This window comes from Hippocampus guttulatus, chromosome 22 (assembly GCF_054856545.1).
Source record: "Hippocampus guttulatus isolate MCC_2025c chromosome 22, RoL_Hgut_1.0, whole genome shotgun sequence".
NCBI classification, from domain to species: domain Eukaryota; kingdom Metazoa; phylum Chordata; class Actinopteri; order Syngnathiformes; family Syngnathidae; genus Hippocampus; species Hippocampus guttulatus.
In genome coordinates, this window is record NC_141282.1 from 2,460,767 (window position 1) to 2,721,040 (window position 260,274).

At 45.5% G+C, this 260,274-nt stretch overlaps 9 protein-coding genes and 1 long non-coding RNA gene across 30 annotated transcripts; 3 read left to right on the forward strand and 7 right to left on the reverse strand.

Annotated features, from left to right (window-relative positions):
• The first annotated feature begins 4,914 nt into the window (after window positions 1-4,914).
• Window positions 4,915-13,860, forward strand: LOC147186006 (uncharacterized). Of its 2 annotated transcripts, XM_086103679.1 has the most exons (13): window positions 4,916-5,283; window positions 5,515-5,572; window positions 6,354-6,516; window positions 6,751-6,897; window positions 7,110-8,148; window positions 8,531-8,733; window positions 8,809-8,907; window positions 8,993-9,082; window positions 9,153-9,263; window positions 9,739-9,856; window positions 9,940-10,801; window positions 11,666-11,718; window positions 11,799-13,860. In XM_086103679.1, the coding sequence occupies exons 5-13, from the start codon at window positions 8,115-8,117 to the stop codon at window positions 13,019-13,021; spliced, it is 2,793 nt and encodes a 930-aa protein (XP_085959805.1). In that variant the 5' UTR covers window positions 4,916-5,283; window positions 5,515-5,572; window positions 6,354-6,516; window positions 6,751-6,897; window positions 7,110-8,114; the 3' UTR covers window positions 13,022-13,860. The 2 variants fall into 2 exon arrangements, with proteins under 2 accessions (XP_085959806.1, XP_085959805.1); XM_086103680.1 differs by lacking the exon at window positions 5,515-5,572 and having other exon boundaries at window positions 4,915-5,283.
• apex1 (APEX nuclease (multifunctional DNA repair enzyme) 1) lies at window positions 13,788-16,382 on the reverse strand. Of its 4 annotated transcripts, none has more exons than XM_086103688.1 (5): window positions 16,275-16,382; window positions 15,222-15,344; window positions 14,980-15,146; window positions 14,707-14,899; window positions 13,788-14,630 (listed from the first exon to the last, which is right to left on the reverse strand). In XM_086103688.1, exons 2-5 carry the CDS (start codon window positions 15,280-15,282, stop codon window positions 14,116-14,118), a joined length of 936 nt encoding a protein of 311 aa, XP_085959814.1. In that variant the 5' UTR covers window positions 15,283-15,344; window positions 16,275-16,382; the 3' UTR covers window positions 13,788-14,115. The 4 variants fall into 4 exon arrangements, with proteins under 4 accessions (XP_085959814.1, XP_085959812.1, XP_085959813.1 ...); XM_086103686.1 differs by lacking the exon at window positions 16,275-16,382 and adding an exon at window positions 16,127-16,252; XM_086103687.1 differs by lacking the exon at window positions 16,275-16,382 and adding an exon at window positions 16,121-16,231.
• A 205-nt stretch (window positions 16,383-16,587) lies between these two features.
• Window positions 16,588-19,615, forward strand: osgep (O-sialoglycoprotein endopeptidase). Its single transcript, XM_086103685.1, has 11 exons — window positions 16,588-17,063; window positions 17,161-17,280; window positions 17,355-17,530; window positions 17,625-17,720; window positions 17,788-17,837; window positions 18,390-18,468; window positions 18,542-18,607; window positions 18,690-18,780; window positions 18,938-19,013; window positions 19,217-19,315; window positions 19,396-19,615. Exons 1-11 carry the CDS (start codon window positions 16,949-16,951, stop codon window positions 19,433-19,435), a joined length of 1,008 nt encoding a protein of 335 aa, XP_085959811.1. The 5' UTR covers window positions 16,588-16,948; the 3' UTR covers window positions 19,436-19,615.
• A 203-nt stretch (window positions 19,616-19,818) lies between these two features.
• Window positions 19,819-23,578, reverse strand: LOC147186009 (uncharacterized). 2 transcript variants are annotated; one of them, XM_086103690.1, is made up of 4 exons: window positions 23,440-23,578; window positions 21,116-21,880; window positions 20,995-21,027; window positions 19,819-20,632 (listed from the first exon to the last, which is right to left on the reverse strand). In XM_086103690.1, the coding sequence occupies exons 1-4, from the start codon at window positions 23,456-23,458 to the stop codon at window positions 20,583-20,585; spliced, it is 867 nt and encodes a 288-aa protein (XP_085959816.1). In that variant the 5' UTR covers window positions 23,459-23,578; the 3' UTR covers window positions 19,819-20,582. The 2 variants fall into 2 exon arrangements, with proteins under 2 accessions (XP_085959816.1, XP_085959817.1); XM_086103691.1 differs by lacking the exon at window positions 23,440-23,578 and adding an exon at window positions 22,603-22,744.
• On the forward strand, window positions 22,690-44,403 carry LOC147186010 (uncharacterized). Of its 4 annotated transcripts, XR_015099367.1 has the most exons (25): window positions 22,690-22,837; window positions 23,769-23,908; window positions 24,506-24,670; window positions 24,800-24,891; window positions 25,049-25,115; window positions 26,702-26,834; window positions 27,742-27,965; window positions 29,678-29,758; window positions 29,843-29,906; window positions 31,968-32,252; window positions 32,489-32,604; window positions 33,373-33,467; window positions 34,876-35,279; window positions 35,411-35,546; window positions 35,738-35,873; window positions 36,879-37,068; window positions 37,151-37,572; window positions 37,717-37,832; window positions 37,908-38,464; window positions 40,777-40,863; window positions 41,149-41,225; window positions 41,409-41,541; window positions 43,495-43,582; window positions 43,651-43,723; window positions 43,822-44,403. It is a non-coding gene; the product is annotated as an uncharacterized LOC147186010 (long non-coding RNA). The 4 variants fall into 4 exon arrangements; XR_015099366.1 differs by lacking the exons at window positions 22,690-22,837; window positions 23,769-23,908; window positions 24,506-24,670; ... (14 more) ...; window positions 37,717-37,832; window positions 37,908-38,464 and adding an exon at window positions 39,874-39,936; XR_015099368.1 differs by lacking the exons at window positions 22,690-22,837; window positions 23,769-23,908; window positions 24,506-24,670; ... (14 more) ...; window positions 37,717-37,832; window positions 37,908-38,464 and adding an exon at window positions 39,948-40,201.
• On the reverse strand, window positions 24,302-27,912 carry cep83 (centrosomal protein 83). Its single transcript, XM_086103683.1, has 15 exons — window positions 27,722-27,912; window positions 27,501-27,639; window positions 27,278-27,370; window positions 27,014-27,145; window positions 26,696-26,947; window positions 26,482-26,613; window positions 26,247-26,361; window positions 25,971-26,115; window positions 25,746-25,895; window positions 25,593-25,668; window positions 25,306-25,463; window positions 24,965-25,094; window positions 24,729-24,832; window positions 24,504-24,657; window positions 24,302-24,443 (listed from the first exon to the last, which is right to left on the reverse strand). Exons 1-15 carry the CDS (start codon window positions 27,910-27,912, stop codon window positions 24,348-24,350), a joined length of 2,067 nt encoding a protein of 688 aa, XP_085959809.1. The 3' UTR covers window positions 24,302-24,347.
• Window positions 27,779-33,572, reverse strand: LOC147186012 (centrosomal protein of 83 kDa-like). The gene is made up of 16 exons (XM_086103682.1): window positions 33,331-33,572; window positions 33,078-33,216; window positions 32,784-32,876; window positions 32,456-32,587; window positions 32,114-32,365; window positions 31,926-32,057; window positions 31,069-31,183; window positions 30,787-30,931; window positions 30,567-30,716; window positions 30,408-30,483; window positions 29,967-30,097; window positions 29,780-29,876; window positions 29,583-29,686; window positions 29,336-29,519; window positions 29,058-29,234; window positions 27,779-27,919 (listed from the first exon to the last, which is right to left on the reverse strand). Exons 1-15 carry the CDS (start codon window positions 33,480-33,482, stop codon window positions 29,085-29,087), a joined length of 2,052 nt encoding a protein of 683 aa, XP_085959808.1. The 5' UTR covers window positions 33,483-33,572; the 3' UTR covers window positions 27,779-27,919; window positions 29,058-29,084.
• On the reverse strand, window positions 34,336-39,276 carry hcfc2 (host cell factor C2). The gene is made up of 16 exons (XM_086103681.1): window positions 39,066-39,276; window positions 38,509-38,657; window positions 38,276-38,436; window positions 37,855-38,057; window positions 37,695-37,779; window positions 37,455-37,558; window positions 37,141-37,365; window positions 36,873-37,052; window positions 36,289-36,353; window positions 36,116-36,209; window positions 35,947-35,966; window positions 35,730-35,861; window positions 35,430-35,615; window positions 35,005-35,302; window positions 34,866-34,935; window positions 34,336-34,793 (listed from the first exon to the last, which is right to left on the reverse strand). Exons 1-16 carry the CDS (start codon window positions 39,223-39,225, stop codon window positions 34,784-34,786), a joined length of 2,142 nt encoding a protein of 713 aa, XP_085959807.1. The 5' UTR covers window positions 39,226-39,276; the 3' UTR covers window positions 34,336-34,783.
• On the reverse strand, window positions 43,780-50,698 carry LOC147186014 (dnaJ homolog subfamily C member 2-like). 2 transcript variants are annotated; one of them, XR_015099365.1, is made up of 5 exons: window positions 50,448-50,698; window positions 44,953-45,052; window positions 44,751-44,878; window positions 44,214-44,469; window positions 43,780-43,870 (listed from the first exon to the last, which is right to left on the reverse strand). XR_015099365.1 is itself a non-coding variant. In XM_086103692.1 (5 exons), exons 1-5 carry the CDS (start codon window positions 50,535-50,537, stop codon window positions 43,796-43,798), a joined length of 465 nt encoding a protein of 154 aa, XP_085959818.1. In that variant the 5' UTR covers window positions 50,538-50,698; the 3' UTR covers window positions 43,780-43,795. The 2 variants fall into 2 exon arrangements, 1 of the variants encoding a protein (XP_085959818.1); XM_086103692.1 differs by having other exon boundaries at window positions 44,398-44,469.
• Window positions 50,699-51,065: 367 nt separating this feature from the next.
• Window positions 51,066-168,607, reverse strand: nav3 (neuron navigator 3). Of its 12 annotated transcripts, none has more exons than XM_086103724.1 (41): window positions 154,315-154,814; window positions 120,583-120,700; window positions 118,861-118,913; window positions 109,940-110,012; window positions 106,461-106,641; window positions 101,796-101,864; window positions 100,117-100,259; window positions 95,775-96,861; window positions 92,414-92,529; window positions 86,901-87,009; window positions 82,552-82,968; window positions 81,788-81,907; window positions 70,926-71,049; window positions 70,024-70,330; window positions 68,925-69,651; window positions 67,775-68,203; window positions 67,038-67,079; window positions 66,098-66,255; window positions 65,445-65,639; window positions 65,299-65,351; window positions 64,926-64,949; window positions 63,929-63,952; window positions 63,688-63,765; window positions 61,558-61,641; window positions 61,329-61,440; window positions 60,408-60,535; window positions 59,171-59,194; window positions 58,588-58,754; window positions 58,072-58,158; window positions 57,485-57,638; window positions 56,739-56,925; window positions 56,043-56,140; window positions 55,862-55,957; window positions 55,565-55,733; window positions 55,254-55,489; window positions 54,914-55,068; window positions 54,528-54,599; window positions 54,178-54,374; window positions 53,965-54,083; window positions 53,375-53,611; window positions 51,066-53,292 (listed from the first exon to the last, which is right to left on the reverse strand). In XM_086103724.1, the coding sequence occupies exons 1-41, from the start codon at window positions 154,570-154,572 to the stop codon at window positions 53,173-53,175; spliced, it is 7,347 nt and encodes a 2,448-aa protein (XP_085959850.1). In that variant the 5' UTR covers window positions 154,573-154,814; the 3' UTR covers window positions 51,066-53,172. The 12 variants fall into 12 exon arrangements, with proteins under 12 accessions (XP_085959850.1, XP_085959849.1, XP_085959845.1 ...); XM_086103723.1 differs by having other exon boundaries at window positions 70,024-70,348; XM_086103719.1 differs by lacking the exons at window positions 58,072-58,158; window positions 154,315-154,814 and adding an exon at window positions 168,263-168,607 and having other exon boundaries at window positions 70,024-70,348.
• Between the last annotated feature and the right edge of the window lie 91,667 nt (window positions 168,608-260,274).

Below are 260,274 nucleotides of genomic sequence, written 5' to 3' on the forward strand. Positions count from 1 at the left end.
AAACAAATGAGCACATTCTGCCTCTTCCACGACAGCGAAGTGAAGTTAGTTTCCGTGCAGATGAGTTGGACACCTGCCGTCTATCACCCGCATAAACCTCATCTAACAACTCTGCGCGCAGCTTCCTTTCCTTCTCAGTCGCTCCCTTGGAAACGCCGAGGCACACCGCGCCGCAGTTCCTGTCGTCTCGTAATTGGAAGGCTTTGGCTAGAGCCCTGGCACGCCGTATAACCCGATATGACAATGCCGTGTCACACATTTGGGAATGCTTTCAATCTCGTTACCGACTTGAAAATGGCACAAAAGGGGAACATTGCCGCTGAGACTGCACTTCATTAGAATGTGGGAAAAGCAACCCGAGAATCGGCGGCGGTTTATTTGCGGGCAGCACACAGAGGGGGATAAACACAAGCGCATCGTCTGTGAAATTGCCAGCGCAATCTGATTCGGTGAATCCATAAGGATCCCTCGCTACCCCCCATCCATCTTATATGAAATAAACATGTTCCTTGGTCCTTTTGGTTTCAGCTGCGACTTGAGCGCTCGTCGGGAATTTTCAGGCTGATCGCTATCGGTAATGAAAGCAGATGAAGGACAAGAAGTCATGTCTTTTCATGTTCCCGGACTGGATTGAGACCAAACAAGTCCATGCTGTGTTGGATGTAATCAGGGCGCCTCAGTGGGGAAACAAACTCACTTATACTGACTTTAAGAGTGTGTTTGTGTGCGTGTGTGCGCGCGTGTATGTGTGTGTGTGCAGTAAGTAGGTTGCTTAAAGGCAGGGGGCTGAGTGTCAAAACTGAAAAAATGGACAACCTTATGTCGCTGGCTCTTGAACCGTGTAACACTTTAACATGGAAAAAAAAGAAAATAAAAATTATATATATATATAAACATATAATTCCACTGCATTTTTGTGGGTTTTTTTCCAACGAAGCAAGTACCAAAAAAATAAAAAATAAAATACAAACACCATGACCAACGCCACACTTTTCATGAGTGTACTTAGGACCAAGTGTTCATCAAAAGACAGTTTTCATTCCTAAGGTGTGCACTCCCAGTCATAAATTTGGAGACACTTATCCCTTGAATAGCATGAAAAAGTGTTTCAAAACTTTTTTTTTTTAAACTATTGAGTTTTAATTTCATATTATTGGTAGCCGCTGTCACATTATCGACTGGTCTGCCATTCAATGGCATCATGACAAATCAACATTCAAACTCTTCTTCTATTCTTATTCTCTCATTCTGAACGATGGACACTTTCGAGTCTTTGATTCATCGAAGAAGCAAGCAATAGAAACGGAGCCCGATTCTCTCTGTCAAAGCCGACTATTCTGTGCAAATGAGAGTCCCTCATTAAGAGCGTGCGGGCGTCGCCAACGTGGAGCGCAAGTCAGTGCGCTTGTGCTGTTCTCGGCAAAACATAAGCAGCGCTTTGTGCTTTGAATCAGCTTTGCATTTCCATCGCACAGCACAAAGTCTCTGCCTCTTGCATGCTAATCAGTTGTGTGGTTTTTTTGTTTTTATGTTGTTTTTTTTTTTTTGCCTTGATTCATTAACTTCTTCAAAAGGCGCAATTTATTGTGCCACGGGTGCCGTTTACAGCAACGGCTCAGCCTTGGAGAATAGAGGCGGGCTGCTTTCTTTCTTTCTGTGCTCTCTCTCTCTCTCTCTCTCTCTCTCACACACAATTTTTTTCACCCTTTCAGGGACAGCGGCCACTACAATGGACAGGGGGGTTTTTTTCTGTTGGTTTTTTTTCCCTTTCAAGCAGAAGCCTAAAAGTTTGAGGTCCAATTGTTCAAGGTCACAAGGTGGTCAAAAGTCTTGAAATGAGTTATCGTGGTCTCAATTTTTGGCCTCGTAATTGTTTTTTTTTCCAGAGCCATCCATACAAAATATAACACTGTACTGTTTAATCGGAATAGCCATTTCAAAACAGTCCAACCCAGTCATTTCGCTAGAGCTGCCCGGGTCACAGTCAGGGTACACTTGGGTAGCGAGCTGCATCCTCAGGAAATGTGATTTCCATATTCCCTGGCACTCCGATGCACCTCGATGTGTGCGTGTGTGTGCATAAGAATTGAAACGAATTGAACCTGACAAAATGATCGTCGATGCCCAGCCGTTGCACATGGATAACAATGTTTTACTCCGGTTGTGCCACTTTCCTATCGTTTGGACTAAGATGCAATTATTTTTTTGTCCTTTATACTGAATAACCTTTCATCTTGGGTTAATCGCCCATGTGCCAATTCACCCTGAATGCATTGTGAAAGTAGTAGTCAGAAAGTAATTTATTCTCGGTGAAAAAAAAAAAATCCCCACTGACAAATCTTGGAATGCATAAACAGGCGATTCGAGATTTAAAAAAAAAAAAAAATGCAATTTATCGTTTGTGGCATTTGAAGACCCGATCCAGGATGTAACACCTCGCTGTCTAATAACGTATAAGGCCGCTTACAAGCGCTTGTTATCTACCGCGTTGACATTTAAGAAGCTTTTCCGATGCGCGCAGATTCGAGGAGTAAGAAACCCCGTCCCCTCGTATGCGTGTTTCGTATGAGAATGGGGGTCTGCGGTGGTGGCGGAAACTGACCGCAAAAATGCCCGGGGTAATGAGATGAACCCTTTCATGCAGCCTGTAACCCGATAACACGATAAACTGTCCCACTGTAGTAACCGACGTCCCTGAAAAGGTTAACTGTGCGTGTTAGGTGCACAGGTCGGCTTTGCGCCCTGTCGACTGGCTCGAACCAAAGCTTGTGTGTTTGATTTGATGAATTACACAACTCGGAGGTGATTGTGTGCGCATCCATTCCAAAATATGTTTTTTTTTTAGGTGGCGCTCGGTGTAAAAAAAAAAAAAAAAAATGCTGTTGAGCATAAACAGCGGAATGTTGTCTGTTGTCCAATCGCGCATCAATTATCGCGGTTGCCCTTGAGATATTAAATTGAGGGATGCTAATTATGTGTTCATGGAATGGACTGCCATGACTGCTAATTTAACGCCGCATAATTATACGCCGGGCTCTAAAATCGATGGCGGCGGGATTTGGAGTTCTACGGGTCACATTGTTCACACAGCAGGAGAAAAGTGAAGGATATTCTCCGTCTCCGACCGCCCTCGGTGGCAACTTTGCTCCGCCACACCTCACATCCAATTTGATTCCTCAATCTGCCAAAATGTAGGATATTGCAGAAATGTCAGATATTATCCCCCCCCCCCCCCCCTCCCCTGACAGCCTTATGTAAGTCCCGAGCGTGTGTCAGGCATAATCCTCTTAGTGGGAGAAGGGGTCGCCTTAATGGGAAACAAAACAGTTTGCCTCCTCTGTCCTCTGCCTTTTAATAATCAAAATGGAATTTGCATGAAGGCCGGCGCACCATGTGTAAGAGTAATCCTCGCTGGAGGACACGTCTGTGCTCACGATATTTACACACATGACTTTAGTCTGGGTGAAAAGATTTTGGATTAACGTGTGGCCAGCGTTAGCGATGTCGAACACAAGCACCGTGATGGTCAGGGTGACACTTTGAGCACACGGAAGATCAAACTTGTGTTGATGTGCTTCATTTTCATAGCATATTTTATGTATAGTATGTCTTTATTGTGACGCAACAGCTTCTAAAAACCCTTATGTGTCAAGCGTGATGAAAAGTTGGCAATAACTAAATACAGTATAGTGCAGGAGTGTCAAACTCATTCATGGCCCTGACCACATTTTAGTTACCGTTTCACTTGGAGGGCCGTTATGACTGAAACCATATAAAAGGTCACGCATAACTTTTGATTCAACTATTGTTTAAGTTATTATCATGAGGGCTTTGGTAAATGCTTCGAATACCGTATTAGCCCGAATATAAGACTGTGTTTTTTGCATGGAAATAAGACTGAAAAAGTGAGGGTCGTCTTATATTTGGGGTCCAGACATTATACCCATGCATGCCGCTAGATGGCGCCAGATATCATTGAAGCGAATGCTGAACTTGACTCCGCAGGCCAAAGTGAACCCCTGCCACGAAGAATATAAATAAAAATAGCGGTAGCACGAAGAGGAAAATAAAGAATAGCGGTAAGAAGCAAATAATAGAAGAGATAACAGAAAATGGAGAAACGTAGTGACAATCTGGAGAAAAGTGGGTCGAAGATCGGCCAGGTTAACCGGCAGCTGAGGAGAAGTTATGATGTCATTTACGTTTCAAAAACCAGAAGCCATTCATTTACGAATGTGATTGCACTTTAGATTTGAATGAGGCAAAATAACATGCTTTTTCTCTCAAAGATATTGTCATAATCATTTGTTTCAGATGTACCGTAATTATTTTCTGTATAAAAATGAATTTGGTGTTTATAAAGTGTTTTTTCAAACTTGAGTCTTGAAAAAGAGGGGGTCGTCTTATAATCAGTACCGTATTTATGACATATGAGAATTTAAAATGTTGCTCGACATTTTAGAAAGGATCATGGAAGTTGACATGTTTGAGCTGCTTTCGCGGGCCACATAAAATGATGTGGCGGGCCAGATCTGGCCCCCGGCCCTTGAGTTTGACACCTGTGGTATTGTGTATTCATTTAAAAAAAAAACAAGACATTGTACTTATTGAAGAAAAAAAATGAATGTGTGCTTCTTGATTGGACTTTGGGAGCGAAGCGCTCTATCGCTCTCTGCTGGTCATCACAGCATATTACAGGATTGGTGACTTGGGGTACTTTCCCCAACCTGGGGTCCGCGTACATTTTGAGCACAGGTGTCAAACTCCCCACTAGAATTTTTAAAAAATATACCCCACTAAAATGTCGTGCTTTTGACAACAGCCGATTCGAAAGCCAAAATAATTCACCAATGCGTTAAAAGTGTCAATAGGGGCAGAGTGACAAGCGTGGTTTACGCTCCTGTGTTTGCAAAGCGTAATGACGCTCGCTTGTTGCTCACCGTATACGCCCAATCCCGAGGTAAACTGCACAAGGTCCTCTGGATAGTTTACTCATTGTCACGAAGTGTACCTTCCTCTCGGATGACCTATTTTTTTGTTTTTGTTTCTAATTTGTTTCAAGTCAGTGTGACCTGAGTTCGCGACTGAATGCGTGCAACGAATGTGAGGGCGCAGCTGTCCCCCTCCCGAAAAGAAGAAAAGAAGGGGACCTCATGAGGAGTGAGCAGGAAAACAAACTTCCCGGGAGCTTTTAATGAGCGGGGGATTTGAGTGGCTTCTCTGCCGGGGGTTAAACTCCAAACTACGCACGCTTGGACTGCAACTTCTTCCATCTTTTGCAAGGTTAGTAAAATTGGGGAATTTTTTTTGGCCATTGGTAACGCATGTGAAGAAAGTAGACCATAAGCGTGTGTGTGTGTGTGTGTGTATACAGGTGTTAAAATAATTCTCTTCGTTGTCTCGTCAGAACAGCACCGATTTAACTTCATGTGCTTTAAGGCAATCGTGTACTTGTCACTTCGTATCTGTGATTTCATGCGAACCTTGCCCGTGTCCTGTTTTATCTCATAAAAGGTGCCAAAGGGCGTTGGAGTTTGACCAGCTCACTTTAAAAGTCTGCGTTCAAATAGCCGTAAGTCACTGTCATCATATATTTTCATAATTAATCCCCTTATTGAAGGTTTGTGAGGTTTCTGTCTCGTTCAATTGTGAATCATTAAGAAATTAGGTTAAAATTAATCCGAAATTCTTGACTGTCATACAATGATTTTTCTTTTTTATGATTACCGTATTTTTTTTTCATACTTGGCCGGGGGTGTGATTTATACTCTGGAGTGATTTATGTGTGAAATTAGTACTGTATATCATTTCACATGTTATTTTCACATTTAGCCACAAGAGGGCGCCCCAGGCCTGTGTTGATAAATCAACGTTACGTCACTTTGGCACGTTGTACACTTATTCAGCCTTTTGTTCTCGATTTTATTTTTATTTTAAACTGCCTCTCAAGTTGACATGTCTGTTCTTGGTATTGGATTTTTTCAAATAAATTGCCCCCCAAAAAATTATATACGTTTTATTTTCTTATTTATTATGCATTTTTTCTGGTGCAATTTATACTCTGGAAAATATGGTGCTTAGATGAGCAAATAAAACTTTAAAAAAAAAAAGTTCAACAAAAGAATTCCCTCACAATAAATCCCCTCTCGAGCCTTTTCGTTCGGGCTTCTTTATTTGATTGGATGAACAAAGGTTGATTGCCTTGGTTTGATCTCATCACATCCTCACTGAATTATCCTGTTAAAAAGTCTAAATGCGATTCTTGGGATGTTATAAGAACACCAATCATTCATCATCAATCATGTCATCTTTTAAACTGTCCCTGTGTCATTTATATGCCCTTCATTGGACAGCAACGGCGACTTCTAAAGGTCTTCAGCGTTCCGTCTGCCACTCTCGCTGGTGCTCCGTGACAAGCCTGACAAATGGAGCTCATCCAGAACCAGAACTCCACTCGGGGCTTCTCGAGCCTCCTCGTCTCCCGCTGGGAGTCGCCGCCGCAAATGTCATCATATGGTTAGTCTTCATTATATCTTCATTATGCGCACAGCGCATTCATGGATTTGATTAAGCTGTTTGTTTTGATCATGCACTTAAAATTGGGAAAACGTATTATGATCCAATGAAATCAAGAGATCAAATATTACAAAAGCCTTGGCATTTGAACAAAAATACTTCCACACATAGAACACAGAAAAACAGTATACATAACAATTTTTTCTTTCTGTCCCCCCCCCCCCCCCCGGACAGAAAATAGCGTCATCATCATGCTGGGCGTGTTGACGTTTGCCCTACAGCTGTGTTTGGCTCTCCTTGTCATGTGGCGATGTCTGATGTTCGACAACAAAGTCAGAAAGGCTGTGGAGCGCTCGCAGACTTTGCAGAAACTCCAGATTGGTGGGTGTTGAGCGCTCCATTTGAGTTTTTTGGAGGTTCTACTGATTTCACGTTCTCACGTTGAATGATTTAAGCCGCTAAAAAGAAATTTGTATAGTATAATTGCTTCATCAACCAGGCCTGCTGCACTATATGTGTATGTTTTGATCAGGCACTCATGAAGTTTTATGTTTAATGTAATATCTTTTTTTTTTTTTTTTTTTTACCTCAAGATCCCTCATCCTGCCAGCGAGATGTTTCCAAACAGACTTCTTATCAGCCTTATAATGATAGCTGTTTATCATCCGCAGCTATAGACGGATGCTATACGACTGCAACAGACCAAAACTGTCTCTTGGGACCATCAATACCTTGGGATCTAGTTCAGTCCTGAAAATGAAAATTGCAACGAATCGAACCAGAAAAACCCAGTTTGTCTTGGGCTGTTATTGAAATTGTTGTACCAAGTACTTTACAAATAGCAAAGTGCAATGAGCTGCTCATGAGCAAAATCACAGTGACCTGTTGTACGGGCGACATGATCAAGAATCTGTTTCGTGTCAGATAGGTGCAGTCAATGGTCACACAATAAGTTCAATGAGTGAAATCAAACATGTTTTGTTGCATCATAAAATAAGTAACTTGTTCACAATTACTACTATTTTTTATGTATTTAATTTTTAATTGAACGGTATTTGACTGTTGCCTGTTGCTTTGTGTAATTTGCTTCGCACCAACCACAAAAAGTACTGAATTGTTATTCACGCACTGCCCACTAGCGCAACATCTCTTCAATCATACCAGTATGTGAAAACACGTTATTTACAACATCATGATCGATTTCACTGTTTAAGTTTATTTTTTTGTTGAAATATTTTGAATTATGTTTTGTGTATTTGTGCATTGGTATTATTCGGAGTTCGCATGTAGTTCCAGGAATCGCCCGCGGGTGGCGGTAGTGCGAGAAACATCATCGAGTGTGAACAGTCTTTCTTTCGAGTAAAGAAGAGCGATAGCGCCGACCATACCAAACAAACGAGTCATTCAATGCTTTTCACTGTCTAAAACTAGGTTTTAAGTGGAGTTATTCTCATTTTGTGTTCTTTGCTTTAATAGTTGAGCGTGGATTAATGAATAGTCACACCAGGTTTGAGGTCAACGGAAACATTTGTCATTGCAGTGTTCGAGTGGCTAGCTAACTGGCTAATGGTGGCTATCAGCAACTTTTCGACAAGAAGATGGAGTCTGGTCTTTTTTCAACGATTTCCCAAGGTTTGTTTGCCAGTCGTGAATGAACAAATACAAACTGGGGGTTGGGGGCCTGGGTTGTCATCTTGCACCTGCAAAAAATGCGTGCACAGACTTTAAATAATTGTATAAAATAATCGCCAACGTTTTAAAACCTAATTGTAACGTGACACCTCTATAAAACTTTCGACAAACGTTTCTACCTAAATATTAAGGAACTGTTCAATAGACAGGTTAAATTCAAAATGTGTCCATCCTTCCAATCATTATACATCAAGACAAGAATAAAAAAAATGCCCAATGTTAGGTAATCACTGAATCAATCATTTTTGTAATCAAATGACGTAGCCCAGTTTGAGAACCACTGTGTGACGTATTGTAACTTATATGTAATATATTTTCCCAGGTAGCCCATTACCTCTGGCGTCACTCCGCCTCTTGGTGCCACCTCTGCATCTCCTGTCAGCCTCCATGTGGCAAACCCTGGAGAAACAACAAGTCATGAGCTACTGGGAAATGGCTGACTTTGTCTCTTTGGCTCTGGAGATGGTCCCGGAGCTGCTCGTATGCAAGCACTGGATTCAACTCAACCTGGGTTTAAGAGCCAGGGTGAATACAACCAAGAAGGGAGAGTAAGAAGTAATGCAACAACATAAGCGTCAACATGCCCATCTCTATTTTCAGTATATTCTGGAATTATGCCGAAGTGAACCACCGCTGGAATGTGGCATCATCTTGTCTCTCCTGGCTAAGATTAAACAACAAAACATCTTTACAGTCGACGTGAGTGCCCTTTTAATTCCAGTTTCTCCCTCCATCTTTTAATTTCGCTGACAGTTGAAATATGCCGTGCGTCCTTACTTTGCAGGTAAATGAAGAAGAGGAAGCCGCAATTTGCCTTCGGGAGTTAATTCGGGCTCTGCTCAAGGATCCCGAAGAGAGACGGCACTTCTTTGTGGTAAGACATCATTTTAATCAATAGTGTGTGGTCAAAGGATTTAATTTGTGACTCTTTTATCATCGCAAAGGAGGTCTTCCCTTTGCAGTACGGACCAGAGTATGACCGGGATTTAAAGGCCCTGTTTTGGGAGTTCCTGTGTCGACTAGTTCAGTTGTTACCTGTTCCTGATCTCAAAGAGGTGAGGAACAACTTTATGAGGTTGTCAATTGTGACAGAAAAAAAATTATATTGAATTGCCACTGCTGCTCTTTCAAAACTTGTACAAAGAACTGCTGCACTTCAGGAAAAAATCTCTGATACCGAGGCACAGAGAAAAGCAAAACAATGCGCTTTTAACATATTAAAACAATGTTATCCTGCGTTTTTTTTAAAAATTCAGCAACATGCTTTTTAATGCAGTTGTCTTTGTTGTTAGCTTCCCTTAGACACGCAAAATATTAGAAACGCCTCTGTGGCAATGAAAATGCATTTCCCGGCGCCCACGTTCGAGAAATGTACTGTTGGGGTTGTAAAAGGGGTAATAAATGTCACTAAAATATTCGCGACACATCTCAGTTGCAGAGTGTTGTTGCCATTCTTTGTAATATCGTGTTTGTATCATCTGGTTTTTTTTTGTGTTTTTTTTTTTTTTTTTTAAATCTTATCAATTGCAGACTGTATGCTGGCTCGGAGCGTCAATATCAACTGAACATGTGCATTCGCTCACTGAAGCGAATGACCTCAAGGTTTTGCTCCAGCACCACAAAGACCTTAAACGTTTAAAGCAACATGGTACTGTATATTTTCGAAGCAATTTATCTGATTATTCTGCGACTGTGAACTAACTTATGTTTTTTTTTTTAAATTAAATGTAGTTCCTGCCACAAGCATGGGGGGCAATATCCTTGCCTCGCTCTCTGCCTTTCATGCTTGCAGAATGGCAAAAGCTGAAGAGCGGCCTCACGAATCAGGCCCGGATGGTGACTGTCCCATACATGTGCCCACAATGGACGAGGTGACAGTTAAGATCATTGCAGAAATTGAAGACAACGGCGGAGTCGAGCAAGCAGAAGGGACGACAGCAGACGTGGATGATGGGAAAAAAGAGAAAGAAATGAATGAAAAGCCACAAAGTGACCTCACGCCGACGCACCAGGCGGTCGTTCACGAGGACGCCTCTGCTTCCGTTCGGCCTCCGATCTCTTCGGGCCCTCACGACTGTCCGGACTGCAACATGAAATTCAAGTTTGCCTCGTCGCTCACAGCCCACCGGGTCATCCACACAGGGGAGCGCCCCCACCGCTGCTCCGAGTGCGGCGTCTGCTTCTCTTACCGGCAGGCCTTGAGGTGGCACAGAAACCTGCACAAAACCGCATGCGAGTACGAATGCGACATCTGTGGGGAGACTTTTCCGTCCGTGTCGACGCGCTCCGGCCACAAGCAACAAGCGCACGCGGCGGGTGGCGCGTTTGCGTGCCCGCAGTGCGAGAGGAAATTCACCTGTGAGACGGCGCTCTCGAAGCACTTGGAAACTCACGTCGGGTCGGCGGAGGACGCCGCGCCCGATCCGGGGGAGCTACCGGAAAACGCGGCTGTCGTTTCTCTCGTCAACGTCCGCACAAGCCGGCGCAAACGCAAACCCACCATGAAGGTCCAAGTCATCAACTCGCAGAAACGCATGAGCAGCAGGACGAAGCAGGAAGTCACCGGGGAGAGACCACCGACCTCCTTGAGTTGGTCAGTTTCTTTCTGTCTTTCTCTTATAATCATGATGGGGGGGGGGGGGGGGCTCATTTTTAAAATGTTGGATGAATATGTAAAAAAATTAAGTACCGTATTGGCCCGAATATGAGACGGCCCTGATTATAAGAGGACCCCCTCTTTTTCAAGACTCAACTTTGAAAAAAGACTTTTTGAACACCAAATTAATTTTTATACAGAAAATAATTACAGTACATCTGAAACAAATGATTCCAACAATATATTTGAGAGAAGAAGCATTATTTTGCCTCATTCAAATCTTAATATCTGAACATTTAAATATGTCAACTAAAGTGCAATCACATTCGTAAATGAATGGCTTCTGGTTTTTGAAATGTAAATGACATCATAACTTCTCCTCAGCTGCCGGTTAACCTGGCCGATCTTCGACCCACTTTTCTCCAGATTGTAACTACGTTTCTCCATTTTCTGTTATCTCTTCTATTATTTTCTTCTCTTTTCTTTCTTACCGCTATTTTTTTTTCTTCTTTGCGCTACCGCTATTTTTATTTTTATTCTGCGTGGCAGGGGTTCACTTTGGCCTGGGGAGTCAAGTTCAGCATTCACATCAATAATATCTGGCGCCATCTAGCGTCTTGAATGGGTTTAATGTCTAGACCCCAAATATAAGATAAGATAAGATAAGAAAACCTTTATTAGTCTCGCAATGGAGAAATTCCCGATTCACAGCAGCAAAGTTATGAAAGGAAGAAGTAGAACAACAAAAAAAGATGACCCCCACTTTTTCAGTCTTATTTCAATGCAAAAAAACACCGTCTTATATTCGGGCCAATATGGTACATCGATTTATGGAGACTGATGGACTGATGTCTTAAACAGTTCCGAGCATTCGTACTGGGCGCCCTCCGTCTCGACAAAGGACGCCGATGCAAGTGAGTGTTTGTTTTGTCGGCTCGCATTTGACACGCGACACTTTTTTCACACGTCTATAATACACGTGTGTTACTGTCAGCTCGCCCGGCAGATGGCACGTCGACGGCTTTCCATCATTCAGAGGAACATCGGTCGGGGCAGCACACGGAGCGCGGTCGCTCCGATGATGCCAAAATGGCCGCCGCCGTCCCAGAGGGTCGTTTCAACTGCCAAGACTGCGGCAAAAGCTTCAAGTTCCTCTCCCTGCTGAAATCGCACCGGCGCATCCACACGGGTGAGCAGCCGTTCCTCTGCTCTCAGTGCGGACGACGTTTCTCCTTCAAGCAATCTCTGGAGAGACACAAGCAGACCCACAAGTCCGGATGCGGGCTCGAGTGCGTCATCTGCGGGGAGGTTTCAAAGTCCTTTGCGGATCAGAAGGCGCACATGGACGCCCACACGGAAAACGACCGCTTCGTGTGCTACGAGTGCGGCCGCACGTTCGCGTGGAAGTCCGCGCTGGTGAGGCACCTCAAGACGCACGGCGAGGACGCCGACAAGGCGGAGAGTTCGCTCCGGTGTCCCCAGTGCGAGCTGAGCTTCCGTCACGCCGGCTCCCTCGCCAGACACCTGCGCACGCACCGGGAGGAGCGAGCGTACGTCTGCAGCTGCGGCAAGAGCTTCGCCTACCAGACGGCGCTCACCACCCACCGGCGGATCCATCAGAAAGAGCGGCCGCACGTTTGCGCGCAGTGCGGCAAGGGCTTCCTCTACAAGGGCGGCCTGGTCAACCACATGAAGATCCACTCGGCGGAGATGCCCTTCATGTGCTCCTTCTGCGGCAAGCGCTTCAAGCGGGAGCGCAACATGAAGAAGCACGAGCGCTGCCACACGAGAGAGAACGTCTACGGCTGCTCGCGGTGCGACAAGAGTTTCGTGTACAAGGCCACGCTGATCCGCCACGAGCTGACGCACTCGGGCGAGAGGCCGTACCTGTGCTCGGACTGCGGCAAGGGTTTCTTCTCCCACGGCGAGCTGCTCAAGCACGAGCGCTTCCACACGGGCCACAAACCCTTCCGCTGCCCGCACTGCGGGAAGACGTTCACCCAGTCGTGCTACCTGACCATTCACCTGCGCTACCACACGGGCGTGCGGCCGTACGCCTGCGCCGAGTGCGACAAGAGTTTCTTCAGCGCCACCCGCCTCAAGAGACACACGCAGACGCACACGGGGGAGAAGCCCTTCCGCTGCGGCGAGTGCGGCAAGGCGTTCAAGCAGTCGTATAACCTCAAAATGCATCACCGGACACATAAGATCACATAGCGAGGAACTTTTTATTCAGAGTGCCCGCCGGAGTACGAAGTCGGGGATCTGCGTGAAATTTCAGGGTGAACCGAAAATCCGCTTGAACATTTGCAGGTGAGCATAATTAACTCATTCACTCCCAAAGACGTTTTTAAACGTCTTTTAAGACTTGGTCTAGAATTGGCTGGTACTGAATGAGTTAATAAATAATACAAATAAAGTAAAATATAAAAATAAAATAAAAAATATTAAAAAAAAACATTACATGCATGGAGAAAGTATTCACGGCGCTTCCCTTTATCCAAAATTATATTTTTTAACAATCTTGAATTTCTTTGGAGATTTCTGCAATTTTTTTACGAGGACAAAAGTCACACCAAAAAAAATAAAAAATCATGACGGGGTGTGTAGATTTCAATTATTCACTGCTTTCCATATTTTACTGCCTTACTGTACGGTTTTAAATTTACACACCTTTCCATATTTTGTTAGAACCTTCATTTAAAAAAAAAAAAAGAAATGCAAGAACTTTCCTGTACTTTTTTTCTTTTTGCCATTTTCAGGCGTTGCGTACAGAATTCAATGCATTTTGGACTACGGCTGTAAAATTCCAAAATGCGGCGAAAGCGAAGCGCTGTGACTACTTTGGTGTACTCAATTTGTGGAGTTGGCCACGTCCTGTTAAGTTCAGCACGTAAGTTTGTGTTCTAGGTTCATCCTGAAATGTCACCCCAAAGCCCAACAGGCCTCTATCCAGGTTTTACAGCGTAAAAACGACCACAAGTTTGCTCTAGAAATCAGACTTTTATTTGTGCGATTCAAGGTTAAAGGACAAAATACAAAACATTTTCACTCAAGGCGTTGCACATTTTGTGAAGGACAACTTTCGACCGGTTTTGTGGCATTGCAGCTTTTTTTTTGAGTCGATAGTAGAACAGAAAGTGGCCACACTTGGTCTTTACCTTAAAATCTTCAGAGCATTTAGTGTCGCATTTGTTTAGCGTAACTAAGTTTTTATAGTTTGGGTTTGCTTAAGAAAAAAAAAAAAAGGGCCAACGGGGCATTTCTAAACTTCGCACCTAAGCTACTGATGAATATGCACCGAAAGGAGGCTACACAGCGAGGTGCAGCGTAATAGGGCAGTGGTCGCTCCCCATAGCCTTGTTGCGGATCTTGCTGTCGCAAAGAGCGGGCACCAGGGAGGACGACAGCACAAAGTAATCGAGCCGCCAGCCCACGTTCTTCGACCTGGAATTCATCATGTAGGTCCAGAAGGTGTACGCGTTGGCCTGCTCGGGGTAGAGCTCGCGGAAGCTATCGACGAAACCGGCTTCCAGCAGCTGGCCGAAGCCCTCGCGTTCCTCCGGGGTGAAGCCGGCGCTTTTCTTGTTCCCCTTGGGATTCTTCAAGTCGATCTCCCGGTGGGCCACGTTGAGGTCGCCGCACAGCACGAGGGGCTTCTGCATGTCCAGCTCGGTCAAGTAGGCGCGGAAATCCACGTCCCAGGTCTTGCGGTAATCTAAGCGCACCAGGCCTCGCCCGGCGTTCGGCACGTAGGCCGTCACCAGGTAGAAAGTGGGGAACTCGGCGGTGATCACGCGGCCTTCCTTGTCGTGCTCCTCTTTACCTTTACGATTGGGGGGGGGGAAGGGCCACATTTTCTGACTGTCCCTGATTGACGTCGTTCTTCAAATCTTACTCACCGATGCCATACGTCACTTTGGTGGGCTCCGTTTTGCACAGCATGGCCACGCCGCTGTAGCCCTCCTTGTCGTCCGACACGCACCAGTACTTGTGAGGATACTCGGGCATGGACGTGATGTCAGCGGGCAGGTCTTTCTCCGCGCACTTGGTCTCCTGCAGGCACAGGACGTCCGGATTCTCCTCCCGCACCCACTGGACGACCAACACCGGCATCAAGGGGTGGCGGAATTCGAAACAAAATGTGTGTGTGTGTGGGGAGGGTTGCAACTCACATCCAGACCATTCTTCTTCACCCAAGCCCTCAGCCCGTCCACGTTCCAGGAAGTGATCTTCATATTAGCGTCCAGTCCATCTTTGCTGGTCGTTTTGTCGGGGGGGTCTTCGTACAAGATGGGGGCTTCTGGTTCTTTCGTTTTCTTCGCTTTCTTGTTCGTGCTTTCTGTAAATTGACGGCGGCAAGTACGTTTTGATAACGGATTTCGGAAAGGGGCGTTTTGTGTGATCCCGTACTCACCCGAGTTGGCTTCACCGTCCCCTTCTGCTGTCGCCTCCTCTGCCTTCTTTCCGCGCTTCATGCTTGAGCTTGTTCGAACGGCGGAAAACACACTTGGGAGCCGGGCAACACACACGCGCCAAACTTGAAGTGCCGGTGGGAAAGGGTGGAGAGACAAAGTCGCGTTAACAACAAAAACGTTACATTTTCATTCACGCAAGTCTCCACAGTAGTTACCAAAACTGGAATGTGCTCATGATTTTTTTCTGTTTATTCTTTCCACAGCCACAAGATTATATTATACCGATTGCGATATTGTTCATTTTTTCCCTGTTAACAAAGATTGCAAAACACGAGGTTTGGAATTGTGACAGGATATCATTTCGATATCACACATGCTATTGCCAATCCGCTGAAAAAAATGTACATGATGTTTCAAACGACACCTCAGTCTAGTGCAAAATGCAACAATAATTTATAATGGAAGTCCAAAACTGAATTTTAAATTTTTTTGCACCAATCGTAGATGAAAGCTTAGTTGCAGGTGTACCTAATAGTTTGGTGGGGGGGGGGGGGTGACGATAGATGCATGACTACTGTCTCGACTCAAGGATTAATGAAGTAAAATACTCCAGGAAAGCACGTGGCTAAATCCAACCATTTAAACAAACTTAACCGCAACTGATCAACAATTCATTAGCATGTTAGCAAGCCCAACACAATGCGTGATGCTAACGTTAGCATTTCATTGAAACAAAGGCAAGCGACGGGAAGGCCTCCTCCAGAGAATCCATCGAGAGTCTTTGCCTGCAAATTTAGCTTCCATTGGTTAAACACCGAGATCAAATGCTGCAAGTTTAAATATTCTCCCGGGAGACCGCAAACAAATACTGATTTTCACAGCATGCAAATAATCTCACTCGCACTTTCAGCAAGATGCCAAGTCTCGGACACGCTGCTCGCTCACAGACCAGCAGTCACTTCCCTAACATTCATGCGAGACGAGAGGAACTATTGATGCGGCTAATGCGATTGTGATATGATTATTATGACGTTACGAAAAACCCAAACTACCTTTCAAAATATCCAAGGTGTGAATGTTTTATACCGCAGTATGTGAACAAGAAATAGTATTTACAGTTATTATCGTTTTCATAGAATTTAATGGCAATAAACCGGCGCATGCGCACAAGTACAAGCACCTAAAGCGTATTTATTTTCCCACGTGCTCCTCAATGCCTGTTATAAATTTCAGAAACTATTCCACTTTACATTTTTAAAACACAAATGTAAGTCCTGCAACATGTTTCAATTCGCCGTAAAATGTTATTTTGGCGAGGGGGAATATTTAAGACATATAAACGCGGTTGTTGAAACTTAACAGTCAGGCGAATCGAACACTCACTGGGTCCTCTGGACTGAACATGGACTTGTCGGTGAAGTGAAATATACATTTTTTTAAATAAAAGCACGGAAATTGGACTCATGCGAATTTAAAGTAGGGCTTAATGTAAGCACGTTGGTGGTTGGGTATTCATACTCAGTTCCCTGGTTGACAAAACAAGCTCTTTGGCGTTATTATCTACATGGTTAGCTGAAAAGATGCTAATGTTTTGACTCAATCAGGTGTGTGAATCAAAATAGACTGTTGTATATCTAAGTGCAAAGCTACAGTTGTGCCACTCGTTACTTTATATTCTCAATCTAGACCATTCATTTAGTTTCCTTTAAATGTGTGTGAAGCTGCAATGACTGTAGTAATTGGATTTGAGGGCAGTGCCAATAAGATTGGCATTGGGATCATCAGGGATGGAGAAGTACTTTCCAACCCTAGACGGACCTACATTACACCTCCTGGAGAAGGTAAGAAATGTGTTTTTTTTTTCCCTGAAGATGACACCGTAAGACCACCGCTGCACTTGTGAATTGTATTCGCATTTGTATGTTTTCCCCTAAACAGGATTCCAGCCCAGCGACACAGCCAGGCATCATCGCTCTGTTATACTGACTGTCTTAAAGGAGGCTTTGGAGCAAGCGGGGTTGAAACCTTCTGACATAGACTGTGTAGCATATACTAAAGGTTTGTTCAGCATGTTGACATTGTGAATGTTACAAGATAGGTTTCTATTCATATTGGTTTCCTCATCTCACCAGGTCCTGGCATGGGTGCCCCCTTGGTCACAGTGGCTCTGGTGGCTCGCACAGTGGCCCAATTGTGGGGGAAGCCCCTTGTCGGTGTCAACCACTGCATTGGCCACATCGAGATGGGCCGACTCATCACCAAAGCCAACAATCCCACTGTACTTTATGTCAGCGGGGGCAACACGCAGGTTTCTGGCATGATTTCATTTTAGAGCAGAGCAAGGTGTTTTCAACAAATCTGTTGAATAATTGATGAACACTTGTGCGTTCACTCCATTTCAGGTCATTGCGTACTCTGAGCGGCGGTACAGAATATTTGGAGAGACCATCGACATTGCAGTTGGGAACTGTTTGGACAGATTTGCCAGAGTTATCAAGGTGTGTGTCGTGTTAATTTCATGTTGAGTGTGCTGTATTTACACATGCGGTATTTCTTTTTCGACAGATTTCAAACGACCCGAGCCCTGGCTACAACATTGAACAGATGGCCAAGAAGTAAGTGATAGCATACGGCGAAGGCCAGTATAATTAACTAAAACTAGTATGAATGAAATAAAATAACATAAAAAATGCTTTTTAAAAAAAATCACAACTGAAACTACATCTTCTGTTTATAAAGTAACGATAATTATTGCAAAAACGTCCTTTGTCAATTAATACCATAGATGGCGTTTTTTTGGGGGTTCATTTTAAATTAGGGGAGGCCAACTAGTCGATCGTGATCGACTAGTAGCCTGCTGACTGGTCCCAAGTTGATCGCGAGGGGTCTTGAGGGAACTGGACCAAAAAAAAAGTGTCTGTCTACGTCTTATTAATATTATAAAAATCCTCTCACTTTCACAAAAAAAAAAAAAAGTATTGAAAAAATAAAATTTGAAAAGCCTGTCACATTTAACCTCTGGTGGCACGTAACCTGGACGTTGTTAGCAGTCTGCAATTGCAGTTTATGATCAGATAGGAGCCATTATGAAAAATCCAAAACCTCAATCCAGTCCACTATTTTTTTAAGCTTCTTAACTCTGCTTCCTTTTTTATTTTATTCTTCAGAGGCTCTCAGTATGTGGAGCTGCCATATACTGTCAAAGGAATGGACGTGTCCTTTTCTGGGATACTGTCCTACATTGAGGTGAGCGTTTGCAGCTACTCATTTTTAAAAGATCACAGAGTAAAATTATTGACTTCTGCTGTTCTAATAATAGGAAGCTGCAAATAAAATGCTTGGATCCCGTCAGTGTACAGCCGAGGACCTGTGCTTCTCCCTGCAGGTTAAAATTAACTCATAACCAACGTCATCAAATATATTGGGCATGAATTGACGTCGGGGCATGTTTGTGTTTGGTTCTTCAGGAGACGGTGTTCGCAATGCTGGTGGAAATCACAGAGCGGGCCATGGCTCACTGCGGCTCCCAAGAGGTTCTCATTGTCGGCGGCGTTGGCTGTAAGTACGTCAGGAACTGAGTTTAACTCCTTCACTCCCAAAGACGTTTTTAAACGTCTTTTCAGACTTGGTCCCGAATTGGCTGGTACTGAATGAGTTAACCTGTAGTTGAGCCCAAAAAAGATCTTGTAACATTAAACTAACATTGAATTTGCAGGTAACCTGCGTCTACAGGAGATGATGGGGGTCATGTGCAAGGAAAGAGGAGCCAAACTTTTTGCCACAGATGAAAGGTACAAACACAACTGTAGGGGGCGCCCCGAGGCTCAAAATATACTGTACAGTACTCACTCCTCCTTTCAAGACACATTGACTTCATTTAACAGGCATGTACTACTCAGCCTTGAAAGGATTTTTTTTTTTTTTTTTTTTTGCTGTATCATGTTTGATAATGACTTCCTGTCACATACATAAATGAAATCGTACCACGCTATAGATTCTGTATCGACAACGGCGCCATGATCGCTCAAGCCGGCTGGGAAATGTTTCGATCCGGCCAAGTCACCGAGTTGGAGGACTCATGGATCACGCAGAGGTAGCGCATGTTTTATATCTGTAAAATTTTCAAGCCTACTGGTTGATTTTCTCCATTTGTGAACATTGCTTGCGTCGCAGGTACAGAACAGATGAAGTGGAGGTCACGTGGAGAGACTGATGGGCGGAGAATGTCGCGGCTGGCCCGCCGAGGGAAAATTTGACTCGGTTCCATGAGACTTAAGTCCAAAATGGACTCCTTCCCGCAGACACGGTCCATCTTGTTTTCTCAGGTAGTTTTTGATATATCGTGCATGTGACAAATTAAAGTGAGGCGCAGACGGTCCTCGAGTGTTTGGGAGGAAGTGCTCGGCTTTTCTTGAACGCTCAACACTTTACCTTCTGCACACTTGAGGCCCCCCCCCGTCAAGAAAATGTGTCGCAACAGCCAATGGAACACGATTCTACTTCATTTAATGTTTCTTTTTTCACAATAATGGCTAAAATCTAAAAATACATTGAAGACGATCGCAAATCACTTATTTCCAATAAACAGCTGCTAGGCAAGTTTATTCACTTTTATTAAGCAATACTGTTCACGTACATTCCTCCTCCAGTGTAATTTCTTTTCCAAATTCTTTTTCCAAAAAAAATAATAAAATCAACGTATTGAACACTTAACTCCCTTATGAATTCATGAACATTCACCTCATTAGAAAGCGAACAACAGAACAAATGGAAAGAAAAAAAAACGGGGACAGCATTAAGATCCGACAGGGCTAAAGGGGGAATTCTACTGTGCCTTTGAAGAGACCCCTCTGTAAACCGAAAAATACAATAACAGTAAAATTCGAGCAGGTATAAGACGCCACACCTCACACGGAAATGGGGAGTGGGTGGGAAGAAAAAAAAAAATAAATCGCCGCGAGTTTCTCGCACGGCCATCGCTAATAACAAATTCATCTTTAACAAAGTGCTTGATTGACCACACGCTTTACACGGGACACCGTTTATTAAAACTGCAACTTTCAAAAAAAAAAGGGGGGGGGGAACGGTCTGATTACTTAAGGCAGACTTTTTTTAATAAGGCGATTAAAAAAAAAAAATCATTGCTGTAAGATCTCAAAAAGGAGTTAGTCCAAAGTGTCTCAGTGTGGCTTTGCATGAAGACATCATCCTGAGTGCAGCGTGTGAGAGGGGACTCCGAGAATCGTCCGTCGTTAGGTGTCTTAATGTGCATGAAGGCGCATGTTGATTTGATGTGTGTGTGTGTGTGTGTGTGTGTATTTATGTGTCGATCTGAATACGCTTTGGGCTTCTCTGCGCTCCTAGGCCGGGTGCTCCCGGAAGTCCTTGTACCACACAACTCTTTTTGGATCTGAAAAGAAACGGGGGGTGGAGAGAGAGATGCTTTTAATATCCAGCTGATGAGACAATCTAATACATTTTCTAGTTTTAACCGTCCGACATGTGTTTATGTCACCCAGTAGAAGTATTTGAATGCAAAAGTTAAAAAAAGTAAGCATTCAATTGCATAGAAACTACTGCACATATTATAGCGTCTGTTCAAAGCATGTGCTATACATCAGCGGGGCTCCGTTTATTTAATGAAATCTATGCTGGCATTGCAGTAAACATACTGAAATAATTCCGCAGCCATTTTTATAGTTGTGCATTTTGGATTGTTAATGGAATTGCGTATAGTGTAATGTGAACAACTTCATCTTCAGGTCAACGTACCTTTTTTCTGTTGGTTACAGATTGCATTCCATTCTGCAGAGAGAGACCCCAAAAAAAAGTTACAAAACTAAATTCGAGCATTATTTGCTTTACGAAAGGTCAGAAACAGTGGCTGCAATACCTCTATTGTGGAAGTTCAGAGCCTCCATAAGGTGGCGACAACTGAGCAGAAGCTCCCCGTTGTGCTCGTCCAGCTCAGAGTGTGTAGCAGTGGAGGTAGTGAAGGGTCTGGTGGTTTCTTGAGGAGGCTGGATGGCGAGTGGTGGTTCTACTGGCGCTTGCGTGTCTGTGACTTGAGGTGCAGGGGAGTCTGGGGCTGCGGGATGAGGGTTGGGGCTCTCTGGGGCGGCGGGCCTGGTCTCGCTGATGAAACTGAGCCCCCATTGGTTCTGGAGCAGAACGCCGATGGCGGGGCGGTCGTCCTCCAGAATGCCACTCGCCGTTTTTGCCTTCACCTTGGAGGCGTAGCTGACGGCCGGCTGCAGCTTGGCGGGGCTGTCCTGCACCGGGAAGGCAGGCGGGGGCTTGAGCAGCGACAGACTGTCCTCCACCCACCTCTCCTTCTGGTTCGCCTTTTGTGAGCGGTTGAGCCCCTTCTGGCTGACCTCTCGGCGAAGGCTGCGGCCTTTGTGCTGCGGGCCTTTGCGCTCCTTTTCCCTGCGGAAGCTGAATGCGTGCACGTGGCTCGTGGCCCCGTTCAGGTCCGCGCCGGGGGAGAGATGCCGGGACTCCCCTCCGGAGATGCAGCCGCCTCCTCCTCCGCCGCCGGAACCGGGTGACAGGCGGCGGTTTCGGATGTGTGGTTCTGGGTTGGTGGTTGCAACGAGGACTGCTGGGTCGCACAAGGTATCGGACTCGCACACAGTGTTACTGGCTTCCCATGTACCTGGAAGAACACGCCCAAGTTTTATGTTTACCTCTTGTTGCCAAAACGAAACTTATCTTAAAAGTACTGAGGTGACGACTCCGCAAAAATTGATAGAATCGAGTTGTGAAAAAGGATAAAGTGTTCAGATGCTTAAGACAGCAGATTTGCGATTGTAGTTATTTAGGCCACCATTTTACGAAAATAAACGCCACATCCATAGAAACCTCCCGTTGAGGTAAAACGGGTGATGTCACCTCTGGAGCCGAGTGAGGTCATAAGAGATTTAACGGTAAAACACTGGCCCGGTTACAACCAAAGCACCACTTACAAAACCAAAAAAAAAACAGTTTACGAAATGGATTAGCGTATATCCTTACCGAACATTCTATAACTCCACGTGAAAAAAAGTAGCAGGGCTAGACTACGCCGATCGTGCTAATCCCCAAGACGGACCCTATTAGCGAATCTTTATTAGCAGCGTCACGATACCAAGAAAGGCGACGTTCGAAACCCCAAGTAGCGTCCGAGCTTGACTTTCGATCGACCAAGATTTGTCCTCCAAAGAAGTAGAAGCGTGCGCTAAGCTAGCCGCGCTCGTCAAAGTTTCGTAAGCCATTCAATGCAAAGGGGAGTAGCCAGTCGGGCTCCTTGAGTTAGCGAGGCTAGCAATGTCGGCGAGTGCAAAAGAATTCGTCGAATGAGGCCAGCCCTTGAAATAGATCGGAGTCAAACGGACAAACCTGTCTTGATATGCATGTCTTTTCGCCGAAAGTGTCGTTGAGCTTGGACCGTTGGGTTAACTTTTGTTTATAGCGTAGGTATAACGTCGGCTCGCTTGGATGAGACTCGTTGCTGACTGCCACCACCAGGAAACGACGCCACAATGTGGGTGGGACGGGAAGTGAGCCCCTGAATAAACGCTCCGACGGGGAAACTCGCGGTGGACACCGTTCCGAGAACACACGTGACAAGCACGTGAGTAACGACAATGCCGTCAAATTCCTGACATTACGCCATCTTAAAAAAATAGAAGCTTGAAATACTTTCAGCGCGCTCATGTCACAATTACTGAGGGGGAAATTGAAGCTTTTGTGAAGCACTGAGCCGCTTTGAACACTCGTTTCGAAAAAAAGGGATAATTTCAGGAAGCTTCACGTAGTGACCTCTTCTGGCGAAAAGCAAGACTGCAGTAGATTTAAAACATGCCCATGCACTAGCGATAACCAGATAATACATCCATAAATGGGACGAGTGTATTCATTTAATATGCATAATTAATGAAAATAAACTATGCATTGGCAATATTGTTTCAGATCAACGCATATCTTTGATCGTGACAGTAATATAATAACCACGTCAATGAATGGCACAAACACCCATACAGGAATCGATTGGAACTGAATGGCGACTTGATAGTTTATTTGGGTGGGGGTCTATATTTAAAAATTAAAACGCGTGAGGGACTACACCGATTCTGATGGGGCTCCAGCACACCGAGCTCGCGAGTGCTGAGCGATATGAAATAGAAACAGCACGAGTCCGGAACAAAAAAATGGCACGTATTTGTTTTGGATTACCGGTAGTTGTCTCCGACATCTCTCATCCTGGCAAGTAGATGGCAAACGCGTGGTGCGTGAAGACTCAATTTATGTTCCCTCTCCATCCTCAGTTCAACTGCTATGCATTAATTTCTGAAAATCCCTCATATCAAGATATGACATAAACGCATCAGTGAACTAGTGGTAATTTAATCAATGTAATAAAACTCTGATTTTATAAAAATATAAAACTAAAATAGAAGACACCACACGGCACAAATGGAAACATGGCTCGTATCCAGTACCGGTACTGTATTTTGTGTTGGTTCCCGGAAGCTATCAATGACAGCCTTTCTCATTCCAACCAGGAGAGGGCGACATCGTGCCCCGCCGAATACAATCTACGAAACGTCCCAGGATTCTGAGCAGGACACGCCTCGCTGCAACATGATTGGCTGTTGTATGAGGAAGTAACTGGAAGAGTTGGGAGACATAACCTGTTGAAGTGGTCAGTCGAACAGTCTATCTGGACTTTGTGACAACACTCGTGATACTTTGCTTTGTCGACAGATTGAACATGTGACAAGTTTGTTTGGTGACTGAGTGCAGACCATAGTGACCATGAGGTTTACATAATACTTTGAACATCTGAGACCTGAGGACTGAAGTTTTCCTGGCAGAACATACAAACAAGTGCTGTAAAAAAATAGGCCACTTTTTCTGTCCTGTCCATGATTATTACAGCATATTTCCTAGCCAATGACTCGCATGCATTGTCAAACGCGGGCTAAAATGATCAAACGATGACAGACGTACACTTCATAGGACAGCGATTATAAAATTGAAGTACAGTACATCGAGTCGAGTGTAAACGTAAAAAAAAAAGACCTGAGTGACTTGAATTCAAAGGCTAAAATGAAAACAGTACAGAATTCTTGTGGCGCTGTTCACCCATCCAGTTCTTCAAGTTGCTGCTGCTGCGCTCTTTCCAGCTCATCCAACCTCTCACGCAGCAGGACCATCTCCCTGCGCTCCTCCTCTTCCTTAACACACACGCAATAAGAGCGTCCCATTATGCAAAACATGTCAACGCGCCTACTTACAGGTACGTTCGTGGCCGCATCCGTGATGACGGCTGGGCCGAGACTGAAGGCGCCCTGGTCTCCCAGCAGGAGGCGCCGGAATTCGTTGTGTCGCCGCTGGAGCTCTCGCATCCTTCTGCGGAGCTGAGCGTGCTCCTCGGAGTGAAGCGGGCGTCTGCAAATGGAAGGTTCTTGTGTTAGCGCCAATTTTTTTTGAAGACATTTTTTGTCAATTGTGAGGCTGACTTGTTGGCTGCTGCGGCTTCCAGTTTCAGTTCCTCCATTTGAGCCTTCAACAGTTGGATCTTATTCTGCAGGCTCTTCTCTTTGGTCTCCGTCTGGGTTCTTCGCTACACAACAACACACAAAGAGACCGTACTAGATCGTGTGGATGAAGACGGCGGACATAGTAAGTCTACACACCACTTTGCTCAAATGTCCTTTTTTTTGTTGTTGTTTGTAAAAATGAAAAAGAAAAAAACCTTCTTTTGTGCAACTGCTGCTCTCTTCATTTTCTCCTTGAGCTGGGAGTATTTCTCATCCAGCTTGGCTTCTCTCTCTTGCAGCTTGTGTTTCTCCTCCAGCCACTCGATTTGACTCTCCTCCACCCGCCTGCCAGAAGAACAACACATGGTAGGAAGACACACAATCTTTTATCACGATAGTGGTAACTTGACCTACAAGTGCCCTTAGTTACAAATTTTTTTCTTGGTCAAGTGTGTTTCGTTTTTAAGAGGAGGCCAAGAACGCATTTGGTGCCATTTCAATTGATTTCAATGAGGGGGGGGGGGGGGGGGGGGAAGTCAAGGGTCGTTTTATGTACCGCTCTGCCTCATGTTGGCTCCTCTCAGCTTGGGCTCGGACCCCTCTCAGCTCCTCCCTCACTCCGTCCACTTTGGCTTTCAGATGCAAATTTGCATCCATCAGCTCAGCTTCTGACCGCGACAACGTGCCCAGCTCTGCGGACATCTCCTCGTTTTTCTATGGGAAAAAAAAAAGAGGGAAAAAAATCTGCAGTGTTTTTTTTCCCAACAAAAATTGGATCGCGATGTCGATTTGAATTGCACAAATTGTTTTGCAGCAGTGAGGTGCCAAAGAGCTTGCCCTTACCTGCTTCAAGTTTGAAACCGCTTCTGTTAGCCTTTCCAGCTCCTCAAGCTGTGCGCTCTGCTGCTTTAATCGAGTTCTGAAACACCCCCCAAAAAATAGATTGAATGATCATTTTAGGCTTCTTTATCACGCCAGGATCGGAGCAAAACTGACCTCAGGCTCTGCAGTTCTTTGCGCGCAGACTCTTCTCCTCTTTGGGCCATGTGGAGTTGCCCTTCCCACTCTTCGTTCCGGGCTTGCTCTTTGGTGTCCTGCAGCGCCATCTGCTGTTCCAACTCAGCCAGGCGGTGCTCCAGCTCCATCCTAAGCGGCACAAAGATCCCAAGGCCGCGTTGAATTCCGGGGCTCTTTTCTTGCTTCGCTATGATCTCGTCTTACTTTTCCTGGTGTAAGACAGCCGATTTGTAGATTTCCTCATCGCGGGCTGATTGCACCTTCCTGGCCACCTCCCTTTCTTTTTCGACAACAGCTTCCTTGTGTCTCTCCGCGGCGTGCTTGAGCACCTCCATGTCCATCTGTAGGCCTGAAAAACACAACAGCAACAACACGAGGACATTTGTAAGACCTTTCAATAGCAGACATTACCTTTTTTTTTTTAGCTTTATGAATAAAAAGTCAATGGATCAGGGAGAAGGAAAAAAAAAGAAATGTTACCCTCCAGTTGCCCTTTCAGGCTGTCTCTCTCCCTCTCCAGCTCGCCTTTGGAGCGGGTAGACTCCAGTTTGACGCTGGCCACCTCCATCTTGTGGGAATGCGTCAGGCTTTCAATCTGTCAACGGCGGGACTTTTAGTACATTCGCGTACAATATCAAACTGTTGTCAATCGAGTGAGGGCGAGGGGGGGGGGGGGCAATTTGCAGTTATCAGGTGGTAATTGAGGCCAGTCTACCTGTCCGCTGAGGGAGTCGACTCGCTTCTCGGTTTTATGCAGTTTTCCAGTGAGCTGACTGTTCTGCTCGTGGCTCAGCCGGAGTTCGCTCTCCATCCGCTCCAGCCGCGAGCGCAAGGACTGACGCTCCGCCTGGAAACAAAAGAGTGGACAACAACTGTCAAGTGACGTACAAAAGTACAAATACACCGAAATTTGACTTGGGATGTGTGACCTCCAGGGCCTTCAGAGCGGCCTGGGATTCCGCCAGCTGTCGGTTCTGAACCCGCTGGACGTTCTCCGCCCGCTGCTCCGAGTGGTCCTTCTGGGCCTGCAATTCCGCCACCTCCGCCTGGAGACCCTTCAAGCGCAAGGTAAGCTGGGTTTTCTCCCTCAGCAGAACCTCGACTTGTTTCCTGTCGTGCTGGGAGTCGGCGTTCTGGTACAGGGCCATCAGGTTCTCCTTATCTTTGTCCAGATGAGCGATCTGGCCGGGGGGGGGGGGTTGATTTGAGCACTAGTCTGAAGCCCCGATCTGAACGCAGTCACTCACTTCGGCCTCATAGCGTAGCCTCTGCTCCTCCACGACGCGTGCGTGTTCCTCTTTTTGGTGTTCGAACTGGGCATTGAGCACGGTGTGAGCGTAGCGCAGCTCGTTGAACTCGGACCTGTACTTCTCGGCCTCCTACACACAAACCTTTTATTAGGGAACTTCAAATGTGACACTCACGCCACGCTGTCGGGCGATAAAACCTATCATTTCTTCCATCGCATGATCAAAGAAAAAGTTCAGGTTTATTATTGATATTGAGCAGACCTCTTCTAGTCTGGCAAAGCGCTCTCGAACCGGACCCTCCATCTCCTGTTGCACCTGAGCCCTGAGCAACTCCAGACGCTGAGGAGTCATCACCTGGTATTGAACAATTCCAAAAAACGCTGAGCCCATTCCAGGGAACAAACATTTCAGTTTATTTTAGTGTGAAATGCTTAGGAGAAAAAACCCCCCAAAAAACAAGCAAAGCGTTATTTTTTTAGTTTACCTGAAGTCTGAGCTCGTCCAGCTCCCCGTTTTTTTCCAGAATTTCTCTAGTCCGCTCAGCGAACTGCAGCTGGAGCCTGTCGAGTTGGGCCTGCAGATGTCTTACTTCCTCTTGCACCTGGATGAACTCATCCTGCAAGCTGAGAAAACAAAAAGTCATTTATTAATTTTAAACTGGTGGATACTGATTGAATATATGCATTCTTAAGATTAATGTAGTACCTGGTGTGTTCGTCCTTAAGAGTCTCATAGTTCCCTCGATGACGTTCACTCTTGGTCCTCTCGTCGACGAGCATCTTCTGAAGCTCCATCTCGGCCCCGGCGGACAAACCGGGCATGGATGAAGACGCCCCCGCGACGGGCCCCAAGCTAGCCCCAAGCGGAAAAGACTGCCGGAGGGCCGAGGAGGTCATGTCACCTCTGGAATGGAAGTCAAGAGAGGACAAAGGAGTCTTAAGGCAAAGCGGTACGTGAATCCACAAGCTGCCTGGTCAGTGACAATACGGCTCTTGCGAAATGAGATCCCTGAGTCAAGTTGGTGTGGCGTTTGAAGAGTGTCGGTCTTTGTTGTCAGTCTCCATGGCAGCTATGCCAAGAGTCAGGCTATTTTTTGATACAATCACAGCCTCTTAGCTGTCAGGCCGAGGCTGTTAATCAACCTCAAGTGATTCGTTAGCTCCCCTGCTTGGCTGCAGCATCTGTTGTCAAGACCAGGCGGGTCTGGGGCTACTGATTACAGCGACAAAAATCATTCAACTGCAAATATCCAGATACCCATGAAAACTATTGTTACTCGATGTAAATTGTTCTGTAATGTGATGCCTCTTAACGCAGGCTACAGAAGCGCCCTTGCGATCGGTTCCAGCTTTCTGTTATGCAAACATAGACAAACAAAATAAAATAATAAGTGGATAGTCACAGGAATAATAGGCTGTGCAAATATTGTTGTTGCAGTGACACTTCGTTGTTGTTGATGTTACACTAGGAAGTAGAAAAAAAACCACTTTCCGCTTAGTATTCAAAAATCGCGCGTTGTCTGCCGTCACTCAAAAAACGATGTCCGAGCAGATTGATGACATTTTATCTGCACTTTATCCGAAACAGCCCTTTCAACGATTTAAAGACGACAATGCAGAACAAACGAGTTGGGTTACTCGCACCAAAGCTACACCCGAGCTTAGGCGATATAAATAAAGTTAAGAAATCGATAACTTGCACATATCGATAAGGGCGATCGTTTAAGCGTCCAAGCAAAACCAAACTATTACTTACAGTTATTATTCTGTGTTGAAAGGGCCACATGAACGCTTATAATTCGTTTTTTTTCCTTTTCAGATGTCTGAGTCGGCTCGCTAGCCTTTTTAGCGAAGTAACTAGCACATTTGAAAACTACAAACTAGAGGCTCACGGGAAATGTAGTCAATGTGACAGTTGTGGTCGGCGTCGAAACAAAGTACAATTGCGCCCTCTTGTGGATTTGGGAAATATTTTTTCCTCAAATGTTTTTACATTTTTGTCCGATTCACAAACATCTCCTTGCCAAGGATGATTTACTAACTTGGATGGATGGAAACGTTGACAATCCTCATAGCGGGCCGTTGTCCTGCTCCTTTTGCTCGACACATCCCTTTTGCTCGCTACATCCCAGTTCTTCCATTTGCCGCTGCTGGACTTTTTCCAGGTCATCTACCCTCTGACGCAGTTGGGCTATTTCTCTCTGCTCCTGCTCTTCTTCCTTAACACACAGGACATAAGTCATAATAACCTGGAAGTTGATATGTGGGGGTAAAAAAAAAAACTGCACGGATATTGTTGATCGTGGCGCGTGAGGCATACTTGCACATTGGAAAGCATCATTTCAGAGCCGAGGCAATGGGCGGGGCAGCACGCGGAGGTGATTTGGGCGGTGCTGAAGCGGAAAGTCCCGTTGCGGCACATTAGGAGGCGTCGGAATTCGTTGTGCCGCTGCTGGTAGTCCATCAACCTTCTGGGGTTGGCGCGATCACAATTGTGTTGAAATCTGATTACCGTGCGGAATGATAAAAATGTCTTTTTCTGAAAAATAAAAACCTCACAGACTCACTTGTTGGCTGTGGCGCCATCCTGTTTGAGCTCATCTATTTGTTCCCTCATCAGCTGGATGGTACTCTGCAAACTCTGCTCTTTTTTCTCCTCCAGGTTTCTCCGCTACGCAACGCGACACAACAAAACGGATCCATTTGGGTCGACGCCGGGAGCTAAACATTCGTTTCTACGCGGGTAACGACAGAAAAGGAGCACCTTCTTCTCCGCCAACGCTGTCCTGTGCAATTTGTTTTTGAGCTGCGAGTATTTATCTTCCAGCTTGGCCTCTCGCTCCTTACTGTCCTCGACTTGCCTGAAGGCGGCACAAGAGGAGCAAACGGGGGTAAGAGTGATTTTTAATTTTTTTTTTTTAAACTTGAATGAAATGGCGTGCGCGTCGCACCTCTCTGCCCCGCGACGGACGTTCTCCTCCCTCAAGATGTCCAGTTGTTCCCTCAGACGATCGTTTGCCTCCATCAGCTCGGCTTCGGACCGCGACAGCGTCCCCAGGTGGACGCAGAGTTCCTGATTTTTCTTTTCAAAGGGAAATCAACGAAATGTTTTTATTACCAACCGAGGGCTCCCTTTGTTAACGTCACATGACCAAACCCAAGGGGGGGAAAAAAGTGAGCTTTGACTGTTGTTACCAGTCATGTTATTTTCAGTCACCGCCATTTTTGTGCAATGCAAAATGGCCGCCAATACCGCGTTGAGACTAATGGAGGTGCATAGAACACATTGCCATAAAGACTTTTTTTTTTTTTTTTGGACTTCCCCTTTTGACAGACAAAAAACCCCCCCAAATGTATTTTCCCCGACAACTATTGAAGGTCTGCCTACCCACCTCCTTGATGTCAATCATCTCCGCTTTCTGTCTCTCCAGCTCCTCCAGCTGAGCACTTTGCTGCTTTAATTTGCTTCTGACAGATAAAATTGTTTGTTGACACTCAAGTCAAGTTCAGCTTTGAAAAACGAGATGAGGAAGGAAGAGTTAAGAACCCACTTCAGGCCTTGAAGCTCTTTTCGGACGGATTCTTCTCTCGTCTGCGCAATCCGAAGTTGGTCCTGCCATTCGTCTTTCTGGGCTTGCAGGTTCATCTCCTGCAATGCCTTCTGTTGTTCAAACTCCATCAGACGTTGCTCCAATTCCAGCCTCGTACAAAAAAAAAAAAAGGATGAATTTTCGAAATGTAATACGCAAAACGTCTGGCGCGCTTTCTCACTTCTCCTCGAGCAACGCCGTTGTCTTGTACATTTCTTCGTCGCAGACAGATTTGACCTTCCTGACCATCTCCATCTCTTTCTCCACCAGGACCTTGTTGTGCCTCTCCAGCATCTCCTTCAGTCCCGTCACCTCCGATTGCAGACCTGAATGAGACACAATTAAATCGTGCGCCCCCCGTAACCTGATAACACGATGTTGTAACCGCCGTCCCTCAAAGGGTTAAAACAACTTCCTGTGTGTCGGTTCCAGGACTAAGAAAAATGAAGACAGCAAAACCTACTTTCCTTCTGCCCCTTCAGTGACTCGCAGTCCCTCTCCACCTCGCCTTTGGCGCGGGTGAATTCCAGTTTGACATTGTCCACCTCGGTCTTGTGCGACAGTTTCAGGCTTTCGATCTGACAAGTGATCATAAAGAAAAAAACAGAAACGTTGACAAAACGCTTGCGGCGCGTCGTTCCGTTTTTGCGTCGCTGACGGGATGCCGCTTCGTTTTACCGTATTGGCCCGAATATAAGACGGTGTTTTTTGCATTGAAATAAGACTGAAAAAGTGGGGGTCGTCTTATATTCGGGGTCTAGACATTATCCCCATTCACGACGCTAGATGGCGCCAGATATCATTGAAGCGAATGCTGAACTTGACTCCCCAGGCCAAAGTGAACCCCTGCCACGAAGAATCAAAATAAAAATAGCGGTAGCACGAAGAAGAAAAATAAAAAATAGCGGCAAGAAAGAAAAGACAAGAAAATAATAGAAGAGATAACAGAAAATGGAGAAACGTAGTGACTAGCTGGAGAAAAGTGGGTCGAAGATCGGCCAGGTTAACCGGCAGCTGAGGAGAAGTTATGATGTCATTTACATTTGAAAAACCAGAAGCCATTCATTTACGAATGTGATTGCACTTTAGTTGACATATTTAAATGTTCAGATATTAAGATTTGAATGAGGCAAAATAACATGCTTTTTCTCTCAAATATATTGTTAAAATCATTTGTTTCAGATGTACTGTAATTATTTTCTGTATAAAAATCAATTTGGTGCTCAAAAAGTCTTTTTTCAAACTTGAGTCTTATAATCAGGGCCGTCTTATATTCGGGCCAATACGGTGTAGTTGCTGTTTTGAGGGACTCGATCTTACCTGGCAGGTGAGGGAGTTCATTTCTCTTTTCGTTTTGTGCAGCTGCCCGGTGAGCTGGTTATTCTGCTCCTGGCTGAGATGAAGCTCGCTCTCCATGCGCTCCAGTCGTAGCGACATGCACTGGCGCTCCGACTGCAAGCACATTCCATTAACGCCGCCCGTGATCTCCGTCCAACCTCCCTCCTCACCTCGAGCGACTTGACCACAGCCTGGGATTCCGTCAGATGTCTGTTCTGCGAGAGCTGAATGTTCTCCACCTGCTGGTCCGAGTCATCCTTCTTTGCCTGCAGCTCGTCCACCTCCGCCTGCAGACCCTTCAGCCACATGGTGAGCTGCGTTTTCTCCTTGAGCAGAACCTCCACTTGCTTCCTTTCGAATCGCGGATCCACGTTCTTGTACTGGGCCACCAGATTTTCCTTCTCTTTCTTCAGATGAGCAATCTAACAAACCGGGTATAATCCTTTTTTTTTTTTTTTTTAACATAATTTACAAAATGAAATGATCCAATCGGTCACACGAAGCAACCTCACCTCCATCTCATAGCGCATCTTCTGCCCTTCCAGTACGCCGACATGTTCCTCCTTCTGGTGTTCAAATTGGGAATTGAGCACAGTGAAGGCGTAGCGCAGCTTGTTGAACTCGGACCGGTACTTCTCTGCCTCCTACACGCCGCACGCAGGTCAGTGAGAAGACGAGGCTCATAGGTTTCAGTGATAAGCTCTCCCTGAAACTACTATGTGGTTAAGTACATGTTCAGTTTAGGATGGTATTGCCAAATTCTAACTGATCTACAGTGCAAAGATCCTAAAATCAATATCATTTGATTTATACAGCCGTGTAGAGAGTGCGAGCAGTGACCTCTTCTAGTTTGTTGAAACGCTCTCTGACGGGAGCCTCCAATTCCTGCTGCACTTGAGCCCTGAGCAACTCCAGACGCTTTGGAGTCATCACCTGCAATTTGGGACATGTTTGATGCCTTCCAGAAATTTTATTGAACACACAATCATACATTTTTTTTCTCTCACCCAATCAGTAATAGATCAACAAACGAAATCCAGTTTGAGACATTTTAATTGCTAATCCTCTGTTAGGTACCGTTGAGGAAGTTCAAGCACTTGAGCGGAAAATCTCTATGTGAATTATTTTATTGACCTGCAGTCGAAGCTCCTCCGTCTCCTTTTTTTTGTCCAGCAGTTCTCTTGACCGCTCAGCCAACTGTAACTGAAGTTTATCCTGCTGGCTACGGAGACGCTTTGATTCCCCCTGAATATGCGATAGCTCATCCTGCAAACTAAAAAAACAAAACAACAACAACAAAATTCAAGTCATAGTAGTGTAGTAGTGTAAACCAGTAGTTCTGAAACTTGAGCCTGCTTTAAACATTCATATCAGATAGAAGGAGTACCTGGAATGTTCGATCTTGAGTACATTGTAATTTGATTTATAGGTTTCACACTTTCTTTGAAGATCAGTCAGCATGTGCTGAAACTCCATCCTCGCACCATCCAGCCCGGGTATCCCTGTCCCTGGTACCGTTGGAAGGTTAGTAGGGTCCATCTTGTCCCACCTGAAAGAAAGACGAATAAAGGTTCATCTGATTCTTATTAACATGTGAGGCAAGCTCATGGAATATCTTGTGTTCAAAAATCAAAGCCCAATTTATTAACGTGACAAAGGCTCAAAGTCTGACGTCATAAACAGTGTGGCATTTTGTGCCTCCTGCCAAATGGGAATTCTCAGAATTGTTCTAAAATATGTAGCAAGTCGCCAGTGCTAGACGTTAAAACGTAACTAATTCGAATAATAGTCACAAAATCGTGCTTGACTGGTCGCATGAGGTCTGACATTCCACAATTCTGTTTTAAGTTATGCTTCTTTCGGTTGGAGTCGGAAGATTTCACAGCTTTTGAGGAACGCTCTTGAATGCAACACTCACTTGCCGGCGCTAAGCTAGCGTTTAATTTTCGTCCAGTTACCGTGAAAGTGATGATTTCTGTTAAAACACTCACTGGCAAGTCTCAAATTGATTAAAAAAAAATAAAAATAAAGCAGTTCAAGCAAACGGTTCCGATAAATTCAGTCACAAGCCGTAGTGTAATTTCGTATCTACTCGCTAATTCTACGAAATACGGATATGGATATGAGTGAAACCTTATTCTACATATTAAATTTGATCAATCTTATCATACTCATAATTTTTCCATTAAACTACAAATACCTGACCATCTTGGTGAACACCTATTCACTAAGTAATCTCAATGAATACCCCAAAAAGAAAATAAAATTACTCACCCAACACACACACACATTTATTCTACAGTTGTGATTCACTTCTATTTCTGACCAATCAGTATTCGTATCTTTGTTCTCTCATAAAAAAAAAAATTGTGCAATGATTATAAATGAAACATAAAACACCAAAATAGATTTAATGAAAAGAGACAATGAGTGCTGAAACATAACGCGCACAACAGCAACTTCCGCTTCTGAACATCACAGGGAATCATAGTACACGTAAACATAATTCACATTATGTGAATTGTAAAACATATAAATTGATCTATACATACAAAAAAAAAATCTGCAGTCCGTTAAAAACAACTCTCGGTACACAAAAAAATAAAAGTAGCATACAAATAATGCACATGATTAATAATAATTTTTAAAAAGTTTATTAGTCTATTTTACAAAACAATGTTGAAGTGAAGCGATGAATCACAGTGGTTACTTTTTTAAAAATATATCAACAGGATATTTAAATACATAAATTATCAAAATAGAATCTTAAATATCATCCACAAAATGCACTGGTGTGTATCGCTTGCTTGCCAGAGTGCCGTCTTGTAAGTCGTTTGTTTTCAGCTGGAGCTGTAAAAGAGAGAATGTTTCAAAACCCAAAAATGGAACATCAGAAAGTGTGTGCGTGCTTTGTTTGTTCACCTGTCGGCAGCGTCAAAGTCACCTACAGCGCCGCCGTCTGGCTTGGATCCGGCTCGCATTCTAAAAGCATCTAAAAAGAAGACAAATCAAAGTTGGGACTCAAATCGAGACGCTCGATGGCCGTTTTCATTCCCCCGACCTTGAATCCAGCGGATCTGCGTCGCCGGGCCGTAGCCCTGCTCGTTCTTGGCTGCGATGCGGAAGACCAGCGCCGGCCGGTTGGAGACTGAGCAGTCGAGGTGCGCGTTGACCAGCTGGCTGGAGCTGACCGTGCAGAACGTCTTGACGCCGCGGTAGATTCGGATGAACGCCAGTTGCCCCGGACCCTCCGAACTGGACGAGCGGCTTTTCTTCACCGCCATGTACATGGAATATTCTAGAATCCGGCCTGATGGAGACGGAGGAGCTTCCCATGTAATGTGGACTAATTCATTGGCCTGTGTTCAAAGATTACGCAAGAGAAAAAGATTTGGATGAAGGCACGGAAATAATTCCTCACCTCATGTCATTTCCTTTTATTTGTCACTTTTGCTGCTGTTGTTTAGTGTCGCCAACACACGCTACCTTGGTGATCTTGACCGCGGACGGCGCTCCGGGGAAGCCCGGTTGGCACGTCTTGAACTCGCTGACCGGGCTAAAGTCTCCTTCGCCGAAGCAGTTGACGCCCGCCACTCTGAAACGGTAACTCCGACCGGGATCCAGCTCCTTCTTCTCTCTATCCTCGTAGTCGTGAGGCATCGGCAGCTTCCTCTGACAGAGAAAATGGATAATCATGAAGCCTGTTTTTTTTTTTTGTTTTTTTGGGTGAGTTGATCCCACCCAAAAGAAAAAAAAAAAAAAGCAGATCACTGATCTTATATTGACCTCTTTAGTCATGGACGGCCGGCTGCCGACGGTTGACGTCGCCTGGTTGTTGTCGGCTGGCAGATAGTAGTGCTGGACTTCAGAAAAAAGGGTTCTGAACACACCAACGTCAAACCACGCTCCCTCTGCATTCTGCAAGAGATGGTGAGTTATAGTTTCGACTCTTGCACACACACACACACACACACACAAAATGAAAGTCAGGAATATAGCTTACCTGATCTCTTGTCTTCTCAGCTATATTTGAGGGCAAAGAGAAAAGCTTTTGAGTTATTCCGCTTACTTCATTCACTCCCAAAGACGTTTTTAAACGTCTTTTCAGACTTGGTCCAGAGTTGGCTGGTACTGAATGAGTTAAGAAGCCCGAACATCCAATTTTTATTTACCCTGCTGATGGTGAGCAGATCCTGAAGAATCCCGTCCCCCTTCTTGGGAGCCGCTGGACGACTTTGTCGGATTGTCGTGCTGCTTTGAGCCGTCCTGCGACCACGATACGTAACGTGCGCGGAAATAGAAAGTTACAGCTGAAGTCGTTTTTTTTTTTTTTTTTTTTGCATACCTGGGCTGATGTGATCACTTGTTCTTCAGCGTTGCGTTCACTTGCGCCGTGCGAGGACTGGGAATCTGGGGTACATTCCACACGGGAAAAATATTTAGCGCTACTCACGAAAAGTTCAGCAAACGGGACTTTGGGGTAAGATTTCAGCATGAACCCGAAATACAGTCGAACTTTTACAGGTTAACTCATTCACTCCCAAAGACGTTTTTAAACGTATTTTCAGACTTGGTCCAGAATTGGCTGGTACTGAATGAGTTAACTTCAAAGCGGAATAACTCGAAAAAATTTTAATGAGTGGCAGAATAATACTCGCATAAATACACGAAAGAAAAATATTTAGCGCTACTCACGAAAAGTTCAGCAAACGGGACTTTGGGGTAAGATTTCAGCATGAACCCGAAATACAGTTGAACTTTTACAGGTTAACTCATTCACTCCCAAAGACGTTTTTAAACGTCTTTTCAGACTTGGTCCAGAATTGGCTGGTACTGAATGAGTTAACTTCAAAGTGGAATAACTGAAATTTTTTAATGAGTGGCGTATTTATAGAAGGAAAGTCAACTTTTTTTTTTTTTTTCGTGGACCTTTAGGTTTGGCGTCCGCTTCCGTTGAAGTCGAATCGACCTGTTTGGTTTGAGGATGGCTCCCCGCAGGCTGAATCTGAAGGATGTAGCAGTCCGCTCCCGACAGGGGGCGCCACGCCACGTGAAGCATGCTGACGGTGGATTTGATGAGCATCACCGCATCGGCTGGAGCCGGACGATCTAAAATCAGAACGAGGTGGGGAGAAAAAAAAAAAATCACAAATTCCATCTCATCGAACGTTCTGACTCGATATGACGCGCTTCTCACCTGTCTCCAGGTACCAAAGGTCCTTGCAGCACACTTGATAGAAATTCTTCTGGTAACCATCTCGGCCGCTCCAAATGTAGAGCCTGGAACCGACGGCGGCGGCACAGTGGCCAGCCCTGGCTTTGGGCCCGCCGGTGTTGTGATCGTCGCTCTGTGTCATGTGACTCTGCAGCTGGGAGTTGATGTCGTCGTACTCCGGACTCAGGTTCTGCCAGCTCATCGTGTCTGGGAGAGACGCTTTCATGTCATGATCTGCACCGGGGGAACTTTTAAAAAAAATTTTTTTGGGGCTAAACGCACACAGAAGTACTGACCAAAGTTAAGCACGCTTAAGGAGTTGGTGCAAATCCATTTCATCCCCGCGGCATTGCGCTTCTCCGACTCGGGAACAGGAATCCAGCCGCCAAAAACGAACATCCTGCGACGGTTTGGGTAAGCGACGCATCAATCATGCCTTTCAATTAAAAATGCCGAACAAAGTGCTCGGTCGGCTGCGGCGGACCGAAAGGAGAATCGGAGAATAAACAAAAGCGTTCTCGTGATCAAGCTCTTACTTGTTTCCAATCACATTGGCAGAGTGAAGACTCCTGGGCAGTGGCACCGAGCCCCTCGTTTCAAGCATTGACCACGCCATCGTGTCTGAGGAAGAGAAGACGCGTCGCGCTTTGGGTCACGCGTGACACCTGCGTACAGTAAGTCGTATATTTGTCCTACTGAGGTCAAGCTGCCAGAGATCATCTAATCTGCGGCCTTGCATCCCCCCGAAGATGAAGAGCTTTGGAGAGCCGAGACCGGTGTAAGCGACGGACGTGTGCGACTCCCGCGCTGAAGGACCACCGCCTTTGGTCTCCGGGATGCTCCAGCCTCTTGCCCCCGATACAGACTGCAGCTCCAACTCGTAGAGGTCGTCCAAGTACCTGTCATCGCAAAGAACGGATCACCGTGGATGTCTTTATCAAAGCACAAGGGTTGATTTTTTTTTTTTCAAGTTGAATTTATTTTTCATTTCTCTTCAATGCTGCTGCTGTTGTTTTTTCAGAACGCGTTTTGGATGACGCCTCTTTCTTTCTCGATAAGTGAAGATAGGGTAAAACAAACCAAAAAACCCCATCCTTGCATCTGTCCTTCAACATACCGTGGGATGTTGCCGTTGGGGTCCTCGCTGACATTGGCCAGCCCCCCAAACACATAACACCTGCTACCCACAAGGGTAAAACTGTGCCCGATACGAGGGCACGGAGGCAGGCCATTCCTGGGCGCTCTGGGCTTCAGCTTCTTCCAAAGCCAGCGACTAGCCTGGAACATCAAATATACATTGGCAAAGGTATTACTAAATGCTACTGCTTCTACTCGAGAGGAAAGCTTTACCTGAAGTTCATAGAGATTATTGGAGTATTTGCCATACTCCACCATGCCGCCAAAGACGAGTACGCGGGTGTCCTCACAGACCAAGCCGTGAGCAGCACAGCCAGGGGGGATGTCTCCTCGCACTGCAGGCAGAAACCACTGCTTGGAGACTAAAAAGAAATTACAGTCTTGAATTACACCGGTTGTAACATTTAAATAGCATTTATGCACTCATGAATAATCTTAGATTTGCCAAATTTCGCATGCCATATGTTAACTGGGTAAAAAGCAATCAGAAAAAATCGATTACACTTAAAAATACAGCTACAGGAATAAGCATTTCTACTTCGTTACTGCCCATCATCATCCGGATCTGAACGTAATACTGCAGCTAACTTACCAGTTCCGTTTAAAGATTTAAGAAAATAAATTAAGATTCCTGGATTCAGTTTTAAATGAACAAAGCTGGCGAGCGGGCCATAAACTAGTGAATCGAAAGACAACAGTTTGGCGTTTGAGACATTATTTCGCAAAGGCTAAAGCTAAAAACATTGGCCGCTACGCTAATTTTAGCATACCAGTGTTGTAAACATGGAGGTCCTCTGCGATCCCTTCGTTTCCACCTCCAAACACCACGATCAGCTCCCGGATTGCTACCGCCCGGTGTCCGTGCCTGGAGCGAGGAATTACACCTGTGAACGAATGGACTTTTCGCCATTGTGGTTCTTCGCTTGTCATTTTCCTCTTTGGAGAGGCTGAACTTTGGCGCTGTTGATGTTTCAAAGCAAAGGAGAAAACCGGAAGTGTGTCCGAGGAGCTTCAAATTAAACCAACAACGGACTACCAACATCAAAACTGCATTTTAATATTAATAATAATTATTATTATTATCATGTTTTCTTGGGCATGTTACAGCATTAACACATTGGACTTTTGGATTTGATTAACATTCTTTGTTGAGGAGTGATTTTCACGTTTCAGCGGGTTGGATAATGTATGTTTGGATTATACCAAATGGAGAGATAGTCATCCCTCCTCGGGATTATTACTGTTTTTCAAATTCTTTTAAGTAAAATAAAAAAAACCGACACAACATCAAAAAAATCCAACAACAACAAAAAAAGTTTGGTAAATATTTTGACCTCGACAATCAAGCAGGCTATTTCGCTTTCGCACGTTCGCCACCTTTATTTTCGTAACAAAATTAATAACAACAAACACATTTATCAAGAATAAGCACGTAACGTTGAGGTGGGAGTGCCTATAAATTCCACGGTTCAAAAAATGCGAAGTAAATAAATATGAGCCTTAAAATATGCTGTTTTTGTTTTTCGTAGTCATGCTACCTAATCAAAGACGCACTTTCGTGTGTAATTGAATTGAACGTTCTCGCTTTCCATACGCATCCGGTTTACCAAACATTTCCGGCGTCTTTCTGCTGTGTCTTGAGTGAGTAATTTAAACAGGAGATGCTAAATGTATGTACATACTACACAATCTAGAAGTATCGTTATGACACATAGGTGCTCTAGTTTGTTTTTGGTTACTCCTTACGTCCCTTGAATCAGGCTAGGTTTGTTAAAATGTCAACAAACAGCGTGTCAGCTGGCACGTCCACAAACTGGTGTCAGTCAAGAATCAATCAAGGAACGCGGTTGACTTGAATGTTGTTTGGTGCGTTCTCCACACGGAAGCTGATGTCCGCAATGAAAGAGTAATTCCTTCACATGCTGCTTTCGTGAATCGTACAGTTTTGAGATTTTTTTGTTGTTGTTAAAGTTGGGTACCTCCATGCCACATCTGACGAGTTGAAAATGTAAATGAAAGTTAGTACACTTGTTGATAGCGATGGCACAACACTAGATCACAAATTTGAGCTCAATTGGTGCTTCTCTCTCAGGGATTACTTACTGGGTCAACCTTCACAAAACAACTATTCCAAATCTGCAATCGTTTTGAAAATCGGTGCCTATTTTTAGCAACTTGACCGTCTGACCTATAATTTGACCTTGTCGATGACATGACCGTGACAAAATATTTCATGAAACGTAATCTCGCGCATGTTCCATAGTATCCATACAATCGAATATTCATTGAATATTAATTCAAAATCTGACTGGATGGATACTTATTGCTGCTAAACAAAAAAAAAAATTCAAAATTACCTCTCTGATAATGTTTGAGAAAACATAAGAGGTTACATTTCCAATATACTCAACTTCTTTACGTGCAGAAGAATGTTACTCATGGCTTATTTTTCAAATTTCTTTTTTCCCTTCTGCCTGGTAGGATCGGGGAGGCTTAAAGCCCAAAGTTGCTGACAACCTTGTGGGACATGCAGAAGGAATGGCAGCCTGCATTTGGACACACGTGTGGGTATGAAGTGTTTTGCTCTTGAGCAGCTGATGTGTGATGTCACATTTTGCCACAAGGTGGACGTGAGTGCGCCCACTTCTTTCTCACTGAACCGAAAGCTCGACTTCATGTACTGCTTGACATTGAACCACACACACTTTCGGAAAAGAGATCCATGTGGGCCAAGTTAGTAAGAAAATGTTTAGATACTAACTCAGTTCACATCGGTGTCCTTTAAAAACATGTCTAGAAGGGTGATGTTGATGTCGTGCAGTACATGTAACTTTGTTTTTGTCCCAATGATAGGTGTTTGGATGTGCTCACGTCCTCCATATCACAAATTCGAAGTGTGTCTGAGTGTCGTTCGAGGAGCATTATTCCAGGTTGGCCACACACCCTTTCCTCAAAATTTCCCACCCAAACATTTTTAGGAAAAAAAAAAACCTAAAATATTTTTCAAAAAAAAAAAGTAAATGAATTTGAATATTTAGTTTTATTTTTTTTTTTACATCATATTGATGATGTTTGAGGATGTAAAAGTGTTCTTCGTAATCAAACTCTATTAGTTTTGCAGAGTAAACAATCAGCGCAAACAACATTGTGACAAGGTGGATGAGAGGCGGCTTGTTGCCAGGAGGTCAAGTGGTTGGCTTGCGAGGACAACATGGACAAGTGTGTGGACCGAACGTTAGTCAACAGGTAAGTCAAGTTAAGGTGCATGTATTATTTTTTTTTGTGACCATCTACATAGAAGGCGTTTTTAGCCCCAAAAAACGATCATGTATCGTAAGGCGTTTTTGGCCGGAAAAAAAAGACCATGTATAGTAAGGCGTTCTTAGCCCCAAAAAAACGACCATGTATAGTAAGGCGTTTTTAGCCGAAAAAAACCTACCATGTATTGTAAGACGTTTTTAGCCCCAAAAACGATCATGTATAGTAAGGCGTTTTTAGCCCAAAAAAATAACCATGTATAGTAAGGCGTTTTTGGCCGAAAAAAACGACCATGTATAGTAAGGCGTTTTTAGCCCAAAAAAACGACCATGTATAGTAAGGCGTTTTTAGCCCCAAAAAATAACCATGTATGGTAAGGCGTTTTTAGCCCAAAAAAATAACCATGTATAGTAAGGCGTTCTTAGCCCCAAAAAAACGACCATGTATAGTAAGGCGTTTTTAGCCGAAAAAAACCTACCATGTATTGTAAGACGTTTTTAGCCCCAAAAACGATCATGTATAGTAAGGCGTTTTTGGCCGAAAAAAACGACCATGTATAGTAAGGCGTTTTTAGCCCAAAAAAACGACCATGTATAGTAAGGCGTTTTTAGCCCCAAAAAATAACCATGTATGGTAAGGCGTTTTTAGCCCAAAAAAATAACCATGTATAGTAAGGCGTTCTTAGCCCCAAAAAAACGACCATGTATAGTAAGGCGTTTTTAGCCGAAAAAAACCTACCATGTATTGTAAGACGTTTTTAGCCCCAAAAACGATCATGTATAGTAAGGCGTTTTTAGCCCAAAAAAATAACCATGTATAGTAAGGCGTTTTTGGCCGAAAAAAACGACCATGTATAGTAAGGCGTTTTTAGCCCAAAAAAACGACCATGTATAGTAAGGCGTTTTTAGCCCCAAAAAATAACCATGTATGGTAAGGCGTTTTTAGCCCAAAAAAATAACCATGTATAGTAAGGCGTTCTTAGCCCCAAAAAAACGACCATGTATAGTAAGGCGTTTTTAGCCGAAAAAAACCTACCATGTATTGTAAGACGTTTTTAGCCCCAAAAACGATCATGTATAGTAAGGCGTTTTTAGCCCAAAAAAATAACCATGTATAGTAAGGCGTTTTTGGCCGAAAAAAACGACCATGTATAGTAAGGCGTTTTTAGCCCCAAAAAATAACCATGTATGGTAAGGCGTTTTTAGCCCAAAAAAATAACCATGTATAGTAAGGCGTTTTTAGCCCCAAAAAACGACCATGTATAGTAAGCATTTTTGGCCGAAAAAAACGACTATGTATAGTAAGGCGTTTTTAGCTGAAACAAACGACCATGTATATATAGTAAGGCGTTTTCAGCCCCCAAAAAACGACCATGTATAGTAAGGTGTTTTTAGCCGAAAAAAACCAACCGTGTATTGTAAGGCATTTTTAGCCCCAAAAAACGACCATGTATAGGAAGGCTTTTTTGGCCGAAAAAAACGACCATGTATAGTAAGGCGTTTTTCACGGCTAAATAATGACCATGTATAGTAAGGGTTTTTTAGCCGAAAAAACCCAACCGTGTATAGTAAGGCATTTTTAGCCCCAAAAAACGACCATGTATAGGAAGGCTTTTTTGGCCGAAAAAAACGACCATGTATAGTAAGGCGTTTTTCACGGCTAAATAACGACCATGTATAGTAAGGGGTTTTTAGCCCCCAAAAAACGACCATGTATATAGTAAGGCGTTTTTCGCGGCTAAATAACCATGTATAGTAAGGGGTTTTTGGCCGAAAAAAACCAATCATGTATTGTAAGGCATTTTTAGCCCCCAAAAAACGACCATGTGGATATAGTAAGGCTTTTTTGTAAAAAAAAAAAAAAAAAAAACGACCATGTAAAGTAAGGCTTTTTTTGGTCGAAAAAAATTAACATTTAAATTTTTCTCCCTCCTCGTTGCAGGCTCCACCCCAATTTGTGAGGCCATGGGCAAACAGATGTTGTGCTGCAGTCGCAGGCCCCTTTGCACGAGCTTGAGACCCGAATCGATGTGAGTGGATGGCGTCGGATGACCTTAATGTGCAGTTCATTTTATTTATTTTTAATCTCTCTTAACAGGTCATCGATGCAGCCACCATCAAGGCGTGCACCAAACATATCTTCGACAAAGCTCCTGCCATTGCAGACATTGGTACGTTTGTTTCTGTTCAGGAAGAATGTGACTGTGAGATTAGGAATCACCCCAAGTGAAAATTGTATTTATTTATTTTTGTTGTTGTTGCTTGACAGGTCCAATCGAGCAGCTTCCAGACGACACCCAGATCTGCAGCGGAATGTTCTGGATGAGGAGATAAGTAAAGTCACGCTCTGTTTTCAAATCCCCTTGTCCTCGCAAGGATCGCAGGGTGTGCTGGAGCCTCCCCCGGCAGGGGGGTCGAAAGGGGGCACCCTCAACCGACTGACAGCCAATCAAGAAACAACCATTTGCACCGTGGGGCAATTAACCTCCGGTGCGAATGGTTGTTTCTTGATTGGCTGTCAGTCGGTTGAGGGTGCCCCCTCTCCTTTGCCGATGGCCCGAAGACAGCTGGGGGAGGCTCCAGCACCCCCCCCCCCCCCCGACCCTTGTGAGGACAAGGGGATGAAAAAAACGGATGGGAGGGTTGACGGACAGCACCCACGCCGGCAAGAAGAGAACACGCAAGCGCGACAGGCCGGAGCTGGATTTGAACCCTGGACCTCTGCGTTCGCACTCCAACGCACGAACCAGTGGGCCACGGAGCCAGCCCAGCGTCACACTCAAATGTATAAATGACACAATAAAACACTTTAAAAAAAAAAAATCAACATTAAAAGTCATGATACTCTTAATTCTCTCAGTGTTGTCATTTTTTGATCTTGTGCAGCTTTCTTGGCTTCGATCTTCTCCACCACTTCCTGTTGGAGAAAGGGGACATGTCATCTTGCCATCTCAATCACAACAGGACATTTGTACCAATTCAAATGGAAGGGTTGTCATTGGGTGCCATTTTGGCACTGACAATGACAACAACCCTTCCACTTAAATTGGTACAAATGTCCTGTTGTGACTGAGACAGCTAACATCTCAGTCACAACATGACTTTTGTACCAATTCAAGTGGAAGGGTTGTTGTCATTGGGTGCCAACGTTTGGCACCCAATGACAACCCTGCCACTTGAATAACTTTTTCCACTCACCTCGTAGCGCCACATGCAGTCATTCTTGTCCCAGCGTTCTGGTGTGCTGACCGGATACGTCATGAGGGCCTCCTCCAGAAGCTGTTCCTCCAGGGGCCAGTGGGCTGCGGTTCCATCACCACCTGGGGCTGAATCAAACAAGGACGGCAAGCTTTTACAAAAAGAATCTTGTGAAGCGCAGGCGGTCCCGCTTGACACTCGCCTTCAAAGCACTCCGATGGCACCATGTTGGGAACGGTGGTTGAGTTCCTTCTTACATTTCGCCAAGTCTTTTCTGGTGATCTCATCTTGCTGGAATGGATCTGAAAAGACAACAGCAACTCAAAGAATTAGTGGGATAAAAACAACAAAGAAAACGACCATGCATAGTAAGGCCTTTTTGGCCCGAAAAAAAACAACATAGTATAGTAAGGCGCTTTTGAGCCGAACATAACGACATAGTATAGTAAGGCGTTTTTGAGCCGAAAAAAACGACAGTATAGTAAGGTGTTTTTGAGCCGAACAAAACGACATAGTATAGTAAGGTGTTTTTGGCCCGGAAAAAAACGACATAGTATAGTGAGGCGTTTTTGAGCCGAAAAAAACGACATAGTATAGTAAGGCGTTTTTGGCCCGAAAAAAACGACATAGTATAGTCAGGCGTTTTTGGCCCGAAAAAAAACGACATAGTATAGTAAGGCGTTTTTGGCCCGAACAAAACGACATAGTATAGTAAGGTGTTTTTGGCCCGAAAAAAACGACATAGTATAGTAAGGCGCTTTTGAGCCGAACAAAACGACATAGTATAGTAAGGCGTTTTTGAGCCGAAAAAAACGACAGTATAGTAAGGCGTTTTTGAGCCGAACAAAACGACATAGTATAGTAAGGTGTTTTTGGCCCGAAAAAAACGACATAGTATAGTAAGGCGCTTTTGAGCCGAACAAAACGACATAGTATAGTAAGGCGTTTTTGGCTCGAAAAAAACGACAGTATAGTAAGGCGTTTTTGAGCCGAAAAAAACGACAGTATATATAGTAAGGCGTTTTTGGCCTGAAAAAAAACGACATAGTATAGTAAGGCGTTTTTGGCCCGAAAAAAAACGACATAGTATAGTAAGGCGCTTTTGAGCCGAAAAAAACGACATAGTATAGTAAGGCGTTTTTGAGCCGAAAAAAACGACATAGTATAGTAAGGCGTTTTTGGCCTGAAAAAAACGACAGTATAGTAAGGCGTTTTTGAGCCGAACAAAACGACATAGTATAGTAAGGTGTTTTTGGCCCGAAAAAAACGACATAGTATAGTAAGGCGCTTTTGAGCCGAACAAAACGACATAGTATAGTAAGGCGTTTTTGGCTCGAAAAAAACGACAGTATAGTAAGGCGTTTTTGAGCCGAAAAAAACGACAGTATATATAGTAAGGCGTTTTTGGCCTGAAAAAAAACGACATAGTATAGTAAGGCGTTTTTGGCCCGAAAAAAAAAAACGACATAGTATAGTAAGGCGTTTTTGGCTCGAAAAAAACGACATAGTATAGTGAGGCGTTTTTGAGCCGAAAAAAACGACATAGTATAGTAAGGCGTTTTTGGCCCGAAAAAAACGACATAGTATAGTCAGGCGTTTTTGGCCCGAAAAAAAACGACATAGTATAGTAAGGCGTTTTTGGCCCGAAAAAAAACGACATAGTATAGTAAGGCGTTTTTGGCCCGAACAAAACGACATAGTATAGTAAGGTGTTTTTGGCCCGAAAAAAACGACATAGTATAGTAAGGCGCTTTTGAGCCGAACAAAACGACATAGTATAGTAAGGCGTTTTTGAGCCGAAAAAAACGACAGTATAGTAAGGCGTTTTTGAGCCGAACAAAACGACATAGTATAGTAAGGTGTTTTTGGCCCGAAAAAAACGACATAGTATAGTAAGGCGTTTTTGGCTCGAAAAAAACGACAGTATAGTAAGGCGTTTTTGAGCCGAAAAAAACGACAGTATATATAGTAAGGCGTTTTTGGCCTGAAAAAAAAACGACATAGTATAGTAAGGCGTTTTTGGCCCGAAAAAAAACGACATAGTATAGTAAGGCGCTTTTGAGCCGAAAAAAACGACATAGTATAGTAAGGCGTTTTTGAGCCGAAAAAAACGACATAGTATAGTAAGGCGTTTTTGGCCTGAAAAAAACGACAGTATAGTAAGGCGTTTTTGAGCCGAACAAAACGACATAGTATAGTAAGGTGTTTTTGGCCCGAAAAAAACGACATAGTATAGTAAGGCGCTTTTGAGCCGAACAAAACGACATAGTATAGTAAGGCGTTTTTGGCTCGAAAAAAACGACAGTATAGTAAGGCGTTTTTGAGCCGAAAAAAACGACAGTATATATAGTAAGGCGTTTTTGGCCTGAAAAAAAACGACATAGTATAGTAAGGCGTTTTTGGCCCGAAAAAAAAAAACGACATAGTATAGTAAGGCGTTTTTGGCTCGAAAAAAACGACATAGTATAGTGAGGCGTTTTTGAGCCGAAAAAAACGACATAGTATAGTAAGGCGTTTTTGGCCCGAAAAAAACGACATAGTATAGTCAGGCGTTTTTGGCCCGAAAAAAAACGACATAGTATAGTAAGGCGTTTTTGGCCCGAAAAAAAACGACATAGTATAGTAAGGCGTTTTTGGCCCGAACAAAACGACATAGTATAGTAAGGTGTTTTTGGCCCGAAAAAAACGACATAGTATAGTAAGGCGCTTTTGAGCCGAACAAAACGACATAGTATAGTAAGGCGTTTTTGAGCCGAAAAAAACGACATAGTATAGTAAGGTGTTTTTGGCCCGAAAAAAACGACATAGTATAGTAAGGCGCTTTTGAGCCGAACAAAACGACATAGTATAGTAAGGCGTTTTTGGCTCGAAAAAAACGACAGTATAGTAAGGCGTTTTTGAGCCGAAAAAAACGACAGTATATATAGTAAGGCGTTTTTGGCCTGAAAAAAAAACGACATAGTATAGTAAGGCGTTTTTGGCCCGAAAAAAAACGACATAGTATAGTAAGGCGCTTTTGAGCCGAAAAAAACGACATAGTATAGTAAGGCGTTTTTGAGCCGAAAAAAACGACATAGTATAGTAAGGCGTTTTTGGCCTGAAAAAAACGACAGTATAGTAAGGCGTTTTTGAGCCGAACAAAACGACATAGTATAGTAAGGTGTTTTTGGCCCGAAAAAAACGACATAGTATAGTAAGGCGCTTTTGAGCCGAACAAAACGACATAGTATAGTAAGGCGTTTTTGGCTCGAAAAAAACGACAGTATAGTAAGGCGTTTTTGAGCCGAAAAAAACGACAGTATATATAGTAAGGCGTTTTTGGCCTGAAAAAAAACGACATAGTATAGTAAGGCGTTTTTGGCCCGAAAAAAAAAAACGACATAGTATAGTAAGGCGTTTTTGGCTCGAAAAAAACGACATAGTATAGTGAGGCGTTTTTGAGCCGAAAAAAACGACATAGTATAGTAAGGCGTTTTTGGCCCGAAAAAAACGACATAGTATAGTCAGGCGTTTTTGGCCCGAAAAAAAACGACATAGTATAGTAAGGCGTTTTTGGCCCGAAAAAAAACGACATAGTATAGTAAGGCGTTTTTGGCCCGAACAAAACGACATAGTATAGTAAGGTGTTTTTGGCCCGAAAAAAACGACATAGTATAGTAAGGCGCTTTTGAGCCGAACAAAACGACATAGTATAGTAAGGCGTTTTTGAGCCGAAAAAAACGACAGTATAGTAAGGCGTTTTTGAGCCGAACAAAACGACATAGTATAGTAAGGTGTTTTTGGCCCGAAAAAAACGACATAGTATAGTAAGGCGCTTTTGAGCCGAACAAAACGACATAGTATAGTAAGGCGTTTTTGGCTCGAAAAAAACGACAGTATAGTAAGGCGTTTTTGAGCCGAAAAAAACGACAGTATATATAGTAAGGCGTTTTTGGCCTGAAAAAAAAACGACATAGTATAGTAAGGCGTTTTTGGCCCGAAAAAAAACGACATAGTATAGTAAGGCGCTTTTGAGCCGAAAAAAACGACATAGTATAGTAAGGCGTTTTTGAGCCGAAAAAAACGACATAGTATAGTAAGGCGTTTTTGGCCTGAAAAAAACGACAGTATAGTAAGGCGTTTTTGAGCCGAACAAAACGACATAGTATAGTAAGGTGTTTTTGGCCCGAAAAAAACGACATAGTATAGTAAGGCGCTTTTGAGCCGAACAAAACGACATAGTATAGTAAGGCGTTTTTGGCTCGAAAAAAACGACAGTATAGTAAGGCGTTTTTGAGCCGAAAAAAACGACAGTATATATAGTAAGGCGTTTTTGGCCTGAAAAAAAACGACATAGTATAGTAAGGCGTTTTTGGCCCGAAAAAAAACGACATAGTATAGTAAGGCGTTTTTGAGCCGAAAAAAACGACATAGTATAGTAAGGCGTTTTTGAGCCGAATAAAACGACATAGTATAGTAAGGCGTTTTTGGCCCCAAAAAAAACGACATAGTATAGTAAGGCGTTTTTGGCTCGAAAAAAACGACATAGTATAGTAAGGCGTTTTTGAGCCGAAAAAAAACGACATAGTATATATAGTAAGGCGTTTTTGGCCCGAAACCCCCCCGACATAGTACAGTAGGACGTTTTTGGCCTGAAAAAAACGACATAGTATAGTAAGGCGTTTTTGAGCCGAACAAAACGACATAGTATAGTAAGGCGTTTTTGGCCCGAAAAAAATGACATAGTATATATAGTAAGGCGTTTTTGAGCCGAAAAAAACGACATAGTATAGTAAGGCGTTTTTGGCCCGAAAAAAACGACATAGTATAGTAAGGCGTTTTTGAGCCGAAAAAAACGACAGTATATATAGTAAGGCGTTTATGGCCCGAAAAAAACGACATAGTATAGTAAGGCGTTTTTGAGCCAAAAAAACCCCGACATAGTATATATAGTAAGGCGTTTTTGGCTCGAAAAAAATGACATAGTATATATAGTAAGGCGTTTTTGGCCCGAAAAAAACGACATAGTATAGTAAGGCGTTTTTGGCCCGAAAAAAATGACATAGTATAATAAGGCGTTTTTGAGCCGAAAAAAACGACATAGTATAGTAAGGCGTTTTTGGCCCGAAAAAAACGACATAGTATAGTAAGGTATTTTTGGCCTGAAAAAAACGACATAGTATAGTAAGGCGTTTTTGGCCTGAAAAAAACGACATAGTATAGTAAGGCGTTTTTGGCCCGAAAAAAAAACGACATCGGGCCAAGGCGTTTTTGGCCCGAAAAAAATGACATAGTATAGTCAGGCGTTTTTGGCCCGAAAAAAACAACATAGTATCGTAAGGCGTTTTTGGCCCGAAAAAAACAACATAGTATAGTAAGGCGTTTTTGGCCCGAAAAAAACGACATAGTATAGTAAGGCGTTTTTGGCTCGAAAAAAACGACATAGTATAGTAAGGCGTTTTTGGCCTGAAAAAAACGAAATAGTATAGTAAGGCGTTTTTGGCCCGAAAAAAACAACATAGTATATTTATTGTCCATAAAGGGCAAAAAAATCTCAAAGAACTAATAAAAACTATATATGTATGGATAGCACAGATGCCTCTGAACATTTTGAGTGTTTGAAAAAAAAATGTTGTATAACACTACATACATCATTTAAAACAATTGTAAAACGCGTAACTTCATGACACAAGGGGTAAACAAGTGTTGCGTACGTACCCGGACAGTCGGAGGATCAACGAAGTTCTGAGAGTCTCTCTTGCAAAGTTGCAGGAGGGCGGCGGCGAATCTCGGAAAGTGGGCCTTCATCGCTGGGGGGTTTTAAGGAGGATTTTAGCGGTGCTGCGTCTGACCAAACATTCAAATCGTTCTCACGGCCACACGAGTTCAAGGGTGGATATATGCCCCACCGCGGCATCCTGAAGTGCAAGTCTTACATCCGGGCATTTGCATCCAGGAACTTCCTTGAACGTTGGTGCCGCAGTTTCAAAACTCCGGAGGGAAACTCTTGCTTGTCGATAGGAATAACGACTCACTTGTTTGTCTAAATGCACAAGTCGATTGGCGTATTTCGTTACGCGTTTATTGAACGTAATTTTAATTTTGAAAGTGCGATGTATTTATTAAGATGTTTAGGCCATTAAAGATTCATGTCCTCCTGTGTGTTTGTGTGTGTGTTTTGGAAACAGTAATCAGTGACCCGGATGTTTAATTTTCATAACAAGAATATCAATACATCTTAAGTATTTGAAGTTTTTAATTACTCCTAAAACACAAGCGACTATCATTTTCCAAAGGTCACCCAGCAGAATGGCATTAAAAAAATGACAACCATAATTTGCTTGTGACACCAAATACCATTTATTATTATTATTATTTTTAGAGCTTTTACAAAGACTACAAAATCCTCCAGATGAGTTAAATCACTGTCTCTGTCTATTTACATGATATGTTACATACAAATGTACAAAATATAAAACATTCAAAGACAAATGTTTCACCCGAAAAGAAGAAAAGAATGTTTGCATCTCAAAACGAGAGTAAATGCTATGGGCTTGGATTGACACATCTCCGAATTGGATGGCGTACGCTGGGGTCAGCGAGTTTGGAAACGGGAAGGCCGGGCTGCGGAGGCGCAAAAAGCTGACAACAGGTAGGATTGTAGACAAGACGGTGGCATTGTCCTGAGGTTGTGTTAATTTCGGGTGGGCATTGGCTGACCGGTAGCACCTGCGGTGTTTTCTGTACAGTACGGTGTGGAGTGAGCTGCGGCGCCTCGGCAGCCTGGCTAAATTCGAATGACACAACTCAAAAGATTTCACGGCAACAATGGGAGCCGCCGACTGGGAAAGTGCAGCTTTTGTGATTTGTAGTGAGAACACTTTTCTATCTACACGTGTGCCTCCTGCACTGACACACATCACAAGACGCACACTTTTTTTATTTTTTTTTTACACAATAATTTACTTTTTTTTCTTCTTTCTGCAGGTTCGTGTAACATCAACCGGGCGAATGCATCTTTGATTTCCTGTGCAAGGTGACTGAAGTATTTACAACCCGCCCGAGTGTGCAAAAACCAACCCACGCATTTAAAAGGACAATCAAAAATGGCTTCCGTCCAATACTTGTGTGTACATAAAGGTAAATATCTCTTTCTCAATGACCCCCCCTGTTAAAAAGCATGCTTAAAAAAAGAAGGGGGACAAACAAACAAACATTTGGTTGTGCTCCTGTCAGTTCAAGTGAGCCCAGCTCAACTGGGTGCAGAAGAAAAAAAAACAAAAAACAACAACTTTAAATCTTATATACTTATATATAGATAATGGTCAGTTTAGAATTCACATACAACATGAACTCTTTGATTTTGCACTTTAAACCTGTTCGAAAGGAAAACAGGAAGCATCCATAGTTAAGCATCCATATGAATCTCTTGTCATTATAAAGTCATTGGAAGCAGGAGGAGACCCCCCCCCGCCGCCCCTCCAAAAAAAAATCTGTTTGCACACTTAAGGCAACGGGAAAGCACCAATATCATTGTTCCCTAGTGAAGGTGTTTTATCTGACTGCATCGTATTTCGTCGACTGATCAGCACCGGTCACAAAGTGAGGAAATCGAGCCGCGCGGGTCACTTGGCACGTATTTTCGTCACAGTAGCATCATGTGGCGGATCGGTCGTTGACATGCGAGGGCAGCGAGGTGACGGGCCGATAAACACTCACGTTAAGAGCCCCGCCTGCCACAGAAGCGCATCGGAAACATCTTAACTCATTCAGTACCAGCCAATTCTGGACCAAGTCTTAAAAGACGTTTAAAAACGTCTTTGGGAGTGAATGAGTTAAAAAGCGGGAGAATTTGGTCGAAATTGACTTCAGGAGCCACCGAGGTGGAAGAGTGAGCGACCTTTTGGAAGGTTATTTGGACCAATGCCTGTGAGAAAAGCACCTTTGTAAACAAAGAAATACATCGACAAGAGTACCTGGCCACCTCCTTACTCGGGTTGTAAACACAGAGAAAAATCTTCCAGTTCCAAAGATGAAGTACAAGACTGACGCTGAGCCGAGGATTTGAATTCCGACAAAACACTTTGTGCAATCAGACGAGAAGTCGCATCCTAAAAATGGAGGAAAGTAACATAAGATGACTTCAATTGGGCTCGCCATTGAAATAAAGGCCCTAGGATGCCACAAGATGGCGCCAAAAGTCCCATAAATAGGAAGTTGTTTCAAGGGGAAAAAAAAATGTTGGTCATGACGGTGGTTACTTGCAGAGCCGAGTAGTTTCTGAGGTGGTACTTGATGTCAAAACGTTTGCGAGCCGCTGGTTTAAATTACGACTCGACGGGGCTAAAAACCGTGAACGCAATTTCATTTGATATCACAGATGATGTTGATCCAAACCACAAAACCTGTCATGTATTTGCGCCGTAGGCGTGCCGAGTGAGCTTCAGAGCGCCGACTCCAGCGAGGAGTCCAGGTGGTCGTCATGGTGACTGGCGCTGTCACTGTCGCAGCTCTGCGCACTGGAGTAGTTGGCCGCCTCCTGCAGCCTCAGCAGCATGTTCATCTTCGGGAAGGCGCACAGAAAAAAATGGGAGTTGATTATTGAGTCGGGAGAACATGGCCAAAAGCGCCCAAGGGTCTCCTACCAGGGGGTCTCCCTCGGTGTCGCTCTGGGACACCTGCTTGGACGAGGCCCCCTCCTTGGACGAGCTGTAGCCGTCGTAGCCCACGTCCTCGGGCCTGAGCTGCAGCAACGACTGGCCGTCCTGCTGCTGGTGCTGCTGTTGCTGTTGCTGCGGCTGCACGGGGGCAGCGGCTTGCCACGGGTACGTGTCGCTCACCCACTTGGACGGGTCTTCCCACGCCGCCCTCTTGCCGTACAGCTGCGAGGCAATCGATTCATCAGTCAATCGACAAAAATCATCCATCCATCCTAAAGCACCCCCGGGCTCTTTGGCCCCTCCCACATGCGATGACCCCAACAGGAGGAGGGAGTCACGTTGCTTCTTCGGGCTGAGTCTAGCTGGGACGGGGGGTCCCGGTGATCCACATCCCCCAATTTTGGTGATCATCATAAAGGGTCTGTGAGTCATACTTTGTGTGGTCCCTCACCCAGGACCTGTTTGCCATGGGTGACCCCGCCTGGGACATAAATCCCCAGACACTCGAGTCCCGAGAATCAATGGGACACGCAAACTTCTCGAGCGAGGAAGGGGTCGACAAAATAATTGCTCACCTGGAGTCCTTCTCGGACAGCTTCCAGCAGGTAGGGCACCAGGGAGTAGTTCCAAAGGTCGGTGAACCACACGCGCGACCCCTCCTTATCCATGGGACAGGACAGGAAGAGACGGGGGCCTATGGGGGGACCAAATCGAGCGAATTTGATTTGAAATCGTTTTGAAACCCATCTGTTGTGCGCTAAATGCGCTTATGTGTGTGTGCGGCTGACCTATCGTGACATCGGAGGAGCTGTGGGCCTCCAGGAAGCCATTGAGGTGCTGCCACGTCTTGGGAATCCAGTCGATGATCTTAATGAGGTCGTTGCTGCGCACGTTTTTATGGATCTCCGTTTCAATCAGCTTCCGTCTCAGGAAGCGGCCCAGGAAGCCCTTGACGGGCTCCGTGTGGTTGGTGCACAACACCCACCTGTGAGCGGAGGACGCGGGGAGAGAAGATCCGCTCATTAAAAAGGCGCTCTAATGACGCAGATAAACTCTCGTCAAGCTTTTGACACAGTACGGTCAAATATGGGAGATGTCAGACACAGAGAGGTGTGAGAGTTCAACGGTGGCGACAAACCTGAAGTTGTGATGCAGCTCGAGGTTGGGGGAGGAGGACACTCCCTGGTTCATGGTCCCGATGACGTAAGGGCTAAAGCAGACAACAAGGTCATGAGGCATCGTTCTCAAATCCAAGTCTATTTTACATTCGAAACATTTTCACGGCACATCACGAACCAAAACTCTCATGAAATTAAATTGTCTGACCAATCAATTTGTCACGTACATTCAGGTTTTTATGCAATTTAGGGCTTGTCCTGAAGTCTCACCTGAAAGCCAAATACAGTATCCCAAATTTTTTTGTGAGTAGTGCAATGTTGTTTGCATAGATGAACAAAACTTTATGGGCCACGACACAGAAAAAAAACCCCTCACATCCCCTTAATAAGTATCCGACAAACTTACCATTTGTGGTACTTGCAGTTGAGGAAGCCGTTGAAGATGTCGCTGAGGGAACTAATATGGTGGAGGTTGTCCAGAATGACCACAGTGGGGAGCTTGGTGTCTGTGGCCTCGGAATTACAGCGCTCCGCGAGGTTGGACAGATACTGACGCAGGTCCTAGAAGAGGAAAAGCGGAAGAATGTAGAACTATGTTTGTAGAACTATCCCAAACAAACTTTCCCCATTGGAATGAATGGAAATGCCTTTAATCCGTTCCAGTCTCCTTTTTTCATCTGTCCTTTAATTTTCTTCAATCAGAAAAATGTGCTTGCATGCTTGTTGTCTTCTACCGGCACGCGTACCTTGCTGGAATTCTGGTCCACGTTAAAGCTGGCCACGTTGTGCTCGGTCACCTCCTGGCCCATCTGGGAAATGATGAACTCGGCCAGCTTGGCGGCCAGGAAGGATTTTCCGGTGCCGCTGGGGCCCGAGAGGATGATGCGACGGTGCTCCATCAGCAGGTTGAGGTACCGCTGGATGATGGGCTTAGGGATGAGGGTGTCGAACACCAGGCTGTCGATGCTGCTGTCCTTGACGCCTGCCGGGGTCGGGGGGGGGGGGGGGGGGGGGCGTCAATGCCGCACCGCAAGCGTTTAGCTTGGGCCGTTCATACCTTTGAGGTTGACCTTGATGACGTTGCTTTCGCCCACCAGGTAGCCGCAGGGCAGCAGCTCAGGCACTTCGGAGGAGTGGGCGCGGACCACCTCGCCCATCCTGTAGCAGACGATGCTGTCCGAGCTAAGGCCCAGACTGGTCACCGGGTCCACCCGAAATACGTACTCCTGCAGCGTGCCAGGGAGCAATGGGAGTCACAAAGCAACCCGTTTCAAGGTTTTAACATCATTCACGACACACAAACGTAACCAAATACTGGCCCCAAGGACTATTGTATCATCCGCTTCCAGTTTACCTTGAAGAGGCGTCTGATCACCCCATCCAGGACGTCCCACTTGGTTTTCCCACTCACGCCGATGGAGCCAATCAGGTACTCCTGCATTTGCGTTCCCTGTTGATGACATCGACGCAGGGCGCTAAAAGCATCTGGAACGTAAAGCGCGCTAACGGGGAGATTGTGGCGGTCAACCGCTAACCTTGGTCGTGCTCGGCCCGCTGCTGATGCTGACCACGATCCGCACGCTGCGGCCTTCTTTGCGCAGGTTACCCTCGTAGCTGTCGTCGAGCAGAATATCTGAAGGCCAATGACGACATGAGTTAGCGTGCTGTTAGAGTCTCCGTGTGGTTCCGAAATTGTTTTCAAGTTACAAATGCAGCACACTGAATGTGACTTATTTTCTTTGTGATGTACGAAAAGTTCTCTTGTATGTTTTGTGTTCTTACAACCTCAGAAACTACTCGGCTCTGCAAGTAACCACCGTCAGTGTTACTTAGTATTTCTTTGGCATCCCGACACCACAGGGCTCCGTACCGAGGCCACTTTTACTCAAACGCCTCACTGCTCTCGCTCATCCCGCCATCAAATAACGAGGCTGCTCCTCGGAGGAGAGCTTTGCTTATTTTAATTACGGGCTGCTCGCAAGAGGAAGCAACTCGGCGACTTCTCATAAGGGAATTAAAGCGCGTGGTAAATGTCAAGAAAAATAGCGTTTAATCCACAAAATCTGTTCCAATTGGCATTTGATGACTGCCAGGCAAACGTGTTCTGTTTCTTTGGACAAAAAGGTCAACAAAAAGTGAGTTTTTTGTGTGTTCTCACACCTCGGAACAAATGTCAGGGTGTCAAAGTTGATCGGGCCTGACGCTTCCGCGCCGGCTGAGGCTCAACTGACCTGACATGATGGTGTCGGTGATGTTGAGGTTGTTGAGAGAGAGGCCCAGGGACTGGCGCGAGGAGGACGAGGACGTGCTGGAGGTCTCAGAGGGCGGCCGGGCCGTCTTGGCGGGAGTGGCCGTCGGCGTGGCGCTGCCGCTGGACTTGAGCCGGTCGTTTTCCGCTTTTAAAGTCTCTATCTCATTCTGCTCATTTGAGGGAGACAAGGGTGGCATGTTTTGGAAAATTCACAGTCTGGATGTGGCGGGGAGCAAATCTGACACAATCAATCATTCACAGCCACTCAGTTTTTATTCTTCAAAAGAGCAAATGAAAAGTGACTACTTTGCGGCTTGCCAGCTTGCCGGCTGTACGTGAGCCTTAAATCTCTGTCTCGGAATTACTGGCTCTAAGCGCCTTTTTGAACATCAAGGCTCCCTTTTGTGGTGACGCTTAAGTCGTCGATAAGAAGCCTGACGTGATTCCCCAGATCACAAGGGAGACAATCGGAGGCTTCTGGAGACACTTAGGCGAAGCGTACAACACAATCATCGAGCCTGTGCCTCTCATGGGACCAATTCTCAGTGTGGCGCACAGACTCCCTCTAGTGGCAGGCAAAAGAATCACTGCCGGAGTCCATCCAGTTCAGTAGCATTTAACATCTTTGAAGTTGCATTTAGTCTTGAGGAATGGTTTGTTTTTGATGAAGTAGTGAGGTGCAATTGGAGAACCACCGAGTTGGGAGTAGGTTTCACGATACCTCACCTGCATGCGATTCATGGCTTCCCTGATCTGGTCCAGGTGGTGGGCCGAACTCAGCGCCTCCAGCCGGATGTCGGTCAGCTTGAGCTCTTTCTCCCTCAGCTCGTTCTTGAGCTGCAGGATGATCTCGGCCTCGGCTTCGGTGCACTCACACAGCCTACCGGGGAGGGATGGGGGGGGGGGGGTAGGAGGAAAGAGGAGGGTGTCATTTGGGGGGTGGGGTGGTCCAGAATGAGGGCTTGAAAGGAACTAAGGGATGTGGGAGCAACAAAACTTGCAACGGCGAGTGCCTCGCGTCATCATTTGGCACTAATTGTGCGAAAACTAGGACATGCAAACTGCAGTAAGGAGCTGGTGAAATGAACAACCAAATTGATTGGCACTACATTTTGTTATTGTTCTCAAACACACCGCACGGTCGTCTCACAAGATGCAACCGAGGTGCTCCGAACACACGACATGCGTCAAACCGATCTTTGTTTGCAGTGACTGCAGCCTGGTTCTACTTTCTGAAAGACTTTCAGTGCAAAGTCACAAAAAACACACACACACACACACACACACACACACGCAACTTCCCAGCCAGTTACCGGGATCGGTGCTTGTAGACCACGTGACCGTTTAGCTTTTTCTTTGGCGCCCAAACGGAGGAGGACTCGCTATCGCATAGGCACTTGCTATGCACGGCGTTGGAAGGGAGCAGGGGTGTTAAAAAAAAAAAAACGTTCAAGAAAAGGATGTGGAAAGGTGAAGGTGGAGGAGAAATAAAAGAGGCAAAATAATAATAAGCATTTGGAGAAAAAACGAAATAAGGAGAGTGACAACTGAAGAAAAAAAATAAACAAAGCAGATATGTACAGTGTACATGCGAAAGCGCCGTAATTGCACATATCCACCACAAGATGGCAGCAAAGCATTTAGCGGCAAAACCCGACATCAAGCATGTACGCAATCACAAACCCATGTTACATAAACGCGGTCAACTTGCATTTAGCCAATCAAGCGCCACCTTGCTAGCTTCTCAAAAAAGATTCGTTTTGATGCCTGGGTCTTGTTTTGGATCTCAATGGATCGTGGAAGCACGGCAAACGGGCGAGGAAGCTCACTCTGTGGCGGAGGGCGACGAGCGCAGCGTGGCCACGCTGCCCTGTCGGTTGTCGTGCTGCAGCTTGGGGGAGGACGGCAGCGAGTCGCTCATCTCCTCCGCCTCGTCGTGGGCCGACTGCGACTTGGTCTTTTTCTTGCTGAAGGCGTGCTTGAACGAGCTGCGGAGCTGCGTGACACAAAATGAGGGAAAAACGTGTCAGTGTCACTGATGCAAACGAGCTCCTCGGTGAGAATTTCGATCGGAGATCAGGAGGATAACGCCGTGCTGTTTTTCCAAGCAATGCTCACTGCTGGTGGAGGAGGTAAGAGGAAGGCAAATGTCAAGGCTGTAAGTAGAGAATGAAATGAGGGCGACAGAGGTGACTCAGCGTTTTTTATTATTATTATTATTATTATTTTTGCTTTCTAAAAATGAACAGGCAATGACGGGGGCAGCTGTATCCATGCTGATGTTTCCAGAAAAGATAGAAGACAGGCTACTTTTAGAGGGCAAAGAAGGGAGGTGGGGGGGTGGACTGAAGAAAGGGAGATGGGGGGGGGGGGGGGGGGACCCACTGCACACGTACAAAGGACACAACTGACCTGAGCTGGGATGGAATCAGCCACCTGAAGATGCAGAACGCACACATACGCAGAGACACAGACACACACACACACATGCATACACGCCAGCTGGCGTTAGGGAAAAAACTGAACTGGAGTTGTCAACACAAGTCAGACTTGATACAACAGGCGTATATTTGTGGAGGTGCGCCCAGGGTGGGACGGTAGACCCCTTGGCAGAGGTTTGATGTCAATTGAGAAGAGGCTGTTGTTGAGACTCAGCGTACGTTGCCGACGACGAGAAAAACAACACAATATACCTCAGCAAAGGAAAATGTCACAAAAAACTAAAATATGCCGAGATACGGGAATGATCATATCATTAAATTGATTAGAGCATTTCTTTTTTCGACATGTCACCCGTACCAGCCAATTCTAGACCAAGTCTGAAAAGACGTTTAAAAACGTCTTTGGGAGTGAATGAGTTAAAGACTTTTTGGGGCGGGGGGCAGTAAATTGATAATTTTCAGTCCAATTAAATGCAACTGTATAATTTCACCTAATTACCCCTCGTGACCACGTGGTTGAGAATCAGTCTCGGTGTACTTGGAATTGGAATCGTCAACCTCTTTGTCTCTCGTGGTCAGACAAGGCCATCGGCTCCTTTTGCATTTTCCGTCTTCCACAGTGCGTCGCGGCAGTATTTGTACAAATGAATCATTCATTGCAGCTTTAATTAGGCGCTAATATGCATTTTGTACTAATGAGCCCAATTTAGCAACTGCAGAGACTGCAAAGTGGCTTTGGCTGAGTAAGAAAGAAAAAAAAAACAGCCACCACAGAGGCAACAAAAGAAGTTAAAGGTCCACATGGGAGTCGTGCTTTAAAAGAATAAGTCCGTATCGGGAGGGGGGGGGGGGGGGGGGGCTTTCAGCCTTCCTTTGGGTTCATGCATGGGATTAAGAGCCTTCAAAAAAGCACTTCCACAGTCGCCAAAGTGTTTGGCACTTCGGCTTCGACTTCTCAACTCGCCCCAGGGAGTCAATGGGCACTTATCAACACTCGATTGGGATGTTTAAAAAAAAAAATAAAAATAAAAATACGAGCATTCGTAGCCGTTTGCTGACCATTTTGCAGTCTCATCAGCATGCCCGTGTTCATATGAAATCCAGAGTGCTCCTCAAACAGTTAATTGCGGGTCAGCTGACCCCCGTTGATAATGACTGTCACCTAGCAACCGCGATATGATGAAAATGCCTGCGTTTGTTCCACCAACCCAGTTCTTCTTCTTCTTCTTGTTCTTGTCCTCGGCATCCTTGCCCATGCTGCCCATGCTGGAGTGGCTGGCCGCGCTGTTGATGCTTGACATGCTTTCGGATGAGTGCTGCCGTCTGATACGCAGGTCTGGGGAAAAAGCACAGAAATTCTGATTGGTATGGTACGCCTCCAAAGTTTGAGTTTGGGGTCCCCTTATTCTGTTAAGACTGTTATTTATAATGTCCGCCACAATCTCATCGAAGACATTTGAAAGTCGTGTGGCTTATCTTTGTGACCTTAACATTTCGACAATTGTGAACTTCCACCTCAACACATTATTTCATGTAAGACTTTTCATACAGCTTGCAGGTGCCAAAATGGTTTAAAAAAACAAACTATAAAGTAAATACCGTATTTTCTGCACTATAAGGCGCACCGAGTAGCATTCAAATTTCTCAAAAGCCGACAGTGTACCTGATAATCCGATGCGCCTTATATGTGGATCAATATTCTGATTTCTTGGACGTCGTATTTTAAATGTTGTGTCAAGCGCTTTGTTACAGCTGCAGCTTGATATAAATAAAGCTGAATTGTATTGTATTCCCTTTAGCGTAGCTCCATCTAGTGGATGCCTAATGCAACCGCAGCCACTATTGTTGCTTCTATTCTATGCGCTTTATAAGACGGTGCGCCCTATCTATGAAACCAGTTTTAAAATAGGCCATTCATTGAAGGTGCGCCTTATACTCCGAAGCACCTTATAGTGCAGAAAAATACGGTAAATAGGTCTCACATCTAAGTGAAAAAGCTTTAATAAAATAATATGTATACGTTATTGCTTTTGGGGGTGTCCTTAAAGCTCACAACCAGTTCCTGAGTTTCTTTATACCGTTAAGACCCATCCTGGTGTTTTAGCTAAAAGCAAAATAGTCATGATTACCTTTATGGAAGTGATCCGGGCCATTTAGCGCCACCTGTATGGCCGTCTGGGCGTCCGTGTTCTGGGTCTTCAGTGACTCAATTGTTTCCCTCAGCTCGACCAACTCGGTCTCCTGACAAAGGAACCATGAAGCACGATGAAAAGCACCTCGGCGGTTTTGGTTCTTCTTAATTAGAAGGGAGTAGTCGTGGACTCCCCCACTCGGTGCGGGAAGCAAACGCCCACGCACCTTCTGCTCGGCCGTCATGGTGAGACTCTGCAGGCGACACGTCATGTTACTCAGGCTCTTCTCAAATGCGGCCACCAGGTGAGACTGCAGACCCGGAAAAGACACACGAGTGAGCTTTTTGCATGAATTAAAAGATGACAAAATGAGATTCGGATGTGAAGTACGGAAGCTTTGAAGCGTGAATTGAACAGAAGGTGGCCCGTCGCCCACATTCCTGATGCTCAATGAAGCATCCCCGTTGCTCATCATTTTACTTTACAGTCATCCAAACAATGTTTAGGAGCAGGATTACGATTCCCCGAAGAAATTTCTACTTGACAGCGGAACATTCGGAAGCCGGATGTTTCAGACAGTTGAGAGACAGGCGGCGGATCAGAGAAAGGCCACGTTCACGGGGGCGACAGGGTGACGTCGGACCATCTGCCCCCTTTGACCTGCGCGTTGTCTCGCGGGTTGTTTGCGCCCCCTTTCGTAAAAGTTTCGGATATTTGGAAACAATTACCCGGCTGTGAATTTCAAGGGGTGACGCTACAGTAAAATCAATCATTTCAGCGGTTTCTTCCACCATCTGATCAACGTCGCCACAGGACCGATTATCTGATGTCTCTGACGTTACGTGGCTTTAGTGGTGTGGAAAGAGTGATACCCCCCCCCCCCCCCCCCCCACACACACACACACACACCCTTCCCGACATGCTCAGTTCCGGGACTCGATGATTGTGATTAGATAAACGACCCGGAGACGCCTGTCAGAGCCGCCGTGACTCTGCGGAACGTCAAGCAATGACAGGAAGCAGCTTGCGGCGAGGCGAAGTCCAATCAAATAATTCATCTCAATTTTGCCGGAGGTGACTGAGGAGAATGCTGATAGGCAGCAGATGCTAAATCTGTTCCCAAAATAAAATTCTTCTACTTTTTTTTTTTTTTGCGCTTCTAAAATCAAACATTCTGAAGTGTTAGCTTCCTGAAAGGGCGGAGCTAGACACGCCCGAAGAGGCGTTGCCCAATGGCCGAACCATCTGTCTTGTTTCTCGAGCCCGTCCGCCTCGGGGGCCGTCGGCTGAAGTTGATAAAAGGACCGAAGCGGCGGCGAGAATGAGGTCAAGTTATCAGCGTTAGCGCTGCCAGGACCACCACGGCAAGAGGCGCGGGTGGAGAAATATCGAGGACATCGATCAGACCGAGAAGCACTTTTCAGTGGTTTAAATAGGCTGCGTCCAACGCTACTGCAAGAAAGAAGACTGCGAAGAGCGCCTGGAAGTTAAAGACGGTCGACTTTTTAAAAGAAGTTGGGCTCCCCCTAGTGGCACGTCAAAGAATCACTGCCTACAGTGCGGTTGTGGTTTAACTTTTAATACATTTGTTTTATTTTAAAAATACTTGATATAAATATATAAATAAGAAAAATAACTCATCTTGTGGACAAAAAGTGTTTTTAAAAATACTTTTTCGGGAGGTATTTATTATGAGTGCAATTTGAAGCAGTGTAAAAATGCGTGGTGGTAATTCTTTTATTTTGGTAAAAAAAAGAATAATGATAATTGCCACATGGGCGGAACAAGAATAATGACACCCTCTCACGATGATGCACTTTTAAACGAGGCGCTTCAGTTCCACACAATTCTTGCTGGAACTCTGCGCAACTTTTAATGATCGGGAGTCACAAAAAAAAAAAAGAAGCGATGAGCGGCATTGAGTCATATTGTGGATCTCTTCGAATGTAAGCCACCGTTCTCCTTTTTCCTCCCCCCCGAGTGACACACTTCATTTGTCCTCATCGCCCACTCCTCTTGCCTGCGTGATTCTCTCCGCTCACTTGACTTTTCGGGAATCGTTGTCCCCCCCCGCCCCCCAAACAAATCCTCGGCGTACGCCGGGGAAAACATCTCATCTCCAAACACAAGAAAAAAAATAAATAAATACGCGGCAACCCAAACCAAACACGCAAATTTTTTTTTTTAATAAATAATTTTTTTTTTTTTTTTTTACAAAGACTTGATGCATTTGTGGAATTTTCAAAAGGCTTTGTCGGATGTCTCCAAAGATTTCTGTTTGCTCGCGTCGCGCAGGCAAAGCTTTGCCGCGTTATCGTGCAAATCCCGGTCGTGATTTGCAGGTCGACAAACTCACATTGGCAGCCAGTTGGGACGTCAGGGTCGCGACCTTCTCTTGGGACGCGTCCAACTCCCGACGCAGTTTCCTGATTTGCTGGTTTCAGGACAAAAAGAGGAATTATTCATCTTCAATGAAAAATATCCTGCAGCGTCCATTTTGATAGCGTTGAGGCAAAAAACGACAACATGCTGACACCGTGTGCGAAAAACAACAACAACAAAATTGAACATAAAAGTGTAGGGGGTGGGGGAATTACCGTGGAATTTTGAACTGTTTGGCCCTTGATTGAAAAGAGAAAAGTCAAAAAATTAACACTATGTCGCACGCCTCCAGAACACAGGATGAGACAGAGGTTATTACAGGTCATGGTACTTTGGTGATCACGGTTAGGAGTTAGCCAAGCAATCAACGCTCCTAAGAATGGGTCAAATAGTATTTGCAAAAATGGCTCATTTATTTCATCTTCATGACGGTCAGTGCAAATCACTGCAGGGAATTTTTCGCCACATTATTTGCATATTATCATAGCATATGCCTACATTACAGTAGAGAGTAAATTTAGTTTGACAAAAGGCTTAGCTGTATTTGCCATTACTGTTTGATCCAGTGTTAATGACAGCAAAAAAGTATATATATTTTTTAAATACATCAGAGATCAGACAACAGACAAGAAATGTGGAAAATAACAGAAAGCTCATGACAGCAACAGAGCGCAAATAGGATGCGTGCGATTTTGAGATCGAGAGGAAGAGCAGCGCAAAAACGGCGACCTGCGGAGAACGAAACTGGAAAAGCGATGCAACATCAAGTTCAACTATCGCGGGTGGTCCATCGTCTGCAATGACATCACTGCATGGTCGGGAAGGGAAGGGCTCGCCGACAACAGTCCCGACTTCTTCAAATTCAGGTTGTGGGTTACGTGCGTAGAATTTTGTTTTGGAAAATTTTAGCATGAGTAGATTTCTTGTTGATGTGTAAACCTATTATCTATTGTTTTGCTTTGACGGACAAATACACAAACACATACACACATTAAAATAAGACAAAGAGAAAATAGAACGCAGATTGAAAAAAAAATAGGTTAGCTACCAAAGAGACATTTAAACATGCATTTTACTGAAAGATTATGAGACAGACTGCAAACAGCAATGCAAAAATAGAGAAAATAAAACCATTTGCTCAACATGAGTGCATCTTCAGAGTTGCGCAAGTGAATGTGAAGCGGCGCGTGCATGCCGTCGAAACTCTCTTACCTCCGAATGTGCCTTCTCCTCCGTCTGTTCATAAAAAGGAGCACAAACAATCAACATTTTATGCGTGAAATAAGCTCACATTTAAATTTACGGGGACTTTCAAAGGATGGAAATCGGGCCTACACATTTAACTCATTCACTCCCAAAGACGTTTTTAAACGTCTTTTCAGACTTGGTCCAGAATTGGGTGGTGCTGAATGAGTTAATTGGGTGGGGGGAAAAAAACAAAAACACACCAAAGAACTTCCACCTAAGAAGAACACTTTTTGCGTGAGCGTGATCAATACATTCCTATCAAACTAATTGGCACAAGCATTTCAAAAGAATCTTGTTTCCATAGCGATGGTAGACTTTAGGAACTCGGGTTACTTACTGCGGAGTATAGCGAAGACGTGCTGGACACCAGTGACAAAGAAGAGCCGTGGACTGCAAGGACAGAAAAAAAAATGGGCCTTTGCTGAACCGTTCCCATTCATTCTAATGGGCGGGGTCAACGGGAGGAGTGCGCCGAGGACCCACCTTCATCTGTGCTGTCCCTGAAGGACCCCGAGCGGCTGATGGCGCGAGGCCGGTCCTCCAGGGAGGTGGCGCTGCCGCCCAGTGGGTGCCCCTCGCCGTACAGGTCGAAGGAGTCCTGGGCGGGGATGCTGTTGGAGCGGCTCATGCTGCTGCTGCCTGGTGGCAGGTTGCACTGGCTGATGTGAGTCGGGCTCACTGGGAGAGAGGAAGGGGGGTGGGGGGGGGGGGGAATTATGTCATTCTCATATCACCCTGAATCTGCTGTTTCAATGCATCATGGGAAATACCATAGACAGGCTGGCGAACGGCACCTATATGGTGGTGGTGTAACGCTTCAAAAAAACGAAACAAACAACAAAAAACGGTGCAGCAACACATGTAGGCATACATTGTTTACCCTGGGCAAAATTTTTTTTAAATATGACCAATCGTCTTGCACTCAGAGTCACTTACAGTCGTGAAACGATTTTTGTTTTTCAGTGGAAAATAATTTAAGACCAATATATGATATGTTTTTATCTATGATTCCACACATTGGTCGAAATAAATTATTGAAGTTGGTCAGAACAATACTAATGCAGTGTGTTTAAATACTACATGGTGTGTTTAAGGCTATCCCTGTAAGACCTCAAACACAATCAGCACCGACTCACAAAGGTTGGAGAAATGGTATTTTCCAGTAGTGAGACAGGATGCTCCAGGTGGAGACATCGGGGACTGGCTACCCGAGTCCTGAAGCCCCCCCGTTGAGTGCGACCGGAGCCACTCCATGCCCTCTTCGTGAGACGTCTGCCTGGACGACGGCGGGTACCTGGAATCCACGACAGGACTCGTTTAAGCAACTGTCGAGTTTTGAAGAGATGGTTGAGTGCGGGGAAGGGTGACGTCAGTGATGGGATGAGTGCAAAATCATTCGCGGCTAAAAACAGGCAAGCATAAAGACGCATGCATCTGCATCCACTTCCAGCAACACCACTGTGCCTCTCTTCCTGGCTCCGAGTGGTCCGAGCAGCAGAGGGTCACCTCATCACGCATCGACATGATTTAATCCCCCAGGGGGATGATAATTGAGTTTTACACTTTTTCAGTGGCATTCTCCTTGCGAAAGTCCTCATTAGTGCGCGTGTCACATGCGACCTCGCTATACCGCGCACGCCGCATATGTCCCGCTCTCCAAATGGAACCTTGTGAACTGAACTATCCACAGGGTCACTCTGGTAACCTCGGCGTTTGTGTGTGCAAATGTGTGACTTTCACAATGTTGTGCTTTTTTCTAACCGTGACTATGACACCCCCCCCCCCCCCCCCCCATACCCTCAATGGGCAAATGACCAGTCGTGAAATGTAGACACAGAGACGACGTGCAGCCTGCATGTGACTGGCAACTCCCCAAACCCGCAGCATCTTGAAGTGAAACAAGTAACATGCGAATGGCAGACAAAATGGAATAAAAAGAATCACGCGTCTAGAAATGCAAGTGCGGCGCGTGCCCTTTTGCAAAAAAACAGTCACATGCGTAAACACGGCGGTATCAGTACTCCCATGCGGCTGCGTGCGGTAATCAAGACAAATCTGGCTGCAAACTTCCTCTACCTCAGTCGCTTTTTGGGAAGCGTGTTTCTGTCAAGAGGCATGCTATTCAGACAGAGAGGATGAGTATGTTAGATGGAGAATAAAAAAAACAAAACACGTTATGTACGCCACTTGGCCCACTACCCAATGAGAAAAGCATTAAAAATAATACAAAAGGCACTATAGGTGAGCATGGAGTTTGACTGTTGAGCTACAGTGTACAACAGGAGCAGTGTTTCCCAACCTTGATTGAGACAATTGCCATTAGAAGACCAAAAAGGCCCCAAAAATGGATAACAGACCATGTGGGGACCGAAGAGTGTGAAAACAGACAATGTGGGGACCGAACAGTGTGAAAACAGAACATGTGGGGATCGAAGAGTGTGAATTTGTGAAATAAATAAATAAAATCAGCAATTGACCATATTTGGACATACAAGGTGATCTTCTGTCATTGAGTGAAAAAACAAATTGTTCTCCCGGTCACTCCACATCGCCGGCAAAATAGATATTTTTTCTTGACCAATTAAATGAAGGCGGATATTTTTCTGCGGCACACTTGATGATCTCTCGCCACTGGTTGGGAATCACTGTACTAGCCTAAACGATAATGCACACACCTTAATGACGGCCATTGTTTTGATTGAAATTGTGAAAACCATGCCGAGATGTTTTGGTTTTGTCCAGAAGAATGTGCACATATCTTAGGTTTTGTTTATCGTTGTGAAAAAAATGCATATGATTCAGCCCAATCTTACCCCTCGGACAGGGTGGACTTGACACTGCCGGTTCTCGTAACCTTGGGCCCGTGGTGGCCCAGAGGCAGATCAATGGACTCGGAACTCGTGTGCAGACTGCTCATGCTTTGGCAGCTCAGCGTGTCCTTGCTGCCGGCGGACGAGCCACAGGCAGGCCACGGCCGAGCGTTGGAAGGCAACGAGAGGCCAGAGGCCGGGCTGGAGGCCGGGGAGTCGCTGCACAGGAGGTCCGGGCCTTTGCCGTACAATGGGCTGCTGCCGCCGCTCAGGCCGCCGGCGCTGCCCAGACTCCCTGTGCCGGAGGAGGGCGAGTCCAGACTGGGCTGCCTCGCCAGAGTACCGTGCGGGCTGCCCAGGATTGAGGGGCATTTGCCAGAGTCGGGCGTGCCCGGGGAGCTGGCCTTGCTGCTGGCTTTGGTGCCAAACAATCTGGAGGTGGGGTGGGGGGGCAGATAGGTGGGTGCAGTCATTTAGAAAAGCTCAAACGGTACGCGGCATGTGCCAAAGCAATTGCACCAAAGAAAGAGGCGACGCTACTTTGAGGACCATCTTATAAAATGACATGCAGATGGAAAAAGAAGCCGGCTTGACAGATCGGATGGGGCGGACATGTTTGAGCATGCATGCCGAGTACGAGAAACTCCTGTCTGATGTCTGCTCGGATCAAGGAAGCGTCACTGGATACATCTGCCTTGAATGAAAGCCCGCTCGTTCATCATCAGGATATATTTTATCGCACATGAAGACCAAGTCTATTTAATGGTCCTTGATGGCGGCGTGGCCGTAAAATCCTCCTGTGAAGTGACTCAAATATGATTTTACTCCTACTTTACCAGACAGACTCAAATGATATTAGATTGTTCGTTGTATCACTCCTCGAGGCATGCGGCAGTATTACAGACACTTTGATGTGGGGGAAATTAACAACCAATTGACTGGAAAGTGATGTTGGTCCTAAAAACGCTGCCGTGAATGGTCTGTTTCCGCCAACAATTTTCAGCGTAAACCATCAAAGCGCTTATCAGCCCGTGCCTACATGTAAGTCGACTTGAGATGTATACTGACACGTAATGACAAGTTTAGCGCGTGGTGGAAACATGGATCAAGGCAGAATGGGAATGGCGAGGATGTTTTTGCGGGGGGAGCTGACCTGCGGAAGGTTGGGGAGGCAATGTCAGGGTACTTGGAGCCCGGCTGCCTGAGGCCTGTCTGGCCCGTCGATGTGGATGTGGGGCTGGACTTGGGAGAAGTGGACAATCCCGGATCCGGCTCCGTCACCGTCACTTTGTCCTTGTCCGTCTGGATCACGTTGACGGGACTGGAACGGTCCGAGCCGATCTTCCCGGAATCCCTGCGCTTGGCTCCGGCCTGGTTCGTCGCCGCTCCGCCGGCGGACTTGCCGCTGACGTTGGAGTCGATGCTGCTGGAACTGGAACGGTGCCCGCCGCGCCCCGAAGTCACCCCGCTGGACGATTTGGCCGGTCTGGGCAGAGAGCGGTACTGGAGGGACACTTTCGAGCCGCCGCAACTGAGCAGGATGCCGTCGTCCTGAGGCTGGGAGCCATCCAGGCTGGTCTTACGCACACCACTGATGCCTGTGCCTTTACCGAGGGCGGCTGATGATTTGGGTGCTTTGCCCAGGGTGGCTGAGCCACTAGCAAGCATGGCGCCACTGGAAGTGATTAGGGTCCCACTAGGACCAGGGATCTTCTTGAATCCAAAAGAACCTGTGGTAGGTGGGCGCCCAATTCCAGACGGGGGTTTCTTGCCTTCATCTCCGCTGCTTTTACCAGCGTCAGAGGGGGAGCGTTGGATGCCAGAAGAACCCTTGGAGGGCACCTTGCCTTTCTCCGAAGCCTTGGCATCATCGGTCTTGCCTGTCGATTAGCATAAAGCGTATTTAGCACAAATCCCCAAAACACCTCAGCAGATTTTTAGCCAACAACTTTGGGACTGTCAACTTGTGGCCAGTAGCCGAGACAGAAAATCTTCAAAAAAAAACTCTCATCAGGGCAAAGATAAATACAGATATGAAAAGTCTACACACCCTACTTGAACTCAAATTCATGTCAAGAAACTTCAGTCGTTCTAGTCTGCTTCCTGACTCCCAAATTAACCCTTTCTGAAACAGCGGCCACTACAGTGGACAGCTTATCATGTTATCAGGTTACGGGGTGCACGAAAGGGTTAAACTAGACTGAAAAAAAAAATCGCATCCCGCGTTTTACTGTATGAAATGGGACATTTACCTGCTGTTTTGTGTGACCCCGATGTACTTTTCGTCCTGGGGGGCGTGATGCCAACCTGGGCCGTCATCCCCCTTCTCAGTGAGCCGGTCTGGGATATCTGTGCCAACGTCGTCACCTTCTGACCCGCGTCGTCGTACTGGCCCTGGGTTTGGGAAGACGACGAGGATGACGAGGAAGGTTTCCAGCGGGAGGAGCTGGCGCCGGGGTCCATGCTGGCGTTGAGTTCCTCGTCCACCTTCTTCAGGTCCTCAGCTCCCACCCAGCTGCTGCTCACCTCCTGATCGGCATGCTTGGACTTACTGTCTCTCTGGAACCCCAAAATGGTCTTTATATATTTATTTTTTTGGGAGTGAGTAAAAGCAACATCGTCTGAGATTAAATTATTCATCCACCACAGTGAAAACGCAAGGCGGGGCGGGTCGGCAATGCAAAGCAAACAAAGAAGGAAGCGAGGTGTGAAGTCAGAGCTATCTTTGGACTGACCGCATCTTTCTCCTTCGGGACGCTCGTGCACAAAACACACCTACACATGCAAACACACAACTGAGATCAGCGCGAGCCTTTTTCCTTGACAGATGGCCATGCCGTCTCCCTAGCAACAACGGAGTGCATTCAATGAGGGATAAGAAAGCCAAAAAAAAAAAAAAGACTGCATCTTATTTCCTCAACTGCACACTCACCTTTTATTTGCGAGTTAGTGTCAGCATTTTTTTTTTTTTTTAGTGTGGGTGGATGATTGACAAGCAGAAATTTGGATGCATAGGTCACAGATATAAATATGCAGATAACAGCATGTCATGTTGTCGCCACGGTGACATTTAGCGTCATCCGGTGGCGGTCATTATTATAAATACGATGTGCAGCCAGTGTTGCAGCACGTGGTGCAAATGTCGGCTCCTCACCTGGGCGCCCTTGCTTTTGCGCGACGAGCCGACGGCCGAGTAGGCGGGCGTGTTCAGATCGTCGGTGCTGATGTTGTCCAGGGTGTCGCTCAGGCCGCTGCTCACCGAGCTGCTGTCGTCCCAGCTGCCGCGGGAGGAGGAGGCGGAGGAACACGTTGGGTGAGATGGAGAACATTTACCGACCGTTAAATAAGATGACAACTCCCATTATGTGCCATTAATGACTTTCAGGATTCGAAAAGGACAGGAAGTAGAACCGTAGCTCATAACGACACGAAAACCAATAATTGGTGGGAAAAAAGCGTCAGTAAGATTGAAGGACGCTTCATTCCGACTCGTCCTCCTCTGGGAGGAGACTTCAATGTGTGATTGACACAAAAGGCCAAATGGACCGCCCCCGATTTTGACATCGGGAATGGTCCAAACGTGACTTGGTTTGACAAGCACGTTTTTGGCATCCTTCTATGGGGTACGAAGCACAAAAGTACCTCAAGGAAAGATAAAAGCCATTAGATTAAGTGGAACAGAGCAGCTAATTGACTGCCCCCTGAAAGCATGACAATAGTTTGACTCGCTCTCTCATACAAAGCCAAAAACATTTTTTTCCCCCCTCCCATTGGCGATGTGATTAAAAAGCACTTCATGGGTAAATGTTGCTCGATGAAGCTCAAGAGTGACGGCGAATGGCCCTCGCGATCACGAAGGCGAATTTCAAGGTTTTCGCTCCAAGTCCTCGGCAACTGAATTGTGGGAGCTCGTTTATGTTTCGCGGTTAAACTGGATTCATGCTATGAAAAAAGTTTTTTAAAAAAGTCAAAAATAAAAATAAAAATTATACATATATATACATGTATAATATGTATAATATACAGTATATATATATATATATATATATATATATATATATATATATATATATACAGTATATGTATACTTTTTATTTTTATTTATCTATATATATATACATTTTTTTGAAGGAACTAAATTGAAAAATGTTCTTGTTGAATGTATTCAATTTTTCTTGATCAATTAGTGGCGCAAAATTTAATTGTCTGGATTGAGATTTTTTTAAGTAGCTGTTTCGTCAACTTTAAAAAAAAAAAAAAAGTGATCTGGATCCCCATGATTTAATTTTATTCAAACCACTTGATGAAATTAAAGATGAAATAAAATTGAAGTTAATTGAACACACCATTTTTTTGCCCTGTTAATATAATGTTTGGATCGCCCATTTTTATATCCCGATTCAATAATTACATTTCCTTCAGACTGATTAGAAATAGAAAAATTATTTTCGGCATCGATGACTTGCATGCCAAATCAGAAATCTTTTCATGGCTGAAGAACAATTGTGATTAAAAAAAAACACACACATTCATGTATGTATTCATTTGGAAAATAATATAAACGATTGTATGAACCCTTTCAGGCACAGTGGACAGTTTATCGTGTTATCAGGTTGCAGCGTGCACGAGGGGGTTCAGAACATATCTTAGCTTGTTTGAATTCGGGTAAATTCTTTGCGACAGCTTTTAAATTCATTTCCACCCTTTTGTGACCAATTTCCAGATTGGAATGACTCGAATCAAAATAGCGAGCGAGCTACAGAGCAACTCGTTTTGTACACCGACAGACAAGCTCGACGCCGCTGAGGAAACAACATCCCCGCTCTGTGCCTGGCAAAAAACAAGTAAGACCACACGCATAAATGGCAGCCATCCTCTGGAGAGCCCACCCGGGCTGAATATTTCATAGTCCAACTCCCCGTGATCAGCTTAGATGGGTCTGACGGAATGGCGGCGCTTGGCTTTTTCGGAAGCCACGTCAGCACGGGCGAACTCGATAACCCTGCCGGCGCCGGGCGGCGGTTCTGTCGTTGCGTCTTAAATTAACTATGAGCGAGCAATATCCAGAGGAAACGCTGCAGAGGATATTCGCTTCAGGTGTGCAAAGAGAGTGTGTTAAATCCACATGAAAACTCTCCCCCCTCATGCGATGACTTTAATCCGAAGAAAAACAAGGCCCTTATGAATGCAATTTTCCCCTATTCAGTGCGCACCAGGGTGAAGTCTTTAATAAATAGGAGAATGTCAGCATAGATTCAAATAAATGAAATCTGCCCGTGTCCATTTGCCAAATCAATTTCCAAAGTCTTGATTTCCACCCCGGCGCACGTATAAGACGCTCCTGCACCCCCCCGCCCCACCACTCAGCCAGGCAAACGTTATCTCATGCAATATTCAGCTTGCTGACTTTGGTCCCTTATAATCAGGCAGCTTGCCCGGGAAGAAAAAAACAAAACAAAACGCTATTAACAGCACAAACAAAGGCCAACAGTGGTGATTACACCCGATCATGGAGATAAATTCGATTTTTTTTTTCTTGAGGAGGCGCTCGATAAATATTAGGCAAAGCAAGGTGAAAAGGAAGAGAGAACCCAATATGACTTCTTACGTCATAGTACGCATGATTTGGAACACGTACGAACCGAGGGGCAGTCGAAAATGTAATCGGCAAAATGATTTTGATTTGATTTCCTGTCTCCAAAGAAATTTTCGGCACATTTCAGAAAATCCCGCAGGAGTGCAACATTGCAGTCCATGCGCTGTAAATCAACCAAGAAGTGCGGAAACAATTGGAGATAGACTTTTTGATTAAAAGTCAATTGGAGGTCGCTTGATGGTAATAACAAATAAAGAGAAAATTTCCACTGCGCATTGCATCGTTCACAGCGGGTATTCGAATGCATTGGCGCCTGGAGATGCGAGTGACTCGATTTTGGAGATACAAGCCGTTGTTCAGATATATTTTTGCTTTGACATGCAAAAAAAAAAAAAACCCTCACTATGTGGTGGCAGTGAACTCAACTCAAAATGCCATTGATGAGATCCCAAATAGCATCTGTGTTGCAGTGTTGTAACCCTTTGGGCAATGGCTCGTTGAACACATACGGTAGCGCAAGAAATGTAGACAAAAACCCCTCAAAAGGCGTATATTATTTATCCTCAGCAAAGAACGACTTGTTATAACTGTGGTTCGGAGGAGTTTGACTGGCTCTCGGTATGGCCAGGGCATCCACACAAGGAGCAGCACAAACTCCATTGAACCTAAGCCCCCCCCGCCCCCCCCAAACAAAAATGCGGCGGCAACTATTTGATTTATAGCTTTGATCTGTAGCTCAGGGCTTGGCGTATCTTTTGAAATGAAACTTATCTTGACATATATGCGTCATATTATCCGATACCTTCACACACTATATACTTTGCATGCTATTAAACTACAGCTCATGTCGTTCTAGTTTGGATGCAATCTGCATTTTTTTTCTCTGCCGTGTACTTGTGACACGTGGTAAGAAAGTTAAATCTAGTTTCAATCCAATCTTTCTTTATTTTAAGGAAGAATACAAGCACACGCGTGGCCGTCCGTACACGCTCGCTTCAATTATTGAAATGCATCGCACGTTATTACGCGGATGATTAGGTTTTTTGGGGGGGGGGCTTGATGTGAGTGAAGTGGACAGCTGCCTGTAGGAGTAAAACTCCACCGTTGCAAACTTTTGCTTTCCCAGGTGGAATTCAATTACCTGTACAATGTGTACTACACTTAACTCATTCACTCCCAAAGACGTTTTTAAACGTCATTTCAGACTTGGTCCAGAATTGGCTGCTACTGAATGAGTTTAAAAAAAAAGAGCAAAAGGAACAAATTCGGAACAATTTGACACTTTAGGCCTTCCTATCCAACCACGAGAATACATTTCAAAGCTGTAGAGACGGCGATGGGACAGCAAGGCTCCCCAAAAGCATCCAGAAGGGTTGGCATTAACAACAGACCTGGCGGGGATCAAGTCCCTTTGAGCTGGGGTGCGATTTGGCAGGTGGAGAAAAGCAGCGAGAAGAAACAAACAAACAAAAAATGAAAGGAGAATGAATGGGAGTGAATTGGCAGAGCGGTTGAGGTAATCAGCGACAGTGGGCTGGCTCGGGATTAGCAGATCGACCACTTTTGATCAAGTTAGGCCAAAATGTGCTCAAACTGAATCTTATCGCTCCGATTTTGTTGTTGTTTTTGTTTCACGAATACATTCCCATTTTTGAGCGTGCAAACATTTTACGCGGTGATGTGTGGTTCAAATACTGAGACATGAATGACAGCCACTGCTGGCTCAAGTCTGGACAGGCACACAACATACACACGCATATACAGCGCTCTTTATTCCAAACGCAAAGCTCACATCCTCATTTACCCGCACCGTAATCCGATTTAATGCCGCAGAGCCTGTGCAATTACTTTTCGGAGAAGCCGAACACATCTTTCTCAAAAGGACGCAAAAGGACTTCGCACTTCCTTCTCCTGCCTTTTTTTTTTTTAAACAGCTGTCAAAGCAGGACAGCGCCAGACTCCGCTCGCTCCAAAAGTGATAAAAGGGCAAAACGGACATAAACACATTCAGGCGCATCAATGGGCTGTCTTGGGATTTCTTAACAAGGGGTTTGGCTTCAACCCTGTCCCGTCAACTAACTCACCTCTACCGGTGATCCCCGTCCTGGTCCCGTCACGCAACAATCACGGCAGAGAACGGCTCCAAGCTGTGGATCGACCGGGAGTCCGAGGAGGGAATGGGAACAAGAAAGGACTACTTTGCTGTTCCGCTTTCACCCACTTACAGCTCCTCCCCCCTCCTTCCTCCGCCATCCTTCTCCAACCCGGGACGGGCCCGCCAACCCCTCGGAGGCGCAACCAGACGTGCCCGTCAGTGGCACGTTGGTGAGGGTTAATTAGGGGAGGGTGACAATGCGGAATTGAGCCAAACCGAGGCGGATGACAGCGACCCCGCCGACTGCGCTTCGTCTTGCCAAACGTCTCTGACTGGAAGTGATCTGATGCATAATGAGTGAGACTCGACCGATTCATCTTGTGACAATTATTCATGAGCCTCCTCTTCCGAGCGCCGAGCGGGTTCATGGTACCAGTGCAGCAGTGAGAAAAACCTCCAGCTTCCATCTTTTCTCAACGATGATCGTTAATTACATTTAAGTGGAGAGGCAAATATCAATGATATCAACAATAAAGCCTGATTAACGTCTCCTGCGCACGACTTGGAAAAAAAAGAAAGGAGCAGGGTGACTTTGCCTCAGCGCGACTTTTTCAGGGCGGTTAAAAGCTTTCCACTGCATTGCAGACCAAGACGTCAACAAAATATCGAGCTGTCCAATGGCAAGGGAGGAGGCGGAAAAACGCTGACATCGTAACGTTGACCCAAAAATGCTTTACCCTAAACAGCTAGCTTGTTTAGCTAAATGTTTAGCCAGCTCCTGTATGCTAGCTAAACATTTTTGCATTACTTTTGAAGGTACTTCCAGATGGCAAACGTTTAGCTAGCTCCAGTACGCTAGCTAAACATTTTCGCATTACTTTTCAAGGTACTTCAAGGTGGCAAATGTTTAGCTTGCTCCAGTACGCTAGCTAAACATTTTCGCATTACTTTTCAAGGTACTTCAAGGTGGCAAATGTTTAGCTTGCTCCTGTACGCTAGCTAAACATTTTTGCATTACTTTTCAAGGTACTTCCAGGTGGCAAATGTTTGGCTAGCTCCAGTACGATGGCTAAACATTTTCACGTTACTTTTCAAGGTACTTCCAGGTGGCAAATATTTAGCTAGCTCCAGTACTTCCAGGTGGCAAATGTTTAGCTAGCTCCAGTACGCTAGCTAAATATTTTCACATTACTTTTCAAGGTACTTCCACGTGGCATATGTTTAGCTAGTTCCATTACGCTAGCTAAACATTTTCGCATTACTTTTCAAGGTACTTCCAGGTGGCAAATGTTTAGCTAGCTCCAGTACTTCCTGGTGGCAAATGTTTAACTAGCTCCAGTACGCTAGCTAAACATTTTTGCATTTCTTATCAAGGTACTTCCAGGTGGCAAATGTTTAGCTAGCTCCAGTACGCTAGCTAAAAAAATTCACGTTATTTTTCAAGGTATTTCCAGGTCGCAAATGTTTGGTTGGGCTGCAAGTCTCAATAGCTAGCTTGGTACTAGCTAACAGCGCGCTAGCCATTTCAATCTGTGCCATTTAACCGAAGCCACTCCATTCGCCAGTGACCCTAACCCATGCCACGAAGCCATGATGAAAACATCTATACCTCAACGACGCAATTTGCCAAATACACTACCGCTCACTTTGGCAAGGGTCACACAGCCTTCTGTCCACTCTTTCTGTGGCAAACCACTTGGCACACTGCTTCCCCCCCACCAAAAATCTTTTATCTTTCTGGGATTAGGGCTCTCCGACTTGATGAAAAGCAGCACCGCCGCACTGGTGGCCAGGTTTACCTCCGACCACCAGGGGGGGAGAGGGGAGGGGGATCTTGGCGTGCGCCCGGAATCACCAATGAGCAGCCGGCTACAGCAGACCGTCTCGGCAGGCAATTTACTTCAGGAAAGTGGACGCATGAAAGTGGGATTAAAATAAATTGTTGTGACCCTTTCAAGAGGAGTCCACGCACAGTTGGAGATAATGTACCTGGCATGTAGCGGACCTGAACGGCAATGCGTCACAAACCTCATCAACAAGATTAGCTTTTCATACTCGGCTGCAGTCAAGTGAATTTGTGGGCATTGGATTCTCACGTTCTGAGAGTCTTTCGGGTTCTTGTGGTGATGAATGGACTCAAATCTCCAATCAATTGCTGCGGCAAGGTGCGGCTTTTTTTTAATCCGTTTATCCTACAAGCTGTCTTCAAAGTCAAAGGTCTGCAGTACATCTTCGCCACGGCAACCGAAACAGCACCTCATCGTCAAGTCTTATAGACACGATGACCCCTTGCGTTCTAAAGACACGTAAAAAATGTCTTTAGCGCATGCCTGGTTCTCTTCAGCGGGGCTAAGGATGTTTTAATACCATCTTATGTCACTTGAACTTGACTCATCGCCACATTTCCTGTAAATCACATTGAGTCAGAACTGAGGCCGCTGAATTTTTAATGCCGCGGTACGTCACGCTAGCGTGAGGTATAGGATGTCAGAAGGCAGAATTAACTTTTGGCTTAATACCAAATCGATTTCTACATTTGAGTCCACTGCCCATTCAAGCTTGCCATCTTCCCCTTTCGGAAATGATGAAAACGTTTCCTGGAGCTGATTGCCGGCAAATCATGAGTGGAGGAAATCTCGAGACTAAATAGATGGTTAATTAGCATGTGGTGATATGGGGAAAAGGTTTCGTCAGAGAGTACACGCACCTGCTGCAGTGAGGAGCCCCATTTGCATGAAGACCAAGCACAGCTGGGGACACCAACCGAGGATGCAACTTCCTCTAATTATCGTCACAATTTGCAAAATTCCGACTTTGTTTGGAAAGGTGGAAAAAAAAACAAAAAAGAACTTCAGAACTTGAGAAAAAAAGCTTCTGCGTCAGGTGCGACGTGAGAACAACTGGCTTCCATAAGTGGCGCTCAGGGTCGTACTGAACTACATGTGAACTTAAACGTCGCCCGCCGATGGTGAAAGCGGCTTGTCACCCTAAATCTCCTCGCCTGCTTACGGCTCACCTCGGCTGTCAGCGCTCCGCACGGTGACAGTCGTGATCCTTCTTAATAACACGTGCGCGCAAAATATGCTCCAATATATCTGCTGAGTACAGGGGGAGCGAGCGCCCAAAATGCTTTCGAGTGCACTCCGTGGTGTAAGATCAACATTTTTTGGACACCGTGAACAACTCCCACGTTCCTTATACGCGATGTAATTGACGTCGGATGAGACGGCTTGACTCACAATCACTGTTCAATGCAGTGCCGTATTTTCCGCACTATAAGGTGCACCTAAAAGCATTCTCAGTGCGCTTTATAATCCGATGCGCCTTATATATCAATATTCAGATTTATTGGACATATTTTAAATGTTCTGTCAAGCACTTTGTTACAGCTGCAGCGGTTGGGAAAGCTCGATTGAAATAAAGCTTTCTATTGTATTCCCTTTAGCATAGCTCCATCTAGTGGATGCATAACGCAACCGCAGCCACTATTGTCGTTTCGATTCTATGCGCCTTATAATGCGGTGAGTCCTATATATGAAAACCGTTTTAAAATTGGCTATTTGTTGGCGGTATATACCCTTACACCTTATATAAGGTACCTTATATAAGGTATAAGGGTATATACCTTACCCTATACCTTATACCCGAGGCGCCTTATAGTGCGGAAAATATGGTAGTTCACATCAAAGGTGCTTGAGAGGACTCTTTTACCCCCCACCTTAATCTTCTAAATTGGACCATTCAGTTCACGATCATCGTGTATGTAAATATGCATTCACACCACATTGGGCAAAACATCTGATCCGATTCACATGAAGGTTAAAAAAAACAAACAAGCAATGTTTTAGCCACAGATGGTCTTAGTCACCTGCTTGGCCACCAGTCGTTATTTAAAGATTAAAAAAAAAAAAAAAAAGCGTGAAGCATAATGAGCCTCATGGGAGCAAAGTTTATACACACTCTCTTGCTGCCAGGCTGTGTGCGAGTTTTTATTTGTGTGTGTGTGTGTGTGTGTGGGTATGTGCGTTTGTCTGATTCTTGATCATAATAGAGAGGAAAATAAAAGAACAGTGGGGAAGCGGCTTTGAAAACGCTTCAATGCTCGGCAATTCTTTCTCTTTTCGAGATGAAACAGGAATTACAGCATTGTGCTGGATAAACAAATATTTAGCGCTAGGCTGCGTTAAACAGCAATAGATATCACTCAGACGCAGCTTGAAAAGTAAAAGCATTGCCGTAAACGGCGCTTTCTGTCAAAATCAGAAGACTGTAAATATCTGCGCTGAGGAAAAACCAAATCTCAAGTGAATTGCAAACCGTTTGATACAAAACATGGGCAGTTGGTAAAATATTCAGAATGGCACTCAACGTGCGACTTTAACAGGGGGAAAGTTGCCTCAAAGTCACAGAGGGCGGCCTTATTTCCGCTTAAAGCCAATCAAGGACGCTGTATCCTGTCCTCGCTGTGAAACCTGGCAAATGATTGCTTGGGAAATGAATTCCCCCCGCTGAGCTTTGTCATCCGCCAGTGGGAAGTGTCAGCTCAAGCTTCTGACAATCACACGTCACCGAGACTGCTTCGAGCCGTGCGCGTGTTGAAGGAACAGTGTGCTTTTCAGTCATTTTTCACCGCTGTGTAACGGGCCATGGGGAGGAAAGAAGACGGGTGGGAGGGGGGGATGAAATTCCCATCTGGCTTTTTTTTTTTTTTTGTCATTCGCATGCGTCTGAAGGAAGAGCAAGCGTCAACATTTCTTCATCACGTTCGAGGGCCTTGTGGAAGGGGAGGTGTGGGGGGGGGGGGGGGGGTGCTATTTCCCACGTTTACGTCTCTCTCGCTCCGGAGGCAAAACTCCGGAGATAACGCACAGGCGCGGCTACAAGAGAGGAGCGGGAAGACGCTTGGCGGGGTTCATATTTATTCTGGGCCCATCTGTCTCCACGCTTGAGTGTCAAGCGTGACAGGCCCGATGAGTCTCGAACTGACGGCGGGCGGGTTCATTGGCTATTCTCAACCTGCCGCCAGGTCTCGCGTGTTTTGACGCATGGCCGCTCGCAGATATGACCCCGGCCCGACTAACTGACTGACTGACGGACGGGACCGGCTGACTGATGTGACTGGCTGTGTTGTTGTGATTGGCGGGATGGTGCGAGGGCGAGCGTGTAGCCCAGCAGCAGCAGCAGCAGTGGGCTGGGCTGAGCTGTGAAACAATTGGATTAGCGAGCAAACACGGACACATGAATCCGTGACTAAGTTGCACGCTGTATATTTCACACTGCTTCCATTTGGATTTTGTCACTGTTTACATTTGGATTTTGTCATATTTCAGCTATAGGCTCTTTAAACTCAAGGTAGCTGATACCAAACAAAAAGGGTTCTTTTTGGCATTTGCAAGTTTGCTTAGTCTTGAATTTTTTTTGCGGGGGGGGGGGCTGAATCTACTCATGATTTGCTGAAAAACTCACCTAATCGCTGTGTACTATATAGAAACATATTGCAACGGTGGCCTCTGGTGGCATCCTGACACCATGCAACTATGTTGAACTGATGGGAAGAACTGAGACCACAGTGTTGTCTCATGGAAAAAAAATGCTCCGCCACCATTTTTGTGGCATCTATAGGCAACCTTTTTGGGTGGGCGTCAACTTCTTGCACATTCCCACGATTTAATAGTAATTAACTAATTAATCAATCAAGCAATTAATTAATTAATTAATTAGTATGCTGATGCACTTTAGAAAGGAGAAAAATGACATTTCTTTTTCCCACCTAATTTGAAACTGCATACCAAAAAAATAAATAAATAAAATCAAAATAAAATATGCAGTTCTTAGCTATTCACACAGCATCACTGTCAAAAAATAAATAAATCAAAAAAACATTGACAAAAAATGGTCTAAAGTAGCCCGCTGAAAGATTCCTCACCGCACTTCTCACGCGTCATTGCATCAAGCACAATCGTGGATGGCCTTGCCCTTGACGGCGCTTTAAAGCGAACGCAAACAAGCGGAGCGGCGACGCAAAAATGCCTTTTCGGTTGCCAAACACAGAGAAAAGTGACCTTGCTGAAAGTCACATGACAAAAGGCATCCTTGTCCGTGTTCACTTCAGCTTTCGACTCTGGTTTCGCATGCCACAAAAAAATAAAAGACTCCAACGAGACGAGTGGAAATTAGCCGATTCTTTTTCATGAGGAACGCACTCTCAAGAGTCGAAGAAGCAAACGCAGTTGTCAAAAAGAAAAAAAAAATGGCCTTAATGAATCTGACGATAGGAGGTAGTTGATAGAAAACAAGCAGCCCGCTGCGATTGACAGATCCTTACCTGTCAACGTCCCCTTGGATCTCTTTGCTTCCTCTGTGCGAGATTTCTCGAGAAGAAGCCGCGTCGGCTGCTCGGCCCGCGTTGCGCGCATACAAATGCAGACCTCCGTCTGTGAGATATCTGCGGGAAGAGAAGTCAGACTTGTTTTATTTTTTTCCTTCGTTTTTTCCCCTTCCCTCAATGTAACTTCACTGATGAGAAAGAGAGAGCGAACACAGACCCTGTCTTCTTTTTTTTTTGAATGTATGTTTACAATTAGCATATGTGGGTTGGGATTTGAGCGCCGATAGCAATCAGACGCGCCTGATAGGACATGGGAATGATTAGCCGACGGGCTAATTGAGCTAATGAAATGGCAAATCACCTTTCTGTCATGACGCGCTCAAACAATTTGTCTCAAATCCCACGCGTGTATAACTCCATCAATCAAATGACAATCGATCATCCGGCAATTTAATGCCGATTCCCGCCCCTCCAAACTTTTACGAACGTACTAATAATGCATCTTAGATATCCAAGCTTGGCGTGATCGCCATAAATTGTTACTCAATTGACAAGCGTCTCAAGTGATTTTCAAAATTTTACTGGACTGACCAAAATGATCAATTTGTAAAAAAAATAAAAAAATAAATCAAACTAGTTTGGGCAAAAGCTTCTTCTGCCCAATGACGACAATATATATTTTTTATCATCATTTAATGTTCTAAAAAAATGAATAGGTGAAAGTTAGCATGTGCTAGCATGGTTAGCACGATTCAGCCTACCCGCTGGTGATCTCATCCATCCGTCCGTTCTTTCCCAGGACGTCCCCATCACTCATGTACCCCGCCACTTCCATCTGCTTCCCTCCTTCCAGCCCTCCTCCTCCTCCTCCTCCCCTCTCACCCTGCTCCGGCCCCCGCCCCCCTGCCGATCGCCTCAGGGGGGCGCTGTACACAAACCTGGAGGGGTCAGGGTGGTTGCCGTAGCGCCCGGCCGCATTGGCGGCGCCGCCGCCCGCCGCGCCGGCCCTGGGAGCGGGGTAGCCGCCGGGCATGGAGGGGGCTTCGCCCGCCTGGAGACGCGGGGTTTGCGATTGGCCGAGGCGCCAGGCCATGGGGGAGGAGCGAGTGGCGAGGGCGGGGAGACTCCGCCCGTTGACTTCTGTGGTCACGGTTGTGTCGAAGGTGGTCTCCAGTGTGCTGCAAAGACGGACGGAAACAGATTCTCACTTACAAAAAAAAATAATAATAATAATGGACAGCGCCTGAAATGGTAAACAAATCCATTTTTAAGGTCACATCAGCCAAACCTCTACCTCACACTGACCGAAATTACGCTTTCAAGACGATGAAGCCGCGTGATATCAAGCGCACTCCAGTGTGAAGGTGACAACTCCCAGGTGAAAAGATGTCCGCAAGCGTGAGCGCGCCCCTTTTTCGACAGCATGCTGTTTCGCTTTGACTGCACCTCACGTGTGTGCGCTTGCGTGACCTTTCCGAAAGCGCCGCTTCTTCCAGCGTGCTAACTCGAAAAGTGGGAGGACGAGAAAAATGCCAAATCTCCCATGAGACAAATGTCACAGTTGTGGAAATCTCGGCAAAACGCCTCACGATTAGGGAGGGATTCAATTCTTGGCCATACAAAGTGTGTTGTTAGGCAACTCTGATCCTTAAGGTCATATTTTCCTTGCCTGGCATTCGTTCTCTCCGGGTACTCTGGCTTCCTCCTACAGTCAAAATAAACTAAAATAAAATAAAATGCCAGTTCGGTTTGAATATTACGGCTCTTGTTGATATCCGTGATAGGCGCCGGCTCCCCCACGAACCCAGAAAACATAAAAGAATGACTTAATAACTGTAAAAATGAGCCTATCCTCCAGTGATAATTACACAAAAGCCGCCATCGTGATTAATCCGCTAATTGTCACAGACTCAATATCGTAATGCTCCTACGTCGTGCTCGCCGGCAGCACAGAAAAAAAAAAACGTGGTTCCAGCTTTGCGAGCAAAATGAAGTCAATGAAATTAGTTGGAGACAGTGACGGTGCGTGTTTATTGCGGCTCTGAACCCCGGGCAAGGATATTAAAGCACGCGGCGGAACCACGCTACAGCCCTCTGCTGGAAAGAAAGGGCACTGCATTTTCACTCTGATGGGGGAGCATTGCGAGAGGGTGTCAACCAATGCCAATTTCGACTATCCGAGTTGACTTCTGGGTACGTTTACAGCTCTGGACACGTATCAAGTCGACGGTCTTTTTTTACACAACTCGCTCGTGTGAATTTAGCGGTTGAGCGCCACGTTGTTCAAAGCGCCGATTAGAAAATGGATGGATAGTTGCTCTGACATATTGCACTGTTGTGTATCCTGTATGAGAATATACGGTACGTAGTCATACTATGTTTGCCTGTACTACGTTTAACAATACTGTCTGTCATGCCAATAAGAAGTTTGGTGGCAAAATATTTGGCGCACCTGACACTCTTAAGATTCAACTAAAGACGAATAATTGGCCCGTGCGTGTTTGATGAGTGACAACATGAGAAGGGCGGCGATCCCATCAAATCTCGATCAACGGCTACTGATGTCAACATACACACACGCAATGCCGTGCTACAGTGCCCCGCCCCAAAAAAATATGTGAAACTGTATCACAATGAAAATGCAATGGATAGAAGGCCTGACAAATAGACGGAGACGTTACGCGTGCGGATGCTGAGGATACGGCTGGAAAGTAGAGGACAGCTCCTGAGAACGGCTTGGAACGTCAAACCTACCGAATGCAAGCTCATTAGAACATAGAATAACAATCGAGTTGCAGACATCGATACCGGATCTTAAATAGAAATCAGCTCTCGGCACCCCTTGGTGCATTTTAATAGCTACTTAAACGACTGCTGCTTCTCAGGTGGGTCTGGTCGATGTATGCCGGATTTCAAAGTCTACACCGGGTGCTTACTGCAAATGTGAACGAATCTCTAAAAACATCCAGCCATGTTCGAAAAGGCTTGTCCTCATTAGGGGATGTCTGACAATCTATCCCAACACACTTTTTTAGCCTTGGCTGGTAACCGGTCAAACACAGGGGCAATGAAAAAATATGTCCAACCTGATCCTTGACAAATAACAACCCCCACCCCCAACCCTTGCCCTGAATATTTGGCCTTTCATATTCAGTCCTATTTGACAACTTAAAAGACGGCTTCCGACAACAGTGAATAATTTAGCTTTAGCTTTTTGTTCTTGTTATCTGTTGTGCCAAAAACACAAACAAAGCGCCCGCGGAGGGTATTGAGCGTCATCTGATCATCGCGAAATCCCCAGATGTAGAAGAGATACGAATACAAGGGAGAGCTGTGCCCTTGAAGATCGTGACATTTCTTCAAACACCGACGTTCCTTTCGCCTTACGTCAATCAATGCGAGCGCGTCTTTCTCGGGGGGGGGTTGCGAAAATTAATTGCGTGCTTGGATCAATGGCGAGTGTCTGAGGGGACAAAAAAAAAAAACACGTCTGGATGCTGTTGATGTGACTGCGGCCGGTACACAAAATCACCATTTCCGTTGAGATGTATCCGAAAACGCATTGCGAATGGAAATGAACTGTGGCAAATGCTTGCGTCGCATCATGAATGATGCATCGGGAAGGTGGCCACCTCATTATTGGCGCACAACGTAATGAACGCAGGAGCAGAAGCGCAGATTTTGTTTTATTTCAATCTGGAAAAAGCTTTGTTTGTGGTTACATTGGGATTAAAAATCCATACGAGACGACGCACCCGGCAGGTCCATCAAATGGCCTTGAGGACATTACAGGTATGGCGGGAGAGTCCCAAAATGGTGACAGAGAGCGATGAGCGGGACTGTCATGTCCGTGCAAGCGTGACATTGATTAATTACTTTGCGGTGATTACAGCCATTGCGTATCCAGGAGGGAGATTAGCTTGCTCTGGGCAGCCTTTTGTCATGGACTCAATTGGCAGGCATTGCCCGAGGCACTTATCACATTCCCACTATTAAAACATGCATTACATTTTTTTTCCCATTAAGCGGGCCTATTTCGGATCATTTTTGAGGCAGCAACAAGGCCCACGGTCAGTATATGGCGGCTCATGTAAATGTAGCTTCTGCACAGGATGTGTGATTTTTTGCCGACGAGACCACCCAAAAGCCGCATCTGCGGTGAAAACAACGTATTGATCACGGCCGGCTGGGAAGCCTTCAAGGGGGAGAAATGAGAAATCGAAAACAAACACACCGTCGCACACACACACGTTCGCAGAAAGCCCATCTGTCACGGCTTGTCGGCCTCATCTTCCTTTGGTAAGTGGGCCGAAAACAGCTAAAATAATAGACTGAGGGAGAAGTGCAGAGACGGTAGCGATCGTCGTGATGTCTGAGCTGCAGCAACAAGTCTGCCGAGACGGTCCGTCGGTGTGGGGCGCGAATGAAGGGATGTTTTGCGGGTGAAGGGTGCCACCTGATTAAACCCAGGAAATATGGACAAGGCGGACGGGGGATCGGAATAAGGGGAGCATCATTACCGTATTTTCCACACTAAAAGGCGCACTGGATTATGAGGCCAATGAATGGCCAATTTTGTAATCTTTTTTTCATACATTGGGCGCACCGCATTATAAGACGCAATCTACAATGCATCCACTAGATGGAGCTACGCTCAAGGAAACTCCAACAGAACGATCACATGTCAGTAAAACGTATTTAACTCACTCACTCCCAAAGACGTTTTTACACGTCTTTTCAGACTTGGTCCAGAATTGGCTGGGACTGAATGAGTTTAATAAAGCAGCAGATTTATTTCTGTACCGGTGCACGGGTGAGATTTGGTTGCACAGGCCAGGTAGGAGTCCGCAGGCTCGGATGCTTGCAATCTTGGCAAACGCTAATAGTTACGCAGCGTGCCAGAAAAAAAAAAGTCGAAATAGATCGACAAACAACCTCGGTAGCAGGTGGCGAAAAGAACAGAAAGGCTCCGAGTTGGGCAAACTATTTTGCAAAAACAGGTCTTCTTACATAACCTGTCGTTCGTGACGATGGCTGCTCGGTTGGTCACATGACACAGAGTGACACAAATGCAAATGGTCATTTCCATCGAGCATCTCTCTCCGCTTACCTGTGGCTGATCTGCGTGCCCCGTAGACTGGACATGGTCTCTTCCAGGTTCTGCCGCAGGTCAGCAATGTTCTTGACCGTCCTCATTCGTCTCGTCTCCGGGTCCTCTCCTGCGGACACGTTCCATTTAGTCGACACACATACTCTCTTCCGCCCCGAGAGAAAAGACATTCCGACATGCAGTTTTTCATCACTTGTCATAGTGTGTCCCATTTGGGAGAGGGCGGTGGGGGGGGGGGGGGGGGGGGTGATAAATGGTCATCGGAAGTCATAACGGCTGCAGCCTTTTTTTGGTATGAAGCCTCGACACATTATTTCAGATGACGTGCCTTCTCACCATGCTCTACCATAACCTTTTCGACTCATTGCGACGAAACAATCCTGTTTTAATGCTACCCACCGCCCCATTTCGGTCAACAGACTCAACTTGGAGCTTAAAAGCCGCAGGCTTTTACGAGCATCTTCTTGTCGGCTTCGATTAATCCTCCCTCATCAAGCGATCTGCACGCCGGCACCGCGGCGACTGTAATAATTAGCACGTGAAATACTTTGTGGGAAAATAAACGAGCTCCGGATGGGCCGGCTGATGTCAAACGGGGAAGAAGCCGTGTTGAGTCTCCGAGCCGACATCCTGACATCAAAACGAATCCGGAGAGGCAGAGCAAAGAACGAGATTTAACGTTCCGCTCGCTTTCCTCGCAGCGAGTGCCAGTAAGCAAGGGAAAACAATTGTGGTGTTTATGTGCCGCGTTGAGAAGAAACACCAGGCTCAGGATAGATTCATCCAAAAAAAAAAATGCATTCCAGAGTCGACTTAGGGCACTTGGAAAACAATCGCAAAGGCGACTTCTGTGATTGATCACATCCCGAATAGGAATCCACACGCGAATTCTTCTGGTGGTTTTTTTTCCCCCCCTCAACGTTGCAGAAACGAACGACTCCGACGCGCTAGCCGGTATGAAAGTAATCTCGCGCGCTGACAGCAATCTCCCTTATTTTTGGCGAGGGTTGCGTGGCGATCGCGCGATGTCGGAATCAGTTGACCTGAGTATGATGAACGAACGGGCGGGCCCTCGGTGGCACTGGCGCAGCACTTTTGCGGAAAGCCGAACGTTCCCGATATCGACGGGGCGCAACGGAATTCGCCGGCAAAGGAAATAAGCAAAAAAATTGAACGCAGGGGCATGATTACAAAAAGCAAACACGCCCGTGCCCAATGATGATCTATATATCTATATCTATATATATATATATATATATATATATATATATATATATATATATATGTTGACACCTGCCCTCAATTTTACTGCACCGTCCTTGTCGATGACCTCAGAGGAGCTAAGGGCTAGCCGGGGTATAATTGAGGTCATGTTTTGACCGGCCGGAGCAAACGGACGGCACGTTAAGTGAGGTCGAAGTGCTGCCACGCGCGCCCACACATCAGCCGAACCACAACCAAAAAAGGAAAAGCTCGATTGTACGGAACGCCGTAATGATTTACATCAGCCATGCTAGCCAAACGCCACTGGAAAATGTGCCTTGTATTGTTTTTTTTCGTTGTGTTAAAGACACGCATTGAGTTTACCGTGAAAGATAAAATACGATACGAGGAAATCCGTCTCTGCGGGCTCCATCCGGAATGGACACTTGCAACATTGAGACGTGCCCCTACAGCCCTCATTTGACATTCATTGCATTTATAGATTGATGTGTGTGTGTGTGTGTGTGTGTGTGTGTGTGTGTGTGTGTGTGTGTGTGTGCGTGTGTGTGTGTGTGTGTGTGTTCGCATTGTAAAATAAAGCTGAGCTCGACCCTGCAGGCAAACATTGTACACATTTATAGATCTGGACACCAAATGCTCAAAAGTGCACCTGCAGTAACACCCATGCAGAAAGAGCACAAAGTACCCGCTGAGCGACATCAAGTCCGGTGTTGCCCAACTTTTAAGGAGGACGAGCCATCACCAAACATTCATTCATCCATTTTCCGATCCGCTTATCCGAACAAGGGTCGCGGGGCGTGCTGGAGCCCAACCCAGCCGTCTTTGGGCAGTAGGCGGGGGCACCCAGAACCGGTTGAAAGCCAATCGCAGGGCATACACAGACGACCATCCGCGCTCACACTCACACCGAGGGACAATTTGGAGTGTTCAATCAGGCTGCCCTGCATGTTTTGGAATGGAAAGTGGGAGGAATCCGGAGTACCCGGAGAAAACCCACGGAGAATATGCAAACTCCACACAGGGAGGCCGGAGCTGGAATTGAACCCGGTACCTCTGCACTGCGAGGTCGGCGCGCTAATCACTGGACCACCAGACCGCCCATCACCAAACATGACCCAAAAAGTGGTCTATGTACACCCGATGAGAATCTACTCACAAATTGAGGGCGTGAAATTTGGGCCGGTTGTGTCGAACACAAAACTATCACGCGATTTGTATGAGCAGCAACAGGTGGATAATTGCACTTTCCGCCATGTAGCAGGAAGGAATCAAGCACGTATTCCGCTAACAGACCATGACGGCGTTGTCATGGTAATTGTGAGTCGCGGTTGAGGAATCCATGCGGCCGCTGTGCCAACTTACGTGGGCGTGGCTGAGTGTGCAGCACCTGCTCCAGGTCGCCCAGCATGGTGAGGATCACTTCTTTATCCAGCTGAGCCGTCCCCTCGCGAGGCCCTCCCCCCGAAACTTCCTCCTCTGCCCAATAGCCGCCCTCGTTCCCCCCGCTTCCTCGCTTCCCGCCGCCAGCGCCTCCCGCCTGGCCCTCGTCCGAACGCCCGCGGCTCCCTTCTTCGGCCGCGTCCGCCTGCCGTTCGGGCTTGTGAGAGGGCTCGGTCCGCGGGTGGCCGCCGTAGGAGGCTCGCTGCAGCCTTCCGCCCGCGGCGGTGCGCCGCCAAGGAACGGGAATGAGCGAGTGCTCCGACTGGGAGAGCATCTTGGTGAGGGAGAGAGACAGGGATCGAGCTCGGGGGCCGCAGCTTCTCGTGAGCGCCTCTTTCCTGGGGCTGCCTTGGAGGCTGCCCCCTGCCCGCTGCGATGAAGACGACGGGTACACCGACGAGCTCTGACGTTGCGGGAAGCGAGACGGAAGCTTGTCCGGCTCCGGGCCGTAAAACCGGCGCTCGCCGTCGCCCTGCAGCGTCAGGTTGGTGAGCGAGCGCTGCTTGAGCCGCAGGTTGAGGTTGTCCGGAACGGGCTGGGGAGGCCGATGAGCCGGGCTGCCTCCCTGATACACCGAGAACTCGGCCCCTCTCTTCATGTCTTCTCACAGAACCCCCCTCCCTCGATTTGCCAGCTTACCTCTTTGCTTGCTTTGACTCAACGGGTCAAAGTGAGTTCATCCCGGCTTGACTGCATAAGGGACTGAATCAAAGGACGCGGGAGGTCGAGGCATGGGTCCCACGCCTCCCAAACGGTGGTCCTGGCGCGAAAGCGAAAGCCCTCCCCTTCAGGTCGACAGGTAGAATCCCGCTCCATCGCGGTGCCAGCCCAGTCCATCCACCAATTACGATTTGAACTACTTGGTTTGCTTGCGCTCTGGTCCTCATGCTTCCCCGCCTCCGGTCCTCCACCAGGGGTGTGACTGAGCCAGTCGCGACATCTCCCTTCGCCTTTCTCGCATCCTCCTCGAGCTTGCACGCTCTTTATCCTCCTCCCTTATTCAACGACAGACTTTTTTTTTTCATTCACTCGTATCTCGCCCCCACCCCCTCCTCCTCCTCCTCCTCTAATTACCACCTCGCCGCTCTGCCTCTCCCGCCTCCCCGCTCTGACGCCGCGAGGGTCCGTCTCCCCTCGCGATGGAAAGCGAGCGGCTGGCGGAGCCACCGCCAGCAGAGGACTCGCACGGCTCTCTCTCTCTCTCTCTCTCTCACTCGCTCTCTCGGCTCACTGTTCAGCATCCTATCATCCTTCCCTCTCGCCTTCGCTCACTTTTCTCCCCGCCAGCCGCCCCGTATCTTTTCCTCACTCAAACCATCCTTCCGCCCGCGCCGTCCCCTCCATCTCGAGTTGTTTGGATAGCGCACCTGTAAGCTCAGCGCTCCCTTGCTGACTGCCAAACTTAATTAAATGCTATCTGGAGGCGCTTAGCGGCGAGCCCGGCGGCTTATCTCTGATCAACAATGAGACCGCAGAACCGACATATTACTCATCAATCAGTGCGAGCTTTATGAACCCCCCCCCCCCCACCCCCCTCTGCACATATTGAACAAGTCAAACTTGGAATAGCTGAAAGGACAGCCGGACCCATAAAATATGTGCAAGTCACGATACAGTGTCCCTCAAGGACATTTCACAGGGAGCAATTGTGTTTTTTTAATACACTATGTCCGACGGCCAACAACGCATAGGTATGCGCCTAATGTACATTTTTATTAGATTCTGTTCCTCAAGTTAAAATCTACATTTACGATCGACGGATTTTGCCAATCTGAACTATGTGCCTGCCTTGGTCCCCCCCCCCACAATCGAAGCAAATGAAATGACGCAAACAGGCGACGGGCCATGTGACAACAAACAAACAAACGCTTGTGAATGGGCTCCGATCACAAGTTACAGTCTAATTTTACCCTTGAAATGAAAAGGCTGGGAAAAACCGCAAACGCAAGCGAGAGTCTGGGAAAAACTAGTCCAGTTTAACTCGGAGCTCGTTTCACACGCAGTTCGGGTTGTTTCAGATGTCTACATTGAAACTCATTGAACTGTTCGTCGAAACTTTGAATCTGAAAACACTACAGTGTCAGATTGAAAAAAATAAAACAACAACAACTCATGGCAAGGGATTGAGTCATTTGGCCACGTTTTGATCATCTGTCATGTTTTTTTTCCAAGCGGAAAATAACACAAGGGCCACTCTTTTCATATGATGAGACCGCAAATGAAGATGTGTTTGCTCCGCATGTCTCATAGGACGACGGCTTTGTGCGACGCCCGCCTGTGGATTGTCAGAAATAACGGCAGCCGCGGGGGGGGGGGGGGGGGGGGGGGTAAACAAAGAGCCACAGATGCTCCCCGTGTCCGAATGTCAGCGTTGACCTTTTCCCTTCGCGACACAACATGCGCGCGGGAGGGAGGATGACTCCCACCCACCCGCCAAAAGAAATAAAAAGACACCTCCCAAACACATATTTGATGCAGGAGTCGCATCAGTCTCCCTCCTGCGAGTCCCCGCAAATGTGTCTTAATTTAATGCCGCGACACGGACTTAAACCCCGCCTACTCAAAAGGACAGCTAATCGATTTTGCAATCGAACAGGTTTAATCGAAGGTAAACACACCTGAACAGAAAAATATGGGCGCAACAATCGGTGGTACGGGGAAACAAATCCAATAGAACAGCATAAGGGCACTCTCGATGATTATAACAGATCATTGAAAGTGGAAACGCATGGAGGCCTATTGACCCTGCACACATGGAGATAAGACCAGCATGTGTGTGTGTGTGTGTGTGTGTGTGTGTGTGTGTGTGTGTGTGTGTGTGTGTGTGTGTGTGTGTGTGTGACCCGTACCTGATATCTCCTCCAGGCACTGTTTGGCTGTCTTGCTGTAGACCAACTCCCCCTTGGTGGGGCTGAGGCAGGGGTCGGCCGGGGCCACCATGGTGCAATCATTCTCTGAGAACGTCCTGCGGGAGCACAAAATAAATCATACCAAGCTGTGACAAAAGAAAAATAAAAACAACAAAAAAGAAAAAAGACTAGAGAGGAGAAAATCAAAGAAGTGAAGAAGTCTTTGAAATTGTTTTGTTTCGCTAGACATGATCAATGGAGCATTGGATTCGATTTTCGATGGACAGGAATTCGTTCAAAAGCATGTTTGAAGAAAAACTAAAAATTGGTCTTATAAAAAAAAAAAAAGCCTTGGGTTGACCAAAAAATGGCTTTAACTTCAGAGGGAACGCCGCCATGCTAAATTATCTGGGATGACATACTAGCTTGATTTAATCAGTGTTGTAGGCCTTACTGATGGCGGCGCGGGCACCCGCAGCGGCTCCTCTCTCTCCTGTGGTTGAGAGGAAAGTCATTTCATCTGTGCTGTATCCACATCGTAGAACGTGGCCGACACATACAGACCTTTATCTAGACCGCTGCTGATTTATTATTTTTTTTTGTTTGCCAACTTTACTACTTCTTGAAGTCAACTACAGTAGTTGCTAATCATGTGTTTTGGCATGTCGTCATCCAATCGCCTAATTTACACAAAGGCTGTCACTGGACTTTAACAGAATGTCCGGCCAACAAAGGTATAGATAAGGCGTATAAAATAAATTAATTAATTCAAAAAATTAAAATTAAAGCTGGTTGTGGTTGGGAATAGCGGTTAGCTTCATAAGCTTTAGCTATTCAGATCACTGCTAGCTCCTAAAATATTCATACAAATGGTACTTTGGTCATGGCGGCGACGGAAGTAGCTTTTTCTGGTCTGATTTGTAAAACCAGTCCGCTGCGCGAAATATCGTTAGGACCACTGTTGGACATTGATAAATCTGTTTTTGTTCAACATTTAGCGCGTCTGGATTCGCCCAAACCACATTCTTCATGTCGAACAGCAAAAGGCATTTTTTGAACTTTTAAGGTTGATGAAAACAATGAGAAGAAGGGCTCCTGCAAACTGCATCTTCGTCATGCCGTGTGTCTGTGTTGGCAAACCGATAAAAGAGCTTCTCCGGTCGCAACAGATGGCCACCTCAAAAGGTAAGAAGGGGACATCTCGGATGAAACACATGGCGCTGTATGTGTGTGTGTGTGTGTGTGCCGATGTACAATCAAGAGTTCAATGGCAGTAACAAGGATGGCGGTCCGGTGCGCTCGGTGATAACAGCCGCGCACGCAAGCGCGCACACAAACTGACTTGACAAAATGGACGCACGCGAGCACAGAGCGAGGAAAAGTAGCAACCTGCGGAGGTGCAGATAAAACCCGCCAACCCAAACCGAGCAACGTTTTTCACGTGTGAAATCAGGTTTCGCCTACCTCGGTGCATTCAGAGGTATTAGTTGTCACTGATATGCGCAACCACGATAATATATATATATTTTTTTAATCGTGAAAGGTCGATAACGTTTGACTGAATGTTCACTCATTCACTCCCAAAGACGTTTTTAAACGTCATTTCAGACTTGGTCCAGAATTGGCTGCTACTGAATGAGTTAAAAGTGATTCCGATTTGAATGACTGAATTAGTCAACGTAGAAACGATGAAATAAAAGGGCCAAAAAAAAAAAAAAAAAAGGATTTGGTCAATTTCAATGAGCCTGCAGATTATTTTATTCCGTGTGGGTGGGGAAATGAATCAAACGTACACACGGGCCGGCAACTGCGAAGGATTTCAAAAACACAGTCAAAGGGGACCAAATTGCTCAATTTGGACTGAAAATGGAGGTAAATTGCAACACGGCAGGCGGCGTGCGCATTTCATGCCGCAAGTGACCGATCTTGCGCGTGGATGATGGCTGCAAGACCGCGAAGAAAAGCGGGGCTGATACGACAACAGTATTAAGTTCACGCAAGTCAGCACAGGTGAGGATTAGTTGAAATGTGCCATCGCTTCATTTATGCACCTGAAAATGATCATCCCTGCACGTTTAACTATCAGTCAACCATTTTCCTCAGAATTGAACATTCCCAATATTTGGGTGTTTGAAAACCGCAACCTTAGGAAAAAAGAAACATGTGACACACAGCAAACATTATTTCCCTCCACGCAGTAAATTTGGACACTGTCGGTGGTCAAATGATTTTTGCTTCAAAGCCCTTGAATATATTTAATATTTTTTTTCCGCACAAAGCCCGAACAAGGCTTCAAGGTAGTCGTCCGATAATCTGCAGGAGCGATATTACGCAAGAGTAGAAGTGCATGCTGGAGCGCAAATATCGTTGCACGCAGGCGGAGAACAGGAGAGGCGAATATTTTCAAGGTAATGTTCTCAAAGCTGAATGTCACGTCACATGGATACCCAGCCACAAGTCCTTCATTGCATAATCCATTGCATAATTGGATGCCAACTCATTCCTGCTGAAGTGACCAGAGCGGCCAAAAATTGGAACAGTAATGCGACTTTAGAATCGGGCTTCAGGGTAAAAAATAAAAAAAAAGTAGTCCTCCAAAATGACGAAATAATAACTGTAGTTCAATATGGAGATATGTGAGAGTCCATTCAAAAGAACACACAGTTAGTCAGCCGCTTATCTGCTCAGGAGGAATAGCCGCAGCAAGTCGGAGCTTCCCATAAGATTGCGGTTGAAGTTGTGCTCGGCCGCCTTTTTGGCAGAGCTGACTGCGCGCGATGGAGGAGGTAGACAGACGTGGGAGAAGGGGTGAGGGATTAAGCCGTGTTTAATGGGATTGCAAATTCGCTTTCTCTCTCTCAGAACAAAAAAGGCAGCCGAGAGACTTTTGGCAGCTCCTCCGGTTTCTTCCCCCCCCCCCCCCCCCCCCCCCCCCCCCCCCCGCCCTCCGGTCGTCGCGGAGAATCGGCTCGGCTGGGGCGGATTGACACGCTTTCTTGCGTGTCTGAGGAGGTTTCGACATGCGTCAAAATACGGCGGTGGATGGAAGAGATGCGGGAAATCGATTTTATTTAACTCATTGAGTACCAGCCAATTCTGGACCAAGTCTGAAAAGACGTTTAAAAACGTCTTTGGGAGTGAAGGAGTTAAGTACAGTCAAACCTCGGTTTTCGAACGTCTCTGTTCTCGACCATATCGGTTTTCGACCAAAATTTTCGAGTGTTTTATGCCTCGGTTTTCGTGCTTTCGGTTTTCAAACAAATCGGTTTTCGAACAGCCTTCTGGAACGGATTATGGACGAAAACCAAAGTATGACGGTATCTGTCCAATTTGAGGTCTACCATACGCGAGGTGGTCTTACCTGTACATGAAGGGCGCCACGGTTGCCGTGTTGGGGTGGTTGTGCTGTTGCTGCTGCGGGAGTTGAACGACTCCATTCCCTCCAAGCGCTCCCCCGCCCCCTGCCAGGACCCCGCTGGATGCCGACAGGGCCGACGTGCTGGTGGAGGAGGTCATGCTGCTTCGTTTGCCCTCTGGACCCCCAATGGATCTCTGCGTGTAGAAACTCCCGCCTTGTCCACCTTTTACGAGCTTGGTTCTCTCCGCCTCTCCTCCGCGCAGGTTGGCACTGCTGTTTAGGCCCGTCTGGCTTTGGGACTGACCCTGGGGTTTTGTCACGCTTGTGGAGGGAGTTTTAAGTCCTGGTTTGGGGATTCCACTGGAACCCGAGGATGACCCGCCGCCGGATTGCTTTGCTTGTTTTGTTCCCTTGGGCACAAGGCTGGCGATTTTGGACGACTTCTTTGCCGAGTCGGCAAACGGGTCTCGCTCCTCTTTGGATGGGACGCAGACTTGCTTGCTCGCAGACTTGCTTTTGTCCTCCTTGTCTTTGGACGTGGACCTGCTGGCGTTTGCGGAAGCCTTGGAATAGGAGGAGGAAGACGGGGTCTTGCTTGTGGCACTCAGGGAGGACGCAGCGGTCTTGGAGGGGATCTGTTTGGCCGTAGCGCTGCTACCGCCGCTGCTGCATACCGAGCCCGTGGGGGTAAGTGCATCTTCGCCGTACTCCGACATGTCGTCCTCTTCCTGAAGAGCCATCTCAGCCATGGACGGCGACACCCGAGAAGCCGAACGAGGGTTAATCATCCGGAACTTGTCCAGCATGGACCTGTGGGGCGCACCGCCGACTTTGGCGCCGTCGGTGCCGTGCGGATGGATGCCTTCTTGGGTCTGCAGTGACGGGGTCAGGGACGCTGCGTTCGCGGAGCTGGCCAACATGGAGGAAGTGGCGCTGTGCTTGAGGTTCATGGACTTGCTCCGCCAGGACTTGCTGGCGGCGGAGGAGGGGATGGCAGAGGCCAGCTGCTGCCCACTTAGGTTGGTGGGAACAGTCCCACCTAGTCCACTTCCGTTCATGCCGCCAGCTACAGGGATGCCCCTGATTGCCTCTGGAAGTAGACAAAAAAGTACTTGTTAGGGGTTGTTCAGGAATGACATGCATACATAAAACAATCTGGATTCTATCGTCCGTCGGGGATTTAATTTGGTGGGAAAAGTCAGATTCAAGAAACACTCCAATCCACGGAGGACGAGCACAAGTTTGACTATTCAAGTTCTCTGAAAAATTTTCAGTCTTGAATTTGTCAGACGGGCACATTTTCACAAGTCAGCGTTACATGGAGCGCTTCTCCTTTGGGGTTTTCGCACAGATCCGTGCAACTTTGGAAATGCTCGTTATGGTAAAAAAAAAAAAAAAAGGTCCCTGCTAGCGGAATACTTTGTAAACTTTGGAGGGAGACTTTTCATTGCAGCGATGCCTTAAAGGATCAAGTGCTCTACCCCTTGCTCCATATCGAAGCCTGCCAAAGAATATTCGCAGGGGATAACATCGCTTGTGAGACGCAACCATGTATCCATGACAACAGCAACAACAAAATCCACCGCTGAACAAGAACTATTTTAAAACGCAGTCACACTATGACAACCATCGATAGGATCGACTGAAAAAAAATGAACTGACTTTTTGCAAGCAATTACGTGAAGCTTTGGTCTATGAAGGTGCCTCTGATCCAAAGATTGCGTTCTTGATTCTTATCTACCTTTCTGGAAGTTTTTGCACGGATAGAATTTAATTACATTTGGCAGTCATTTATAATATTGCCGTTATCGAGGACGGAAGACAATTCGCTCCATATGTAAGTAACGTAAAAGTTGCAAAGTTGACGGCGCCAAGTTGCACGCCATTTCACCGAGTGTCTTGTGTGCCTGTCAGTCAGCAGAGCGAGAAGGGTGAGGTGCGGTGCAACGAGTCCGCCTCCTCACCCTCGCATTATACGGCTCCTTCAGGCAGTTGGGGGGAAGGGGGAGGGCGCGGGGGGACGGTTCGGCTTGGCTTGGTGGGTACCGAGGCACGTTAACAGGCTTACACGTGACAAGCTACGCTAACACAGTCAAACACGCTTCCAAATCCAAAACCAACGAAGAAGAAGTAGCTCAACCAACAATGAAGAAATCCGTCCGTACCGCATACTCACGCGGAACGAGAGCCTGGCGCAATTTTGCTCAAATAAATGACCGGTCAATGGTACAGAAGTTCGCTGTCTTTGATGTGCTAGCGCCAGCGTTAGCCTCGACATGGCTCTCAAGTCAAAATCGGGAAAGTAAAATATAAATAGACGGAGGCGATATGAGCCTGCGAAAAGGAGAAAGTAGCCCTAATGTACGCGCCGCAAGAGAATAATTAGTTCACTACACTTATGTTGTATCAACACTAGCGCGTAGCTATCAACGAGCCTGCTATGGGGTAGCGTCTTCAGCTAATATAAGCATTTACAAAGCACTGCTAGAGGAGTCGCATCATTACAATGTACACAAAAACAGCGAATAGTTGTTTTTTTGTGTGCGTACGTGTGTGTGCGTGTGCGTGTGTGTGTGTGTGTGTGTGTGTGTGTTTAAACCTTTTCAGGGAAAGCGCTCACTACAGTGGACAGCATACCATGTTATCAGGTTACAGGGTGCATGAAAGGGTGAAAAAGGTAAAAGAAACTGATATGAAATATAACTATAAGATTGATTTCATACTTTATTATGAAATCGTATTATGAAATCGTTTTTCAGCCATAATGTCCAGCCTTACTAAGCACATTATGTTTCTTTCCGTCTTCTGTCACCCCGCCGGGGCCCTATCAAATCGCCGCCACTTTACACGGTCGTGCAGTGACTGTGCTGTTACCATGGCAACAGACTTTCCTCTTTTCTTTTTTTTTTTTACAGCATGGCCAAGGAATGAAATGTCACTTCATCAAGTGGAGGTTGACCCAAAGATGAAAAAGTTGTTTGGCTTTGGGAGGAATTTTTTGTTCCCATCTTCAACTCTTATTTTTATTTGGCCTCGCCCCCCACGCATACTGTGTTCACGACTTTTTACCTGACAGTGCCTTGTTCCATCAGCTTAAGAAAATACATGCAAATAGTTCGACAAAGTCAGCTTTAAGTGCATCCCCTGGATCCGAATACTCACAACGTAAAGCAGAGAAATCGCCAGCTTTAAATTAATCCGTTCATACGCTTCACAGAACCACGTGCCCTTTGATGCCTAAATTAATCAGCCATTTGCACGGCAACGCGAACGGCGCATTTCTTGTTGTGCTTCTCCAAAAGCTCAGAGCTCGACTCACAGCATGACTTTCATTTAAAGACTGGCCCCTTTTCTTGGCCGAGCAGTTGAGGCGCTACCCCGGCGTGGAACAGATGGCGTCGTGGCTTCTCATCCGCCCCTCCCTCTCCCGAAAATCCGTGCCAGCGGAGGTTGCGTGTGTCGGACAAAAATTCCCGCAACTTTATCAAAGCGACAATTTGACATTCGCGCCCGATTCGCGCTGTTGCCGGCCAGCTGTGCAGAGGTGACGACGGCGCACGCACGCGATGGTGGCTGTTTTGTGCAAGAGTGTGAAATGATTCGCATGAATGTCGGTTATCTGAATCCCAATGTCAATGTAAAGGTCACATTTATAGATAACTGTTGGTCCGGTGTTTTATGCCTTCCTTTTTGCTCTCATCTACGTCTTATTTTGCCCGATGGAACCTATAGGAAGTGCTGACATTTCCCACCGACTGATTTTTCCTTCCCTTAACTCATTCTCTCCCAAAGACGTTTTTAAACGTCTTTTCAGACTTGGTCTAGAATCGGCTGGTACTGAATGAGTTAAGGGCAAAGCAGCGTTTTATCCCCCCCTGCGACAAACATGAGCTGCCTTATCTTTTCAAAACGGCTTTTTAAGTGGTCTGAACACGGACTTCACAAATAGGTTTGAGGATTGCACCTTTTGGCGGGAGTGTTTATAATGATTCACGCAGGAGCCCGAGTCACTATTAATCTGCTTAAAGGTAAAGAAAAATGACTTTCCAGCAACCGTGGGGCTCCAACTGTGAGGGTTGTTCTTCATCGAGGCGCGTCTTCGATTTTGTCGCTGAAAGTGTGTCAACTCCGACACGTCGCGGAATTAGTTTGGTCTCACACAGAATAATAACCTTGGGATGATTCAGCAGAGAGGAGTTACAGGCGGTGGGAGGGGGTGGGGGGGGGGGGGTGACTGGGCTTCTCCATCAACTCATCTGAGTCAGTGGTGCCATCCAGTGGCTGCCCTGGGGTGGACCATTTTCATTTCGACTCGAGCGGACGGCAAACGGCATCACTTCCTCACCTCGGTCGTTGCCGCTGGCGTATTGGAGCGGTTTGCTCTTGTCGATGCTGTTGAAGCTCTGGCTGCGGCGGTTCAGATTGGATGAGCCCGGACTCCTGGAGGCCCCGCTGCCTGCAGCGGGTACTCGAGAGGGTCCCGGTAACCTGCAGCGGTGGGGTGGGAGGGGATGAGTTCAGAAGAAATAGTATCTTCTAGTGCTACATTTTTTTTTTCCAAGAACAATTTAAGATTCAATGAGGATGAATATAAATGTTCCGCTGTATTCAATTTGCATTTTTGGAAATATTCAGGTATGCTCGAGAGATCATACTGAGCTGAAGCTTTGGAGTCTTCCCTGCAGTCGCAATCCAAACAAATCAGATGCAGACGGGCAAGTCACCACCCGGGGTCGGCAAAGCCAACACTTCAATGATAATAACAGTAGCGTGGAGCTCTCAATCAACCCAAAGAAAGAAAATACAGAGAGATAATGAACGAGAGGGGGCAAAACAAAACTATGGGTAGGTAGATGGCGGAAAAACCCAGACGAGAGAAAATGGGAGCTAAAGAACGAAAGAGGGAAAACGAGCCGGAGATTGCGGCAATTTAGATGGAAATCGGAGGCAGTTCCTTTTATCATGAGATTCTTTCATCTTCAGAAAATTCATGTTGGATGAATATATCGGCGAGATGTGGCTCGGGAGAGTGAAGAAACATGCCGCAAATTCTGGACAGTGCGCTTTGTTTGAAAGGTCATCTTATGGAAGCCTGTGACATTCAAAAAGTTCTGGTCCACACTTTGGACATGAAAAAAAAGGGTTTTGTTTGGGTCGGCAATGGTCATTCCACTTTATCCGTCAGTCATTTTATGTGGTACTCACACTGATAAACGCGGCTTCACGACAACGCGGCGTGTTCGACTCCGTGCGGCAAACGCGGTGCTATCTCTGCGAGGCAGCGCGGCCGCGGCGGGTTTAGGCCACGCTGGGAGATTAGCGCCCATCAGGCTGGAGCTGATGCGGCGGCGTTATTGTTGTCATATTGGGTTCGCATGTACAACGCCGTGCAAAAGTCCGAGGCCGCCAGTGAGCCAAATGGATCGTCCACTGTTCACAAAAGGTAGTTCCTGGCAAATTGTGGATGGCTCCATTGATGCCGAAAATGGCTAAAATAAAGTTGTATGCATCCAACTTTACCCAGATACTGGATACAAGACCGATAGAACAGCTGAACTTTATTTGGGGCTGAATCAGAGGCACCTCAAGTGGCGCCGTCTCACGTTTTAAATTTCAGATGTTCAAAATTGGTATGTGTGAACCCCACCAAATTCAATAAACTACAAACCACAGGTATCAAAGTCAAGGCCCGGGGGCCAGATCTGGCCCGCCACATCATTTTATGCGGCCCGCCAAAGCAAATCACGCATGTCAACTTCCATGATGCTTGCTAAAGTGTGAATTAAAATTTAAAATTGTCATATGTAATCCACAATAACAGTCTTTATTTTTTACTTTTGATTTGAAAACTAATTATTCATCAATTTGTTGTGCGCTGTGGATGTAATATGCGGAGGGGATTCAACATTTATATGGTTTCCCAAAATTCATAACGGCCCCCCAAGTCAAACTGGAACTACAATGTGGCCCGCGACAAAAATGAGTTTGACACCCTTGCTATAAATTATCTTATGTCATATTTACCTTGTGTTTTTCTTCTGTGGCGACCCTATTCCAGTATGGCCCGGAGGACTTGCATATCGTGCTGTGAGACTGAGGAAGAAAAAAACAAAGTCGTGTTAACTGAGTTTAACTAGGAATGTGCCCGTTTTTTTTAATCCAAGTCTTAATTCAATAATGCGACACAGAGGCGGCGTTCAGGCTGAGGAAGAAAGGAAAACCGATAGCAAGGGTGGGAGGAAGAGGACGCAGATCATGTCGCATGTCAAGGCGCATGCCGTTGATCTTTAGTCATGTTGGGACCACATGCGCGTGATCAATCCAGTAACACGTTCGGGGACGTTTACAATTCATTTTGGCGGTAGCAGCTTTTGAACACAGAAAAAAAAAAAAAAAGCTCGAATCACATAAAATAAATAGGTGACGGAAATTGCCGCGGCTGCAGTGACGTCACTTTAAGACCTTGACGCTCAGGCTGAGTCACTCACATCGATGGGAACCAGCGCTGGCCGCCATTCACGCTTGATAGGAAACCGTAAAGTTAACGTTAGGGGCCACTTTATGAACAGAAAACGGCCGCTTTCATCGTCCTACGTACAATGTGACAGCCAGGTGGCGAGGCTCTCGTTGAAGTTCTGTGAGTAAATGCAAACGTGCGTAATGTCCTGTGTTGACTGGATGACTCGCAAACCATTTAAGTGCTTTTTTTTTTTTCTGCCCTTGTACACATGAAACTGTTCAGGGGACTTTTTGGGGGGGGGGGCGGCGAAAATAGAGATCTGTAAGATTTGTAAGATAGCTTTCACAAAAAAACACAAATGGGGGATCAAGCGTACTAGTTTTGCAAAGTGACAAGTTACAAAACAACGCAGACGAAAACATCACATCGCGTTTGAAACACTATCTGGCGTCCTTCTGTTCCTTTGTGCCTTCAGAAACAAACTGCGTCGTTAATTTTAAGGGATATTTTAGTGTTTATTCATAAATAAAAATCCACGCACGAAGGGGGGAAACGAATACCGACGAATGCTGAAAAAGGCAATAAAATAGGCGACAAAATTCATCAAATTAGTCTACGCGTCGCTGTTTTGATTCCTCAACTGTCGATTTCTTAAACGGTCTATACTTGTTTTACATTGACTCCACTGTCGGTACTTTTTTTTTCTGATCCTGCGTGCAAAACAAGCTTCTGTTTGGAACAATCACGTGTACTGAAATGGGGGGGGGGGGGGGCGGATCCAAGAGTGAAAATGTCCAATATCGTACAGTGTCCAGAGCCGGAGGAAAAGAGGAAGTAGCCTCAGCATCAATGCATTAAAATGTCCTCCTGCTCTGGCAACGTGGGACGACGCTTTGCCTGTTTTGTGTTTTGCGGGTTGTTGGTTTGGCACTGACGGGCTTAAGTGAATTAAAAGCACTTGGCCGCTCCAATGACAAACTGCAGTCCTCGCATTGCCCCCCCCCCCCCCCCCCCCCCCGCATCATCTAAGTTAGTGTCTTGACGTGGAAACTGGGACCGGCAACGCCGACAATAGGACACGGACAATTATCCTTTTTCGCTCTCGACCGTTGAAAATGGTCCGATTGTCCTTTTGGCGTGAGACGATGGGTCACATTCGACGTGACGAATCTTTTGGGGGCCCGCTGTGCAAAATTGCAATTCAATCCAAAACGAATGGCCCTCTTCTCATTATCGTGCACAAGTATACTCAGGGATCACTCGAGGTAGAGCAATTAACCTCCACTTTCAATGACCTTGTGATAAAGTGCGCGGCCAGTCTACGCCTTTCCCAATTGACCTTGCGGATTTTAAAGATGGGCTGTGGGGAGTGTTTTTTTATTTTTTATTTTTTTTGTTCAAATGAGCTTCCGAGCTGAGCGCGGAATATGTCGAGATGATCAGGGAGGACGCCTCATTAAATAACTACCACACTGTTGATTGGTGGAAGTGGGACCTCAACCAAGACTCACAATAAGGACCCCTTGTTGCCATCAGACTCAAAGAGCAGTCTACACGACGACCACACCCGAATAATATTTAAGAGCTTTCAAAATGATGCGACATCTGGGGACAGGAGGTCAAATGGACGATTGACTCCACATGCCGGCCACGACGAGCTAAGTTAGGAAGGGCTCTTTTTTTTTTATCTCCCGTATAAATGTTGCGATTTTCAAATCCAAGGTTCAGGAAGTGGATTGTAGAACCAGTTAAAAAAAAAAAATGCTTTCAAGGTGGAAGGAATTATGAACGCTTCCAAATTAAGTTAAAAATAATGATGTCAACTGCATAGGAGTCCAAACAACCAGGCAAGTGGCAAAATTCAATGGAAATTGCAAAGCAGACAGGCTAGATTCAAAACAAAATGACTAAGTCGCGAATGGATTAAAAAAAAAAACCGAATATGCCCCAATACTCCTAAAATAACTGGTCGCGCTACCACACAACACACAAAAGAAGCGGATCAATATCCTTTACCGGTACATGACTCCAAGAATTAAATCCTCATTTCGCCGTTGGATCAATCGAATTCCTCAAGCTACTCGGACTCAACCGACCGCACGATTCGAAGTGTACCGAGGAGAAGAGTCGCGCTTGTCCTGGCCGTTGGCTTCCCCGTAGGGCGAGCGGCTCTTCCTGTCGCGAGACACGGCGGTGGGCAGCCGAGAGGACCGCGAGACCGGGGGGTCAACTTGACCACCTGGGGACATGTTGGGTTCAAATGCTAGATTTTTTTTTTTGTTGTTTCGAACTAGAGTGTGGCTTGTGGCTCCGGACCGTCGTGCCGCGTCTGAATGGGGGAGTTCCCCGTTTGGACGTGTATGAGCCCACGCGAGCCATCCCCTTGCCCTAGAGACACTCAGCGAGAGCCAGCAGGTGCTGTCTATAGAAAGCCCAACTGCGGATGTGCGGCATACCGAACGCCTGAGAGCAAGTATGTACGGGTCGCACATAATTTGATCATTGAAAATCCTTTCACATCTCTCGTATATCTTTAGCAAGCGCTAAATGTGCACGGCCCGCTGACGCTCGCCGGGATTCATCATCGTTTTAAAGGAAATTCATTAGAGGGCTATCGAGTGATTTGCCGTAATTACATTTTGCCGTTTCGAATCGGATGGGGGGGGGGGGGGCGGGGGGGAGCCTTTGGCAATAAAACTCAAACAAAAAGATTGTTATCGCAATGTATTCATCGTTATCATGCCAGATGTACACTACATTCTATAATGTCGTGTAGATACTGTGCTTTAGTATTAGTAGTCATTATTACAAAGAAGTACTGAGCCAAGCGGAAGTCTCAAGTCACGTATTTTTAATGCATGCCGACTCAACGGGTGGCACTATAACCCCTGCTCCCTAAAATACCCAAAGTATTTGTTGCACCTACAGCGGTTGTGAAAGCGCTCTATCAATCAAGCTGTATTGTATGGTATTGTATTCACTTTAGCGTAGCTCCATCTAGTGGATACATAACGCAACCGCAGCCATAATTGTATTATATAATCTATTCTATGGGCCTCATAATTTTGTGCGTCTTATATATGAAAACCATTTTAAAATAGGCCATTCATTGAAAGTGCGCCTTGTACTCCGAAGCGCCTTACAGTGCGGAAAATACAGTACCTGTAGTTTTAAAATCAGAAATCAAGACTTTTATTGTGGATTACATGTGACAATTTGAAATTTTGGTTCAGACTTTAGCGAGCATTCATGGGCCACATAAAATGAAATGGCGGGCCAGATTTGGCCCCCAGGCCTCGACTTTGACACGGTGCTTTAGGCCTTCCTTCAATCAAAACGAAATAAAACTAAGTGCAGGCGGGGCTTTACTTCTTGCGCAAAAAGCATTCTCCACCTGTTGTCAGGGTGCGAGCGGGAGGTTGGGACAGTCAGGCAGCTGCGCCCCGACTCACGTCCGCCAAAGCACACATATCCCGACCCAAAACACGGATCCACTCCCGCCGAAAGCACTCGTGTTTCGAATGCCGCTCTCAGTCATTCATGTCAGGGCCGAGCGGAGGCGCGGCGCGGTAAACGGGATCTGATGGCATGGGAATGTAGCTCATGCGTGGCATGTCGGGCCTTTAAATGCATCTCTAAAAGCGGTCTATTGACACGCCGGGTCACAGCTCGCGTTTCTTTGGTTGCTTGACACTGCTTAGCTGCCTGACCGGGATCATTGCGAGGTGTCTGACTTTCTATTACGCCAATCCGTTTATATTGCAACGAACCCTGAGGTGGATTCTACACAAAGTCTGGGAAGCATCATGAAGAGAAAGAGCTTTCGTGTGATTTTAGGATAAACAAAAAAACAAAACAAAAAGACTGGAAACAGATGGAAGCATTATGAAATTATATCTAACGGTAACTCAATCCAGTCTCGCAATGGCTATTTTCAAGGAGGTTAAACTACAGTACTTTCCAGTTCATATTCTAGGAAATTGATTTTTTCTGTGTGAATATGATTTGGGGCATATTGCAATGTATTGATCAGATCATTCGGAGGAAGATCGAAAAATTCAGCTTTGAAAACCCCCCTTTCGGCCAGATTTGCCAAATATCCCGCAATAATCCACGTACAGTATTTCTTTCAGGTGCTCGCGACGCAGCGGGAAGCACTTAAAACGACGTCAACTGGAGCAACGGAAAGAAGTGCAACGAGTTTACAGTATTGGCTTTGCAAAGTGTACCTGGACTGCATCTCTTGCGACTTGCTGGCAGATGCGCTGCTGCTGCTGCTGCTGCTGCCGGTCTGCTGGCTGAGCTCCACCAGCGACTGGTAGTACTGCTGCTGTTGCTGCTGCTGCTGTTTGTAGCGGGAAAGGATGAAGAAGAGGCCCAGGATGCTTTTCAGGTTGCCATTTCTGATCTCTGCAGAGACGCCGCCCCCCCCAAAAAAAAAAAATTAAAAATACAAACAAACGCAGAAGCCCGACGTTGAAACACTTTGTACTGTTGAATACGATCAGATGTCTTTTCATCTGCCTCGCCAAAGCATGAATAAAAGAGCTTCTGTGAGTGTAAGCAGATCAGCAGTTGAAGGGCGGATCAAACTTTTCAATTTTGCACTGCTTACTCGATCGGCGGGAACGCAGAGAAGCTCACATGAGCCAATGTGATATATCACACTTATGTAACGCCAAAGCTCGAAATCAAAATGTTCACAGAAATACTGTAACTTTATTGACGTCCGCTAACAGGAACTGCCGTGATACCGATGAAACCAAAGCAAACTATTCCAATAGAGGACGTAAAACACGAGTCCAAAGAAGCTAAATCATAAAAATACATTTTTTTTTTAAAAACCCTTAAGATGCATAAGGAAAGGAAAAATGTCAAATATTTGCATTCAAGCGTTCAAGTCCACCCTCCGAATACAGTTCCGGAGTTGATCGCAGAGAAAAATCAAAGCCACCTTATCTCCCAAGGCGGGCTGGAATAGAATTTGGATGAGCCCCGGCAAAGGAAGACTTCATCACTGTGACTAACGCAGCCATTTGTGAAATGGAGCTCGCCTAGCAAACCTTTGGCGAGACCCAGCGCGAGCAGAGCAGAGGCTGATCCAGTTATTTTCATGATCTTAGAGCCATCTAATGTTGTTTTTTTTTGGAGGTGGTGAAGATTAATCACTGATCCTTAAAGGGGGGGGGGGGGGCTTCCAATTCCTAACACCCACGGGCGTCAATTTACTCTTGGCTTGGCGGAGACCCTCCATTACTTTTGGCAGACGAAATGACGCAGCTTTTGTTGAACTTTGGTCATAATATTGTATTGTTTTGTGTTTTTTGTTATTGTAAAGTGTCCTTTGGTGTCTTGAAAGGCGCTTATAAATAAAATGTATTAGTATTATTAATATAAAATGACCGGCTCAACTGTGTTTCTTCTTGTCATGCCACCGAGTATTGACTACATTGTGTATTCTTACAGGACTCTTACTTACAGATACAACCCCCGATATAACCCTGTCAATGTCTTATTGTGTTGTATTTCATGAATAGTGGTACCTCTACTTAAGAACATCTCTATATACGAAATGTTCAAGTTACGAAACGTCTCAACAGGAAACTATTGCCTCTTGTTACGAAGGAAATTTCAAGATACGAAAGGTAAAAATACAGTCTGGCTCGCCAGTCGCCGCTCCGAGTTTCCTGAACGCAACATACTTATAGCTGCTCTGCCATTGGCTACTACCAAGCATCATCCGGCATCCCATTGGCTAAGAGGGACTTCAACCGAATTTGTGTAGATCGATAGTTAGGTGTCGATGCAGCGTCCTCATCATTCGCCCTGGAGGTGTTCCGATGGTTTTACGTAAATGTGAATCACCTGGAAAAAGCGTTCACCAGTCGGGCTATCGCTCACTATGCCCATGTTTGCCTTGGACATTTTCAAGGACATTTTAATGCTTTAGGAAACATTTGTGTCTGAATTTTGGAGGGGGTGGGAACGAATTAGGGCATTTACATGGAAAATGCGTCTCTACTTACAAACTTTTCGAGTAAGAAATTTCTTCCAGAAGCAATTAATTTCATAAGTACCACTGTGGTGTGTTTTATCCATCCGCCAACATAATCGCATACCTGAGGCGAGACCGCTTAACTTGACTGAGCTTTTGGCGGGTTTAGGGAAAGTTTGGAGATTGGGCAGGCGAACTTTCTGTCACGAGGCAATCGACAAGAGATCGTCAGCAACACACGGTGTTTGCATTAGGCGCGAGGTGGGGGCCGTTGAGCTGTCGCGACTGGAGAAAATAAAGTGTTTCTGTTTGGCCCGCGTTCAATGAAAATGTGCCTTTGGTTGGGAGTTTTTTTTTTTTTAAGTGGTTTGATGTGCTTCCATTCAGTCGTTCGTTCTTGTGATTTGGCGAGGTTGTTCCGTGGGTTACAAAAGACGTGGAAAAGAGCGGGCGGGGGTAAGATTCAAGTACAATGTCGGAGACAAATCGTGCCTGGGCGCCATAAGTTCTACCTTTTACCTACTTCATCAACTTGACGGCTTCAATCAATGCACAATACACGCCAGGCCAAGGGTCTCCTATTTCATTTTTTGTTCTTGCTACTTTATGAGATACACAATGCTCCACATTTGTGAATCAAAATGATTTTTTGGCATAAAAGGTGTCTATTAAAACTATACGTGCCCATTTAAGAGGGTGCTTTTCAGGGTGGGCAGGTTATTTGTCTCTCAGGAAACTCTTCATACACTATGTCACATTATTTTTATTTGTATATTTTTCATGTGATACGTTACCCTGTCAGGTAAAATAATATTAGACAGCAGAAGAACTAGGAAATGACAGAAGCCATCCCTGTTAGGTAACTCGATCGCCCATTTATTAATAGACGTTGAAATTCCAGGCCCCTGCGGTGAGTCACATAGCTGTTTTTAGTACGTGACTGCTCGTGGCGGGTTGAACTGAATTTCAACGTGCCGGTCAGTGTGTCAAGCTCTCGCAAGCATTTCGGCTGCTGCCGGCGAGGTCGAGGGCGTGATCGACAACAACAGAGAGAGGTGAAAAAGGCAACACTACTCCATTGTATAAGATACAATATGGTTTAGGAAGGAGCGATAGCTCTATAGAGCATGTGTACAAACACGTAGCGGCTTTTGTGAGTTGCTAAATATAGACGGCATGTTGCCAAGGTCTCGGGCACACGGTCTCGGGTGTTTCCCGATGCGACTGAAACCGTCGTTTGAGCACTACGCAACTACCAAAACTGCTCCGCATATAATATACGGTCCTATATTGTTGATGTTGAACCGCAAAAACATGGTGCGATTGTCAAGGAAGAAACAGATTGGCCCAAAGACACAGCACAAGTCATCAAAAAGAAAAAGTAAATATAGTTAAATATTATTGTAAAAGAAATGATGTGAGTCTCGCTTACATTTAAGACAGAAAAATGTCAGACTTTTTGATTAACTCATTCACTCCCAAAGACGTTTTTAAACGTCTTTTCAGACTTGGTCCAGAATAGGCTGGCACTGAGTAAGTTAAGACACCTAGGAAGTGTCAAGAGGACTCAAAAGGCCAGCACAGTGGCGACGAATAACAAAGAAAGTTGGTAGCAGCAGCACGATTGAAAGAAACGTTCACACTGGTTAGAAATCTGAAAATACTATTTGATGAATGAGCGTGGTTAACATTTTCGGAGGTCCGGAACCTTACCTTCCGCAGAGAGCCCTTGCACATTCACTCCTCTGGCATCCAGAAAACTCAGGCAAGCGTCCACATTCTCAATCTGGGAGACAAAAACAAATAAGGGGCAAGGCAATCAGATGGAGCAACTTACAAGACTTAACATTCAATGGGACTGAAATGTCTCGTGTGGGGTGGGGGGGGGGGGGGGGTGGGGGTGATCGGCGTTATTACCCATAAAGCACATCATTGTGTGGTTACAAGGCCCATGCCCACACGAGCCACTGGCCCGACTGCGTGACATACTGACCGCAGTGTTGTCGCCACCTACTCTGCCCGCGGCGTGGCGCCGTAAAGTCATATTTCACTGACAGCCAACAACTTTGTGTGCATAAATGAGGAGGCAGCAACGCCACCCCCCCCCCCCCCCCGACCCCCGCCACTCCCGCAAATAGACAACACACAAGCAATGTGCCTTCCGTCTTTTGGCATCCAAGGCAGGGGAACTTTGCCACATTCCTTCATTAGCATGCCGGCTCAACTGCCAGCGACGCCTCCTTTATGGCGAGTTCAAAGGTCACAGTTCCAGCCTTTCAGTGATTTCGTGCAGTGATGTCACACAAGCGCAACTTTCATAATAAGATTTTTGGCATTTCAATTTTTTTTTTGTTGTTTTAATTTAAAAATGGTATTTGGGGGCAGGGGGAATCCCTGCTGTATAGTATTGCAAATATTTGGGGTTTAGGGCGATAACACGCCAAGCGCTTTGCTGATTTTGTCGCACGACCGCAAGTCACACAAAGAATTCCTCCATCTGCGCGACATAACGCAGGACTTGAAAACACCCTCACATGTGGGCTTCCCTCTTCTTTCCGCACATGTTGCACGCACACCCAAACATGTGTGCCCAGTATGCGCTCGCCGGTCATTACCCCGCCACATTCGCTCAGAAGCCGGCATTGAAAGCATGTATTTAGTGATGATTATTCTGTTAAAGGGGGGTTAATATTTCCCAAACACATGAAAGGGGTGAAACTCATAAACGCAAAGTGGCACAATGATGAAACACCCTTCCCTTGGGAAAACCAGTGACTCGCGAAAGAGAAATCCCGAGGATTTGTTTTAAAGTCACCCTGCACACTAAAACGATGGGAAAAAGAAAAAAGAAAAAAAAAGATGAATAAGGATGAAGGTGTCCATGACAGCTGGAGCAAGAATTTTTCCACAGGGATCTGGCGAAGTCTAACTGCTAGTTTGGTGGTCACGTTCGGCTTTGTGGCAAGCAACTGATAATCCTTTCGTTTCTCCAGCACACTCTGGAACCAAAACAGCCTTTATCAGCAAGTTGCAAAAAGGACATATCTGATGAGGCTCTCAAGAATAAATGCCAACAAGAAATTGCGACGAGCGCCGGACGGAGGAAGATGGCTTGCGAAGCACGGCGGAATAAAAGAGAGGGGAGATGTTAACGTTGGGCGATAATGGGTTGACACACCGCACGGGGACGAGCTGAGTGGAGGGGGGATTGGGGGGCGGGGGCTTGGTGAAAGGATAATAATAAATGAGGGGCAGCCCGGTGGACCAGTGGTTAGCGCGTTGACCTCACAATGCAGAGGTTCAATTCCAGCTGCGGCCTCCCTGTGTGGAGTTTGCATGTCCTCCCCTGGCCTGCGTGGGTTTTCTCCGGGTACTCCGGTTTCCGCCCACATTCCAAAAACATGCATGGCAGGCTGATTGAACACCCCAAATTGACCCTCGGTGTGAGTGTCAACCAGCCCCCCCCCCAAAAAAAATTATTAGACTTCAGTTTATGCTCCGGTTCTTCCGATTAACACACTCACCCGTAAATGTCACATTGGGTACGAAGTGGCTGGAAAGCGTCCCGCCTGAGATGAAATTGTCAAGTAAAATGATCCGACGCATCAATTGCCAGAAAACGAGCTCCGTTCGGAAAACCGAGCATAAGCGTTTTACAACGCGAGGGGCATCGCTTCATAAATGGCGGGTTTGATTTCAGCAAAATGTCACGCGTCGACTGGAAAAATGCTGAACGGTCTTTATTCGGCGCGTGCATGTGGACGTCTTTTGCCAGAGGAATTTGGTGTCACCCTGTGCAAATATATCAGGCGGTGATGTCATGTGACTTGTTAACAAGTGGCATTCCTGCTCGCGTTACAGAAACGCTCACGTTGCGCCAGCTTTTAAGGGACACATGATGTACGATCAATGATTTGCGCCTGGCAAATGGATGTCTTGATTATATACGTTGGCTTGTTTGCCGCTATGGTAAAACTTGGGAGGCTGCCCCGTGTGGCTTTGCAAAGCATCTGGCTAACAGGCCCGCTTTTGTGTCCGCATGTGTAAGGCAGTCAAGCCGTCGATTCATCTTTTCTTTCAATCTCGGGACTGATGTGGTCTGAAACGGTTTGACGGCGCAATGATATTGTTTGATATTGTCTGTCACACCCATAACACGCCTGCACGATGGACATCGGGAATGGCACAAGAGAAGCAATGCAGACCGTCACCCTGTCGAGATGTTCCGATCTCCAAATACCCAACGAGAGTGGCACTCGGTCGACGTGCCAAGTTGAAGATTTCTGAAAAGGATCAGGATCGAGGTGCGCCGCTTGATTCAACAAGCCTCAATTTAGACCACGGGTGTCAAAGTCAAGGCCCCGGGGGCCAGATCTGGCCCGCCACATCATTTTAGGTGGCCCGCCAACGCAAATCAATTTCCATGATGCTTGCTGGAATCTCTCCCAAAATCTAAAATTCTCATATGTAATGAATAAGAGACATATTGCAAACATTTTCTTGTAACCAAACCCCTCATTACAGGAACTTTTAAAAATTTGGTTTCAGTCATAACGGCCCTCCAAGGAAAACGGTCACCAAAATGTGGCCGACGACAAAAATGAGTTTGACATCCCTGATTTAGACGGTTCTTTTTGGCCCAGAATTAATTTTGGCAGAGGTAAGAAGAAAATATAAAAACACACACATATATCGGCTCCGCGCCGCAGCCAAATTATTCAAACGAACAAATATGAAGGGCATTTGTTAAAAAAAATATATATAAATTTAAATCGGAAAACAACCAAGACAAAAACAAAACAAATTGGCATTTTCATCGAGGGGCAGCAGATTATCGTTCAGTTTGATTAAGATCACCATTTTCTACACAATGAAAAATGCACAAAATCCTCAAGAGAGCCCATTCGTAAATCTCGCAGACCCACAGCGTTTTCAAACAAACGGACTGCGCTACCTAATTACAAATTTCACAAGACAAAAGCCAGCCACCGTTTGAGCTGCTCCCTCGTGGTAATTGAGTCCACCTCTCAAGGGTTCACTGGGAACACGTATAAGTCGCCGTTTATGTCCTGCGTTCAAGGAGAATAACACCTGTTGCTATTTTATGAGGTATATCCCCATGAATTATCTGCATCTGTTGCCACTCTGGGGTTTTCGGAGTGAGTCAAGTGTCTTTTATTGCCCCCGTGCAACAAAACAAAACTCACGGTCACGATGAGGGAATCAAGTGCAACCCGAACGGAGCCAGTGAGAGACCCGAGATATGAAAAAGAAGGTTTGAGTTTGTAATTGGAACCGGTAAAATCTCATCTTGGCTTTTGTGTCGGTGATTGGGCTTCGTCAAGGTGTGAAATAAAACTTTTGGCAGAAGATGAAGATAAAAAGACTTAAAAGACTTTTTTAAGCATTTGGCCGACGTGAAACCATTTATTTCCCAGAATGCCAGGCGGTATTGACTTGCGCATGCGGCATCCTCTTTGAAGATGACTAAGATGACGAAAAAGAGCGCCTGTGTGATCGCTGAATGACGGGCCCGACGTGCGTCAATCCACCCCCCGCCCCCGGCGGCTTCGACTGCATTTTCGGGAGGGAGTGTGAAAAGTGAACCCGGGCTACGGGTGGTGACCTTTGACCCGCAGAATACACGGCGCACGTTTGCGGACGACAAGCGTCTTTTTGTTGAAGCGGTGAGTGATGACGGCGAGAGAGACCAATGCGGATGTGGGTGGAGGGGGGGGAAGCAAACATCGGGTGACCTGGCTGTGAGCAAGACGGATGGTGGATTAAAACCGACAAAAGGACAAGAAAGGGTGACGATAAAAGCTGACAGCACATGGGAATGTTCCGCGGCTCTCCGCCTTTTGACCATTTCCAACGTGAATCATGTGTTCTCCTCTTCAAGCACGCCAAGGACCTCCTGGATTGGATCCCACGGCTTTGTTTCGGATTCAGTGTCGGGACCATTAGCGGCCAAGGGAAGTGCTGCGACTGCTATAAGATTACGCCGGAGTTGATGCTGTATGCCTGGGAGGGAGGTTGCAGCTGTTGCACTGCGCTCAAACTGTATCAAATCAAAAGGTCGGGTCAATCTTTTCACCGCGCCCATCTTAAAACAGAGCTGAACATCTGCCTGGGCTGGTCAGTTCGAATGAGTGAGTCAAAGATTAGCAATTAGCGCTACAAGTGAGCCCATAATGTCTTGTGGATTGCTAAACTGGACAATTACCGTATTTTCCGTATTATAAGTCGCACCAGCCATAAAATGCATACTAAAGAAGAAAAAAAAACATTTATAAGTCGCATTGGGGTATAAATCGCATTTTGGGGGGAAATTTAGTTGATAAAATCCAACATCAAGAACAGACATGTCACTTTTGAATGGCAATTTCAAATAAAAATAAAACAGAGAGCAACGGGCTGGATAAGCGTACGATATGCTAACGTTACATGACGAATCAAAAACAAACTGGGAATGTGCCTGGTATGTTCAAGTCACATATTAAGAGTTATTCCGATACGCTTTCTCTTCGACGTCGCTTCGGTCAAGACACGTCGACTTATCAACACAGGCCTAGCGCGCCCTCTTGTGGCTTAATGTGGAAAACAACATGTGAAATGACATCATAATATGTGAATAATTTCGCTTCAGAGTATAAATCGCACTCAATGCTTTGATGCTTTAGCTGATCCGTGAACAAAATGCCTCTGATGCAGAATGGCAACCATGAAACTAATTAAAAGAAGAATGCGTAAAATTTCCAGATTATTAGCTCTCCCGTTCGCATTTTTCCCCCCCATCTGCGAGAGCTACACGTTTATATATTCTTGCATAAAGCTGCGTGCAGAGGCGGTATGGGAGTTACTCGCTGCCGACTTCCAGGGGAGTTGCAACAACTTTAAAAACATTTTTTTCTTAAAGCCTTCAGGTGATGAGTAATACACATTACAGGATTACTGTATATGGAGTGTAAAGTTTGAACGGGTTTGAGTTATTTTGGGCCACCGAGAAGCGGTGTGAACACTCTCCCGAAATATTACAATTGAGTTGCAACTATCCAGGTCGTTTCCTTCGATGCGAAAATGCCGCTTTCGGTTTACGTCGCCTGCGGTGCGGCGCAACCGTATCGCTTTCAGGGCTTTCTTGCTGAACCAGCTCTTGCGCATGGAAAACAAACGAGATGAGCGGCGCAAGCAAAACTAACCAGCCGATCAGAAGACTTTATTTTTCCCCTCCCCTTCGATGAAAGTTTATTTGCTACCTCAACAGCTGGCAGAGATTGAACATGCGTCACGTCACCCCCCCCCCCCCACCCCCCACTTGACAAGACGCTATTGACTTATGGATTTCTGGCTACAAGATGATCGGGAGGAAAGCGAACAGCTTTAACTCCCTGAACAGCTTTCGTTTCAGCGGTGGAGAACTGGCCATCTGCCCTGTCGCGCTTTTGGGGGGTTCGCTGCCAATCACCTGGCTTTCAAAACGCCATTGGTGATGCTTCCTTAGCCCAGAGTTCCCATCATCCATTTGTTGCCATACCCCCCACCACCCCCACCCCCCATACCGGAACAAGCTCCGCTGTTGTAAAGAACCTGATGTCTCGTGCCAGTCGGTTGCTAAAACTCCAGCACTCCAGGAGTGGGCCTCAAATTAGGAACATGATCAATTGGTTGTGGAGGTTATTAATGAGCAGCGGTGGTGATGAAGCATCTGGCCGAGGAAGAGTAAAGCTTGTGCCATTTGTGTTTCATGTCGGTGGTGGAGTGCAGCGAGGCGGCACGCAGATGGCCTCCAGATGAGACCGCTTGCCGTCTCGAAGAAACACTTGACTCAATTTCGACCGCAAAGGCAGCCCCCGCAAAACTGCTGCCGGGGGGCAAATCGTTAGCCGTGGGGGGGTAGTCGCCTTCGATATGAAAATGTATGTTCTGGAACTTTTGGGTTGAGGTCTCCAAAACACATCTAATGGAAACGAGGATTTAGAAAGTATCGAGGTTCCTGTAACCGCGTTTTGGAAATGCCCTCATTCATCCGGGTCACTGCATTCTCAGGCCAGTGAATCAATTGCAACTGGACTGCTTCCCACCCGAGCGAGACTTCATCACTTTCTGTTCTCTGATGGTTTTGAGCGGAATATGATCAATGACGCAGCCTCCAAACCCCCCTCACCACCCCCCACCCCCACCCTAACAAGTCATTAAATCACGAGTGCAGAAAGGTTTCATGTGCGAAATGTTAGGATAGAGTTCCGAGCCCGTGAACCGAGTGCATGAAAGGTTTGGCCAGGACGTTTGCTTTTAATACGATTCCGCCCCACTATAAATCTGGCCGACTTGAATATTAAGTGGTGGGTTGTTGCATCTAATCTCGTCGAAAATGATCCGCGGGCTTCTGCGGGCAGATGCTGCATCGCTTCATTTGCCGAAGCGTTATTCATCATTTATGAGGTGATGTGTTTTTTTATTTATTTTACGCGCGAGACTCTTTGCTGAGGCGGCTCGAAACAAAAGGCGCACGCATAAACCCGAGAAAACGAAAGTGCACAGTCATCTGTATTTTTTTGGGGGAGGGGAGCGCACGGTTTGCTAACGATGTCTGTCGATAATGAGGAGGATTAGTGTTGCAAGACTTTTAATATGTTTCTCCCGAATGCTGAATAAGGCTCTTTTACCCTCCGCTTCTGTGAGCTGGAAAGTTCATAGAAATGACGCGATGTTTTTGTTTTTTCCTTCCTTCCGACAAAAACGAGGTGCGCGTGAGGGTGCGGTTATCGGTTTACCATCGAAACGCACATTGACGGCGCTTCGGCCCTTTTTTGAATTCATCCTCTTTATACCTAACTGGGACTCCTCAATGTGCTTCGATCAGAACTCATAAATGAATCGATCAATCAGGAATTGCATGTTCTATTTTTATTTTTATTTTTTTTGCAGAGACCTCCCACTTGGCCAAGAAGGTTCAGGATTTCGGGACTGCCGTTCCGCATCCCAAACGCGACGGAACTGGACTCATCTATTCTGAAAGCATCAGTTGCGGTCTCGGACGATGAATTCTCAAGTATCGGGACCTACCATATTATCTGTAATGTCGGTGGGCCAAATGTCTGCTTCTTTGTACTCACCGTGGAAGCAACTGTGCTTCCTGAAAGTTAAGATTTCCAAGCTGGCTGGACCCTCTGCCCCCCCCCCCCCCCCACAGCAGGTGGGGGGGATCAGTGGGCTTAGAAAGTGGCTGGAGACAAAGAGTAATGCTGCATACACATACACACGCACAAGCGCCACACAAGGACATACGATTGACACAGTCCATAACAATTTGATACCTAACCCCAACGATAAACCGCATTCTGTTTTAACGCAAGGCCGCAGTCGCTACAGCAGAGGTTTCTCAAGCTTTTGACCATCACAAAAATTTGTACCGCCCCCAAAATGTATGCTTGATATGCGTTAGACATTATTAAACCCATTCAATGTTTGCCAAATTGCCATTTTTCCGTTCTTTAGTCATCGGCCGTCGAACGTGGGTTGGTTTCGCCAAAAGCACCGGTTTCTGGGCAAAAAGCGGGGAAAACAACATTTTGTGCTATTCACAAAAGGAAAGATAACAACTAGAAGTCAAACTCATCAAACTAAAAATAAATTACCGAGAAAGGCCGACGATATTCTACAGAATATACAACTAAGAATTGCACCATGATCTTTTCCCACACTTTCAACTAAAAATATAGTTCCCCAAACAAGCAGCTTTTATAGATGAAATATTTTGAACGGAAAAGCTGAAAACGGCCAAACTCGTACAAAACCGAGAGTCACTATGGCTTATTTCGTCTCAAATTTGGTTCACCGCAGAACCTTCGGCTGTTTGGGTACGTGACTTTTTCGAAGCCCAGACGACAGTAAACAAGTCAGTATAAAACATAACATTTGCTTGGCGAGCCAGGAGCCGCTCAGCCTTGCCAGTTCGGCCCGCAATCAGTTTCGGAGTTTATCTCCAGGAAACTCGGTTTGACACTTCTAACTCTCAGGTTTCACCTTCCCTCTTCCTTCCTGGTTCTATAGTGCCATTTCCTCACTGAGATCGGGCGACTTCCACCACAGCTGGACTCGCCGCCGAGGAGTTGAGTCAAAACAGCTGAGAAATGGCACCAAAACGTGTGAAACCAATTGCAACGAGCGTAACTCACTTTTGGAGCGAATCCCAGATTTTCCGAGTCTTTAAATCAAATCCATCAATTTGTCCTGTCTGGGCGAGCGACATAATAGCATTGTGGAAATATATGAACGCATACTGGGACAATGGCTATAGCAGAGCAAAAAATAAACAAATGCCGCATTTGTCAGACCGGACCTCATGAAAAGAGCAGCGGAGTGAACTTTTTTGCACTTTAGCGGTAGGCGCGCGAACGGCCGCGGCTCGACTGATATCACGTAAACATTGAGTCGACTCCAGTTAAAGCGAGTACCATGATCTCACCGGGGGTGAAAATAAGCGGGTGCGCGAGCCTCAAGTCAAAATAAACAGCTGAGAACTTCTCCATGGTGAGTGTTTAAAAAAAAAAAATATATATATATATATATATATATATTTTTTTTTTTGAATGTGTGTGATCAATGTCAGAATTAAAGAGAAGACTCACCATTTGGGTCTGACTCCGGGGGCTGCCATTGATATCCTCCACCTTCTCATTGGCTGCAGGAGAGAGAGAGAGAGAGAGAGAGAGGACAACGAAGAGATGTTTACTATCCGTCCACGGCGTCCACTCCAGTGAGCTCAGGTGCAAGTCGGCACGGAGCCCTCCGAGGTGAGGTGAGGTGCGTGCATGCGTGTGTGTGTGTGTGTGCACCGCGCGTGGGAGGGTTCGGAGGGCGTGCGTGCGTGGCGTGTGTGCGCGCACGAGGCGTCTAGGAAGCAAAGCTGGCTAATTCTTCAGCTGCTGCCAGAGAAATTACTGACAGGCCAGAGCGTGGCCTCATTGTCTGTTTCGGGGCAAGCGGGGAGGGTAAAGTTTCAATCCGACGGAGAGGGAGAGAAAAAGAGAAGAACGTGTGTGTGTTGTGTGTGTGTGTGTGTGTGTGTGTGAGACATGGTTCAAGGACATACAAATGACAGATTTCGGAGGATGGACAGCATCAGTGAGAGGTAATGGAGAAGAAATCACCTTCCGCGAGGAGACAAAAAGGAGAGGCGGCAGTAGGGACACAAAGTTAGGAAGGTTTTTTTTTCCATTAGTACCTCAAAAAAAAAAAAAAAGAGAGAGAGAGAGAGAGAGAGTGCACTGGACCATATGTGCCTTTTTTATTTTTCCTCACTGACGAATGAGGATTTTATTCATTTTTAGATATCGGGTACTCGCGGAGGCTGCTGATGACAGCCATCGATACCAAAGGTAAATAATACCCGTCATCGAGCAAGTACGCCTTTGCAGGAGTTTGATACATCGCAGAATCATCATCCGCATCAGAAAAAAAAAAAAAAAGGTTGTGCTCACAATGCTTGGTCATTGTGTTAATGAAATGTCATACTCGAGGTGTCGGTGCTCAAAGAAGAATAGTCGTGCTAGTAATCAGTCTGAAAAAGAGTGGTCTTGAACCTCCCTAATTGGAACGATTCTAAGGACTGGTGATCATGAAAGCTGCCAGCAGATGGTCCAAAGCGCCGACGTCTCGTCCATGTCAATTTAAAGCCGATTGATCAACTTCAAAGCGTCCCAAACGGCCGGGCTTGATCTCGCAGCGCGCAACTTCACAAGCGTCACTTAGCACACAATTCGCTAGGATCAGAAGATACATACGAGATACAACATGGTCTTTTATCATTCGGTGACTCTTTAGGGCCTTTGTAAAAATGTTGCTCTTGTAAGCTAGCTGTCACTTTGCGAGCTAGCTTACAAGAGCAATGTTGTAAGCTAGCTTGCAACGTGAGAGCTAGCTTACAATGTTGCTCTTGTAAGCTAGCTCGCAAAGTGAGAGCTAGCTTACAAGAGCAACATTGTAAGCTAGCTCTCACTTTGTGAGCTAGCTTGCTACAACATCGTCTTTTATTATTCGGTGAGTCTTTAGGCCTTTGTAAAAAACAAGAGCAACATTGTAAGCTAGCCGTCACTTTGCGAGCTATCTTACAAGAGCAACATTGTTAGCTAGCTGTCACTTTGCGAGCTAGCTTAAAGGAGCAACATTGTAAAGTAGCTCTGTCTTTGCGAGTTAGCTTACAACGCGTTGCAGGTGATAGCAAGTTGACGACAAAGATCAAAAGCGCCCCTGCGCATTACGTGGCATTAAATGTCATCCGAATGGTAATCGATTCGTCAGAATAGAAGCTGACATATTGTTGGTGTGGGTGTTTGCGGAAGTGCGTCTACCTATTATTTGGATGATCTGCGCCAGCAGGACTCCGTCTGTGACGTCCTGGCTCAGGTCCTTGATGAGCCGCTGACAGCCCGACTTAGCCAGGTAGTGATTGGCCCAGTCTGTGTAAATCTGTCAACACAGAACATCGCCAGACAAATTAACAGAGATCTGCGCAACAATATTTGATCAAAACCGTGTTTTACATTTGAATAAAAAGGCCATGCCGAGTTGTCACGGCAAAGCTGTTTGTGCATCTTTTAAAAAGCCCCCAAAGTGAGTCGTTACGAGCCAACCGCAATGACTCAACTGTTGCTCTTTTCATCTCAATTACTGCCCCGATAAAGAACCGTGACCATTTAGTCATTCGCTATTAATGTTTTACGGCGTGGCACAACTTCCTACTTTCACTTTCCAGTCCAACTCGGAACGTTTCGATCTGCTTTATTTTATTTCACTGGCTGTTAAATACGACGTCCGTTCCATTTATCGACAGGAAAACAAAACACACACACACACACACAATCACTTTTATACGGGAAATCCAAACTAAGTGATGCTAAACAGGCTATGATTTCAGCTTTGATGCAAATTGCGCGTTTCTATTGACACCGCCCATGGCGCGGGTGTAGAAATCGAGGCTGCAATTGATTAAAAAAAAAATGGCAGAGGATGGCAACGCACGTCAGGGTCCATCGTAGTGGTTGATGCACAACTGTGACGTTAAGATCAGCCTGCCATGCATGTTCTTTGGAATGTGGGAGGAAACCGGAGTACCCGGAAAAAACCCACACAGGCACGGGGGAGAACATGCAAACTCCACACAGGAAGGCAGGAGCCGGATCGAACCCTGCACCTCGGCACTGTGACGTCTACGTGCTAACCACTGGACCACCGGGCCGCCAGATTAATTCATATAAGAGAAAACAACATTTGAATAGCCGTCCACTCTCGTGACCGCTGTCCCCGGAAGGGTTAAAATCGACCTTATCAACGGAGTTTTAAGGAGCATCGCATTAAGGGAGCCATTGTATCGTCAGCCGGACGGTCCCTCTTTTCACTGGAGTCCATAAAGTGACCGATAGGAGACACTTTGTCGGCCCGACGACAGACTGAAGTCAACAGCTGCTGCCGTTCCGCTGGACTTTGGCGATACGCAAGCGTGCCGCCGCCCCATCTTGAAGCGGATGCAACAAAAGGGGGCTGCAAAGCGACGATGTGACAATGGGGCATGAGTCGACGCTTGGTTACAGAAAAGGACGCTAAAAAGAACACGTCGCAAATGCCAAAATCCCATCGAGAGGCCATGTGAGAAAGAACCGTACAATGAATGCATTATAAAGTTGATCCATATCATAAGGGACACCTCCACATATCAGAGTCACTCCAAAAAGATGTACAGATTTGCAATGTCTAGTTCTTGTTGCGGCTGCAATGGCCGCTGGATCGATTTTAGAGGGGGGCGGGGGCATCTAGAGATCCAAATCAAGATAAATCTGAAGGGTTACATCCCGCGTATATCCGACCTGGAGGGGTTTGTTTTGTTTGACGCTGCTTAGTGGCTGCATTTGAGAGTGAACGGTGCAAAAGATATTGATTTTCTGTCTGAGCCGAAAAAAAAAAAAAAAAAGTTGGACTCGGACTAACAATTCAACTTTGCGAGAGGGTGTAAAGTACAAAGTAAGAGGTTTTACGACCGGCAGTGAACGTTTGTGTATTGCATTGTCACTTTTTTTTTCTTGTATTGACACAATAACATGCATGTTAAGGTTCACAGAAGACAAAAAAAAAAAAAAAAGATACATAGGGGTGAATAGTTAGTTTTCGATAAGGGGCCCTGTGATTGGCTGGCAAACAGTCCAGGTTTCCCATCATCCCTCACCCCATTTTCTGCTGGAGTGAGGGTCGGTCGGGGTTTGGGTTCAAGTTCAGCACTCTAAAAAATGGATGAGTGGCAATAAAAAGTGATCAACGCAACATCTTGATACTGCAACGCTTACAGCATTGAAGGAAATACATTTCAAGTCAACTTCTGATCTATCAATCTCTCGCCGAAAAGACCCTTTCCTCAACCCCAGCGGGATGCTCGCCAAACTATTATTTATCGTACCATTTGAAGTATCGCAGCGATGCGTTCAAGTTAAGCGGGGACCTTTGCGAGCGGTCGGCGTCGCCTCCCCGTCCCTCATCCCTCCCAGCTGTGTGACAAACATCAGACGGGAGCCCCGCCTCGCCCGCCACCGCGCTCGATTCATGACTCCTCGGTGACACTGTTGGAAGAGTTCATCCTGCTTGGCCCCCCCCCCCCCCCCCCCGGCCATGAACCCGACAACCGCCTCCTTCCAAGATGCGACATCAAATAACGCGCACGCGAGCATTAAACGCACACATTGCTGACGTCAAGTCTTCCTCCTTCTGCCTTTCGTTTACCTTCTCCGTTATTGAGTTCCCCGCCAGCGTGCCACATCCAGAGCGGTTCTTTTCCTCGGGAGGAGATAACCTGCCTCCCGGCAGTCGTAATCACAATGCGGTGACTACATCGGCGCAGGTATTATTGACAGACGCTGCAATGTCACTCTGCAACCTCTAGAGGGCATCGGAGGAGAGGACCCGCATCCCCATCACTGTTCTTGAACGCATCAATCCAGCCTCGGTGAATGAATGGGCTCTTTAATCATGGCGCTGATCCAACCCCATCGAATAAATTAGATTTAACAGCAGTCAAGGTGGGGGCGGGGGGGGGGGGGGGGTAGGAGAGATCCAGCACATATGTACAATCGCCGGGCATTTAGCGGTGTATGGCTGTCCGAAACGGGCTAAGTGTCCTCCCATGGCTGCGGCGGCGGCTTTGAAAACTTGTCACGGGTTCAGCTCTCATGTGGGTCTTCAAGGTGATTAAATGCGACATAAAGCTGCATTCACAGAATTAGTGATGAGGAGCCCATAGAGCACTGTGGATACAAATGCACGTGACAGGACGGAAACATCGCTGTAAATAGTTTATGGCAAGGAAAAACAAAAAAAAAAAGATCTTTATGAATGGGCAAAAGCTACATTACTCTGGGTTCTTCCATAAAGAAGTTTCTTCTATTAGACAAGGCTATGGTCTGAGTATAAGAAGCTCCTCCCTTCATTTAAATATAGGCCCTTAGAATTTTATTCATTCATTTTCTGATCCGCTTTATCCTTTCAAGGGTCACGGGGGCGGGGGGGGGGGGGGGGATGCTGGAGCCGATCCCAACAGTCATAGGGCAGTAGACAGGGGACACCCCCCCGGTTGCCAGCCAATCGCAAGGGCACACAGAGACGAGTGTTGTTGGAGTTTCCAGTCAACCTGACATACATGTTTTTGGAATGCGGGAGGAAACCGGAGTACCCGTAGAAAACCCACGCAGGCCTGGGAAGAACATGGAGGCCGGGGCTAGGATCGAATCCACGACCTCTGCAATGTGAGGTCGACGCGCTAACCACTGGACCACCCCTTATTATTTTTATATTAGAAATGAAGTGTGCGCTAAAAAAGTGCATCGGTGCGTCAGCCGACTTCCGAAAAGTCAATACAGCACTGCTTACAAATCGGCGTAGGCATGATGCGAGGGGGTGCACCCGAGGGTTCTGCGAGTATTTAAAACCTGAAAAGGTTGACACCGGAGAACACCAATCAGGGCAACGCGGACTTTGTTGCTGTGCCGGCTGTCAATCAGGGCAAACGGCGCCGCCGTATTCAGTCGGGGGCTGTCCAGCTGTATTTACAAAGCCGATAAGTCAGCTCTACACACGGCGATAAAACACAAATTCAACCCAACAGCGGGCAGAGTAAATATAGTTGGTCAGGCTGATGCATGAGGGAGATATTTTTTTTGTGAGCCTTTTTCAAGAGGCAGTTAACAACATTACAACATGAAATTACTGTCAAAACCATATCGTCGCTTTCAAGTTAACCCCCCCCCCACCCCCCGTCACTTTTAAAGAGTGGAGAATCGACTCAAATGACGCCGCCAAGACGTTTAGTCATCATTTCGTCATCTGCCAAGCCACTTTTGTCGCTGCAGCAGAAGTGCTGAGTCGAAAGTGACATAATTGCATGCGGCTGCGAGATGTTTTTGGACACGGAACGCTCCGTTGGATGCGCTCAGCGTCGACGTTGAGCGCTTGTAAGCGCGAAGGGCCGGAAAGAAGCGGCGAGATTGAGGATGCGGTGTCAGTGCGAAACTGGGAAAATGTCCATCCAATTTCTCTTCCAGAAGACGTTGGATTCATTTATTTATTTTTTGTCCAATCAGATTTCAGCCCCCACGTGTTGCCATGTTCATATCATCGGCAAAGGGCCTTCGGCATCGACCGTGCTAGCTCGATGTAATTCAAACGATATCGGCAACGGGGCGATCAGATTTCAAATTCCACCTCATCTGACTCGAGGGCGGACCCTCGATGACGTCAACATTTTTCTGTCCTCTGATTGGTCGGTCAGTCGCGGCCAACTTGGACTATCTTGCACACACGAATCCGTGTGAAAAGGTTTCCGAAAAATGATGGATTGCCATTGGGTGGTGTTGAAATCACGACCGTGAGCGAGAATCACTGAGGCGGGGAATCAACAGGCATTGTCCCACATATGATGTCACTCTGCTGAAAACTGAGCAGCAAAGGCGCACTTTTGAATTGTCATGGCGAGATATACATTAATGGAAAGCAGACGCAGAATTATGAGATTAGTCTTTAGGATTTTACAGGGTATCAATAAGCTTGAAGCACGCATGCTCGACCTTTATTTTGAAGGACTGTTCAGTGGGAAAACAAGTGCGAGGGAATCATTTCAAAAGTGTGTTTGAATGTGTTGAAGCAAATTATTTGAAAAATATATATATAACTGCACATCAGTGCGGAATGCATCCGCTGCGATAATTGGGGGTTCATCGCTCACCCTGAGTTTCACCGGCACAATTTACAGGAGCCGTATAATAAATATGCTCCAACGTCAGGGAGGGAGAATAGTGTGTTTTCTTGCTTTTTACCCCTCAAAATGCTCATGAGTGTAGCACAAATGTCCCGGGGCTTCGTCTATTCTCGGATGTCTTGCAACTCTTTGTAATCATTCTTTCTTCAGAAGAAGCCCCCCCCCCCGCACACACACACACTCACGAAGAAAAACACAAATAAATCAGGCAGCTACCATGTCATTAGTACCCAGCCGCGGTGACAAAACTCCAGCGAACAGATGTGAGCTCGCACTTGAATTGGGATCATCAAAAAAAAACAACAACCACAGTGACGTGCGTGTCACATTGTCGAGCTGACTCAAATTCAAATTGCGAGGGAGGGATCTGTGTGAGTCACGGCTGGATTCGTCACCCTCACTCATAGCATTGACCGGCTCGCTGGTCAGCATCTAAATGACAACTTGTTGGGTTGGGGAAGAACAGCAGGGGGGGTTGTTGTCAGGCAGATTTTTACGGAGCGCATTCAAAGCATTAAAGTCAAATCTCAGCATCGAACCAACACCTGAGTCCTTGTCTATTGGGGCCACCATCTGCTTGTTGGAATAGTAACGGTGCCATGAATGGGATCTTGATTTCCTGCCCAGGAAAAAACTAAAAAAAACAAAAACAAAAAACCCCCCCGGACAAATTAATAAATAAATATAATTTAATTTAAAAAAAAAAGGATTAATGCACTTGGCAACTGTAGCAAAAAAAAAAAAAAAAACCCGAACCAATTTATTGGCTTTAGCTTTACTTTTGATGCAAGCTCTATAATATTAAAGTAAACCAGTGTTAACTTATTCAGAGACCAGCCAATTCTGGACCAAGTCTGAAAAGACGTTTAAAAATGTCTTTGGGAGTGAATGAGTTAATTCAGAATCCTCTACTAATTGAATAAATGTCTTCATAAAACCATAGTGTGTGTGTTTGCAAATAATACACAAAACTGCACACACTACTGAATCCAATTCAGGTTCACAGACTGAAGACAGATTTTGCAGTCTTGCTGCAGCAGTTCTCTGTGTATTACGCAGAGTGACCAGCAGGGGGAGGTACCGCACCGATTCTTTTTTTCTGGAACCAGCGGCTATTCAACTGGAATCACTTGGAATATTTACAGGCCAATGGTTCATTCAATGACCACCGAAGTGCCTATTAAATCACGCACAGAATTTATTCTTCTGTCAATATAAGCCACAGGTCGTAAGTAAAATCTTTAAATTTTTACCGCATACATCACATACCACTCTTGTGGCACACTTTGGGTCCAAGAACAACTCTGTGGTGACGTGCAAGGTGGGCATTGGTTCCATCATCATCATTGGAAACTACTTTAAAGAGGCTAAAAGCGCCCCCGACGCACAGCCGCCCACTCCTGCGCAGTCTTTAATTTATTCCACGGGCGGCGTGTATGTTGCTGAGTGTGAGCAAATAAGGAGGGAAATTGGGGCCATGACCTTCGGTGGTACAAGGACTAATAGCGCCGTCGTCCAATTCGAGGACGTCAGCAAAGCCTTTGGTGATCGGTGACCTCTTCCTTTTGTTGTGCTAACGGAATTTCTGACAGATTTGGTGGTCCGCTCGCCTGACTTCCATGCACGAAGCACATGTTGAGTTCTCGCCCAGTGATGATAACATGAACTATCACAATAATATGAATAAAAATAGTCATTATATCATTAACACCAATCATGTAGTTTTAGAAATATATTTTTCAATATTGATGTATTCAGGGTTGTGTTCAGCAACAGGTGGCATTCTTTTCCGAGACATCATATTGATTCCAACTCATGGGAAAATCCTCATTGCGTAAGCTTTTGTAGGTCGAAAAAAGGGCTAGGTGATAATTCACGATAAAATGTTGCAGACAAAAAAATAAAAATAAAAATAAAAAACCTAATAACTATTCAGTCATAATGCCCATACCTGAAAAACCTAACATGCTAAAAATAAAAATTAAAAAAAAGGAAAAATATTTGTGAGATCGGCATCAAAGATATGTTATGGGGCACATAAAGCCGACCAGTAATTAAAATTTGCTATTGACCAGTGTAATCAATAACGATGCAAGAAACGGAAGTTCAAACAATAAATGCTACAATGCTAACACATCTGGGCTGTATGTACATATTTGGACTGTAAAAGTTGAGCTAATTAAGTGTGTTGTTTCTACTTAATTATTGACTAGACTCTAGTCAATTAATCATTTAATAATTTTTGTTGCGGGCCACTTTTGAGTTACGTCTTGCCTCGGAGGGCAAAATCTCAACGGCATTTATCACAGATGACAATTTGACATTTTCGGTACATTTTTTTTTTTTTTGCAAGGATCATGCATAGATGATTTTCTTTCACGATGCCACATCAAATGATGTGGCGGGCCGGATCTGGCCCCCGAGCCTTGACTTTGACACCCGTGGACCAGCGTGACCATAGATGTGCAAGCAGTAAATGTCCAAATGCTTCCACATTGTGGCTGTCTCCCCCCACTGCCCCCCTCTCTTCATTTTCCCTTTCTTCTCCTAAAAAAAGGACCTGTTACACGAGTTAACATCCAACGCCGCATTCTGACTTGATGACACACTGACTAATAAGGTGGAAAAACAATACCTGCCGTGCTTTCGAACCTCCAAAACACATGACGCCCCCAGACTTCCAGTAAGAGTCCATCTTATGCAACAATTAATGACTCCCAGCAACAGGTTAAAAAAGACTGCGGTCTTTGCGGGCTGCCCGCCACCTTCCACCGGCCTTGATATTTACTGTAAAGGGGTCCCGGGTGAACGTGCGAAGCATCTGACTCGCAACTGAGTCACGTGTGACTACTGCTGAGTCACAGAGAGTCCAGGGAATGTGGTTTTTCCTCGCAGCCTCGCTTGGATGTCTTCCCCGACTTTCGCTCGCCAGCAGACTCTGAGTCACACATATTTGCCGCGCGTGTCAATGTTGCTTTTTTTTTTTGGTGGATCTTTAGCGTCACACGTGCTACTCAAATGAATTACGATGAAGACTGTTATCGTGGACTTTTGCAACCTTGGCCGTGACATCCAGATGTCGACGGGGAAAAGTGAAAGAACGAATTCTCCGGCTGACTGTCAGGATTTTCCTATCGTCGGCTTTTCGGTAAGAAACAACGAGAGGGTCATCCTCAGTCGAGTGGCAAATGTATGCAGGTTGGAAACAGGAAGCACAAGCAACACTGTCACTTCCAGTGCACTATAGACAAGGGACACAAGGAGTCATGAAGGGGATTGGAGGGGGGGGGGGGGGGGCTCTCGCTCCACGTGAGCCCTGTCGCTTCCAGTACAAAAACAAATCCAACGGAAAAAGGAGTGTGTGCGCGTGCGTATGTGTGTGTGTGTCCAAGAGTTGAAAATGAGGCAAGAGGTAACCAGAGAGCAGCAAGCAAAGTGTATACATTGGATGGCAGTTCACTGCAAGCCCTACAACCCCCCCCCCCACCTAAAAAAAAAAAAACCTGGTGATATGATCTTGCATTTTTGTTGTGTTAGCCCTGCAATGAATATATTATATAAACTTTGATATACTGTTCGGTGGAAAAGCACTAATATGTCTCTCTGAAGTGTAGTGTGCAATCATTCAGGCTTTTTAAAACATTGGTGGGACTAAAAGAGTGTTAATGAGGGAGAACCAAAAGGAACCAGATGAAGGGAGAGGATTTTTTTTTTTTTAAATGACTGAACCTGAAGGATTTCCAGTTAGAGCAAAAGAGAAAACAAGGGCAAGTTATTTTTGACCTGCTGACAAATTGCCCAGATTTTCCAGTGCCTTGTGAATTTTTTGCTCTTTTATCTCCTTGACTTCTCTTGTTCGGCTTAAGCCGGACAGCTTCGGGACACTCGGGGAGCACCAGGCTCCCCGAAGTCCGGTTGAGCTTTAATGACTAAACAACAAGGGCAAGCAGAGAACTCAATGTCCAAGGGGGGAAGAAATTGCCTCTTCTGAGGAGAGGCTCGTCAAGCTCTTCGGGCATCGTTATTTCCCCTCTCTGTGCCTGACAGCCTTGCTTGAGTGAAGGACTTGAGACCTTGTCCTTCTTCTAAAGGTGGCATATTATGGAAAATTGACTTTTTAATTGCCTGTATACAAATGGTTGTGTCTCTGGGGGGCCCGTATAACCACTAAGTGTGGTGGAAAAAAACCCCAAATGCATCTGTGGGGCTAATCTATATGCGAACCTCCTCGCATTCATGCATGCATACACTTGCCGGTGAGATGACGGGACCAAGCCCGCCAATCGATGTGAAAGAGGAGATGGTAAAAACACTGGCTGGAATGCGCACACTCACCAGTGAGCTCCTACTCACTGTTGCGTGTGCACTTGCTGGCGAGATATAGCCTGCTCTTAATGCATACACTTGCCAGCGAGAGCCAGCCTGCTAAGAGGCGTAGAAAGCGGAGATAGTAAAAAGGCTGACTGGAACGTCCACCCTCGCTGATGATCTCCAACCTGCTGTTACACACGCAATTTTTGTCGTTATACTTAATGCATACACTTGCCAGCGAGAGCCAGCCTGCTAAGAGACGTCGAAAGCGGAGATAGTAAAAAGGCTGACTGGAACGTCCACCCTCGCTGATGATCTCCAACCTGCTGTTACACACGCAGTTTTTGTCGTTATATTTAATGCATACACTTGCCAGCGAGATGAGTACTGAAGCTCCAAATCTTTCTTTGGTGGTCATGGGAATGAAATCTGGACTAGCCAGGAGTACGTGGGCTGGGGAGAGGGCCTACTTTGTTATCAGTTGAGTATTTTTCCATGAATATGTCACAGACTTGTTATTAATTCATTCCCATGGCTTTTACATTTTTTTTAACACAAGCGAAAGAAATGGGAAACATTTCAAATTGTGAAAAATGGCTAACATGTCTCCTGTCAATGACGTTTGAACGGCATCCTTCCCTTCTGAGTCGACCCTCTTCAAAGGGCCCATTAGCCTGCTTAATTACACAAGTGTAGCTTTCTACACTTGGGAGCACAGGCTGAGCCATAAGTCATATCAGGTTACAAGAATCCGCCGCCTGACAGCATTATTAATGACCCGTTCCTAATGGATTGAGAGTGACAGCAGGTTCACAACACCGTGGGAGTCAAAGGCAGATCGAATGCGTGTGAAGGTAAGTGAAATGTTTTGGAAGGAGTGACCCCCCTCAACCCCGGCCCCCCACACGGGGCCCCCTGTGAAGAACGACGGGTCAAGGAAAGCGGCGGAAGGAAACTTTTTGTTCCCCTCTGAGGAACGAGAGTGATTGAGAGGGAAGTGTCCGGGACTGGACGGCAAGCTTCTTTTTTTTTTTTTTTTTTCCCCCGTGCTATTTGTCCTGTGTCTGCACCTGGAGTCAAACGGGACAGGCTGGACATGGACATGCGGAGACTGGCCGAGTCCAAAAATACTGATGCAAAGTCGCACTGTGGAGAAGTTAAGGATGCTAAACTCGAGCGGTAAGGGGAAAAAAAAGTATCTTCCAATGACTCCTGACTATTCTGCTAAATTAGGCTTTCAAATGGGAACGCTGGAAGTGGACTTGGAATATGTTGACCACCACCGCGTTCTGGGCCAATAATAATGCTTCCAAATCAGCAATTAGGAGCCCACAAGGGACGTCTGTATATGAGACTAACCTCAATGTAAATCCATCTGTGTCAATATGACACGCAAGTCTTTGATGCCAATGTAAAGTGGGAGCGCAGGCAAGACTGAATCATGACATTTCCACCTTTCAGCGCACATCAGCTCAAAGTTCCATTTGCAATTTGCATCGGAAATATTTCCAGCCAGACGTACTTATAGACTCGTATCTGTCAAAGCAGTGCTTTAACGTCAATATGCCGTGTGACGTGTCAATAAACAGAAGATCTCATAGGGAGAATCAAGACCTTGGACAGACAGCTTTTGAATCATCCGCGCATCCACAGAGAGTATGTTTCTGTCATGAAGCAGAAGCATGAGTGACGCCTTCTACGTGAGCAAGCGTTGCAGGTGAGTCACAGGTTTGCAAATATGGCTGTCGGATGCATATTGAGGGAAAAGTCAGGATTAAAAAAATTCATAAAACATGTCCATGTTCTATTCTTTCAATCAACGCACCAGCCCAACAAAACAGGCTATGGAGCATAAAATCTGATTCTATGTTGGCAATCAGCTTACAAAATCAAGCCATTTATGCACATTTTCTCAAGAAGATCGCTTAAAAAGTGAGCCCGGTTGGATGAAAGTGCTAAAAATGTGCACATGGGTAAAAACTATACACAAGAAGCATAAGGGCGAGAGTGGACTAGACAGGAGAGAAATGTGCCCTCTATCAACGCTAATCTTCCTGGCCCAGAAGAAGCGCAGCGATGGTGATAGCAAGATGGCGTTAAGTGCCTCGTCAAGTACAGCGGCCTGCCGCGAATACCAAACAGCCTTCCCATATGCAGCCGAGGGAGAGGGAACGTCCTCGTTCTTCGGTAATAAGCTAGCTCTTAACATTGCCAGTGGTTTACCGGGTAAGGATATTACAGTGGAGGAAAAGAAATATGATTATCCAAAGTATATGAGCCACCAAAGCAAAGCATGTGGTACCAGTTGATGCTGTGCTCTAATGATACCGACGGGGTGAGCGGCGCACGGTGCTGTCAGTTACACACTGCAGGTCAGGAGCCATTGGACATGCATGGAGAGCATGATTCGATTAGCGGCGCGCTAGAAGCACATTGCCAAGTGGCTTGTGGAAAAAAAAAAGAAAAAAGAAAAAGATGAGCCAGCCATTGGTCTTGTTTGAAACGTTCAAATTTACCGGAAAGGAATGTCCAGAAGATGTAATGGTTTAATTGGCAAAAACATTAATAAGATTAACAAATAAATAATACAAAATAGGTCCCTGAAAGACTCCTGAAATGTTTCCATCCAAAAACCTTTTGCATGGGGATGATATGGATAGCTAGCTAGATAGCCAGCTAGATAAGCAAGAGAGCTAGCTAGATCGTTAGATCCAAATTGAGAATTAGCATGGGGATGATATGGATAGCTAGCTAGACAGCAAGCTAGATAGCAAGAGAGCTAGCTAGATAGCTAGATCAAAATTGAGAATCAGCATGGGGGTGATAGGGATAGCTAGCTAGATAGTCAGCTAGATAGCAAGACACCTAGCTCGATAGTTAGATCGGAATTGAGAATTAGCATGAGGATGACAGGGATAGCTAGCTAGTTGGCTGGCTAGACAGCAAGATAGCTAACGAGATAGCTCGGTAGACAGACTGGAATTAATCATTTTGAAACAAATCAACCACATCAGTATCATCCGAAACCTGAAGCTAAAGTGGATTAGTGTGACCACATCCGTAGTTGCCTCAGTCGATCAGCCAAGCAAGAGAGCAAGATCTGATGCTAGCCCCTCAGGCTACACGCCATGCTATATTCAATCCACAGCTTATGTAAAAAGCCATAGATGAAACACACCAGAAATAAAAAAAATATATATCAATGTTTTCCCAAGATGTGTGAAAAGAAAAACAAGCAGTCCAAAATGTAACGACTACGAGGATCTCCATGGCCTGGTGTCATGCTGTGCTAAGCCAGATGATGAGCAGTGTTTTTGGTCAAATCTCTTGTAGCTTCGAAGGCAGTTGCAAAAAGCTGCAAATCCCTTCGCTTTGATTGTGTGCCAGAGCTGTCCCGTCCCTCCCTCACGACCACTTCACATCCACTGTGGGCTGATAACGCTCGACCCAGCCCACTCGTTCTTGACTCCCCTTCCTTCTCTAATCCTCCTGATATCTCCTCACCCATTTATCTTCCTCTTACGGTTATTTCTTCTTCTGTATGCTCTTCGTCCCCCTTTTCCTCCCATTGCTCATCTCTCCCCCCTCCTCCAGAAAAGAACTCTGGTGGGATACAGAAGGAAGAAAAGAAGTCCTGTCTGGCCCATGAGACGGGGCAGTTGATGAGAATTTCAGGTGCTCTGTCTCAATGACAGCCGGTTTTATTGTTGGGTTGTGGATTGAAATCATATCGTCTACCATTTGTTTCCAATCCCCTTTGCCTGACGATCCCAGAAAATAAGAACTTAACACCTGGGTAGAGGCAGGGTTGTGTTTTGGATTTACCATCCCAATATAACGCAGCCGAGCCTCTTGGAAGAGATAGCGAGTCGTATATTTCACGGATGGCGTCAGAATCCGGACCGAGCTCCGACCCACCCCGAGCTCCCCTGCGCAGCGGCGGCGGAATCAACGTCGAAATATACGGCGAAACATATGCCGCTCCTTGGAGGCAGCGGCGTGATCGTTAAGTACTTTTCAGTATGGTGGGTGGGGTTCACCGAGGTCCTCAAAACACCCTTACCTAGTAAATCAGCGGGCGGCTTGGATTTCTCCAAATGAAAGCTGTTTGCATCGCCTTCGTTTTGAGTCCTGAAATTGAATTCCATTACACGACTAGCTCAGTCGCAAAAATCCTTTAATAACTATGTGCGACAGCTAAATTCCAGTCGTAGCAGCTCTTTTCACGCGCACGTTTTTTCCTTGTACATCTGCTTCTTTCTTTGACTTTTCCATTCTATCCATCATCCGTGCGACAGCCGGACAAAAATAGTGGTGGCATCATCTGGTGGGATAAAATATGACTGCGCTTTGGGAAAATACAACTTTTTTTTTTTTGTTGTTGTTTGAGGGCAACCCCCTTAATTATTTCTAAAGCCCAGAGTTCTCCACATGGCTTTCGGATGACTTTCTCCGGGGCAAGAGAGATGAAATAACCCAAACATGGTGAGTCATTTTCACCAGTAGAAACCAGCACCATCCCATTGAGGGCCATCCGTCTCTCAACGTGATGGTTTTCGGCATGGGGGCGGGTGTTGGGGGGATCCATGAAACCTTAGAGCCCTGTGCCCTTTTGTTTCTGCGGTGTGTATTAGTAATTCCCCCCTGACAGGGATAAATCAGAGCAGAACTGCCCTCCTCGCCGCAAAACTAATTTCACTCCCCTGAAACCTGGGGATTTTCCAGGATAACAGACGGCGCGAGCGAAATTTGAATCAAATGAAGTCAAAGACCTCAACGCCAGCAGCACGAACGAAGAATGATTTGTAAGAACACACACACACACACACACACACATCGGTGTGGAGTGTTCTAATTTCACTTTTCATCTTTTTTTTTTTCAGGTGGGTCACCAACTCCATCTCAAGTGGAACTTGATCAGCGCGGCTCCAGAAGGTTACCCGTCAGAAAAGAATGTGGTTCACCTGGAGGTGCGTTCAAGTCATCACACATTACTGCAATTTTTTTTTCTTTTCGATCAAAGATAAAAGCAGAGATTTTTTTTTCTGAACTAAAGCGAAAATGATATATATATATATTTTTTTTTGCAATCCAAGCCAACTACCTGTCAAGAGGGCACACATAGACTGCGACGGCTTCCCTTTTTTTTTTTTTTTTTTTTTTTTGCAAGAATATGGCATTTCAAATGTGAACAGACAAGTATTTCTTGTCCCGAAACTTGCCTCGGTGAATCACGAACGAGATCTACTCTGTAAACAAAAACAGTGCAGCTCAAGCTCTCTCAATTGCAGGGTTTTTTTCCCCATTTTCTTTAATGTCCTTGTTGTCCTTATCAAACACTTAAGAGCAAATTAAAGTCTTCAATGCACAGCAAATGTTTTTTACATTTTTTGTGTGAGTTTCCAGTGGATCTATAAACCAAAATGCACACCCAATGGTGATATTTATTTATTTATTTATTTATTTCAACTCATTCACTCCCAAAGACGGGTTTAAACGTCTTTTCAGACTTGGTCTAGAATTGGCTGGTACTGAATGAGTTTAAGCATCCTGTTACACGCATGTATCATCTTCTACACATCGCGGCGTAGTAAACTACATCGGACAGCTTTTGAGACGCAGTGAGGAATGCGTGTCACTTCCCCATGCCGCGATGTCGAATTTGTGGCGGGACGTGGTTTCCCACGGACACAGCGACCTGAGGGCCGATCAGGTAAATACACACAGGCTGACCTTTAGTCAACACAGGCTGGGCGGTACTGCTCCTTATCTGGACAGGCCCCGGAGGTGGTCTTTTTTTTTTTTTTTTCTAGAACACACACCTTTAAATTGAACCCTGGGTTGCGCAATACTTGCTAATTCTTGCTGAGCTAACTCTCAAGCAAATGTGATTACCCAAAAGTTACATTAAACGACTCGGAAATGGAGCTGCGTCTTCTATGTGAGGTCGAGACCCTCGGCTAAAGTCACTCGCATAACTGTCTGAAGCTTCCGCCCGCCAAGGCTCGACCTTCTGCCCTCGACCATTCATTAAACAAACAAGCGGTGATGCGGAGAATGCAAACGGTGCCTCACCTTACGTTGAGCACCCCCCCAAGGCCCCGCTGCAGGAATGTGACACAATGTTGGAAAAAAAACGTGCAAGTACTTCAAAAGACGACTCGGACCATTAGGTCTGGAAAGCCCTCGGGACGAATGAGGGGGGTGGAGAGTGTGCGCCAAGACTTTTCGAGGGCAATGTGAGAGACCCTGTGAGTCAAGGCAAAACGCGATCGATAATCGGCGCGTTTTATGCAAACAAAGAAGAGAGCGTTAAATAATAAATAAATAAATGCTGCGATAACTTGATCAATATCTTACCGCCGCCAGTGTTGTCACGTGGTTCTGACACATACCTACCCGCTGATAGGTAATCAATACTCTCATGCCGATTACAGCATTAAGACGCAAAGGAGAGCGAGAATCCTCTTCAGGATAGAGGAACCTCTTCATCAACCGATTATGCAATTAATGGTTGGACCCTGTTGTTTCTAACATAATGTTTTATGATGCGCTTCCCATTTCATCTAAGTAGATTATTTGAGTCTAAATGCAAACTTCTCCATTCGTGAATCGAGTACAATTAGTTGTGTTTTTTTTTTTAAGGGTTGAGTCACGTCTTCCCTCGGAGGGCCATTAAGAAAGTGAAACCACAAAAATATTTAATCGCATTAATCGCATTTAATCGGGTAACAAAATTATTGCAAAATGTCAACGTCATTTATGGCACATGACAATTTGACATTTTGGTACTGTTTTTTGTTGCAAGGATAATGCAAGTTGACACACTTGATTTTCTTTTGGGGTGGGGGGGGGGCACATATAAAATAAAGGATATCTTATCTTATCTTATCTAAAATGATATGGCCCCGGGCCTTGAGTTTGACACCTGTGCTGTAACCTGATAACACAATAAGCTGTCCACTGTAGTAACCGTTGTCCCTGAGAGGGTTAATATAAAGTAAGCAATTAAGTGGTGTATTTGGAAAGAATGAAATAAACCAGTCCAGTGCGTGGGTTTTCTCCGGGTACTCCGGTTTCCTCCCACATTCCAAAAACATGCACGGCAGGCTGATTGATTAAATTGTCCCTAGGTGTGAGTGTGAGCGTGGTTGGTTGTTCGTCGATCGAGAGCCAGGTCACATCGTCCTACATCACGAAAATATGAATGAACAACTCAACTCTAAAAATGAACCAGGAATAACCCCGATCAGGAATAACGAACCTCGCGGTCTTGGGCTGCGACGACAGCAGCCGCAGCGGAGCTTTGACAGTGCGAAATGTGTCAGCGTGCCAATTGCGGGCGGCTCAAAAACAAGATTACGGCTGCCTGTAAACACAATCGGCGTATAAAAGATGAATGGGATGTCGGGCGTGTAATTGTCAAAGGGAATGGGGGGGGGGGGGGGGGACAAGCCGCAAGCATGTGACAGACTGGCACCCTGCTACCGCTGCTGTCAGGCAGAATGAGGTTCAACCGTATCGATTCCCATTTTCGTCTCCATTCTTTGCATATTTAACAAAGCCGTCGCGAGCGTAAGCACATTTGTTGCGCTTCATTAAGCAATGTATCATGTTACATTTCCCCCTAATGCTCTCCGACTAATCTCCTTCCCTCCAATGTGTACCGATAAGCTCGCGCGCTCTCTTATCTTGGAATCGCGACTCCTAAACAGAATCAAACAGATGCCCCCCCCCCCCCCCGCCACCCTCATTAGGACATCAGAGTCATACGAAAGGCCATTTATCTCCTCTCAACCAGACTCGGCTAATTGAATCCAGAGTCCGATAGCAATCTAGTAGCGAGTGTGTCAGTGGATTAGCATGGCCTGTCACCAAGGTAACCCTGGAGAGGAGCAGGAGGAGGAGGAGATCCGAAGTTGCTTCCGAAGGACTCTACAGAGCATCCCTCTCTCAATATCCGATGCTTCCTTCCTGAGGGCTGGGAGAATAGTCGTTTCTCTCAGTCCGAGTCGAGCAGGAAATGAAAGCAGATGTGCAACCATTGCTGGCGTCTTGATCCAACCCTCCCCCCAAAAAACAGGAAACTTTTAATTCGAGAAAAATGAAGAAAACTGCAAAGGGCGCTCTGGATCTCACATCTTTTGTCATGTGACCATGTGATGGAGAATCCGGGAAATTATAAGGTTTCAAACCACATCATGAGGAAAAATGGATCCATTTTTCTGATGTTGTTTGATATGGTCGGGCACAGGGCCAACGCGCAAAAGAACTCAGTGGATGGTTAATGATCTGATCTTTGCCCATCCTCTCCCCGACTGGCTTTTCCGTTCTCATGAACTCAACTGCTTCTTCTCCCTCGAGCGCCATCTTCCTCCTCTTCCTCCTCCCTTTTCCATTTTTTTTTTTTTTAAGGCCCACATAGGGCGAAAGAGATGAAGAAGTTCTTCACGGTGATGTGTAGTCCTATTTTGAAAGCTGACAACACAGGTGTCAAAGTGAAGGCCCGAGGGCCAGATCTGGCCCGCCACATCATTTTCTGTGGCCTGCAAATCACAGATGTCAACTTTCATGATGCTTGCTAAAATCTCCACCAAAATTTCCAATTCTCATTTGTAATGAATAACAGTGACACCGGAAGCATTTTCTTGAGACCGAACCCCTCATTCCAGTAACTTCCATAATAGGTGAATAAACCGTTACCCTTGACTTCTTCATACGGTTTCAGTCATAACGGCCCTCCAAGGGAAATTGTGACTAAAATCTGGCCTGTGACAATTTTTTTCGCGGGCCACATTGTGGTTACGGTTTCCCTTGGAAGGCCGTTATGAATTTTGGCAAACTATATCAATGTTTCATCCACATTTTACATACAGTACAATGTTGATGAATAACTAGTTTTAAAATCAAAAGTCAAGAATAAGGACAGTTATTGTGGATTACATATGACCATTTGAAATTTTGGCTCAGACTTTAGCAAGCATCATGGAACTTGACATGCTTGATTTGCTTTTGCGGACCACCTAAAATGGTGCGGTGGGCCAGATCTGGCCCCCGGGCCTTGACTTTGACACCTGTGGTTTAGTGGGTGTTTTATGTTTTTTTTTATCTTATCTCCTTTTAAACCAGTCTGGCAATCATGATTTGCTTCCTGCTTTTTTGCTCCGGGAGATGGGACAGAGCTGAGCAGAGATAAATGGCAGCTCTCAGTGAATGCGCATCTGTGTGTGCGTGAACGGAGATAAGAGTTGTATTTATGTTCGATCGCTGCGCAGGCCCGCTAATGGATTGCAGATATTTCGCTGAGACGGATCACGACCCCGAACGGGTTTCTACTACCTGTCGACGAAATGCCTCCCTCTGAGGAACATTTGGACAACAGTTGTGTATTGTTGACATTCCACATTATTTGACCTCAAATAACCCTTTCGTTTCTCGGATGGAATTCCAAATGAGCGGGGTTCATGTGCAAAACAGATTTTTCGTGAAAATCACAAGCTTTTTGTGTCATACAGCATATTATTTATCCCTTTCAGGGACGGCGGTTACTACAGTGGACAGATTATCAAGTTATCAGGTTACAGGGTGCATGAAAGGTTTGTTTGGATTTGTTTCTATGCTTGTCTGTCAAGATTTACGATTGTAAAACTGGCCCGTGGTACAAGTTGTAGACTGCTGTACTGGGCTGAGAAAAATGGTATCGATGTCCTTGATTCATTGACTTTGATTTGTTTTTTGATTATGTCATCGTAAAGAAAAAACTAAATGTTTGTCGTTCAGCCCATATGTCACACATATGGGCCTTAGATAAGTCAAATCAGAAAAGATAATAAGCCTTTTTCAAAAGCCACATCCCCACAAAGTTGGCGCATCCCATCTACTCCATAAATCCACTCAAAAAAATGAAAAAAAAAAACAAAACATCAAGAGAAACTTGTTGAGGCATCGTGTTTAGTCGATCAAATTAAACCAGAACATCAATTCATGGCAAAAGACCTCGACTTTTCTCCGATGTCATTCCAGATCATCAGAAATTCCCGAAGGTCTCAAAATGAAACCTCGACGGATTGCGGCCAACCCCCCCCCCCCCCCAAAAAAAAGCCACATCCTGCACCCGAGATGAGGAAATTGTACTTTAATCGCATTCAACCCCGACAATGGCAGCCTTCTGTTTTGTTTGTTTATTTCGGTTTGCCGTGTGGAACGTTTACGAGTGACGTCAACGTCCACGGCGATGCGGTCGACAGCGCACATATCAAAAGCAAAGAGGTGGGGGAGGGGGTGCGCGAGAGGCAGCCTGACAGCTACTGGATGCCTCCTTTGCTTTGACGGGGGCCTTTGTAACGACAGCGCAGGTGGCACGGCGAGCAACCCGAGTCGTCCACCCGAGAGAACTTCAAGGGGTGGCGGCCCGAGAGGCGGGTGTCAAAATCTTCACGTCCTCACCGACAAAGACTCCCAAGTGCCAATGACGACTTTGACGTCTACCTTGTTTGTTCCGCGCACACTCCGCGACGTGTCTAAATGACACCGCGGGAGATAGATCTCATTTCACATCTGTCATGACCGCCACTGCTTTTTGCCATCGGTGGCGTATCTCCTTTCGCGCACCTTTGATGTCCTCGAACTGCGCGCCGGTCGCATTGGAAATCCACCTCCAGACGTCTTCTCAGAAACACTTTGTGAGTGTCTTCTGAGAGTTGCGGATGGAGAATCGAAGCCCATAAACTTAAGTTGCATCCCAGCGCCCTTTTTTTTTTTTTTTTTGAAAGCAGAAGGCTCCAGCAGACACACACACACACACACACACACACACACACACACACACACACACACACACACACACACACACACACACACACACACACACACACTCCATTGACAACTACAAATCACACAGCAGCCTCTTAAATTGTTCTCTTTTCAAGCCACAGCCACATTTCTTTCCATTACGAATGCAAAAAGTAGCATTAAAATGTGACCACGGGGAAAAATTAAATAACATTAAATTCTTACTAATTTTACCTCCTCCCCTTTTTTTTTTGCAAGCGTTAGCAGTCTGTCAGCAATAAAGCAACGGCAGCTATCTCGGTGTGTTCCGAATTTGCGGAGCATGCTATCTTTTCGTCTAATCTGCCTCGTGCAAAAAAAGGAACAGACTGCTGTGAGTTGCGTGTGTCGAGATGTCCAGATGAGCCCCCCCCCCCCCCCGTGACCTCAAAAGCAGAGCCAAAGCCACTAAAAAGTGTCCCGCGAAGCTTCCAGGCGTGAGATAAAAATCAAGACGCGGCAACAAAGTCACACAACTTTGTAGATTTTTGCCAACGGAGTTTATCGTAATTGTTCTGTGGTGTCGAGGCCTTTTCCAAACGGGAGCTAAAAGTAATAATTTCATCGATATCGTTAATATGGAAAAGTAGAGTCTGCTATCGAGACGTTGCTATTTTGCTCGTTACTCGCAGTGACAATAAAAAAACTGGTCTGCAAGCCCACAGAATTGAACTGCGATGTCAATCCGTTCTGGTGGGGAGAGCCAAGTTAAACAAGTTGATTCCTCCCCGCTGGAAAGCCAACAGGCCCTTCACGGCACTTTAACTGCTGACCACTGAGACGATTATGGTCGCAGCTGAATCGAACCCGCTGCACCCACCCCAAAAAAAACACATCCCATCGATAATCGGGATGAGGGGGTGGGGGGCTGGGGGCTGCATTAACTTTCCTGATTGATGACTTGGCGGAGTTGGAAGCTGATCATCGCGTGAGAGAAAAGTACATCGAGTGCTATTATTGGCCATTTTGCGAAAATAATGTTCCCCCCGCACCCCCCCCCCTTTTTTTTTATGAACACTATAATCAAAAACATTACTATGTCCAAACCGCTAGTTACTTATTGTAGTCAGTAGCTAGTGATTGTTATGAGAGAGGCATCCGACTGTTGTGGCAAAACATTGTTTTGTCAATCAGTCAAGTCTTTCTGTCCAGGCTGGTCCTGATGCGGGGTTGCCATGGCACCGCATCTGGCTCGAAACCGCACTGCTCTTCATTATTCTACATTGAAACTGAAATCGGCATGACCTGTACCCCGCCCGGGCTCTGGGATTCGACATTTTGTACACACATGATAAACATTCTTGAAAAAAAAAAATCACCATGTAAAAAACTGTCAACCTTCGTCAATCTTCAAATTCATTTTTTTGTTCTGCACATACTGTAGATGCTTTGATTTTTTTTTTCTTTTAACTCATTCAGTACCGGTCAATTATAGACCAAGTCTGAAAAGACGTTTAAAAACGTCTTTGGGAGTGAATGAGTTAATGATACACACGGAATGTGTTTTAATAGATACAAAAGAGGATTTAGCAACATCTGCAGAACATACATTGGGAGTGTTACACTCTACAGCACAGCTATCAAAGCCGAGGCCCGGGGGCCAGATTTGGCCGGCCACATCATTTTATGGGGCCCGCGAAAGCAAATCAAGCATGTCAAGTTCCATGATGCTTGCTAAAGTCTAAACCCAAATTTCAAATAGTCATATGTCATCCACAATAACAGACATTATTCTTGACGTCTGATTTTAAAACTAGTTAACCATCCATTTGTTGTGCGCTGTGTATGTAATATGGGGAGGTGATTAATAAACATTGATATGGTTTCCCAAAATTCATAACGGCCCTCCAAGGGAACTACAATGTGGCCCGCAACAAAAATGAGTTTGACAGAGTGTGAGTGGAGCCAGATCTCCAATGTTGTATTTAGTCATGCCCTGATGCTCATTCTTTCGGTAATGTGGTACACTGCGGTCTGCCCTCGCTGTATAGATTTCATTGAACGTTCCTAATATTTCACGCCCCACCCGCCCCCTCCGCGACTTTGCTTTTTGTATGCGTCATTAAGACCACAACGTTGGACGTTGTGACCTCCCACCGAGAAACCTACGATGGAATGACCCACTAAAATTTGAGTCCATGTGGGGGAAATTAAAATTCCGGCCTCCAGTTTTACGAGGGCCCAGTTCAACACCTACGGGGGCAGATTTAGCGGAGTGTTTATATTCTAAATAATAGCTTTATTGCGCACTTGGAAGATATGTTGTTTAACTGTATATTCTCCAAATATGGCGCCGAAAAATCGTTGCGCTTCAAAGTGAATCTGTACACCAGAGACACAAAGCAGAGGCGTTCCGAGTAAACTCAGACGCAATGTCGAGCGCTGACAGACGTCGTGTGCAGTATTTGTGTGGCTGAATCGAGTTTCCAAGCAGCTGACTGATGTCAACGATAAGTAGTGAGCAAACATTTTCTGGAGAAGGACAATACAGGAATGTGCGCGGCTGTCTTTGCTTGCAAAAAAAGAGGGGCGGGGGGCAGATGGAAGCTAGATTTAATTCACCGGCGCTGACGAAAAGAGCCGTAATTCCACGTGTCAATCAACATCAATAAATATGAGCAAATATTTAAACAGATCTCTGCGTAATTACAGCTCTCCTGACCTTCGGATGGGATGCAGCCTCTGTGCCCGGTCGGGCACTTGAAAGAACCACACGTGTCACCTTCGGGCCGGCCGTCCAACTTTTACTAAGTTAGCACACCACTTGACACGGATGCCAACGCTCGCCGGACCCGTTGCCACTTCCAAGTAAAACATTGAGTGGCTTACGCTCCCGGGGCCAGAATACTGGGCCAAAGTGTCCAGTGCTGAAGACAGACCGAACGCGGTAAATGAGCCGTAACCGCTGCTTCAGCTGGGAAGAATTGAGGACGGCGATGGAAAATGGATCCGCTATTCTGTCACCTTTTATAAACGAGTGACTCAGAAAGGCTAAAATGTTCCCTTTTCCTTTTTCGCATTGATCTGTCATCCGATGCTAAACTCAAAATAATGAGGAACATGACCCATCAATGTATTGCTTTCACGTCTGTCTGTTGCTCAGGCACAGTATACAGCACGTGTCAAAGTCAAGGCCCAGGGGCCAGATCCGGCCCGCCACATGGTTTTATGCGGCCCGCGACAGAAAATCATGCGTATCCACTTACATTGTTAAAATCTGTACTGAAATGCCAAATTGTCACCTATAAGAAATGACATTGCGATTTTGCAATCATTTCAGCAATAATGGAACAGACGACAAATAGCTGTTTTTAAGGCACGTCGCAAGGAAGCTCTGACAGCTCCGATGAAGGCTGAAGTGACAGCCGAAACTGTCAGCCAGGTAAGGGTTGAAGAGAAACTTCACCTAAAAAGACCATCGTCTCGAAAAAAAACCTAAAAACTTTCAACCTAATTGAACAAATAGTTGACTTGAGTGATTTCAAAATGCGTAATCTATCAATTGGTTGTGAACATGTTATGCGAAGAGATGATTAAAATATTTTCGGTTTCACTGTCGTAGTGACCCGCCGAGGGAAAACGGGACTCCATAATAATGCAGATCGGGATGGGGATGGAAATCCAGTTCTTTTGAGTCATTCGAATCTTTGGAGTCATTGGTCAGTCCGCTTATTGATTCCTCTCGATGAGGGTTTTGATTCTAAACATTTTCAAAATGGCTACTTTCAAGGAACAATACTTTGCATTCCGGCAAGCTACTTTTTGAGAAGCGAAAAGGAAGGTGTGTGACCACCGCCAGCGTTCTCCAGATATCCGTCAATGTGCGGAGGTTTGTGAGCTGTGGGAACGGACCTTTCGACCCGTTCTTCCTCTCTCAAGAGTGTACCTGGGAAATGATTTATGGGATCGACCGGGAAACGGTCTGCGAGTCCCATGAACAGGAGTGCGAGCGGTGGCCAGGTAAAGTCCACAACATCTCGATGAAGGACAGGGCAGAGGAAGCGAGCCCGCCGGTCGGCCACAGTCGATTTCGAGTCACTTTACCTTGGATGCACTCGTACAGACAGAGGTGTGATGCGGAAATAACTGGCTGGGAATGGAACGTTTGGAAGCAGGTCTTCCTTTTGGCATCTGTTAGTATTGGAGCTGACTGGCCAAGTGAGGCATTTCATCTTTCCCACACTTCTAAGACTCGTAGTCCAAGGGTAACTCCCTCTCTTTCCTGCTCCTCCTCCTTTGCGGTCTGGCCTATTGTGTAACAGTAACGCTGCTCTTGCTGCCTGTGCCAAAAAGGATTCGTACCCCCTAGACACTGTAACTCAAAGCCTTCCCACCCAAAGACTAATGGACTCTGTCAGGCTCGCGGAAATAAGTAGCAGCCAACCTCGTTTGCCGGACGAGTGAAGGGAAGAAGAGGCAACGTTGGTTGCGTGGCTTTTCATATTTTTAGAAATCTACTCACACATCTCCGGTGATGAATAGGTGGTTGACTCAACGCGACGAGTGTTGGTCAAAAGTTTGCAATAAGCCGCGGCTAAAACACTTCAAGTGTTTTTTGCGTAGTTTGTTCATGATACAAAGCTGTGAGGAATTCCCCAATCCATCACCTGGTTGAGACTCCATCCAACTCGCAATCACGCAGGACGATCTTGGCATGGATTTTAGAACCCCACCCTCAGTTCACTTCCTTTCTTTCTGCTGGCATGCACTTCACACTTTGACGACTGGAACCTACCGAGAAATATTTCGGCACTTAATGCCACTGACACCACTATTACGATTTCCCCCACTCCAGAGAGACGCAAAACTTTTTCCTTCCGAGCACTTTTGATTTCCTTCCCCCCGGTTAACCTCCACCACCCACTCCCCCCCACTCCCCCCCCCCCCCCCCCCGAGCTTACATTGAGCATTTCCCTACCACGAGGCGAAAAGGAGGCAGCCAGATGCTGAGGGGCGATTACGGCTCAAAACCTGAATGAGGTGCCTGCATCTGCTTTCAATCTGGCGACAAGTTAACTCCAACCAATGCACGGGGACTAAATGATTAAAGAAGCAACTTTCTTGCTACTACTTTCACGAGGTTCCTGCAGGAGTGGACCAGTCTGCCGTCGACATTGAGGACAGCAGAACAAACAAATGAGGGTATGAAAAAGTCGGCCGCATCTTCCCTCAACTCTTCAACTGTGTGCATGACAACAGAAGACTAGACTAGAAGAGCCATTGGTAGTGTAGTGGGTCACATAGCATGTAATTGGCTCGTTGTAAGTCCCGGTGACCCTGAACAGGATAGATTTGTCCAATAAACGGCTTGATGGATGATCTAGAACAGGGGTGTCAAACATAAGGCCTGTGGGCAAGAACTGACCCCCAAGGAGGTTCATCTGGGCCGCAGGATAATTTAAAAGTGAGAAACATAAAAGACACAGAATTAATATTTTTAATAAGCTGCAATTGATGGATCATCCGCTAGGGAGAACACTGTTCTGATCAGAGTAGAAGACAACATTGTTTTGATCAGAGAAGAAGACAACAGCAGCAGTCTGAGTCTGCTAGCGAAATAGCATTAGCATCATAGCCGTATTTCGACACTGACTTTGTTAAACGATGCATGATGAAGGCGGCTGAACTTGTATGTCCCGAGAAGCAACACGTTTTTGCCAATATTAGCCTGACGAGGAATACTATACCAGAGAGCATTTCGGACCTATCAGCAGATTTAGACAGTCAATTGAAACAGAGAGTCCAGTCATTTTGTCAAATGTTTTGTAAAAGATATGTTCATTAAATGTCAACATTTTCCGAATGTTCTTTTGCTTTTTTCTACCAAAACAAAGGAAAGACATGATATTTTGCTTATTTTTAGCAGAGTATGGTATAATTTTAATGGTCCGGCCCACTTGACATCTACGAAGGCCGTATGTGGCCCACGATGTAAAATAAGTTTGACACCCCTGGAATAGAAGGTGTTTAGGCTCTGGATCATTGTTGAAATGTCTTGAAATCAAATTTCCAATCGAGTAGACTATTGAACAAAAACAAAAAAATAAAAACAGATGTGCGTCATATGATCGAAGCGTTTCATATTTGAGAGTACTTCTTGAAAACGTCCACGCCAAGTGATACAAAGGCCTCTTTGGTTTCATCTGTGGGCAGCTGACTTGATTTGGACAAGCTATTGGTGGGGGATGGGGGGGGGGCAGTCAGCATCTGAATCCGGGGAGATACAAGGAAACTCTTGTCGTCAAGTTCTTAGTGTCTTCACGTTAACTCTGCTCCCATTAACCTATTAGAAGGGGAAAAGTATGCTAATCTCCCCAAAGTTTCTGGACCACCGCAAACGTAAACGTTGAATCTATTACAGAGGCACTGGCCTTCCAAAAACGGAGCCAATTCATCTCTCCTTCAGCACTGATACGCCTTTAAATATGCCAGAAATATTTTACAAGACAGCGGGGAGATTTATAGCCCGAGTGGTATAAATGATTTGCAGACTTCTGCGCGGCTAGGACGTGGGTGGAAGTATGGAACGGCACAAAGCCTTCGACGACAAGGCCAACAGGTTGGAAGAGAAAAATGAAAGGGGGCTCCAGAATACCTCACAGGATGCACCGACAAAAATACACGGCTGTTAAAAGCAAACGCGTGGCCTTTATGTGGCAATAACGCAACAATATAAGCCGGCAAAGAAAGCCAAATTCCGCGTCCGTGTTAGTGCGTCACGAGACAAATCCTGTGAGAAACCGTGCCGTGGCCAAAACAGCAGAGCTTTGTTGGCCATTTGGGGAGCTCAAGGGGAGGAGGGAGGAACCGTCCAAGCTCCGGAGAGACCGTCAAGGGCTGGCAGTTCATCCGATAATGTTAACACACTTTATGGGCAAGGTTAATGCACTGGAAGAGCAGAGGAAGCAATATAGCCATATTGAATTTTTTTTCCCCCAATGGAATATGGTATTGTGGTTGGATACAAGATATGGTATGGACAAAGTTCATTCATTCATTTTCCGATCCGCTTTATCCTCACAAGGGTCGCGGGGGGTGCTGTAGCCTATCCCAGCTTTCTTCAGGCAGTAGGCGGGCGACACCCTGAACTGGTTGCCAGCCAATCGCAGGGCACACAGAGACAAGACAACCATCCGCGCTCACACTCACACCGAGGGACAATTTAGAGTGTCGTGCATGTTTTTGGAACGTGGGAGGAAACCGGAGTACCCGGAGAAAACCCACGCAGGCCCAGGGAGAACATGCAAACTCCACAAAGGGAGGCCGGTGCTATACCTCTGCACTGTGAGGTCGACGCGCTAACCACTGGACCATCGGGCCGCCATGGACAAACTTACACTCTATATTTATGCCTGGAATCTATCATGTGGTTCTCCATTCCCCCCCCCCCCCCCCCATTCAGATTCATGCTTGTCCCCCAGTTCAAGAGACTAAACTAACAAAGTTCCACTTGCAAATTTACAAACCATAACCACTCACTGGGACACGATTTCAACCACCCAAGGAGATGCCGAAGTCGAGATTGATGTGTGTTCTGATCTCAGACGGCTGTACTAACTTCAATGGAACGCCATTTTCTTTGTTGTTGTTTCATAACAGCAAGACCCCTGGATGAAGTTCCATACAAAAAAAAAGAAAAAAAGACAAGGACAGGACTGGCCTGTGGATTCGGGGTCAACATGGCCAATAAATCGGAATCTGATAATAAACAAAGGCGTGAGTACTACCACAAATATTTGTATGAATGTTTTCTAATGCTTTTGTACGGCGACTTTACCAAGGGGAATCCAACACACGTCTGTATGGATATTTCTTTTGGGTCTCAAAATGCACGACGGAGTCGAGTTTTTCACTTGCCGTTTACATGAGCCAGACAGAAGGAACATGTGCATAAAACATAATATAAAAAGATGACAACCTTGGATTGACAAAAAAAAAAAAAAAAAAAAGTCAAGTAGTAGGATAGTATTTGTTGGTTGGGAGTGATGATGTGTCCAAAAGTCACATTTGAAAAGGGGAAAAAGAAGAAAAAAATGGTTCAGTTAAGCTCAGTATAAAAGCCCCTGCCAAGGGAGGGCGCGGAAACAAACCGCCACCCGCTAAGCCACCACAGCCGGCTTTGCATCCAAACATCTGCACGTGAGAGCGGCTTTTGCGTTCCATTTCTTGGTCAGAAACTCCACGACAGTTAAAAACCTTCAAACGGAACCAGAGGACCAGCAAACGGCGACGCGCAATGAAACCGCTGCAAACACCCGGCAGCTGCAATTGTAAATGTTTGACTTCACGGACGGAGATGAATCTTTCCTGAAACTTTCAGGCGCTCGCCTTATGGACTGAAAATTGCTAAATGTTCACCGTCCGTGCAAGCGCGAGCAACTACCTGGAGGCGAAACAGTGCAAAGTGCGATTTCTGGAGCAGAGCGGCGGCGTAGACTCCACATTTAATTCATCCGGGAAGGAACTTCTTTTAAAAGAACCACTTAGTCACCTTTTGCTTTTGTTTTTCTTTCACTGCTTTGTGGCGAACGCTATTCTGCCAGTTTCCCCCCCCCCCTTCGTTTTTTATGACCAGAAGCGAATTTGGTGCTTTCATGAGAGGAACCGGTTGCCTCTAAATGTCCGAAGTGTGAAAGGAACGCAGTAATTGTGTCGATGGCGAATGACCTACCACCGCTGCGGTACGTAAAGCAGCGAGTCAATACCGCAGCCGCAGCTCTGGCCTAATTCAAAACACCAGCAGCCATTCTCCGTGCATACCTAAAAACCACACACACACATATACCCACACTGCCTTTGTAAGCATGTGTTATGGCACGCTTCGCGACTCCACACAATGCGCCGATAGATTAGAAACAGGATAAACCGGAGAGGGCCATGATGGCAAAAAGGTGACGTGCTCGTTCAACAGAAAACGGTTGACAGCTGGACTGACAGAACTGGGCCAGGTGCGCGTTTAACCCGCTTGCGGGCCACTCGCGATCGGAACCCCGGGAGGGACAAAGAGAACAGGTTTGACGGCGGAAGGGCAATCGGTTAGGAGGCGTGAGGGAATGTATGACAAACTTCAGCGTACAGGTACAGGAAAATATCAGGGAGTGGAAATGAAGTGAGGCCCCTGTTTGCAGAGGAAGAAAAGAAGAAGAAGAAAAAATGGGAAGGAATGCTGGCAATCGGAAAGACTGCGGGAGACAAGAGTGGAAAAAAAAAAGAGGTGGTGGGGTATAGTGAAAAAAAAGGAGGGGTCGAGAAAGGAATAAAGATCATGCCAATGTATGATCGATTTTGCTTCCTGTTCAATCAATATCGAGAGGTAGAAGGTGCAATTCCTTTACATCAGCGATTCCCAACCACACTTATAAGCAAGCCTGCCTTCAAACTAGTAGAAACTGTGTGTGTGTGTCCAGGGTGTTACTGTATGTCAGTTGGGGTCGGACATCCAGGAACCATCCGTCCCTTCCGCGTCCAATCGGCGCCGTTTTTTTATTTTTTTTCCAGGCCGCAAACATCAGAGCTAAACCTCACAACGGGCCAGCGGGGAGCTTCGCCTTCGCTTTAATCTCCAAGTTATTTATTGTATGATGGAGCCTCAGGCGACGGAAATGCATGACGAGGTGGTGCGAGACAGCTTAGCATGGGTGTCCTTAATGAAGAGACTTTTAACCACATCAAGCACCCCCGATAAAATCAAGTGCAAGGATTTTTGTTTTTTTCCCCTAGAAATGCTCGGCTTTGACGGCGAGCTTTATGTCTCTTTTTGTCTGACCGTATTTTCCGCACTAAAAGCCGCACCGAAAAGCCTTCCATTTTCTGAACTCATTGACTCCCAAAGACATTTTTAAACGTCTTTTCAGACTTGGTCTAGGATCGGCTAGTACTGAATGAGTCTCAATACTCACAGTCATTACGGTAATATGTCAACCCCAAAATGGCTCCTTGCTCGAGACATGCTTACAACGTAGAGTTCCAACTTAAGGCGATCGGGTTACGCGGTTGAACACGGAAATAGAGCGGCGGCAAGAGAGTTCAACGTGCAGGAGTCGATGTTAGAACTTGCTGTTGGTGAAGTGAACAAAGTCGCTGCTTTGTTAAATAAGTTTGACTGACATCTGATCGGCGCTATATAAATCAGGGTGTAGTGTTCTGTTGGCATTTCCTTGAGCGTAGCTCCATCTAGTGGATGCATTGCAGATTGTGTCTTATAATGCGGTGTGTCCAACAAAAATGACAAAATAGGCCATTCATTGAAGGTGCGCCTCATAATCCAGTGCACCTTTTAGTGTGGAAAATAAGGTAATCTGCAGGGAGGGTGTTTTTAACCGGTGTAGCTCGACTGCAAACAACCGTGTGTGTGTTCTCACTCGAGATTTAAACACCGAGGTCTCCACACACGGCAGGGAAATCCGTCCTTAAGATGGTCGTTAAAAGCATTGGAAAGGACGTTATTTTGACCAATATTTCCCCCCCCCCCTTTTTTTAAACTCGTGCGTCCTCTGTTCACACGTGCCCTCTGATTGGCCGAACACAACGCAGACGTTTTGAAGCGTGTCACTCCTTCGCTAATCTCGACGTCCGACCAGAGCGGCGCTGACTCCTCTGTGATTTGTGTTCCAGATACAGTTACCATCACAGACCACCCGTGACATATGAAGTCCCCCCCCCACCCCACCCTCTGGCTTGCCTCTGTTATTTCAGCAGTGTCAGAACCACTAAAACAGAAGGGAGGTTTAGACCGACTATGCATTGAATGTTGGCACGATGGGCTCGATAAATCTCTCACTGGTTGTTCTCTCGCAACATCAATACGCCGCCTGTCACTTCAACTACCGTTCAAAATGTCTTCACGCTAATCCATATGCATCAATTGAATACTTCCCGGATATACTCACAACGGCATATGCAGATACTTAAAGCATCCCTATGGGGCTCATAAATACACATCGGGGGCGGAAGGAATTCATTTTCGGACGTTGCCTAAACAAATTCCTGATTTGGCTGCAGGGTTTGGATTGAGAGATTTATCATCTGGGCGACATGAACATCTAATTGCCGGTCTGGTGAGAGTAAGTGTGACAAAAATCACGGCCTCGCTGCGGAATACATACAGTTCTGGGTCTGGTTTATAGTTTACCATACATTGAAGTCATATTTCATGTGTATTAAACAGTGTGCAAGAAGTTCAAGACTTTTGGAGGGTACTCAAGAAAAAGAGGTCTGGGGAGGGGGGATGTTTATATGTGACCCACTCTGTCACGTTTAACAATATTACCTGCCTTCTACCCAGAAATCCAGAGTCAGCGAGCACAATTGTCTGCTGCATCGAGAAGTGAGACAGCAGACTGTTTATCCTCGTCACCCTTGGGAGCACGAGCGATATCAACAGGAAGCTTTGAAGTGAGTGGGTGAGTGCATCTGGCACTTGCACTTCCGAACATACTTTTTGTACTCGAGGCTTACAAGAGCCGTTCCAGGATAACAGTCGATGCCAAACGGAAAACCTTTGGCTGCCGTACGCAAGGAGCTGGCATTTGCGGTGAAAGACGCGCTCACTGGGAAAAGATAGTTGAAAAGACTTTGCTTACCTCAAGAGAAAAAAAAACCTACAAATTGATTAAATGGTTGGATTACTTCTGACAGCAGAAAAACCCTTGATGCGCAAAATCAGACCCCTTATGACGGGGAGGTGTCACTGACACTCCATTAAAGCCCAGTCAACTCAGATGTGCTCTTCATTCCGGCTCGTCATCGCGCAAGCGCCAGAGGCGAGAGGCTAATTTGAGCTGTCAGAAAGGAGAATACGCCAGTAGGAGCCAACGTCGGCCCTTGTTCTCATCTTCTTCATCCTGGAGCGTCTGACAGGTAAAACTCAAACGAGGGCTTTTTATGAGGAAGCATCCAAAGAATACAGGTGATGTACAAAAAAATTTTTATCTGCTAACAGGTCTACAGAGTAATTCAGGCCCATCTGGTTGGCTGCCTAAATGGGCTGTAGAACCCATCAAAGCAGGGGAACCCCCCCCCCCAAAACAAATACATTCTTGCTCTTCGAGCGACAGCATTTAACTCATTCACTCCCAAAGACGTTTTTAAACGTCTTTTCAGACTTGGTCCAGAATTGGCTGGTCCTGAATGAGTTAATAAACACCCACCTGAAGACACTTATGGAATCAGAAGGGTAGAGCTGTCACTCAACACGCGAGGATGACATCATCCCGCTGACATGAGCTCAAGTTTGAACGGTGCCCAAAAAAAAAAGAATCTCATCTGACAGTTTAATTGCATCCCTCTTAAATGAGCTGATAGGCTCCCTTGCGCTTGGTTCCGGTGCACCTCTTCCTGAAGCCAACATTGCCGTACGACATCGCCGCAACTTTTTTTTTTTTTTTTTGAAACGGTATCTGCGAAACGCAACGAATCCAAACACAGAGGGGAGAAGAGTAAATCTTTAAAAATCACTGCCTTGAATTTGTAAAAGACAGCCTGTGACCTACCGGAGACCTCTGCAAACAAACATCAGCACACCAGCAGAAAAAATAAAGGAAAAAAATGTGAAAAATGGGGATTACAGTTTTTGAAGGACAACATAAAACACAATTAAGCACCACTTCCTTACAACCATTACTTGAACCACAATGCAACTGGGGGATGCAACAATAATATTTCCAAGCTTGACTGGACTAATTCACCAAAACCAGTTTTGCTGCAGTTCAGGCTATGGAATGGCCAAACAAATCTGTCAAAATACATTCTGTTCCTCCGAGAACAAAAACAAGAGATATCGGGAGTTATGTGAACTAGCTACAAGTGAATTTTATTCTCAGCAGTAAGTTAACTCATTCAGAACCAGCCAATTCTGGACCAAGTCTGAAAAGGCGTTTAAAAACGTCCTTGGGAGTGAATGAGTTAAATGCTAAAACGCATCTTGTCAGCCCCCCCTCCCATTTTACACTGACTCCGAAAGGCTCAGAGTCAGTCACAGCCATGCTGTGAGGATTTAGAAGCGGGCCAGGGAGCGCCGACCCAAGCTTTGATGTCTCCGGTCCGCGTTTCCTCCCGGTCACGAGGAATCTCCGCTGCTTTTGTTTGCTACCCGGATGTCTTAAAGCGTTGAAAGGAAGAGGAGGACGGACGGACGGACGGACCGGCCCACGTTTCAGTTCGTGTGCTCTGACAGCTTGTGACGAAATACTGCCGAAACTAACTTGGCGGGGATTTTTGAAAAGTGACCACGCCTCTTCTGCTGCAGCCCGACAAGGCAAAACAAGGATGTGTGCGGCATGGGAAACTCTCTGTGGGTCTATTGCACCACTTTTAGGTAACTTCAGAGTCAACTTTGGCCATGTCAGATCGTAGAAAGTATATCCAGACAAGGAAATGACAGTCTTTCTTCCCACAAAGCAGTTCAATTCCTTTGCTGTGATCCGAATGATCTTGACTAAATGTAGCACCTGATTCCTGCAAATGACCCAGATACTGACAGGGCATCAGGATGAGGTCATCCCCATCCCCACCAAAGGCAAACAGCATCACCGGGGATGACTAAATCCGCGTGCCAGAGCTACACATGCACCTGCTCGACCTAACATGAAAAACGTCTTCACCGTTCATTTGTTAGAAACGCGAAAAAGATGCTCAGTGTGAAACCAACCTTGCAGATCCTGCTCTCCTCAGTTTCCGCTTTGGACTTTCCCTCGGGTGTCCTCGCAGACTGGTATTCGGACTTGACTGACAGCTGGCAGGAGAGCGCTGGGACGCCCTCGCTAGCTTTGAGCTCCTGCTGCCGGGCCATGAAACCGCCGTGTGAGGCGGCGGCGGCCCGGATGGCGCTTGGGATGGGGAGCGCGGTGTGTACCGGCTTCAGCGCGGAGGGTTGCCTGAGCTTGGAGGCGACGCCAACTACAGGCATGGTATACTTGCCTCCGTTTCCAAAACTATAATAAAAGAGTTGGACACGCGGGTCCCGTGACAGGAAATCAAAGTAACGGATTGGATGGGGAGGGACTGACAAAAAATAATAATAATAAGGAAAAAAGAAAAAGTTTCAAAAAAAAAAAAAAAGAGGAGCAGTTGCCTCTCCGAGTGAGAGGAAAGCAACTGCGCTCGCTCTGCAGCCCCAGAGCGAGCAGGACATCCAGAAACTGAGACGACGACTCCTTCTTCCTCCAATTCACTCCCCTCCTCCTTCTCCTCCCACAAGCAACTCTCCACCCCTCGCCGCCTTCTCCCTCGCTCACGCTCTCGCTCACTCGCACTGTCGGCCAGCGCGCCGCAAACTCGGCCGGAGCGGTTCAAGGGGACACGAACTCCTCGTAGGGAGAACCGGCGCTCGGCAACACGGTGATTAAGGAGACCTCACAGAGCGCGTTAGCTCGTGTGCGTCTATTGTGCGGGTGTGTTTTCCTGAATATAACTGGGCATCGCTCTCGCTCACTCAGACTGAAAGTAGCCACGCTTTCTGCTCAGCTATATGTGGAGCAGTCCCCTCTTGTGCCTAAATTAAGGCTTGAAGGAAGAAAAACGGAGAACGCTGTCGTCTACATCCACGAGGAACATTCTTTTCTCATTTCTGCATCGGTTTTCACAATGATCAACCATTTGTCACAGGGCACAAGTGGTTGGTAGCGTCTGCCTCACAGTTCTAAGGTTCAGGGTTTGAATCTCAGCTTTGTCACCCAATGGTGACAAGCGTTACAGCAAATGGCTGGATATTCAGTAAAACTCACTCAAATAAACCACAATTTAGTGGGAGATTATTTAAAATTTAAGACTAAAAAAAATTGCTTCCAGGGTAAGCAGTTGAAAAGTGCATTTGTACTCACAGAAAAGAAATCCTACTAAATTCAAGTGAGAACAAGTTCCAAAAAGATGCTTCCCTCGAATCGACAAAACCAAAAATGTCCAAACCATATTCAAGGACGGCGACTTGCGTCGCAATGCAATCATAACTGGGAACAGGTTTGGACAAGTGGCATCCCCCTTTTTAAACTCGCAGAGGCCGAACTGCCATCACAAGCTGCCATGGTAGCCTGACAAAACAGAAGGATGCCCAAGCCAAAGCGTAAAACGTTCCTGCTGACGCAGCAAAGTCAAACCTTTCAACGCTGCACTGCAGCTAAGAGTCATAAACTGGAAGAGACGAGAAAAGGCACACACATCATTAGTTGCACGGACTCGCAAAACTCACTCTATAAGGCATACTTGTCACCTTACTTAGGAATCAGCACAGTGTCAAACAATGACTTTACACCCCGCTGCATCCTATTCACATTGCCATTGAGAAATCTTTGAAAAGTCAGTGGCCCTAACATGGACCCCGGAGTAGCACCGGCTCCAACGTGTTTCCAATCATGCTCCGGGGGCGATCGTGACAGGCCTAAAACAACAGGACAGCAGGTAAATGAGTGGCAGGCGTCCAACTTTGGCTCTCTGTGTGCCGCTGCCTGCAGTGCTGCAGGCATTGGGGGGGGTGGGGGGGGCCGACTTGGCCAGCGTCCAACTTCTCAGTCTGGAAAGCCGCCTTTGACGAGCTCCAATCTCGGCGGGTCGGTGAGACGGGTTTTTGTCAAAGATACGAGATTAAAAAAAAACAACCCGCTCACACGTTTGACGCAGGAAAATAGATGTCGGTTGCTGAGAGGCGGCCAGATACTCGCATGATCAAGAAGCCGGCTGGGTAACATAGCACTGATTGTCGTTATTTAATACCAGAGAAGAGATCCAAAGTCAACACTGGCAAAGCAGATCTCAGATTTTCTTCTATCTACGCATAATGTGAAAGGGAGAGTCAGCGCCTTGGTGCTCGGCCGCTCCGGCCGACTACATTTTCGACAAAATGCCACAGCCAACTGTGCCGTAGTTGAAATGTCAAAATGAGGAGTTGCGCATATTTCATGATCATAGTACTACATTTCAAAACTCATGAGGTGAGTTGAAGAACGGGTAGCGGTTCCCGAAACGGGATCGTCTTTTGTGTTATTTTTAGTGTTCTGCAAAAACAAAAAATCGTGTCTATTAGCAGATTTCCAGTCAGTCATATTGGAATCAACAATATCGGGTTTATTATTTGTTCCACATGCCAGGGCGCGATACCGCACCGGTTGATGTGTGTGTGCACAAGTGGGAGGGGTGTCCGAATGAAAGATACCGCCCAGGGTCACGTGACTTCAGAACTGTGACTGTGAAAACAAACACTCCAGGGTGCTGGAGATAAGAGGGGGGGGGGGGGGGGCATGGAGGGGGGGGGGGGGGTTGAACACCTTCTGCCCTCCCAGCATGCACAGGCACACACGGTGCTTAAACACATCCCCTATGGGAGAGGAGATAGATATACATCCACCTGGGCCTGTCAACACTGAATGCTATCAGCGAACCGCACGTCGGACAACATGGAAGCTAAAATAAACAGGCCACAAAACGCCCCCCCCCCCCCCCCTTCGCTTTCATCGACTCGTGCCACTTGCTGTTTCGGATTCACACGCGCACACACACACACATTCCTGTACCTCACTCAACCTTTGGCTTCGCCACAGTAAACTACCCGCGCACTAAACACACCTCAAACAAGGACAAGAGAGTTGAACAAGGACTCAAAAGCTTCTCGAAATAAACTGAAAAATGAATATCGGAAAGAATCATACATCCAGAACAGCAAACACCTGTAAATTGTCAACAAGAGCAGATCATTTGAACCTCGGCCGTGCGTCCCTGGAGTAACGACGCAGCTTAAGCCTCATTAATTTCCAACGTGTGGGCAAGGCACACATGGCTTTTAACCTCCAACTCGCGGGCTGTAAATCGGGGACGGCTTGTTTGTTTGCGCATCTGATAAACACATATTGAGATCATCTGGGGTTCCTCGGAACTCGCCCTCATTAGCGCCGAGCCTCGTTTCGAATGTCAGCTTTTTTAACGCCGCCGTCTGATTAAAGGGGACGTGCTAAGGAAAAAAAATAATAATAAAAATATAGCGCCTTCAGCCCTGGAAGCTGGCAGGGTGTCAAAAGGCCCAGATGTGAGGACGATGCCACGCCATTCGGCGGACGCATTTTTACGTACAGCTGCGTGCATCCACTGTGCAACATCTCATTATCTTTGAACGTTTGCTTGCTTGTTAAGGGTCCCTGTAAACATGAAGCCGAAACCTAAAGACTGTCCTTTACTGCAAGAGAAAACAGCTTGAGGGGATCCGTGCTATGTTTTGATTTATGCGACATTGAGGAGGAGGAGAAAGGCACGCAGAGGGAGGGGAATTGGTGGGGGTGGAGAGGGGGGGGCAGTCATCTAATTCTATATGGTGACCCACGGAGCAACTATTTGGGGGCTTTCTGAAAAGGTCCAAGGATGTGGAGTATGTGCGTGACAAGACAGTGCCGGCCGGTGGGAGTTCCTGTCCTGACACAAACTGGCGGCTGTGCATCCTGTTGACGAGCGGCACCCCGACCCGTAACACCCCCCTCACCCGCCTACAGACTGCTGCACCTGTGAACATGTAAAAGCCAAGTCGCAGCACATAAGGCAACAGCTGGAATAAAAGAAGGTGCGTCACAGATGTCAACCACCTTTTTCTTGGCGCATTCTGTTGCCCTTCAGCTTAGCACAATCTCATTTGGGGGGGGGGGGGGGTTGTTGACAGACTAACAAGAGGCTTGTCGTATTCTCGACGCAAATCAGGCGTCCACTTTAAGGCCCTCCATCGCGACAACGAGGGATCTGTAATTAGAGCAAAAGAGCGCCGTGACATTGTGCTCTCAACTTGGTGGATTCACTGGGGCACTTCAAGTGATTTACGTCCCAAACCTCACAACTCCGTGCCCCAATAGTCCGCATAAGTACAGGTATAGACAGTTTTCCTCGACACAGACCCGGCGGCCACTTGTATTTGCATGATTGTAACCGGGACCGCAATCTGATTAAAGGGTTACAATGACTTTGAAAGCCATACTCCCCCCCCCCCCCCCACCCAAATGGCAGGAGCTTTATTTCGGTCTTGTAGTGAAGGAAGTGAATCAAAATGGGGAGGAAAGGGCAAATTCCGAAGCTGCCAAAAACTGCCTAATCCCTTCCTACTTCCTATTTGGCTCGCTGCCTTCAGTCAAATGGCCATGTGAGGATCTAGTTTGATCCCCCCCAACCCCCCACCCCCGCCAGATAGGTACTTCCATTCTGAGATTGGATTCTAAAACTAAGCAAGTAAGAAACGTAAAAAAAAAAAAAAAAAAATACTGAGCATCAGTTTGCGTTTTACTGGCTGTCTTTATAAAGAACAGGGAGCTTAGAGCACGAAGCTTGTAACTCCTGCTCGCGTCACTCTGATGAAAACTAAACAGGGCTGAGAGCGGCGACCGACGCCAACTCCCCCCGCGCCCCTCAATCGGCTCTCCCCCCCCACCCCCCGGCGCCGCTCGCGCATTGTCCAATTAAGGTCTTCTGCTCGTGTGCGGTGCCCAGGCAGACTGCCACGAGCGTGCCAAGTCCCAAACACTCGGGGTCAGGGGAGTTAATCTGGCTTTCAAGGGTCCGACGGGGGCCATTGTTTGGGATGCTGCCTGCTGACACTTCAGCGACAGTGGGTGGGCATTGGCGCGTGGGCGCAGGGCTATAAAAGGCCTGGAGAAATCGGTTATAAGCACCCCGCGACTCTCCCCTCGTCACCCCTCACACGACTGTGTTTGGACCAACTGACATTCTGAGGAGTGTGCGTGTCTGTGTGTGTGTGTGTGTTTGTGACTGAGGTGGACACACTTTCCACTTGCTGCAGGCATGCGAGCGGCATTGCGCTGCCGAGTACGGCACATAAGAGCTCCAACTGTAAATGACACATAACTCAGCGGTGAAAATTGCTGCGCGATGGCTCGCAGGCGAGTGAAAGCGCCATAATGGAAGTTCTACGCGACTCTTGTGACTTTTCTTGACTGAGTGTGTGTAAGTAAGAGAGTGCCCTTTGGTAGCAGTCTCGTCATGTACTCCCTTCGATGCAGTCCTCGGTGGACTCAATTAAAACTTTATAGACTGATTTGAAACTTTGAATCCGGTCCAACAATTTGGAAAGAATTTTTCAATTCAATTGCGCTCGGATCAAGCCGTCCAAAATCGGCGACCACTGTATAATACAACTCGACCTAATAAAATTTTCATGATCCATTTAAAAAAAGAAAAATAAAATAAAAAATGCAGGAGAACCAGGCGAAGCACTGCCAAAACCGTCCTGCAACAGAACTCCAGCATGAAAAGCGAGCCGTATGAACATTTTTGGCCGTTGGACGGTCTTTTCATATTCATCACGGGATTCTGAAAGATTCGCTAAAAGCCAAAACTTCCCCTCAAAGTGAAAATGGTTGCCAGCAAATAAAAATCAGGTGCTTTAGTGACCGCGATTAATATCACAGCAGAGAAAATATTTACGTAGGGTGCGCATGCCTGCAGAGATATTATACATTCTGAAGGCCTTATCAATATGGCTGAGCGTTTTGTTTTGTACACGCTGCTATGAGCAAGGTTTCTTACCAGATCATGACCTTTAATGGCTGTCTAATGACAACCGACGCTGTCATGGAAAGAAACCAGGAATTGCGGCGAATCAACAAAGGAGACGGAGTGAGCTCTTCCCATAAATCAGGAAGAAAAATTTCGTTGTATTGCTCGTTTTAAGGGAGACATAAACAAAAGCCAGACCGTTGTTTCTCTGACTCCTTATAAAGCAGAGTTTTGAGTCGTCGAAGTTGGCTGGAACACCAAAGTTTGCCTCTCCTTCAACAAGTAGATGCATTGTTGCAAGTAAAGGCCAAAAACCCCCATCCCGAAAAAAAAAGACATCCACCACTTTGAAGCGTAGAAGTCAAGGCCGTCAACATCGAGTCCAACCCGCTGGCGAGACCTGCGCTTGACTGGTGGACTGTGAAATTGCCACAAACACGGATGATAGCGAAAGCGGTGTGCCTCTACATCGTGGGCCAGGAATGTTAATTTCATAAACAAACTCCCCTCCGGATTCTGCTGAGGGGAGATGGAGGCATTCGTTCGACTGAGCTACTGCAAAACAACACACTTAAGGCCGGAAAAACGCGGGGCCCTGGAGCTGCCACAGGAGTCGTCGTCACAAATATACATGCGATATATGACAATTCTAAAGCCATTTGAGAGTGCGGTAACAAAACAAATGCCAGGTTACCGTATTTTCCGCACTATAAGGCGTTTTGGAGTATAAGGCGCACCTTCATTGAATGGCCTATTTTAAAACGGTTTGCATATATAGGGCGCATTGCATTATAAGGCGCATTGAAGGTACAATAATGTCTGCAGTTGCGTTATGAATCCATTGGATGGAGCTACGTTAAAGGGAATACAATACAGCTTTATTTATATCGAGCCTTCACAACTGCTGCAGCTGCAACAAACAAATCCCTTTACAGAACATTTAAAATACTACGTCCAAGAAATCTGAATATTGATCCATATATAAGGCGCATCGGATTATAAGGCACACTGATGGCTTTTGAGAAAATTGAATGCTTTTAGGTGTGCCTTATAGTGTGGAAAATACGGTGAGGATGCTCTGTTATTCCCAACCAATGGTGCTGATGAGGCTGGAAGAAGTGAGTGAAGCGGCCTGATGTGATCAGCTCAGGCTACCAAATGCCTCAATGGGTCTGGAGCCGAGCTCATCTACTCATTATGGTCATCGGAAAGTATTAGAGGCTGACGTCGGGGGACACATAACTGTGGGGAAACGGCGGCAGGGCGGGTGGGGAGATGGTCACTGAGCTGAGTGCATCAGCAGCAGGCAGAAAAAGGCAATCATGTGGCAATGATGTCATGGCATGGCCTCGCTCAATAGGTGTCTGATCACGCTATCGGGAGAGTGATGATGGCCAGGAGAGGGCACGGGAATCTGGGTAGTGCGATGTTACAAGAAAACATTCACGGTGTTGATATTCCTGCCGTTATCTGAGCTCACATCGAGAATAATGAGCACAAAAGCAACCACCATGTTCCACAAATGAAACCCAGATTACAATTCAAATACATTCACACTAAATGGTGGATCAACGTGCTAACCAATATTTTATATATACAGTGAAACTCCTCTACAACAAAATCATGTTTGCAGCAAGAATTTTTTTCACAACAGGGGGGTTTTCACTGTAGCAAATTTGATCTCAGATGTAAACACACACACACAAACGTATGTGTACTCTTTATTTTTATTCCAATAATGCATAAGTATGAGGGGTTTTTTTTCGTTGTATGGGGGGCAGAAGAGTGGGAATGGTGTTAATGCATCAAGATTTTTTCACACTAGTGGCTAGTTTCGCCCATGTAGGTTTCGTTGTAGAGGAGTTTCACTGTATATATATTTTTTTGTCCATCTCATGGCAAAATTGTTGCTCGACCCTGCAAGTCTTGAAAGCACTGAAAACGGAGACTGCTTTTTGGCGCCCGCTCAAAAGTCGCCCATGTCAGCACAACTTGAAATAACTGTCAGTTGCAGCTGAGGGCCCACATGAAAAAAAAAAAAAAAGCCCAAATCTCACGGGTCCGTGTTAGCGGGCCTATGCGCTCTCTTGCTCAGGTGTCACGGAAACGTGAGAGCTGCTGCTACCAGGCGCCGACCGCTTGGACTACTCAAAGCCACCTTCTTACTTTGGCAGACAAGACAGGACAGCGGGGCATTAGAAATCTTTATGTAAGTGATTCCAAGGAAATTCTTTTGCTGTCAACACCAGCGAGTCACATCATTTTAACTTCTGTATTGACGGCTCAAGTTATGATAACATTTAACAGTCACACGATACACAGAGTCCTCCATTTGACTATCCCTGTGGTCAAGTAACTCCATACCGGCAGCACACCACATCTAATGGGGGGGGGGCGAGCGCGCCGTGTCTTGACTTTTAACGTCGCGCAGTTTGTTGGATGTGGAGACGAATCAAATGCATTCCAGAGTACCTTTTGCAGTGCAGACCCGCCGAAGCAGCGGGACGAAAAGCCACAAAAATAAAAAAATAAAAAAATTCCAGAGAACAGTCGGCTTTCTTTCGTGACCGACCCTGTGTTTTGAGGTTAGAAAAGGCTCGCGGGTCGAATTTCGCGGCTCTCTCACTTCATTATTTCAACGTAATAGACATACTGCATATTTTATTTTGATCTCGTCATTTATCAAAATAGCGCTAGAATTACGACAAACTCCCAACACGTGAGGTCCGTTTTACGTTAACGTCGGGTGGAAAACCAACGCCTTGGCTAGTGACTTCTCCATGCGCTAATTGGTTTCAAACCAAGCTAGCATTCTATCACACACACACACGCGCACACAATGATAACCTGTAACCTGATAACATGATAAGTTATCCACTGTAGCGAACGCTGTCCCCTTAAGGGTGAAAGAACAACAAATGTGTAAAACTACAGCGTTTCAATATTTTTTTTTCTCAAACGGGCAATAGCTATTTTAGATTTTGCATTACAAGTGGAAGAAAAGGGATTGAGCAGAAAACGAATGCTGGCCATTTCCTCTTCATTCCAGATGGGGGCAGTTTGGTGGCGATCAGGCAGCAAATGGATTTGTCTCAACTGGATCGCTTTTGGAGTTATTAATATGGACGCATTGTGCTGATGGCGGGGGGGCGGGGGGGGAGCAGTCATCATATATGTCATTTATCCCGTGGCATGTCAAGCGGTGATTATACTCTTCATTCATTGTGGCTAACGGGGATAAACAATTTATTTCTAATCGAGTCATGAGGACTGTGTGTTGTGGAAGATGCGAGCTAATGAGCCCAAAACAAATTAGGGAGTCGCGTTTTTTCCCCTTCCATTCCCACTTCATTTGCATTTTTAGCACATGCAAACACAAATATGCCGTTGTTTGTTCTCCGGCTCATAGCAACGTAATTACCGCTGACTAAGCGGGAATGAGGCAAGTGACCTTTTTTCGGCAGAATGATACTTCTGTCCGTCAGGAAGATGATGCGCTTTTTGTTTTCGCTTATTCGAAATACATTCGTCTCAGGCAAGCGAGCAGAAAGCTCATTTGATGTGCAAAGGGGAGTAGCTGAGCGTTTTGCAGGAGTGCGCGTTGTGGCGCCCGCGAGGTCCCTGACCCCAAATTCTTGGCTTGGAATTCATACTTTGGTGGGAAGAAAACTTGATAGCATCAGTTCAGAACCACTAAAACTGTCGTTCCCGGAGAGGTCAAACGATCCATTTGTGGCCAACTTCCCTGAGGGATCAATAGCAGTTTGGACACGAGTCAAAACCAATTGGGTTTTTTTTTCCTATCACGTGAAAACGAAGGACAACGAAAACTGTTGACAGTTAAATAGACAAAAAAGACCAACTAAGGGTTTAAGTAGGACTGCTCTTGGGATGAAACAGAGTACCGTATTTTCCGCACTATAAGACGCACCTAAAAGCATTAAAGTTTCTCAGTGCGCCTTAGAATCCGATGTGCCTTATATATGGATCAATATTCTGATTTCTTACTTTAAATGTTTTGTAAAGCGCTTTGTTGCAACTGCAGCGGTTGTGAAAATCTCTATATTGAATTGTATTGTATTGTATCCCCTTTGGCGTAGCTCCATCTAATGTTTGCATAACACAATTGCAGCCACTCGTGTCGCTTCTATTCTATGCGCCTTATAATGTGGTGCGTCCTATATACGAAAACAGTTTTAAAATAGGAAAGTCATTGAAGGTGCGCCTTATACTCCGAAGTGCCTTATCGTGCGGAAAATACGGTGTAGATATTGATACTTTGGTCATGATGATTTCCGACCATTCCACTGGCAGACTGGTCAAGGGTGCCTTTAAGTCGTCGACAGTTGATTTTTTTGTACAACAGCGCATCTGTCAGGGCACCAGTCAAGCCTTTGATAGCGATTTTTCTTCCTCATTGGCTTCAAGCGGCGCACTCCGCTCTAAGTATCTTGTAATAAGCAGTTGGCCGACTTGTATGTGATTCTGATTATGGTGCTGGGGCGCTGCTCTGTGTTTTGCTGTTTATCCTGGCCGGCCTGAAGAGTGCCCAGTTTAAATAATGGTGAGCTGGTTAAGTAACGCGGCATGAGAAAGTTGAGCATTCCAAGCCCAGCTATGACTGATGCACCCGCTCCGCACCCCCCTCCCCCCTCCAGTCCGCCTCTTCTTCTTCTTATGTGCATTTTTGTATTTCATTTTTCAGCTGACAGCGATAATTACACGCTACCACTGTAACTTCAACTTTCATTCTGGTTTCTTGCATCTGGAGATATATTTGGGCCGGATTTAGCCTGCTCAAGTCGCTGACAGAAATAAACAACTGCAGTCGAAATAAGCAAACATAGAGAAATACTTATCCACTTTAATTTTAATGTATTCATGAAAAAAAAGTATCTACTCTCCCATGCCAGGTAAACGCCTCTTTAGCTACCGTATTTTCCGCATGAAAAGGCGTACCTAAAAGCCTTCCATTTTCTTAAAAGCTCACAACGCGCCTTAAAATCCGATGCGCCTTGTGTATGGTCATTACAGTTAATATTTCGACCCCAAAATGGCTTCTTGCTCGAGACATGCTGACAACGCAGAGTTCAAACGAGTTAATGTTAGAAATTGCTGTTGGTTAAGTGAACTGTGTCGCTGATTTATTGACATCTGATTGTTCTGTTGGTGTTTACTTGAGCATAGCTCCATCTAGTGGATGCATTGTAGATTGCGTCTTATAATGCCCAATGTATGAAAAAAATTACAAAATAAGCCATTCATTGAAAGTGCGCCTCAAAATCCAGTGGGCCTTTTAGTGTGGAAAATACGGTAAGTTTAAGGTCGTTTTAGGTAAAAAAAAAAAAAATTAAAGAGAGGTCTAAAGTTTTTTAAGGCTAGGAGCCAATTAAAGCAAGCACAAGGAGGGAATGTGGTGGACCGAGATATGATTGAACATTAAGACGGTAAAAAAGTGTGGAACTGCATAAAGTTCTCTCATTCGCTCTAATGCCGGTCAAGTACGGGTGCAGGAGCTCTCACACACAATTTCACAGGAACACGGTGTGATATTAACACACCATCGAGACGATTTTTTTTTTTAATGCCCCGGCAAGTCCAAAAATAACACAATACATGTCACTCGTTCTTTTGAGGGAGCAGACGAGATGGGAGATGGAAGTTTCCCACCTTTTGATGACGTTTGGAAGTATTGCTTCTTTTTTTTTTTTTTGCTTTTGGCTAATCCGGGAAGAGAACATATTGAGACCAGAGCGTTTGCTCTAATGAAGACATGCGAGAATAGAGAAAGTCAGACCACAGATTTATCTGAGCATTATGTGAAACCAAAAATGTTTGAAGAAAAAAAAAAAAAAAAAAGACCTTGGCGAGCAATTTGCTGGAGCTGCAAAAGTTTAACGCTTAGCGGTTACTACAGAGGACAGCTTATCATGCTATCAGGTAACAAGTTGTCATTATTGGTGCATGAAAGGATTAAATGTCAATCACTTTTGCGAGTTGCAACTCGATTGGCCTTCGGTTGAGATGGTTGGTTTTTTACTTCATCATTCGGAAAAAAACACTCCAACGAGACACTCCTGTGTTAAATTAACACATCCCTGTTGAGCACTTTTTAAGGGATGGAATTTATAGTACCGCCGTGTCCAGAATTTAGCATCATGTTAGCATGTGCGACCTGCGTCAGAAAAGTTGTAGGATTGTTGATATTATTATTTTTTTCATTCCGAGGGCCGAGAGAAGCATTTTAAAACGGTACACGTGAGCTAACGATGGTGAACACGCTACAAGCGTGTGTCCCACCCCATGCTTTCCTTTTTTTACGAACCCACAAACGCTTGCGTCAATTTTATTTTTCTGCTTCGTTCATCTTAGGGGCCGTTATGTAAATACGAATCAATGTTTTATTCCACACTGCTCAGGTGGTCATTTCCCAATAAATTAACATCATTTTTTTTTTTTTTACCAGAAACGGATTGTTCAACAAACACCGCCGGCCATGTCATTATTCTCCCCATAAAGACGGGTGATTATACATTGATGGGATGATTCCCGGAGACTGAAAAAAGGGCTGACGGCGGCAAGCGAGTCGTGGCACCCCCCCCCCCCCACCCACACCCCCTTCTGATAAAACGGAAGTTTCCCCGGCTTTTATGCAGCACGCAGCTGTCGGGAGAACTTTGCTTCTTATCTGCAAGTGCCCTGATAACACCAAAAAAATCAAAGGAGCGACTCAAGGTTGAACTGTTGTTTCCTCACTCCACCCCCCCCCCCCCCCCGCACCCCCAATCTCGCTCAAGTGCTTTCACCTCAAGCCAGTTCGTCCTCCTTTCCCACTCGGGAGGAGTGTTTCATTTTTCTCCGTGCAACAATAGAACTTTCATCTGGATGGTTTCAATTAGTCTGTTTTATGTGGTTGATTGATATTAGAGATGCAGAATGTTCGGATACAGGTCTGGGAAAGACAGTTTGAGGGAGAAGGCGCAAGAGTGGGCCGCAACCTATTCATCGATCATCAAGTCAGACGTTCCTGGTGCAAATATGAAGTGACTCCATTTTACACAGGCTCTATTGTTTTGATATTAAGACCGGGAGGGTCCACGCACGCTGGATTCTAGATGCGGTTTTAGTCATCAGATTGTTCCCTTCCTTGCTCAAAGTTCTTCCACAAAGAAGTGGACATCAACAAATACTGGAATGAGCGACCGACTCCAAAGATTACGATACTCCACAACTTGAAATCGTGTAGAAATCGGTCTTTCGCGACGTGTCATCTATCGAGTTGGAAGATTTTCCTACCCCACCGTCTCTTTCAAAATGGAGCAATGTTTCGCTCTCGACATTCATAAGGTTCACGTTTTATGCTCGACAGCAGGGGTGTCAAACTAAATTTTGTCGCGGGCCACTTTGGAGTTACGTCTTACTTCAGGGCCGACAGTGAAACAACAAAACAAAAAGGTTGTATCATCGCATTACTACTTGTACACACCAAATTTAATGTATTACTAGTTTTGAAATCAGTCAACTACAATCGTCAATTATTGTTGAAATGAGTGTAAATGGTAACAAAATGATTGCAAAATCTCATCATGTAGTATACATGACAATTTGTAGGGCCACATTAAATGACGTGGCGGGCCAGATCTGGCCCCCGGGCCTTAACTTTGACACCTGTGCTCTAGATGGTGCGCGTGAGGACAATTGGGTTGCTTTTCCACACAATAGTGCGGCACGGGGAAGCGGGAGGGTCCAAAGAAAACAAACGTGGGCTTGGGATTTTTTTGCCTTGCTTGAATCAGGTTCATTTTCACTTTGTGTTCCTATTCCAAAAAAAAATATTAATAATAGCAGAAATGCATAAAATTTGTGCATTTTGCGTTTGGAAATGTTTGGAAACCCCTCGGGTTGTTTTTTCTCTCATCTGAGCTTGCGACTGGATATAACTTTGGGATAACATAACTGAGACAGGGCAAGAGAGCAAAAGCAAGTAAGAGAGAGGAAACCAAAACACAATCATAAAGTATGAAGGGCTACAAACACGTTGACTTTCGTAGTCCACGAGAAGGAGACACAGCTGGACCAGATGCTGCTCAGGTTCTGTCACAGTATCTGTGTTCACACCCTACCTGTTTGGCATTCAGGTCTTCCTTGGAGTGCATGCTGGGGCTGCCTACCGGAGTGACGGGGGCACTGCGGCTGCCCCCGGCCAACACCGCGCGCACCGATGACAGCCACTTCATGACCAAAGTAAAAACAAATCGATAATTCCTCGATTGGGGCTTCTACGTCCGAAGCACGCCGACGCCGCTTTTGCACTGCACCGCTTAACATGCCGACACAGATCCAACAATACACGCTAATCTGAAAAGACGACACAGCGCCATCCCATTTTGCGCGATAGCCTAGTGACACACACTATTTCCTCCCCCCTCCATCTCTCCGCTGCCATCTGTCACTCTTACCCCTGTCACTTTGTCCTGCTATCGCGCCCCATCGCTTTATCTAAGACGTACGTACAGTACGACCGGTTCCACGGACACGCGCACGTCCCGCTGCGGCTTTCGGACAGAGCGAGGGATTGATGCCGGCCGGGCATTAATCCAAAATCGGTGCCTCGTACGCAGGCTGCCGTGCGCATGACTCCGTGATGGGATGGATGATGGACAGTCCAACAAGGGTGTGGATTACTGATTGAAATGCGTCTATGTTTGATCGAGGCGGCAGGAAGGAAGAGGCGACCAAACCAAATCATGAAGCGGTTGCTAGGTAGTAGATATTGCCGAGCGCTGTTAGCATTGTTGCGATGATGATTACGGATGCCAGCTGTCAGTCGCGGCAGATGGACAAGCATGGAGAACTGACTGTTGAAGTCTCTCAATGGCACAAAGTCAAACATTTATTCCTTGCTGCTTTTTGGGCCTTTATACAACCTCATACATTCTACGACGGCAGTTGAATGTAATATTCGTTTTTTATAAATTTTCTTGTGATCCGTGTGTTTAAAAAAAAAATAATAATACCGTATTGGCCCGAATATAAGATGGCCCTGATTATAAGACGACCCCCTCTTTTTCATGACACAAGTTTGAAAAAATACTTTTTGAACACCAAATTAATTTTATACAGAAAATAATTACAGTACATCTGAAACAAATGATTATAACAATATATTTGAGAGAAAAAACATGATATTTTGCCTCATTCAAATCTTAATATCTGAACATTTAAATATGTAAACTAAAGTGCAATCACATTCGTAAATGAATGGCTCCTGGTTTTTGAAATGTAAATGACATCATAACTTCTCCTCAGCTGCCGGTTAACCTGGCCGATCTTCGACCCACTTTTCTCCAGCTAGTCACTACGTTTCTCCATTTTCTGTTATCTCTTCTATTATTTTCTTCTCTTTTCTTTCTTACCGCTATTTTTTAATTTTATTCTTCGTGACGGGGGTTCACTTTGGCCTGGGGAGTCTAGTTCAGCATTCGCTTCAATGATATCTGGCGCCCTCTAGCGTCGTGAATGGGTATAATATCTAGACCCCGAATATAAGACGACCCCCACTTTTTCAGTCTTATTTCAATGCAAAAAACACCGTCTGATATTCAGGCCAATACGGTAATAATAATAATAATAATAAAATGAAACAGCTCCCATGTCAAATGACATGTACGAGCGAAAAAGAGCCAGTAGCAGTTCACGGCACAAACTTAGAGTCAACCATATACTTATATTTAAGCCCATATGACCAAACCACGCTCCCAGCCCACAACACGGAGCTTTAAGTTCTCGAAATGACAATCCCGCAGACGACAGTTCCACCGTGGAAATGTCACAGCGCCGCGCCACTTTGAAAGCGGATGAATCCCGGCGGGGCTCGGCAAGAGGTCGGCTGGAATTATGGCCGCTTGGAAGCCGACCCTTTCCGAGTGAGAAACGCGTCCCAGTTTGGCCTAGTGCCCTGGCAGAAGAGGGGCATGGACATATGCAACTGACAGGCGCTCGACCCCACTGGGGGGGTCTGCGTGGCATCGGGGGCGGGATTAATCTCTTAATCCCTGGTCTCAGCATGCCCAACTGATGCAAAGTGGCGCGACAGCTTTGCCATTGAGTCAAACGTCGAGGTATCAAAAAGTGGTCGGAGAGGAACAATTATCGCACAGATTTTAAAAAATAAAATTAAAATGATCAGATCAGGATGAAACTCGGTTTGATGTTGAGCGGCGTGCCCTTTACTGGTCGTGACACTCTCATGAAACTATAATCAACAAGTGAATCAAATGAAAGCAGTTTTAGCCCGCAAGCTAGCCTCGGGGCAAAGATGTTTGACATGTTCCCCAATGGCAGAGAGGGGACATATTTCTGCCGAGATCAAATTGAAATGATTCTGACATAGGATTGTATTAAAATAATAATAATAAGTAAAATTACAGAGCATAGAAAAAGCAACACATGGTGTGAAAAATAATTAGTATTCCCGTCTTGATGGCCTCTGATGGCATGCCACTAAAAACAACAGTGATTTAAATTAAACGACTGAGGGAAAAGACTGGATTTATGAACGTTTGGAGCCGGCAAATGTTGGGAACTCCTCCACATTCTTCTTCCCCGCTCCCACATCCCCTCACATGTTGCTTCTGCTCACTTTTTGATGCCCAGATGCGTCGCTCGTCGCTTTTATCCAACTCCTGGGAGCGACCCTCCAGAAATTAGAAGAGCGTTTGTTTGTTTTTTTTGTTTTTTTAGCCAAAACATCTTGGTGGGAGAAATAGAGGCATAAAAGCGAACTCCCAGATGACAAGAAAAAAAGGGGGCTTTTCCAAAGTGGGGCCTGACACCGGAGCTCTTGTTGTGGGACGCCACAATGCAATTCCGAACGACTACAAAACACTCAAAAGCTCTCACGCATGTTCAAGTGCTGAGGCACTTACATCCGAATGAGCACGGAAAGCACAGCGTGGCTTGTTTTGATTGAAGAGTCTTGTAACTGTTACTAAGATGAAACAAAATATTGAGAGTTGGCCACATTGGGACCGAGGAATAAATTGTTGCAGATCGGACTCAAGGTGCAGCTTGCGGAATATGTACAGGATGTTCCCCCAACGAAATCCATAGTCCGATTATATGCCATTTGTTCGTAATTGCAATCTGATGGCAGCACATATTTGCCTCACAATGGTTTTGGTTCACACTCATTCACACGGCATCATTTTGCAGATCATTTTCAAAATGCGTTCAAATGAAACGAGATGAGCCCCTATTTTTTTTTTCCCACGGAACAACTTTGCATCATCTGTCCATCTTTGCTCATAACCGATGTTGCAATCGAACATTTAAGAGGAAGGAGGCAATAAACGAGGGGGCAATAAATCTGTTTTATCGCCCCCCCTCCCCCCACCCCTTCGTGACAAATGTGACACCTCGCGCCGCGATCTATGAATGTTTGCGTCGGCAATGTCTATCAGTTCCGACGGGACAATATTGACGAGGCAAACGGGCCGCTCCGACAGAACATTCCAATATCACATGTGACCTTGATGAGGAAGAGGAGAAGAACCGCTGGTGCAGTGGAGCGACGCTTGGCCACATTTTTTGCATGGCCCCCTCTCATCTGCTGCCAAAAGATCCAATGAGCCAATGGGACCTTGAGATGTTTTGGAGTTTTTTTGTTATGTTTTTTTTTTTTTTTGGAATGAGACAGATGTAAACAATTACAGAGCAAAATGCTGGTGATCGTTGAGAGGAAACTGGAGGGGAACGAGCTCCCCTTCTGAATTCTCTCCAGAGTTTTGGTATTAATTAACACGCACATACACACACACACACACACACACACACAAAGGACCGCCAGCGTCTCGTGCATCACAGGCTCTGGCTCGCTGCACCTCGGGTGCGTGCGGGTGTGTTCAGACCACCACCGTGAGGACGGTCTGAATCGGCTGCCTCTTTTTGCACTTGGGGACGGGGGGGCCTTGAACACTTGGGATCTTTGCGCTGAGTGCAGATGTTATACCGACAGGATTGGCATTAGACCTGAGAGGCATGTCAAAAAAGATATTTTCGTCTGGGAGCGGCACAAATATAAAACGGGTGTTGCATTACACGAAAGGCAAACAAACGCAACATAATTTCGCTTTTTCTTTCCGTCATGGTTCATTGAAGACTCCAAATTGCCCATCGGTGTGAATGTGAGAAGGGGATGGCTGTTTGTCTAGCTGCTCTGTGATTGGCTGGTGACCAGCAGAGGGTGACTCCGCCTCTCACCCAAAATCAGCTGGGATACGCTGCGGCTTTCCCAAATGAGGGTGAGCACTGCATAAAATGGATGGTCAACAATCCCCTAAATACGCAAAAGTTATAAAACTATAGGCGATCCCACCCCCCCCCCCAAAAAAGAGAGATTTCCTTTCATCTCCCCAAGTGGTTGCTGAGCGCAACATTCTCCCAGAATAGATTTGCGTAATCACTCTCCCTGAATAATTCACCCCCAATTTTCCCTCAAATCAAAACAGAAGAAGTCTCTCGTGAACATGCACTCTTTCATATAGGTGCGCCACAAAGGGAACAGGCCTGGCATCCAGGCAACCAGATGTTTACAACACGGAAGTACAAGGCAGAGTTGACACTTGCTGTGCGCTGGCAGGGCTTTTCAAATCCAAACAACCCGGAGGGAGGACGTGAGCCAGTGCTCTTCGGAGACGCTCCGCAGGAGGCGCGTATATCAACCTATAAAAGCCTGTGAGGTCACAGTTGTCAGCGGTAACGGTGGGGTGGGGAGGGGGGGGGGGGTCACAACAGAGGACAACACCACCACTGTATTGTTCCCCTGCCAACTCGCTTCCTGACACCGGGGTCAACCTTTGACGGTAAATCATCGCACCAAAGCAGCTGAGGCCAAATGCGCCTAAACCGGACAATCGGGGGGGGGGGGGGGGGGGGGGGAATTAAGAGGCAGTCGCCGACTCACAACTGCACACCGGGCATTGACCATTACAGTACGGTACTGTTATTATTACCCTATTGGCCCGAATATAAGACGGTGTTTTTTGCATTGAAATAAGACTGAAAAATTGGAGGTTGTCTTATATTCGGGGTCTATACATTATACCCATTCACGACGCTAGATGGCGCCAGATATCATTGAAGCGAATGCTGAACTTGACTCCCCAGGCCAAAGTGAACCCCCGTCACGAAGAATAAAAATAAAAATCGCGGTAGCACGAAGAAGAAAAATAAAAAATAGCGGTAAGAAGGAAAAGACAAGAAAATAATAGAAGAGATAACAGAAAATGGAGAAACGTAGCCACAATCTGGAGAAAAGTGGGTCGATGATCGGCCAGCTGAGGAGAAGTTATGGTGTAAACTTCACGATGCTTTTTCTCTCAAATATATTGTTATAATCATTTGTTTCAGATGTACTGTAATTATTTTCTGTATAGAAATTAATTTGGTGTTCAAAAAGTCTTTTTTCAAATTTGAGTCTTGAAAAAGAGGGGGTCGTCTTATAATCAGGCCAATACGGTATTTTTCAGGGATCCTGGCGATGAAAGTAAATGATTTGAAACCCAAGGTTGATGCTGCGTTGTCATTGGTCATCTTCTCAAAAGAGCGCTTTCGACTACATACCCTGCCGATAAAGCACTGCGACATGCACTTCATTTCCCCATTTAGTATTATGATTCAAGCGGATGTTTTTGGAGGGTTTTTTCGTTTGTTCTTCTAACTACGACGTGCTTTTCACCAAAAGTATAATTAGTCATCCATTTGAACTTCGTTTAAGGGTAAACAAACATTGATTGCGGCACTGTTGTCAAGGAAGAAGCGGGTTGCCGCGGTCACTTTGCTGTGTAATAGTAAGAGTCCTACTGGGATGATATTCAATTAGCTTTTTTTTTTTTTTTTTAATGTATCCAGGATCGAAACCATTCAGTGATTTATAGACCAGTAGCATAATTCTAAAATCATTTGGACGGCGAACTGGAAGCCGGCGAAAAGTGTGTCCTTTATGGAATGTATTTGGATTACTTGGCTTGCCTGGTATGCGAAACAGAATTTTGATTGTGAACACTCACATGATACGATGTGATATTTTTGATGGGGGGGCAATGTTTGGGAGACACATTGCTTTTTTTATTTATTTATTTTTCCATTTGAAGTTATTCACAGTGGCCTGATGTGCTCTTATGCATCATTTGTGGTGGTGGAGTTCAACAAGTCAGTTTGCAACATGACTACTTGCGACATGACAAGTCTGCAAATGTTCCAATTCCCAAGCATAGCGCCAACGCCAAAACCCCCAAAAATTTATCAAAGTTTTTTTTTTTTTGGCCACATCCCGGAAACAACAGACAAGATGGTTTTGTTGCAGTTTTAACTTGGACTCTTGCACCTTTTTCCCCCAAAAACTTTTGAACCTTTGCGCGTGTTTTACTGGTAGCAGTCTCATTCTGGCAACCAAAATGGCCTGGCAGACTCAAAAACGTGCACCGATACCATTTTAAACATGTGGTTGAGTGTCCTTTGTGCATCTCCGAAAGTTAATGGATTTTTAAGTGACTCTGGTGATTTTTGCGGGCATTCGAAAACCTCAGCCGGAGCGAAAGCCGCGGCAGGAATTTACTGTAGTTGAATCATCACCCTTTCTTTTTTGATCAATGACTTAAAGAGGCAGGGATTCCCCTCGCGATTCGTGTGTCTCAAAGCCGTTTGGGTATTCATGTGGCAGGCAATTGCCAATCAATCAATAAAGAACAAAAAGTGCAACATCTGCTGTGGGTTTTGGCGAGGGCATGCCAATCTGTCCCCCGAAGCGAACCCTGACACTTTTTTTTTTATTGAAGCCATGAACGGCTGAATTTGGTGTCGAAAATTAGGACATTAGGAACGTACGCGGCGGCTCATAATTCTTCCAACTGTTAAAAACAGACACCGTCATTATATAGCTGCCATAACTGCAATTATGGAAAACGCCAACATGTTAGACAGCACGCAACGAACCGAGCAGTCAAGATCACGACATGAAGTCGCTTCTTGTCAATTGTGTCTGCTTGCACCGTAAGTCCCAAACGTGTTGAGTAAGAGCAGCATCGAGAGATCTCAAAAGACTCTTTTACGACAGTCCGGTTAATTAGAGAGCGAAGGCTTGAAAGCAGCTGTAGTGTTGCCCAACCAAAGCAACGTGCCGAGACAGCTAAGAGCCAAGATGGATGCTGATGCCGGTCGGACAGACCGCTGTCGTGAGGTCACAGACTAAACAAGGACAAACCGCTTCATGAAACCGGTCCAAGTATGGGAACTACTGTTGGAAAAAACATCTGTTGTTTGGCAACATGGCTTGCTTGCTTTGCTGGCTTTTTTTCCTTCTTGTTTGCTTTGAGGTGGTATTAAATTGGAGATCCTGAATGCGGAGGTCCAACTGGGCATTTTGGTGTCGCGGGCGAGGGCACTTGCAGAAGTTTCCCAGCCGCCGGCCGGAGCCGTCGGCCCCCGCGCTGCAGTTGAGGGCTCGTGACTGGAACGTCATTAAAGCGCCATTTGCAGGGTTGACGTCCGGGAAGCGTGCGAGCGCCATGCGTCACATGCCGATGGATCGGACAGATCAACTTTTTTGACTCTTAACAGGTCGGGTTGGGGGCTCGAGATCAGACAAATCCACATTAATTGACACCTGAGTCTAAAAACTAAGACATTTCAGTGGGTGTCTTGTTATCCCGGCCTTATCTTCTTAACACTGTGTAAGCCCCCCCGCCCCCAAAAAAAACAAAAACAGCATGGCTAACACAAACTTCCAGTCTGACTAAAATCGTGCAAAAACCAAAGCCATACTTGCCATAGGGAGTAATATAAATCCAGCAAATCTGTTCCAGACTCAAGCACTCCAAGGCAATAAGTTTCCCGGTATGCTCGGCAAGGCGTCAGGCCCTTCAAAATAAGATCACCTCAGTATGATAATTTACACCAGACTTTCATTGTCCCCCCATGATGGGTAACTTAGCTTCTCAAGCTCAAACTATTGAGTGATTGTTCATTAAGAAGGAGCCACCACGTGGCCCCAGACACTCAGGTGAAGCTGTATTATATGCATGTGTTTTATTTGGAAGGTTTAACTTTTGGACAAGATGCAATGCGTTGATTTTGCCTCAATGTGGAAGAGCAAAAATATATATATAAATTAAAAAATTAAAAAAGATTGCATTGTGGAATACACATTGCCCCGTGTGGAACTCTTTATACACAACTTCCAAAACGCTTCAAATGAACACGAGCCGATTCCAGGAAATGAATGACAGCGTAATGCTGCAAAAGGCTGAGCTGCCTTTGCCTTTTGAAGAATACGCAATTACTCTGGCGCATTTGGACATAAAAGCCCTTAATAATGTCAATAAGCTCAAAAAAAAAAAAAAAAAAAAAGAACTTAAAAGAGCCATTGAGTCACTCCAACGTTGATCATCCAACCATTGTAAATGTCACTATTAAGCCGCAATGAGGTCACGTAATGCTCCCCCGATCGATTCATACGATCCCCACATCATTCGATACCTTGCATGACTTCATGCTTAGATTTACTGTCTGTCAAAACATTGCCGCAGCAGGGTTGCTGTTGTTTTGCCAGTCAGCGCGGCATTATAATGCAAGAGTTGGCAGCCCCCCCCAGATCAATGAGCTTGATGGAATAAAGAATCTTTGTCGGACGGAGTGGACCCTGTCATCGTAAACTGTCATTGCATTAGAGGTATTGAGGAGAAAAAAAAAAGCATGTGTGGAATGTGATTTTTTTCAATTCCTGGAATAGGAAGGGTGCCGTCTCAATTCGGAGACGTCAAATGGTTCCGAGCCTAAAAACATTCAGGCAAGTGCGGTGGCCTGCGAGTCAATAAAAGTTTATTTAATCATGCCTTGTTTGTATCACTCACTCGGTAAATTGGGGGAATGCAAGTAAGGGGGAAGGAAGTAGGCTGCCGGGTATTTGTAGGCCCGGCATGTGTACACACTGAATAATTTCCTCAAACATACTCAACACCACACAAACAAAGATGAAAAAAGGAACATGAAATGTTTACAGTTTTCTTTCAACACGAGCTGCGGAACCGTCGTCCGGCGGGCTAACGTTTGATTTCGGCCTGTTCACTGTTGGCATTCTGCGAACAGAGGCCTTCCAGTTTGTTATCTGCGGTTTGTTACGTGTTCATTTCGCCGCTGTCCTTCGCTGAACCGCTGTGTGGGGACGGCTGAGTGAAGGGCCGTGAAAATGTCAACAAAGCCCCGGCCAAGGTTCTTCCTGCAGCCAACGGCTGATGAGAGGAAAAACGATTCTGTCGTAGCGTTATTTTAGCTCGTTTTTTTTTTTAATCGGCTTATCAAGAGATTTAGTTTAACCATTGCGCAAATTAAGAGTCTGTTTTGCTTGTGTATACATCTGCGTAATTGTCCTCTTTTTGAAATGTCTAATCACCCTCTGGGAGACATGTAGCATAATCGCTATTCTTACGAATTACATTAACATGATGCTTTTAAATTAACTCATTCAGTACCAGCCAATTCTAGACCAAGTCTGAAAAGACGTTTAAAAACGTCTTTGGGAGTGAATGAGTTAAAAACGTCTTTGTGAGTGAATGAGTTAATTTATCCATTATAAAATGGCTGGGAAGTCAAGATCAAATCTTTCCGCGCTTTTATTCAGCCATAGTATGAATGGTTCTTCTCAAACGGTTCAGATTTACCGTTGTGTGGAGGGAGCCCATTGTTCCCAGATGTCAATCAAAGAGGGCTTTGAGACATACGAGACTTCGACTGGCCGCTGAGATCTGCGAGATTCTTGTCATCGCGGTCTCTCAAAGTGAACCTGACTTTGAGAAGATGATATCATTCAATGACTAGCTTTGGATTTTTGAGAATTTAAAAAAATAAATTCCGATCATAGCCTCAAGGGTGAAAAAAAATGGCCGCCGTGAGTTGTGTCACCCACTCCCAGTGTTCAGTGGGTTATGAAATTAAACTTTGGGCTCTTCAGCTGCAGAAAACTGAATGGTTTTTTTTCCATGCTTCTTTTTTTTCCAATAATACAGACTTTCCAGTGGGGGGGTGGGGGGGGGGTGACTTGACAAATCTAAGTCCAGCACGTTACATATGAACCTATCGAAAGCAGTGAACGTAGAGCAATGCATCAAGCGCCACATAAAAACGGGGATCATTTCCCAACCACACAATGTTTCAGCTTGTTTTTCCTACCCACAGCATGCAAATCACATCCAGTTCAATGGCTGTGAATAATTAAGCATGTTCGAAACAAGGTTATTATGGTTCACAAAAAAAATTTATAAAATAACACATTTTGTTGCCCACATAAAATAAAAATAAACGTGCTTTTTTTTAAACAAACAAAAACTAACTCTTCGGCTCATAAAACGGACGATGATTACCGCAAAAATGTAAATTGTTGCTTTTGTGAATTAATATCATACTTCCCGTGCATTTGAGGTTCATTTTATATGGACGCGTTTTGCTCTTGATGTGCGTCAGAAGAAGAAGGAATTGAAATCTACTTTAATGTGCAACACTTAATGACCTTTTTATTATACTGCACTCAACAAATCCAACATATTTAAAAAAAAATACAACTAATAAAAACTAAACTAAGACAAAGCATTTCACCAAAAAGTAGAAAAAATAAAAATTAACTGAATTAAAAAAAAAATCATTTTAACTCATTCATTACCAGCCAATTCTGGACCAAGTATGAAAAGACGTTTAAAAACGTCTTTGGGAGTGAATGAGTTAAGATTAAAAAAAAATAAAAATCCCAAACTATTACACCCGAATATAACATATAAATTTGATGTGGGTAGCAACAAGCTACTGTTACCCTGTTTGAATTAATTAAGTGACTTTTTGGATAAGTTGCACTTGTCAGAGGAGTTTTAACATTCCCTTTATTAGAATATTTAGAATATTTTGGTTATTGCATTCACGCCATTACATTGTGCGACGTTCTGTTTGCTATTTGGCTTTTCATCCATAGGCATTTATTTTTGCTTTCACATACCAATTAATTACTATCTAATTTCAGACCGTCCACTATTTTAAAAAAGAAAAATAAGTCGGTAATTGTGCAAAAGTTCGTCGGTAACCGAGATGTTTGGGATACTCATTTTTTACTTTGACTTGAGTGATCATTTTAAAGTCACCGTACGCATAATCGAGGACAATTTTTGGGCTATTCTACCCATCTTTGGTTCCAACCACATCAACTCACGGTCACCCATCCGTAATTGCTAAGTGGTAGTAAGAGAACACGGTGTATCAGAATTCAACTTGCACGCAAGGGTATTTTTAAAGTCACGGTTCCTTTTGTGTGTGTGCATACTCGCATTGTTCTTTGGTGAAATGAATGGAAAACAAACACACGCTGACCTAGATACGGCAGCGGCCAGCCTCTGTTCTGCTGACCAACAGCAAAATGACAAACTCCAAAGCAGGAAAATGCTACAAGACTATTATTTCCCCTCATTCACAAAAAAAAGTTTTTTTTTTTTACCTTGCATAACTCGATATGATCTTTAAATATCACTCCATGTGTTTACTTGTGTGTACATACTTGAATACGGATTTAGAGGGATGCTAAATCCAAATGAATTAGTTCATAGCCAATATTAATATCAAGTGTCGTGTTCAATTCTGTCGCCTTGTCAACGACTGACCTAAATATTTACTCCACAATGCAGATGTGACTTGTGTCATGTGCGTTGCTGCGGGGAGGAAGGAAGGCCTGCGACTCGTTTATTGTCTTGGCCTAATTATTCCGTTGATGGACCGACTTTATTTTTAGTGGTATCAGGTGATGATTTGCTAAACAGATCGGGCGGATTAGCTTCAACCCATTTCGGAAATACACGGAGAACCACGTGAAGTTGATTACTGTTAAGTGGCCTTGAAGGGAACTGAGTGCGTTGTGACCACTGGTTTAACTTTAATCCCCATACATGTGTGTTACGCTACGCCATTTTTAAAAATTTGAGCTGCTAACAAATGGAAACAAGGTGAATTCAAAGAAATATGTCATGATAGGGCGGCCCGGTGGTCACAGTGCATAGGTACCGGGTTCAATTCCAGCTGCGGCCTCCCTGTGTGGGGTTTGCATGTTCTCCGTGGGTTTTCTCCGGGTACTCCGGTTTCCTCCCACATTCCAAAAACATGCATGGCAGGCTGATTGAACACTAGAAATTGTCCCTAGGTGTGAGTGTGAGCGCGGATGTTTGTTTGTCTCTGTGTGCCATGCGATTGGCTGGCAACCGGTTCAGGGTGTCCCCCACCTGCTGCCCGAAGACAGCTGGGATAGGCTCCAGCACCCCCCGCGACCCTTGTGAGGATAAGCGGATCAGAAAATGGATGGATGATAGTCATGAGCTCATCAGAATTTGTGTTGTCAAAACGAGATGCAATAGAGCACAGGTGTCAAAGCCAAGGCCCGGGGGCCAGATCTGGCCCGCCACATCATTTTATGTGGCCCGCGAAAGCAAATCAAACATGTCAAGTCCCATGATGCTTGCTGAAGTCTGAACCAAAATTTCAAATTGTCAAATGTAATCCACAATAACAGTCATTATTCTTGACTTCTGATTTTTAAAATAGTTATCCATTCACTTGTTGTGCGCTGTGTATGTAATATGTGGAGGTGATTAAACATTTATAATAGTTTCCCAAAATTCTGGCGACAATGTGACCCGCGACAAAAATGAGTTTGACACCCCTCCAATAGAGGAAAGAAAAAAAAACATTGCTGAGGAAATTGCTTTTTGGGTTGCGTCCCCTTCGGTGGACAGATTACAAGCATTGAGAAAGTAGCTGCGTAATTCATCAGAAATGGCGTTTGCTCACTAGAGGGGAAACGGTGAAGGAAATGACCAGCAAGCAGGTGAAGTGGAAAGTGTCAAAACAGGATTCGAGTTGAAAACCCTGAAGCTCAAAAAGATTCAAAGCCGCCCGGTTGAAAGAGACAACTTTGCAGCTGACAAATCATCACGATAATCGCAAATTATTAGCTGTGGACGTGCATATTTACTCATTTGTGATCTCGTGTCCGAATTTCCATTTCGCAATATTGGTTGTGCATGCGAAAGCTGTCTGGGGAGATAATCCATCATGCTGAGCGCATCGATGCATCGGAGGCATGGATGGCTGCTCATTGTGTGGTATGCATGCGGTGAGAGCGAGAGAGGGGGGAAATCTGATTACGGGGTAGGGTTGAGACCTGTGCCAAGCCACCGCAAACGTAAACACACACCCATGCGTCATGCGCTGTGGGTGTAAATAGAGTTTTATCTCCCCGGCAAATTCATTCCGGCACACCTGACTGCATTAGCCGGCGATTCAAGACTCATTCCCTCCCACTGGAGATAATGAAGCCCAATTTCCAATTTAATTTCCGACCTATCTTTCTTTTATTTTGTTTTGCGCCCCACCCCGCCCCCACCCTCACTTCCACGAGCCCTCCTTTTGCCCGGTGTGATCCAATTAACTAAGCATACGTCCAAGCAGAAAGTGCAGAATAATAGTGCTCAGTGGCTAATTTGATTTTAATCCAAAAAAAAAAACCACAAACAAAGGGACATCGTTTTTCAAGCCGTTCAAGCCGAGCGAATCAGATTGCGATCGCTGCGCGGCAAAGCGCGGCGGTCCCTTGCCTCATTGAAAAGTAAGAATGATAATCGGTTCATGGCTGGCATAGCAGCATGACATGAATTTGATGGTACCGAAGCTCGTAAAAGGCGCCATCAAATCTGGGTGTTATTTACCCGAATGCTAATAAAAGTGTCAGGCTTCCCCTTTTAATGCTACGTTTCACTCATCGAATATGGATATTTTGCATTGACCTTGGCTTACAATGGACAATTACGCAGGCGTAGGTGCTGCGGTACGATGACGTTGCGATTGATGGATTCGGAACAGCGCTCCTTTACATCATTCTCTCCCGAGCGGCACATGTGAAGTTGTCGGAGACCCGCGAACGGTGATCTGGCATCCCACTGTCCCTTTGTGCTGCGCTGATGCAGAAAGAAAAAGTTCACTGGAGGACAACGGCTCCTTAGACGACGGACAAAGACTCGAATGTGTGTCGGTATTTGATCGCAGGTGAGGAGTGAAGGCCGACTGGGATAAGGCGAGTGAAAGAGTGGGGGAGGGAACGAGGGGGGGGCTGGTCTCTGTCTTGAGGCTTTGTCGACATCAACAGCCGGCAAGCCAACTTGTGTGAGCAAGAAAAGAACACATTTTTCCAGGTACTTCGGGGGCGCAAAAACAAATGCAAGACATCCTGAGGAATGAATGACAAGAGCCCAAGGTAGGCAAATGACGCTTTTTTTCCCCCAAGCCACTCGGTTTGTGGATTACCGACGGCATCATGTGCCAACACGAGATGGAAATTATTGTTTATGCGCTCCAACAGATGCTCACCTCGGCCGAGCAGATCCCGCGTTCATTCGAGCCGACTTGTTTGGGAGTGTCGTGATCCCGTTTCTTGTGTCTGCAGTAGGTGGCAGACGAGTGCCTTCCCTTCCGTCTGCCCACCTGCTGCCAAGTGACCATGAGTTATATTTGTCGGATTATTAAGCGGTTTTTTTCTAGTCCACTCGCTCTCGTCTTAAGTCGTTCTTGTTCTCTTAGTTCAACTATTTTTAGTATACAGTCTTTTCTTCGCCATTGGATGTTGCCTTTCTTTTGTCAAGTGAATTGGACTCTCGACGCTTCCGTTGGTATCCACGGGTGAATTATTCCCTTGCCTTTTGCAAGCGCTTTTTGTTCATGTATTACTTTTTTCGTGGTTATTCTTCACCAGCGATCTGCCGGTGCGCTTTTTGTGAATAAATCAATTTTTCGTAACGGACTTTTGTCTGGTGTCTACGTGATTCGTTTTGAACCTGACAGGTGGTGTTTAACTTCCTGTCACCCCTAATCAGAGACGCACCCCTAAACCGTAAAACTGATGCAAACCGCGACGGATAACAAGAAGCATTGAAGTCCCACAAAAAATAAAAAATAAAAAGACTGTACAACCGACCCTGTATCGGACAGGAATTTAAACACTAATCTCCTGCCAAAAGCTGTTACTCTTTGACATGGCAGGCTTAACGCTGACACACCTTCGCAAACTCGGAATAGAAGCGTCAAAAAAAAAATCAGCGAAAAGAAGTGGAATTGTTGCTCGGAGGTGGGGTGAGGGAGGGAGAAAAGTTTCTAAAAATGACTGAAAGCTGCATCCTTTTCCTCACTTCCTTCAATTGTACTGAACCAGAAGCATCAAATACAAAAGGGCCCACGGCGGAGCTCGAACTTTTGGTGTCAAAACATATTCCTTGCATTATTCCCATGGCCCGACACACTCGGGGCTCACCTTTTGGTGTGAAAACTTCCGCGATCACTCGCCGTTTACATTTTCCCTGCCAATGAGCCCGCGGAAGAGCGGTTTCAGCAAAGCGGCGTTTCCGGGGGATTTTTGCGAGCCAGCATCGACAGACGGCAACGAAACCAACCTAACCCGCCGCTCTTTGATTAATGGTTGAACTGCAGACTAACCGAGTGAATGTTATAAGCACCGTTCTGGCGGTTTGACTCAATGTTCTCCGGCTTCATTTCAACCCGAGTCGTACTCGGGGCCCCCCGTGAGGATTGGGAAAATATCCGGTGTCGAGCCAAATAAGAAGTTTGACCTGAGGTCAGTGCATAAGAGCATAATTAGGAAACGGAAAGGAAAGTGATAAGTTTGTGCAGAAGAAAAAAATAAAAAACCCAGACGTGCAGTTGGCCCACCTGTCAACAGATGGCAGTGTTCAGTCTGAGATGGCGAAAGAGAGCATCGAGACTGCCCCTCACCTTGGGAGACCAACAAAACCGGGTGTGGCTGTGGCCTCACCTCCATATTACCGCCATTTAGCAGCTCTTAGCCCGTGAGACAAGCGTTAAGGAATCAGCTGGTCCTTCAGAAAGAAAAAAAAAAAAACGTATGAAAAGGCTGCAGGGGAGACAACAGACTTGGGAGGAAAAAAGATGAGCAGGAGACAGACGGAGGAGGAAGTGGAGGCGGAGGTGGAGGAGGAGGGCGTCACAGATTGTGGATGCCAGGGAAAAGGTCAGCTGCCTCCTCAGCATTTCTCTTCAATCAACTGTGAGGAAACGGTGGCCTGGATAAAACCACCACCGGTATATATTTACAGGGATGTCGAGCATTTCATCTCCGGCGCTCCTGAGGGGGGAGGCAGAGACGCTCGGGGAAAAAGTGGAGAACACAACATTGCACTCGTGCACTGAAGCCGTGATCTAAAGGGAGTAGAAAATGAGAAAAATGATATTTGCAGATGCCAGGATTTATTAAGTTAGCTTGCGCAGGCTGAATGACACTGAGAATATTAAATAGCCTTTTTTTTTTTTAAATCCAAGTGAAGATTCAAGGGTATGATCCAAATCTTCTGCTAAGCTGACTCGAATCAAATAACATCACTCGCGGGAGAGCAAACGCGAAGAATCGGTATTTTCTGCCGATCTATCCTTTCAGTTCAAACTATTTCAATCAATTCCTGACCAGATTTCATTCCGTCACATTCAAACCAACAGTGGGCTCCCACCCACTCACTCCACACTGAGAGAAGCTGCGAGTAAATATTCCGGTTGAACCACCAACAGGAACCGCAGAACAATCCCTCTCAGCATTAAAACATGTGTATAATAGGGTCTCCTCGAAGGTCACTTGACAGTGCCAAAACCACAAACCCCGCTACAAAAAGTACAGTATGTCTTCAGTTTTTTGGGTTTTTTTTGCTGACTTAATGTATTACATATAAAGGTGAGGAAAAAGCCTGACAGAGACTCTTGTAAGCGAACGCAAATTCCCTCAAAATGACGACAAGGGCGGGATCCATTAAGGGGGGGCGTCAGCACGTTACTGGCATTTCACGATCAAAGCTCGTCTCTTATTTCATTCCATTAGAGTACGAGTGTGTGTGTGTGTGTGTGTGTGTGTGTGTGTCTTGGATTATAAAACCCTGACGAACATCGTGGTTCACCGGGGAAGAGCGAATACTAATCCGCATAACATTTACAACCTGAATTTTCATATTGAATGAAATTGGGGTTTTTTCTGAATTGAAACTTTTTTTTTTCTTTTTTATGTCCAATCAGATTTCATCCTTCTATGCCATTTCAATCCAACCTACAACGGGCCTTCGGAATCAGTCAGCAAAACTGATACAACTGTTTTGCAATGGGACAGTTTAAGGTCGGTAACCCAAAATGTTGAAGGAGCCATGTTGGACAAAAAAAAACAAAAAGCAAATATGTCTGGAGCCGCAAAAAAACAAAAGCCGTCTATAATATAATAATAATAATACATTTTATTTATAAGCCTTGTAATGAAGACTTATATAATCTATGTTAACCTATTATCAAAATGACAAAGTTGGCTACAAATACTATATTTTTTCCTCCTACATAAACCATATTTAAAAACAAAAAATATATTTCCCTCCCCCCATCTTTTTCCATTTTCAAACATTTTTGAAAAAGCTCCGGGGAGCCACTAGGGTGGCGCAAAAGAGTAACATGCGGCTCTGGAGTCGGGGGTTGCCGACCCCCGGTTTAACCAATCATATTGAACATGTTTCTTCATAGGCCTAGAGGACTGGCCCTCATTAACTCATTCAGTACCGGTCAATTCTGGACCAAATCTGAAAAGACGTTTAAAAACGTCTTTGGAAGTGAGTGAGTTAATAGCGACAACTTTCCGTCCTCTGATTGGTTGAGCTTCCCCACTCATGTCTAAATTTCAACACGTCGCAAACAATGACTCATTGACATTTTTCCCAAAGGGTGAAGAAAAGGCAGGGGTGGGAAAGCAGAGTGGGGTGAAAGTAATACAGAGGTGAACCTGTGACTGGTCCAGCGGTGGCTGCTGTGGTCGGGGATTATATGAAGGATGCAAGAGAGAGAATCGAATGGCCGCTGACAGTATGGACAAACGCCGCTGTGTGCGAGTCGATTGCTTTTGCGGACGCTGCTGCGCTTTGGGACGGCGGCGGAGAGGAGAGAGGAAATGTGCTGGTTTGCAGGGTTACAATTTACACCGTGGTCTCCGTCCCAGATCCCGAGTTCGTGACCCCCGCCTTCCCAACAAACGACTTTTTGAGTTGCCTCTAATTTGACGGGCCCCATATTTTGGCCCTAATGTTTAGCCGTGCTCCAGGGCAGTTTTCTTTGCCGTTGTTATTTTAGCGGAACTAACAAAACACATACTTAACTTGTCACTACTATGAAGCTTTAACAGCCCCCCCCCACACCCCTGCCCCCAAAATGACTGAAAATAGTGAAAAATGCAGTTTGATTAAGAATGCAGAGCTGCCTGGTAGAAGAAACACAGAGTGTATAATTTATAGCCGCTCCATGACATTGGGAAAAAAACCTCAAATGGCATACCAATTAAGTTATTTTCTCTGGTTTTCAGAGGCCCCCGTGATTATTTGGGATGGAGGTGGTGCAGGGAGGTCTGAGGCCTGGAGATGCTCTCCTTTGGTCCAGGCGACTGCCGCCATCTCGGGTTGCTGCATCGCTTATTCCGAGACGTCGGTGTGTTTGTGTAACTGGGCGTGTGGGACTCCGAGTTTGCTTATGTATCTTCCGATGATTATGCGTGCGGCGGTGAGAAAGACGCGCATTCTCCCCTGTCCAAACACAAGTCACCCTTAATTAGTGATCCCGGCCGGGGACGGGGGGGGGCTTTTCGGTGTCTCTGACGGCAGGTGATTGACAGCCGCTGACACCATACAGATGTGGGAGGACGTGGGAGTGTGCGGGCGCACACCAAAGGCTCGTTTTCCGGCGTTAATGCAACGCAGACCTTAAACTGCGCGCATGACTGCCGTCGCAACGTACAGTATGCCTCCGTGCACCGCAGTGAAGCCAATCATGACAGTGTCAGAAGAGTTAAGATGATGAACGCAGATGAGAACCATTCAGAGTCACAAGAAAATCTCACTTCGAAGACCTCCTCAACTCCACCAACACGTCTTCCTTGGAGGAAGCAGAGTCTGAGGACCCTGAGGTGGGCTCTCCTATCTCTGTGGTTGAAGTCACCGATGTGGTTAAAAAGCTCCTCGGTGGCAGGGCCCCAGGGGTGGATGAGATCCGCCCGGAGTTCCTCAGGGCTCTGGATGTTGTGGGGCTGTCCTGGTTGACACGCCTCTGCAACATCGCGTGGTCAACGGGGAGAGTGCCTCTGGATTGGCAGACCGGGGTGGTAGTCCCTCTTTTTAAAAAGGGGGACCGGAGGGTGTGTTCCAACTACAGAGGGATCACACTCCTCAGCCTCCCTGGTAAGGTCTATTCAGGGGTGCTGGAGAGGAGGGTCCGTCAGGAAGTCGAGCCTCAGATTGAGGAGGAGCAGTGTGGTTTTCGTCCCGGCCGTGGAACAGTGGACCAGCTCTACACCCTTAGCAGGGTCCTCGAGGGTATGTGGGAATTCGCCCAACCAGTCTACATGTGTTTTGTGGACTTGGAGAAGGCGTTTGACCGTGTCCCTCGGGGAGTTCTGTGGGGGGTGCTTCGTGGGTATGGGGTACCGAACCCCCTGATACGGGCTATTCGGTCACTATACCACCGATGTCAGAGTTTGGTTCGCATTGCCGGCAGTAAGTCGGAATCGTTTCCAGTGAGGGTAGGACTCCGCCAAGGCTGCCCTTTGTCGCCGATTCTGTTCATAATCTTTATGGACAGAATTTCTAGGCGCAGCCGAAGCGTTGAGGGCGTCCGTTTTGGTGGCCTCAGTATTGCATCCCTGCTTTTTGCAGATGATGTGGTGCTGTTGGCTCCTTCAAACGGGGCTCTCCAACTCTCACTGGAGCGTTTCGCAGCCGAGTGTGAAGCGGTTGGGATGAAAATCAGCACCTCCAAATCTGAAACCATGGTCCTCAGTCGGAAAAGGGTGGAGTGCCCCCTCCGGGTCGGGGGAGAGATCTTGCCCCAAGTGGAGGAGTTTAAGTATCTTGGGGTCTTGTTCACGAGTGAGGGCAGGAGGGAGCGAGAGATCGACAGGCGGATCGGTGCAGCGTCTGCTGTGATGCGGACGTTGTATCGGTCTGTCGTGGTGAAGAAGGAGCTGAGCCGAAGGGCGAAGCTCTCAATTTACCGGTCGATCTACGTTCCAACCCTCATCTATGGTCACGAGCTATGGGTCGTGACCGAAAGAACGAGATCCCGGATACAAGCGGCCGAAATGAGTTTTCTCCGCAGGGTGTCCGGGCTCTCCCTTAGAGATAAGGTGAGAAGCTCGGTCATCCGGGAGGGGCTCAGAGTCGAGCCGCTTCTCCTCCACATCGAGAGGAGCCAGATGAGGTGGCTTGGGCATCTGATTCGGATGCCTCCTGAACGCCTCCCTGGTGAGGTGTTCCGGGCATGTCCCACTGGGAGGAGACCCCGAGGAAGACCCAGGACACGCTGGAGTGACTATGTCACCCAGCTGGCCTGGGAACGCCTTGGGATCCCCCGGGGAGAGCTGGAAGAAGTAGCTAGGGAGAGGGAAGTCTGGGCTTCCCTGCTAAAGCTGTTGCCCCCGCGACCCGGCCCCGGATAAGCGGTAGAAGATGGATGGATGGATGGATGGATGGAGTTGTGGGTAAGCTGGAGCCTAGGCCAGGTCACTCGGGGGGTAGAGGTGGGGGGTTCACCGTAGGTTTGGTCGCCAGTGGGAGTTGAAACCATAAGGCGATGTCACTACTCTGCATTAATGCGGTTTGGGAATGTTCATTCTCATTAAGTTTCATATCGTTTTGAGGTTTGTTTGTTTTGTTTTTTTAAGTCTATTAATTTTGATTAGTTTTTTTTTCAAAATATTTTTCTTTTGTTTACTTATTAGTTTTAGTATTAGTTTTTACATTTCGGCGGTAATTGTGCAAGATTAAAATAAAAAATAAAAAATACACCACCGTAATTATTGCCCAGCAAAAACTTATTCAATATAATATATATAAAAAAGATTGAAAATATATCAAAATATTAAAAAATACTATTTTATAAACGACCACTCACAAAAATCAAATACAGGTAGCGTATAACAGACCACAGACTTTGAAATACAATCAGGGTGGCGCATAATACTGCCTCTAAAGTAAGATGGCTCTCAAATGTAACGTGTTTTTTTGGGGGGGGGGTAATTTTGCAAAGGTTAAGGGCGGTTTCAGTTATTATTTTTTATTTTTTTATTTTTTTTAAATTTCCATTTTAATTTTGTCAACATTTTTTTTTTTAATTTTAGGTTTAGTTATTTTGGTGGTTTTGTTAATTGGAAATCCCCAAAATAGGGAAATTTAATTAGTAATTTTAAAAAAATGTGAAAGCAGTCATTTTTCACAGGTTGCAAAGCAACCTTGTCTTCAGCTCTGGTGCTCATGAAATAAACCTGTCCTGAAAATGCTCGGTTGTCATTTGTTTTGTTTTTTTTCCCAGTCCTTCTGCTTAAACTCAAAACGACATGCTTCCCTTTTTCCTTGAAAAATACGGCCAGAGGGGGGAGAGTGGCAGACTGCAGCCTCACGTGATTCTTGGCGCAACCATTTGCCGGCTGCCGCGGCCAATCTGGGCCCCCGTCGAAGGACCCACCTTGAGGGAGGGGACGAGTGGAAAAAAAAATAAAAAATGATAGCCACCTAGTGTGAGCCACAGATGGGACGCCATTCATTTGGCTTACCCCTTCGATTCATTGATTCGTTTTGCCCTCATGGCGGTTCGTGGGCGGGATGACACCACGACTTCATTCACAAGATGTCAATCGTAAGGACTGCATAGTATTTTTTTTTTAAATGATAGCAATGTCTAGTGGCTATGTGTGGTGTCACAAGGTTGATGGATGGTATTTTCAGAACGCTTCCTCCAATACTGGAGGTGCCCAAGTCCACATATAGCCGAAGCGGCGGGGGAATCTAAAGAAGACGAATGACCCCCCCCCCCCCCCCCGGAAAAATTGTGGCTGACTTTGGCGACTCGCTCGAGGTCGGCGGCCTGCGCAAAAAAAATACTTTGAAAATATTATCGCAGCTTCGAGCGGCAACGTACACTGGACGAACTATCCCAAGCGGCGCAAGAATTCGAAGCCGAATGAAAATTGGATGGAAAAAGAAAAAAAAACAAAAAGAGCTGACCTACCCAGAAACATGTGACGGCTCTGCTAATGTATTTGGATTCCATCTCCACAGCGACTTAAACGCCACTTTACATTTTGTGTTTCTGTGTTCAACAAAGGAAGAATGAATAATGCATCAAAGGGAAATTGAAATTCAGGATGAGCCACATTGGGCTAATTTTTTTCACCCCGCCCCCCTCCCGCCCCCACTGGAAAATATTCACCAACAGAGCCGCTCTGAGGGTGCGCTCGGGGAAGTGATACTGTAACAAAATAGAAGGCAAAATCTGGTTAGCTTTAGATTCAATTAACCGCAACACACGTCGGTGTCCTGTGCGGGGAGATCTAAGAATCGAGTTTCAGGTATTCCATGATGAGAATTCTGCACTGTTGGCTTTTTTATTTTTATTTTATTATTTTTTAAGATTTCCTTTCATGTCCTGCGTACGCACTGGTGGATGATTCACGAGTTCAATTCTGGCTCCCACCGGTGGAAGCCCACTCCTGAGTTTAAAATTGGAACAGCGATTCTGGATCTTCAAAGTCAGGTTTGCTGAAAAGGAAGTAAAGGGGTGGGGGGGGGGGGGCTGACTGGGAGACAGAGAATGAGAAGTGACTGATGGTTTCACACCACATTTCCGCCAGGAAAGGGGGGGGCAAACTAAGTAAGTGGGAGGTGAGTGCAAGCGAGCTGAACCTCGGCCCCGTCCTCCCCGCCCTGATTTATCCCACCCTCCTTTCTGAGGGACTATTAAGGGCAAGACAATATTTTCATTTGAGATTGTTTCAACACTGTGTCCTTATTTATGGCTTGTCAAGCATACCTGCAAATGCACTTTGCAACCCCCCCCCCCCCTGCCCCCGACTAAGGTGAAATGCTACATTGATGCTAGATTACATGAAATATGGAGTTGTCAAGACAGGGTGACCCCCACTGAGGGTACAAAGAGAATGTAATCGCATTGGAGGGGATATGTATCGTGTCAAGTTACGATCGGAGACTGACCGTGACTTTTCCAATAAAGCCGACAAGACTCAAAGACAATTTTCGCCAGGTCAAAACTCGAGACTCGGTGGCCACGGGAAGTTGAACGGTTAGGAAGAAAAGACAAGAGGACAGTCCGCACTGCTTTAAATGCCACAAGGAATGAAAACAAGTGGCGATATCGGCAGCCCAAATACGAAACCAACTACACCAAGTGCTACTAAGAGAAGAAACCAGTTGAAACTGACTTTCTCCACGTCCTTCTTGTACTTTTTCACCTACCCTGTATTTTCGACGACAAAATGCCAAGGCGGCTCACCTCGGCGCTGCCCGCGGCGGAATGGAGACGACGGCATTTTGTCAAAATGACAAGCGAGGAAAGTCATCGTAAATTCTTTCTGACAGAAGCAAACCAGTCCTACAGGTCATCGTTCAACAGAGCGACGATGCCATTAAAAGAAAAAAAAAAAAACTTTTCAGGATGTCCAAAAGTTATTTGGCGTAGCAGGAATTTCCATTTTCAGAGTCTTGAATTATGACAAACTAAACCCACGGCTTGACGGTAATGATGAATATGTTCACTGGTACGACATCCGTTGTTGCGAATGAATCGTACGCCGAGGATCGAAAATTGACGTGTTGCAGATAAAACATCATCTCCGGGTCATAAAGCTTTCATAGCAAACCTCATTTTAAAATGTGAGACAAGAAACGAACTAAGAGATCCTAGAGAGAGAGAGAGAGAGAGAGAGAGACCGGTGACTTTGGAGCTTCAGCATGAATTCAGGTTTGAATATTTGAATGTTGGCAACAGAAAGAAGAAGCAAGGCTATCTGGTGAGAATTTCATGGCAAAGAAAAGTAAAGTCTGAAAATGTTCTGCCTGTTGATCGAAATGACAGCAGATCTTCATTTACAATCCCTGAACTCCAAGTCATGTCCCAACAGCCAACAATCACAATCGCAAGACGCAACATTTCGACCAAGTATTCTCCACAATGCAACGCGGCGCGCTAGCAGGCAGCTCATCTGCACAGCGTTGCTGCTCCGTACGAAATCAAATCAGTCATTCCGCTTGGCTTGGGGTTTGACTGTTCCGCCAGAGGCGTGTCATATCCTTCACCATTTGCTAAAGTCGAGCCATTTTCCAGGTGAGCTCCACACAACAGCGTAATTACTCACATGGGTGAGTTCCCCGCCCTCGGCTGTGCGCTGTGCTTCGCATGACCCTTGCACCTCGCAAATGAAAGTTCAGCAACTGAGGCCACCATGCAGCCCCACAGCCAATCCTGCGTTTTTTGTTGTTGTTTTTTTTACCCTTTCTGTCTCGCGTCATGAATTTAAAACACCGCCGTACAGGCGTGATGTTAACCTTTTGGAACGGCAAGCTGCTGCCACATCTTCTCATGCGTGGCGCCTGTGATCTGTCCTGCAGGTGGTTAACTTGGGGTGGCAGAGCCTGGCTCCCCAACAGGGGGGGTGAGGAGGGGTAGTTGCGACTGAACAAGTGTGAGGGCCCTCGACAGGTTCCTCCCCCAGACCCCGGTGACCACCTGGAGATTAAAAGCTTAACTGAAACGTAGACAGCCTCCAGAAGGTCACCGGCGACTCGCTTGGAGATCGACGCCGTGCTCGACATGCCTCACCTGCGGCGTGCTAACATCCTCGGATTTAAATGTGCAATCCAAAAGCACTCTGGGTTCATTCCATTCTTCAAATGAGATTATCTGGAGGGATTTTTGTTTTGTATTATTAATACCAAGCAATGGAATTCGTTCCTATTCCAAAATCGCAAAAAGCAGCAGGGGGTGCAGAGGCTTAAAATAAATAATCCTCTCATAGAACTCTCACACGCGAGGGAGCAAAGTCAAGAAAAAAACAATGCAAAGTGTGTAAAAATCCACAGAAAATTTGGTGAGGATGAAAGCTAAAGTGAACCCCCCGCCCCCACCCCCCAGTGTTCCAACAATCAAATCCCCGACAGAACTCTCATGCTCAACAACAAAACTAAGTGCTGCTTCAAAAGCTCTTGGGAAATAAATTCTGATTGGGGTTGATGAGACCATATGAGTGCAGATAATGACACGGAGTGTCGTATTTGATTTGCAACGCTCAAGCAATCAGAACAGCAACAATTAAAATCAAACTACAAACCAAGCAGTTGTGCGCAGCGGAATGTCACCATGATAGTGGTCAGTCATTTGTGATGCTTGTGAGTGCACACCGGCTCCATCAAATACTTGCGATAAAGATTTCCATAAAAGCATGGAGGTTAAAAGTGAAGAAGGCTTAACAGGGGCACTTATTGTCAAAATGAAGTGAAGCACTAAGGTGAAAAGCAGGTTTGGCAGGAAGACTGCGTGTAGTAGGTGAAAAAAGAAGTTACCGTATTTCCCGGATTATAAATCGCTCCGGAGTATAAATCGCACCAGCCATAAAATGCATCATAAAGAAGAAGAAGAAAAAAAAGCAACGTATTTTCCGCACTAAAAGGAGCACCTTTTACGGTAATATTTCGACCCCAAAATGGCTCTTTGCTCGAGACATGCTGAAAACGCAGAGTTCAAACTTAAGGCGATCGGTTACGCAGTTGAATACGGAAATAACGCAGTGGCAAGAGGGTTCAACGTTAACGAGTCAATGTTAGAACTTGCTGTTGGTTCAGTGAACTGTGGTGCTGCTTTGTTAAACAAGTTTTACTGACATTCGATCGTTCTGTTGGCGTTTCCTTGCGCGTAGCTCCATCTAGTGGATGCATTGTAGATTGCGTCTTATAACGCGGTGCGCCCAATGTATGAAAAAAATTACAAAATAGGCCACTCATTGAAGGTGCGCCTCATAGTCCAGTGCGCCTTTTAGTGTGGAGTATTTACAGTAAGTCGCACTGGAGTATAAGTCGAATTTTTGTGGGGAAATGTATTTGATAAAATCCAACACCAAGAATAGACATGTCATCTGTAAAGGCAATTTAAAAGAAAAATCAAATCAAAGAAAAACAGTAAGATATGAAGAAGTGCAAAACTGGGGAAGGGCTAAAGTTAGAAACGGCATCCATAACATCTGCGCCATCTATTGCCTAAAACTGGCTTAGTCGGCATTGTCATGCATGATTAAACACCCAACAGTGCCGGGATTGTCCTACATGTTGCAGAGATGCAGGCAAGTGGGTTTTCTTTTTTTTGAGGGGGGATATCTGATCTCACGTTATGTCTCGGGTTGGGTTGTGAGAGTTCATAAAAGGACAGTGAGAGATGACCTTGTTATCAGGTGGAATGAAAAATGTAATGTCATCGATTAAATAACTATACGGTGGTGTTTAGTTTGCCGTTAAATGATCTGCTTGGGTTAAATAGAGAGTGATTCACAAATTAGAACAGCTGTCATAAAAATGTGATGTGTCTGATGTGAAATTGGTTGTGCTTCTGTTTTTATTTCATATGAAAAGTCAAACTCAAGAGCACAAAGTAGAGTGATATAAAGCATAATGAACGTACTAATCCATGTAATCCCCTTGAACCTGTCTGGGATTTATTCCTACATTCAAAAGGGTGTCCAAGATGGAGCACTTTTCATTAATTGGTGCAAGCAAACAATTGAGACACACGAGTTGCAATGACAACCCGAGTCGGAGCACGAGACTTGGTGGCGATGACAAGCGCCCAGACAGAAACTCAGTAAAGTCTGAAAGGTCAGCGTCGAGCTATTGTAAACAACAGCGCACGCGGGGGGGGGGGGGGGTCACACGCCTCAATGAGATCTAATCACCAGATGCCCTTTCGAAGGCCAAAGAAAGCGGGTGGGTATGTCTTGAGTCGATCAAACGGGAACAAGCTCAAGCGCTGGTTGACACACGAGCGTTTAAACCCTCACTGACGCTCAAGACGACTCTTTTAACGATTTTAGAATTGGAGTTACTTAATGTTCAGGGACAAATGGCAATTTGAACCTCATACATCGGACCTCTCTATTGACCTGTGCACGGTTCGCCCCAAATTAATACGGACTCGTCTTCTCACTCGGAATGAGCTTCACTGTCCTCTTGACAAAAGCCCATTGCGAGCTTTTCTCTAAATATCGACACGAATTAGACTCAAGCCAACTTGGCAGGTGTCTGCCAAAGAGCCTTTGAACTACCGAGATTTGTTCGCGTGTACAATCGGTGCAGCTGAGCAATGAAAAGAGGCCGCCGAGGAGTTCAGGTGAGAGCAGAGGGGGGCGAAGAAAGAAGCGGCGGACAGTAATTAAACTGAACAAGTGCCAAGAACAGTTGGGGGGTGCGGGGGGGCTTCTATTGTGACGACAAAGTGACTGATGACCCATTCGCAGGCCCAGTTCCTCGCCTGTCACACAAAGAGTCCCTGCAACACTTGTGACTTTCACTCAACCTTTACCACAGGCTGAGTTTCAAAGTTTCTGAAAGTAAGAATTAGTTCACTCACATTAGAGTCTGAAAAAAAAATGGAACAAGAAGCAGCAAGTAGTTATTTTGGGGTGGGGGGGGGGCGTGGCTACTTCATGGCAGACAGCAGCCGTTCATCGTCTCTATTAAAGGCGTTGCTGATGCTTCTGTCAAAATTGGAATGATGGACACGTGGCACAGGGAAAAAAGAACTATGCCTACAAACTACAGTGAAACTCCTCTACAACGAAATCATGTTTGCAGCAAGAAATTTTTCACAATGGGTTTTTCACTGTCGCAAATTTGATCTCAGATGTAAACACACACACAAACATATGTGTACATGCACACTCAAACGTAACTGTACTCTTTATTTTTATTCCAATAGTGCATAAGTATGAACATACACTTATTTGACACTTCATATAGTCAGTGTAGGAAGAAAAAAAAGGGAAAGAAATTGCGAAATTTACGATCAGCATTCACTTTCACTTACATCAATTTCTTGGATAATGTCTTTCATTTTGCTTCCTCCGTCTTTCATTTTGATCACTTTTACCCTCTCTTCCAGCGTCAGAGCTCTTCTTGTCTTAGCCGCTCGACATCCAAAGGTCCGTTTTAGCAATGCAACGTTCTTGCTGCGTCTGAAACGTACAATAACGAATACTTCCTGGACTACTGCGCATGTGGAAACCAGTGTGGTGGTTGCTGTTGCCGTTTCCGAACAAAGCAGTAGAGGTCACTGTTGGATTAGACTTCATTGTAGTGAATCTCGTCGCGAGGCAAGAGCAGAGTAAAAGACAGGGGGTTTTTTCGTTTTATGGGGGGCAGGAGAGCGGTAATGGTGTTAATGCATGAAGATTTTTTCACACTGGGGGCGGGGGTATTTTCGCCCATGTAGGTTTCGTTGTAGAGGAGTTTCACTGTAGCAAAAAAAAAAAAGTCTTTGGAGAGTCTGGTGTCACACTAGGGGAAATTCAGTGCTTGTGGAAAAGTTCAATGGTCTTCTTGCTTAGGGGGCATTCATAGTGCAATCTTAAATGTTTACCGGGGGACACCCAAGGCCAAATATGACGACTACAGTGGAAGCCAACACTGCTGCTGGTCCACTGACATAATTTGAATGCACAACAAAAGTGACAAGCTCAGTCTACGAGTGCCATCGCCTGAGGGAGGTTGAGGGTGAATGGTCGGATTTGCTGTCTGGGGAGTGCGGAGGGACACAACACTTGCCTCCAAACACCACTTGGACTGTAAAAGTGGAGCAAAAGTCTCCCGTCTCCTGACTTACTTTCATATTCATCTTCCGTCGGAGCGCATTGGGTGGCAAGCGGAGACGGCTCTTAGTCACAGTGGAAAATTGATTGCAAACGGGCGAGGGAATTAAAGGCAAATTGAAATGACATCATTACAGCACTTATCCAAGGCCCCGGCAGCCACACAGGAAATGCTCATTTGTTCAATAGTCAAAATTAGACACAGAGAACAATAGAGACAAAACAAAACATACAAAAAAAAAAAAAAAATGTCACTTCTCACTAATTGTGTTGTTTGTTTCATGACAAAGAGAGTGAATTGAATAGGGATTATTGAATTACAAGGAAGTCTCATTTTACCTACGGTTATGCCAAGCAACTAACTGCGCTGTTTAGAATGCCCACATTCTCCGAAACGAGCAACTAATTGAGGAATTCCTTCAACATTTTTAAATGGAAACCAGATCTGAAAAATAAATGTGACTCCGAAAAACATCGGGTAAAGTTCTAAAAAATAAAGTGCAGCTCCTGAGGCAGAGTGAGCTACAGCACACCTCCTGTCGGGGGGCACGCTCCACCTAAATCTTAACCCGTGGACGAGCTGCCATCGCTGCGCCTCCCTCCTCATGCTAACCGTTGTCGAAGCGCAGCTTGACATATGGGACTTAAAACCCCCATCCCCCCCCCCCCCTCCACGTCTCCCTCGCTTGTGTGACGATCACATTGATTGGCAGATGGAAGGCTGTCAAACGCCAGCACTTAAATAAATAAATAAATAAATAAATCTAAAAGCAAGTCAGCGCCGTCATTTCTCTGTGGTCAATGTTTGACTTTGAAGAAATGCACTTCCTGTCTGCTTGGAAAGATTTCATTAATCGTGACTTGACTTGGAATACATGAGTCAACCACAGCGATAACCAAAGTCAGCGGGGATGAACTTGAAAGTTACTGGACTTATCACAAGGACTCCGCGGCCTTTTTAAATGCAATTACGATTAAATGTATTCATTAGATTGTCGTAAAAAAGGTGACAATATGGAAGGTCAACGGGAATGAAGGGTAAAGACGGGAGGCGGCTCGGCAAGCATTACAAGGGACTGAAAAACTGATGGTGTGTGTGGCATTGGGAAATTGTCTCATACCTAGCATAAACCAGCAAACATGCTAAAAGTCTAAAAAGTCACTGAGTTTACCAAGCAGTATTTATGGATGCAACTTCTCCTCAAGGTCGCTACTCGTCTCTGTGGCGTCTGCTAACTTGATTGCTTTCCCTGTGCTCAGGTCAAGTGGCTCTCTGTTCCTCTTTGCAATAATGCCGGCGACACAAGCCTGACGGCCCAAATCTTTGCCTCCTAATCAGGACTTGCTGCTGGAACTAAACAAACAAACAAACAAAAAACCCCACACACATGAATTCGGCACTATCAGAGGCCCCATCTCGGCCCTGGAAATGAATACTAACCGTCTACCTTCAATCCGCTGAGCTCACAAAGGGATGATGATTCTCCGATCGCGTCAGCGCAGACTTGGGCGCGGTCCAAAGTGGTACCGCGCTATTACCTGAGAAATCGATGGCCATCAACAAACAGCAGGTTATACTTGGAGCACCGCTTGCTCAGCTGGTGATGTAATGGTGCTTCGCTTTCATGCGCAGCATCATGCAAAGAAAAGGTCATGAGAGGCGCTGCATCCTGGTTTTATCCTCTCTTTTCATAAAAAGAAAGAGGTCAAGTTACTGTATATCATGTCCCACGGGCGGCTTTTCATGGGTTGTTGCCTCACTTTTGTTCCTTCTTACAACCAGACCGTCGCCCACCAAACAACAACAAACAGCAGTCATGGAGGAGCAAATCCACCCAATTGCGCAACAGTTCAGACTCGCTGTTCTTCTACATTGCCATTATGTTGACCTAACTACACTACGCTTGATTACAGTACTGAAATTTACAGCCTTTGATATAGAACAAATATAGCGGACATGCTAGTTCACATGGAAATTGAATCGTGGAAAAAAGAACTGTTCAATCTCAGCATTGCTTTCATTCGGCTATTTTAAATTAGTTGTTTTTTTGGGGGGTTGTTTTTTTAGAAAATCAGTCAGAAGTGGCAGAAAATATGAGCATAGTCCATCATCAGTATTCAGAGGTGAAATATCTGCAATACCGCACATTAAAAATTTATTGTTGATTCGATTTCAGCTCTTGGTTAATCGATAGGTTTATATCCACAGAATTGGACACTGGTTTTGGATTCCTTTTGCGCTGGACTCAAAATCCAGACGAAACTGGAAAACAGAGCCGTGAAATTCCATCAAATAATGCATCAAAAACGGAAACGATTCCAACAAAAGTCAATCGGCAGTCGTGGCCAAAAGCATCTCGAATCTCCTGTGATACTCGTTCACTGGATCTCTCATGTTTTGCGGTTTTGCTGCCTTGTTGACCTGGGCGGGCTAGAAAAGTAAATCAATTCTCAGCGGATTTCTTGTGCGTAATCATCTCATTTTGCACCAACGGAGAGCTTCTGTCCCTTATTTGTCAGTTGGGAGGAAAAGATTATCCCTAATTTATGCTCCGATAGCCAGCTAGTAGCGACATAACATCTACATTGGTCGTCTCCTTTGAATTTAATTTCAGACATGTAAATTTCACCGTTCGTAATTGCATCGGATGCTATTTATTTTACCATGTAGCATGTCTGGTCTGCGGTAATGAAAAAAAAAATTGGATGAGATGCAAATACAGGGAGGCAAACCAATTAATCCTGGCTTGATTCATATTTACTCATGTGTAGAATAGTGCAAGTGGCAAACGCCCACCTCGCTAAGTGCTTCTGAGGTTTGGGCCACAGGGCCAGTCAGTTCACAGTTCATACACACGCGGCGAAAATAATAACGACGTCGGGGAGGGAGTATCATGGGGCAATGGCATAATTGGAAAGAAAAAAATCACATCCAATTAACACGTACCACAGTGGCTGGGGCTTCCCGTAAATTGGGGCAATGGGATCAAAATGACAACACGGGATACGTTTCCGGAAGGGCATCTTCTCCAAATGCTATCAGGAATGTCCTCCTCCTCTTATGGTGATGAATGTAACCGTAATGATCATAAGACTGTGAAACCTCCTCCGCTGACATTTGCATTGTGTGCGTCTTAGATGAAGGGCTCATAAAATGACAGAAAAGTCTCCGTTGGGCAAAATCAAATCAACAGAGAATAACGCCGCTTTAAAATGAGTCGTGGAGCTTGCTTTATGACACTTTTTCATGCAAGGACAATCATTACAACATTTGTCCTGCACCATGAATCACTTTGTCAAATTAAATGAACAAGACAACAATAATACGCCCCGGCACCACAAAGTGTGTTTTTTTTTTTTTTTTTCTGAAATGGATCTCAAAGAGAACTTCCATCCAAGGCCAAATGATGGAAATACTTGCGATGCAGCCACGCAGGGACCTCGCATATTTGTTTCGACCTTGACAGCTCTTCGCTTGGATAAGCGGTAGTGACCCGCAGGAACCACAGAGGGGTTGGACTTTACAGAATTGGGTCTTAATCCACAGCCTCTTCTTGACTATCTGAAATAAGTATTTTGCCAGCCAACAACAACAAGACAGATGGAGCCGCCGCTTCTGACAAAAAAGCCTCGGTTATGTTCATTTCGGTCAGGCGTATGTGTTTTTAATTCGAACGTGTGACTGGCTATTCCTCCACTTCGAGCTATAATCGTCATGGCGCAAAAGTCGACCGGTCTGTTCAACCGCTCAAGGTTAATCGTTAAAGTTCGGAGGGATAATAAATAACCTGCAAGCAGTATTACATGTGCAGGATGGCATGTGGGCACCGCTGCAAATGTATTTGTCGCAACACTGCGAAACTAAGCCTGTTCTGTCCTCAATTTACAGTCAATCTAAATTTGAATGTTGTATTTAAGTTACACTAAAGTAACATTAATATTTCTATGCATAGTTGAGAGTATTTTTTTATGCAATGTAACTTTATTTATTTCATTGTAAAGAGCGTCGTTCACAACAGGAAGTGACACTATCAAAGCGGAAGATGCGTACGCGGAAGGAGGAAGTAGAGCGATAGATCGTCACCAAGAGAGAAACGTGATGGTCGTCGAGTCTCATCCAGAATCAGAATCAGAATCATCTTTATTGGCCAAGTATGTAGAACACACAAGGAATTTGTCTCCGGTATAACACGCTGCATTAGTATCATCGTAAACAACAAATCATTGAACCATTTTAGAGTAACCAGTAGCAATATTTGTAGTACAAGAAGAGTGACTACGTCAGTGACTGTTTAAGGAGTTAATGGCTAGAGGGAAGAAGCTGTTTAAGTGTCTACTGGATTTGGTGCGCATGGATCTGTAGCGTCTGCCTGAGGGGAGTAGCTGGAAAAGGTGGTGGGCAGGGTGCGGGGGATCCAGGAGGATTTTCCGTGCCCTTGTCTTGATTCTTGCAGTGTGCAAGTCCTCAAGAGTGGGTAGGGCGGTGCCAACGATTTTTTCCAGCTCAATCTACATACAGTTTATGCCTTTGGTAGCATCGTGGGTATGTACAAGTTTGTATTTTTATCGGTGAACAGTTCTGTGACGCTTTACGTTAAAATTGCTGTTCGGCGATGTGTAGAAAACATGCTAAAATTTAAGCTAGCGATCGCTAATTGCGTTAGCACGATGACGTCTTGCTGTTTTCGCGGTTGAGGTAATGTGAGGTAATTTAGTTGGTTGTGAACGAAAAGCAATTCATATACACTGAATTCAGTTTGGGGTTTTTTTTGTAACATCTGTGCATGGAGTGAATTGAAGGTAATTTCGCCTCATACTGTATGTTACAGTATCACCTTTTTCTACATCATTAAACCTGTGTAATGTCTTCAGAATTGTGGTGTCGGAGATGAGTTTAGCTGACTGTCCAAATCGGGCCGAGACAGTACAAAGCCCGACCGGAAAAGTGACGGATGATGCCCGAACGCCAGCTCTGTCAATGAAAAGGACATTGGCTGCTTTGCGAAGATGAATTCTGAGATGAGATGAAATGAACTCCCGTTCGGCTGAGCAGATTGCGGAAGTTAACGCGGCAGCGATAAGCTGTCTCCGCTCGGTCCACGGGCGCATGCATCATTCTCGCCTTATTGGAAATCTGTCAGCGAGATCACGTTCGGATAGCGGGCGAACCCGGCGTCATCATGTGGGTTAATTTCCGCTGAGATGGAAGGAAATACTGAATTAGATGTAATGCGGACAAACGGTGTTTAATAAGAGTTACGGAGGAGTCAGAAAAGCTGGATGTGGTCCAGAAGACAAAGTACTTGGTATGCTGATGAAACCGCCGCGGAGTCATTTTCCGATTCATAAACGGCCACGTTTATAAGTGGCACCCGAGGGATCAAACTTGTTTGATTGGTGGAATAAAAATGAGACCTATCTGACATTCGGTCACGTCGCTGCTCCAAGTCGGACATTATTGACTCTCTCAAGCCCCGGAGGCTGTGGCCCCTCTTAAGAACCCAGCTGTTGGGGATAATCCTGTTATCTCCCTTTAAAAGTACAGAGGGGGGGCTGTCACGCCGACTGAATGTTGATACTCACACCCGGCGTGGACGTGAGGTGAGCCCTCGCAGGTGTACGCGTGACATCGAAGCAAATCCGTTTGGATCCAATCCCAGACACGCTCGCGCCCGCGACGCCTCTTGTTATGGCTGGCAGCTTTGCCGCTACAACTCCAGACTCCCGGGACACGCCGCTTCATGTCAGCACGCTTGGAATTGAGCATGCATAATGCATCAAACCTTTGAGCATCAACACACGCGTGGAAAAAAAAGACAGCCATGGGTGGCGGACCAAAATGGAGTCGGAACAATATGAAACGTTCTGGATTTGTATTTGTCACATCAAGCATTTGTAACACCATGAGGGTCGTTCTTCCTTGTGATATTTTTGTTTTGTTTTGTTTTTTTTGTCGTACCATTCGAGAGCCACTTAAAAAAAAAATACCTGTCATGACAACATATGAGCCAGATATATATGTATTTTTTTTTATGATTTTTATGACTGACAAGGACATAGCCAAACAAAAACAGCAACATTTTAATGCCTTATCTCTTCATCGAGACTCAGATTTACAGACTAAATTTATTTAGGCTGCCTTTTCTTTTTTTTTCATTTAATAATTTAATACTTTCATGAGCCACCCCAGCGCGGACCGTTTCCACAGCACGGGTCTAAAGCCACCATTACCATTTATATAGCTTACCCTACACATTACAAATTGGACGCCTTATTCACAAGTTGTTGGTACTCGTCCCCGGGATAATGGGATTCCCGTTAAACCCCTTTGTGCCCTGTTTGTGACCTCGCCGCCTTTTTATGACACCGTGATATTTCAGGATATTGGACTCCCAGCGACGTGACATCGCATCGAAAGGATTCCAGCAGGGTTTTTTACAACCGTACTGGAACATGCATTACAAAGTGGATGCCTTATTCACAAGTTGTTGGTACTCGTCCCGGGATAATGGGATTCCCGTTAAACCCCTTTGCAGCCGGTTTGTGACCTCGCCGCCTTTTTATGACACAGGATATTAGACTACCTGCGACGTGACATTGAAAGGATTCCAGGAGATTTTTTTAACAACAATACTGGAGCATGCTGGGGGTGGGGGGGACAGCGGTCATGTGTTTTAACTCATTCAGTACCAGCCAATTTTAGGCCACGTCTGAAAAGACGTTTAAAAACGTCTTTGGTAATGAATGAGTTAAGAGTGCACTTGAATGACATGCAAATTCCACAAACGTTATTTGAGAGGCCATGTATTTGTTTTTGGGTGGCCCTTAACCATAATCAGAACAATATTTATCGGTTATCATAAACTCAAATCTGAACGCTTCAATTCAGCGGCAGATTTACTGTACACGCTGCCCCATAATTCTTGTTCCGCTGAATCCCGAACCATTAATGTAGCAGAACGAAGTCGTAAATGCATATTAGAGTGACAACATAACTCCAAGTTTGTCTCCTCCGCTGGAAAATGATGCGCATGATTCTGGCAGTTAATGTCCAAATCGCAGCGAGGTATTTTGTTTTTGGGACGTTTGGACGAAAACGTCCAACTGTGAATAAGACACAGCTGTTTCGGGGGAGTCTTTGTTTTTCAAAATGTGTATGTTCAAATTATGACCGTTTCTTCCCGGCAGAAAATGTTGACGCAACACATCCAATAAACCTAAAGCCAGCGAGGAAATTTATGGTCAAGGCAAACTCAAAACAAAGCGAAGCAATTTGTACTGTGGTGCACGTTTTTCGACTGTCGAAATATTTGTTCGAGTGACTTGTGGCTGTCACTTCGGATCGCATGCACAGCTCAAATCACGATACCGAGGATCAAAGTGCGGCAGGGAGGTTGTGTGACTTTCACTACACGAGTGGGAGATTCTGACAAGCTGTGGAAGTCAGGTTATTTGCAGAGCCGTCCTGATGCGAGGTGCAAATGGGCTCGCTCCGCGGTTGTGTCACAGAGTTCATTTCTCTCCACTTTTTCACTCACTTCCCTTTTGTCTCGGGCCCGTGTTAACTTAACCCGCCCCCTCTCATCACATGCCACACATGCATGTTTCCATGAATGCCACACTTTGTCTCCGTATGACATGTTTTCCCTCCGACTTAATTTGGCGGTCTTAGCCCACTAATATGATGTGGAATGAGCTGCTGACATGTCGGCCCCAGCCAAGTGTGTCTGTATACGCATCCGAAGGGGTGGCGAGGGGGTGGACTTTTCGCCAGGCTGTCGCCACTCTAATAGGACTGAAAGCACTGACGTGTCAGCTGACTTTTCACTTTAGCAAAAACGACTTTTCCACATTAAAAGGCGCACCTAAAAGCCTTCCATTTTCTTAAAAGCTCATCGCGCGCCTTCAAATCCGATCCGCCTTGTGTATGGTCATTACGGTAATTTTTCGACCGCAAAATGGCTCCTTGCTCGAGATATTCTGACAACGCAGAGTTCAAACTTCAGGCGATCGGTTACGCAGTAGAACACGGAAATAGAGCAGCGGCAAGAGAGTTCAACGTTAACGTTGTAACTTACCGTTGGTGAAGTGAACTGTGTCGGTGCTTTATTAAATACGTTTGACTGACATCTGATCGTTCTGCTGGCATTTCCTTAAGCGTAGCTCCATCTAGTGGATGCATCGTCTTATAATGCGGTGCGCCCAATATAGGAAAAAAAATTACAAAATAGGCCATTCATTGAAGGTACGTCTCATAATCCAGTGCGCCTTTTATGGTGAAAAATATGGAACGTAGCGCTATGGTTGCGTCATGGTGCGACTATGCCACAATACAGGATGCCCCCAAAAATCATGATACACTTTGCATTTTCGTTTCAGGTATTCGTCAGACAGACCCAAATCATTTTCATCACCTTTGCAGTTTTGATTTGTTTTATTTTGTTTTTGTTTTTTTAATATGTTGACATGGGAACAGTGTTGCGAAATCGCTGCCCAGCAAAGTTGTTGTGTTCCCAACTGCACTCTGAGACGCTTTATAGCCGTCAGACGGCTCCGCAACGGTACAATTTACGCTTTGAATGGCAAGTTCCGCGAAACAATATCTGTTGCCTTCTATTAACATCACTGATGAAAAAACAAAGAACTCCTAGAGCAGGCATTCACCCAAAGCCGGGGGAATGCCGACGGAAAGGCTGCACTGGGACGATGCATCAACAAAAGCTCGATTCAAATGACACTTCGGAGAGTCATAAAGCGTACCTGTCCCGACTTCGGGTTGCTCAACGTCTTGAACTGAAAATTATCGTCCAACACGTTGGAGCAGGGTGGCGGCCATAAAGCTTCCAAACGACGGCAATTTTTCAAGATGGCTCCAATGTCAATTATCAAGCAATGAGCAAGGGACCGATAGGTTTGCAAAAATTGCAAAACCTAAGCAGGAAAATGTCAAGACGGAATGATACCCGAAAAACAAAAGCGAAAAAAAGGAATGCCTCAGAGTCGTTCTTGAAGTCGTTTGTTCTTTGTAATTTATCAAATAATGCTGGAAAAAAATCCTGGCCACTCTTAACATAAAATATAAATCAGCCAAGAATGTTAAGTATCACAATTAGTATTCGGGGAGAGCGCTTAAAGGTGTTTTTTTCATGACCAATGCCAATGCATACTTCAATGCATCGAAAAGGATGGGATCTATTTCGCCATTAAATGCGAATCAACAGCGTGCGTGAGGATCTATAGGTGCCATTCCACAACTCGGCATCTGCCTTTGAACGTGCCAGCTTAATTATTTAAACGACATATGCTGAGTGTTCTCACCAACAGGGGATGTCCTCCTTTGTTCCAACATGTGCTCAGCAATACGACGGGCATGCATTAAAACCAGAGAATGCGAACGGGGTCCGGCGTTCAATTATTCATTCGTTCCTGGCCCGCCAGGAGCTTGAGACGGAACATTTCATGTTAGACCTCCATGGGGGTCGACTCGTTCACTGATAGGTCGCTCCTGGTGAGACTGCCTTTAACACCGGCAGTGTTAAACTGCCAGTGCTAACACTGCCAGTGTTAATGTGTGGGAAGATGCTGGTGAGCAGTGGTTAAAGTAACCGAGATAGACAAGGTGATCCGGGGAGCCCGTGCTGTTCAAGCGTGAGTGGGAAATGAAAACTTCCACGAGACGCCTTAGCAACACAGCAATTGTCTAGCCGGACGCAGCCAATCACCGGGCAATGCTTTCCCTGGAGATTCAAGTCGTGGAATCAACAAGGTGACTCCATTTTCCCGACATCCAGCACTGTTAAAACAGAACATCTTAACTTCCGTGGGAAAATGCCGAATGGATTCAGGTTTCGATCTTAGAGGGGATCGACCTGTCAAGTTGAGCTGTGACCACATCCTAGTTCCACCACGAAAACAACGCCAGATGTATTATTAAGAAGAAAAGAAAAAAAAAATCTGCTCAAGCTCAGACGCATTCGTCTCCTAGCCGACGGCAACAGCGAAAATCTGGGGAGCGCTTACATATTGGCAAACCCACCGCGTATCCAAACCAAAATTGTAGCCACGCTGAGCCAAGTGACCCGTAGCAGATGTCGCTCTTCACTCACTTATAATCTCATTTTTTTTAAAAAGCACCAAATCTTGGAGTGCATTGCCCTCCAAGGGTTAAACTGTTCATGAATATGGTACTCCATTTTCTTCAAGCAAAAGCGCCATTATAAGAGGTTCCTAAAAGTGGAATTACAGAGCACTTGGGCTCTTAAGTGACTCGGAAATAAGAGCCCAGGAACACAGTGTTCTGCGTGCGCCCCCTCTAAAAAAAAAAAAGAAAATAGATCTATAATGTTACTACCTAGGAGCAAACGCGGTAACATGTATCCCTGTGGCTTTGGGGGGGGGGGGTTTAAATATGCCCACCTGCATTGTATTCAGGTCTGTACGAGGCCCTGGTCGTACTACAAATGTCAGTGCTGATGTATTGCTGTGCATTTTCCTCTGGCTTGAAAAGTCTGATCAAAAGGACTTCATTACAGCGATCGATCGGGTCTGTGTTTGACGCAGTCTATTGATGCATCTGAATGTGGCCGTGGGTATTTAACAGCTGCCATATGAAACCTGGACCTGAACCTTTTTGTTTGACTTTATAGGCCATAAAAGCCACAGACGATTGCAAAAGCGCCGCCCATCAATCCCCACATTGTGGAAAAGGCAAAGGACTGAACTTTGGCTGGGATCGGCGCGGATCGATGCCGCCGGTTTTACGGCGGCTCGAGATGACCCGCTTGGAGGTCAGAGTGAATCGAGAGACCAAAAAAAAAAATAATAACAGCTCCCATTAGCCCACTCGCTCGCCATTATCTCTTTAACTCATTCACTCCCAAAGACGTTTTTAGACGTCTTTTCAGACTTGGTCCAGAATTGGCCGGTACTGAATGAGTTAAGGCCACGAGTACACATGAAATTTCGAAATAGATCAAGCGGCTGTCTCGTTTGCGCTCTTGTCTTTCCCCGCTCCCCATCAACAAGAGTAATGTACATTCCCAGCAGGCTTTGCCCACCAGCGCACCTGAAAGACTGGTGGCACAGAGGAGCAGCAAAAACGACACCTCCCCCCCTCTCTCCCTCGTCTTTATAAATAGGTATTGGGAGAAATGGAACAAGGGTTCTACCGAGGTTTTTTCGATAAAGGTGGAAATAAGCAAGGACGATAAACTTTCGCAGAGCGGAGCATAGAAACAACGGTCGCTAATCAGGAGGAAAACGTTTGCTGACCTTTTTCTGGTCCTCCAGCTTTTGACCTGCTGACTTCTTGCCATGCTTGCCGGCCTCGGGTACATCCATCCCGGGCGGGGTCCGAGGAGGTGATAATTCCAAGATGAAAAATCACTGGGTGTGAGCTGAACACAAATGAGGCGGCTGGGGGATGGTGGGGGGCTACAGTCTGACGACGAGGGCCTGTGTCCGGCTTCCGCCTTCCGCCGGACACAGGCGATCCATGGCAGTTGGATGTTGGTCGGGTTGAATCGAACGTTTCGCCGGGAACTTTGGAGAACAAAAGCTCTTGGGTGGGGTGGCTACAAAAAGCATGTCACTGTGTCAGGTTCTCTCTGGATGCCGGTGATGCAGTGTCACATGGTCCAAGAGTGACTTTTCCATACGGTGCAGTCCACATTTCCTGGCTGCAACAAGGAGGCCCTCCAAATCTGGGGAAAGACGAGAGACATGATAGCCTTTGAGACAATTAACGCAAATGCTCCCTGCCTCTCGGAAAAAAGTCAATATTTCCTTCAGAGCGCCGCTGTAACAAATGTGAGGGGATCTGCATATCAAAGCCGGTGTTGCCATGGCGCTTAGATCGAGAAACGGGAAAAGCTTCTTGCGACTTCTCTTGTAAAGGGACTCATTGATTTCGATTGTTGTCTCGTCGATCCAAACTTTTTTTTCCACCGACGGTTCTCTCGGGGGAGGATTGAGTCATTCTGAGGTTGGGTAAAACGTGTATGGAGGGTCCAAGAACGGAGAGGGGAACCGCAGGATTGGTGGCTAGCCTCTGTGTAGACTCCACTCGAGTTAAACTTGTCTGTCTGGTTTACTTGCATCTGGCAGATCACAGCGGCTGCCATTCAAAATCGACTTGTGTGAACCCAAGGCCAAAACCAGCTTGACTTGAATGCAATATGAATTCAATATTTCAATGAGAACTTCCCCAGTCTTTGTCATTGAAAGCAATAATTGCAAGCAAGGGTTTTGGTTTCGTTTCCTATACACTCAATATTTTACGCATCCAATTTTGAACGTTTGATGATTTGCTGCGGTGGGGCGAAAAAAAAAAAAACAGAACAGCAAGCTATGTGATACACGGTCCTACATTGTTTCCACAAACGCATGATCACACCAGTCATATCTTAACACTATCAACACCACAAGAGTTTGGGTGCCGGGGAACAACACTGCGACACGTTCAGTTAAGGGGCCAACAAGTGAGTGCCGCCAACACAATTAAACAGGGAAAAAGCTTGCGTGCGCCATGTGCTCGAGACCCGTTTCGATTCCCGACCGTGAGAGTTAGCTCGTGGCAAGAGGGTGCACACACAACTCTCCTTTCACGTCGGAGATCCCGTTCTATTGCAATGTATATAGTGGTGGTCTCAAAAAAAATTGCTGCCGTTGAGGATGATGAAAATTAACACAAAAAAAAAACTGATTTGGGTGCGGGCTGCCTCCAAGTAGTGCGAACTTGGCGGAAAGCACATCTGGAAGACTCGAGTTCACAGTGATATTGTTTCGAGATGTATTGAACTAATTTAAACTGCATGAGACCTAATTTCCTGTTTGGGTTTTTTTTTTTCACCATTCTAAATTAAACTACCGTATTTTCCTCACTAAAAGGTGCACTGGATTATGAGGCGCACCTTCAATGAATGGCCTAGCTTGTCATTTCTTTCCATACATTGGGCGCACTGCATTATAAGACGCAATCTACAATGCATCCACTAGATGGAGCTCTAGGAAACGCCAACAGAACGATCAGATGTCAGTAAAGCGTGTTTAATAAAGCAGTGACACAGTTCACTTAACCAACAGCAAGTTATAACGTTAACGTTGAACTCTCTTGCCGCTGCTCTATTTCCGCGTTCAACTGCGTAACTGATCGCCTTAAGTTTGAACTTTACGTTGTCAGCATGTCTCTACCAAGGAGCCATTTTGGGGTAGACATTACCGTAATAACCATACACATGACGCATCGGATTTTAAGGCGCGCTGTGAGCTTTTAAGAAAACGGAAGGCTTTTAGGTGCGCCTTTTAGTGTGGAAAATACGGTACGGGCTTTTACAGTAATACCAAACTGCTCACTCGGTGTGCGACACGGAAGGGGCGACCAGTCACAGAACGACAGCGTGGTATCGTATTTAGGCCAACGGGGTTCAGGAGCCCTTTTTTTTCCATCTGCCTTTCCTGACAAGCAACAGCAGGTACAGCGTGACCTTATCAAAGAAGCAAGGACGCACCAACAAGAAGGGGAAAAAAAAATCTCAGCGATGACCAAGTGATACAACGTAACACAACGTCATCACTGTATGGAACAAATGTAGTGTTTTCCATCATGACATCACAGCCCGACATATTGCTTCATGAAAGCTGCTGTGATGACAATACCAGACATGTGAAACTTAATAGAAAATCTAATTGAATGCCCAAGATCATTCGAGTCCCGTAAAATGCATCATTTCTCCTGAAACGGTGGTCCATAAAAAAGATTGTAAAAATCGCACAAGATGTCCGTGCTATCTTTGACAAATACAAGTCTGCTTTGATTGTTTAAGATCGCGTTTACATGTGCCGTAACTCTCCCATCCGAAAGGACATCGTCATATTTATGAGAAGCAGAGGCTTCAATTTCATCCCTGCTTTGGTGCTCAGCGTTGCCCATCCCATTTAGAATCTACAGATACCCCCCCCCGCCCCCCGCCCGCACTCCCACTTCCAAAAAAAAGTGTGGCTTTTCCCTGGCACTTTATATTCAACGGGTGTCTGCAACTCTCCAACTGGTCAATAAAGTTTGATTCATGAGGCCCGAGGCAATAACTAGACACCGGCGCTTTAATTTGCTCAGATGTAAATGACGGTCATAGATCCAGCCTGATTTCCTCGGGGAGGGAAGGGAGAGCGGTGGGGATGGGCGCGGCGGAAATTATCGCCTCGACAGGTCAGAGGTGAAACGTGGCAATCGTCTTGCGGCGGCATTAAAATACGATCAGGCCCTAATGGCTTCTTTCAATGTAAACCTGTAATGGCAGCCAATCAAAATATGACCTGACACCGAGTGACGAAATGTATTTGCGATTCAATTTGGGTGATATGCGCAAAAATAGAGTAAGGGTGAGTTCAATACCCCCCCCCCCCCCCAATCGTGTGTGACGTTACAGCCGGAGCCTCTGAACAGATTTGTTTGTTGAATCCTGCTGCTGCACAAAAATCAAGTGGGGGGGAATAAGAATGTCCTTGGAAGGCGAGGAGGAAAACGGGAATTGAGAGGAAGGTTAGAGGCGAGATGAAGGTGGAGAAATGTAGAAAAGCGCTTAACTACCAGAGCAGAAAAGCAGACAACAACACCGTAAATGAATCATTCAATTAATTCCTTTTGAAACCTCGTTTTCATATGAATGAAAACCAGCTACTAATATCCCGGACAGTTCCTATCGTCATTTATCTCGCGGTCAACATCCGAATCCATCCAGCGAGCTGCATTCATTGCCGTTTGGGCGAGCCGGGCTTCTCCTGTTGTCACGGCAACCGAGAAGCTGAGGGGGGGGGGGGCATGTGCCGATCCAAATACTTGGCTAATCACTTTTTGTGAAGGTAAAGACTGACATGAGAGGCGGCAGCTCATTAGCTTGAGCGAGGCTGATTGCAGCTTCCAGACAAATTTCGTCTTTGGCATCTCCGTTTTTTTTTATTGTGTCCGTGCCACAACGACAGAGGAGTGATGGGAAAACGGTGCGTGCCAAATGCTCCTTACACGGGATCGGATTGGATTTGAGAATGGAAACGTGGGCGGGACAGAATGCCCTTTTGACCCTTCCGGGTCACCGACACACAAGTTACCGCCCAATTACACGTAGATTACATGAATGTGTTTTTTCACACGGCCGAGGCCGCCCCGTGCGCCGGCGCCGTCGGCGGCGCTCGCATTACAGAAGCGCGTAATCTTGTGATATTGTGTCGGGATTAACGTCAAATCTCATTATGCGGTGAGTCGTGGGAGAAGGAGAGGATGGGGGCGGGGGGCGGCGATCATGGGAAACGAACGTAGGAGGGAAGCTTTGCAGCTTTTATAGTTGACTATGGAGGGGAAAGACACACAAGAGAGATAAAAATCAGGAGTGTGAAATCTCAATTAGGCGTTACGGCATTTGGGAGGGTGATTTACAGCATCCTGGAATGTGGCGTCCATTTTGTGCATGTTGAACATGACGCAACGAAATGCGGGTCAAAGGTTGAGAATGAGTCTTGTCCGGCCACCCGTCGCGCCTCGTTTGAAAAAATGCCACCCGAGTCCGACACTTTTATAAACCTCTTTTATGACCAATAGCTCCACAAAGACCGTAATTGGCAAGGTGATATAAAGCGGGCACGGGCGCGGAGCCCAATTTCAAGTCGAAGTAAATCAGATTGCCGCGCTAAATAACGAACGGCAGGTGACATCATATTGTGATGCATGCACCCCCCCCCCCAAATCCTGAGGGCTTGGATGGGGGGGGATTGAAAATGGTGCTCGACAGGCGGTTCCCGGGGGTTGCCGCTTCACGCAGGTGCGAACGCGGCGAGGCGGCTTTATTACGCGAAACGCAAGCGGTGATTACACACGACGGCGGGCCAGACCGGGTCGCTTTGAACGACGCGTGGAGGTATTGAGACCATTCGAATGTGACGGGAACATATGTAGGCGCTACATGACTCCTGAAAAGAGAGAGAGAGTGTCGTAAAAAGGAAAAACAAAAACTATCAATCATATCTAGTCGAACGACATGGCCCCGGGAGACGGTTTGCCGTGATTATTGTTATCTTTGCGGTGAAATTTTGTAGTTCTGCGACAACTCTGAGAACGTTCGACGATGCAAAAAAGAAACCCTGCCGAGTAATGTCTTACAGTGGAGATAAAAAATCTAAAGACCAATGTCCAAATGGAAGAGAAAATGATGTTGCACAAGTGTGCACACCCCTCTGATCCGGTAACTGGGGGTGTGGCTACGTTCGGAATTAACTACTCACATTCAAACTCATGTTACCGACCATTTAAAGGACCTCTGCTTCACGGCAAAAAATATTCAAGCTGCTGTCGTCGGCTTTTATTATGTTTTACATTTTTATATCACAAATTATATGACATTTGAACAGGAGTGAGACTTTTATAGCCGCTGCGTTGAAGAGTTGTCGTGTAACAGTGAAAAAGTGAGCGCCCGCGAGAGGCTGAAATTGTTTTTGCACCGTGCTTGTTTGTTTTTCGTCCTCCACTGATATTCACGTCTGAGTGTACTGTTTTAAATGAGTTGAGTGAAGTCACACTCTAGATAGCGATTATCAGGGGCTCCGATAGCAGAGGCTAAGCTGCACTGTAGTTGTTTGCAGATGAAATGAGGCAAAAAAAAAAAAATGAGGCAGTTACACTCCTTGTTAGTTTTCCTTTCCGTGTCTGAATCTGAACACATGTACGATTACACTCCTAGCGAATGGGTTGCTGACATTTACTGTTGGATAGATTTGGGGAGGGGTTTTGCATTGAGGCTTGTTGAAATTCTCACTGTTGTTTTTGAAGACAGTACACTGAAAGTATTCCGTGAAACAAAGGATTCATCCATTTTCCGATCCGCTTTATCCTCACAAGGGTCGCGGGGGGTGCTGGAGCCTATCCCAGCCGTCTTCGGGCAGTAGGCGGGGGACACCCTGAACCGGTTGCCAGCCAGTGGCTAAAAATAAATAAATAAGAGAATGTATTTGTGACCAGAACAAGGAATACAGACACGCTTTGACAATTTCCTAAACAGGTGAAATGACAAATTATATAATTTCATTTTCATGCACTTAGATTCTTCCACTCGCGTTCCGTGAAGCACATTTTTGAGTATACAGCATTACGGTAGTTCTGCCATCCAGTAGCATGGATGAATATTTCCAACAGACTCGGATGAATATTTCCAACAGACTCCTTCGAGTTTCCCCAGCACTGCAAAGGTTGCAACGAGAATTTTACGGTCCAACTTGCTGGCTACCCTGCCTCCCCTCATCCACTTGAATGAAGATGAGCGCATTCACACTCGACCCAGAATGCTTTTCAAAGGGAACCGTGAGTTGCAGGAGGACCCTTCAAGTCGGCCGTATTCCATTAGCCGCCGTGTGATGTACGGCTGCGTGCGCACGTGCGCGCACACTCACCCACGAGGGGGAAGATAGTTTCCCCCCTTTCTCCTCATAAAACCATCCTGCACCTGACCGCCTCTCCTCCTAAGCTTCTTCTTCCTCCGTCACACACCCTGCCTTGGTCGTCATCCATCACGCGGGACCTCCGCAGATGGCGGCGTAGATAACACACACATATTCAAAGACTCCCCTACTCTCATTCCACACACACTCCACCCTACTTTCACACTGAGCCGTCATCCCCGCTAATTCTTTCATCCGCGGCTTTAAGCGGCTCAGCAACAGAAAAAAAACGAGCTTCCTTGGCTGAGGCAAAGCCCAATTAGAAGGCAATTAGCGCTATTAGAGCTACCTGAGAGACCGTCGGTGGGCATATAAAGCCGCTTATGATCGTAGTGAGGCGGGGAATTCATCAATGGCAGCCTCGAATATACCCGCCACCCCGATCAATGTGAGAAAAAGTGTAGCGCTAATGAGCGAGTGGGCCGTCAATATCAAAGCAAAAGAAAGAGACAAGCATCTTTTCATGGCAATCAACAAGTTGAGGTGGGGGGGGAGAAAAAAATGGCACTTACCATTACATTTTTGCTTCTCTGCTTAAAAAAAAGTCCAAATTCCCGGACCCATCCAGCCCCCCCCCCCCGCGGACATCACATATCCAAACCCTGGAGGGAGGGGAAGCACACCTTGTTAGCCTCTCTGCTCGGGATGCTAAACGCTCGCATCCTGTTGCCTGAGGAGTGAGGGAGGAGTGCTGATGCTGTTGTAGTAGTAGTAGTAGTAGTCGAAAGAGGTGGGACGGCTGGAGAGAGGTGCGGAGGGAGGGGAGTCAAAGCGGGAGGTGCGGGGGGGGGATGCCGGCGCCTCATATCATGAGACAAGTCGTAATCTGCGCATCGGCGTGTTCTCGGCAAGGGATTTGAGGCAGTGAAAGAAATGGATGTTGAGGGAAAAAAAAAAAGGAGGAGCGGGGGAAGGCAGGCGGCGGTGAATGAGGAGGAGGATGCTGCATCTTCCCTCCCTCACACCGGTGATCTCTCTCTCTTTCTCTCTCTCTTCCTCGCTCTCACACTCCGCCAGCCCGCGCCCTGCTACGGATTGCATGGCGCTGATGAAATTTTAATGGTTCTTTTAGGAAGAATAATGAACATGCTCGTCCCCGGAGTTGTGCATAAAGGGAGGGGAGGGGGTGGTTCAAGCACACACCTAGATGAACAACATCACAGTGTTGTTTCTTTCCCCCCCGCCCCCCCCCCACACACACACACGCACCAAAGCGTACTCCCACACAGTTGTCACAATGCTCACTGACACGCGCCCGTTTTCTTCATTTGGAAACGCACGTGTGGCTTCCAATCAACGACATCAAACACGGCAGCTGACAGACACGGCGCGGCAAAGAGATTCGACCCATCTTCCAAAAAAATAAATACATTTTAAAAACGCACTCCTGGCGCATCCCCACACGCGCACGTGAGCACACACACACACACCCCAGTCGAGTGGAACAAAGAGCAGGGAGGCACCAGTAGAACCAGCATGATGGGGAGCACACCGACAGTGCAGCTTCACTTCTCGGCAGTGTGTGAAGATGCGATACATGCTGAAGCAAATTCCAAAATTAACAGGAAGAATTGCTTCAATTGGCAATTTGGAGTTGCGTAAAATCCGAAACTGGAGAATATGTTGGGTGTGGTGAACGACAACGATGACGCATGTTGTGAATTAACAGTAAATAGTTGCGGCAACTATAAATAAATAAAATTAATGAGGAAAAAAAAATGGAAGATTCCAATTCAGATTTATTGTCACAAGTTTTTTTTTTATAATTAATGCAGTGACATAAATAGTGTCATGACCATTATAAACGATAGCGTTAAATATTTTTGACAACTGTGAAATGCAAATAAACTAGAATAAAAGTGCGAAACATAAATACAGCTGTGCGTATAAATTTACATCACCTGAGTTTGGGGGAAAATATGACTGATAACTTACTTTCTTGCTATATTGAGTTAAATGTCACAGTAATGTGAAACGCCCTTATGGCTTAATTAAACATAAAATGAAGATTTGTCCACATCTTGGAAATTCTGCGAGGGTGTGTCAACCTTTGAGCGCAACGTCTGGGAACTACAAATCAACACCCCACAAGATGCTCATTTAAATGAATTTTGATTCTTTCTTTTTTGTTTGTTTGTTTGTTTTGTTTTTTAAATCAGATAACCGGCTTTATACCGAAGGTCATTTTTACGTACTCTGTGGGGGTACCGGCCAGCTTTCATCACCGATAACATCCCTGATGGACAACGTTAGCTGAGGTCGAAACGAGCCAAACCCAATTAACAAGCTGCGAGTGACCTTTTCTTCCATTATCGCGACTTGTTGTTCACCCTCTCTTGCTTCTAATTCGCATTGTGACTACGAATGAGGACATGGAGAGATGCCAGTCGATTACGAACCGATAAAAGCGCAATTTTCATCGCCAGGAGAAATGCTAATGCTAATTATCCCACATCCCAATTGAATACATTTGCAGTCGTCGTACCGCGAGCCGTGGTTGACGTCAGGGCTTTTGACAAATCATCAATAGAACCAACCAAACAGGGATATTATTTCCTGTGTGTCAATGCAGAGGATCCACTGTAGATATGCAAACTATGGGTAATGCCATGACATAATCCCCCCATCGCCTAATGGCATTACTTTTCAGTTTTGTTTTGGTTTTGTTTTTAGACACTGCTGAGGGGAAGTCAATTAATAATATAAAGAGAACATCGTTTTGAATCAATTGACGCATTATTGTCCATTGTTAGGTCCTATTGTTGAAAACGTGATCAAAAACAGTGTATTATGAGCGGAAATGCTAATTAGGGGATGTATATGATTTTATGCGGTAATGACAGAAACGCCGTTCACTCCAGCTGGGGCTGAAAAACAAAACCAAACAAGACAGACAAGACGCATTTTGGGACCGCACGAGTGCCACATCAAATTGTATTCAAATTTTTAAACGGAGGATATTAGCTCATTCACACCCAAAGACGTTTTTAAACATCTTTTCAGACTTGGTCTAGAATTGGCTGGTACTGAATGAGTTAACAACGGCATCCATGGAATAGATTTATGATCAAATATTCAAAACTGCAGAAATGTCAGATTCCCTAATAAAGGGACGGTGACGCAAGACCGGCTATAAAAATAAAGATGTCCAAGCAAATATTAAAACGGCTAGAGGCATGCTTCAGCAATAGTCATAGCGTTTGCTTTATTACACCTCAAATTAAAGTTGATGAAACTTTTTTCAAAACTTTCTATCATCTGGATTTTTGGCCTGTTTTACTGCCGCTATCAGACATACATACGATTTCAGAAACGGGCAGAAAGCTTAGTTGTTTAATTTTACACTTGATGGGTGGTCAGGCACTCCAGAGACCAAACCATTTTGTGTAAAAGCAATTAAAAAAAAAAAAGAAAATGTTCCATCCTACATTGTAATGCATTCATCCCCATCGGCTTTTCAATGGCATGAGTATCAATCTCAATGTTTTTATTTTTTGCACATTCATATGAACCCAAAAAGGCTTGGGGGGGTGGGGGGGGGGGGGGTACTGAAAATGAATCATTTTTTTTTCCCGGAATCACTGCAAGTCAAGACACCGGGAATCAGGGAGCGCCTCATCAATCACAGATAAACAAGTGCATTTCAATGCCTGGGCATCCGACAGCAACAAGTCAACAACACCAAAAGGTCTTTGTCATCACTATAATGGCAGTCAGAATGGCCTCTCGGGAGTTGTTCCTATTAAGAGCGCGGGCCCGCAGAGGAAGTCATCACCCCCTCAGCAGTTATCCATTCATCGTTTCTGGAACGGGAGCACGACGGAGAAATGACTAAGCTCTGGTGTTAATTAAACACCATTAACATGCTTCACCCAGGCTCCAGCTGTTCAACATCCAGGGCGGAGCTCTTCACACTCTGAACATGCCGGCTTCGTGAACAGCGTGTGTTCTTTTATTTCTTCATCTGCACGTCGGGAACATCTCCAAATTCGTCTCCAGCCAGCTTGCTGGGGGTTGAAGGCCAAGATGGTGCTGGTTGGGCATGACGGAGGCTGCTAGGGCGTGGCGACGGTCGAACTCTGTTCTGAGGTCTCCATTATCGGTCACTGCCAAGCCGAGATATTTAACTCATTCAGTACCGGCCAATTCTGGATCAAGTCTGTAAAGACGTTTAAAAACGTATTTGGGAGTGAATGAGATAAGGTGGAGACAAAGTGGACAGGGGTGCCATTAAATACAAAAGATGGTGGGTCAGGTCCATCGCCAACACGCATCAATTTTCTCTTGGCCCAACACTGGTGTTCTTTAACTCATTCAGTATCAGCCAATTCTGGACCAAGTCTAAAAAGACGTTTAAAAACGTCTTTGGGAGTGAATGAGTTAATATGGCTTTCAGAAGACAACGTGGACGGACAGAAAGAACGACTTGATGACCGAGCACGTTCATACACAAGTCATGAAGAAACGGCTCACATGATGAAGGCCAGCCACCTCGATAATAGGCAGTCATGAGCGATGAGCTCAGGAGGGGAGAGATTGATGACTTCAACTCATCGCCCCTCCCGTCGTGTGGTCACATCTCATTTGCTGACAATCCATCTCGGTGACACGGGTGAGCATACGCTCGGGGTCAGGGTTCACGGGCGTTTTGATGGAATTAGCATCTTGAGGACGGTGGATTCGTGTATTCGCCTCTCTGCGTCAATTGGCTGCTGGGGGTTCGGTTCAGCGGGTGACTAATTCACTTTGTAACCCGGGTAAGCCAAGACGCGGCGATGTTAACCTTTAAACGGAGGAGTCGTGGAATCAAGCCCAACATTTTGAGTCTTGTGAGGAAAATAGATCCGCAAAAATTCCAGTGGGTATTAAAAAAAACGTATCTGAATGGATTTCTTTGTTTTGTGGTGGCAATCAAAATTTGGGTTGTCTGTTTTGTTTTCCAGATGTTTTTTCTTTTTTTTTGCCCGTCAACAGATCGAGAAGGCACAATTCTGGAAGTTTGGGTTCCGATCAATAACTTTCCGAAAACAAAGACTGGACCACATAGAGTGTTGTCTACGATTAGTGCACCACTAATTAAGTTCACCATCTGCATTCCTATGCCGGTGGTGGCCTTACAGATGTTCCCTCACAGTACGTCGCAATTAAAGTCGACAGCTTGTCCACGGTTAGGTTCTACGATGTGATCGGGATGGATGTGACGCGCTTACTTGATGGCGGGGGAACGAGATCGGCCGGACAAAATGGACCCCAGATGAAAATTAGCAGGCTGTCAGTATACATTTGACGCTTTTCAATTCAAGCAAGCATTGATAAAAGCAAAGCCAGGCCTCATTTACAAATCAGTGTCAAGAAATAAGAGCGACGTTAGCATTCTTGACGCGTTTAGCAAATCCCAGGCAAGAACGAAAAAAACAAACCTTGTACTTGTGCAACAGTCTCGGTTGACAGCAATCACAACCGCTATGTGCTTCCACCTCGGATTAAGATTCATGAGTCACGCAGGCGAAAGCAAAGACATGATTAAGTGGCGCTGCACAGTGGGGCAAAGGCGTGATTTATTGTATTCTTTTCCAAGGATTGCATCAAAATGTGAGGTTATGAGATTCATGGGGGGGGGGGGGCGGGGGGGTGAGAAGGTGTTAGGGCCAGTAGAATATAATAAATGCTTGATTAGCTCATACTGTGGGCAACAGGGGCGCCGATTCAAGAGAGGCCTCCATCTCACCCCCTCCCACACTCCAAGATCATGATGCCACGGTTATGCACAAGGGGGGGCTGTCAAGAAACCAGATGAATAAATGCATAGGCATGAGCTAAATTGGCTCCCTCGGTGGAAGGCGAGCAGCACAGCAGTGGGAAGGTCTGGTATTTGTGTTGTATACCAGTGTCGAACGTTAGTAAAGACATTCTATTATGAGTCGGCTTATGCCCTCCCTTTAGTTAATGAAGAGGAAAATGAGAAAGACGTCGTTTTTTTGGGGGGCGGGGGGGGGGGGCAGTTAACTGATAATGAGAGCCGGCCGCGGTTACGTGCAAAAGTTACTCAGCGTAATGGGGAGAAGAAAAAAACAAGACAAAAACTAAACAAGCCTCTTAAAGCAAATGAAATCATGTGTCTACAAAAGTACAGCAGGAAGCAGATCATTTAGCAAAAAGATAATTGCCAGATAGAAACAATACAAGGGGCATTTTTCCAATTGTGGTGGGAGTCACAAGGGAAACGGCAGCAACAAATGCGAGCCAATAAAAGGGGCATAGAGAAAATTAGCCATGTGATGAATAATTCACGACGTCACTGAAATACCTCATGGAGGAGGGTGGGGTTGTCCCACTCATCATAAGCGATCATTAAGCTGCAGAAAAAGATGATGTTTTTACAGAAGATAAAGAATACATGCTTACGACTGTTGTGATATTGTCTGTCTACATGTGTTGCTACGTTGTTCATGTTCAAATAACCATTGCTTTCAAGGTGAGACTACCAAAATACCAATGCTAGTTTCGTTACATGTGGTGATTTGCATCGCGTGTTAGTATTATAATAAACAGCAGAAGAAATGTCAAACTGCGTATTTTTTGGTGAGGCTGAGTTGCAGTCCTCATTTCACAATTTTTCCTCACAAGTCAAAGCAAAACAAAACAAATCAGCCCAATGAAAACCTGTGTCATTTATATCTCACGGCACCACTGCAGTTCCTAATCTGATACATTATGGACGGGTTAAAAGCCAAACTCAACGCCGCTTCGAATACGAGCTACCAAATCGCGGCAGCTTGTGACAGATTCCTTTTGCTGACAAGTACAACAAAAGGCAGCCACGTTCCAGCGCGTTACGCTTCCATCAACAAATATGACAAATTTGTGGCAGCAAATAATACGCGGCCGCGTGCGCACGTCTGCTCCGGCATGACACGGGACTGCTTCTAATGTGCGTCAGCGTGCCTGTCATGCAAAACCAACAGCTCAAGGGCTTATTTGGTGTAAATTAAATTCCGGCGCAGGGGGCGATTTTATGTTTGATTTTAAAGCGCCCCTAATTAAATTGCCATGCATGGCCATGCCACTTAATTTACTGCCCCCTATGCTAATCCATATAAAAACATCCAGAGCGGGTAGACTTCAAACGCGTGGCTGCGGGTTTGAGCGGGACTGGGCCAACACACGATCAGGGTTAGCCCAGATTATTTTTAATTTTGATTGCTTTCACGGCTGTTTGTTACTTTCAAACATATAACTACTTTTACGATTGATTCTGCGGAAGATACGACAAAAAAAAAAAAAAAAGCAACACAAAACAAGCAATCAAATTGCCTTTATGAACGACTTGGGTACAAGTGAATTAGATCGAAAGGGGGATAGTCTCGTGCACGCGTTTTGGTGTGACAAAGAAGGGGCGGGGAAACTATTCGGCTCAGGCGAGAGGAAGGATCAGCATTCTGATTGAATGTCCCTCGGGGAGTCTCTGGAATCCGACATATGGAAAATGGCAACAAAAGCATGTGGACAGCAGATTGAGATTTATACCCGCCACAACAAAAACAACCATTTTTTTCGAATGGCTTCTATTTGACCAAATAGCTTTTAAAATGGGGATATGTAAATAACTGAATGAATGTGCTGTGGTCGAATTTGGTACAAGCGCTCAGTGCCAGGGTTCACGAGTTAAAACCGCCAGTTCTCCTCGGGCACGATTAGAAGCACCCACCCAGTCACAGGTGGAAGTGTGGATGCACGATTTGGTTTTGGGACCTTCGGGACTGCAATTATTCACCTCTTGTGTTCAGTACACTTTGGACCGATAGTTACAAGACATTTGGATGAATGGAGAAATTTACAAGGCATGAGATGGGGGAGGGGGGGGAAGGGAAAAAAAACGTTTTAAGAGCTGAAACGGATGGCTGGCAACCATTCTGTAATTAAAAAAATAGTAAAAATAATTGTCCCCTTTCTTGCTAACTCATCATTGTGGAGCCGACAACAAAAATGGCTGCTAGGCATTTTTTCTTCTTTTTTTTTTGAGCATCGTGTGAATGGCCTCTAACTCTAATAAAATGTTATTCTCTCATGAAACCCACATTCACAATCAAGGATTGAAAATCAAAGGAAGAACAAGTTTATTTTTAAAAAAGCATTATTTTAAAAAGTAATTAATTTTTAAAAAGTACACTGACATCTTCTATCGAAGCCTCATTTAAATATTTATACGTAATGTTGACAACAATAACATCCAACATGCCCCACACCCTTCACACATGCGATTGCTTCTAGTAAAGTCACACATCTGGTTGGAGCAGCTCATTGCCTCTCACCTCCGAATAGCAACCAGGTCACGTTATAGATTTTTGCAGTGAGGTGGAGCGCTTGTTATCGCACACCTGCTCGAGCAATCGCCCAACCTGGCAATGTAAAATCACCCCCCCCCTTCTATTTTTTTTAAATATTCATGAGGGCGTTTGTTTCGCAGACTGCAGGGCGGGGCTGCTGGAGTGCACGCTGGTGATGTTTGTGTGATATGGGTCGGCGTGCGCCAGGCAGATCTAGATGACGGCATGTTTAAAAATAGTGGCATGCTGTCATGCAGCGGCGGCGGTCTCAGGGGGAAAAGGGGATTGAGGAGGGGGTGTATATGGGTGGGGATGGGGGGGGGGGTTGTAAATTGAGCAGTGCGGTATGTTCTCTTTCATCTTGTGGATGAAGGAGGTACCAGTGTTCCCAGTACAGAGGGAGAGGGATGAGATCAGTCGGAATGTTGGGCTACAAACATTCCTCCTTGTTCTGCCTTGTTTTTGCTACTCTGGGGGTCTCGAGGAAAAATGGGCCTCGATGTATTGAGGAGCATTTCATTTCGAAAATGCGACTGAGTGAATAAATTACAAAAGCGCGTCAAAATGAGCCATCCGCAATTACATTGGCGTATGGGTTTATCAGTTTTGTCGTCACAAATACGATTGAGGAGTCTGAAGTTAAACTGTTTTTGTTGAACTAGTACGGGGCTCGGCAACCTGCGCCTCCGGAGCCGCATGCGGCTCTTTAGCGCCGCCCTAGTGGCTCCCTGGAGCTTTTTCAAAAGATTTTGAAAATAGAAAAAGATGGGATAGGGGAATATATTTTAGTATGGTTTCTGTAGGAGGACAAACATTCTTGCCGTTTTCCAATGCTATAAAAATGTGTAGAATAAATATTAAATATAAACATTTCTGTCAACGAAGATTTGCGTCACAGCCTGCGACACACATTTCTATTAGCAGGGTGGGGTACCAGACAGGTGGCTGTTATTTAAAAAAAAAAATGGCGTTTCATTTACAATTCACCGAGGGTCCTGGCAGAGAATGGGAATCTGGCAGAGAGGAGCATTTTTAAACGGTACACGGGCGTACACCGCCTACTGCCTGAAGACTGCTGGGATAGGCTCCCGCGACCCTGGTGAGGATAAGCTTATCCGAAAATGGATGGATGGATGGAAAGTAAATACAGTTCTTTATGTAATGTGGGTTTCATGATTGTGTACATTCTGAAAGCATGGTGTTGATGCATTAAGAGCGTCTACATTTTACTTCCTATCACCAGCCAGGAGTAGTGATTCACTAGACATCCTCGTGAGAGGCAGAGGAGTAGCTCAAGAAGGCAAGCATAACACATTAGACTCCACTGATAGAACAACGGTATGTTTTCTCCCAAAATGGAGGCATTCGATATGGCATGAAAGCCTTGATTTGTTGCCCCTTTCCTGGAAATCGAGGCGAAACTCAGCGTGGAATTGAGAACATTGCCAGCGCGAGCAGCGCTGGCCAGAAAATGTAAATCGAAGGTCTCCGAGCTTTGTCAGCTGTATACTACAAACAGTAATAACTCTCTCTCCAGGATTCCCACCAAAATGATATGCTTGGGATCCTCTTAACTCCGCGTGTAATAAGCATTTGCTTTTTGGTGTCTCTGAGCTGATAGGCAGCGAGAGTGAGGTCATAACAGATCATTATCCCGCCCATTAACGTTAAAATGACACGCCTTCACGTGCATTAAGTGCGGGCAGATATGACGGTCACGGTTTTGTTCAAGGCACTAGGTTTGCTCACTCGTCCAAGTGAGAACCCGCAACGCCCTTAACCACATCCCATTACTCGCTAAAGCTAACAGCTAAAACCGTTGGCAAACGTCTGGCAAACATTCTGCGAACATTTGCGACCGTGACCGTCGACCAGTCAATTGGCAGTTTTTTCATTAGCTTAACCCATCAGTGTCAAAGTCAAGGCCCGGGGGCCAGATCTGGACCGCCACATCATTTTATGTGGCCCGCGAACGCAAATCAAGCATGTCAAGTTCCATGATGCTTGCTAAAGTCGGAACCAAAACTTCATTTTGTCATATGTAATCCACAATAACAGCTATTATTCTTGACTTCTGAGTTTAAAAGTAGTTATTCATAGATTTATATGGTTTCCCAAAATTCAGAACGACCCCCTTAAGGGAAACCGTAACTACAATGTGGCCCGGGACAAAAATGAGTTTAGGTTACTACAGTGGACATGTTATCGTGTTATCAGGCTATAGGGTGCATGAAAGGGTTAAATGTGACTATTTAATTACCATCATTATATCATGTTTTGACAAAATACAGCCTCGTCTGCACAGCGCATTCGTTTTAGTCAAACGGCATAATTTGCTGTCGGTTGCGACGGCTTCATAGCACGGAATAATAGTGCCGTGTGAAACACAATATATTGTTTCGGCAGCCTTCCTTACACCCACATCAAAAACCTCCATTACAGCAGAAAAAAAGGGAACCTGCATTAAATAATGAAAGAACACCTTCTCAACACATCATTCCCGTAAGGCACCTCAACCTCGCTTGCGGGCCTTGTTACCTAGTTCACGTTCCAATGGAGTAGTTGTTCGTCAAGGGGACCATTAGCATTTTGCTGACACGAACCTCTTCCGGCAAAGGGTTGGCGATTGCTCTTAAGTTGCACAACCACACAAACCAGCCTTTGGAAATCTTTCATTGTGTTTCCACATGAGCACTTTGGTGCTGATGAGGTCATCCTCCAGAAACCCGCCACAAATATTCAAGCTGATGCTTCCCTCTGAATGGATGGCGGAAGGAGAACATGTCTTTTTTTTTTTTTTTTTTTGGTGGGAGACAACCACTTCATGCCGTACCTCGTATAAAAAATAGATGAAAACCAGGCAGTGGTTGGAAATAGTAATTGGCTCCCCGGTGACTGCCTTAGCGCTGCTTTCAATTCTACCGCGACCAAAAAATGAGATGGGCGGGGGGGGGGGGGGGGGGGGTAGCCGATTGGATGTCACAGGCAGTTTGTAGGACGACAAATACGTTGAGTAGCTGTGTGAGTTTCAATCGCGACATTCTGCCAAATCTTTTCATGTGTCGATAGCGCAAACAAACAAAACAAAACAAAAAAACTGGTTAACCGAATCTATACGGTGTCTTAAATTACTCCGACAGGTACAAATCAGTGAGTGGCAAGCGGACACGTTGTCTGACAAATGGCGTCGCCTGTAATTGGCTGATAAAGAGGTAATTAAATGGTCAGCAATAGCAGCGTTGCACAAATGGAAAACCTTCGAGGGACAATATGGAGTCCTTTCATTCTTTATCAATTCGACTGAATGATTCAGTTCATTCTGCTTTTATTATGGGTTCTCCATTTATTGATCTTGGCGCTTCCATAAGCTCCGTATTTAACGCCGCTCTCCCTATTTGGCAGCATTGTAAAAATAACAAAAATAAAAAACAGCTTGCCTTAATAAGGAGGTGGCATAATTGATCAATCCATCATATCAGAGCAATTTTCAGTCCGGTGGCAGGTAACAGTTGGACAATATGGCCACCGTTGCAGTGCCATTCATCTCCGTGTAGGATGCGAAAGGACAATCAAAGCAGTTCGTCTTTGTGGCATTTACACAATGGCGGTTTTCTCTTTGTGGCAGAAATAATCATGAAATAACTAAAATTGAGTAGAAACTGGAGGTTCCTGAAACCTTTCGAATGTGCTGCCAAAGTGGTAGACCAAAGTTCCTGCTGCTCAAAAACCTAAAAGTTACTCGTTCAGAGGTGAAGTCCTGCATTAGCATTTCCATCACAAAGGCCCAGATGCTTTTAGTTCTTGACCCTTGCAGTTCCTGGAAAGAACCCAACTGCAGACCACATCCCAAAGGTCCCCAAAACTTAATCGTGCTCTAGAAAGTTTCTAGTTCCCGGGCAAAGTTCCCAAAGCCCCATTTCCATCAGAAGGTCAATGTTAGTCTTTGGTTTCCAGTCTGTGGTTCTCTCGAACAAACTATGACCGACCTTGCCACTGCGTTTTCTTAATTAATCTATTTGGATTGAATCCGTGCATAGATCAATAACGGCGTCCGAGGGGGGGAATGATTGGTCCACTTTGTTTGGAATTAGTTCCCCCTGACATGGGAGCGACGCAAGTGACCACTCGCGACCCACCGTTGTTCAGAGCAGATTGATGATCAGAAAACATGGATGAGACTTATCGTGCCTTGGCAGCTTGAGCGCCTTGCGTGAGTCTGACATAGCAAAAAGAAGCAAGTGATTCCGTTTTATTTTACGCCGACTCTAGTCAGAGAGCCTGCGATCAAATCAATTATGCATCTCCGTTCCAAGATTCACTCTGGTCTTGTTGCCATGCAGGTAGTTTGGAGACGTTAATCGAATGGTGCAGCCTCCATCCCGTGTGACATGAATACAGATCTTTCCAACCAATACGACCCTCAACGCTCAAGATACTAAGATTGTTGCATCAAAATCCATATGGAGAATGCGGGAGATGAGGAGAAAGTGTTTGGAAAAAGGTACTTGGGAAATACATTTCAATGCCGTGTCTGTTTCGTCCGGCCAATCAAGATTCAGTCTGTATTAAATACATACAATAGAAGCTCCTTGAAACAACCTCTGCGCTGTGAGGCGGACCGGTCGACCGACGTGCTGCTTGAAATAATTCATCTATCATTATGATTAATATTAACTGCCATACGAGTGGAAGTAAAGTGCTGCTTAAATCCTTTGCCACCACTTCACTGGAATTTGGCTTTCCACATTTCCGATCAATTTTCCTCGAGTGCGATAAAACCGCTACTTTAGCATACATTTGATCATCTTTTGGAAGTGGGATCCTCATTTTAGGTTTTATTGATGTTTGTACACCAAAAAAAAGGGTCCAGGTATAGTAAAAAAAATAAATGATAGTATAACTACCTGTGATTTATGACCGTATGCAGAAAACAAGAAAAAACAACAGTCCTGATGCCACAATGAAATCTTGGTGGGTTACTATAACCTGAAGAACAGACTCTCCAGAGAAAAATGTATTTTATCATTTTTATTTTACTGTAATTTAATAAGCACACTTGTATTTTCTTTCCGACAGTGACAATTCGTCGAACAATTATGCTATTCGGCTAATGATTTGTCACAATCTTAATTTTCATGGAAGTGTACAAAAAATTAAACATATTTGAAAAGCAAGCATGATTAGCTTAGATTAATAATAATAATAATAATAATAATAAATGTGATGTCAGTTTCAACTCACAAAATGGACGACGACAAAATGTACGACACTTCGCTAACACTGAAACTGCGGTTAGCGTCATTCTGTTGATCCACAATTGCATTTGATTACTCCAACTACTTTGCAAGGCTAACAAAAGAAACGAATTAGAAAGTTCTGCAATACAGTATCCATTTGGAAAATCTGAGTATTTTAATGAATAGTATTGTATTGGGTAAAAATATCGAGAAATAACGCAAAACCATTTTTAGCCGTATTCGTATTTTTCATTTTGTTCTTTTTAAATTCAGCGTCGACAGATAATGAAGACAGTTTTGTAAAGTACTCCACAGCAATAAACTAAACTTAGCGGTTTTACTTTTACTTAAATTCATTTAACATTCCGAACAGATGCATAATGACGAACGTGCGCCACTCACAACCTCAGCGTTGTGTCATTTTTGCCTCCATAATTGCTCATTATCGCGACATTGTACCGCAAGCCAGCATGAACCGACGCCCGAGGGTCACGCTGTAAACACGCGGCGCGCCATCAACAAATCAATGGCTGCTCTTGGTGCCCCGCTACTGATCCGCATGCAGATGTCCTCATCAGCCCATGACAGTAAGGCTGCTAGACACACGCGCACACTGCACCGCTACGATCAATGGCTTTATTGGGTTTGGCAATAAAAGAAAAAAAAACGGAATTATAAATATTGCAGCTTCTATCAGAGGAACCGAGCACAGCGGCGGTCAAAGAAAAAGCACTACGAGTTCTCCCGAGGGGGTTGTTGTTGGTGTATTTTATGTCACCTGCAAAGTGCCCGAAACAAGATGGCGGATACATATTACATTCTGCTCAAATGCAATGCAAGTAAATGTCTGGAGTTTGGGTGGAAACAAAGGGGGCTGTTACGATATTTGACGTAAAACTTGACACTTTATTGTGGCCTGGTGTTATAGCCTTGCCGATCGATAACGCGCCTGCTGTTGCCCCCTGCTCGTCTGCCAATTTGCCAAGCTGCCTCCGGTGGACGTGTGACTGGCCGAATCACACAAATGCAAGACTCAGATGATGCAAGTAGTTTTTTTTTTTAACTGAAAAAGAGAATCTGAGGAAAATTATCAAAATGACCAAAAGTCACGGTGTCACCAACAACAGCAAAAGCCAGACCCTCGTCAATCCCGAGAGAGCAGTCCCGAGTGACTAGTACACCAAAAAATGAAACCATTACCTTCAGAGTGGAATACACTCAGGAGGAGCCCCATTAAAATCTTTGTGAAACATTTTTAGGGGAGGCTTTTGTGGATCAGACATTCCCGGAAAGGCTCTGAAGACAAGCTGGAGTTAGGCAGTATTATCAGTAATGTGGCCGTTGTACGGGTTTGTTACGATAATTGGCGGTGGGTTGAGGTGTTCAAACGTCTCGGGGAAAATTCCGAATCGATTCATTCTTCCAATTAGAGGCGTTCTGGTCACATTCAGCATTGAATAGAGTCTGGATGTGAGGGATTAAATAGTCCCTTTTACGCAGGGATGTATGGGAGATGCCGGAAATTGTCTCGACTGTGATTAAATGTTCACAAGTCATGCTAGGAATGTTTACGAATACAATTTTAGTTCAGGGCCATAACCTGGATTTCTTAGAAATAAATTGTATTTTCAGTCCAGAGGGTTGAACGTGCCTGACCTCACTCGTGGCATTACAAGTGGCATTAAAGGGGCCTTGAACCGGAAATTCTCATTTATTCGTTCGGCGGTTCTCGGCACGTTGGCTGCTGGGTGTGAGGTGCTTTGGTCTTGGTGCGCGGAACCATCAGTGAGGGTTTCAGCCCCGAGGGAACGAGTAGGAATAGAAAACTGCGAGAGACTGAGGGGTGGGGGAGTTATGGATGAGCTGATGAAAAGTGTGACTGAGGGATGGCTGCCAACTTTGAGAGTTGGAAGGAACGCGGCGATTAAGTCAGGATGCAGAAAGTGACTCAATTAGTGAACCGTGGCATACTCTTCGAGTTAAAAACAGTTAATCATCCCCAATGAAGCAATTCGCGGAGAGCTGCAATGCCATTAATTAGAAACGTACACAAAGCCCAATGGAGAAAGAGTGCAGCCAGAGAGGTGACAGAGGACAGACTTCCTCCTCTCGTTTGGAAGAAGTCCAGGAAGAAGCTGGGGGTGATACTGACGGAGCCCTCGGCTCCTCTATCCAGACTGATGAGAAGATAATGGGACGCGAAAAAAAATGAAAAAAAACAGGGTCTTCAATTGCTCACAACTGTCCAGCCAACATCTGGTGAAGCAGATGCGATCAGCACCGCCTGGAGCATGCAGGACGATGAGGCACCGAGATTATAATATTAATAATGCTAATCCTAAAAGTAATTTAAAAAAGAATATTTTAGTGAATTTCACCACAAGCACTAGTTCAGCAAATTTTCCCCAAAAGAGAATTCAAAACATTTTTTGCCACTTCCAGTTCTAGTGTACCTTTCAAACATGACAAATCAAGAACAATAACGCACTCCGTATTGTAGCAAACCACATGGCTGCCTTACAAACATCCGCAAACACACAATGCAGAACGCCAGAGCTACAAAACTAGGATTGCGGTGTTAAAACCCTCTACACTGTAGGCATATAGTCTTGATCCTCTGTGAAGAATGACTAATAATACTGCAGCTTGCTGAGCAGTTGCGATCGTCTTCGTCATCGTAAAAATGCACTGCAAACAAACGACCCAATGGTCTCCAATTGTGTAACTGTAAGAAATGTAAGTGAAGCGTGCGCTGGGCTCGTTGGGATCGCTGCAGAGGAAGCGGCGGGATGAGTTGTTACACTGCAGTTCCAGGCAAATGGCGTTCGTGCATGACTGGAGATGCTGGATGACCTCATCACTATTGCTGTACCTTTTGTACACAAGACATATCAAAGAGGCGACATCCTCTTCAGTGGAGACGCTTCACTTTTCCACCCTAACGCAAACCTAATCTGGCTCATCATGTATAATTTGATGTTCCAATAAAAAAAATTTTAATGGAGGAGAAGAAATGCATTTACCCATCAACTTCTCTGTGTCGTCAAGGCAAGATCTCAAGATGATCCCTGGCATGGTTCCATAGCAACAGTGTGAGGAGAACAAGATGCACAGGCTGCTCCGACAGTAGTTGGACAATAGCAGAGAGAGAGAATTTGCCCCACTGTCGTAAACTCGCAGCTCAGACACGCCAACAACCCCACCGGGGAATCAGAGGGCTCTGGTCTGCCGACTGGACCAAGCTGGGTTTGTCCTGTTCAACCTGAAATCTCCACCACCGGTCCATATAGGACACATGCTTTGAAATAAAAGGAGGAAAATCATGGGCTAGATAGGACTGCGATCGGCGTGGTTTGAGTGTTGGACTGACAAAGCCCATGCCGCTGGTGTCCCTTTAGACAAGTGGAAGTTCCCGATAAAATCTTCCAATCAATCAATAATACTGCATGATTCATTGCTTTCCTTTCTGCTATGATCTGTCCTTGAATTGTATTAAAAAATTATAAATGCTGGTATTGGAGGACGTTTGAGGGGAAACAAAAAGACAGACCCCCTCAGTTGCTTCGAAATAGAAATAAGTCTAGACGCTATAACCTTTCAAAAGGCATACGTGGGAAAGAAAAAAAAAAAAAGAAGTCTGTCTGTGAGCTGTCCCCCCCCCCCCCCCCCCGTAAGGTTCGGGGTCATGTTTCTGTCTGGGTGCCACTCGCTGCACATTCACCCTGGAGGCCTCGTGTCCAATTAAATCATAGTACCACTTTTTTGGGGGGGGGGGGGGGGGTCAAAATAAAGCTGCTAACAATGAATAGCGACAACATAGAGGAGACTGAGAACAAAAAAGGCTCTCACTGTATCACATAATGCATCACTGCAGACAAGTAGGTCTATAAATGGACACAGTAAATATGTGTGAGTGAAATGGAAATTTAGCAGAACAGGCTGCTACCTGTGGTCGGGAAAATATGTATTTGTATTTGCCTTTGACAACTCTTGGTGTTTTCTATTGCTATGAATCCTCGCAAAGAGCGAAAATCTGAGTTGCAAGATGCCACTAGATGGCGGCAAAGCACTACTTTTGCCGGAAGAAGCTCCTCAACTCACATCAACCGAGATCCTTGGTACCGAGAGGCCTCAAGACGGTGGCAACGCATAACTTCTGTCTAAATGAAGTTCCTCACCCCATTTCAAAACAGTTCCTCGGGCACCAAGATGCCATAAGATGGCGACAAAGTACTACTTTTTTGACAAAAATGAAGGTCCTCAAGTCACTTACACATTGCTCTTTGGCACCGAAATGCATGATACCGGATACAGTCAATAAATAATTTGAGGATAATGTGACATTTTAAGGAGCACTCTTAGTCTCAATTGCAAGTTAATATTAATTTTCGAATTAAATAATGTAATTTTTTTAAAGCCATGTGGCTTCAGGTTTTTTTTGGGGGGGGGGGGGGTTGTACTCACCACAAAATAGTAGCAAAAGTCATGCTCCAAAATAGTTCAAGCATTTTTTTTGTCATTAAACAACGTAGCTTGCCGAATCTGTGTGTCCATCAATATAATGCAAATTGTTCGTCATCTAATCGCCATTATTTGAAAGTGAAGCTTTTGTGTTTTTCTTTCTCACTATAAGCATTTTAGCTGTTTTAACACTTTATCACCCAAATTTTCTAGTCGGTGGGAACACACTAAACACTGATTTGGTACCGAATCAGCACATTGATTATAAATATCTTCCAGGGGGGAGGGGGGGGGGGTGAATCTCTTGGAATAAGCAGCCCCGCCCGCATTAGCTATGCAGGAAGCAATTAGCTAATTATGTAACCCCGTCCAACTTTGTCTGTGTCTGCATGTCGGTTGTGTCTCGTCTTTTGTCTCGGCATCATCTGCGGTTTTCCAGATTGCTGCCAGCGCCGTAATAACAGTGCCAGATAATTGTCCGCGTGCTGCAGGACAACACGAGCAGACAACGGCACCCGTGTCATGTGGCAAAAAAAAAAAGTCATTTTGCCACACGAGGAAGGTTCTCAGGCGCATTCGCAGAGCTGCGGGGCTTATTGGATCGACATCTTATTCAACGCTGCGTGCACTCGTGGCTTAGTGGAACACTTTATAACCAAAGATTTGGCTTCCTCAAACTAATTTGCAAGGTGGCATGTAGCTATTTGCGTAGCGGAGATGGTCACAACCGCTGCGGAGGAGAGGCGCAAACAATTTAATTCACGTTGGCCGACATCCTGTTGGCAGACTAATGGGCACGATCTGTTTTACAAGATGGCAAATCTGTTTGGAGAAATTGACAATTGCAAGCGCACTCTTATCTGTTGGGAACACCGGCAAAGAATGTAAACAAAACAGTTGGCGCCCGCTCAAATTCTGACTGCAAAATAGAAGGAATGTCAAGAGTGTGGAATAGGTGAGGGGACAGGCCATTGTCCAAGAACTGGGGCTGGAGGAGATGGCAAATTCCCGGGCTGGACACAAGGAGAGGAGGATTGCCAACACACGTTCAGCAATTTATTGAACGGGACAAGCATACAAATGCATAAACACAAAATGAAAATTGTAGATCATTATTGCATGTTACGGTCAGTCGTAATGTTTCTTGACTTATAACTTTATCCTTGAGTACATTTCAGAGCCTGTACTTGTGTGTACTTAAGGAGTTGAATCCGTACTTGCACACATGCGAGCGCCATTTCGCATGATCAGCACGTGCTATAGAACACCTCTAATAGCCTTGGGTGGTCTGCTAAGTGCTCCTCTTTCAGCATTTGTATTCAAAACGCTGTGTGCTCACTTCCTTCTACGCCGTGCTGATAGCTCATGCATTTTTCAGACGGCAGACTTCTGCAACATAGGAGCGGGGCGCCGCTTCTTTGGCCAACAAATGAACCATCAGTCCCGGCAAGGGAACCCCCCCCCCCCCCCTACAGAGCATTTTAGAGCAAAGCGATGCGACAGTAGACAAACCAAAAGATGACCCGTGGGCATCTGCAATCATGGTCATATATAATCACGCCAAGGGTGAGACAGTCCTTCAGAACTGTCCAAAATCCCCAAAAAGGTTTCTAATCGAGAAAAATAGCAATATATTGGAGAGGAAAAAGCATAAAACCGCATGTAAATAAAGTGTATTTATTGTCCGTACTGTCGTATTCAAGTGTTGGATTCTTGCTAGACGGCCCGGTGGTCCAGTGGTTAGCGCGTCGTCGACCTCACAGTGCAGAGGTTCAATTCCAGTTCCTGCCTCCCTGTGTGGAGTTTGCATGTTATCCCCAGGCCTGTGTGGGTTTTTTCCGGGTACTCCGGTTTCCTCCCACATTCCAAAAACATGCATGGCAGGCTGATTGAACACTAGAAATTGTCCCTAGGTGTGAGTGTGGATGGTTGTTCGTCTATGTGTGCCCTGCAATTGGCTGGCGACCAGTTCAGGGTGTCCCCCGCCTAATGCCTGAAGACGGCTGGGATAGGCTCCAGCACCCCCGCGACCCTTGTGAGGACAATCGGATCGAAAAATGGATGGATGGAGGGATTAATAAAACAAAGGTCTCATAGACAATCATTAAGCTGCAGAAAAATGGGTTGTTTTTACAGAAGATAAAGAATACATGCCAATGACTGTTGTGATATTGTCTGTCTACATGTGTTGCTACGTTCTTCCTGTTCAAATAACAATTGCTTTCAAGGTTATAACTACCAAAATGCCATGCCTCTCCCGACCCTTGTGAGGATAAAGCGGATTGGAAAATTGATGGATGGATGAGTGAGTGTTTTTGTGTATCTAGTTTGGAAAGAGGCAAGGTCACAAATGGCCAATCCTGGAGGTATTACAGTTAAATATTCCTGCGCCGCCTCGGCCGGTGTTGCCATCCCGAAATCTCCCGAGTGGTGTGGTTAGCATGCCTGCAAAATACCAAGCTCCCCAAATTCATGTCTACAATTGCACGCCTGTCGACTGAAATTAAGTAACGTGTCCCACCGGCTTCCAAAAGTAACAGCAAATTGTAAAATGTTTTTGCATTTAACTGACATCTGCCTTTCATTACTCATAAAGACGAGTACCTCCCAGTCAAATAGGTTGAAAATGCATTGGGTGTATTTTTCATTCATTGTCGGACTACAGCAAAGACATGCAAAATGAGTTGTTTCCCAGCAATTCATCCTGACACAGCGGCAGCTCCTCCGGTGTGCGCCATCCAGTTTGTTTCCCATACAAGATATTTAAAGTTTCCTCGCCGCCTGCAGGATTTGCAGAGAGATCCTGTTCACGGCTATCCATTAATCATGTCTAGTGTGTCTATTGCCGGGTGTTTATTGTGGCCCCTCTATTCCATATGGAGAGGTTTGGCTGCCTAAACTCTCACGTGTGCGACCGACTCATTTGTCATGTGCCTTGTTTGCACGTATTCTGTTTAAAAGTGTCCAAAAGGGGTAAAAAAAAACAAGACAAAACTTCTCTGCTGTGAGATGAGTTAAAAACCGAATGTGATACGTATTTTAAGCTGCGCAAAGTAGGCCAGGCCTCCCTGTAATTGATGGACTGGCCTTATTTCTGATGTCCCTCCTTAATGAGGAAACATTTTAATGGATAATTCAACTGCTCGAGCTCTTCAAACACTACCAGTGCTGCAAAAAAATAAAAAATAAAAAAAACCCAAAAACCAAAAAAATAAAATAACAAACCAAGGTAAAATTGTACACTCTGAGAGAAAACCAGAGATTTAAATGAGTTGGAGCGCGACTGAGTTTCCAGTTCGTTCCTGGTGTAAAACTCGGACACGGATCAAAGTAAAAATAGCGTTAGAAATTCAAAGGCCTGTTGAAAAAGGAACGAATCACAAAAATTGGTTCTCATCTGGTAATATCTATTACATTGTGCTAACCCTTTTGGTGTGTGTGTGTGTGTTGGCCACCCGGGGGCAAAATAAAAGAAATGCAGATGTGCATGGAGACGGTCACAACTCCTCAATAAGCTGCAGTAACATCAGCTTGGGTTACGATGTTAGAAAACAATGGCTATTTGAACACAAATGGTAGCCAGACAATCTTTATCTTTTGGGAAATATGACAACATTTCATGAACTTTCACTGATACAGTACATTTACGCAGATTTTGACCATACTCCATTTCCATTTGCATCCTACCAACCGCAAGATTTTGCCCGTCCGTCTACTGATTCGACAGCATAATCGTCATCTGCCCTCAACTCTGGACTTGGCTCACTAATATCAAACAAACCATCATCGCCTGCCCATCAAAGTCTCTCCGTCATCCCACGTCCTCGAGATGATTTACTCTCTGGCTCAGGAATGATGCCTTCTTCTTCCAACATCCCGGAATGGTTACCGTTTCCAACATCGTGGCATGTCCCAAGCTCTCTCGAATTCCACTCGCGGTCGGCTAGGGGATCAACCGCATCCCTGCAACTTTGATCTTTTTTATGATTTACGTTTTTATTTTCGTTCCGGAGGACTGAAAATGTGCCATGTCGGTTTTGAAGGGCTATCTTGGTAAGGACGGGAAAGGATGCAATGTCGTTGAGATCTTTGCTAACGCGCCATTTTAAATGACGGATGACCAAAGTGCTCCACGATCAGGGTCACGCAAAAACATAAAGCAAACGATGCATAGCCCCCGAGGCAATAATACGAGTGATCTAAAAGAATGTGGCGGCTTGAGAAGCCAAAGAATTAAAATGTGTTTCAACACGTGAAATGTTCAGTGCGGCGGTCGTAAACCATTACAAAATCTGAACACCCTACCCTGTCTGTTATTTGGTCAATGCCTGTAAGGGGATGCATCAGCTAAAATCTTTTTTAAATGAATTAAAAAGCTATCGAGGTACTAAAGGCTAGATGACATCATTCATGATGACCCTTAAAAAGAAATTAGGGTCGAAATCCTAAAATGCTCCATTCATACGAGTCTTGTTATTAATGTTGGGGGCTTTGACACTGACAATGTTTGATATCAACACTTTCGAGCTAGCAAGATTATTTTCGCCTGTGCTCTAAACTTAATCTCTCAGGATACGAGGAGAATCTGATAACAGCCCCTATGGGGGAAGCAGATATTACACACGTCACCCCCCCACACACACCACACCTTGTAATCGCTCGTTTCTCAACCACCCTTCCCCGCCCCCAGCCATCAACCAGGCTGCTTTATGACAACTCGCTGACCGGCGTGATAAAATCTCAACCGGAGCATTTTTTTTCCCCCTGGAATGCTGAGATGGGGTGCCGACATTCCACTAAGAATCAGAATCATCTTTATTGGACAAGTGTGTCGAACACAAGGAATTTGTCTCCGGTAGTACAGGCTACTGTACCCTAGTAGGGGTGTGCAAAAATTGCAAAGAGCCACTAGACAGGTAGATTTGGGTTTAGGGAGTTAATGGCGAGAGGGAAGAATGTTTGAATGTCTGATGGATTTGGTGCGCATGGATCAGTAGCGCTTGCCTGAGGGGAGTAGCTGGAAAAGGTGGTGGGCAGGATGCGGAGGGTCCAGTCGGGTTTTCCGTGCCCTTGTCTTGGTTCTTGCGGTGTGCAAGTCCTCAAGAGTGGGTTGGACTCGAGACTGATCCAGCATATTGTCATTCTACCAATTTCTACAGTCAAGGTTCTAATGAGATCGGATACAGAATCAGTCGAAAGACAATAACGCACATTACATTTTTGCCATGCAACTCAATCGTCTCACCAAAATATTAGAAGCACTTTTTCGGGTGTTCGAGTTGAGTTCCAAATAACTCCCAAATTCTACAACAGTTCAACATATCTTGCATTCTCTGGCTTCGATTGAGTTTCTCCAGTTCCAGACATTTTGACAATTTATCACATTTTACACTGACTGTACATCATCTTTGCAGGCTCAAACTCCCCCTGCCTTTTAATCGAGCCTTTTACAGCAGTTCAATCTGTGTTCCCGGGGGGCTTTAATGTTGCTAGCAACCACCCCCCTCTGTGTTTTTTGCCCTCCGCTGACTCGACGGACAGCGAGAGACGCAAAAGGGGTGGAGGCAGGGATTGCGCTGCCCTCCAGGCGGCGGTAAAAGATGACATATGGCCCCGGATGCAACGGCGGCGTCTTCTCCATCGATTAAAGTGGTGGGATGTTGCAGCGGAGATGAGGAAGAACGACAACAACGTCGAAGATATCTGCTCTTTTTTTCCCCCCAGATTAGACCTTAAACTCCAGTTTGCATGGCGGGTAAAATCTCACTGGAGGAGGATTGAGAAGGAGAAAAGAAGAAGCAACTTTGCTTGCGAACGTATGCTGACGTCCCCCCCTCCGTGCTCATCTGACAATCCAATTAGCACCCTGTTTTTGACAACCTAAAAGCAGTGCAAAACTAGCAGAAAAAGGTGCAAGAATAGAATCTTGACACATATATTCTGGAAAGCTATCTGAGATAAAATGTGCCAAAAGACGAGACAAACTTTCGCAAACATGGACTCCAATATGCCGTGCTTCTGAACTTGTAAAATCAATTCAACAGGCCAAACTGCCAGCATTTTATGTAACTGCAGAAAGGTCACGCTTGCTCATGCATTGGCACTCAACCTGTCAGTGCACATAAACTGTACGAAGAGCTTTGTATTGGCCAACTATCCGAAATATCCTTTATCCATACAAAGCTTTGAGCATAGAACCCGCATTGGCAACCCACTTGTCAGTTCGGCGTGAACAGGAAAAAAAAAGTGCTCAACTATTCAAGAAAAGTTAAATACAACTGAAATGTGATTAGCAAATGTACTGCACTGGATTTTCTTTTTTTAACTGTTTTGACTAGCGCTACACTGCGCACAGTTTGAATCAGTTTTGAATTATTTAAATTCTTTCACATACCACTAGAGGGAGCTCGCGTTCCTCACCAGTGCTTTCGAGGTTCCACTGCACTACGGCCACTACAGTTAGTGATCCACCATCACCGTGGCAATGACATGATGCCAAAAATACCGTTTGAAGGTACAATTGCAACATACTTTTAAGCCCGACTGACAAAATCAACAACTGGCGGGTCGTGTTGGATCAAAGCCACCGTCCCAATGTTTTCCAGACAGTTGCAATACAATAAAACCGATCTATGAGCACACCAGCGGGGTATTGATGCTGCTCGGCGAGATCCCAACGCGCTGGTGCCACACGTGAGCCAAGCGACCCGCCAACAAAGGCTTTTGCTGGTTGAGCTCACAAGCTGCGATTCACGCAGCATTTAATCCAAAGAAAAGCAATGGATTTTTGTGGAACTTTTTCATGTCCAGAAAGAAGTTGAAGTCTCACTCAGTAGAATGAGCAGTGTGTGTGTGTGTGGCACCAAGGAACGTTAGGTCGGTCCGACCTATGATTTTTTTTTTCTGTCAAAATACACCAAGGATTTAAAAAAAAGGTTTTGGAAGGACGTTTTTATCTCATGCTTTTAATGCAGAGTATTTTTTCCATCCCCATGGCAACTGGGGGGTGGGGCTAGGACATTGCAATTCTCTCGTCCAGGGGTGACAAACTCATTTTTTTCGCGGGCCAGATTTCGGTGAGTTTCCCTTGGAGGGCCGTTAAATGAAACCATATAAAGAAATCAAGAATAACCGTTTATTCACCTATTGTTTAAGTTACTGTAATGTGGGGTTTGGTCACAAGAAAATGCTTACAGTGTCACTCTTATTTATTACAAATGAGAACTTGAAATTTTGGTCGAGATTTTAGCAAACATCATGAAAGTTACCATCTTTGATTTACTTTTGCGGGCCACAGAAAATGATGTGGCGGGCCAGATCTGGCCCCTGGACCTTGAGTTTGACACCAGTGCTCTAGTCTAACACACCAAAAACCCATCTCGCATTGCTTATGCATACAGATGGTTATTTTCAAGTGCACATGGACATAGGTGAATTCTTAAAAGCAAAAAAAGTGAATACAAAACCACAAATTGGCATGGTAGCATAGTATCTGCGAGTCAAAACATACTGAAATGGGTAACAGGAAAGTAGTAATTAGTCTTTTTACAGGTTGTGCAACGGCTAACATGCATCGACTCGAATGCTTGATGATCTGTAACTTTAATTCGCTAACCGTATGGATCCACCATTACCCTTGACCTTTTTCGCGACACCATACGTGACCCTCTGGAGCAGGGGTCATTTGTTACAATGTCTCTCACACACACACACACACACACACACACACACACACACACACACACACACACACACACACACACACACACAACACTTTACTTGGCATGAAAGAAAAACCTGAAAGAGACTCAACAGCGCTGACAAAGTCTCCACTCAGGGACAGACTTGCGTGCTTTGCGTTTTCTGCCATGTCTGTCTGTCGCTGGAAATCCCTCCTCCATCGGCCAATCCGACTTCCCTCGCTCGCTCTACTGGGACGCCTGCACAAATGTGTCCGCCAATACACGCGAGGCGCATGATCAATTGGGAAAAAAAAAACAGCATTGCTCCCAGCAGGAGGTCCCCCCACCCCTCCCGCTGATGATCCTGCCAGCCTCCTGCATGTATCTGATTAATGACCTTCGACCTTGCGAGCGGTGACCTCGTGGGCGTGTTTGGAGATGAACAACCCCGAGTCGGGCGCGGGTGTTTCAACAGTTAGCTTCTCAATCGCGGCTGACGAAAGATTGGATGCGAGCCGTGCGGTTCATTGGAGCGCCACTCGTGAATGATTGTGATTCCACTTGAATCGGACATTTAATTCAATTGAATTTATACGGTGTTACCCCTCTGCGAAGGATGTGGCCGCATTCTCTTTTCTCGGAAGGGGGTGTGGGCGGTGTCTTGTTTTCGTAGCCTGTTCATTAAGCCTCTGCTTTAACAGATGATGTGGTTCGATTGGCTTGGCCGAGCCGCAATCTTTAGCGCTGGAACGACTCGCAGCGGAGTGCGAAGCATTTGGGCTGAGAATCTCCATCGAGAAAAAGAAAAAAAAAAAAAAAAACTTTTGAGCGCCTTCTCCAAGTCGGGGATGAGATTGTTCCCTAAGTGAAGAAGTTCAAGTATCGTATTTACGAGTGAGGTGGAAAAAGGAAGCGAGAGCTTGACAGGCGGCTTAGCGCAACATCTACAGCGATGCAAACTCGATTCGTTTATTTGACGATGCGCATTCGCCACCCTGACCGACAGATGCACCAAAAAGAACAAGATCAAGCAGCACTGAAGTCTCCCGGAAGTTGATTGAGTTGATCGAAGATTTATCGTGACCGCCACATCTGGGCTAATTTCCGTTCGCCCCTCTATGGCAGTCCCCCATTACGCAGTATGTCAGCGAGCGACCCTGAACAAGATAAGCAGTGTAGAAAACATGATTGGATTGGAGGAAGCTGAAGCTGGAGCAGAGATTCAAACCCGAAACTCAGAAATCTGAAGCGGTGACACTAACACTTGTCCAATGGGCTGCAATTTCATCGCTTAAAATGACAATATCAAACGCGGCTTCTCTTAATGAGCACGTGCTCACACACGTCATTGTCATACAAGTGTCCTTGGCAAAGGACGTCCTGATGATGCGAATGCTTCATGACAAGGAGAGGGTTAAAGCGACCATCTAAGCAGGTTTCAACGCTCCACTGGCTGCATCATCAACAAATTGTGCCTGCCTGCAAATGCGATTTCACCCCCCGCTGTGCTTAAATCTAATTTATGGTATTAAAAAGTGTACAGTGTGGAGGAAATGCAATCTCGCCAGTCTTTTTTTTTTTCCTCCCCTCCAAAAAGCAGCTGTGACACCCTGGCTTCACAATACAAGTCCCGACCATCGAATCGCATCCCTGAGACACAATCTCCCGCTTTTGCAACAATTGACGACACCCGAAGCCTCGTTCATTTACCGTCATCGTTTGTCTCGGGTGACACGCCTGGCAGTAATGTGGCTATCCGTCAAAGGAATGGCGGCACGGCGTAAATCATCGGTAACGCTTCGATGAGCTCTGAGCGGCGGGTTGACGCCGCAGGAGAGAAAGCAAGACTTTGGGCCTCCCTTGCTCACTTCCCGCGTTGTCTGTCAAGGACTTACGAAACTTTTGTCTCATTATTCAGCAGAAATTCTGATTCAATTGGCGATACCTGCCAAGCTGGCTTTGACCTTTTTCCCTATAAGACAGACCGGACTCCAAAGTCTAATTTTCCGAGCCTGACATTTATGAGAGCAACCTAAAGCTTTGCTGATTGGTTGTGTAGGTGATAAGGGCAAAACCCAAGTAATGAGGTCTTCTACCGCTCAGAACTTAGAAAAAAAAGAATAAATCAAATAAAGCTATATTTAAAAAAAAAAAAAAATCACAAGGGCGGTGAGTTTTAATCACCTTGGTCCAGATCATGCTTTCAGTGGTCTGCCAAATGTATTCACAGCATACATTTCCGTCTCTAAAATACTGTATTTTCCGCACTATAAGGCGGACCTAAAAGAATAAATTTTCTCAAAAGCCCTCGGTGCGCCTTATAATCCGATGTGCCTTATATATGGATCAATATTCTGATTTCTAGGATGTAGTATTTTAAATGTTCGGTAAAGTGCTTTGTTGCAGCCGCGGCAGTTGTGAAAGCTCCATATTAACTCATTCACTCCCAAAGACGTTTTTAAACGTCTTTTCAGACTTGGTCTAGAATTGGCTGGTACTGAATGAGTTAATCAAGCTGTATTGTATTGTATTCCCTTTAGCGTAGCTCCACCTAGTGGCTGCATAATGCAACCGCGGGCCACTATTGTATCATCTATCTATGCGCCTAATAATGCGGTGAGCCCTATGTGTAGGAACAGTTTGAAAAAAAGCCATTCATTGAAGGTCCGCCTTATACTCCGAAGCGCCTTATAGTGCGGAAAATACGGTAAGCAAAATGAGCAATGTAGCAACCACAAATTTTTTTTTTGCAGATTATCTTACAATAAGCGTCGTTGCTGACATTATTGTTGATCCTCTGCGAGTCTATAACAGCCTTTCCCAAACTTTTTAAGCCGCGCAGCCCCTTTTTAACCAAACCTGCAGAGATGGTGTGCCTACGCCCAAGCACAGGCAAACAAAACAGTCAAAACTGAGAATTGAATGCATGTATGGCTATTTAAACGCTTTTCCATGTTGATCTTGAATACACTCTATCTTGGCTCTCTCCTCACCTTACATACCGCCACACGTACTCTCCGTTCCAGCAGTTTGGGGTTTTTTTTGTTCCCCAAAGGCTGGACTACTTTGGGTCTATAAATTCAATTTCCAACATGAAACAACTGGAACACTGCTTGAGCACCCCACGCATCGCCCCTTCTCCCCTTTTTTATATTGACATTCGCATTATGAGCACAACTTGGGAGTATTTTGCAGAATATCTGGCTTACATCGGCAGTACAGTGACTTAATTTTTTTTTTTCCAGATTTTCAAGGAGTGAACTGTTGGGCAGAGCGATGAAAGAATCGATTGGTCATGAGCGTTAATAACTAATAGAATAAATGTGTGTAATGACATAGCCCTGAAGATTCATTTCCAGAAACAGGATGACAATGACTGCAAGCCTTTTTCCTTGTTAGCTCTTGTTCATCCCTCTGTCTGTTTTTTTCCATTTAAGTCTGTACCCAGCGTGTGCGACATGAAAGATTCTCCTTCTGTGGCAAGGGATGTGCCCTTGTTCAAAGACACAGCCGTGGGCATACCAACGCACGTCAGAGAGTTGCCCTTTCCTACCTACATGTGCGCAGGGAGGGTACACCTGTTCGTGCTGTCACATTGTGTATGTACCAGCCTTTTGGGGGGGGGGGGGTTTATCAGATCAAGATTGCCTCTCGCAGCTGGGCCAAATGGGCTCACAAATGGGCACATGGCGGATTGGCGTCGTGAGTGGAGGGCAGCCTTTGGGCCTCTTGGCATTGCGACAGCACGTGGAGGCGCAATGCCACCGGTGGCAGGAAGTGGCAGTTTGAACTTGTGCCTCTGTCATCAGCAAAGAACATTTATGGTTTCATTGGAAAAAAAAAATCAATCTGGAGTTACTTTTTTTATTTTATTTTTTTTTAAGGATAGGCACTACAGAAAATGGGTGGATGGACAGTCAGCATATATTTTTCCTCTCCGGGCTTCTATTTCAGGAGCAAAAAAGTTCCAGTATTTTTAGGTCTATTTTTTTTCCCCAGAGCTCTATAGCGGAGACCCTTAAATTAAACTAATAAGGGTTTCTCTTCTCCATACTACAACCCAGTGTGCCATTAAATGATTTTCAAGCTGTTATTTTAAGGTCATATGTATTGTTTACTCATGGTGCCACAAGTAAAAGGCTGATTCAGTTACGACGGCACTTTTAGGTGGAAACCTAAGCATCTATGCTCCTACGGGGATTTGATATCTATTTCTAAGAGAGATGTCGGGATTTCTAAAAATGTACACTGGAATCAGATACATGCGAGGCGGCGCGCAGATTTGATTTTCGGTGTCTCCGCTCCTGCGGCAGAGTCTGCGGATGACACAAAAGCCTCCAATCTCAGCGCCGGCACGTCGAGGAATCCATCAAACGCTCCTCTGCGGTGTTAGACATTAGTCATATGTTAAGTGGAGAGCCACAAAGGAAGGCAGGGGGGGATGTCCTTGGGAAAGAGTGGAATGAGAGTAAACGAAACTGGAAAAGGCTTAGCAAGTTGGCTGCTGGTGGCACCTGCGGCAAGGCAAAACATGACAATCGGGACTTACCCAATCAAATCAAAAAAATCTTCAATGCTTCATGCAAAATGTACGATACAAACAATCAATCCCGCTTTTTTTGTCAAAGCTGCCTCAAGGAAATTACAAGTTATTAAGCCTGGCGATGGGATTTTACTGGCGCGCGGCACCACTGCAAAGTGATTGGCTTTCCTGAAAATCCTGCGAGATCTCTCGCGGCACGGCGGCATCACGAGCTCTGCGGCTGTTGTGTTACCCTTTGCGTTATCTGCCAAGTCACTAAAAGCATTGGAGTCAGCTAATGATCCCAAAGAAGCAGAGTAGTGTTACTCTTTGGCAACACAAGGTCTCAATAGTATTAAATATAATAGAATTACCCAATGACTTTAGTTTGATGCCTAAATTAGCATTAGCTAACAGTGTTAGCTTCTGAATGACTGGAAGCTTTTAAAGAAGAACGGTTTATTCAACTGTTGTTTAAGTTACGGTCATGAGGGGTTTAGTAACAAGAAAACGCTTACATTACAGTGTGTCATATTTAGTACATCTAAGAATTTAATATTTTTGGAAGAGATTTTAGCAAGCATCGTGGAAGTCGACATGTTTGATTGGCTTTCGCGGGCCACAGAAAATGATGTGGCGGGGCCAGATCTGGCCCCCGGGCCTTGAGTTTGACACCCGTGGTTTAGGGCCTGGCTTTGGTGACTTTTTTGTGGTCTTACTCATGAGACAAATTTCACATTAAGCAGGACTTCAGGGCTTTGAATTTTCTTGTTGCACTTATTTATTTATTTGCAATCGATACACGCCGAGCCGTGGCGTCATTTGGCCTTGACAGGTCATGATGTCACCGTGACTCGTTTTCGCGACACATTAGCTTAGGAAAGCTTTACAAGCATTTCCGAAAGCAGTGAGGCGCTTTACTCGGGAGTGAGAGTGCAAATATATATTCAACCGGTCAATACTCAAAGGGGCTCGCTTTTAACTGGCATGAAACATGTGGCAAGCATCACACGCCAAGTCTTGAAGCTTGCGTCGCAACAGGGACGTGTACTCCGGGTATTCTCTGGGTATTCCAAAAACATGCATGGCAGGTTAATGGAACACACTGAATTGTCCCGAGGGGTGAGTGTGGTTGTTCGTCTATGCGTGCCCTGGGATTGGCACACCCGTGAACCTTGTGAGGGTAAACGGATTCGAAAATGGATGGATGGATGGATATTCATTCGATGTATCAAAATGTTTTTTTTTCCTAATTGGTCCTGTGTGTCATTCTTCAAATTCCTAAATCGAGCGCCAAGAGAGTGTCTTTTAGGTCTAAGGAGTGTATTATTTTGGGAACCCCTTATTTATGACAATCACTTGTTTGTTTGTTTTTAATGATGAAAATCATTTTTTGTTTTATTCAACTTCCATGTATTTTGCTTAAATGCAGGGAAAAAATAGACATATTTTAGATGGAAGGCATTTTTTTTAAACTCGCACCAGGACAATTTAGCACACGTTCATCTGTAGCAGCAGGGGGGGACTTGAATTTAACGGAAAAAAAAATGAATGTGATACAAAAAAAAATTTTTGCACGCATCCAAAAAAAAAAACCCCAATCAAATTTGCACTAATCTCGAACAACGTGAGCACTGGTCTGGAAAAGTCGGCAATCAGCTGAACAGTGGAAAATTCTCATCCCTGGACCAGTCAAAAGAGCAACCTGGAACTTGCATCAGAATGAGAACCTAAACAGGTGCTGTATAATCTCAGCGTGCAAATATATCACATAGGAAAGGTCACAAATAATAAGATCCCCCTCATTAAGCCCTCCGGCCTACCTCATCTCCCCTGGTTAAATGCCATCAATGAAAAATTGAACCGTACATGAAAGGTGGACAACTAATCTTTTATACATTATGCATTAAAAGGAGCGCAAACGCCGTTGTTGCTCTGCTGTCTTCAATAAAAGCTCAGAGAACAAGCCGTGTCCTTGACAAGGCCTTTCCGGGTTCGCCGAGCCCCCCACAAAAAAGACCAAAAAAAAAAAAACGGCATGTTTCGGCTCAGCGGCTTGACCCGCTGTTCATTCCTTCCTGCCTTTTTCAAAGGCCCCCCGATGGGAACAGAGACATCAATACCAATGCATAAAGCGTCCCACCTGCGTGGGGTAAAAGCAAAACGACACAAGTAACCCAGGCTAGCTCGAAAAATGCATGATTGTAAATGACTGCGGTGATCCCCGCGAAGCATCCTCCGTCAACAAAACAATCCGGCATTCATGGGTAAACAATTGCAGTGTATTCCATCAAAGTTGCTTTGCAAATAAAAATCACGGTCATGAAGAACCCCAGCGTATCCAACCAGGCATCCTCCGGTCACTTACGATACCGGCATTCCCGACATTCCCCAATTGCAAGTTTCTCAACATAACAATCTGACACCAGGATGTAATTATGTGGAAACCTGCAATCGTTTATGATACCGTACGTAGACACAGAAGCTAAATCTTCAAACTGACCCAAAAATAGGGTACATAGGGGTTAAAAATTGCCTTGCAGTTATAAAAATGGATCTTCTCGCTCCTGCCGCCAGATAATATCACACCGAGACATAATTAATAATAGCACGGCTTCCTGTAATAATCAATAACTCGAGAGCAACCTAGCTTGCGCGGCTGATATCCCACACTCCATGCTTCATTTCACCTTGGGAGGACAAAATGCCGGCGGCCTTTCGTTGTAAGGGATCACTTTTGGTTGATGGCTTACAAGACAAAGGCGGTGTTGGACAAATGGCACAACAACCGTTTTGTTTTGTTTTAAACCGGATTTAAAACAAGTGTCTTAACATAGCACGCATGCAAAAATCAAAATACTTCCAAACCCTTCCTTTTGCTTGTGTTTGATGCGTTCTGTAGGACCCCGTGATACATTTATCTATTTTAACGCTTCGGTGCTATTGTGGCGTGGAGGAAGGATTAATGGCTCCGCGGGCGAATGTTTGTTTTGCCGGCTCATAAGTATTGACGGTCGCGGCGCTGACTCAAGCAGTTAGTCAGCACTCTCGTGGGGCGATTGCCGCAGCCGCTGAAGAGATGTTTTGATTGTCAGCCAATAGCTTTTCGAAAGCCCTTTTCATCACAATATGACATGAATGAACCCTTACATAACCACGAATGACGGGGGGGTGTATTATTATTATTTTTAAAGTACATTGAGACACCAGTGTAGGGATTCCTTTTTTCAAATTGTTGTTCAGATAATTAGGATTGTATGGGGGATTCATTTATTAACTCATTCACTCCCAAAGACGTTTTTAAACGTCTTTTCAGACTTGGTCCAGAATTGGCTGGTACTGAATGAGTTAAATTCTGCAATAAAGCTGAACATAAAATGTGCACCACTTTACGGAAGCACTGTACAACGCCGTGCATTGCTACTATGCTGCCCAAACATTTAAAAATGGAATCTTCTACATTCAACATTGTCGAAATCTGCATCCGCCCACCCCCGAAGTGGAATGAACTCACGTAACCCCCAGAACGTCACGATTTAAGCGAGCCGCTTTGCCCCTCAGCAAAGGCCCTTCGCAATAACCCGCCGCCGCTTTGATAGCGCGATTGATGCCGTGCTTACATAGGTTGTTTCGAGGGGGTGAGGGAAAAAAAAATTCTCGTCTTCTCTCGGCGTCAGCAACTTTTCTGGTTTGAGGCTACGAAATTTTCCCCGAGCAAATGCACCATAACCAGTCCGTTGTTTCTTTCCATCATATTCACAATAGGTCCCGTGATTTGTGCCGGACTTGGCAGCGGTTTGCATTACTGTAACTTTCCAAATTTTGCGGATGATTTTTGAGTCCATTTGTTTGTCTCGAGGCGACAGTTTTATTATAAATGGGATGGTGTAGAAATTCAGGGCGTTTTGGGGATTTGCACCCTTGAGAACCGAATTGTCAACCGAAGGCAAACGAAAACAGGACTTTGTGTTCTCGTCGAGCATGTGACGGCTTGTGATGTGGCACGGCGTAATTTTTCCATCTTTATTGAATTTACAAATCGTCCCTTTGAAGTACATAACGAGACTCCTCATGTGACTCCTTCTTGCTACCGTGGCATTTATTCGCCGCGACTGGCTTTTTAGTGGGTAGCAAGAAACTCTCTTGCGAACCTTCGCATGTCAAAGATGAGAGAGGCGATGGATGAGCCGAGGATATCGCTCCTTTTCTGACGCACCATACCCGCCACGCTCAAAGTGATGGCCTTTCAGTCTTCTGCCGCATTACATGAAGACGTGCAAATATACCTCGTGTGTGTTGTATTTTCTTTCTTTTTTTTTTTTTCCTGCTTTAAGCTTTCAGTCGACTCAAGTCCCCATTGGAGCAGGCGTTTTGCATCAGTTGGAAGGGATTACGGTGGTGCTTGTCAAGCCTCCAGAGTTACAGCAGTGGCGTTGTTCAGCATGACTGGGGGGTGTGGGGGAGGTGTGTGTGGAGAGATGGTTCATCAAAAGTCTTGCTGATTTCAGTTAAAACGGTCGTCACGGGGCCCACACCCTGACAAGAAGAGTTTCTCTAGCCCTTTCAGGGACAGCGGTTACTACAGTGGACAGCTTATCATGTTATCAGGTTACAGGGTGCATGAAAGGGCGAGAAGAGCCGACCAAAGCGGAACAAACTAGATTTTTTTTTTTAAAAATCATAATAAATCACAGCGGCCCGGTGTTCCAGTGGTTAGCGCGTCGTCATGAGTTTAATCCCGCCTCCGGCCTGCCTGTGTGGAGTTTGCATGTTCTCCCCAGACCTGCGTGGGTTTTCTGCGGGTACTCTGGTTTCCTCCCACATTCCAAAAACACGCATGGCAGGCTGATTGAACACTAGAAATTGTCCCTAGGTGTGAGCGTGAGCGCGGATGGCTGTCTCGTCTCCGTGTGCCCTGCGATTGGTTGGCAACCGGTTCAGGGTGTCCCCCCGCCTACTGCCCGTAGACGGCTGGGATAGGCTCCGGCACCCCCTCGCAACTCTTGTGAGGATAAAGCGGATCGAAAAATGAATGAATGAATAATAAATAACACAAAACATCTTGAATGCACAACTGATACACAAACACGCCAGAAACGGCCAGACATGCTACACTGAATACATATTTTGCCACATAAACAACATTCTCCCTATTTATGTCGGTGTATCACGGATTTGAAACAAAAAACGTCATCATGCCGGAGTACTCCAAGACTACCGTTTTAGCTCCAAAAATGAAAATTGAAATGTTGCCATCAACTGTAGGAGAATAAATTTGGAACGTTTTTAAGTCTTCGTTTTTTACTCAGTCACAGGGCCAGGCTGCTAACGGAGCCGACAAACTACCCGTCATGACAAGTTCATTCGACTTCCTCTAAAAGCAACTTCGCACGGCATCAGTGTCAAGCAGCCGTGACGACGAATAATTCCCTGCTCATTATTGCAAATTCTCCCTGTTGGGTGGCTGGCTGCGTTATTACAATGCGGTGAGTTTCAATTCCTTTGAATGGAATCCACAAGTGGATTTCTGGGTTAGCCCGGTCTTCAAGTCGGAATAATGCATGCGGACAACAAAGCAATGCTCAGATATTAATTTGGGAGATGGAATTCCTTTTGGCTACCGACATTAACTCACTTTGAAAAATTTGCTCCGGCGTCAATCGATCGCATCGTTCCAATCCTCCCCCACAAGACAGTTTAAAGCCTCATCTACCCCACGAATTCAATCAGACGTTCGGATGAATGAACCGTCTTCAATCGCCATTCATCGCAGCGAAACGTAACCAGACGAAGAGGGCGCCACGAGAAGTGGTTCTTCAAAGGCAAAGTGGTGACATGAAAGTCATTCAAAAGGGAGAAACGAGCACACATCGGGAGGACGGGCGGCTACCAAAGCAAAGACGGAAGTTGGAGTTGAAGGCTTGAGCTTGGGGGACGAAGGAGCTCGCTCCTCTGGGTCCATTTGACAGAAGTCGAATCATGATGGCAAAAAACGCTTCCTGCACGCTTTGCTGACTGGGTCGATTCTGTTTCTTCTATTTCGAACGGTCTTGTCACAACTATGAGATGCAAACTGGCTTGCTACGTGATCATTTTATTGTCACGGCAGATAAACCGTAACCGTACACTCAGGAATGTGGCCCTTTGCCGGTTTTGGGGGGGAACCCATCTCTCATTAGGCGGTGAAAAACTCCTATTTTCTGTTTTGGTACTGAGGCCAAAGCCATGTCTACCATGAAAACGCTGCTTTGGTGCCATCGTGTGGCATCTTGAGGTCAAGGAATATGTTGAAGTGCAGTGGAGCTTCATTTGATAAGGTTATGGCTTTTTCTATTAACTTAATATCACAAAAGAGTGTTTTGCTGCCATCTTGTGGCAACTATAGGAAATTACAACCCAAACCAACCAAAATTACAAACTTGGACCACATTACGAACCGATGGCCAACTTCTCGTTTGTACTTAAGTTGGGAGCTGTTAACCATTGTTTGCTTGAAATGGGGATTTATGCCTTTTTTTAATACAATATACATCGAAATAAAATCCCAAACGCTGAACCTGAGAAGTACAAAACGGCACCTCAACATGCTGCTCACACTTACCTGTTGCATCCGACGAGGTGATTTTTAAATTGCATTTCAGCCTGCTTATTTATCATCTCGAAAATCAATATGGACTGTCGATCCCGTTCCAGAATGTCATGATTGTTATGGTTATCAAATAACACCCCAAATCGGAAAAAAAATTCAATTCAATGGATCGCATCGGGCTTCGATTTGAAAAATGCTGGCAGGAGTCAGAGACCGACACTAAAGCAGATAAATGGAACCTAAATTGCACACCCAACATGCACCTTGCACAAGCACAGTCAAACGCAGGGATCAAAATTTTCACCACCTAATCTGGAAAACTCCCCTCGAGAAAATACATTTCCAGAGCAAAACGGTCTTACCTGGTGTCCAGAAGGTCTGTCTTCCCCCCCGGCCCCGCAGCACTTTATCTTCTTTTTAATCCAAGTGCACCACAGCACCTTCGGCTCAGGAGAAGGAGCTTAAAGTCTTCCAAAACGGAGAGGTGGACTGCGCGGTGGCTATCGCGCGAAAAAGCAGCTCCGGGGATGGAAGGAAGCAAGCCTTCCTCACTGCAAGGCATCCGCTGCTCGTCTGAGCGCTCGCAGCATCAGGGGGAAGCTGCACTTTTTAGCCACACGGTGGGAGTATTGAACATCAAACCTCCCAGGAGGAGCTCTGCCAACGAGATCATCGGAAGGGGTTAAAAAATAGAAATACTGCTCGCAAACTAAATACAGTACGTGCTAAAACATACTTATACAAACATGTTTATATATCTAAAGGCCCCAGCAACCCTGCTTTAATTGGTCAAAATGGAAAATACTGGAACACACAAGTGCACATTTTGCTTCACTTGATTGGGGGAAAAGTATTGAGACACCTTTTGAATAGCACTTTTTTTTTTTTTTAAGGTTAAGGACAGCGAGTTGAAATGGTGACGTCACAATATCTCTAATTTTATTTCGAGAACATAAATATATTTTTTTTAAATGTCACTTTCTGTCGGAGTGCATGGAAAAATCCTCAGCATATTTGTATTGATTAGTTCTAAAATATTTGGCGTGGGAAATGCTGGTTTGCAATGAGGGCAGTACAAGTTGATAGTAGACAGCAACACTGGAATCCATGTTGGCACTAATAGAAGTGTTGTTTTCATATCCATTTCTGGCAAGGCGGTCCACTGGTTGTGCTTTTCGAGCATGTGGTCTCCATGGCAACCACCTTGATCGACACAAAGCGTTGAGGACAATCGACAGGGTTGGTTCGTGTATAAAGTGGTCTTGTCGCATTATAGGGAAGGAAAACTAACGAGGGCGGCACGGTGGGTCGACTGGTTGGCACGTCAGCCGACTGGTTCGCACGTCAGCTTCACAGTGCAGAAGTGCAGGGTTCGATTCCAGCTCCGGGTTTCCTGTGTGGAGTTTGCATGTTCTGCCCCCGTGCCTGCGTGGGTTTTCTCCGGGTACTCTGGTTTCCTCCCACATTCCAAAAACACGCATGGCGGGTTAATGGAACACTCTTATCTTGTTCCTAGATGCGATTGTGAGCGCGAATGGTTGTTGGTCTATGCGTGCCCTGCGATTGGCTGTCAACCGGTTCGGGGTGTCCCCCGCCTACTGCCCGAACTGGGATAGGCTCCAGCATGCCTGCAACCCTTGTGAGGATAAGCGAATTAGAAAATGGATGGACGGATGAAAATTTATGAAAAACTCAAGCCAAAATTGAAAAAAAAAACGTTTGGATATGATTGGTGTTCTCCATCACCTCCCATCGTGCAAGAAATGACGCTGCTCGGTCCTCTCATCAGCATTCTGATATGATGTGATTTCAGCAAACAACCAGAACGCAAACAATATCAGAAGAAAACAATTTGATGCAATTTGGAGCCCGGTCGGGCGGCCAGCCAGCTGCTTTTAGCCTTTTGTGTGCAATGAATCCGTAATGCGGGGGGGAACTGGAAGCCTGCAGGAAGCTCAGTACGGTGGATTCGGCCTGCCGGCGCCGCAGTGAAATGGATCATCAGCCAGCGGCTCCATTTCTCAACTCATTTGCTCAACAAGGGCTCGATATTGAATCCCAAATACGAGCCACACTGCAGCTGGCCTTGCTTCGGCTGGTTTATAATATACTGTATGTTCTTTATTACGCTGCGTCATGAACTGGAAAGAATACATCTGATGAAAATTCTTCTCGGGTCATTCCGACTCCCCCGTTCCATGATTGCAATAAGTGCCAATGAAAAGGTTTGGTGCAACTTTAGAGGTAGATGAGCTTCAATGAATTGTACTACATATTAAAATCCAAGCGGTCCCCGCATTTTAAAAGCAAAGCTGTTTAGCAATAATAATTTTTAAAAAGATGCATTGTTTAAGGTCATGGTAGAGACGAGAAAGATTTTTTTTAGAGCCCTTAGCTTGAGTATATGTTCCCGAATATTAAAACACCCCTGGGATCCGAGACGGGTGCGTGTGTCAGTATTTACATCTTGAGGTTTCCTTGATCCACAAGTGCCAAAATAGACGCCGTGGGAGGATGCGAAAGGATGAGGCGCTGTGAATTTAAGAGGTAAATAAAGGCAACGCGAGTTTGCTCATACTTGCTTTCCATCAATCGAAATGGTGATCATTGTTGACAAGCAGAATTTTGGATGCGCAACCATTTTAGCATGAACCCAAACAAATACGAAACCCTATTTACAGCATGTAAGTGCCAAGCTGTGTTATTCATTTTTGTAAACCTGGGTCCTGGCGTTCGGTGCTTATTGCGTGCAGATGCTGCCGCGGCTCTGCTACAGAACAGAAGGTCATCAGTGTATCACATTTCAAATGGCTAAATAGGACTATTACCGGCTTTGGTTATTGTACGCTACATTTGGGATGGAGATTTTGTTTAGTTGCTGGAAAGAAAAAGAACTGTGGAGGACCAGCTGCCGATGTTTGTCCAAACGCCACCGCATTACCTCATTAGTCATCATCAAACATTACAACCTTCTCTCTCAAGGTGTCCCCCAAGGTTCAATCCTAGGTCCTTTGCCACCCCAAGTTTCCAGTAGAAATGGGAATAAAAATTCACTTTCTTTTTTGGAGGAGGTTAAAAGGTTCACTCTGGTATTTTCATTTAGTGTGCGTATGATCAGGTGCGGAGTGGAGGGGAATGCAATCTTGTTCGGAAGCCTCACTCCCAACACTTTGTGTCGATCAAGGTGGTTCCCATGGCGACCGCATCCTCGGAAAAAAGGAATGAATACACAACTTTGACCCCCGCAAAAAGATATTTCAACCATTATCGTCTATGTGACTTATCCTCAGTTCGGTAGATTCAATTAAAATTCTTAAAAGTCCTACTATATAATGAGACATTTACATTAGCTTTACATACAATGACATTTTGATTTTAACACAAAGTCAATTACAACACCCTGCATTAGTCAAATTGACTTCTTACGATATACGTCATATTCATACTCCGACTTCCGAACACATTAAAAAAAAAAAAAAAAAAAAAAACCATCAGACTTGAACCCAGAACCTCTCACCTGTGGGGCACACGTACTACCCACTACTGAACATTATTTTGCTCTCTACCAACAGTATACTGCATCGCACCGAGCAGTGTTTTTGCTCCAACCCGAAACGGCAAGGTTGGGGCAAAACATTACACCTCTCGGGATGATGCGGTGTGTTTTCACATCACTGTGGCCCACAGCGGAATATATTTCGATGAAATTGATTTCTCGTTTCAAATGTTGCTGGTGTTGATGCGCACGTAAACTATTGTGCTGATTGAGCTCGGGATCCGATTCGAACGTTTGCCGTTCATTTAGAACAGGTGAAACTCTGGTGCGCGGCATTTAAATCACACACGCAACCTTTCTCAGCAATCATTGGTCACAGGTGCATCACTACCAAAAACCACCCCCCCCCCCCGGGGATGCTGTATATGTGGGGGTCCACGTGCACTGATAGAGAGGCCTACACGCCTGGAGGATTAGCAGAGGAGCAGATTTGGCTGTATATCCTTCAGATTGTTCATCGTCGAGCGGCGAGACAGACGACTTCACGTAACCTATGGTGTCAGAGTCCATCGATCACGCCAACAGAAGGCTCAATATACGGACTTCATCCTCTTCACTTCAAAAGGCAGTGAACCATGGAAGGATGAGAGAAAGCTATAATGCTAATTCAATATTATGAAAGAAATAAAAGTATATGACGATGGTAAATCATGACCATAATTAGATTAGAATTATTTCAGATGTTGAATACGTTTCAAGTTATACACGCACTAAATAATGCGGGGTTGTTTTCCTGACCCACTGACGAGGTAGCTCTGGATTTTGGCTCAATTATTTTGAAGATTGGATTTGGGCGGGCTGAAGAGACAAATCGGATCATTGTGTTGGCCCGGTATTTATTCTTAAATTGAAGCACATTTTAATGTAACGGGTTGACAACATATTAGTGGTGAATGGGTTGGTGGAATTGGCTAGCACTGGTAACTTTGGACAAAGGCACTGAATTCCTCTGGTATTCGCTACAGTTACAAAAAAGACTACAGTTCAGAACTCAGAACCATGACCCCTGTTGTTGGTACCTCTGTGGAGCTTGAAGTGAAGCAGCAGTGGCGGGTAAAGAGAGCTCCCTGGTGGTCAGACAGCACCAAACAGCATCTATTCCATTTTGCCCACAACAAAAAGAGAACAAACTTGCATCAAACTGGAAATGGAAGGACAGAAAAATTCTAATCTAATTTTCAACACTCACTTGAACACCAACTGGATTCATGATGTCGTCCTGTCATGATCATCACAGAATGAGTCATCTGGTTCCCTAAAATAAAGTGCAGTGGAATGATTTATCATATAAACAGTGATTTCTTTTTTTTTTGGGGGGGGGGGGTTATTACATCACAAAAACCTGGTTTTTGAATAGGGGTGTGTAGACATTTTTGTCACCTGTACGCATGGATTAATCAGGAATTAAAAACAATAAAGAAGCATGGCTGTCATTTTCAAAAGGACATTAGACCCAAATTACTTTTAGGTGACTTGAACCCATTTGCAAATGATGCTGAGAGATCAATACAAATTGTTTTGTTTTTTTCAGATGGGTGCTAATAAGTGTCATTTCTGGATGTTTGGCACCCAAGCTGCGTCAGTTGACTTCCCTGACAACCCTGACAGGTTGCAACCTGCCTAGTAGACTGCTGTGAACACACGATCACAAACAATCGGTCACTCCATGGGACAATAAACACTCCATCCCAACAGGGACGCTTGAAAACCATAATGGGTTGTTCCAATTAAATGTCTTGGAAAAATGTTCTTCCCAAATGCTGGGTGAAATTAACTACAAATCTGGGTTGTTTCAACTAGATGCATTTGTTGGATATTTTCCCCAAATGATGGGTTAAATGCACTAGATTCCTTCATTGTCTCAACTACTGTACATATTGTTTTTCAGTAATCCATCCAAACGCGACCACATTAAGCAATTCCCCAAATTAATTCTGATACATGACAGGATAATCTTTAAATATTAATTGCATTCGATTACAAATTCAGATAAAACTGCTAAGATTGCAAATCCTAAAGTTGCGCTACTTTGGTTCACTCAACACGTATATTTCGCAATAAATAATGTGAAAGTTTGAACGGGCATTTGACTATTTGGCTTCGTAAATAGACTGGGGGCGCATATCTGGCGCTGAAATTGACGAAAAACCTAATGACGGTATATTTAAGCGGAAATGAGCGTACGTGTATATTGAGCTGTCTTTATGCGAGCAACCTGACAAGGAGCCTAAGTCAATATAAACATGACAGCTGGCATTATGAACAAATTTCGTTCATATATTCGAAAAATGGCTTGGTGACAGAAAAGCTTGTGTGCTGACGTCAAAAAGGCTACCCAGGAAGTTAGAAACACTTACCGACATACTACTTCAATGGAAAACGCAATACACACAATATGAATCATATGTACTGGTAATAAACTCATCAATGTACCTCGGCAAGTGAATATATTTCTCCCGGCGGTGATTTTTGTGCTCACGGAACCTGGACGCCATAGCGTGTATGTCAAGTCTCAGGTGCATTGATGGAAGGCCATTTACGTGAGGTGCGATGACGTCACGCGCACGCACGTACGTCAACCAAACGCTCGATAAAACTACCGCATAATGCATAGTAGAGTAGATAAAACAAACATTTTTGGATCGAGTGATTTTTACCTTGTTCAAAAATAACCCCAAATGGATTAAACATTTCATAATCCCGTTATTGGTTAAAACAATAAATAAATAGAAAGTGTGGGACATAGTTGCACCACTGGTTAGCGCAGTGGTGGGCAAACTAGGGCCCGCGGGCCGAATCCGGCCCGTTGGTCTTTTTAATCCGGCCCGCCGAAGATTGGTCCACAATTAAGGTTCGATGTGAATGATTGCATTCATTTCAATTGGACTTGTAATGACAGGCATTTCACCGCCAGGTGGCGCATTGACTTGAAGTTACAGAACACGGGGGGCGGGGCAATCTTTTCGACCACCTAGTACCTCTGTATCGCTCTACTTCTACTGGTCTGATCACAACCCATCTGCAGCGATGCACAGGCTAAAATAGGTCATCAACAACACTTTTGTCATTTAAAAAAAGTATATTAATACCGTACTTTCATGCTTTTGTTCTGTTGATGTTTGATATGGACTGTCAACAAATGCAGTTTTTTTTAATGTACCATAGCTCGTGCTGACCTGGCCCTTCTGTCAAATTTTAAAAGTCAATGCGGCCCCCGAGCCAAAAAGTTTGCCCACCCCTGGGTTAGCGTGTCGGCTTCACAGTGAGGAGGTGGAGGTGGAGGGTTCGATTCCGGCTCCTGGTTTTATGTGTGGAGTTGTTTTTACCTAGAGACTGGCTGGCAACCACCTCCTGCCCGATGACAGCTGGGATAGGCTCCAGCATGCCCCGTGACCCCCTATTGAGGATAACCGTATCAGAAAATGAATGAATGGGACAAGTTGCAACCTGCCTGGCTGGCTTATGAGAACATGCAATTAGCAACTTCAGGAGACAATACACATCCCACTCCTAAAGAGACACTAAGAAACATGTCCGGTTAGGCTACCGATGTCATTGTAAATAAATGGTGGCCTTCAGCTCTGAGTGTTGCAAGGAATTTGTTGGAGAGCAGGGAAGTGAAAGGTGGCACCTGGTCAGGAAAACTACAACTAAACTAGATCCCAAATCTGCTTTACACATTTTAGTAAGCCTGCATATTTTACTTTATCAATTGCTTTCCATCTTCTCTAATCCAATGTTGATGTTTTCACTAAATGCTGCTCCTTCACATTGCCCGGTGTCATAAATATGAGGATGCATGCTTTTGGATGTTTTGATGTTCATCTGTGTGATTTATTGCTGTAAAACCACATTCCCCCGATGCGGGACTTAAAAGCTATTCTATGAGTCAGAATTCTAAATTGGCGGGCAACTAAAGTCTATTACTCACACACTGCTGATGAGGAAGGACTATTTTCACAAGACTCACACAGTCATTCTCTGCGGGGGGTTTTGACATGCAAATGGTTTATTTAATGATGAAGTGAAACGTAAGTGAAAAGATTTGCACTTCATTCATGTGATCACTGTTATAGCTTGTTTTTTTGTGATTAGTTTAACTGGCCAGACGACACAAAAAAGAAGAATCCACTCTAACATTGTTCGTGCAATTTACATACATAAATTACTGGCCAGGTCTCTTTGAAAAGTCTGTAGACATTTTTATTTCGTGGTCAAATGTATTGCCATAAGTTTTAATAAGGGTGCTTCCTTATTTTGCGGTGCATGAAGAGTTATTGAACCCTTCAAACACTTTTTAAAGGTCTTAAAAATGCTACATATTCACTCCATTACATTACCCTCACAAGGTCCCGAAATCTACAAATTAAAATGGGAATAAATCGCTGGTTGATGTAATGGCTGATCCGCTCGTTAACCAACAAGCAGATTTTTAACTGTAGGCTGTTCAACTAATTGGTAAAAAATAAATAGCCACTCATTTAAAAAAAAAAAAAAAATTTTTACTTCTGATAGTGAAGTACATTTGATATCTTAAATGATTTGGTTCATCGGCACAGCAAACGTCCGACAATTTTTGACTATTACTCAAATTATATTCTACAAGGCGGGTAACCAACGTCTACGAAAGTTATTTTGGGTTAAGATACTTGTACTTTTAACTCAAGTGTTGCTTTTGGCTACTTTAAAACTGATCATCAAAAACTTGACTGCAGGATTTACCATGTAGTAAATTTGATCGATTGGTTAATACGCTTTATTTATTTATTTTTCCTCCTTCGTCTTGAAACCTGCAGGAAACCTGTTCATTCTTGTTCTTATTTAAATCCGAAAAAATCAGTGGCGGCAAACTGTTGCCGTCCATTTGCACAACTCAATATGACTTCCTCATACATTTGACAACTAGACTTAAGTTCCCTTTTGACTTGTTCCAACTTTTCTACCTTCACTCCAATTTAAAAGGGGGAAGGGTCTTTCATGCTTGCAATCACGTCTTCGCTCTGCATACAACCTGATTTAAAGCGCTCATTTTTTTGTGTGTGTGTGTGTATTGGAGGTTGCTGTTCAAGTTCTGTTTGCATACAGGGCGGGCGGGACCCCCCCTCTTTCAGCGCATTTTTGCCGCTGCGACCCCTGCACTTTTAGCGCCACTGCACGCCCCTCAGCAGCCCATCTCCTCCTCCTTCCATCTGTCTCTTTCAGGAGAAACGATCATGGTATTGCAGAAACAACAGCCCACGGTCATAAAGTGAAAAAGGTACAAATTAATACCACGTTTGGAGGATGGGGGTGTTTGCGGCGACACACACGAGCACAAGTTTGTTGACGGCTAAACAAAGATCGTATATTCCTCCGATGCTTTGCTCGGCTGGTAGAAAAACCAAACTAAACAAAACAAAACATAACAAAAATCCCGAAATATTCCGCAAAATCGGAATACTGTACTGAACTCTCATATCACGTTGGTAC

What these genes read in the sequence shown, in the direction of transcription:
- LOC147186006 (XM_086103680.1), top strand. Translation starts at nt 8,115, where the DNA reads ATGGAGTCTGGTCTTTTTTCAACGATTTCCCAAG. An exon ending in TTTTTCAACGATTTCCCAAG is followed by an intron (nt 8,149 to 8,530) that starts GTTTGTTTGCCA and finishes ATATTTTCCCAG; the next exon opens with GTAGCCCATTACCTCTGGCG. An exon ending in CTGTTCCTGATCTCAAAGAG is followed by an intron (nt 9,264 to 9,738) that starts GTGAGGAACAAC and finishes TATCAATTGCAG; the next exon opens with ACTGTATGCTGGCTCGGAGC.
- apex1 (XM_086103688.1), bottom strand. Translation starts at nt 15,282, where the DNA reads ATGAAGCGCGGAAAGAAGGCAGAGGAGGCGACAGCAGAAGGGGACGGT. An exon ending in GGACGGTGAAGCCAACTCGG is followed by an intron (nt 15,147 to 15,221) that starts GTGAGTACGGGA and finishes GTCAATTTACAG; the next exon opens with AAAGCACGAACAAGAAAGCG. An exon ending in CAAAGTGACGTATGGCATCG is followed by an intron (nt 14,631 to 14,706) that starts GTGAGTAAGATT and finishes CCAATCGTAAAG; the next exon opens with GTAAAGAGGAGCACGACAAG.
- osgep (XM_086103685.1), top strand. Translation starts at nt 16,949, where the DNA reads ATGACTGTAGTAATTGGATTTGAGGGCAGTGCCAATAAGATTGGCATT. An exon ending in CATTACACCTCCTGGAGAAG is followed by an intron (nt 17,064 to 17,160) that starts GTAAGAAATGTG and finishes TCCCCTAAACAG; the next exon opens with GATTCCAGCCCAGCGACACA. An exon ending in CTTTTTGCCACAGATGAAAG is followed by an intron (nt 19,014 to 19,216) that starts GTACAAACACAA and finishes ACCACGCTATAG; the next exon opens with ATTCTGTATCGACAACGGCG.
- LOC147186009 (XM_086103690.1), bottom strand. An exon ending in TCTGAACTTCCACAATAGAG is followed by an intron (nt 21,028 to 21,115) that starts GTATTGCAGCCA and finishes CTCTCTCTGCAG; the next exon opens with AATGGAATGCAATCTGTAAC. An exon ending in CTGTAACCAACAGAAAAAAG is followed by an intron (nt 20,633 to 20,994) that starts GTACGTTGACCT and finishes GTTTCTTTTCAG; the next exon opens with ATCCAAAAAGAGTTGTGTGG.
- cep83 (XM_086103683.1), bottom strand. Translation starts at nt 27,912, where the DNA reads ATGACCTCCTCGGCCCTCCGGCAGTCTTTTCCGCTTGGGGCTAGCTTG. An exon ending in GCTGTCTTACACCAGGAAAA is followed by an intron (nt 25,896 to 25,970) that starts GTAAGACGAGAT and finishes TGTGCCGCTTAG; the next exon opens with GATGGAGCTGGAGCACCGCC. An exon ending in AAAGAACTGCAGAGCCTGAG is followed by an intron (nt 25,669 to 25,745) that starts GTCAGTTTTGCT and finishes GGGGTGTTTCAG; the next exon opens with AACTCGATTAAAGCAGCAGA.
- LOC147186012 (XM_086103682.1), bottom strand. Translation starts at nt 33,482, where the DNA reads ATGGACCCTACTAACCTTCCAACGGTACCAGGGACAGGGATACCCGGG. An exon ending in AGATGCGCTATGAGATGGAG is followed by an intron (nt 32,366 to 32,455) that starts GTGAGGTTGCTT and finishes CCGGTTTGTTAG; the next exon opens with ATTGCTCATCTGAAGAAAGA. An exon ending in TGATGCTTTCCAATGTGCAA is followed by an intron (nt 29,235 to 29,335) that starts GTATGCCTCACG and finishes CTGTGTGTTAAG; the next exon opens with GAAGAAGAGCAGGAGCAGAG.
- hcfc2 (XM_086103681.1), bottom strand. Translation starts at nt 39,225, where the DNA reads ATGACAAGCGAAGAACCACAATGGCGAAAAGTCCATTCGTTCACAGGT. An exon ending in GCCAATGTGATTGGAAACAA is followed by an intron (nt 37,559 to 37,694) that starts GTAAGAGCTTGA and finishes AAACCGTCGCAG; the next exon opens with GATGTTCGTTTTTGGCGGCT. An exon ending in AGCGGACGCCAAACCTAAAG is followed by an intron (nt 36,354 to 36,872) that starts GTCCACGAAAAA and finishes AATGTACCCCAG; the next exon opens with ATTCCCAGTCCTCGCACGGC.
- LOC147186014 (XM_086103692.1), bottom strand. Translation starts at nt 50,537, where the DNA reads ATGAAGGCCCACTTTCCGAGATTCGCCGCCGCCCTCCTGCAACTTTGC. An exon ending in GCCATCGGAGTGCTTTGAAG is followed by an intron (nt 44,879 to 44,952) that starts GCGAGTGTCAAG and finishes TGTTTGATTCAG; the next exon opens with CCCCAGGTGGTGATGGAACC. An exon ending in ACTGCATGTGGCGCTACGAG is followed by an intron (nt 44,470 to 44,750) that starts GTGAGTGGAAAA and finishes TTTCTCCAACAG; the next exon opens with GAAGTGGTGGAGAAGATCGA.
- nav3 (XM_086103712.1), bottom strand. Translation starts at nt 154,572, where the DNA reads ATGCCTGTAGTTGGCGTCGCCTCCAAGCTCAGGCAACCCTCCGCGCTG. An exon ending in CGCCAGCGGCAACGACCGAG is followed by an intron (nt 96,862 to 100,116) that starts GTGAGGAAGTGA and finishes GTCTACTTCCAG; the next exon opens with AGGCAATCAGGGGCATCCCT. An exon ending in GTGCCTGGAGGAGATATCAG is followed by an intron (nt 87,010 to 92,413) that starts GTACGGGTCACA and finishes ACGTGTCCGCAG; the next exon opens with GAGAGGACCCGGAGACGAGA.